This window comes from Poeciliopsis prolifica, unplaced genomic scaffold (genome assembly GCF_027474105.1).
Source record: "Poeciliopsis prolifica strain line A6 unplaced genomic scaffold, Auburn_PproV2 SCAFFOLD172, whole genome shotgun sequence".
NCBI classification, from domain to species: domain Eukaryota; kingdom Metazoa; phylum Chordata; class Actinopteri; order Cyprinodontiformes; family Poeciliidae; genus Poeciliopsis; species Poeciliopsis prolifica.
This window is the reverse complement of record NW_026562547.1, coordinates 124,760-340,000: the sequence shown is the minus strand read 5'-3', so window position 1 is coordinate 340,000 and position 215,241 is coordinate 124,760. Positions and strand designations below refer to the sequence as shown.

Below are 215,241 nucleotides of genomic sequence, written 5' to 3'. Positions count from 1 at the left end.
TCCGACCTTCCTAGCCGGAGATGAAAAATGAATGGGGGGCTATGGCAGCTACAGGAAGGGAGGGGCTAGGGCCACCAAACTCACAGGAACCTGGGGGGGCCCATGGGGAGTCTACACCCGAGTTTCAGCCAATGAACCCCTTCCGTTCGGGAGTTATTTTGAATGAACCGTTTTTTTGAAATGAATGGGTGTCTATGGCAGCTATGTCTTAGGAACCAGCACCTCAGCCAAACTCACAGGGTCCGTGGGGGACCTCCTGGGGATCCTCTGTGCCAAGTTTGGTCCACCTGGGACCTTTACTTTTTGAGTATTTTGAATGAACCACTTCGATTTTTGGTTTTCATCCCTATATCCTAACCTAACCCTAACCCTAACCCTAACCTAACCCTAACCCTAACCCTAACCCTAACCCTGACCTTCCTAGCCCGAGATATCACACTTTGAAAATCCACGCTCGGCCTACCTACCATGGTCTCGGGGTCAAATTTTGACCGATTTTCACACATCACCCCAGCCACGCATATGAACATCCCGCGCTCAGGGCTTCGCCCTGAGCACGGGAACCCCTCTCACGCCTCTCTACACTCTCCCAACAAACACACCATATCTCCAAAACACTCCACCCAGGACCACCTCCAGACGCCTCAGCGAGCCCCGAAACGCACTCTAGTGAGGTTCCCCCAACAACCCCCAACGTAAACACTTAGAGCAATTTCACCCATTTTTCAACTTGCTCCCACCCAAGTACATGACCTCTCCCCGCACTCAGGGCTTCGCCCTGAGCACGGGGAACCCGCTCCCGGCTCGATCCGACCTTCCTAGCCGGAGATGAAAAATGAATGGGGGTCTATGGCAGCTACAGGAAGGGGAGGGGCTAGGGCCACCAAACTCACAGGGAACCTGGGGGGGCCATGGGGAGTCTACACACCGAGTTTCAGCCAATGAACCCCTTCCGTTCGGGAGTTATTTGAATGAACCGTTTTTTGAAATGAATGGGTGTCTATGGCAGCTATGTCTTAGGAACCAGCCACCTCAGCCAAACTCACAGGGTCCGTGGGGACCTCCTGGGGATCCTCTGTGCCAAGTTTGGTCCACCTGGGACCTTTTACTTTTTGAGTTATTTTGAATGAACCACTTCGATTTTTGGTTTTCATCCCTATATCCTAACCCTAACCTAACCCTAACCCTAACCCCTACCCTACCCTAACCCTAACCCTAACCCTAACCCTAACCTAACCCTAACCCTAACCCCTAACCCTAACCCTAACCCCTAACCCTAACCCTAACCCTAACCCTCCAAACCCTAAAGTCCAAACCCTAAGTCCAAACCCTAAAGTCCAAACCCTAAAGTCCAAACCCTAAAGTCCCAACCCTAAAGTCCAACCCTAAAGTCCAAACCCTAAAGTCCAAACCCTAAAGTCCAAACCCTAAATCCAAACCCTAAAGTCCAAACCCTAAAGTCCAAACCCTAAAGTCCAAACCCTAAAGTCCAAACCCTAAAGTCCAAACCCTAAAGTCCAAACCCTAAAGTCCAAACCCTAAAGTCCAAACCCTAAAGTCCAAACCCTAAAGTCCAAACCCTAAAGTCCAAACCCTAAAGTCCAAACCCTAAAGTCCAAACCCTAAAGTCCAAACCCTAAGTCCAAACCCTAAAGTCCAAACCCTAAAGTCCAAACCCTAAAGTCCAAACCCTAAAGTCCAAACCCTAAAGTCCAAACCCTAAAGTCCAAACCCTAAAGTCCAAACCCTAAAGTCCAAACCCTAAAGTCCAAACCCTAAAGTCCAAACCCTAAAGTCCAAACCCTAAAGTCCAAACCCTAAAGTCCAAACCCTAAAGTCCAAACCCTAAAGTCCAAACCCTAAAGTCCAAACCCTAAAGTCCAAACCCTAAAGTCCAAACCCTAAAGTCCAAACCCTAAAGTCCAAACCCTAAAGTCCAAAACCCTAAAGTCCAAACCCTAAAGTCCCAAACCCTAAAGTCCAAACCCTAAAGTCCAAACCCTAAAGTCCAAACCCTAAAGTCCAAACCCTAAAGTCCAAACCCTAAAGTCCAAACCTAAAGTCCAACCCTAAAGACCAAACCCTAAAGTCCAAACCCTAAAGTCCAAACCCTAAAGTCCAAACCCTAAAGTCCCAAACCCTAAAGACCAAAACCCTAAAGACCAAACCCTAAAGACCAAACCCTAAAGACCAAACCCTAAAGACCAAAACCCTAAAGACCAAAACCCTAAAGACCAAACCCTAAAGACCAAACCCTAAAGACCAAACCCTAAAGTCCAAAACCCTAAAGACCAAAACCCTAAAGACCAAAACCCTAAAGACCAAACCCTAAAGACCAAAACCCTAAAGACCAAAACCCTAAAGACCAAAACCCTAAAGACCAAACCCTAAAGACCAAAACCCTAAAGACCAAACCCTAAAGACCAAAACCCTAAAGACCAAAACCCTAAAGACCAAACCCTAAAGACCAAAACCCTAAAGACCAAACCCTAACCAAAACCCTAAAGACCAAAACCCTAAAGACCAAACCCTAAAGACCAAAACCCTAAAGACCAAACCCTAAAGACCAAACCCTAAAGACCAAACCCTAAAGACCAAAACCCTAAAGACCAAAACCCTAAAGACCAAAACCCTAAAGACCAAACCCTAAAGACCAAACCCTAAAGACCAAACCCTAAAGACCAAACCCTAAAGACCAAACCCTAAAGACCAAACCCTAAAGACCAAAACCCTAAAGACCAAAACCCTAAAGACCAAACCCTAAAGACCAAAACCCTAAAGACCAAAACCCTAAAGACCAAAACCCTAAAGACCAAACCCTAAAGACCAAAACCCTAAAGACCAAAACCCTAAAGACCAAACCCTAAAGACCAAAACCCTAAAGACCAAAACCCTAAAGACCAAACCCTAAAGTCCAAAACCCTAAAGACCAAAACCCTAAAGACCAAAACCCTAAAGACCAAACCCTAAAGACCAAAACCCTAAAGACCAAAACCCTAAAGACCAAAACCCTAAAGACCAAACCCTAAAGACCAAAACCCTAAAGACCAAACCCTAAACCAAAACCCTAAAGACCAAACCCTAAAGCCCAAACCCTAAAGACCAAACCCTAAAGACCAAAACCCTAAAGACCAAAACCCTAAAGACCAAAACCCTAAAGACCAAAACCCTAAAGACCAAAACCCTAACCAAACCCTAAAGACCAAACCCTAAAGACCAAAACCCTAAAGACCAAAACCCTAAAGACCAAAACCCTAAAGAAAGGTTTTCCCAGGGCCACCTATTCCTTAAAAATGATTAAGTTGAATGTATAAATTCATTTAGAAAAAAATTTCTAAATCAAATATACATTCCACATTTACATAAACAAGCATAATTTACTTTTCTGTAGAGTTGAATATTAACATTATAAATCTCTACCCACTTGTCTTAAACCTTTAAGTTTTTAGCCATTTCATTTAAAGTGCATAGAAATTAAACTTAACTTCCTATGAACAGGGATCCATATTTGGTATCTACTCCACAATGAAAAAATCTATAATAATTTTATTGTCCTGCAAGGTTACAGCTAAAATTGCTAGAGGCAATTTGGCTAAGGTAAGAGAAACACTTCATCCTAAATACTTTCTGTTGGGGGGAAGAAAAAAAATTCAGTAAGTCATTCACATTGGTGTATAAGTTACATATTTTTAAAGTTTAACCATTCATTTACAATGCTCCTTAAAATAATTTACCAATTTGTGGAAATAAGGACTTTAAGATTTACAGTTAACACTGGGAATTCTTTTTGTAAAAAATGTTACAATATTATAAATTGCTGCTGTTGTAAATAGTTACTTTCTGTCACTGACCTTTCAAAGTGACCTCTCAATATAAAACTGAACTTTAAATTTAATTAAATATTGGGACTCTTTACTGGCAGCCAGTAAAGTTCCATTTACTGGCACTCCCAGGAAATGGAACTTTTTATTTAAAAATCTACAAATATTTTTACTAGGTTTTTCCAGAGCACTACTCTTTAAAGAGATGGAGCTACTGGGGTTAAATAGTGACCCAAAAATTGAACATTGAAGGTGCCAGTTAGAGATTTAGGATTACCCAAAATGTTCCGTAAAGATCTCTGTGGCACATGAAGAGCATCATGCTGTTTTTACATGGAAGCAGCTAAAGATGGGTTGGCTGAGCTTGATAACTGACTTTTCAGAGTGAAAATTGGACCCTGAGATTTTCCTCCAACAGAAAAAGTGTCCATTGAAGGCCAGATGCCCATATGTAAAAGGTGGAAAACTTCAACAATCCAATGCACAGTTAAAGGGCATCACCAAAAATTAGGGTGCATTTTCTCTTCTAACTGGCAGATTACAATTACAAGGCTGTTTACACATAAATATAAGCATGATCCCATAAGTTAAAAGTTATGGGAAACCAAACCATCCAAAACATTGTAGATGGTTTGGATGGAAATGATATATGGATGATATATAAACCTATCGTCCATGAACAGAGCCATACAACTACGGCCCACCTCCTGAAGCAGAGAACCAGCATGCCCAGCACTTTATGTTTGGAGTGAATAAAATTAAATGTCATAATATATTCAGGTTGAAATTAACTGTTTAGGACAGCAGCAATGAAATTGGCTTAGAGAAATGTTACCTTTAGGGAGATGCATTTTACACCAACCTGTTAGCAGTACTTTGAATAGGCCACATTGCTGAAAGAGTTACAGCTATGTTGTGTATCATTTTGTTTTGGAGCTCAGAAATAGTCCTAATTTGAACAGAAACTAAAGGAGTTTTGGATTTCATTAATTGTGAAACTGTTGTCTGACATTTCAAATAAATCTCCGGATATGTTAATTTTTCTCATCAACTACATCATGTAAAAAGAATTTTATTTGGGCTGACTGGGACCTAACCTTGCAATAATATTACATGCAATGTTAGAGCTCAGATCATAGAAAGTTAACACTATTGACTTTAAGCTGAAGATTTTCGAAAATTAAAATTCTTTCCTTCTGCATTTCTAAGCTCTAGGATTGAATAGAGAATACCAGCTGGAGTGCATGTTGCTGTGTGTGAGGCTATTCCTCATAGAAGATTGGACTCCATTTAAGACTCCCGAGTCCTGGAGTCACCTTTCCCACGTGCTGTTCCTATAGGCGGAACCTGGGAAGGCTGATACGTACCGCGCCCCTGGTTTTAAAAACACACTGTCCGTTAACACCGCAAGGTGGAACCAGCATGCCCAGGAAGCAGAAGAGTTCTCCGTTGATTCTCTACTGGTCTGTGTTGAAGCCTGGAAGTCTGCAAGTTTACTGACTCACCTTAGCTTCTCAGTGCAGAGTGAATTGCACAACAGTAGATCTCCCCCAGGAGGATGAGCAAAGGCAGCAATAACAAGGTGTTGCTACCCAATCATCCTCCCAGGGAAGAAGGACCTGGACCAGCTACAGCAAGCTGCTGCCTTTCAGATCTCCAGACAGCTGCTGGGATTCAAACCACTGCCCCTGAAATGAGAGCAAAGAGCAATTCTAGTGCCATCATACACCGCAAGACCTCTAGAATGCTCAGTATATGATCACATTAATAATGTGAGAGAACTTACCAAAAGCAGCCAGCAGGGGATCTTCTGTAATGGAGGTTGCAGCAGATAGCAGTTCAACAATGCACAATCCATTCTGACTCTTGGTGCTGATTTTCAACATGTTTCCAAATTTATTTTAAAGTTTGACAGAGGAGCTCATTTTGATGAGAACAGCATATGGTTAGTTCGGGGTTGCAGCAAAAACAGCTGTGCTAGAAACTAAAATATGAAGCCCCACCATGCAATGCATTCTGGGTAATGCTGAAGGACATTTCAATGTCCATTTCAGATGTTCAGAATGTTGTTAATATACATTTCTGGCTCCTAACAGAAGCTCAGCCATGAGATTAGATGATTTCTATGATTTCTGCCTTAAAAACCAAGCTCGAAGAAAAACTAAAATGAAATAAAACATGGTTAAGATAGCAGAAAAACAGAGGCTCATAAAATTCAAAACAGAGGCTCATAAAGGAGACTTTAAAGCTGAGCTGAGTTCATTCCAAAAAACTGAGTTTAAAAAATAAAAGGAGAGAAAATCTGTTTAAAACAGACTTTCAAAGTGGAAGATCAAGGTAAAACTCCCTCATCCAACATTAACTGTGAGACAATATTTTAAAGCAAAGCTGATTTTAAAAAATGAAGTTAAAAAAACAAATGAAAATGGAATACAATTTGGTTGAGGTAAGAGGCAACTGAGGCTAGACGAGACGTTCCTCGCCAGACTTTATCTAGACTGAAAAATGAATGAGAGTCTATGAGTTATATGAAAGGAGTGGGCTTGGAGCTCCAAACATGGTGGGCACCTGCAGAGCGCTGGAGGGAGAAAACGTGCCATGTTTGGTAAAATGAGCACTTATACTTCCTTTACTTCACTCATTTTCCCTTCTGTGCACCACCCAGGTCATTTGCCAGTTTCAGAACCCCGCAGGGTTATTACTTTGAGAAATAAAGAGATTTGGTGGAATATAAAATAGGCTTTAATGCTGAAAATGATAAAATGTTACAAGCCATGCAAGTCACACAAATTAAACTGAAACAGTGAGAATCTCCATCCAGCGCTGGGCGTAACTTCCACTTAAAGTTTTTTAGTTACTTCAAGTGAGAAAACTCATTTTTTGGTTTTTATCCTATATCCATAACTCTATCTGGAAGAATTTCTTCTGTTCACCAAAACAGAAAATAATACCAATACCAATTGATATAACTGAGGGCATTAACTAATGAGTTGAGGGCATTTACTGATCTGCTCTTATTGAAGAGAGCAGATAAGGACCTACTTTTACTTTTACAAATCAAGTTAGAGTGCCCTTCCACGGGGAAGAAGTTTGCACCCACATATGCAAACATCTTCATGGCACAATGGGAAACAGGCCCTTATGAAATGCATCAAAAAATGAAATTCTACTTTACATACCTGGATGGAATCTGGGTGATCTGGACTCAGCAAGAGGAAGATTTTAAACATTTCACTGAAACACTGAACACAAAAAATTCATCCATCATCCTCAAGCCTATCACCAGCGTTAAAGCATTAACCCTGTTATTTAAGCTGCACACCGAGTACTTTTCTTATGTAAAAGTGTCTTTTTGTGTTGCCCCATAAAAAAATATACTTGAATGTAGGAATGTCAGGAGTGTTCTTGTGTATATAAAAAAAAATCCCTTCTCATCCACCGCGGGTGGTTCTTATCCTCTGAGCCTCTACCAGAGGCCTGGGAGCTTGAGGGTCCTGCAGTATCTTGGCTGTGCCAAGGACTGCTGCACATTTCTGGACTGAGATGTCTGATGTTGTTCCTGGGATCTGTTGTAGCCATTGCTCCAGTTTGGGGGTTACTGCCCCGAGGGCCCCGATGACCACAGGCACCACTGTGGTCTTCACCTTCCAGCCCCTCTCCAGTTCCTCCCTGAGGCCCTGGTATTTCTCCAGTTTCTCGTGCTCCTTTTTCTCCATTACCATTCTGTCTGTCTGGATCTGGAAGTCCCACAGGATCTTAGCTCTGGCGTTCTCCACCACCTTTGGGGGTGTTTCCCACTTTGATCTCGGGGTTTCCAGTCCATATTCTGCACAGATGTTTCTGTACACTATGCCTGCCACTTGGTTATGTCGTTCCATGTACGCTTTCCCTGCCAAGATCTTGCACCCTGCTGTGATGTGCTGGACTGTCTCAGGGGCCTCCTTGCACAACCTACACCTTGGGTCTTGTCTGATATATATATATATATATATATATATATATATATATATATATATATATATATATATATATATATAGAAGAAGAAGTCCAGTTTTTAATAAATCCAGTGTTTCTGAACTTCATATTCAGTATCCCTGTTCTATTTATAAAAAACAAAACTGTTTCGGGAGACACCTGTAGTGGTTGTCATGGAAAAATTACTTTAATTTACTTTAAAATTACTTCACTCTGGATGAGAAATTTATTAAAACCTTATCAGGTGAGAGAAAAAATAAAAAGTGAAAGGAGTCTGTCAAGTCTGCTCTGAATAGCAGTGGAAGCATTTTTTTTTTTACAGGTTCTGTTCAGAGAAGAGAACCTTGATTGGACTTTATGTGTGAATATTTTGTAATGTACCAAAGATTCTGTGGAGCCCAACACAGATGGTGTTGCCGTTTGTCCATTGTTGTTCCAGGTTAGGAAGTAACACTACAGTGTCATAACAGTCTCCTTGAGACCAAAGACACTACAACGGTATCCTTGATCTTGCAGACTATGTGAGAGCAGCTTGATCAATCTCGTAAAACCTCTATGGGTCAGGATAAAATTAAAATGACTGGGTCAACCTCTGATGCTGTGGTATCGTCTGCAATGGGAGCCAGTAGCAAAGACAGTCACATGCAGCTGGAGCACACACACTTGGAAAAACAGCATAGTTATTGCATTTTTCCCAGTCAGTCTGATTGATAGTTAAAAGTGTGTCCATGGAGTTGCCATACATAACAGAAAAACAGCTATCATCCTAAACTAAACCTGTTCTTGAGATCTTGCTAACACACCAGTGTATTTTTGCATAGAATATATTCTGACTTTTATATCATCAACTTGTCCCTCCTGGGATCTGTGCCCTTCTTTGAGCATGTATGACCTGCCCTGACTCATCCAATAAGATGAGGAATCCAGTTGATTAGCACTTTCATTGATTACAATAAATATGCAGTTTTATAACTCAACAAAATACATTGAAGGATAAACAAATGTGCATACAGAGATGAATTTATTGTAAGACAGAGAGGCTGACCAAAATTTTTATATAAACTATTATGCAATATACAGAAAGTCAAAAGAGCCAGCATAAGTTACAAACTTTGGTACATTCTGGTTAATCAGACAGATTGTATATTCAGTAAGGGACATTTGTCTTAATGTGATAATTGATGAAAACTGGCATTTAGAGTTAAAAAATGCCCCCACTGGTTTTCAATGACTGACTTATATTCTTTCAAAGTGTAAACAAAAACAACACTAAAATAATGACTTATTTAAAGATACAAATATTTATTATCTGCTTGGCTGAAATCTTGCTTCTCAACCAACTAAAACAGAGGCAGCACCTACTGTCTGTAGTTGCATGGAGGTCCATCTGCATCAAGGATAGAAACAAGAAACTTTGGGCCTGAACATAAAACATCCCAAATAGAGAGCATTAACTTGCTTTTGCAACGGAAATTGTATATGCATATGTTGCAGGTGATCTACAAAGATTGTGTGCACAAATAATTATAGGTGCAAAAGTGGTGTAGACTATCCTATTTAAATGAAGATTCTGCATATGCTAATACAGAGTGGCATCATGGAGAGTGTTGGAGAGCAGAGTGGCCATACAAGTAATATGACGTTAAAAACCATGGAGTTATAAGAATAACAACTGGCATATTAATAAAATTAATAATAATGCACTTCATTCAAATAAGTAACAGCACAACAGTGGAAACTTTTAAAATCAATCATAATTAAAGCTATACATATCTGCATTCATTGACTTAAGCCAACTCAATCAATTCTGTTTGACAGTTTGCACATAGTGGAATTGATGCAGGATGAGGTATTCCTGCAGCTCCAAATGAGCATTTCTGGATGACATTTGTCTATATTTCACACTAAATATATCAATTTAAGTATTTTATTGAAAGCTGTTGAATGCATAGGATAAGTGATCTAGGAAGATAAATGAAAATACAAGATTACTTAAGTTCCTCAAGTTTTATGATTCGTTTTCTGTGTTACACTGGAAAGATCTCACCAATTTACGCCAGTTTTTACAACATCAGAGTGGAGGCTTAGGTGAAGATTCGATGTCAGTGCTCAATGTGAGAGCTCTAATCCTATGTCAGTTGCTCCTCCCTTTCAAACAACATAGAAGCCACAACAGACCTCCAATCTGATTTTGTTTCAATAAATCGCTTTGTTGGTGGTAAATCATTAGATTTTCAAAACCTCTGCCCAATCTTTTGCACATTCTGATTCTCTAAATATGTTCTGCATACTCATGAAGGCATGTATGTTAAATTATTATTTTGCTGACACAATCTTAGTTGTACCTGTAGATCAGGTGTGTGCCAGCAAGTTTGGATCTATTCAACATTCAGGCCCCGAGTTAATTTTGAAACAGAAAATACAAAGATAATTTTGGAAATATTTAGCAAATTTGTCTCTTACTAAATAACATCAGCAATATGCTAATGTAGAGTGGCATATTAGTCAAGAACCATTCCTGGAAATACTAGTCAGTACTTCCAGGTCCAGGAAGTACTGTGCTGTGCATTTCAGACTTGTGTGGTACTAGTGAATTCTGCAGCAGTGTACAAAGGCATGCTTTCTTTTTTAGTGCAAAATGTAATGAAGAAAACATCATGTAAATCTAATCTTGGAAGATGTTCCATAAACTGTTCTTGAATTTATAAAGATGATCTGACTACAATACAAGTCTGAGGAACATCAGAACTGAGTAATTGGTGTTTACAAACACAAGGTCTAGCTAGATACATTCTCCAATACAAGCACAAAGAAAAGTGAGAGTGCAAAAATGGTAAGGAGCAAGAAGAAAGGTGTTCAAATGCTTTTTACCCACTGTTTTGTAGAATAACCTTTTGTAGGAACTACAGCTGAATGTCTTTCATGATATGCCCCTTGTAGCTTTGCTCATGAAGTTTTTACCCATTTGATATTTGACTGCACTTTCACAATGTGATTCTAACCAGGAGTCTTGAACTACACTCCTCCAACTCAGGCTCAAGTCTTCTGTAACCTCAAACAGGTTTAGCTTCATTCATCAACTCATCAACTCTACTCCAGCAATGTTGAACCTGTTGAAGAAAGCAACACTTTTGCACCCCAAGCTTCAACTCCCTCATCTCCAGTTTGTGACAGTAACATTAGGCCACTTGGAATTAAGTGACACATTCTACATTTTACATGGTACAAATCAATTACAATTACATGGTACAAATAAATTACATTGTGGCTGAATGTATTCACATTGGGTAGTGTGAATGTGTAGTATTGACATTGATCCACAGCTGATTTAATTACTTATAGACATTTCACAGAAAGTGTATTGAACAAATAAATAAGTCCTTACTAAACTTCCTGGACTGGTAGAATAACTACCGTACATCTATCTGCAGAAGGAGATGAAACTTCTTCTGATCCATCTCAGAAGAAGGTATCTTGGAGAAAAAAGTGGGAAAATAAACTCTATTTTACTTGGACGTAAAGAACTTAGATTTCACCTGGGGATCCCCAATCAACAGTGTTTTATCACAACCTCTTGGTGCCGCACCAAACCCTGCTTTTAGATTTGTCACTGTTAGACAATGAATGAAAGTAATTCAGTTTTAATGGCTTCCGATTTAAGAAAAATGCTTATAGTACACATCCTCACATGAATACAATGTCAGAAAGTAACAGAGTAGTAAAGTACAGTGCTCCCCAAGACTCAATTTTTTGTCTATTTTATATTTATTGCCTCTTGGTCAGACTTTCCATCAATTTAACGTTTCCTTTCATTGCTTTACAGATCGTCCAGATTTATATGCCCCTTGAACTATAAAATTCTTAAAAATCTCTTCAGCTATTGATAGATTGTTTAGCTGAAGTCAAATCTTGGATGGAAAAAAACTTTCTTCACCTCAATCAAAGTAAAACTCAAGGTATATTATTTGGTAAACGTTTTCACAGATTCTTGGTTCTTTAGCTCAGTTTTGTCAGAGCTCTGCTAGGAATCTTGGTTTTATTTTTGATAGCCATTTAAAGCTAGTTAGCTCTGTTGTTAAATCAAGTTTTTAATCACCTGCAGATTTTAGCAAAAGTTAAATCAGATTTTTGTTTAAGGATTTTGAAGGACTTACCCATACCTTCATTAAAACTAGTTTGGATTATTTCAATTAATTTTCTAGTGGCATTGATTAATGACAGATGCACCAACAAAAAATGGTCCAGAACGCAGCAGCACAGGTTTTTACAGGAGCTAGGAAGCATGACCATTTAAGGCCCGTACTGGCCTCTTTGCAATGGCTTCCCATCTTACAGTGGACCAAGCATAAACTTTGGATGGGACCATCGTGAAATCAATGACTGCTGGATCCTCAGGCTCTGTCCCATAGGACTCCACGGTGAAGTGCTATGGGATGTTTTATTTCCATCTTTGCTTCATTCAGTTGCAGAACATCACTCAGACTACCCTGAGTGATGATGATCTTTAGGGGAAGGGTTAGGGATGATCTTTCCATTCAGAGAGAAGACCATCCCCTATTTCTTCCCCTTTAGTAATTAACATGTTATCTGTAAAATCAATACATTTTTGATCATATTTTACGGAGGCCTGGATTGATGACTTAAAGGGGACATATGGTGCAAAATCCCATTTTTTTAAACCCTAAATAATTTTTTTTACTTACTTTGGGTACAAAAAATGTGAATTTATTATCTCCCAGTGCTGCATAGGTATCTTTATACTCCCCAAAAATAATTCTTTATATTTTTCTTTCTTGCCTATGACGTTTTCTTGTTTATAATCACTGCATTTGCCGTGGAACTGCGAATGTGGAAACAATGTTATGATTTCTCATTGATCAGTTTGCTGAAGTTGCAAGTAGAAAAGTGAAAATGTTCAGTTCTAGCAATCAACTCATAAACTTGATTGCCCTCCAGCATCCAAGCCTCATGAATGTGTAAAATTAAATTCAGAAAAAGGAAACTGCATCAGAGGATTAGTGGGGAAAGTTTGTTTGCACAGAGCACTGAGGGCCGAGTGCTTCAGCAACCACCACCAGTATGAAGAGATTTTCTGAAAGACTTTGTCTGACTGAAGGTCAGCTCCTTCTATCTATAGAAACAAGGGACACAGCAAAGCGGTACGCTCCAAATAATGCAAAAATGACAACAAAGCTTATGTAAGACATGGATTTTGTGTGTTGATAATGATGACTTGGTCATTGGTTTGATTAGTCATTGTGCCTTCTGGTTCTCTTAGCACTGTGTGCTACAATTTAGCTGTCTTCTTCAGGATATAACTGTGCTGCATGTTTGAAATTTGGCTTTGTTTTGGCCATTTTTGTCTTGGGGAACACATGATCCTGTTAGCTAACTCATTAATCATGTCGAGCATTTGTTTACTTCATCCATATTGTGGTAGAATAGAATAGAATAGCATTTATTGTCATTGAACAGGATTCAACGAAATTTCTATTGCATTCAAATTTTAATAGGTATATATGAAACGCAGGGACACTATGGTTAAACTGTGCTCCATATTGTAGGTAGTTGGTATGGATTGAGAGGGTATAAATAGAGAAGAAAACCATTGCAATGTATTCATCTGTCGGAAAGGCTCTGGTAGTTTGTCTTCACATTATCCTGCTCCGGGTCAGACTCGGGCTCCAGCATGCAAGACTGGATGGACAAATCGTTTGTTGTTAACAACTTCAATAAACTTGGGAATAGAAGGTTACTCTGTTGGTAGATAACTGTATTGCTGGTATCAAACTACAAAAAGGGCAGAATGGGGTGGAGTGGAACACAGAACAGCCTGGAAGGGATATTTTAAAAACCCAGCAAAACAAGTTGCTCTAAAGATGCTTCAGAACAGGGTCTGTGCGGCTCCACTAATGAGGAATTCTGACCAAGCATTGGAGTTGTACTTTATACGAGAAAGATTTAGACGTAAAAAGAAGGGTTCAAAATGATATATCCAACTTTAAAGGTTTCTGTGTGTGGATGATTTTCTCCACAGATTGAATGATGAGCTTCAAATGCACTTTTGCGCAAAGGAAATGAAAATATCTTCCTACAACATGGCTGTGACAGGATGAAATAAAACAATATTTTCTAAAACACTAAAATGTTATTACTACTTTTGGTCATAGTGAAAATCTAACCTGTCGAAAACAAAATTATTCCACATTTATGAGTAACTATGACATTTGGAAAATAGCTTATAATCCGGAGATTTGTAGAGCAGCTGTTGTCTGTAGCTCTGAACAAATTACATGGTTGAAAATATAGGCAACCATGAACCAGTGATTAACTGATGCAATGAACTATCAATGTATCAGATTAGCTTATGTATCAGTTAATGCTTTTGATGTCTGTCTCTAACTGTAGCTTGTTTTCCTGTTAAAGATTTCATAATGCACTCATTTCTTCCAATGGCAGAAATGCATAGGCTTTGATGAGGATCCAATTATTTAGTTATAGTGAGAGTGTATTACACACTGAGGGATGTATGAAGACAGTTTTAAATCAAATTGAAAGGAGGTTTTACATCATGACATGAGGAAATTCAAATTCCGTCTAATGTTGACTTCAACCAATTAACACACAGTGATTAACTATTTTGAAGGCTACATTCAGATCCCTCCGAGAAAGAAAATCCTCTACTATCATGGAAAATATTAAAATTTAATATAAAATCTCTTAACTACAATCCAAAATCAACTGTTAACTTTTAGATTCAATTACAAATTCCCACAAATGTTTGAGATGCAGCATAAAGAACTAAATGCTTTCAAAAACCAACACATGCAGTTTCTAAATTTTGCAGCTCAAAATAATTGCTATTCTTGGTTCTGGTTTTGCTGGGCTTTTTGGAGCTTGTATTTTGGTAACTCATTGAAACTAAAAAAAAATATAAAAAAAAACTCGATTAGCTTAGCATTTGAAAAAAAAAACAAACAACTGACTTCCCTTCTGTAATGTGTAAAAACAGGTGTCTAAATGGTCAGGGCTAGGCAGCGCTGATGTCAGTCCTGAAGGCAGTGTAGGGCTTCATTTGTCTAGTCTTACAAGTGTAAGAGTGCAAAATAGAGGAGTGCAACATAAAGCATTTAACTTTTCAGTGGAGTCATTTGAAAAGGTCAGTCTTGATTTAAAATATCTGAGGCAAAGTGATTTTCAGGCTTAGAAGTGACACAGTCTATTCTCATCGGTCTATCTGTTTTTTTCTTGGACTTGATGTTACCTACCAACCAATCATTGAACATTAGCAGATGGTGCTTTTTAAAATGCTTTAAAACTGGGTAATTAGGTTTTCATCAATCAAGGCTTTTAAGTGACCCTTTCAGTAAAAAGCAGTTTTGGGTACACTGAAGGCTGATGAAAGGGCGATGTCTTTTCTTCTATTATGGCGTCCTCTCTTTACCAACAGCAGGCTCAAAAGTGCTGTAGAAAACTGGGCCAGTGGACAAAGACAGCATCTCATTCTAGCCCAAAGGTGCTGGTCTCTTCCACAGCAGTCAGCAGCTTCTCATACAACATGGAGAAGGACTGGTATGGTGGCAGGTCCAATCGATTGAAACATGTGTGAGCTCTGCGGAAGAAACCACAGAAAGCACAGCAAGAGATTAAAACTAGACAAAATTACCTTTGACAAGAAGTGACTCACTGCCTGCTCATACATACAGAAAAGTGCTGTCTATTAACTAGAAGCTCCACCTTGAAACTTCATTCCCCAGCTGAGATCCTACCACACAGATCACCCCTCCCTCACAGAGCTCCACCAGAGCAGCAGCAGCAGCAACTAACCCTTCACCTAGTGAAGTTTGCTGAGCTTTTAATACAAACTGCAATACGCCTAAGGACAGATGTATACGGCATAGTTGGAGAAACTTTGTGTGATGATATGCTGAAGGTAGATTGTGGGAAAGGGAGGGAAATTCTTGGACAGAAGCTAATTTCAAGGCATCGGATGTTGTGAAGTTCAATTTTTTTCACTTAACATTTTTAAGTTGTTTTTGAGACATAAAGCATTTTCATAACTGAAGGTAATTGATTGTACTATAAAAGGACACTATGTGTCTGGTAAATGTACATAACGTCAGAATGACAGTGGGGATGTGTGTGAACTCCCTGGAAGAAACTAAAGGGACTAAAAGAAAAGTGAAAGCTGTGGATAAAAAAGGAAATGTCACACCACCAATTTAGCAGTATTTCCAGATATTTCAAACTTAAAACTAATTAATAATTATCAATATCAACCAATATGAAGTGCTGATATTTTTTTGAAACATTTTCAAGCCATATTGTCCAGCCCTACTGTGAACATTGTAGACGTTCCCATAAGACCAAAAAGAGCAACATAAATACAGTTTTTTTTTGTTGTTATTCTTAAAAAAACCATTGAACCTCGTTAAGAATTGCAATTCTAATTCTCAAAGTGTCTTTTGTTTCAAACAGCTGCTGAAATTGATGGATGGTCCAAAGAAATGATTCGATTATCTGAATCAGGGTCTTAGATCTGAGGACTAAAGTTTATCAGCTCTAAAATGTCATCAAAATCAGGCACCTGGGCAGCGAGGTAATCTTTCCCCACTTTTCCACACAGAACCTGCGCGGTCCATTGCTGCCACGCAGTGAAGCGAAGCCCTCGTATGGAATGCTTGATGTTCCCGTCACAAACTCAATCGGTGGAGAAAAAGAGGGACCAGAATTAGTGTGAAAAACAAACACATTTCAGTTAAAGTCTCTTTATTTATTATTTTGTCTGAAAAGTGAATCTCATTATAAATTCCTTACAAATTATTCAAAGATTTTGGATTACAGTCAAACTTCAGATTATCAGAGAATCTTTCGATTCTTAAAACAGAAATATTTGTTGGGGCATATTTCTTATATGTCCAAAATACATCACTCCATGAACATTAAAAATAAACTTTCTTTACTTTTTGAATAAAATTATCTATATAAATATTCTAGTATACTAATATTTAGCTTGGCATCTTGTGCATTCCCATGTACAAACTAGCCTACCTGCAAGAGTCTTAATCTCTGCTCATTGTTGAACCGCTCCACTGCAGCCCAGAACCACCGGATCACAATGTGGTTGTCATGGTAACCTGAAAACGACACACCGGGTTGTATCATTATAAAATGGGTCCATATACATATGTCATATTAAAGTTCCATGCTTTTCAGTACCGGAGACTTCCCAGTTGTTCTCACCAAGTTAAAATCCAAAACTACAAATATGGTTCAGTGTATGCAGGAACATATGGTTCCATATGTATGCAATTACATATGCAACCAGAAAAAAGCAGAAATTGACAGATGGAACTGAAAGAAAGGAAGGAGACTAGATAAAGAGGAAACACACAAGGAAGGAGTGAAAAAAGAGAAAGAACAGCTGAAGCTGGATCATGGATGGAACTAAATTTTATTCGCCTTAATCATAGCAAAACTCAACTCGTTATTTGGTCAAAACCTTCCACTAAAAAACCAGACTCGATACCTGGTTCTCTAGCTCCGTTTTGCCGGATTTCAGCCAGGAATTGTGGTTTTATCTGTGATAGCTGTTTACAATTCCACAAACAAGTTAGTTCTGTTGTTAAATCAAGTTTCTATCACTTACGAATTTTAACAAAGATAAAATCAGATTTTTTTTTAAGGATTTTGAAGGAAATATCATGCCTTCATTACATCTAGTTTGGATTATTCTCATTTGTATGTAAAGGGATGGATGAATCACTGATACAGCGTCTTCAAGTGATCCAGAATGTAGCAGCTCGGCTTCTTAAAGAAGCATGACCACAAAAGTTCAATATTGGCCTCTTTACACTATCTGCCTGTTCCATATCAAATAGATTTTAAGACTCCTTTAACTACTTATAAAGTTTTAAACAGGTTAGGTATTCCTTATTTTCAGGACCTTTTGATTCCATGTCCAGAACTTTAAGATCACACAATCAGCTGCTACTGAAAGTCTCTCGGACTCGTCTTATGAGAAAAGGAAATCGGGTTTTCTCCTTTGCTGCTCCTGTTCTATGGAATAATCTACCTTTCCCGATTAGATCTGCCCACACAGCCTGGGTAATCTTAAATCGCTTCTTAAAACTCATTTTTATTCTTTGTCATTTAATTGAGGCCTGATAAGCGGTTCATTGCGGATCAGGCAATGGACTGATACGCTACATTGTAGCTCTTCTGTTGTGGTGTTTTTATTTTAGTTACTAATTATTACTCTTATTATTTTAATATGTTTTTTCTGGGATTTTCTGATCCTTATCTACTGATTGAATGATCAATTTTTGTTCAGAATTTGGTGCAGTTTTAAACGCGTTTTTAAAGTGCTATATTAATAAATTTGACATAGAAACAATTAAGGAATGAAAAGAGGAAAATGGAAAACACTTATTTATGAGGGAGTCACAGAAAAAAATTACGGGACAACTGAAGAAGTGAAAGAAGTACAAGACAGAGGAAGAAAAAGTGATGACAGGTAATTAAGAAAATATACAAGAAAGGAAGGACACAAGGAATAAAGGAAAGAAGGAAGAATAGGAAATAAAGTCTGTAAATTTCCATACTGTAATTTCTTATTATTTGATCCAGAAGTGCAAAAAATCTAAATCTAAAGCCATAATCTTCCAGACTGTGTTTCAGCTAGAAGGAGGATAAGCCACTCTCATTTCTAAGAAAACATTTAACATTTTTCAGAGATTACTTTACTGATCCCTGTGTACCTCCTCTGTATTCAGTATTGCTCCTCCAGTCTGATAAGTCAATCTCAGCAGTGCCAGCAATGACCAGCTCCAGCTCCCTGGCATCAAACACAGAAACCAACCTGGCATCCACCACCTGAAGAAAAAAATGTGTTGTAAAGGTAATAAATGTCCTGTAAGATTGTAATGTATCTAACAAACCGTTTTGCTTTTACGGAGCTGACACAACCCCACCTCATAAAAACCTCTGACCAGGCTTTCAGTCTGCTGGACGACTCCTCGCTCTATCCTCCACTTCACCATCCGGTCGATGTACTCTTTCTTGTTCTTCTCTGAGACAGGGATGTTCCCTCCACCAGGTTTCAGCTCCCGTTCCGTGATCTACAAAAAGCATGTTTAGCTCAAAGCTAAATCAGTGTTTGAGTCTGAAAGTCAGACAGAGAGATGTAATAATGCTTTAGCCACTTTCAAAAGCAGAATCCACAAGCTCAGTGGAGCTCAGTTTGAGAAGAAAGGGTGCACTGATAAATTGGCCCCCAGTTTCCTTAATTTTGGGAGATCAGCAATCAACCGTTGTTTTCAATTGGAATTGGCAGGTCTGGCTTTTTAAAGATAAAAAGCCGGCATTCAGATCTGGAAACCTGCACCCCAATTGGAAACATCAGCAGTAAAGTTAAGATTGGAGAAGACAAGAGTATTCACCAAATTTACTCATTGAATTTTCACTCTGACAGGTTAAATGTGACTTATCCTCCAGTGTGTCTAATGTGTTTTTTTTTACTAATGTGATATACTACAGAACAATATATTTTTTTATTAACTCAAACACAAAATATATCTTAATATGCATTAATGCACGCAGCGGAAACAGTTTTAGCAAGACTGCAGAAGCTACAGTTTTATCTCTTGTCTTGAGGGTAAAGCCAATCATCGCCAAGAAAATTGAATGGCAGTCTTGGATTGGCAGCTTTGCAAACCCCATCCAATAGTTTGACAAGCAGCATTGCACCTGTAGGTTCTTCATCTTTCCAAGCTGCATTTTATTTTGAGCATCTAGCAAATAATCTACAAACAGCTAATTTGTAGTCTGCAAATAATATGGAGTCACATTACACAGAAGAAAATATTTATGATGGGGTTCTGTGGTGGTGCAGGGGTAAAGGGTCACAGTCACAGTTTTGAGAAGCTCTATGTCTTATTACCTACTTTTCTGTCTAACTGCTCTCAAATAGACTATCTGAGCCAAAAAGCATTAAAAGCAGTATACTTGTGACCAAAAACTTTATTTTATTATTTTCTAATTGATCACTTGTTAGCAAGACAGCAGTAAGTATTTCAACATGTCTGCAATCTCAGAGTCTGACCTGTCCAAACACTTCCTCATTGACAGTAAAGGTGAGGTCAAGCATGTCTTCTATATCATTGTCTTTCATCCACTGGAGAGACTGATGGAACTCCTCATCCAGATATTCAAGGTCACTCAGATCGCAGGGACTGGAGAAAGGAAAAGACAAACAATGAATGACTGCACTCGTGAGATTTTCGGGCTTCCAGTGAGCGTAGCCTTACAATAAAGAAACTGTAAACGTATAAAATGCATATCGATGAATGCTTTTTTTTAATGTTAGGGTTAATTCTGGGTAAACATACATGCGCAGAAGGCCTTTATAGAAGGGTCTGGTGAAGAAGGCATCCAGCAGATACTGATGAATCAGAGCCAGACCCAGAATGCGGCCACTGAAACGGAACCTGTGGCATAAAAACAAATGGATATTTGGCCTCATGACGAATGAACCCAAACCTGAGGGATATCAGTGTGAATGTTTCCAATGTCTCTGTAACTGACGCTGCACTGTCTGATAATTTTGCTGTTATCTTTGAAAGCACAATCAACATTGACTCATTTAGCCAAAAGGCTACTATCAAAACATTCTTTCACAGACAACACAGCAGAAACATTTCATCAAATCTACTCTTTGCCCATAATCTTTACTGACATACATAACATCAGCTACAGTGATGTAGAGGAGTTGGTAGATAATTTCCTTTCTAAAATTTCAGGTATCATTGATTTCATTGCCTCCACTAAAGTGAAGATTGTGTCTGATAGGAACAAGTCTCAGTGGAGAAATGCACAGTTCGATCTGCAAGACAACAATGCCTTGGTGCCGAATGCAAATGGTGTAAAATTGAACTTCCCGTTCATTATGAAATCTACAAAGAAATACTGTGTAGCTATCACTCAACACTAAAACATGCAAGCGAAACGTTCTTGGCAGAATTCATAAACAAAAATATTACCGATACTTGAGCTTTACTTGCAACAGTTGACAGGATGACTGCACCATCTGAACTGCAATCAATGCAACATTCAAGCAATTTGCCAACTTCTCTGAAGAGAACATTTTTAAAAAAATCATAGGTTTAATCTGCACATCCACACTAAATCGAGAACTAATGCTGTGCCCAAACAAAACAAATGCAGAAATAAAATGACTCAAGTTCAAAAATGTATCTATGAAAGCTGAGAAGAAATTAGAAATCAGTTAAGCTCAAGTTCCTGCTATATGGGTATCCAAGCTTTCTTTGAAAAAGTTCCGCCTATCATTACAAATGATCTGATCCTAATTAAAATGATTAGAAACTGTTTAACTCTTCACTGTGCAGAGATGACTTTTAACTCAATGATCCTCTCCCAGCTACTGTCTGTTCTCAGATTTGTCAAACTATACTGAAACCATTAGCAAGTCTCTATAATCAGCTTTTAAATATTTTACATCAAAAGCCAATCAGATTTGGGATCTGCAGTTTGGAACTCACTTCCTGTTGATTCAAAGTCTGTAACCAGTTTTAGTACGTTAAAAAAACAAACAAAACTCTGGTTATATCGAAAACAAAACTTTATCTATGTGTAATGTTTTATGATTCACTGTTTGTTTGTAGATGTTGTCAACATTATGTTGTGCTATTTTAAATTAGCACTTTGATTTTTAAAGGTACTTTTTAAAAGTCCATCTAGGGACAATTAGCTGTTGCACTATGATGCAAACATGGGGCTGCCGTTTTGTTCAGTTTGTCTATGTCTATGTGTATCTGTCCCTACCAAATAAACTTAAATAAATAATAGTAATCTTGTCACTCTCGTCAGGCGTTTTACCCCAGGCTTTGCAAACAGTAGGTGTCAAATCACAGACAAAAACAAACAGGCCAAGCTCCAACCTCCCATTTATCAGCAAAGCTATTGAAAAGTCTGTGTTTAAATAGTTAAATAGTTTCCTAACAATAACCAACCGCTTTGATGTCTCTCAGTCTGGTTTCTGGGCTCACCACACTACTGAGACTGCCTTTGAAAAATGGGTTCAATATGAACTATGGACAATGGAAGAACCACAGTGCTTCTGCAGCTTTTGATACTGTTCACCATGACATATTACTGGAATGGCTGGAGAGTTGGGTCGGATTCTCCAACCCAACCAGTATGCAACTGGTATCCAACTGGTATGAATCTTATAAAAAGAACAGGGATTTCTTTGTTTTTCCACTTCTCACCCAAGCTGACAGAAGTCACATTTCAAGGATTACAAGACCATTGTAATCATTGGTCTTGGCAGCATCTAGAGAAACTCATCCATGTGTTTAGATTTAGTTGCATCAATTACTGCAACAGTGTTTTCTCAGGTCTTCAGCTGCAGCTGATCCAGAACGCTGCTGCTCCCGTTCTCACTAAAACCAGGAAGATAAACAACTAAAACAACTCACCAGTTTTAAAGTCCCTCCACTGCCTCCCTGTAGCTCAGAGAGTAGACTTTAAGATATTGCTAGTTTAGAAATCACTGAACAGCTTAGCAGCACAATACAGTAAAGCTCTGCTGTTGTATCAACCTTCCAGACTGTTCAGTTCTGGGGATGCAGAACTGAGCAGACTAGTACCAGAAGCAAACATGGAGAAGCAGCATTCAGCTTCTATGCACTGCAAATCTGGAACAAACTTCTACAAAATTGAAAAACAGCAAAAACATAAAATCTAGACTAAACACCCGCTTGTTTGGAGTTACTTTTGAAAGAAAAATGAAACTTTAATCAATGCAATGACAGCAAAATGTAATGTTTCAATTGCTGACTGTCTCTTCTATGACTTTGTGTTTTTATAATGTAAAGCACGTTGAAATACCTTGTTACTGACCGTTCTATACAAATAACATTTGATTTGATTTGAAAGTGACCTCTTAGCTGTCTACTAAAAAAAGGCCAATGATGCCCAGATTACAATGATTAAATTCCAAGACAACATCAGATGTAAATAATTATGGTACAAGTAATAAATTATGCAGTTTTACTACAAGTTGGCCCAGTCTGTTGGAAGAAAATGTTCTTTGACTGGACTGAGCCAATAAAATTGTAGAATGGCACCGCCACCTTGAGCAGTCTTTGTCTAGAAGTCAGGTGAAGAAGTAGCTGGAGAGACTGAACCAGAACAAGGCTGCAGATCAGCTTGTGAAAGCAAAATGCTTGCCCTGCAGTCTGCTCATTTCTCTGGAGTTGAAGATGCCATCATATATCTGCTTCAACATGTAAGCAGGCAGCACTGTGAGAATTATGTTCTTTAATTTCTCCAGTGCATTTAACACAATTCAGTCTGATTGGCTCTGTCAGAAACTCCACAAAAAACAGGTGGAGACCTCAACAGTCACCTGGATTAATTAATGTCTACCTGATAAACAAAACACAAATCATGACTGAAGGGTCGTGTTTCTGACCAGGCGGCGAGAGGCACAGCAGCACCACAAGGGTCTATACTCTCGCCATTTCTTTTCACTCTGTAGACCTCAGACTTTTCCAATCTTCTATGTAAGATTAAAATGGGGCATCAGAGCTAGCATTGGACCATGGAACCATTCCTCCAGGCTGCTGAAATTCGCAGAACTTCTGATAACTCTCAGACATGCATCAGTTATATTATGGTACATTCATTTTAATACAATTTGTGTTTTTGTGTTTGTGTCAATTATTACCATTCATGATGATTGTCTACAAAGGCCGACATGGGGCTGATCTGCACGGTGTAGGTGTCATTGGCTGAATATTCAAACAGACCATAATATGGGTTGAACAATTCCCTGGAAACCAGGAAGAAGAACTCCCTAGAAGGCCCGCTGTAGTCCAAGCTGTAACAAACACACACACACACAGATTAATGCTTAAACCTCTTCTCCTGCACTTTTTTTTCCAAGATTGGTTTCCACCTCAGTTACTCACCCCTCCTCCCCAACAAAACTGACGTAAAACTTGCTGCGCTGCAGATCCTTCCGGGAATAGCACATGATCTGGTTGAAAGCATCTTCTAAGAGATGGTCCCGACGGATAGTCACTCTTTACATGCACAAAAATGAACATGAAACCCAAACTATAAGCCCAAATGAAGTGAGGATGTATAACAAGATCCACACAGATATAAATTCAGCTCACTTTAGCTTTCCAGGGCCTTGTCCATAGCCTTTAGTTTCCAGTTTTCTGTAGAAGTTGCGAAGTTTTGCCTCAAAGTCTCTCTTATAAGGAGCTGGGGCTCTAGCATTGGCTCGCTGAGTTCCTACAGTGAGACAGGAAGAGGGACTGATGGGTAGTTTCAGGAAAATTTTTTTTTTGTATTCGCTAATATTTCAGTAAGATACCTGGTGAGTTCTGTGGGGAGGAAACAGGGGATCCCCGAGGTGACTGGCAGTAGCTGGGGAGAAGTAAGGCATGAGGAGGGACATAGGACATCACTTCATCTTCAAACAGACTGCAAGGGGAGACAGAAAGAAAGACTTAAAGTACTGAGGCAATACAACAGAGGAATTTAATTATTTGAATTTCTTTCTTAGACAGATACCCAGTTCCTCCATTATTATTATTATTATTATTATTATTATTATTATTATTATTATTATTATCGTCACAGTTCTGATTACAGACACTCTCAGTGAGTGCTGGTTGGAGACATCCTCAAAGGAACCACAGGTGGCAGAAAAAAAAGGCCAAAATTGGGATTGCCAAATCAGGCTTTTACAGACCAGTAATGAAAGGTTGACCAGAAAAGTACAATCAATGCATCAGTAATATGCTGGCGGAGTTGAAAAATCCCTGCGGTACATCAGGATATTTTCCCTTCTTCTCATGTAAAATAATTTCAGCACATTTAAAGCCAATGCATTATTACATTGTAATTGATGTATACTATTATTACATTCTGATATTAGTCTGGCTCCTCATTATGCCCGTGATGAGGCAGCTCAGCAGGCAATAGACTCCTGCTATCAATTCAAGCTATTACTGGATTATTGTTGCCCAGAAGGGTTGCATGAAGCAAAGAGTTCTATCAATGTCTGATAAGCATTATGTGGTAAGTAGGATCATATTTGGGGACCAGATTTGGATCACGAATCTCGTTCATCCCTTCATGCGCGTCACTAATTAGATGATGAGGCATTTGGCTATTGAGGCAGGCTTGTCCGCAAGCCTGCCGAAGCATAAAGCTTCTGGCAGACCTATCAAACAATCTGCTTTCCGGCTTGAAATGTGGCCGTCACGGATCATCGTAGTGCTGCACAAGATGAGTATAATCATCACGAGCCCCACTGCCCCACACAATTTCATGGCACCGCAGCCATGGGGGATGTGGAAAACACACGATACCTTCACGCAGCAACTCCGGGTAAACTATTTACACTCACCCAATCAACCGCCTCACCGTGCTCACCTTGAGCCCGGGTGCGCAACTGTGCCCCATAACCGTCCCATAACAGGCTACCCCCCCCTCCACCGATTCAAGTCTAACCAATTTCGGCTAAAAGAGGACCCGGGACGGTGTTGGGTTCAGCGCAAGTAATGCACACAGCACTACAGCGACGGTAAAATCAAGCTGTGGCACCCCCTAACTAGGTGCCACTGAGGCTCCAAGGAAGCCCGGAAGAACAGTGTGTCACCACGATGTTGGCCCTGCTCCCAACCGCACCGGCATCCCCTCTGTTGAGCCAGCGGGATGATCCTGGCTTATGACCGAGACTACCAGAGTTGGCTGGTCAGGCACAACTCTTCCTGGGCTGGTTGATTTGGCTGGAAAACCGTTACCAGCGGGACCACGCGGAGGTACAACCATGTAACTACTGCTCCTCGACCTGGGGGGCAACAAGCCCACTGTCACCCCCATTTTGTGACTGAGGACCCTCAGAAGGCAAATCCCTTCAGAGAGTCATAGTTACTCCCGCCGTTTACCCGTGCTTCATTGAATTTATTTACTTTGACATTCAGAGCACTGGGCATCATTTGGAGAATGATAACAATTAGGCAGGGATGGAAACACATAGACAGACAATGGGGATAGAACAGCAGAGAAGTCTCACCTCAGCAGCATGACAAGGTCCGCATCTCCTGACAGTCGGGCCAGTCCTGACACGCCATCTGTGCGGATCAGCTGGACCTTCTCCCTGATACCAAATCAAACATTCTATCAACAGGGATTTCTCCTTTTTAATTTGCATTTTCTAATTTTATATATATCTATATATAGATATCTATATATAGATACATAAAAAAAAAGAAATAAATTCCCTTCTCACCCACCGTGGGTGGTTCTTATCCTCTGAGCCTCTACCAGAGGCCTGGGAGCTTGAGGGTCCTGCAGTATCTTGGCTGTGCCAAGGACTGCTGCACATTTCTGGACTGAGATGTCTGATGTTGTTCCTGGGATCTGTTGTAGCCATTGCTCCAGTTTGGGGGTTACTGCCCGAGGGCCCCGATGACCACAGGCACCACTGTGGTCTTCACCTTCCAGCCCCTCTCCAGTTCCTCCCTGAGGCCCTGGTATTTCTCCAGTTTCCTCGTTGCTGGCTTTTTCTCCATTACCATTCTGTCTGTTCGATCTGGAAGTCCCACAGGATCTTAGCTCTGGCGTTCTCCACCACCTTTGGGGGTGTTTCCCACTTTGATCTCGGGGTTTCCAGTCCATATTCTGCACAGATGTTTCTGTACACTATGCCTGCCACTTGGTTATGTCGCTCCATGTACGCTTTCCCTGCCAGTATCTTGCACCCTGCTGTGATGTGCTGGACTGTCTCAGGGGCCTCCTTGCACAACCTACACCTTGGGTCTTGTCTGGTGTGGTAGATCTGGGCCTCTATTGCCCAGATCTATATATACCCATATATAGACAAGGTCCATATATATATGGATAGATAGATAGATCTATCTATCTATCTATCTATCTATCTATCTATCTATCTATCTATCTATCTATCTATCTATCTATCTATCTATCTATCTATCTATCTATCTATCTATCTATCTATCTATCTATCTATAGATAGATATATCTATCTATAGATATATATATTATTTTAAGAAATATATGAATTTCTAAATTAAAAGTACTTTAGTTTATTTTGAGTTATCTCTAATATGTCTTGGTATTTTACTAATACAGTTAGAGCACAAACTGTGAAAAGTCAACTACTTTGTACATTTCAACAAAAGAATTTGGAGGAAAATGGAGGAAGATTGCAAACTTGAGATAACATCTCAGATATTTTGAAGAACGTGAAAATATGGAAGCAGCACCTCAAGACATCAGCCAGGGCACAAATTGGTCTTCCAAATGGAGAATGTCCTTCAGCATACAAATTAGCAACATACTACATTCATGCACACCCCAATGGTGGCAAGCTACATCGTCGCCACTGCTCCCTTGGGGCAGTCTGACAGTCTGCCATGAGCTCACACTGTGACATATTACATTGAATTTAAAAAGGAAAGAAACTGATGCAAAACATCGTAACCATGAAAGAAGACATGTTGGTATACCTGAGTATATGGTTTCGGCTGAAGTCCGGCTGCCTCTCCTGCAAAATCTCAAAGATGTTTGGTTGTCGAAGAAAAGCCACAATCTTGTCATTATAAGCTAAATGAGATAAGAAACAAGCTGGTCAGTTTTATTTGTTTAATTAAAGAAATATACAAAGATTAAAAAGTTAAAAACGTGGTACCTGACATGTCGCAACCTGAATTATGGACTGACTAACTGTTTCTGAAGATAATGTTATGTTTTAGTTAATACTAATGTAGGTATTGATTTCTGTGGATGGAAGAAGTTACCTGTTTGGGTTAAAAGTTTCGACTTAAAGCTGACAGAAATTATTTGGATGTTTTAAGTGGTGTCATATTTATTTTTCTTAATTTACATTATTAATTACAGCTTACATTATGCTTAAATTCGGCATTTTATTTCAACATATATTTCCTAATAGTTGTCCAAATGGTTTTACTCACACTTGTTCTTTTGTTTGAGGTGCTGCCAACAAATACCAGCTGGAGGAGGAAGCCTGGAACATACTTTTTTTTTCTAAAAGACCGTAGGGGGCGGGGACTTTGTTTTTTAAAGTTGATTTTAATTCTTGAATTTTGTCACTCAAATATTGACTTATTATCATTGTTTGTGCTAAGCTCGAGCTAGTTTTGCTTCATTTATTTCATAGGATGTTTTAGGTAATTTTGCATTTGTTAGCTCCTTTGTTATGTTGTGCCTCCCTCATGTGGTGGATTTAAGTTACTCCACTCCTACGTAAGCAGCAGCCTTTAGTTCTTTGTTTGCAGGTCAGTTTTGTTTGTTCATTTAGTGTTTGGTCTACGTCAGGTAAGTTGGGCCCAAAACAGTTATTTCTCATTTGACTTATTTTTTGATGAAACTTGATGTTTTGTTAACCAATTATTAAATTGACATTTTTGGCCATATTGAACAACTTTTGTCCTTGTTTAAGTGGTCCCTGACAACATCACTAAAAATAATTGAAAGCTGGTCCCATATTCTCAAAGAATCCTAGGGCTAAAGTAGTTGATGGGTAAAATGGAATGAATATTTAATTAATTTATGTTGTTCCATCAGATTAAGGTTGGGCTCACACTGTGGTCTGAAGAGACAATTTAGATTTTTTTTTTTATTTATTTTTTTTTTGTAATGACGGTTCACAGTTCCAAATATATGCAACCTATATGTGTTCGCCAGTGAGAATGGGCAATCGCCCTAAAAATATCCTGCATGCGAAGCAGAGGGCACAATAACATCAGCGTTCTCAGTGTTTGTGGAAGTAAACCTGGATTCTAACGGTGGAGTATAACTTACACATTTGAAGTTCTTGTCCGACCGGAGCCAGCATATTAACAACTTAATTCTCATTATAGTCCATTATACTTGTTTTTCTTCTCGCTTGCTTCTATCAGGACGCAGAATAGGGACATTTGTCGAGTATCACTGACATTCAGGTTAGATGAATGCGACCTGGTCGTTAGGTCACATTCGAATAGGATATATATCGGATACCTAAGTATCCTGATCGCATTAAAAAAGAATCCGACTTGTGGTGTTCAGACTGTTATGAAAAGATTGGATAAACGTCAAAAAAAGAAAAAAAAAATCTGAATTTTGTTATTCAGGCTGCAGTGTGAACGCAGTCTAATATTTCATCCAGATCTCATCGGAACCCAACTTTTTGTAAAATGACACTATGAGTAGTGACGTAATTTTTAGAATTTCTGGAATTTCAAGATTTTTCTTAGAATTTAGACTCTAAGATTATAATTAGTTACAAACATTTCAAAGAGTTTCTAATACAAAAAAACATTAGGAGCAGTGAGGAGGAATTTTAGTGAGCCTAAGAGTGTCTTAAGCCGGGAAGACTGACTGAAAAGATAACCTACTTCAAAAAGAAGAAATATGAAAGCTTTTTAGTAAGAATTTCTCACAAAGCCTGGATTTTAACTGTCTGAGTGAATGTGTGCTTGTCTGTCTGTATTATACTGACCCACAGGGACAACCTCTTGGCACTGCCCCCTGCTGGCTGAGGTGAAGGTACTTGAAGGTCGTGGCAATACTGGAGGACCAGGGTGATGCGTTTCTTCACCCACCTGTATAGAGAGCAGGACATACAAAAAACAATGAGACATAGACAAAATATTAATCTGACTCCACAACATGATATAACAAATAAATATTCAGGCAATTTCGCCCATCATCTACATCTCTTAATGCTAGGGTGCCTGTTTCTTTTTCAAACTGTTGTATAAAAAGATTGCTGCCCTTAAACACTGTTCTTCTCTCCTTAACAAGGGAAGTATTAAACTGTGTTTCCATTATAAATGTGCTTAAAACTTTTTCAATTTTCTTCTAATGTAGAATTTTATTTTTCCACAATTATGGTGATTCCATTACATAAGAAAAGCAATTAAAGGTTTGTGCATGCAACAAGTCATTAAAAGACATGTTACATCTTGGACTTCACACTCCTATTGTCCAGTGGTAACATCCAGCTGTTGGTCAAGTGACACACGTGACTGTAACAACGTTTCCATTCCAGTTTTACAAGATAAATAAATTTTATTGTGGCCAAAAACACAACTCATCCTACCACCAAAACTTTTTATTGGCAACTGAGCTTTTCTGTAATAGATGCGAGCAAATTGATTTTCAAAATACTAAATTGCATAATTATATGGTCAATGAAAACAGAGTTAGTGACTATATTTCTGCATCACTTAGGGTCTAACTCTAACTCTAGTCTTAAACCAAGAGAGTAGATGGGTAGCTTGGTTTTGCACTTTATTAGTCATTAGAGGATATCCATTTCTTATGAACGAGTTTCTACAAACATATCCTGGCTGTGAATTGTGTGAAATGATATTTGGCTAGTTTGATTGGTACAGATATGATGAGCTCGCAGTCAATCGTCTTCATTTGCTTTGCTTGTATGTGTCAGTTGCATAATCAGCTCAAAACCTCATGAGCTCTTGTTATCTGATGTCAAAGAACAGTGAAAATGTGAAGTTTCTTCAGTCTTACCAGTTGCCTTGGACTGACCTCTCCAGCACTGTGACTACGTTGTCGAGTCAGATGTTGGCGGTGAGATAGAAGGCTTGGACGAGAGTTCTGAACAGGTAGCCGAGGGTCAATGAAGGTGGTAGCACGGCAGTTATGATCCACAAAGAAAGGCTAAATGTGAACAAAATGTCATAAATTTCAGTTGTTGAGATCTGTAACTGTTAAGACAAAGTGACTAATTGTTTCTCAGCCAGACCTTGCCACTGTGGTCATGCTTCATCTCCCAGCCTCTGGGCAGCTCTAGCTGTTTATTCGCAAACATGTTGAGAAAAGCCACCAGGTCACGGTTGTGCTGGTAGCGCTCAAAGTGGTGTGCATCTCTGCGAACCTTACTGATCATATGCTTCAGACATGTGTTTGTGGTAAACATGCGATAGGCACTCTGAGTTCACAGGGAGAAGAAGAGGAACAATCAGAGAAATTAATGATCAGTGTACAGTTATTAGTAAAATTAATGTTTGGTAAAGTATAAGATACTGTGACAGTGCCTGGAATTCAAAGTCAACCCTATACATTTAAATACAGTTTACTTTATAAAAAGGTTGTATATTTGATATTAAACATTTTCTGCTATAGGTCAATTGGGAAAATTATTTTTTACATGGAAAATGCAAAATGAACATTTTATTTACATTCTTTAAAGGAGCAGCACTGTGTTATTCATGCACATAGTGCCATTTTATAGGATTGTCAACTAAATATGTTAACTTCAGTTATTATAAAAATGCTATATTTTTATCAATATAACTTCAATAAATTTGACGTTATAATTTAACCCGCTGAAATTGGGCCTCTGTCTCTTTAAAAACTCTTGTGAAACTCCATCTTCAGAAAATCATCACAGCATCGATGCTTCTATTAACACTTAACATTTTTAAGTTGCACTGAGAAGTTTGTACAATGAGCTCAGCAGATGAGCAGCTCCACCAGGTGTTTGCTAATTGCTGCTGGGTAGTCTTAAGGAGCTGAGTATTAGAGCTGCTCTGTGATGCAAAAGCTTGGACACTGCAGCTCAAAGGAGGAGTTGTGTCTCGAAGGCAGCAATAGCTCCACCCAGGCATTTGCACAGTTGCCAGGTAAATTAAATTCCATGCAAACATGCATGGAAGAATCAAAGCACCAAGCCAGGTATGTTTTTTATGAAGGAGTAACATTATAACATGATGTACAGCTCATAAAGTAGATTTTACATACAGTTAGGGCCAGAAATATTTGGACAGTAACACAATATTTGTGAGTTGGGCTCTGCATGCCACTGCATTGGATTTGAAATGAAACCTCTACAACAGAATTCAAGTGCAGATTGTAACGTTTAATTTAAGGGTTGAACAAAAATATCTTATAGAAAATGTAGGAATTGTACACATTTGTTTATAAACACTCCACATTTTAGGAGCTCAAAAGTAATTGGACATATAAACATAACCCAAACAAAAAAGTTTTTTCTCAATATTTTGTTGCGAATCCTTTGGAGGCAATCACTGCCTTAAGTCTGGAACCCATGGACATCACCAAACGCTGGGTTTCCTCCTTAATGCTTTGCCAGGCCTTTACAGCCGCAGCCTTCAGGTCTTGCTTGTTAGTGGGTCTTTCCGTCTGAAGTCTGGATTTGAGCAAGTGAAATGCATGCTCAATTGGGTTAAGATCTGGTGAATATATATAATATTCCACCTTTTTGCTCTCATGAACTCCTGGGTAGCTTTGGCTGTATGCTTGGGGTCATTATCCATCTGTACTGTGAAGCGCCGTCCGATCAACTTTGCAGCATTTGGCTGAATCTGGGCTGACAGTATATCCCGGTACACTTCACAATTCATCCGGCTACTCTTGTCTGCTGTTATGTCATCAATAAACACAAGTGACCAGTGCCATTGAAAGCCATGCATGCCCATGCCATCACGTTGCCTCCACCATGTTTTACAGAGGATGTGGTGTGCCTTGGATCATGTGCCGTTCCCTTTCTTCTCCAAACTTTTTCTTCCCATCATTCTGGTACAGGTTGATCTTTGTCTCATCTGTCCATAGAATACTTTCCAGAACTGGGCTGGCTTCTTGAGGTGTTTTTGGGCAAATTTAACTCTGGTCTGTCTACTTTTGGAATTGATGAATGGTTTGCATCTACATGTGAACCCTTTGTATTTGCTTTCATGGAGTCTTCTCTTTACTGTTGACTTAGAGACAGATACACCTACCCTGAGAGTGTTCTGGACCTCAGTTGATGTTGTGAACTGGTCCTTCTTCACCAAAGGAAGTATGCGGCGATCATCCACCACCGTTGTCTTCCGTGGACGCCCAGGCCTTTTTGAGTTCCCAAGCTCACCAGTCAATTCCTTTTTCCTCAGAATGTACCAGACTGTTGATTTTGCTACTCCAAGCATGTCTGCTATCTCTGTGATAGATTTTTTCCTTTTTTTCAGTCTCAGGATGTTCTGCTTCACGTCAATTAAGAGCTCCTTTGACCGCATGTTGTCTGGTCACAGCAACAGCTTCCAAATGCAAAACCACACACCTGGAAATAACCCCAGACCTTTTAACTACTTACTTGATTACAGGTTAACGAGGGAAAGGCCTTTTGAGTTACTTGCAGCCTTTGGAGTCCATTGTCCAATTACTTTTGGTCCCTTGAAAAGAGGAGGCTCTGCATTACAGAGCTATGATTCCTAAACCCTTTCTCCGATTTGGATGTGGAAACTCTCATATTGCAGCTGGGAGTGTGCACTTTCAGCCCATATTATATATAAATTGTATTTCTGAACATATTTTTGTCAACAGCTAAAATAACAAAACCTGTGTCACTGTCCAAATATTTCTGGCCCTAACTGTAATACTTCTCTTATAAAAAATTCTGACTTTGGTCATGTGTTTTGGATTTTCTTCCAAAAGCTTCTCACATCAGTTTACTGGAATTTTGACTGATTCATCTTGATAGAACTGGCGGTTACCTCGCCACCTTGCCGCAGTGAACTTCACTTCTTCTCTGGAACTGGGATCAGGACTTTGTGATGGCCTCTCCAAAACATTAAGCTTGTTGCCCCTCAGCTATTTTGTAACTCATTTGGTGATATGTTGAGGATCATTGTCTATTTGGAAAAGACAACTGTGACCAAACTAACTTTGTGCCAATGTCTCATGGTGTTGCTTTAATATTTCCACAACACATTGTTTCCAAGTCATCTATTTTTTGGAGGTGATCAGTCTCCTTCTCTTAGATGGGCAATCTTTTACTTAGAAGCATTTTATGAATTACTGACTGTAACAGGATATATACCTGAGATGACTAGACCAGTTTGTATTGCAAAGTACTTTTGAGTAGTGTACATACAGGGTTGGAATGCAACACAGTGAAGAAGTCAGGACTGGTGAGGAACTTGGCGGTGGGGGATTGCAGCAGCAAGGAGATGCGAGACCTGGAACTGGCCTGAGCCACACCGTTTTCCCTCCGGAGTTCTGAAAGGCAAATGAGAAACGTGAGAAACAAAGAAAGCAGACGGGGGGGGGGGGGTAACAAAGCCTCTTTTTCTCATTTTGTCATGTTGTAACCATAAACTGAATCCACAGTAAAATACAGTCAGGTTTCCTGCTCTTTCAAGTGGGAAAAAAGATCTGTTGTTTTAATCTTTTTTTTTTTTTTTTTTTTTTTTTTTTTTAATTAAACAAACAAAACCCTTAGAAAATGGTCTGTGTAAATGAAGAACCACCTCTTACAAGTGTTTTGGGATGGATTTTATTTTTACTCCCTCACAGTCTGTCTACACTCGATTTCTGTCCTATCACGCTACTCTGAAAAGTCCCAGATTATTGAGGACTTGATTTGCAACAGGTGGGTCAGTCAATGATTAGGTAAGGATCACCTGTTGGAGCCTTCTTTAGTTTTCCTGGTACAAATGACTCAAAGTGTTCTGGAGAGAAATTTTGAGGACACAGATTCAGTTCTTGGGAAGACATTTTCCACACCAGCCTGGCACTGCCCTCTTTCATGTGGGAAATTATCCAGATTCGCCTCATTTCTTTTTTTCTTTTCTTTCTTTTTAAATTACAGCCAGTAGTGTCACAGTGTGGCATTATCGAAAATTATACCAGTCAAGCGCAGGATGATAAACAACTACTCAGGTAAAGTTAGCCTTCCTGTGTTTATACTGTAAATTCCAGAATAGAATGGATCATTATGCGTCATCAACCCATCGCGTGACAAAATGGCGACCGCCATGGGTGAAAAACATAACAAAAGATATATATATTTGAAGTAGTTATGAGTTTTGGCACATCATACACTGCATTTTTTAGTTCATTGGAAAATTACAACATATGTAGAGTAACATGTTCAATTAATCCAACATTTTCTTTACACTGTTGTCCCTCGTGGGGTCAGAGGCGAACGTTTCGGTTGAGAGGCGGGGTCACCCTGGACAGGTCACCAGTCTGTCGCAAGGCAATAATCCTAGATCCCTTTAACATATATTTACATATTTTTTAAATGCTCAATATTAAGATTTTTTTTCCCACAATGATAAATTAAAATTATTCTTATTAGTGAAATTATAGTCAAACAAAAAACATGCAATTAAGAATCATCTCAAGTAATCAATTTAAAGTGCATTGCCACAAATGTCAATGAATTATGAAAATAAAATATTTCATTATCAAGTCTTTGAACAAACAGGAGCAGAGGGAGAGGAAAAAGATAGGAAAAAATATGTAAATATACTACACAATATGAAATTTAACCAAAAGTGCAGGTACATTTTGTTTAACAGTTTGTAGTAAGATGGGGGGAGAAATGACAGTTAGACCAGGGGACAGAGGAAAGTAACACCGAGCAGGGGGTGGGGCTGGCGCGCACAATACGGGATATTTTTGGACCACCGCGAGAAGGAGGGTAAAACGGGTAGTTTTCCAGCCAAAACAGGAGACTTGAAAGGTATAGACTGTACAGAAATACACCTCATCATTCATATTTGAAACTTTTAATGCAGTTATTTTCCTTACAATTCCCAAATGTGTTCTAGTTTGTGCAGATTAAAAACATGCATTGTGCTTATAACATAACAAAAGGTAGTAAGTTGAGTGGTGTACTTTAACGGCAGAGTATGGCTGGAGTGCTACCTGGAACAGATGGATGCATATCAGTCTCATCCCCAAGCAGCTCACTGGCTGGCTGCTCCTCCTGTCTGCTGTCATTTGTTATCGTCCTTCGGATACGATACCTGCAGATGTGCAAGTCAATACAAAATACTAGCTACACATCTTGTAAGGGTGGAAAGATTAATAGATTTTTAAAATCCTTGTGGCATTGACTTTCATGTTTCCTGTGACTTCATGACCCGGTTGACTTCATTTTTGCTTCTAATGAAGTAAGAATTTTAGTTGCCAGCAATGAGTGGTGATCGATCAATCAGAACAAACCAGAAACCTTAGAATGAGAACAAACTCCTAAGTTTTTTATTTTCACTGGAACTCTGTGAACATGATGACGACCACATATGGAACTGAAACTGTTGGTGCTGACCTGCGGTTGAGCTGTTCCATCTGCTGTATGGAGCTGGACCTCTGTAGAGTCTGTGGGGCTGGGGGAGCAGTAGGACGCTGCCATGTTGTTGTTCTGTTCACATGATCCACATAAAAGATGCGACCATGACTGTCAATGCGAGCCTCCCAATCTGAATTAGGAAGATAGTGAGAAAGGTTGCAGACTGATAAACACAAATCACTTAGAATGTAACAAATGAATTAATGTAAAGGAAAATGTCATAGTCAAACTTCAGCAAACACTTAAGAAAATGGAACTTAGAGCAAACAAATACACTTTTTATACCCCTGTTTCTGTTGAAACATTACATTTTATTTCTGCTCATTGTACCTTAATGAACAGAAATTAGGGTACAATTTCTGTCTCGTTACAGAAAGTAGTAATGAGATCTACTCATTTTAGTTGACCTGTTTTATTTTATTAAGCTAAAATAAAACAACTTCAATGTTAATTCAATGTTTCTGCCTAGCTATATTTCAACAATGATCCATATTTTGCTAGCCGGGGTAATGTCTTCCCACATATTTATTCTGTTCTTGCTTTTTTCCTACTTAATTGTTTCAGGTCATTTTAAATCAATGTATAATTAGACAAAGATCCACTGATCATACTAAAGCTGTTTCAAATTATGGGTTTTCCTCTGTGAAAACTGTAATTGCCCTCAAGAACAGAGCCAAAACAAAGTCATGAGATGTACCAGCATAGAATAACTAATAAGCAATTTGAAAATTGCGCTTCTCCAAAGAACCACAACGTATTAATACTATTTCTGCTGCAGTTCATAACTTCTGCCAGAAAGTGGCCAGTTTGTCATTCTGAGCAGCAGTCAGAAATGGAGTCAACTTGTCAACCTGCAATGAAGCTCAACTTATGAGTATTCAACTCATAAGTTGAATACTCATTAACTTATGAGTATTCCTGTATATTTTATGTAGGATATGCAAACACCTACTAGGAGGCAGAGGCTCATCTACTCTCTGATAGCGGCTGATGTCATGGCGGACAGAGGGAAGGGACCGAACAGACTGATGACTGTTGACCTGAGCTGTGGCACCTGCATTAAACATACAACATCTGGATCAATTGCTAATCTAAAACATATCATTTTAGCTGCTGATAAATTTTAAGAGTACTATTATACAGTTCAGTAATATATTGGATACATTACATAAAACACGGTGTCATGACAGTGACATTGAATCATACCCAACTTTTCCTGTTCGATGTCAATTAGAATTACATCAATAGTTTTTTGCTAGATGTCAGAATAATGAGAAAATAATTTCATTACTTATGTCATTTTCAGAAGTTGACTAACTGAGCTAAAAGAGGTTCTAATTTTACTCTTTCTACAAGGAATTATCTCCTTGTACTCTGGCTTCCCCCACACTAGAAAAAATGACTGAGGTTAATTGGTCTCTCTGAATTGCTGTCCAGATTTCCCTGTGATGGAATGGCAACCTGTCTAGGGTGTAACCCGCTTCTCACCTGATGACCCATGGAATAGTCAAAAGGTCCCCCGTGCGACCTTTCAAGATCATTGGAAAAGGAGGATTTGGACAGTCTAAATCTAAAATAACTGCAACAGACTGGCGACCTGCCCTGCCTCTCGCCCGGAAAGTAGCTGGAGATAGGCACCAGCAACTCCCAACCCCACTAGGGACAAGAATGAACAGAAAATGGATGGATGGATGGAAATCTAAAATAAAATAGCTTCATGACTCTGTAGGCTTATATATCTACTATTACTATTATTGGGGGTTTTATGGGTGTTTACAATGTGTAGTTCAGAGTATTGGTAAAGGATGTGGGTTTAGGTTTTACTGCATCACTTACTGCAGAGAAGTGATTCTTCTCTGCAGTAATAAGCATCACTTTCTCTGATTTTAATAAGGCTCTGCTCTCTAACTATTCCTCCCTGATTTTTGTGTCACTGGCATGGACAAATGCCATGCAGGAGTTTGCTCAGAACATTTATCCTAAAGGAAACTTGCAGCAAAAGAAGTAATGGTGAATAAACTGGAATAAGACTGGAAATTTCACATATACTAATATACTCAACACTGTTCCTTCAGTGTAAAATGATTAGACAATATTCAGCTGCAATATGCATATTATCATCAACATTGATATTGTGTCAGTTATGATTGAAACCCTTATATTGATTCAACATGCAAGTCATCGACCACTTTCAATATTATTTTAATGTCAAGCTTCAACGTTAATTCAATGTTTCTGCCTAACTATATTTCAACGATGATCCATATTTTGATAGCTGGGATATTGTCTTCCCACAGATTTATTCTGTTCTTGTTTTTTTTCCCATTTAACTGTTTCAGGTCATTTTAAATCAATGTATAATTTGAAAAAGATCCACTGATCATACTAAAGCTGTTCCCACAGAGTGAAACTCATAATTTCCCTCAAGAACAGAGGCAAAACAACGTCACTAGATGTACCAGCATAGAATAACTAATAAGCAATTTGGAAGCTTTTTCCTCCAAAGAACCAAAATGAGAAGTTGAATCCACAAATTGGGAAAACATGGAACACAGGAGAATCTTCCCAGAACTAGCCAAAATCTAGTTCCAGGCAAATCAGGTTCCAGTCCCCTCTACACCTAATTCCAAAAGAATACTCTCCAACAGTCAGGCCTAGGAAATGGGCCTTGTGAGGAGCCGTTGGAAAGAGCCTGATCTTTCCATGCTTCATGCATGTACCCTATTGGGGTTGGTACAGTTATGTGTGGGAGTTTCAGAAAGGGGCCTCTTTTAGAGGTCCCGGACCAGACTCCTGTGCCTACTTCAAACAGTTTACTTACAAAGTATTTCTTTCCATCTTGTTTTTGTCTTTATGCTGACCTTGAGACTTGACGACCCAACTTGCTCTTGCCAATATATCTGTTAGTTGTTGCTATTCTTCCTCCATCCTAATGTAGATGTGATCAACTGCCAGGTGCTAGACTTGAGTTTCTTGCTGGGGGGGCTCAGTACATGTCAACTTGGCGTAGACTTGTTCATCAGACACTGGAACGATTGCTGCGCCAACAGAGTAGACTCTTTATAAGGGATGATGACCATCCACTCTGAAACTTGAACCTGACGGGTGGTGCTTGGGTCGGAGGGCATTCTCACTCTGTGGGCCAGGCCTCCTGGGACTTGCAGCACCCTGTCGCGAAAGGTAGACTCAGCTGTTACCCAGTATAGGGCCAACTTTTCTTTGGATCTTGGGGTATTACTCCCTCATGCGTCTATTTTGGTGGTGTAGTACTACAGATCTGATTTGCACACTCCACTCTCTTGTGGTACATCTGGTAGGTCGACTGTAGGGACGGTGGCATCATTGATGACCTCCAACACCGGATGTGGCCAGGTAGTTAACTCCCAGGAGCCTTTCTATCCCCCTTCTATTGCGCGTTCCTTGGTGTCATCCGGGAGCATCTTCAATTCCTGGTGGGTGACGGCTAACCCATTTTCTGCAACAGCCTGGGTGGTGTTTCCTGGCAGATCAAGTGACCTCAGTCCTTGCACACTCACCACTGCCCATCTCATCCCTTTGTTGTTGGCGGCAATAAGTCCCCGTTTGAGTCCCAGCCAGAGTTTTTTTCCAGTAGGCTTCAATGTAATCACCTTTCTTGTAGGCTTCCACCAAAACTAGGGGCACCACGCAGTATGGGAGATTATAGCCATTTATCATGGGAGATTATAGCCATTTATCATGACTATATCCCCACTAGTCTCTTTGCTGTTGGTGACCCTCGGAAATTTTGCATCTTGTTGATAACCTTGTCTGGCTGTGGTTATCAGGTCAACTCTAAACTTGCAATTGTGGATCTTGTATCTGTTGTTGGTGAACACTATCAGGCCATCACCCTCAATGTCCCAGGGCTTTCCAATCAGGCAATAAACTAAGTCCTGGCTGCATTCCAAGGCAGAGAGTGCCTGACCGTAGGGTGCCAACTCCCGGGACATCCTTCAGATGCCTGACTTCTGAGTTACCTTTCTGGGTTTGGTGGTCTCCCACAGCTTCCTCCAGATAGGGGTGCCGACGGTTTTCTCTCTGTGCTTTGGGCCACTGGAGGGAACCCACTCCCTGGGTCCTGCTGAGGCAACCACTTTTTGACTGCTTCCTCCAGCTGCTGCTCAGTTAACAGGTGAAGGGGTGCTCCTTCGTTGTTCTCTCTAGGGGAGTTTTCCTGGTCCTGGGATGGACCCGGTCGATCTTGGTTCTCCCTGTCGCCGTCTTCAGTCAGGTCTATTAGGGGCACCAGTTCCAGGTCACCTTGGGGTGTTCAGGGTCTGCTAGGGAGCCAGGATGGGGCCTCTGCCACATCCGAGTCCTCACGATCCGTCCTTATCTCTGATGTTCGCTTTTGCTCTTCGTGCTTCTTATATGCAAAGAGCAACTGCAGAGCCCCGTTGCACTCAGTATAGCCCGGTGCTCTTCTGGCCAAGGGATAGACTAAGATCCCATCTATCCCAGATGCCAAGGTGGCTGTCTTCACTACGTTATCATACTTCGCAGAAGGGCTGTTGATAACACGTATCCTGACTGGAGTCCAGTTCTCAAGGAGGTCAGCCATCTACACCAGGCCATGTCTTGATTTCTATCTTTTTGGTAACCTCCCCGGGCATTGAACGACTCCCAGTCGGTGGCCATCCTTGAATCTGGAACAGTAGTAGGTGCCTGGGTCTCTTAATATGACTTTCATTGACGTGCTTAGGTTGGTCTCATTTTCGTTGAAGTGACACTTGAAAAAGATGCTTCGGTTTATTGCCATCCAGGACTCATCTCCGTATAGTATTAACTGCACTGGAAATGTTCTAATATGCACTCAAAGAGAACGGACCGCTCTCCTCCTTCCCAGTTCTGTCTTTCATGATTGGAGATGTCTACTTCTAGTAGCATTGCTCGCATCTGCAGGAGATTTGGGTCTTCTTCTCCGGTACTCATGTTTTGTCTTTGAGTTGCCTGTCCCCAAAGCCTCTCTTAACGTTATTGAGTAGGGATGGTTTTAGGCTGCTGTGGTTACTGTCTTCACTGTCTGTATCTGGTCATTTATCCTCAGTAAAAGCTTTCCCTCACCTGCATGCTGTACAGTTACTGCAAGGGTTGTGACCAACTGCCTTATCACTCACCACTAACTATTTCCTTAGAGTTATGACACTAAGCGAGTTATTCAGATTAACACATCTGTTTGTGACTTAGAATGTAGGGCTTTTACTGACTGACTTAGAACATAGGGCCCTTCTACTATTATTTGGAACCGCCCCACGTTGGGTGCCATGACTGTTATTGCGCAATAGCCAACCCTGCCCTAAACCTCACAACTCCCTTGGACTGACTACTGACCAGCTCTCTGTCTAACAGGTCCGAAAAGTCTCTAAAACCTGGGTTTTACCCTCCGGTAAAACCGGAGAGACAATCTATGTAAGCTAGTGTAGAGAGACTCGTCTAGCTCTAACTACCTACAATCCAGAAGTTATGACACTTTTCAGTTAAGGAGCAATCAGTTGAGTAGCCCTGACAACTGCATAACTCCAATAACCACTTCTGTTAATGGTAGCCTTCTCTCTAATAATAGCAAGCATTTGTTAATGGCTAGATCAGTTTTAGCGACTTTTTAAGCCACAGGGTCTTTTTTTTATAACTACTAAAGGAAAATCGGAAGCCACCACTTTTCTAGAATCATGTACATAGATTTTACATTAAGTAGAAGAACTAAAACCAATAGATGACTCAATTAATTCCAATGTCCCCAAACCTCATTAGAATTTTAATATATATATTTATTAAGCAAGCGTTGAGCAGGGATAAATGACAACCAAACTAATTATCAATGATTATAAGTAATTTAAGAACAAAAATCAATTTGAATAAAATCAACATAAACTTCCCCTAACTTCTTTTCCTGAACCGTGTCATCAATTTACTAAGCTTATGATTCACTGTTCAACTGTTTTATGTTATCAATTTCAGAATTTACTCACTTTATAATGATTAATACATAAAACATAATATACATTTTTATAATCATCAGTAAATCAACATACAAGATTACTTAAGTCTCTCAGGCCTTTATGATCTGTTTTCTACTTGAACCTGGAAAGAGCTCACCTCAAACCAGTTTCACGACACCTGTCTGACCACTCACAAAAAAAGGCCACTAGAGCAAAAAAAAAAAAAAAACACCCTAAAACAACTTTTGTAGCTCTACAGCAAAAGTCATGATTCAAACAATAAAAAACTGGGTGGAAATAGCCTCCAAGGGAGAGTCCTAAGAAAAAAAAAAAACATACTCCCTGAAAATATGCTGATGATCCCTAAGACTTTGGGAAAATATTCTGTGGACTGGTGCAATGACAATTCAACTTATAATCCATACAGGATGTGCATTATGTTGTATTCAGAGTTAACATATTTATAGATGAAACATTCTATAAATAAGACAATCATACCTACAATCAAATGTGGTGGTGATAGAGTGATGGTCTGGGGGTACTTCACAATTTCAGAATCATGTACACTTCATATACTTGATGGAACTATGACTTCTGATCTCTACAAGAAATTCTGAAGGAGAATGTCCAACCCCTCAATTCAAACTGGAAAGGTCTTTTCAAATTCTGGACTGAAGTCCAAGTGAGATGTGGCACATGAAGTCCCCATGGACAACAACAATACGAGCAAGTTCTTTGAAAGAGACCCCACTTAGATGCTTTCTGGACCCATACTGAGGAAATTAAAATGTTAAGGATGTTCATGAGCACAATCCACAAGCCACAAATGCTCAACCTTGCATACAAACTGAGTAGATGTCCACAGTGACCAGGACTGAAGAGACACCTTCAAGCTTTAGCTCAAATTTGAAAGCTAAATGTCTTCTGAAGACTGTTTGGGCCAATCATGGTGAGGTTTCTACCTCTAAGAACATTGTAACTATAACAATTGTCAATCCTGGTGGTGATAGAATCATGCTGAAGGACAATTTGAGGGGCTGGTGTATTTTGCAAAATAAATGGAAGGAAAAAACAGAAGAAAACTAACTATGTTCTTCAACATCAGATCAGATCTAAAACTGTATGGCTGTTAGGATGTCCTGACAGGAAGATGATTTCAAACCAATATCTAACTTGTTTGTTATAAAATGACAAACTGCTGAGAAAAAGGGTGCTGATGGCTACTTTATAATCTCACCAATCTCTCTATCCTCAAACAATGTCCTGTCAGTCACCCTGGCCCCAGACCTTGCCTGGGTCTGTGCCTGATCTGCAGATGTCTGCATGGACTGCCTCCTCCAGACATCTGTGCCTTTCTGCCCTCCTTCTTTGTTCCCGCCTTCAGCCCTCCTTCCTTTCAAACACAGAACCAACACAACTATATGAGTAACAGAGCTAAATTTTGTTGCATTACTTTCTACTTGCTCAGACAAGCTCCTTTTCCAATTGATGACCAAATCATTTATATGTTAACAAATTATTTCCCTCTATGCATCATGTTCAATGATAGTGTTTACAAATCACATTGCTCACAATATTCTCTTACACACAATTAAACTTCACTTTAGATTTCAAGGAAGAATAAAAGACAGGATTCGTTCAGTTTTTTGATGAATCCCATGTTGTTCATGTTATCATAAGGTTTCCTCATGTACCAGAGTCAGCTGTGGAGTTCCACAAAATGCAGTGCTTGGAACAATTCTCTGTAATACTTATAGCAAAAAGCAGATTTTTACATACACATAAAGGGACATAATATGTTCCCACTCACTTTCTGACATTAAATCAGACTAAATTTGTTTTAAAGTTTAGGTCACTGAAGAATAGCAATATGATGTCATTTTAAAAAAACAACTAAAAAACAAGTATATATAAAAATGGATATTTCTTTAGAGGTTATTTAATTACAATTCCAAAATACATTTCTTGGTATAGCACTGGTCTTAAACTGCATGACTTATATTGCCTCTAAAACAGGAGTTTGATTAAAACCCCCAGGGTTTCAACCCCGGGGCTTTCGATAAGTCGGTCGGTGGAGCCTCTGCCGTGGAGGTAAAGACACACTTGTGTAAAGTCGTGGTGACACGTCCCGCTTGGCCATCACTTGCTGCAGAGGATCACATGACATTGCTTGGCCAATCAGTGCTGCGGGGAATTTAGTGTGCGCAGTAGTCAATGGCTGTCGTAGTTGTTTGTCCTATGGTTTCTTTCTTAATATTTGAATTCATACTAAATATGTTGAGAAAAATATTTTTTGGGGCCAGAATAAAGTAATACCAGAATTTATTGTGAGTTCATGCAGTGTGTTGGTTTTGTTCTTTGAGGAAGGTAATGTTCATGGATGGCTCATTTTGTGCACCAGTAAAAAAAAATATACCTGTCTTGAATTTGGAAAAAAAAAAACATTTTATTTATTACTAAAGAAGGGTTCAGTGAATGAGCATAAGAAACTGGTGGGTTTGGTACCTCAAAAAAGGTTAAGAACCACTGCTCTAAAACATCCTTTATTATTCGGTGGCACATTGATAATATCAACAGTATCTTATTCTACAATGATGCAGAAAAACTAGAGCAAAAAGTCTCTTTTGCTTACTTGACTGGGCGAAAGAGGATATTTGCTACTTTAAGGCTGAACTATTCTTGTCAACAAGTTACAGAAATTTGGTACAACGAGCACACCCATCATCCCCATGTTTATCTGCTTAATTAAGTTGAACTCTTATCAGTGTTGAACATAGTGCTTTCTGCTACCACCAACTCGGTGTATGATGGTTCTTTCCTGGAAGTACTCCTGGACCAGTGATTCTGTACTTTACTATATTATATGTGTGCCTGGCTGTCCTCTTAACTCCTTCTCATGGCAGATGTATGGCCATGTCGGACCTGGTTCTGCTGAAGGTCTTGATGAAACAGAAAAAAAAATCATTGTGTGCTTAAATGTGTCTTCCAACATCTTATGAAACCACTTACCAGCTTCAGAACTCTCTCCTCCTCTGACATCTCTGCTGCTGTTCGGAGCAGATGCTCCAACTGACCCGTTTGCCTCACTGCTTGATGACTCTGCCCCTTCCTCTTCAGCTTTTGGAGCAAGTTCTTTTCTTGCTTCAACCTCCTGATGGCAGAAAAGGAGAGGATTAAAGGGAATGGCAAGGTTCGCCCAAAGTCAACTGTCGACATGATGTCTGTCATTTGTGGACGTTTGTTTTCGCAAAAAGCTTTCAGCTCCCCCTCCCGCTACATTAACATTATGGTATTTTGCTATGTGGAAGTAGTTCAGAGAGGGAGGAATCTCTCTGAGATTTGCAGTTCAGTTCTCCCTCTCTGAACTGCAAAATAAAATTGTATTTATCACATCATCATCATCAAAAAAAAGGAAAGTATCAGTGAGCTGTTCTATGCTTGTATTTCCTCTATTACACACATTTTTTTGCTCCTGGTTTTACTGTTTAGCCCTCCCACTGTCTTAAGAGACAGGCTCATTTAAACCCCAGGAGTTTTTTTTTCTCTGTACGGTTTTACAAAGTTTTCTTTCTGTAGACCATCAGTCTGTGACCCCGCCTCATGGCGCTTCCCTGCTGTCCAACCATGACATCTACCAGTCTCCTCTTGAGCATCGTGCTAAGGCCATGGGAGGTCAAACCTTCGCTCCTTGCAAGATCCAGGTCCAGATATTTGACATTTTTTGCACCTGCTTTTTTAATAAGTTCTTCTTTTGCGCTCTCTGCTATATTGCTTCCTACGTTCTCTGTTTTGATGTCATCAACAAGCATTACAGCGGGTAGTCGGTAGACTACAGATATCTCTCATATGCCAAATTTCTATCATTTCAACCATATACTGTTTACATCACGCATTCATCAAACACACCAACTAAATTCAGACCAATCACACAACAGATTCGCATGGAGAGGGGGGCTTGCGACATGAGGCTGAGAACAAAATTATGTGATTTTAATCACACAACTGAAACTATTAGAATTTATTTTCACAGTTTGGCTCAACCACACAGAGTCCTTTAGAGGAACTGTATATATGCTCCCAGATCCAAGCAGTTTAGTGAAGAGTAAAAAAGTCTCTTTTGCTTACTTGAATGGGTGAAAGAGGACCCAGGGAAGGGCTGCAGGTTCCCATCCTGCTACTCTGATCCTGACAGGAACATTGTGGTACGGAATCTCCCTGTGGATCGGCTGCAGCAGCCTCAGCTCCAGGCTTTTGAGATGAGAAGATAGCCGTTTCTTCAGTTACCTGTGCTGCTCCAGCACACCCATCATCCCCATCTACCGATGCTCTGGTTAGAGCACAAGCTTCGTTTTCCACTTCATCTGGTGCTACTTCATTTCCTGCATTTGGAGGCTCAGTTGAAAGCTGACCCGCAGAAGAAGAACCTTCCTCGGCACCAACTCCAATATCTTCCTTTAAACCTTCGCTCCTTGCAAGTAAACTGCTTACAGAGTCCATGTTCTGCTCTGCACTTGTGTTCTGTGATAGGTCTCTCTGCTGCCCCGCCGTATCCTCATCCTCATCTGAATCAATGTGTAACATGGCATTGAGTCTTGTGTCAGTTGGAAAGCTGGAGCGCAGTTTTGGCAAAGGCGGCACCAAAAGTCGGTCCCCGTGGCTAGAGGGGGCCTCAAGAGCGTCAAGGTAGTCATTGAGGGACACCTGTCGATGGGTGTGATGCCCCGGAGCCGCAGAGGGCAGATCATTCTCTTCCACGTGTCCGGGCTCATGCCACATGATGTTCTCTCCGTAGCAACAAAGGCCATTCACCAACAAGGGGCTATTGTCGGAACCCAGGGGAGAAGGTCCACTTGTGACATGAGATGATGATGAGGCTTGAGGAAGATCTTCATCATCAGATGGGCTGCCAGGGTCTCCGCTGCCCAGGAGATTTCCTCCAGCAGCATCTGGGGAGGCTTATGTAGAGCAGAAGTGTGGCGTGGGTTTCATTACTTCATTACAGAGTTTACAACAAACCACGTTAAATTAAAGAAATATTTCATTGGGATAAAAAATACGGGCTTTTCTACTGCCTCACAACTGCTGATTGGAACCAGCAACACACCTTCTTGTCCGGTGGAAGTGATGTCCACACTGAACTGAAGCTGGCCGCTCACATTGTCTGTTGGGAGGCGGCGACACAAGCTGTAGCTGACCTGGTGACCCCTACAGGCACGCACACACACCCACACACACACGCACCCACACACACACGCACCCACACACGCACGCACGCACGCACGCACACACACACACACACACACACACACACACACACACAAGCTGTTTATCTGGATCTGTGTGAATGGTAAATAAAGCTCTTTAAAATACAGTAATTATGTATTATGCTAGTTAGGAAGTTGAAATTAATTGAGTCTGGTTCCCACTGGAAGGAATGAATGTCTGCATGCTTCAATTAGAATACTTCTGGTCATTTTGTCTGAACCTTTTCCTGAAAAATAGATAAATTAATGTGATAAGGTCAGGTTTCCTGAATTCTAATGGTGGAGTGAGGAGGAATCACTGGGCTACTTCCACAGAATTAGACAGAGAAGCTGGCCGGTCCTGCAGAGTCGGATTCATCAAGCTAATCTATTTGATGAAATTAGATGTGTGCTGTGTAACTTTATTCACGATAAATACATTTTTTCTTACTGTGTTTTTTTTAAATACTATATTTTTTTATTTTATATGCAATAAGACCTGAGCCAAAAACAATGTGTGCCTTTTTTATTTTCAGAACCTCAAATATCTTCCTTTTGAATTCTATTTTGTATTCTTTTCCAAGCCTTTCAGGCCTTTAGAAGTGAAAACCATGACAAATTTTTGATTAGAAGTCAAATATGCAAAGTTTCTTGTTTTTTCACTTCACTTTTTCCATTTAGAAAAATCTCAAGTTTTTCCAATAAAGTAGGATGAGGTGGTTTTTCAGCTGCATCAAAATTAGTGTACAGTATTTTGCAAAACTGCAAAGGCAAACACACCACATGAGTCATGGGATTAACAATTGCACGTTAGTACTCCTGGGAAAATGAAGAGGACAAAAGTAAGTTGTTTAATAACTTATTGTTTGAAACAAACTTACCCATGTGTGAATGTAATTGTGTTTCTTATTTAATGGAAACATTGCAATTGCGAAATTGTGTTTTTTGACATTAGTGGAATGTCGACATAACATTGTACACATTTGTAATGGAAATGCAGTTAATAATAAATATTGAGATGCATGTATTTGTGAACTTTACAAAAGCACCTAACCCTAACATGAAGTATTCCCTGTGGAAAGTGTTCTTTGGTTCCATCAGTTCTTTAGTTTTAAAACCATAATCAAGGCACACCAGCCTGCATGTTTCAGATGTTTCCTTGTTTCAGCACACCTGATTTCAACTGACTGCCGATTAACAAGCTTTTGCTGAACCTAGTTAGATTATTATCTAATTAAAGATTACAACATTATAGTTATCTTTAGGTGCCTAAAGATAACTTAAGTGACGTGTCATTTTAGCAATGGCATGTGTAAAACACTCACAGTGTGCCTTAAGAATCAAAGTCGAAGACAACTGTTTTAGACAGTTCAGTTAGGTTAGGGTAAGTTAGGACAGTTTTGTGTCTGGGTGTGAACTCACTCAACTGTTGGCCGCTCAAGAAGTCTCTGCACGGGGATGATCAGATGACCCAGAAAGCGCTTGATGATTGGTCGGCTCTTGGCAAACTTATCCTTCACTTCAATCTCCAACACATCAGTCATCAGAGCCACAAAGGTATACTTCTACAGAAAAGAGATACAAATGTTTCACCTAGATACTTGACAATTCTTAGTGGTAAACAGGCAGACAGAACAGGCAATAAAACGTTTAATAAAAACTCTAACACACACATTTTTCAAGCATTGGACATCTGCTGATATCCAATGTGTTAAATGCAAGATCAGGGTGAACGAGTTTGTCAAAGCATATCGGTATGCTTACCTCCCCGTGCCACACAGGGTTGATAGTGTTGGCAATAATGGTGGAACGCCTCTCTTGGCCATGGTGAGTGAATTTGGGGAGGCCACTCCTCTTCCCGGGCATGATGGACATCTTCAAGTATGGGTCCGGGTTAAAAAACATCCCCTTCTTCAATCCCACTGCCTGGATATCTGAAACAGTAGTAGTTATAGGCATCTTTCTTGTGAATATCCATGGTGCTAGCATAGACATTATAATGTTGGCTTTCTACCACCTGAAGAACATTTCTAGGATTAAAGAAATTCTAGAAACTCTTTGAAAGATCTCAAAGAAACTCATCCACATGTTTGTCTTTTGTCAAACTGATTGCTGCAACAGGTCTGCCTAAAAAGTCAATGAAACAGGGGCAGTTGATCCAGAAGCAAATCGCCTCCAGTCTTAAGTCCTTGTACTGGTTCCCTGTAGCTCAGTGTTGTGGGCCCACCTTATTACTGAATTAGGCAATTTGTGATGAATTAAATTTACTTTACTGAACATGTCCATCATCTAGCTTCACACTCATACGCCTGAACCACAATACTCATTGTGTCACTGCGTAAGCACATATTGAGTCTCAATTATTACATATTACTCTCTGCTCTCTGGGTTAGTGGAGGCATTGTGTCAGTTACTATGACAATCTGTCTGTGTGTAGAGTAAAGAACAATATAAGTGGCTTAAAGTTGTCTTACGCCTGTTCATCAGCATATTTTCTCTCTGCTCTGGGGCACTGCAGCCACTGTAACTTTTAAACCTTCAATAAACGACAAAGCCTGGACTAATTGCCTCACTGTTTGTAGAATGTGGCAAAATTCATATAACAATCATCAATAGGATGAAATATTTCATAAAGTATAGGAGCTATGGTCTGTTCAATTTTAACAAATTTTAACACTGGCAATTATGTAAGTATAACATTTTAAGGGCAGAGCCCAGAGCACCATTGAGCAGCATGCAGACAAGAAAAGGGAAAGAAAAAAAGCTGCAGTTTGTACCGTTTGGATTTTATGCAGTTTATCTCATTGTTTGCAGTTTGTTATCACCTCATTTTGATTTGTGTACATGGAAATGCAAGTAAGTGATGTTGGAAGTTAGAAATTTTGTTAATTTAGCCAAATATAGTGGTTGTTATCCTTAATAGATAGCATGCTTTATTCACTTGCACATTTGATAAGAGTTACACAACATAGGGTTTTGCCTGTTATATTTATCTAGAAAGAGCACATTTGTAATATTACAGTGATTGAGTCACTGATGCTGTTCTAGAACAATCATCCATAGATCCATCTTCTTGCGCTTATCCGGGTCGCGTCGCAGGGGGAGCTGCCTAAGTAGAGAGGCCCAGATTTTCCTCTCCCCAGTCACTTGTTCCAGCTCTACCAGGGGAACCACCAGGCGTTCCCAGGACAGCCAAGGAGCATAGTTCCTCCAGTGTGTCCTGGGTCTTCCCCAGGGCCTTCCCCCAGTGGGTCATGCCCAGAACATCTCACCAGGGAGGCGTCCAGGAGGCATCCTAACTAGATGCTTGAGCCTCAATTGGCTCCTTTCGATGTGAAGGAGCAGTGGCTCTACTCAGAGTCCCTCCTGGATGATGGAGCTTCTCACCCTATCTTTAAGGAAGAGTTCAGACACCCAACGGAGAAAACCCATTTCGGCAGCTTGTATCCGTGACCTCATTCTTTCGGTCATGACCCAAAACTCATGACCATAGATAAGGGTTGGAACATAGATTGACCGGTAAATTGAGAGCTTCGCTTTTTGACTCAGCTCTCTCTTCACCACAACAGACCTGAACAGCGCCCGCTTTGCTGCAGACGACGGGACTAATCCATCCGTCAATCTCCCGTTCCATTTTTTCCTCATTCCTGAGCAAGATCCCCAGATACTTAAACTCCTCCAGCTTGGGAGCAGAGGAGTTCTCCCTTCTTACCACCGGCGAGGAACAATTTTTCAATTAGTTTGGATCGTTTGCGAACTGCACGAGTTGAAAATTTTAACAAATTTTGCTATTTTGGTGCCCAATTGAATAGAGTCTACTGGACTATCAGGTGTGAAAACAAAAAACTGTTTTGTTAATTTATAAATCACTTTTCGGCTTAAAACAAAAATACATTAACAGCCTTTTGTCATATCAACCTTCAGGACCACTCAGGTCTTCTTGTTGTAGTTTGCTCTGCAACCCCAGAACCAGAATCAAACTCCATACCAACATTCAGCTTTTATGCAACACAAATCTGGACCAAACCTGCAGAAAACAGAAATACAGCCAAAACATTGAGATTTTTAAAATCAAGTCTAAGAACCCAGCTGTCTAGGATTGTATTTGACTAATAATAACTGGAACATTGATCAATATCTTTGATACTGAGTAGTCTTGATTTTGATTTGACAAAATGAAATATCTGTCACTTGTTTCATCATAGCTTATTGTGTTATGTTTTTATCATGTAAATTACTCCAAACTGTCTTGTTTCTGAAATGTGATGTACAAATGATCTTTACTTGACTGTGCAGGTACTCCTCTTACCTGACAGGGTGAAGCTGACAAGTTTCCGACAATGTTCACTCCCTGACTGCTCCTCCACTTCACTTCTCACCTATTTCAAAAACAAACAAATGCATGTAAAAATGATTTTAGTTTAATCTCACTTCACCTTCGAAAACAAAAAATATCTGCTATGATTCTTGCCCGTCTGCCTGCTGTTTTCCTCCTCAGCTCTCACCTCTGCAATCAATTTCATCTGATCCACCTGCATGCTGCTGTGCTACAGTGAACTCATGTTCATGTCATCTACCTGTTCACCAGCAGTTATATTCAGCTCTCAGGCAGACAGTGTCACATTTTGAAAGCCCATGAGTGAGCCCAGCATTTCCTTCTTTTTTTGACCACAGTCACAACCACGTTTTTTTTTTTTTTTGGATTTCCCTCTCTTGCCTAGCCCACCTCGGATATTCAACGAACTTCTGTTCTCTGGTTATTCTGTGTCCTGTGAAAATCTGTTTCCCCTGTATCGGGAGCTCACACTGCAGTCAGAGGCGGATCTGACCATTTTCACGGCGCTTCTGATAAATTTCTCTGTAAAAAAACTCGTTTTATAGAGATAAACTCAAGGTTGTAACTTTGAGTTTAGTCAATGAATGCTGTTAAAGAACAAAACTGTAAAATAAATAAAAAAATGTCTTGTTCTTAGTTTATTTTTTTAAATCGCCAAGAGAATCAGTCTTTTTCTATCTTTTGTCACTTGCTGATACGAGGATGGAAGCTGGCTGATAGCAGCTATGAAAAAGTAGTCTTCCTGAAAAGATGAGTGTAGGTCTTCTGAAAAATTCTGTTCTAATGTAAAACATGACAGATTACAAGATAATCTGTCATATTTCTAGATAATTGGCTCAATCATACTATCACACATAACAATCATTGTGAATTTGAAAACATTTCCTCTTGCCAAAGTTATGAGAGGAAAAACCACATATTTTAGCTGCCTGAAATAATCTGTACTAATAATCTTACTCCATTCTCTCCTGATCCCAAACTGCAAAGGTCGTGGTACTAGTGACAACCAATGGAACAAAACAAAGGCAATTTGGATATGGATGATAAAGTATTAAATCACACACTTACTGGGACTCCTGGGTTCTTCACAGTGATACAAGGAGTTGTTGCTCTTAATGCTCCACTTATTCCATGATAATATTTGAAACAGATCTTTGTCTCAGCTGTAAAGAGAACCCCCCCACCAAAAAAAAAAACATCTGTACATGAAAAGCATTCAAAGAGCAGAAGAATTGGGCTTGTCTGCAATGGTTCTCCCCCCCCCCTTACATTTCCATCAGAAATGTAGCACCACCTACTGGCTGAACAATTTGTTAAGGGAAAATCCAGAGCCAAACCAACCAAGCTATCAGGTTTTCCCTTCAACCTTATGAAATTGAACTAAAATGTAACTAATCAGTCAATTCATGATTTAAAAAATGTAGCCAACTTATTTAGAGATAAAAATAAATAAATATATTTCTGTGCTCCATTAAGATATTTAAAGCTTTGACAGACAATTAACTCTGACAGCTAAGCTGTATGACATGATAAAGAACACTAGAGGATATGGTGCTAAGAAAAGAGACAGTATCTTGTTTCCAGAGGCAACCATTTCTGTGGCAAAAGATAATCTGACAGATTCAGCTGCCAGGCTAGAAGTAATAGGATCTGTCCACTCACATATTCAACCTACTGGGATAGTAACTGCTTTCGCATATTTTTACCCTGCTGACGATGGCTGTACCACCTTCAGAAAAAACTTCAATAATTCATATTAATCATGCAAGCGGGCCTTTATGTATGAAAGACCAAAACTGATACAATTAAAAATAATTATATATAAAGCAGAAATATATATTTTTGGTTTTTCCTAATATTCCTATTGCATATGTTTTCAGATGTTGGTAAACTGTCACAGCAGACCATCCTGTGGGCATTTCTTAATTCTGCCTTCAAAGACTCCCAGTGGGTTCACAACTTCAGGATGCGCAGAGACCTTCACCTTTCTGGAGCAGGGAACCCAACCCAAAAGCACTGATGGCACATTAAGTAAAAAGAATGTTGCTGATGTCCTTGTAGCACTGGCATGCAAGGACAATCTCTATATTACTTGTTTTAAATAACTAAATAAATTTGATTATTTCTCATCTGATCAAGTTCAACTAAACTCTATTCCTTCTAATCTTTGTAGTTCTAATTTTAGTCAAATCTCAATCATTATAATGGATTGTTTGGGTCTTGAAGATTTTGTTTGTCTTGCTAACAAGAAAATAGACAGCACTCCTCATTAGCATTTTATACATATCTAATGGTAGTGACATAATTATTCATAATTCAGCCATCAGAGATGTCAAGAGTCTTATTCAGGCGATGGAGCAACAAGCCTCGTATGGAGCAGCTACAACTGCGACGTTTTGGGGAAACTGTAATCGGCTATTTTACAGAACAGTGATGGATTCAATGTTTGAATGACACACAGATTTTTATGAACTGTGTGATTCCTTGAGAGCTCTTGTGCAAGAATAAAACCAAAACCACACCATCATCCTCCTACTACTTTCTGTCGTTTTCTTTGTGGCTTTCGCCAGTAGTAACATCCAGTTGTTGATCACATGACTCATGTGATGTGAATAAAGTGTTTCCATTGCAGTTTTGTAAAATACATCAATTTTGACAACCGAAAAACCTCCTCATCCTAGTGCAAAACCGTTTTAGCAAAAAACTTTTTTTTATGGCCATGTTTCCATTAAGCAAATGTATTTTCCTAATTTCAATTTTTACAATCCTATGGTTTTAATTTTAGCGACAGTCCTGTCTCTGAGGTAATTCTCCTTCAGACCCACTGTTAGCATGTCTGTGAAGTAACTAGCTAAACACTTGCAAGAGAAGACAATAAATTCACCAAATTCAATGGCTCAATTTGGTGAATCACAAGTTGCTTTGTGTAAAAACTCAGAACAGTATAAAATAGGTTATAATTGTGGAACAAAAATTAATTATCTACAATATTTAAGCTTACATCTCAACATATAAAATATTATGAGTTGTATAAGCTGTTTTTCTACTTCTCTCTCCTATCCAGCTGCACCTAGTAACTCATAGTCTTATAGCACAGATCTCCTTTGTGTAGATAAAAGGGAGGACCAAGGGCAGTGGCTGGGAAGGGAAGAGATGACAAATAGTTTGTGCATCCCCACTATGGGAACAGGATGAGATGCTCAACTTATCTGAGTGGCCTTGGAGGAAGCTAGGTAAGGATGCCTCCCCCTCTGGCTGTCTATTTGGTTCAGAGTACCCGTTTATGTTATGTGTCCTAATTTAGTATTGGGCAATTGAAACGATTCCCACTTCCTGTGCGCCAAGGAACTGTATATGACTCTGTGATTGTTTCAGCCTCCTCAGAACACACCTAGAGTTAGCTATGATTTAAAAAAATTTTGTTCTGCGCAATTTTGCTGTCTCAGTCTCATCTCTGGAAAATCTGTACATTTCAACAATTTGGACCCAAGGTTCTTCAATGCTACTCGGTTTTTCAGCTTCAATATTTTAAACAAAATCAAAATAAGAATAAATAACTAAAAAATATATCTGTAAGTTCTGCAACTCTAAGAAGACTTGCCTTAGATAATAACAATTAGATGATGTTCGTTTTCCAGTTGTGGATCAATTCCATAATCAAAAAATCTGATTCCATACAAGAATAAAACAAATGAAGCAAAAAACTAATTCAAATCTTGCTAATCTGTTTTTAAATTTAAATGCATATTGCTCTGCTTTTTGACCAGGATTTACTTTACAGTGATATTTTTTAGGAACCTTTACTGCTGAAAACCACAAATATTTGAGTCCCCCACTAAAAATATCTATAACTGCCTGTTTTAATAGTACAACATTAATATTAATATGTTTTTATAATCACAGTAGCAGAAACTGACAGATACAGTTGACCTTATCTCTGCTCTTGAGGGTTAAATCCAATCAGTGGCTTTCAAAATGAATGTTGCTGATGGATTGACTGCTTTGTAAATGCCAGTCATTAGCATTTTCAAGTAGCGTTGTGCCTTGGTGTTTCAGCTTCCAGGTGCATTGTCTTCTGAATATTTTACATACATTTATTAAAGCTGCTAATGGGTAAATTTTGGACATTTTGAAGGGATCTAGTTAAAGGCAGGACTTGCAAGTAAAAGGTCAAACTGAGATGTTTGTGTGCACAACATAAAGATTTTAAAGTGTTATAAGAACTGGCTTTTTAATGTTTTTTTAAAGTAAAACTACTAAATGATAATTATCTGAGAGAAGTAATTCCATCATTTTTTCCCAGAATTGATCCTTTCATGGGGATGACGAAATGGAACATTATTTTCAATAATGGATTTCAAATAATCCAACAGTTTAACAAGCAAGCTTTTTTACAGGTCAACAGCAAAACTGGAGTAGTGCCCCTGATTAAACTCGCTTACCCTCCATGAAGTAGGGCTCAGGCTCCAGTCTCCACAAAACTTGTCCTTTTTGAGTACCATTTACTCCACGGTTCTTGGACTCCCAGACGTTGGCCACACATGTCTCATCTGTAAAAAAACAAACCCACAATGTAATTTATTAAAAAGTTGTATTTTAAATGCAGGAATCCTGAATTCAAACATTTATTACAAAAAGCAAATTGTCATATTGACTCCTGATTTTTACTAAACATAAAAAATAACACTACCCACATCTGTCCCGAACAAGTAAAAAAGAAAGCTTATTAATTTATATTTGGTTTCATAAATCCTGATAAAACTCCTGTGTCTGTCTGTTTGTCATCATAGATGGGCCATAAATATTAAAACTTAAATATTTAAACTTTGGTCTGATGAGATTAAAATGAAGAGTTTGCTCTCAGATAAAATGCTATGGTTGGAGGAAACCACACCATCCAGCTTGAACAGCTTTCCAAGGAAGAATGGAATTAAATTGCAGATATGCTAGTCTCATTGAGACACACACACTTCATGGAGTGGCGAGGACAAAGTCCCGATTTTAGTTCCAGAAAATATCAATGGGAAGAACTGCTGATTTGCTCTTGAAACATATCATAATTTGATTCAGACAATATCATCCTCTCCCCTGCCCTCCTCGCTGCTGATCCCGACGATCTCTCCCCACGCCCCAGGTGACCTGCCATCCTGCTGCATTTCTCCAGGCTCGGGTCTGGAACCCTCCCAACTAGCTTTTCTCGCCACTTTTCTCCCTCCCCTCCGTTGCACTCTCCCCCACCGTCCGTCTCCGGCAAAAGATCCCGGAAATCCTCCCCTCCTCTGACCAAGCAACGTTGGGGCCGGCCGTTACCACCTGTGCCCTTGAACCGACCCTCCCAGACCCTTCCTCTTCCCAGGCCCATGCCCCGTCCCCACCTTCCCTGGCTCCCGCCTCCGCCCGGCCCTCACGCCACCTCTCTGCCTTGTCCCACAGATCCAAACCAGCCTCCTGTGGGCATTCATCACCTTACTGAGGCTTTCATCTTATCCATGAACCTCCTCAGCTCACCTACAGAAATGCACTCAAGCTCCAGCTCTGACTGTCACTCAACCCGACATCCAGCTTACTCCTGCCGCATCACCCTCTCCATTGCCCGTTCAGGTTGCGCATCTGGTAAGATGTATCTTTTCGTTTCACTTTCAGGGCTTTGCAAGCATGCTGAATACATCGTTGCATCTCTCCATTCCCTGTTGAGGTGGGTCCTATGTGCCCACGTACGCACTCATCTCCCCCAAACTTCGATCTGAGATCCTTCAGGCACAGTAGGTGAATCTGGTCTCACTGATCCTCCCGTCCCCTTCCAAAAGTTGCCTCAATGGCCGGACTCACTGCTGTTTTCAAATCTGCCTTTCCAGAAACCTCTCCATTGGAGAATTCTTGGTGGCCTTCAGCATTTATCACGACGTTCTGTGCTCTGTCTACCCTGACCGCCAAATAGAGCTTCACTCTTACCTATCCCTTATAGCTGACCTCAACCTCAAATATAGCAGGTCACTGTTTTATCAATATCATAAAGCTGCGACTACTCTCTCCCAGTCCGGTGTCTTCTGGACTGATCAGTCGTAGATACAGAACTGTTGGTTATTCTTACCCAGGCTTCCACGTGTCTCACCTGCTCCGCAGTCAGCCACCAGAGTGCTCTCTGCCCCACACTCCTGTTCGCCCCACCCTGCCCGCTGACCCCCTCCTGCCCAGTAGGCCCGCCGCTTGATCACAGGGGACGAAAGGTTGAGGTATTCAACAACTCTCCCATATGTAATAATTTCAACGAAGGTGTTTGCACTTTTCCTAATTGCTTTACCTTCATGTGTTCAGTCACTGCAAAGACGGCCATCCCAAATGGCCTCTCTACCCCTATTATTATTCATGAACTGGCCCTCCTTCTCCAGTTCCACCCTGACTCCACCTTCATGAATTTTCTGCTCACTGGCCTCTCCCAGGGTTCTCGCATAGGCATCCAGTTTTATATAAGTATATATATATATATATATATATATATATATATATATATATATATATATATATATATATATACACTTTGCAGGTCACTGGCCCACAAGTAGTAGGATTCTAGGATTGCCCACCCCTGGTTTACAGGGGTGGGCAAGCCTTTACATTTAGAGTTTCAGTAGCTCACCGATGTGATAAAGGCCGATCCAATCAGTAGCATCCACTTCCTCCTTTATGTCCCATGAGATCACCAGGTGGCCTTGGCCGAGAGTCAGTTGGTATGTGGACGCCGTAAGTGATGAGCGACTTTCAGAGGTCACAAGATCTGTGTCACTATTGGCCCTCTGCAGTCCCAGCCCGGCTGATTCCAGCTGGGTCCCGGATGGCACAGAAGAGGACGACGAAGCTGAGGATCCCGCTGTTACCTGTACCGACAAACTGCTCAGGTTGTCCAGTCCCACTGTGTACGGCCGACTGTGCGGAGCACGGCGGCGCACCGCCAGGAGGTGCTCCTGGGCACTGCTGTTGGACGCCGAGGCTGTCTGTAGTGAAGGCGATGCAGAAGAGGTGGATGCTGTGGCAGTCGCTGCCATGCCCACAGCTGGGGCAGAAGAGAAAGCAGGAGGTAAAGTGGGACTGAGGGCAGTGGTGATGGAGGTGAGGGGGGAGGATTGTGTGTAAGGGACGGTCGATTGGTGGAGTTTAATGGAGTGGGTTCAACAGAAAAAAAAAGGAATTGTTCGTATCTAACTGAAACTAAAGAAAATTTTACAGTTGGGAAAATCCTGCATAACCATACAGATTAGGATTATCTAAACAAGGAAGTCTTTGGTGCTGCTGGTATTCCTTTATGAAAGGGAAAAGTACTCATGTTCAATTCATTCAAATGGTCATATGGAATTAAAACTATAGAACTATAGGACCTACATAAAAGCTTCATGTATATCATATTTGCTTCATATATCATATTTGCTTCATCATATTTGTTATAGATGTCTGGCAGTGAAGAGCCAAACTGTGGCCTTCCTAACCTCAGCAAACATGTGATTTCTCCATGACTCCTGGAGAACAGAATGACAGTAGCTGAGATGGGGAATTAAGGAAAGAGAAGCAGAGAAATTCAGAATTATTCAACTCTTCTGTCCAGGTAGAGAAGTCTGAAGACAAGGTTATCCATACAGAAAGGAGGCACAACCTGCAGGAGAGAGGGAGTGAAGGATGAAGGAAGAGAAGAAGGGACATAATCGGAATAATTCTAACAAATATTTTCAACACACTAAGTCAAATCAAGCAAGAAAAATACTGCATACAATGCTACAGGATTATGTTTTTCTAATTGGCTGAGGTTAAATCAGATTGTTTATCACCCTGTTAATACCATTTCCATTACATAACAAGATAGTTGCGTTATGCTGAAGGTATGTCTTTCTTCTGGTCAGGTGGATGAGAAGATGAATTAAGTTAAATACAGGAGATCAGTTCCTCTCTCAGTAGGACAAGAAGCAAAACCACATGGCCTGAACTACGAAGCAGCAGTTTAGACTGAATCTTATTTATAAGTTAGAATGGCCTTGTCAAAGTTCTAACCAGTTGAAAATACAGGGAGAGGTAGATCTCTGTGGGGGTTTAATACAATGTAAGCTACAATCAAATAAAAATAAATTCTAGTCTGTGGGTGTAAATGAAAGCTTGTTTATTCAAAAACCTTGGAGCTGATATGAAAAACTTGTCTGCCTTGAACAAATACTTCTCTGCTGGGTTCTCAAAGAAACATAAACTTTTGGCAACTAGTCCTATAGCGTTCTACCAAATTGTTACAATTCAACCAAGGTAGGTACCAAAACTATCCAAGGTTACCCCCAAAGCTAGGTGGGCAAGTAATGCCTGGGCTCCCAGGCATTACTTGCCTGGGAGCCCACCTTGCCTAGGTTGAAACTAGGCTTGTAGTTATCACATTGAACTGGCCAGGAGGGTGAGTGTGTCATTTGTGCCATCAGGCTCTGTTACAGAAAAAAACATTTAAAGTTTGCATTGAGCACAAGTGAGGTGTGGCTTTTATACATATGACGTATAGCTCAGAGAATAGACTTTAAAATACTGATAGTTTATAAATCACTAAACAGCTCAGCATCACAATATATTAAAGACATGCTGTTGTACCAACCATCCAGACCCCTCAGGTCTTCTGGTTCTGCTCTGCATCCACCAGAACCAAAGCATTCAACTTCTATGCACCACAAATCTGGAACAACAACAGCTGAAATACTGACTTCTTTTAAATCTCGACTAAAATCCCAGCTAGTTAGAGTTGCTTTTGAGACCCAATCATGAAACATTCATCAATAATCTGATGTGCAAAATGTAATGTTATTCGCAGTGTGTTCTATGACTTGGTATTTTTGTGTTTTTATTATGCAAAGCACTTTGAACTCAAATAAACTTTGATTGATCGATTGATTGATTGATAGATTGATTGATAGTGCAGTATTCTGTGGATTTTCTTTGGAAAATGAATGTCCCATTACATCTGGCATAAAACTAACAAATAGCAGAAAAAGAACATCATATACTTAAATGGTGGTGGTAGTATGATGTTTTGCATTGTTGCAAGGCAGCTGTCACTTCAGGCGCCTTCCATGAACCTGCATGACCATCGATGTGTGACCGCAAGCCAATGATCTAACCAACACCACAAAGTCCATCTATGAACAGCTCAAATAAAGAAAAATCAAGGTTTTGGAGTGGCTTAGTCAAAGATCATGGCAAACAATAAACATTCAAAGTGGCTGAATTCAAATAAAGCCCTGCAATGCGAGCTAAAATTTCTTCATAGTGATGGACAACACTCACTGTTAGTTTTTTTTTGTTGTTGTTGTAAATTCTTGATGGCATCCAATTACTAGACTTGGGGCCGTTACTAGTCATTAAGGGACACTAGCACATTGCTTACAACCAAGCAGTAGCCTTGACTCCATTGGTGCAGCAATGCAGCAGATATTTACATTCCTCCTCACACATAAACACATCTGGCAAGATAAGCTTTAAAATAGCACAAGAGTGAACTCAAGTACTGCTATCTAGATGCCTTCTGATTTCACCACAATGTGCTTAAACAGTTTCTACTTCTCCTGAAAATAACAAAACACTATAGCAATGGAACAACTAAAGCATCACTTTTCTTCAGAAATGGAAAGTTGAAGCTCTCCAGGAGATTAAGTGTCCTTGATCCTGCAACAGGGTTAATCCAGGGAATGATGACAGATGATGTTTCCTAATCCACAGCTGTAACAGTTTCAATCTGCAGCTAGAGCCCTGTCTTGTTTACATCGATGTGTCCAGAAAATGTCCACTGATCATTGTGGACTAATTACTAGGGGAACAAGCATAAGAATAGAGAATGGTCTGATTAATATTAGCAAGTGGCATTTATTGTGTCATTCAGTTTCTTCAACTGTTGCTACAAAATAAAAGCTAAATATGTCCATCTTTTCTCATACATCTATACAATTGTTTTATTTATTTGTTTATTTACAGAAAAGTTATACTCAATCTGATATAAAGGGTGAAAAATGTGTCAGAAATTTAAAGCCCCGCCCAAAAAAACCCAAATAATATTTTCTACTTAATTAAAATAAAAAAAAAATACAGGTGTTAATATTTCTTAATGTGTGCAGTATTATCAATGACTGTAAGAACTGTATTAAGACAAATATTATATCCCTGTGATCTTTCACATGATGACTCCTACAAGAAATTATGAGGCACTTTTAAGTTCTTCATTAAAACTTCTTCTGATCAGAACACCTTCCTCCACCTCACCGGTTCCCCCTCAAATGATTTGCCGTAAACTGCAAATAGCTTCCTTATTGTCACTATTTTATAACCACCAGATTTGTGGAGCACACAACTAATACTTTTGTGTCAATACGTTCTCATTATTTTCCTTTTTCTTCACTTCATGAAGTGCTGTTTATGTTGGTCTGTGCAGTAAAATTTGTGACTGTTAACTGAGATGATGTGAAAACGTTCAATGGCTATTAGACATTTTGCAAAGTACTGTAAGTTAAATAGCCAAATTCTAATGAGGTAGAACTAAAATGTGAGTTAGGGTTGTTGTAAACTAGTATTCTAATATCTGAGTAATTTATTGATTATTCTGACAATTAATCAGAATAATTAAATTTAAAACAATTGATAAGATATTCATAAAGAAAATAGTAAAACATAATTTTAACAAGCTTCAAGGCAGATAATTTGCCCGGAGGAATCATTCGAGGAATAATTACAGTCCTATGTTTCTGTCACTCACTTCCACCAAAATGAGAACATAATGTAGACTAACTGCCAGTCAGTCATAAATCCCTAGAAATTCCATTCTGACCTGGCAGGTATGGATTGAATCATTATGAATGGGTCTCCTGGAGCAGAAGTATCTGCTTTTTTTAAGAATGGGACCCAAACATTGCTCTTAAAACTCAATGTCTGGGTTAATGCCATATTTTTCTGGACATTAAAAATATGATATTTACTCAGTCACATGACTAAAATGAATTAGAAATGCTAGCAGCAGAAGGTACAGCTGTAAAAGCACTTATGAAATAGGTTTACGACACATTAATTTCATATACTACATAAAATGACACAAACTTTCAGCTTATTGTCTGACATTTAATCAGACTGAACCTTTCCTACTTTAGTTGCCGGAATAGTGAGAGAGAGATTTTTTTCATATTCTAAAGTTCACATGCCCTAAGATGAGTGTGTCCATAAACAGTTGGGAACGCCCAGATGATGATGTTATGACTTTGAAAGCTTTGTTCTGTTGAAATAGAATTTTAAAGTAGCACAATAGTACACAGGTTAACCGTTTACGTTAAGACAAACTTAGATAAAGATCCAGGCTGGGGCAGCTGGTGATTCTCTGAAACTTACATAAATTTCTAATCAGAAAGCAGTCTGATACTGCCCAAGGAGTGTTTCAGACAGGGAGTGTATTGGCTATCAGGGCAATAAATTCTTTACTCAGGGTTGAATAGTTCAGGCAAACATTAAAAACTATAGAAGTCCGTTACAACATATAATCAAACATATTGGTATATTTCTTTAAGCATTAAAAAGCATGTTTTTAATTAGTTAGTTTTAGATCCAAACTTATAGCTAGTATTAAGCAATAGATTTTGTGCGAGTTTGTTTAAAAATACCAACTGGTTTCTTGTTGAATCATTTTGAGGCAGAGATAACGCTCCAGATGCACGCCGTAAATCAGTCTGGCCAGGAGGCTGGTAAGAGAAGAGCTGGGTGTTTCAGTAGGTCTCAGAGGTAATAAAATTAACATTAAGACAGCCCCCACAAAGGAAAAACAAAGCTCCTAATGCATATATTTAAATTTAGAGAAAGGCACAGGCTTATAAAAGTTTTCATTTGCAACAAAGAATTCGAATTGCTTTCTGCCCGAGTTCGCAATTTCCAGAAGATGCATTTTCTGTCTGTACTTTCTTTCAACTCGTGCAATTGTTTCTGTTTTGTCATGTCTTGGACTTTTGGATTTCTGGGTGAGATGCTTATTGTGACATTCTTCTTGCATTGATTTTCTCTGGATAAAACTCTGAATATCCGAAGTCTGATGTCGTATGATTGCTCTTTCTCACTGCGCATATTCAGGCACAAGAATCCGGGATCAGAGGAATGAATTAACGAGCTAAATCAAGTTATTCCTCTTCATATTCTTAACAGTTCCCAACATTTTACTTCAATGGATGGAGCCACACCGGTGGATGTATTTTAAAGCAATATCTCAAACAAAAACACTGTTTTCTTGTGATACCATTAATACAGTATAAGGAATTGTGGACCTCCACTATTCCAAGAAGAGAATAAAAAACCAGATTGCACTTGATCCAATGAGGCAAACAAGACCAAAGGTATTTTCATGATATATATTGTGGTCTGATGAAACTATAATTTAAGTGTTTTGGACTTAATCACCATTGTTATGTAAGTAAGTGGTGGGAGTATGATGTTGTATGAGTATTTTGCTGTATATTCAAGAGGAAGTCATGAAGAAAATTCTCAAGAATACACAAAGTTAAATCTTAGACACAAATGAGTCTTCCACATGGACAATGTCTCTTGCAAGGAATCAAAGTAGTTGCAAAGTAGCTAGAGAAAAACAAAGTCCCTGTTTTGGAGTGTCTGTCACAAAGCCTTGATCTCAGAACGAGAGAAAATGGTTAAAGTTAGAACTGGAAGGTGTGTGAACCCGAGCATGTCTGTCAGGAGGAATGCATGGGCCAAAATTCCAACAAACTATTGTAAAAACCTGTGGAAAGGATCCCCAAAAACCTTTGACTCAAGTGATACAATTTAACAGGTAATGCTATGAAATAGTGAGGAAATGAATGGAAACCTACTGAATGACAAAGACAATAAAACCTAAAAAATGTATTTCCTTATCCTGCATTTAGGAAATAGAAATAATTTTGGCAATCTTAATTCTTTGCATGCTTTAGTCTGATTTAATGTCAGACAGGGAGGAATAATAGTTATATGTATGCAACAAGCTTGTTTCAAAAGTATGTTTTTTTCAAAATAACTCCATTATTTTCCTAAGCTGTTGGAATAACATGTAAGTTTTGTGTAATGCCCCACCTCACAGACTGGACTGTTACCCCACACCCAAAGTCTCCAAATAGATGTAGCGTGATTGAAGAACAATGAGGTTGTCCCGTAAGGGACGACAGTTTCCTGTCCCAACACAACCATCACATCCCCGTGTGCCACTTTGTATGCTTGGGATTAAATGCATTCCTCTGCTTTTACTCGACACACACCACTAACTTGTCTTTGTTAGTGAGCATTTTACTTGTCTTTTAGCTTTTTATGCTATTCTTTAGAAAGTGCAGAAGTGTTTTTTGTATCACTTCCAACTATCAGTCCAAACAAGAAATGTATATAAAACAATCTTTACTATTTGAACTGAATAACACATTTTTTTTATGATATCCCAATGAACTGATACACCTATAGAGTCTGTGGAGACAGCTCTCTGCAGCTTTTAAAAACTTTCAAGAGTAAAATGGAAATGAATTGTGGTCACTGAAAGGACATGAGCTTAGATTGGACATGGTTCATTTTTCTGAAGATTTCTGTGATTGGTCTGAACTGTAAAAGTTGCAGGCCTGGTCAAGTTTCTGAAAAGCTCTTGGATAAGAGAAAGCTGGATTGTGTTTTACAAATACATTTTTTTCTGCTGCCTTAAATGAGAGTTTCATACTGGTGAGATGAAGAAGCACATTTAATAATGTCAAGTGCATTTCTCCACTCAGCCAATGAATGTGCTGCATACAAAAGCACGCTTTTGTTTTTGTCAGTGCTTCTTCCAGCTTTAAATCAAATCAAATTTTATTTGTATAGCACATTTCAGCAGCAAGGCATTTCAAAGTGCTTTGCATCATAAACACAAAAGCACAAAGTCATGCAACATAGAATAAACAATACATTGTTACATATTACATTTCAAATAAATCTCTAAACAAGTGTGTTTTTAGTTGAGATTTAAAGGAAGTCAGGGTTTCTGCTGTTTTACAGTTTTCTGGAAGTTTGTTCCAAATTTTTGGTGCATAGATGCTGAAAGCTGCTTCTCCTCTTCTGGTTCTGGGGATGCAAAGCAGAACCAGAAGACCTGAGGGTTCTGGAAGGTAGCATTACTTCATCTGCAAGCGACGGTACAAAGAAGCAACAAACCAAAGCAACAAACCAAAGCAACAAACCAAAGCAACTAATCAAAGCAACAAACCAAAGCAACAAATCAAAGCAACAAACCAAAGCAACAAATCAAAGCAACAAACCAAAGCAACTAATCAAAGCAACAAATCAAAGCAACAAACCAAAGCAACTCGTTTTAGCTTGCAGAAACATGAAACATTTGGACGCAGCTGTCAATAAACGAGAATCTTTCAAATCCACAAACTGTCACGGATGCATGAATCTCCTCACCTTTCACAGGAGGAATCAGAAGGTGCTTCCCACACCCTGGTGCGCAGAAAAGATGCCAGTAATAAGTCGATCAATCTCCAGTCAGAAATGGCGGATCTCCACAGGCCTGCACATCATCGGCACCATCCTATGCTTGCAGGCGGGATGTGCGGCTCCTGACACGGGGCGCAGCGCCGCAGCTTCCCGGTGGTCCGACCGCAGCTTCAGGCAGAAACAACTTCAAAACCTTTTCTTTGTTAACGGTCCAGTTTTAAACCACTTCCCATGTCTTTCGCTCTCTCCACGGTAACGTTACGAGGTTCCATACAGGAGACGCGCTGATGTTTTCTTTACAGGATCCACTTTACGTCCGGCTCCCGGTTCGGTCCATTCCGTCCTGTCATCCCGAACTGCTTGAAGCTGGAGGGAAAAGCTGCTCTCCACTTTAAAACATCTGATCAGGAACTTCCAAACCGCCAGGCCTTGATGGAGAAATTCATCAGAGCGGCTCAGCGTCAAAATAACGAAACCAACACATCCGACCTCCACTTCCACCCGGAGTTCCAAAACTGAGGGGCGTGGGCTTCACAGGGACACGAAATATGCTGTGAGAGAGCAGCACAGGAAGAGCAGCACAGGAAGAGCAGCATAGGGAGAGAAAAGGAATAAAAAGTTGAAAGGCATTTTCTATTTATGAGAAGCTACTTCAGTTTTTTTTCTTTTCGTTTTGCATTTAGGAGGTTGGCATTGCTGAACTGGAGTAGGTGAGTTAAAAAGTGGATTATTTCCTGTGAGGAAGTGTGACCAGCAGTAATTTTAATAATAAAAACACTAACTAGAAACAAAAACAAAAGCACTTCAAGCAATGGAACAGGTTGTCTTGTCCAGTTTCAAATCCCTTTCAACGGGCCAGAGGAGTCCTGTCTGTCCAAGCAGCACAGCTCAAAAAAACACGACAAGACCAAACAGCAGAGCATCCAGAGCGTCAAGACCGCTGCAGCTCCAGAACAATCTTGGGCCTAAAACAGAAAACTCATTAGCTGTGGATTCAGGAAAAGTAAATTCAAGTGTCAATAGCAGGTAGCTCACCCAGCAGTGGGAACACAGCCTACCCAGGGAGGGAGCCCATCAGCAGGTCAGCACTAGATGGAGGCCGAGATCTCCTCCAGCCTCTAACAGCAGCAGAGCAACACTGCAGAAACTCACGGCAGGTAAAGCACCAAAGCCACCACAATCCCAGCCACAGATGGTACAAATGGCACTTTCGGGTTCAGATGAGCTGATCAAGCACACAAGCCACTCAGGCAGCCGACATGTAGCAGAGGAAACAAACCCACACATACACACTTTGCTCAGCTGCAAAGCCATCTGCCCCGCCCATCAATCAGCAATGTGCTTCTGGCTGCACCTGGTGCAGAGTGGGGTGGGTGACCGTCCCACCACAGGAGAGACTTACGTCAGCACAGAAACACCTCGTCGAGGAATGGTCTGTCCATAACACCCATTTGTTTGACTGAAATGGTGCTCAATTCATGTTCCTGTTAGTCTGTAAAGCCACATGCTGGGCATCACTGTTTCGTCCATTTGTCTACATTTCATTGACATTTCAAATGTAGAAATCACAAGAGGTGCTGAAGCTGAAGCGGACCAACCGGAGGAAGAAGAAGAGAAAGAGGACAGAGTTGGCTGTAGGAGCTGCTTCTGTTTTGCTGCCACTGCCAGCTTCAGCTGTGGAAGTGAAACCATGAATGACGGTTATCTCTGATCGCTCCGTGAGATCCGGCCTGTTTGTGCTTCTGTAGCCGTGTGTCCGGTCTGCTCTCCTCAAAGAGCCATCAGCATTTAAAAGAGCTGCCAGTTCTGTCAAGCTGATGTTTTTTAGGTTCAAGCGCTTTGTGGGAAGCGATTCAGATTCACCTCACTGTTTGTTTATTTAATTATAGCCAACAGTGACAGTGTGGCATATCTAATATTATAGCAGTCAAACGCAATATGATAAACAACCCAGGTAAAGTTGACCTTTCTGTGTTTACTCTGTGGATTCCAGAACAGAATAGACCAGAACGCTTTATCAATCCAGCAGGTGAAAAAATGGCAACCTCCACGGGTGACAAATATGACAAAAGATACACATTTTTTGAAATAATTGAGTTTTGGCATGTCACAAACAGTATACTTTTAGTTAGTAGAAAAATTACAACATATTTAGGCCAACATGTCAAAATAATCTTGGATCCCTTTAAGACATTAAATTACAATGTACAGTTTCTTTGAAGCCACATTTGTATATTATATATAATATCTTTATAACATTTACTTGAATGAGCTATAAAATGGTACAACGTGGCTGAAAAATACATGTTACTGTCCCTTTGTCACATAATTTATCATGACTTTAAAAACCTGAATCACTACACACTGAAAGATTTGCATTGCTAGCAACTGATTTCATCTAAAAGCCTGCCATTAATCCATATCAATATTTTGAAAACTGCAAACGTCTCGCTGTGACCATTTCCTTGCTGACTTCAAATAGTATCAGTACAGATGGTACAGCAGACAAACCATATGTGTCTGTAATGTGACATATAAAAATTTCATTTAAAAAATAGTGTGGGTTGCTGCCCACATAAGGAGGCCTTAGTCCTAGTTGTGGTTGTTGCAGGTTCAATTCCCGGTCTGGTGGCCTTTGCCCCTATCTCTTCCCTATTCTCTCATTACCCACGTTCCTGTCAATTCACTATCAAATGAAGATCGCTAGAGACAATTAAACCTTTAAAAATAAAAAAAATTGTGTTGAATTAGTGTACCACAATTGATGTACACTGTGGTACATCAAGGCCCTACATTTGTAAAAATTGTGTGGTCAAATTTTCTTTCACATGTTATCTGCATCAACATCAGAGATGACATAGCAAATATTGGCCAATCCTAAATGATCAAGGCCTCCACAGAAATCCTTCCACTGGAAACAATCAATGACAAGAGAACTTTATAAAGTTGCTATGGGGATGACAAAATTAATACATTTATTTTATTTACAACATTGGAACTTTGTACTGTTGTTTTACAATTACAAATAAACTGACATAGTTGTTTCAACATTTTCACTGCAGGTAAAATTAGAAATCCCCTTTTGAAAATGGTTTGTAGATACCACACCTCATCATATAGTGCAATGAGTTCTGATGAGCTGCCGGGCCATCTCCATGTTCCCACTGGCCTGATAGATGAGTGATAAGTTAAAAGCAATCTCTCTCCTCAAATCAACCTGATCTTCTGAAATTCCCTGAGAGAGGAAAGAGATGTTCAGATGGAAACAACCAGACCATCATCAGTAGCTTTCAATTATATGACAGACTAGAACCACACTAAGAACAGAACAAAATCTAAACATTTAACGACAAGAACATCATCATAAAATTATAAGAATAAACTAAAGAGAATAAACTTCCAATAATAAAAGAATAAAGTCATATTATGAGAATAAAGTGAATATTTTGAGAATAAAGTTTTAATATTACCAGAATAAGGTTGTAATGACTCTATTCTCATCATACAACTTTATTCTCATCATTTGACCTTTTTCTTGCAATACTATAACTTTTTTTTGTTTTACACCATTATATTGTTTTTGTTATATAATGTTTTAAATGACTTTATTATTACAAGATTAATGTTGTAATATTACCAGAGTACGGTTATAATTTTATGACTTTCTCATATTATTCTGACTTTATTCTCGTAATACAACTTCATTGAAAACGACCAGCTGTGTCATTCACCTACATCCAGTTTCCATGGAGGTAGCGACAGCGCCTTTTGGTAATAATGTATGGCCAAATGTGTAAGGCCCATTTGGTGCAGAGCTCGGCCCAGATTGTACATGCTCTCCTGACACTCTCCCCGCAGCTCCACGTATCGCCACAAGAAGGAAAATCCCTAAAAACACCAAGACACATTCCAAAAACCCCAATCAGCTGCAGGAAACGTAAGAAAACAACCAGAGCAAAATGAAATGGAACAACATGTACCTGCAGTACTAAAGCATGACGTTTGGCTACATACTTCTGGGATGCCATGTGGAAAAAAGTGAGACCCACATAAAGGCTGTGCAGTGGGTTTTCCGGGTGGGTCTTTAAAGCCTGAACATACTGTCCTGAAAAACACAAACATATAAAACACTTTCAGCATATTACAATGGAGCAACTTCATTAGCATTTTAACCTAAATATACCGTCTTCATGCACCTGCTAAAATGTCAGGTTTCTATATCTGCTGTAAGTGTTTGGTTGGAAAGGTTCTCTCTTTCACTGCATATGGGAGTGCCCAAAGTTACAGCAATATTGGAACTTGGTTACGCAAACCCTGTCAGAGGTCGTTGGCGTGAATGTACCTGCTGAGGCCAAAATGTGTGTTTTGGGTATTTATCCGGAGAACTGTGTTTTTAATTCCAGACAGTTAAAATTGGTTGACTTTGAACTCCTGCAGGCCAGGAGATTAATATCTCTATACTGGAAAAAAAATGGACATCCTTTCAAATCACATGTGGGTGAAGGAGATGACATTGTGTATGGCTCTAGAGCAACTCACTTACATAGTCAGAGAAAAAGGAGCGAAATTTGAAGAAACATGGTCAGTAGTCAGAGATGTCTCTAAAACATTTTTTCCCCAAATTCGAGTCTAGACTCAAGTCTTTTGGTCCAAGTCAAAGTCATGTATGCACTGTTCAAAATTGAAATATTTTTCCACTGACTCTGTCTGCATTCTGCATTTGCTGTAGTTTAGGAATTCTGTTTGTTGCAAAAGCTACTTAAAAATTTTAATCTTGAAATTTTTAGAAATGTTTCTAATCTTTTTTTACATTTAATTCAACATGGTACAAGCTGCTATATTTTATAGTGAAAATTGATCAAATATGTAATGTTTATATATTTATAATAATAAAAAATATAGATAGGCATTTGTAATAAAAAATAACAGATTAAAACTTGTAAAATGTTGAATTTTGTAACATAGGAAAGTTTTTTTGTATTTGTAATAAGGAAGTTAATTTCTGTTTAGATGTTCTACTTTCTTGTTTGTTTTTCTTCTCACTCTATGTATGTGTAGGGTGCAGTGTAGAGAGTAAACAAGAATGTCAAAGTTCTGCAAATCTCTCAGACTGTGTGGACATACGTTGTCCACAATCTTCTTCAAGTGACAACAAAGATTTTTCATCAGATTTACTTCTGAACCTCAGCTGGACCAGTATCTAACTTGAATGTTCTTCTGTTGTTACATTGGACTCACTTTGGCCACTATTTATCTTAAGCTTTCTTGTAAAGGAATGTTTGTGGTCAAAACTGATTGTTTAAAACTTTTAATTATATCCAGGTTATGAAAATATCTGTGAAGCCATCACAGTGATGGAGTCATCTTTCCCCAAGTCCTTACAGGAACTCAGACAAGAAACCAGTTGGGATAAAATTGAAATTTCGCCCAAGTAGAACTTGTAGATGCCCAACATGATGTTATGCATCATTCCAGTCTTACTCTATCTAAATTAAAATGTAATAATTACAGCATCATATTAATTATGATGATGGATTAATTAGTCTGGTGAGCCAGATACCAGTTCATTCTTGCTAACGTGGCTAATACATGTCATAAACATGTTGCACGTTATTTACATTTAGAATGCATTTTACACGTTCACAATACTGCAGGAGAAAAAGCCTTTTGCTTGCCATAATGAAACCTGAAGATTCATGTGTTATTAATTTAGAGCAGTGTGCCACAGCACAGAAAAAATAATGTAAAAAAAAAAAACATGGAAGTATAACTCAAAACTATTCCTTTGTTCTCGCTCTCTGTGCCGTATACAGACACAAACTTACCAGAGCAACTGACAACATGTATAAGGATACAACATCAAAAATCACAGAAACACAACATTCAGTCTGTAACACTATTATGTTTTCAGGCTTGATGTTTATTTTGCGATTGAGTGATTGCTGTAGATTAGCTACCACTAGTACCACAGTCATGGCTAAGCTACTACAGTGGCGGTTGATTAGGGTTCATTAATTTAAACACCTGCTCTACTGATGATCTGTTTTAAGTGAACCAAAACACCAAATTATCACCAAGTTACCTTGTTATCTAGTTATCAGAGTTGGCAATCAGCAGCAAAACAGTGTCCCGTTTTCTTTTATACATCAAGAATGCATTTAAGATTTAGTGTGTTATGTTGACAACTACTAAAACCAATGGTAGTCAGCATTGGTGAGCACTTTTATGCCTTCCAGTACGGACATTGGAGGAGGCGGGATCTTGCCGACCTGACGACATGCTGCATTGGGTTGATATTCTTTCTCAAATACATTTTTAGGAGGGGATAAAATACAGGGACATTTTATTTATTCCCATTTCCACCGCAAGACATAGTTATTTATGAAATAAGGTAGCACCATTTGCAAATTTAACATGTAAGCAAGTCCTAAATAACGCTAATATATCCTAGCCAGACATACCCAGAGCATGCTTGAAGCTTCCAGACACCATGGCGTTGTGTCCGCATAGAACACAGAGTGCATGGTTGTCGGGATGCTTTAACAGCAGTCGTAGACAGAAGCGATGGTGGCGCTGGTGCTGGGACGATATCGTCAGCTAGTGAGAAAGAAACAATCAGGTAATACACTGAAACATGTACATGGTATGTTATCTAACATGTGAAAACAGGGATAAGGAATGATACCTGATGAAAAATGTTCCAAAATTGAGGTAGAGCTACATTTTCTATAAGCATTAATCTGATGAGGAAAAAGCAAAAATCAATAAAGACAAAACAGTCACCATATAGCATACTCTGCTTTTATTTCTCCATCTGCACCTGATGTAGTTGTATGCCTTAAAGTAGTTTTGGTTTAGGATGGTGGCAGAGAGGCCAAAGAACTCCAGCTCCTTCCTCCTGGGTTTGCTGTCATAGAAGGAGTAGAACTCCATGGCCGACTCCACAAGGAGATCCACCTCCTCGTATCGCTGCAGGTCACACAACCCTAGCAGGCAGCTCAGCAAAAGCTGCCACCAGTCCTCTTTGGATAAAACGTTGGTTTTACCTGAGCACAAAGATTAGATGAGATGGTGTTTTAGGACAACCTGCCTGAGAATCTGGGGAAAATGTGGAAGATTCAAATTATTCCGGTTTATCCGTCAATGTTTGATACGCTACATACACATGTTGTCCAGATAGGCACTTTCATGGTCTGCGATTTCCGGCAGCATGTCTTGAATCTTCACAAGTCTCAGGTGGTTCTGTCCTGACAGAGTTACAGAACGAACACACACCTTGGCCCGTTGCATAGCAACCTGGAAACACACATCACATGTTATTTGACATGCTGCAAATGCAGGGAGAGGATTTCTCCTTCGAAGATGTGATTAGAAGAGGAGAGGCCTGCCACAGTGGATTTTACCCTAACCCTTCACACAAGCGCTCTCTGTCCAATCTCACTGAGCTCCAACTGTTTTGCAAGGAAGAATGGGCAAGAATTTCAGTCTCTCGATGTGAAAAACTGATAGAGACAAAACTAAGTAACTTGCAGCTCTAATTGCAGCAAAAGCTGGTGCTACAAAGTGTTAAAGAAGGGACCAAATAACATTGCACGCCTCACTTTATAGTTTTTTAATTGTTAAAAAAGTTTAAAATATCCAATGAATTTTGTTCTACCTCACGATTATGTCCCACTTGTTGTTGATTCTTCATAAAATAATAAAATTTTAGATCTTTATGTTCGAAGCCTGAAAGCAGCAAAAAGTTGAAAACTTCGAGGAGGCTGAATACTTTCATCTTGTCAGTCAAACTGATGAACAAAAAAGTCTAGTGCAACCTCTGCACCACACATAACTGAAACAATCAATAAATAGGTAATGTCTCTGTAAACAAAAGTGCCCATCAAAAAATATTATCAGAATGGAAATTATCCATGAAAGTTTCAGTCAAGGCCATTTTGCTGGCCTTTGGGTCACATCTCTGCTCTTTGTGGATGATGTGGTCCTGTTGGCTTCATCAGGACGTGATCTGCAGCTCTCGTTGCGAAGAGGATTAGTGCCTCCAAATCAGAGGCCGTGGTCTTGAGCCGGCAACGGGTCTTGAACCGGCTTCGGGTCAGGGGGATGTCCTGCCCCAAGTGGAGGAGTTCAAGAATCTCTGGATCTTATTCACAAATGAGGGAAGAAGGGAGCAGGAGATCGTTAGGTGGATTGGTGCTGTACCGGTCCGTCGTGGTGAAGAGAGAGCTGAATCAAAAAGCGAAGCTCTCGATTTACCGGTCGATCTGCGTTCCTACCCTCATCATGAGCTCTGGGTCATGACAGAGAGAACGAGGTCGCAGATACAAGCGGCCGAAATGGGTTTTCTCCGTAGGGTGTCTGGGCTCTCCCTTAGAGATAGGGTGAGAAGCTCGGTCATCCGGGAGGGACTCAGAGTAGAGCCGCTGCTCCTTCACATCGAGAGGAGCCAGTTGAGGCTCGGGCATCTGGTCAGGATGCCTCCTGCATGCCTCCCTGGTGAGATGTTTCGGGCACATCCTACCGGGAGGAGGCTCCGGGGAAGACCCAGGACACGATGGAGGGACTATGTTTCTCGGCTGGCCTGGGAACTCCTCGGGGTTCCCCTGGAAGAGCTGGAAGAAGTGGCTGGGGAGAGGGAAGTCTGGGCCTCCCTTCTGAAGCTGCTACCCCCGCAACCCGACCCCGGATAAGCGCAAGAAAATGGATGGATGGATGAAAATGATACAGCTCCTTCTAATTTATTATATGATTAATGGATTTGCTCATTGTGACAGGCTTAGACAAGAGTTACCTTGAGAAGCATGGAGATCATGGTAATCATAGCATCCAGATAATCCTCCATTTTGCCCTGCGTCTTCAGCAGTGTGGAGCGATGCAGCAGCAGCTTCAGTTCCTACCATTACAACACACACAATTGGTTTGGATGGCAATTAAATATTTTCCATTTCTAGAAATTTACAGGAAATAAAACTAAAAAATACCTGAGCTGATTTGCAGTATCTAGTGAATATACTTTGGATCAAAATTATTAGATTGTTTTTCTTCTTTTGCTCTTTCCTTTGGTTTACTGTTTTGTTTGTATTTCCTTTAAATTTATGTAAAGCACTGTGAATTGCCTTGTTGCTGATAATGTGCTATATAAATAAATTGCCTTAACTTACAGTTTGCAGCCTCAACTTTGTGTTTAGTTGTCATTCCTATTGCAAAACATCTTGCAATATGGCCAAAACTATTAGTTGAAGGCAATACAGCCACCAAATTATTTTTTATTAAGTTTATTTTACCTGAATAAACAAAACGCTTTTGAAAAAGTAAAGAAGTGATTTCTGTAGAAAAATGTCTATCATTTCAGATCTAAAACCTAACATCTGTTGGTTTTCCTTGTTTGAAAAAAAAATCAAATAAAAAAGCCCCTCAAAACCTGTGTTTTGAAACTCAATTTTTTTCTATTGTCTTCATCTGGAATTTTTCTGTTTGATTTGTTATGGACATATAATTCTGTGTCCTTCCTCTTTCTCTTATCTGCTCACATGCTCACTGATGCATGTCGAATGAATGAATGAATGAATGAATTAGGGAGGCTGTGGAATGAGGAGAAGATAAAAGCAGACCTCGCACCACAATCTTGGCTTTACTTGGTTAGCAAAGATTAACCAAGTAAATGGCTAATCTTTACTTGGTTAGCAAAGATTAACCAAGTAAATGGCTAATCTTTACTTGGTTAGCAAAGATTAACTAAGTAAATGGTTAATCTTTACTTGGTTAGGGTTACATGTAACATGTCCATTTGTGTGACATGTAACATTTGATCATTTTTGGCAGTGAAGTCTGTTTCACACTTAATTATTTCTCAAGGCAATGACTGTGAGGCATTTGGTGTGGTCCCACAAACCTGGATGTTGTATTGGAGAGAAAGATGGTGCAGCACAACAATTTTCAACAACAAAGACAGAATAACAATTTCTGTTTTTTTAGTCAAGGTTACTACTACCAAAGCCTGCAATGAGTAAAAGTCACGAGATATTTGTGGTCCTCTTCACTCTGAATTGGATTAAAAGCAGAAAAATATGGTTGACTAAGTAATCAATGCTTTAAGTTGTACCTTCCAATTTTAGACTTTGTGTTGTCTGCATCTCTTTTGAAAGTGAAAATTTCACTGTAAAATATTTTTAATGCATCAACATTCAATCCCTAACTGGGAAAAGGGTGTCTGTGTCATTTCTGTGCCACAAGAAATAACTTTGAGGGCCGCAAATGGGCCACAGACTACACTACTTTAGACATCTCTGTCTTAAGCTTTTCTCAAAATTGTTGTACAATCGGATTTAATCATTCTCTTAAATCAGGGTTTCTCAAACTTTTTCAGGTTAAGAACCATTAACCCTTTTAACAGACAAACATTCACAGACCCTCTGAATGAAAATATTAGCCTTTCGACACACTTATTGTTGTTTTCTTTGGTAAATATAACAGGCCACAACAAAATCATGAAAAAGTTTTTAGTTATTTGCAGAATGTGTCAGTGTGGATTTTAATCTCCCCAATGATGTCAAATATACAGAAATGAATAAAGAAGTTGTTCTTTATTACCACACATCATGTGTATAAACATTTTTAGGCCTAAATGTAATTTAGAAGCACAATAAAAGAAATATAGAATTGAGTTGTTTTGCCAAAAACAAAAATCCTCTTGCATTTAATTAAATTAATTTAATAATTTATAATTAAATAAAAACAACAATAGCTGTTGATGTGAGAGCACAACATTATAAACAAGCAAAACTATAAAAAACAAAGAACAGCTCTCAGGAACTGATCCTGGTGTCCTCCCGTTCACAGCATTGAGTCATTCAAAAAAACTGGATCGCTCATGAATCAATCCTCTCAGCAGGTATGATTTGGCTTCCTCTGATCACATAAGTAGCTCTGGCGTTTTCTTTTGATTAATCTGGTTTTAAGCCAGTTATTAGTCATTGTTGTTTTTAATAAAAATCCTTTGGAAAGCTAACTTTATGCATTGGAGTTTGAGTTCACGTCACGGCAAGTAAATAGATCTTTACATGCAGTATCTTGTGGACCACTAGGGGGCATCCGGGGAGCACCAGTGGTCCGGGGACCAAAATTTGAGAAAAAGCATCTTCGATGCCCCCCCAACAAGAACATCCCCATTTTAGCAGACATACAAAGAATACAGCCTGACCTTCTGTGCAGCCGACGAATCCTGGGCCAGCGTGTCGCTATCGTACATGGACTCCAACGCTTTCAGAGCACAGTCCATCCGCCCCAGCTGCTGCTGCACCGTGGCGAGAGACAGCCGGGCCTCCAGGTGCAGCGGGGCCATCTCCACCACCTTGGTGTAGCTCTCTGCTGCCTCCTTCATATGGCCCAGAGCCTTAAGACACTCTTTGACACAAGAAGGGGACATCTCTTGAAAATAGACAAGCTGTGTTTCCATTACAAATGCGCTCAAAACTGATCGATATTCAGGTAATATAAGAAAAAAGATACAATTTTGTAATTAAGAAAAGCAAATAAAATCACACGGGAATAATTTGTGATTTGGTTTTTTAGTGCAATGTCAAATTGCAAAATTATACGGTCAGTAGAAATGTTGCAAATGTCCTCCTGCAAAGAAAACATTGCAAACAAATACAATACATACAAACAGGCTTCCAACTATTTTTCAGATAAAAATGTCAGACTTTTTCAGACTCGAAAGAAGGAAGATAACAATGACAGAAAGGGGGAAGGATGCAGGGAAAGAAGAAAGGAGACAAAGATAGAAAGTAGGAAAAATGAAAAGAAGGAATGACATAAAGAAAGAAGGAAGAAAATAAGGTTATTTGGGGGGGAAACCCATATGTTTTTAATAATTAAGGTTTTTTAATTCTGTCCACTATTCTAGAACTAAATATTAAATCCTGCAAGATTTTGTGGGATTTGAGTTTTTAAAAGTAGGGTGGGGCCAGTTGTTTGGTCTCCGAGAGCATATGGTGGACAAAAAACTTTAGGGTTGGGTGCTGCAGGTCAAAAGATTGGGTTTTCTTGGGCTTAAAAATTGGAAGAAGTTAACTGGTGAGTGTTCATCTTATTGTTTGGAGTAGTCTAATGCTAACATTAGTATAGTATATTACGGTTGATGCTATGTTTTTGTTGATGACTGTTTAGTTAATTTGTTCAACATTATTTGATGCAGAGCTGCATATTCTCCAATGGTGAAATATTTCACATTTAGTTCTATGTTACTAAAAATAAGGAGTACTCTATTTGAATTATTGTCATTGTATTGGGTTAAGATAACCAGTTAAGTGAATCATACACATGCATATTTTATGTTACTTCCATTTACTTACAAGAAGTAAGTGATTATGGTATTAATAATGACTTGATATTGACTAATATTAAGAGAAAATGGACAATTTGGATGATTGTTTTTCTTGTATGTTTTTTGGATCACTCTTTCTACCAAAGGCTGGATGAAAAAGACCTTCATTTAGTTTGTTGTCTTGAGTACTGAGTTGAGTTTTTTCAGGCATGCAAAATGTTTTTCAGTTCAGATGTGAAATGCTTGATAGAAATTGCTATGTCATTACTCCTATGACTCAAAAAGAGTCTTAAAATAACAATATGATTTTTTTTATTGCAATAACTTGTGGGACAATGTATCGTCCAGCAAAATGTGTTATTGTGATCGGCCTATTAAAACCCCCCCGAAAAAAACAGAACATTTAGACACCGAAACAGGAAAGAGATCAACAACACTTTTTTTTTAACCATACTCTTATACCTTGGCTTTTACCAATACAGATATGGATTATAAAAAAACTATGCCCCATGTCTATATCAGGAGGATATAGACATAGGGTATGTCAGAAGTCATAGGGTATGTCAGAAGGACACAGGGTATGTCAGAAGGACACAGGGTATGTCAGAAGGACACAGGGTATGTCAGAAGGACACAGGGTATGTCAGAAGAACATAGGGTCTGTCAGAAGGACATAGGGTCTGTCAGAAGGACATAGGGTATGTCAGAAGGACATAGGGTATGTCAGAAGGACATAGGGTCTGTCAGAAGGACATAGGGTCTGTCAGAAGGACATAGGGCATGTCAGAAGGACATATGGTCTGTCAGAAGGACATAGGGCATGTCAGAAGGACATTTTGAGATGTCCTTCTGATGGAAGGACTTAAAATGTCTGTCAATGACTCAGCTCCCACCTGCATGCCGCAGCCAGACCACAGCTAGGTCGTATTTCTCAGAAACTACAAGGGCCGATAGCAAAGGCAGTGCAGATGTGTAGCGCCCCTGCTCCAAATAAGCTTCAGCCACGTCCAGATACAGGTCCCCGATCTCCTCCGGACTCTGCTCCATCAAAGTCGACACTAAGCCCTGCAGAAACAAACAACCTGTACTAAAGTGGGCTTATGGTTTCTAAGCTGTGGTCTAGTACAAAGTAGTGATTTGTCTTTACCTCAGACGGTGTGAAAACGTTCAGCTGTATGAGGCAGACAATGAGCTTGGCCCTCAGATCAACGGGGACACTGTCCGGAACCTGAATATCCAGAATTTCATCTGCAGGAACATCAGACACATAATTACAAATACTACTTTTACTTCCCAACTGATTACCAATCCTCTTACCTGTGAAAGATTTTTTTCCTTTCATTTTGTTTCATAGCTAAAGCACCTGATAGTGAACATAGGAAAGAGGAAAAAAAAGTTAAACTAGAAAGTTTCTGAAGAAATTTAAAAGGGGCATGCCAAAGTATGCGTGTGGGTTGGAACCCAGCATTCTGAACCGAATTATTACTGCGCTGCTTAATGAGGACTAAATGCACTCAGTATGCATTAGTCCAAATGCTAAGGTTACCTTAAGTAGCATATGAGGAATCACCAGCATGTTGACTTACATCAACCTACTCCATTAGGTATGATAAAAATAGCTAGTTTCTATGCATATGGCAGTCTCTGCCCTTTCTTCTTGCAGGCTTTCTGGAGACAGTTAGCCGTCAGAAAATTGAGATTTGTCATTTGTTTGTACCAGTCATGCATTTCCCTATTGTTGTTTGTTAAAATTTTTGAATTTTATTACTAGTTTGTTCTTGAAGTTGGTCTGTTTTTTTTTTTTTTTTGTTTTGTTTTGAAAATTGATACTGCGGGCTCTTCTTTGGCTTTCCCAACCTTAAGTCTTTTTTAGAACTGCTGGAAAAGCTTTAAAAAGAAGCAGGTTTGTCAAGTAGTTGAACACTTTAAAATTTATTTTGAACTTCAAAAGGACTAAAGTTACCTCAGCTAATGAGCTTCTTTCAGGACAAACTTTTAAAATTGAATGTCTTCATTGTTTCTCTTTCAGATGCTGATGGGACAGCTTCCCTTGGTTCAGATTCTTTAATTACTACCTCAAAGTTGGAGGATAAATTGCAGTGCCCAAGCCGCTCAATTAAAATTTCAGTTTGAGAAAACTGAGTTTGAAATGCAGTTTGAGTTGGAAAAATTGCAGCTAGAACATGAGCTTGAAGATAAACAAAACTAGCTTTACAGGAAAAACACCTGGCATGTGAGCAAGAGGAAAAGAGGATAGCACGTGAATTGGAGGTACAGAAATGATCTCTGGAAGCTGAGCGTCTGAAGTTGAGGTCTGAGGGCAGGTAAAGTGGTAGACCTTTTCATGTGTCCACAGGTGGTGATAGGTTCTCTGGACATAACTTGGTTAACATGGTAACAAAGCTGTCACCTAAGTTTAATGAACAAGAACCTGATGTGTTTTTCTCTTTATTTGAGGATTTGGCAAAGGGAAATGACGGGAGTGATCTAGATTGCTCCGCCCTGTTGTAAAGTGTGCTAGTGGGTAAAGCCCAAGAAGCCAATGTTTCATTAACTTCAGCTGAAAGAAAGGTGCACAAATCTGTTAAAAGAGCTGTTTTGAAAGCTTATAAACTAGTTCCTGAATATTATAGGCAACAATTTAGGAACCGCAAGAAGACTGAAAATATCTGGTCTTTTCTTCTGGTCAGAGAACGAAACACACAGTTTTGTAGCTGGTTATCAGAGGAAGTGGATAATTTTGAGTCCGTTTGTGACTCAAAATTATGTTGGATCATTTCAAGAACATTATTCCAGATTGAGTTGCCACATATGTTAATGAACAAAAAGCGAAATCTGTTGCTAAATCTGCAGTCTTAGCAGATGAGTATGTTCTAACCCAGAAAGCTGTGAGGGACTATAACTTGGAAGGTAGCCACAGCCTTAGGGATTCCCACCAGGAATGGTTTCCTAGTAATACTAGATAGGAACCTACTTTGAAATCTAAAGCAGACAACAGTGACAATAATTACTTCTTTTAATTATTGTTGCCAGAAGGGACACCAAAAAAACGAGTGTCCTCTGAATACCTAAACTGAATCAGATAGGCGTAAACAGGATTCTCAAAAAACTGTGGTTTTAGTCTTGCATTCAGTGGAGTCTAGACCTCCAGCTGAAGTTGAGAGAGTAAGATCAACTGTTTTAGCTTCACCTGTTGACTTTAAATCTTTTTTAGAATTGAATGCCAGATATCCCCAGAGTTTTGCCAGGAAGACACAGGAAGATGCAATTTTATATTTTGTAGATTTGTTCTAAAGAAGTATGTTTTTTTCCTGATGTGATGAAAGGAGAATAGTCTTTGACTGGGTTTGTTTCTTTGACTGGCAGTTCAAATAAAGTGGCTGTGAAGGTTCTGTGTGACACCAGAGCGTCCGAGTCCTTCTTGTTGGAATCTGTTTTGCCATTTTCTCCATTTTCTGATACTAGTTGCAGTGTCTTAATTAGAGGTATTGGATTGGAAACTTTCTTTGTGCTTCTGCATAAGATCGACTTGCAATCAGAACTGGTACAAGGAGAAGTAACTACAGCTGTTCATCCTTTTTTCCTATGGAAGGTGTTTCTCTCATTCTAGGAAACAATCTGGTAGGTGGATGTGTGTGGCGAGATGTTGCAACTCCTCCAGTGGTCCGTTTCTGTGTCAGACGTGTGTTCTCGAGACTTTCCATCTTGTGCAGTAACTCGCGCCATTACCTGTTTTTTGGCTGATAAGGAGGTTGAGTCTGGTAAGCCTGGTTCTATTCTTAAGACGACTGCCTGTTTGCCAACTCTTCCTGTTTCTTTATCACTCAGTGAAATTATTTCTGTTCAGCAGGAAAACACAAACTTAGCTGCTCTGTTTCATCAAGTCTTCAGTGACACATGGACTGAACACATGCTACACATCCAGCAACTGTTTCAGCGTCTTCAGGATGCTCATCTAACTGTAAACTTACTAAAATGTGAGTTTGCAAGAGCTAAAGTGACTTATTTGGGAAAACCTGTTGGGCAAGGACAAGTGTTGACAGTATGGGCTAAAGTCCAAGCCACTGATAGCTTCCCATTGTTCTGGAGGCAGGCCTCCTGCAGGTGTGTTTTGCCCTGATTGCAGCTCTGCGATAAAAATATTGTCTAAGTTGTTGTCTTTGGACATTGCAGAATTATAAAGCTGCAGGAGCAAAGTTTCTTAATTTTGTTGTTAAACAAGAAGGCTTAATTAACAGCAAAAATCTGCAATAAGACTTCCAAGTAGGAGCCAATGAGATTTTTGTTTCCACAAAGACACATACTGACTGAACACAAACAAAGAGATTGGTTAATGAACTCACCGTTGTCTTCTGGAGTGTTTGACTTTGTGCCCTTTTCCCCTTCCCTCTGCTGCTCCTCTGTCCCCATGTCCTTCATAGACAGAGCCGAGCTTTCTGATGGGGACTCTGCTCGAATCAACACGATGTCTGCAAATTTGACCAGAACCTAGAGCAAATACACATACTTTTAGAGATAGAACACACTTTAACACTCCGTTGCATAGACATATATCTGAACCTGCAAGGTCTTCTTGTACTGGCGGTTGCAAATGTAGAGTTCAGCTGCCATGTTGAGGAAGTCATCGCTGACCAAGCCAGGGTGTCGGGCCAGACCTTCCTCTATCACACTCAGTGCTGAGGGCAGGTCATTGTTCTCATAGTAACTCCTGCAGCACAAACAGATGAAATACTGCTTATCTGATTGGATGCATATGTATTCGGTACAAAAAAATCCATTACTTAGCCATGTCTTTGGACAACTGCATGAAGTGCTCCCCATCCTCCTGAGGCAGCAGAGACAGGATCTTGCGGTAGCCGTCCATGCACTGCTTGTGCTCCCCCAAGCGCATTTGGAGGCTGGAGCGTTCCCACAGGTAACGGACATTGGTGGGATCATACTTGATCGCTGCAGGAAAGAGGCCAATTGGCGTCACTATGACTTTAAACACACTGGCTGTCTCCTGTGCAGCACGACTTAGACCAGAATGTCATTAGGCTTCAGACAGACTTCACTGATGTTTAGATATTATTTATGTTACCAATTAGAATTGGCCTACTTACATCAGAGAAGTGAGAAGCAGTACTACAAAGACACAAAATATTACTAAGTATGGAAGGTGTTTATGCAGATATCTTCGTACTCTTGAGATAAAGCAAGAGTACTAACTAACCCATAAATAACTTTTCAGTAAGATATATGCGCTTGTTTTAAGTGCTTGGGTAGACCTCTAAAGGGTTAATAGAGGCATAATGTTGTGATGACTATCTGAAGGTGGAATTTCAGAAAGACAAGGAGTTTTCAAATAGACAGAGCGTAATTTCAAGGTCTTCAACTACTTTTTTAACAACTGAATGTTACAAAATTACTTGATTGTGCTGTAAAATGGTACTATGTGCCAGAAAATATATAATACTGGCCATTGAAGAAATTAACTGAAAACAAGCTCTGATTTATTCCTAAAGTTACTTGTAAGTTAAAATATTTCAAGTGTACTAAGATATTTTCACTAGAAATTAGACCAAAACTACCTGGTAAAATGTTTTTGCAGTGGGGTTCTACAAATGCATCAAAACAAAGACCTCCCACCAGTTTCTGTCTATACGTGCAGCAAGTTTCATAGAAATCGGAAGTAATTACACACATCCAAAATATGCCTCCAAACACACCACTTTCTTGTCAGACTTTAGGCACATCCTGAGGTCAGATGAAATAAAAATTAATGTGTTTGACTATAATGACCATTTATAGAAAAAAGAGGGATTTTTGGAAGCCTGACAACATCACCCTAACTGTGAAGTACAGTGGTGGCAGTATCATGTTGTGGGGGTCTTGTGCTGCAGGAGGGACTGGTGCACTTCATAAAACAGATGGTACTGAAAATAAGTGGGCAGAGCTGAAAATATGTCTGTGAGATAACCTGACCCAATTACACATCAAAAAGACTTTTCTGTCAGTTTTATTATGCTTCTTATGCTTGTGTTATTCTTTGTATAATTTAACGTTGCTTTTTAGAGAACAGTGCTTTGTGATTTCATGTCTGTGAAAAGCGATTTATAAATAAACATTGACTTACATACTTTACTATTTAACCCAAATTAGGCAGTTCTCATCCATTACACACATTATGAATTTTAGTCTAGCCAATAAAATTATAATGATTATCAACCTAAAACAAGAAAAGTTTATACTGACTTTATGTCAGACAGGAAGAAAAATGGCTGGAGTAAATATGTAGTGTAATCTCAATTCAAAACCACCACAGCTATCACAGATCATCCTCTTTTTTTTGTAGAAAAGAGCAACGTTTAGAAAAAAGTGGAAAAAACACTAAATGAGCATCAAATGTAAGAGAAACTCAGACAGTGGTAAAGGTGAGGGACAGGAAGTGACGGAGATGACTCACCTTTGGTGTAGCAGATGATGGCCTGTCGGACGTTGTCCTGCTCGAGAGACATGTCGGCCAGTCGGATCCACTCCTCACAGTCTGAAGGGTTGAGGTGGGCAGCGATGAGCCCAAACTGCAGCGCCTTGTCCACATCTCCATTGTCCTCATAGATCATGGCCAGAGTGGAGAATGGCTCATAGGCCAGAGGAGCTGAAGGACACATGTAAGGAGTCAAATCATCTACTTGTATAAAGAGAGTTAAATGAACAGCTGCTCACATTGTCTTATGATCTCCATGCACATCAAGATGGCATCCTCTTTCTCCCCCCGAGCGTAACGAATGTTGGCCTCTCCCATCAACCCCCTGAGAGCCTGAGGAAGCTTGCTGCCATGACGACGCCCCTGGAAAGACATAGTGAGTAAACACAGGTAAAAAATGAGGCAAGGTGATCTTGGTTCTCCGTCTTACCTTCATCAACCTTCTGTTTTCTCGGTTCAGCTCCATCTCCAGCTTGAACACGTCTCCCACCGTCATGTCCTCCTCCTTCTCCTCCTCCAACTTGCTCTTCAGGCCTTTTTTGCCTCCTTGCCTCAACCTCCTCTTTCTTTCTTTGGTTACTCCCTTCACCTCCTCTTCTTCCTCCACATTGAAATCCCTATCATCTTTGTCATCAATATAGCTCAAGCTGTCCTCCTCTTCTGAAGACGCCGCTGCTGCCGTTTCCCCCAGAATGGAAGCGAAGGCTTGCTGTACTCCTGGGCTGACTCCGTCCTCTAAAAGGAAAGAGAAAAAACTTTGGATGTTTAGGTCTGTGTACATTTAAGCAGTTCAGTTTTTTGACTTCATTTTTTGTTTATTAAACTCAAGGAACCCACGGGTCGGTTTGTTATCCAAGTTTTCATTTTGATGTAATAAGTGAAAAACAAAAAATCTCATGTGTTTTTGTTTTTTCATTGTTACTTCAAATGAAAAAAACCCAAAATGTCTAACGGCTTTCATGTTCATGGGCCTTTTTAAGTAAGATGACTCCATTTGTGGTTTTTGTTTCATTCATTTAGTTCAGGAATTCATTTCAATAAGTAGTATTTACTATATAGCTTTATGACATTCAGAGTGGGTTACAAGGTCTATTAAAGAAAAAGCATCTGAAATATTTTGAGCTACATTATCTAAAGACTTTCGATTTTCCAGTTGCCCAGAAGAGAAGCCCACACCCTCCACAATGAAGGTAAGCCACTAAAAAAGCTGAACAAATACAGGATACTAATGCAATTATGTTCATAGAAAATTGAGTGGGAGGAGAAAAGAGTAGTTGTAAAACATGCACATGCAGCTGGGATTGCTACATCCTTCAGAGTGATGCAAAACAGAAGCTATGGAATATTGTCAAAATGACTTCCTGAACTTCCTGAACCACAAGCTGAACCCACAACCTACCTGCATTGATTCAGTAATTCATGCAAAAGCAGCCCAGACCAGCAACTGAGGAAATGATTGTACTTTTTAGCATGTCCACAAATTTCTACAAAACCCTTTTTTGATTCATTTTCCTTGAAATTCCAAACAAAGACAAATTTTGTGGTTTAATTAGCTTGGCCATTGCCTTTGTGCTCTTAAAATTAGAGGCAAATAGGGGACGTTTGGTTTTAGGTGATGGTTGTGATCAGGATAGCCATCTTACCAATAGCAGCTTTTGTTTGTGCTGAGGTGGAAGGTTTGTTTTCATCTTCTGTAAGTTCCTCTGAGTCCTGGTGGAAAATGGGAAATGATTAGAGGGTGATCCAAGACAGTGATAACTGTGACACAGGTATTCGGACAGTCAAACAGAGACATGGAAGACATGTTCAACCTCTGACACGAGCCTCTCAAACTACTGGTAAAGATTGCAATTGCACTTTATTAGACCACACGTTCTTCTTCCACTTAACTTTCCATTGTTATGCTTGGACAAAGGCTGAACAATGTTGGACAGCTGTTAAGTCAGAAACCATCTACCTTATTCGGGTGTTTTATTGGTGCTATAGAATGTTCTAATTTTCTGACTTTTATCAAAAGTAAGCATTAAAATGACCAACGGTTGAAATAGATCTATTTGGAATGTAGGTGATAAATGTAAGTGACCAAAATAAATGCTTTTCTGTGAATTTTCTTTTTGACATTTATTTTCATCTAAAACTGCCGCTGTATGAGGTGTACCTCCGCTTTCCGCTCATCTCTCCGTCTGTCAAACTCTTCGAAGGTTATTCTACCTTCCAGGTAGTCGATTAGTTCTGCGCTGAACCCCGACATATCCGCTGGGGTTCGAAGATGAGCTTCATCAGATCACCTGCATTCGTACTGGACTGAAGGTGTTTTGAGTCGAACAGAAGCTACAGACGCTGTTCTTCTTCTTTTTGTTATGGCGGTTGTCAAGCAACGTACTGATGTACATTACCGCCATCTAGTGGAGTGGAGTGTGGACCAGGACGCTACATTACCCCACCCCAAAAAATCTGTCCTATCAATTTCATCTAATTGAGGCATTTCAGTAACGAACAAATACATTTAGACATAGACATTTTGTCAAAAAATACTTGTATATTTAACTGTAATTTATTATCTAAACTAATTCTCGTCTCTCAACAGAATATTTGGAACAGAACAACAAAACATATTTTACTGTCATATTGAAAACAAAAATCACATTTTTCTGTTGAATGTTTTCCCATACGTAATCTTTTCTCCTCATTACATCATCTTTTCTTTGAATACTGTAAAGCCACCTGCCAGTTCTACCTTCTTCCCACTGTTTCCGAAATTTGTCCTTCTCCTTTTGTTGAAGTAATTTTCTAGATATTTATATGTTATATCTGTTATATATCTGCTGTTCGTTCGATGTCCCTTTCTCCCGTCCAGTAGGTGGCGGTAATGCATTTTTACAACAGTTATAAAAGGCAAACAACATCAACAGAAAAAAAACTACCGGAGTTTAGCAGGGCGGAAGGCGCGTCAAATAAACAGGGTGGCGATTTTGAATTTGAATTATCGTGTTATATTTCTAGTGAAACTTTTGTTTTCCTACATGGCTGAGCAGGGCGACTCCTGGTCCAGCTGTAAGCGGCCTGCTGAGGTCGTTCGGCTGAGGAGAAAAAGAGTCCGTAGTGTCGCTGAGAGTCCCGGAGCGAGCGGCTCTTCTCCGGCTTCTGGCTCCTCCTCAGCAACTCCCAGCTTCCACAGCCAGTCCACAAGCAGAGGGAAACGCAGGAATCCTTTTTTGACTTGGGACAACACTGTCAGTCGTCCGAAGAAAGTTTTAGTCGAAGACGGGGACTGTGAAAATGTGGGTACGTTTATAAAACTTATGTCCGCGGAGAAGACATTAGGGGACAGCAGAAGGGGTCCACCTGGAGACAGCTCGGCGGAGGTAGGATCAGTAATTCGCTCTGAGACGAACCCACAAACCAGTTTTATATCTGCTCCGCAGAACTCATTGTTCCAACATGTCTTACCAAATAAACATGTTTCCTACGTACTGATTATTCTTACAACATAAAAGCTTTAATTAGACCACTGTGTTGTTAAGCGCTCCGCATTACAACCATGACGCAATTCACCTATGGCTTGGCAATTAATCAATAACAATACATTCAAGAAAACACGCGATCAATATCAATAGAAAATATACTTCATAGAATATTCAATACTGACACTAAACTTCGAGCCAGAACCGCACAGCATTCTGGGAGTTGTAAGCAGAGGAAAGACTCAAACTCTCAAAGCAAGCGAAAACGGTTGGAATAGTTTCAACTCAGTCCTGGTTGTTGGGTAACTTGCACAGCAGCAGTTTCAGATTTTAGTGCTGTGTGAGATGAAACTGAAAACTCAGTAGCCTACAACAGTTCAAGTGGAAATTGTGGATAAAACAGGAACGCCATATTGACAGTATTTCAAATATTTTCAAAAATGTATCTGTACAATAATGATCAGTATCAACCAACATCAAACCCTCATATTGATATCAGCCACATCACTTGTGGCTACAATCCAGTAGCTTGCCATCATCAGTGTGAATGTGTCTGAATGGGAATGACCGATTTCATGTGAAACATCATAAATTCTAATACTAAATATTTGCCAGATGCTAAAAACTGAGGATGACTTGGAAAAAAGATGACATAAAATTTTAAAAAAGCTTAGATAATAATAATTATAGATTTTATTTCTAATACCCTTTGTCTTTAGATTTCACAGGGCAGGAAACCAGGAACAAAACAAACAATTTTAATGGATAAAAATAATTAAATAACGGAATAAATACAAACCACGTTATAAAACTAAAAATAACGTTCAGCATTAAAATATAAACTCTTCATTCAAAAACTGTACCCTAATGTTTGATTATTATAAAACAAATTCACAATTTCAACCGATCAATATTAGAAATATTCGTATTTACAAATAAACATACTTGTGCCTCTAAGAAGATACAATTTCATAACGTTGTTGCAACTTGTCTTCTATTCTTTTAGTCGTTAAGCTGCCGCTCTATAATACATATAAGAACTTGTCCTATCAAAATAAAAGCATCAAATCAGAAACCTGAAGTCAGTTATACATTATATTATACAAATAAAATAATGTAAAGGCAATAAGAGTTTAAAAAGTGACACGACAAATAAGGAACTTAATTTGGGGTTACTTACAACTTATTTCAAACAAATGTAAAAAAATTCTAGGCTGAATTCCCCTGCTTGATTAATGAAAAATAAGTCAAACAACAACCGCTTAATACCTTGTACATCAAAGCCTATGAGATTGTTGAAATTTAGAACCTATGCTTATTAAGAATTTACCAAAAGAACAAAAACATGCTCATGAAAAGATTGCATGCATTTTGTTGTAGAAGTCTCTGTCTGAAGACAACCCCCTGTTGGAATCAGAGGAGCAACATATTGACAATCTGCTGCTCAAGGTGGGCTTTTTCTGTTATATTAGTACAAGCAGATATATAGCATCAGAATGTTTGAGTGTAGCTTTAAATGTGCTCACCTATCCTCATTGTTTTTCCATTAGAACCCACTGGCCATTACACCCGTCTCCATAGAACCTGTTAGGTGTGCAGACTATCCAGCTGACTGGAGCTTGAAAACTCGGGTCATCTTCACCTCTCCAGTCTCCTTGTCGTGGACAGGGCAACCAAAAGCTCAGGAAGAAGCTCTGGGGCTCAGCAACAGCTGCAGAGCTAAGTTTACCATGCTCCCGCACAATCTGCAGGTAGCTAATGTTATTACTTCATCTCTTTCTGAAGCAAATTGCGCATTCCTCATTTATTCTTTTAACTTTACAGTTGAATTTGAGGATTCCTTTTTGAGAATTCCTTTTAATGTTACTGTGCACGAATAAAGCAAAACAAAAAAACAAGAAAAAACAACTCTCGAAGAAACACAAAAAGAATTGGAATGTTAAAAAAAAAAAAGTTAGTAAATAAATAAAGATCAGATTTTAGATGGATTTGCTGTCTTTTGGGCAACAACAGCTCTTGGGTAGAAACTATTTCTTAGTATGTTTGTCCTTGACTTTATTGCCCTGAAATGCCTCCCTGAGGGCAGAGCGTGAGGGGTCCTTGATGATGCTGGGAGCTTTCCAGAGGCAGCAGGTTCTGTAGAACTCCTCCAGAGATGGAAGAAGGCAGCCAATCAAACCTCAAACCTTGCACACAATGGAGCTCATGTCAAGCGACTCCCCTGCTCAGGTCCATCAGACTTGCCAGCAACAATGAGTAGGTGTCCCTGCAACACACTGGTGACCTGTCCAGGGTGACCCCACCTCTCGCCTGAAAGATAGGCACCAGCACCCCTCCTGACCTCACTCGGACAAGGGTGTTAGAAAATTGATCTATGGATGGATAGTGGGTGCTCTGTGCACCTACTGATCTCATTATATGAGCTACGTTTCAGTGGAATGCTGGTAAAAAATTTTTAAAGGATTAATAGAGATCCAAGATGTGATGACTTCCTAAAGGCGAAGTTTTAGAAAGAGCAGAGTTTTTAAAGAAACAGAGGCCCAATATCATTATCAAAGTGAAATGTATTTTAAGTAACATTTTACATTTACTGTGTTTTTAAAACAACTGAAGGTAACATAGTTACTTGATTGTGCTGTAAATCAAAAGGGCAGTATTATGTGCATCCAGCCATGTGACTGGCTGGACATAATATTGCCCTTTCAAGGTTCTGGGGTTCCTGAAAGGCTTTGAATGTCTGGGGGCCCCTCTGGAGCTGCTGACTTCATTTGGATTAAGTGAAAATAATTGCTATTCATTTTGATTATATTTCTTTATTTGTTGTTTTTAAGACTTTAGTTGAGGGTTTAAATAGAATTTCACAGGCGTTGTTTTCCTGTAACATATAATCATTGTAATATTTTTACATTTTCTGTCAACATCTTGGAATACAAAAAGAAGGTGGACCACCAGAGGACTGCTTTGGCTCTCTTACCACCAAGCTTAGCAAGTTTTCTGCGGGAATCCCTGAATTTTATGTTTAGTTTAGTTAGTTGTTATTTGTTCATGTCAATCGCTGAATGTAATGCTGTGCATGTGTTGCAGGAGCCCAGGTCCTGGTCCGACATCCGGTCTGCCTTCCAGCAGAGCTTGGTGTACTGGCAGTACCCTTCTCTGCCCTGGCTCACTTTGTTCCCCAGGATCAATGCTGAAAAGAACTTCTCTGGGAAGAACATGCCATGGACTCAGGATGAAGCAGTACATGAGAGTCTTGTGAAGGAATGGTGAGGTTGATAGACTTTCTGCTCTCTCCTTGAGGTCAGGGAGGATAGCATTCAATAAAAAGACATTTTGTCTTCTTAGGTCTGTCAGTTTGTCATCTCTCTACAGCCTTCTGAAGGTGGGGCTGTGCCCATACTTCTATGTCTGCTCCTATCAGGTACATTAACCTTCTTTGATGTTTGATAGATTCTGTTTTTATTTCCCTAATTGGCTCTTCTTTGCATCAGTTCACAGTGTTGTTCAAGGCACCGGGCCTAGCAGGGTCAGACTGCATAACTGCCTTAATTTCTCCTACGACTCGAGGTCTCAGAGAAGCAATGAAGACTGAAGGTACTCATAAAGAGATTATCATGTACCAATCAGGGGTCTCGTTAAAGAAATATTTTTCCATATTTCACCGTTTTTTTTTGTGTGTGTTTTTTTTTTTTTTAACAACGGAAAAATGTGAAGATTTATCATAATAATTAACACCCTTGACTGGTGCACATGAGCAGACATGATAGACTTTATGTAGAGTTCATTTAAGAGGAAACTAAAATCAGTCAATAAAAAGATCCTTTCTGAATAACATCTTATATGAACTAATGCGTCTCACTGACTGGGAGCCGAAGCGTGTTGAAGAGTTATGGACCGGACGTGTTGGTATAAAAGCGCATTCCAAACATTTGGATGAAATGTCGTCTTTAATTCCAGTCTCCAGTACATACAGAACAGAAATCTGAAAATAATGCAATGTTGTTTTATTTCATTTATTGTCTAAACAGAGGAGCCAAGAGTTCATCGTGAGGAAATAAGTAAAGGTATAGAAGTTAATTAGACTGTAAAAGCGCATGGTTCAACTTGGTGAGCATAAACTAAATCACATAAAAAATGTGGCTGAATAGCCTATGTTCATGTGATTATAATTTGAGGAGTAAATTTAGTAATTGACAGATTTTTTTTATGCTGTCAGTCAAAATGACACAACAAAAAAGTCTAGTGCGATATCTGATACCAACTTCCCTTGTGCTGCTGTGCTTTATCTATGACCCATGTCTTTGTGAAGGTGTGGAGTTCAGTCTTCCCCTACTGAAGGAAAGGAGGCGGATCAGTGAGCAGCATAAAAGTATTCAAAAGGGAGAAGAGGAAATGGAAAATGAGAACCAAGATTTGTGAGACTTTGTCTGAACTGTTGAAGACAAATCTGAATTCTGTGTTCTTGAATATGTTTCAAATGTTCTTTTTCTGGTTTTACTGCTGCAATGATTCGAAATGTAAATGTTGTAGATTGCAGGTGGATGAGGACTATCAGAATTGGGATGAAGAAGATGACAGATGCAGCCAAGGTGAAGATGACAGCTTGTCTTGGTTAAAGGAGATAGGAATCCAGGACAAACTCAGAAAGCCTGAATGCATTAACATACAGCTGTATCCTTCACTGCTCCTTGTTTTTGCAACGTTTCTGAACTAATACAACCTTGTTCTTCGTAAAGCTAAAAACAGTGAATACTGAATGCTCCTTGACTGCTTATATAGACAAAAAGAAGCTCCGACTCTGTCTCTAGACCATAAACCTGAGTCGGCTGTATGTGTGGAGGGATCCCACTCCTTCAATCTCATCAACTTCCTCATCAACTGGAAGAGTGTGGTGGCTGCAGCGGGTTCTCAGACCGGTCTGCCACCAACCTTGCTGGCCCCCACTGCCTTCAGAGGGGCTACCATGAATGTGCTGAAGGTATAGGAGTTATCCATGTCATCGTTTCTGAGTCAATACACAAGGTTTTTTTTTGTTTTTTTGAAGGACTGGAAATGAAATGTAAGATCAACCATTACTAATAACTATGTCTTTATTAACCCCTGGCTGACTGTCTGGTTTATGATGTGTTTTCCAGAGCCGCAGCGTTAATGTCAAGAACTTGGTCGATTGTACCTACCAGAACATTAGCAGTCTGGAGCTCACAGGTACAGAACCAGAACTGGAACCTTTTTCTTTTTACTTCTGAATTGCAGATGTTCTTTTTGAGTTTTCAAAACTATAACCCTGTTCAGATTGATATTGTAGGGGTGGTATTATGTTTAATCAACTTTTTTGAGCTTTACATGATATAATGTTATTAAGTCACCAAAAACATATTTGGAGTTGTTTCTTTGATTCTTTCATGCATGTCTGAGAAATTCTTGAATCTCCCATTCAAATGAGCAAAAAGCCTTTGCACCGGTGATGCCTTTGAAGCACAGATCCTATACTTTAGAGCTTCTGCCTCACAGAGCAAGCCCCCCACCCCCCACTTCATCACTCAGATCCTTTAAACTACCAAGTAGCAATTTGCAAAAAACTGGTGGATCTGTGCATCTACTGAGCTAATTAAACTAGCTACGTCTCAGTCCAATGCTGGTAAAAATGTTGTGAAAGAGTTAATAAAGGGAGCGATGTTGTGGTGACTTTCTGAAGATGGAGTTTCAGAAGGAGCAGGAGTCTTAAGAGGTGTTAAATTGCAGTGTCAAATTTCTTTAAAGTCACATTTGATACATAGTATTCTTATCACAATTGAAGGTAACAAACTTACTTGATTGTGTTATAAAATGGTACCATGTGCATAGGAAATATACAGTGGTTACAAACACTCTTTGTTTCACTGCAGTCATTTGCTAGAATCAAAACAGTTAATACTGTTTCTCATTAATGAACACTCAGAATTCCATCTTGACAGAAAAAGCAGAAATGTAGAAATTTCTGTTTTCAGAAAAACTGAAATATCAGCAAAGGGTCTGAATAATTCTGACCAACTGACACTCATCAGCCAAGGGTGGGCAGCATGTGACTGCAATGGGCAGCAGTCACATGCTGCCCATTTCTTCTGATCCTCCTATGAAGGATCCTCCTAACTCTGCATAGAGTTCGCCAAAAAACACAAGAAAGACTCCCAGAATATGATAAATAAGATTCTCTGCTCTCATGAGACAAAGATTGAACTTTATGGAATTAAGTCTAAGCGGTGTGTGGAGAAAACCATGTACTACTTCTCACCTGCCTAATACAATCCCAACAAAATAAAATCTTACCAAACTTTGTTACGTTTTCCTGCTACTCTTCAGTTTTAAATTTGCCATTATTTTGGCTTTTGAACTGGGCTGAATGAAACCACCCAAATTCTCATGGAAACTTGAACAAAAATACCAGTAGGTGGCAGTAGCAAGTGATATTATCACAGTTTAGACAGATTCTATTTCTGTGCCGGTCCCATTGGTACAGAAATTTTATGAAACTGAAAGGAAATTCAATTCCAGATACAAGATGCTCATTAAGCATTGTTTACTGTTTTCTGTGGTTACTTTCTGTCCTCGCAAAGTTCTTCATAGATAACGTTCTAAACTGAATTTGACTGCTTTATTTTACAAGGTCAAACTGGACTGTATGTCAGTGACTCTATGGATGATTGGATCTTAGTGATGGGATTTTGATGTGTATTTCTGTATGATGGGAAACAAATGGGGCCTGTGTTTCTTAAGTGTCTTGAGATAACATTTGTTGCGAGTTGGTGGTGTACAAATGAACTTAAACTGATTTTCTTTTTGCACTTTAGGACCCATCCTTCCTTCATCTCTTCATGCCATCACAACTCTTCTTCAGACTGCACAAAAAGGCAACTTCTCTGCAGCTCTTTATACTCATGCACCCACTGCTGTCATGAACACAGAACCCTACAGGAAACTGGTATGATATTAATCACATATTAGATGCACGCTAACACTAATATTGAATCGGCCACAGTAATATTGAATCACAGTAAATATTGAGCAATCTCCCATGTTTCTTTGCTTTACAGTGCAGCAAGGCAGTGGGTGACCTGGCTCACTGTGGTCTTCCTCCTGCTTCAATTGATCATCTCCAGCAACCATCCACTCTTGGCAAAACTACCCTGACACACATCACGATGAATAACTACAGCTACACATGGAAGATTGGATAAAATAGAGATGGTGCATATTTCAAACCATCACACCACCAGCAAAAAGACAACAGCCAATAGAATTTCTTCAATTCTTTAGATTTTGTTGGTCTTTTATCAAGAATAGATGTATTTTTTGTAAATTGTTTTTTAAAAATAGTTCATAATAAATCCTATTTATGCAAGAAATTTTTCTACAATTTTTGGTTTTCAACAAGTTAATTTTATTGGCGTTTATTTAATGTGTTTGAAGTGTGATCTTCTTTTACCTTTATTTCCTGCTTCAAAAGGAGGCGTGATCCTGTCTTCTTAACTTGGAATGCATGGTTAGCTGCACTTCGAAGATGTAAGGAAGCTTCCTCCTTCAATTATTATTTGAATTTCTTTCTTAGACAGAAACCCAGTTCCTCCATTATTATTATTATTATCGTCATCATCGTCACAGTTCTGATTACAGACTCAGTGAGTGGTGGTTGGAGAAATCCTCAAAGGAAGCAGATCCACATGGAAAACCATTTGGACTGACCCATCTATATGATCTGCATCAGAGGAAGGCCTCAGGCTCCCTCTGTTTGCGTAAACGGCAAACTGTGCTGAACTTTATGAGTGTCATTAAAAATTAGCAGCACTTTCCAGAAGCACATTTTTAATATCTATCATGCTAAGTTAATGGGAGTGTGAGCTAGCAAAACTGTGTTGCTGTTACAATTGATACTTGGTCTTGGTGAGTTAGCATTGTGCTAATGCTAAATTGTGGTTGGTTTTATTTCTGTTTATAAAACATTTTTTAACAAAAATATCATTTTGGTTAAAATGTGATTTCACCCAGTCAGACTTAAGTTCACAATATTATAAGGAATCATTTTAAATTCTTTGCACTATTTTTTCAATTTAATGTAGTTTATTGACCTTAAATAGATTTTATTTATGATTTAACAGGAGAAAGTTTAGTAGAGTGATTCATAAATTTTATTTCATTCCATAATTTACAAAACCTGTATAAAATATTTTAATCAATTATTTAATTGGCTACAGGAACACTAATCTGATTTATATGGTTAAAGAAATTTATTTGTTTACATGGTTAAAAATAAAATACTACAAAAGATATTGCGTTAAATCAACATGCATGTAAAATATTACTGTGGTAATATGGGAACTGAAGAACTAAGCTATATCTAAGAATGGATGAAAAAAAAAAAGATTTTATTGGCTGTACAATAATGCCATTGTGTGAAGGTAAGTTTTTTTGTTTTTGTTTTTACAAACAGGTGTTCAACTATCTGTGCTACCATCAATCCATCCTACCTGGTAGCAATGCGCATGCACACATCGGTATCACGTTTTCCTACCCTTCAGATTTATTCATACATCCCATCAGTGGAGGTTTTATTTCGTCTGTTTTATTTAATTGAAGATTAAGCTTTATCTAATTTATTTTGTACCTGGCTTTAGTAATCTGTTGATTATGCTTGGTTCAAGGCCGCTTGTAAATGTTTTTGTAAATAACTAATTTGCTTCTCCAATGTCTTCACTGCAGATAGCAACCAAATGAATCAGGACAAAATACGTTGATTTGTGGGCTATGTTGCCCTATACTTTAAAATACACTGCTCAAAAAATAAAGGGAACACTCAAATAACACATCCTAGATCTGAATGAATGAAATAAATATGAAAATAATTTCCACCTGTTGTCTATTCCATTTGCACAACAGCAGGTGATATTGATTGTCAATCAGTGTTGCTTTCTAAGTGATTTGATTTCACAGAAGTTTGATTTACTTGGAGTTATATTGTGTTGTTTGAGTGTTCCCTTTATTTTTTTTAGCAGTATATTTTAGTTTAATAACACTTTTTTCATTAAACTGTTAAATAGAGCAATTTACATACGGTGTATGTAAATTATGTATTTCTACGGTATTGTGTATATTAAGATGCCCTATATTTTCAAAAAAAATAAAGGGAACACTCAAATATCGCCAAAACATCACAGAGACCTGTGATGTTTTGGCGGACACAATTTACATACAATGTATTAATGCGCAAAAAAGTTTGCAGAGATCTGTATTCGTAGATGTCTATTTAATTTCAATAGAAACTTGTTTGCTCTCTCTGCTGCTGTTTCATTCTTTCAAACACCTCTGTATTTAAAATATTTTTCAAAAGGTAGGATATTCTGATGCAGGATCCTAATGCACTGCTATGTGCTACCCACACATTTACCAGCTGGTTATTCTGATTAAGGCATTTTGGTGCATCAGCATTTGCTACGTCTGTATTTAATTATGATATTCAAATGAAGAAATCTGCTATAGCAAAATGTGCTACCCACTTGTTTACCAGGTAGAATATTTTGATGGAGTTTTGGAAGATCAACATGTGCTACCATGTGTATTTTGTGGTTAGGGTTAGGGTTAAGGTAGGATTCTAATATGGGATTTTAGTGCCAGCTTTACATGATAAACAGGTATGCTATTCTCAAGAAGGTTTTAAGTGCATTTAGACAAAGTGGTTTGAACAGGGATTCAGATCCTTTTACTAAAGATGTCATTCACATTTTTTTTCCTCCAAATTCTACTTATCCCTGCTAAGTGCAAATCCCTTCCCTTAAAAGTAATAATTGAACATGAGTATTTAACATTGACACTAACTGCTAAGGTCTTTTGTATGGAAATATGACTCTTTTTGGTTTTTGATAGGTAGCACCGACAGACATAGCTATCTGGTACAGTAGAAAAATTTGACAAGTTAGCACAGACGGTCAGAACACTGGGATGACGTAGTGGTCATACAAAAAGGAAACATCAACAATTTGCATAAACTTGATTCACTTGTCATTAACAGCTTATGGTTTATGAAATGTTTATTGTTAAACTTCAGAATACCAGATGCCTGACAATAAGCTCTAACAAGAGTCAAGCAGTGAAGTTTATAAAATGTGTGTAAGAATCAAATCTTTTGGGAATGACTGCATAATGAATCCAGAGCAGTGATGTTGGGAGATGAAGGACCCAATAAAAAAATTGGACAACGACTTGTAGGTGAAAACACAATAATTTTAAGAGTTCCTTAAGACCAAATAATATAGAAGGGAAAATCCTGACGGAGTCTGGACATGTGCAGAGGGTTTGGTGCATTTCTTGGACAACAGATGTTAAACATGGAGCTGCTGGTGATGAAGAAAAGGCTGCAGAGAAGACTGATGGGTAAAGTGAAAGAGGGCATGCAAAGTCAATGTGAAAGAAGATGCTTGGCTTAGCATGAGATGATTCTTTGTGTAAGGAGTGTCATTAAGCCTGGAAAATACAATGTGCATCTGATGCACTAAAATATAGGCTTTGAAAATAATATTAATACTCAGTTAATTGGTGTAGCCCATATTTTCTTTTTGGAAGGACTCCACTTTGCTACACGATTGTATTTGGGCAGAAATGTGAAACAGATCAAAGTATTACATTCAAGTTAGCAAACATAAAATAAACATCTGCATACTTTTCAACTCTTTAACTGGCAACCAATGTATAGAACCAATGCCTTTTACCTTTGACTTTTCACCTCTGACTCTAAGTGTCCAGATCAGAGACACTGAATCCAATACGCTTGTGAAGTAAAGCGCCTTTCTGAGCAAAAATGTGAAACAAGTCATTTAGTGAGTAAGTTGCACAAACTGATGTTTCTTCATTGGTATAAAAACACATGCTGTACTGTTGGTGATCTGCGTTCATGCAGTCCTAGTGTGAAACCAATTGGAATTACATTCACGAGAAATTGACAGCAAAATCTACATATTTGTGGTTCAGTAACATTTTGGAAACCCTATAGAAAATGAACAGCTTGCTCAACACATCAAGGCTTTTTTTTAAGAAAACAAAAAGAAAACGACACATTACCAGTAATGTTTGGAGATTTCATGAGATAGTTTTTTAATGGATTGAATAGATAGATAGCTTATCCAATTCCAATTTGACAGACAGACAGGTGAAGACGATGGCTTTTTTCAATCTGTCAAACAACAGAGACAAACAAGGGCCAGTGCCCCTGCGGACCTGGTCCTGAACCCTATTATGACCTCTGTAATAAAGTGATAATACTAAATCAATTTATGATGATATAAGACTATGTAGGCAGCGTTTTGGGGAAATCACAGTTAGTCATTTTACAGCAGATTGAACACATTCTAATGCCACACAACTTTTAGAAAATTTGAGACGCTGTGAGAGCTTTTGTGGAGCCAGCTGCACATTGTCCAACCCCCCCAAAAAACAAACCATCATCATCCTTCTACTTCCTGTCTTCTTCAGGTTTTAGCCAGTAGTAACATCCTGCTCATTACTCTTGTGATGTGAAGAAGTGTTTCAATACGGCTGAAAAACCACCTCATTCTAGCACAAAGGCTTTTTATTGAGAAATGTAGGTTTTCTCTTTTTAATTGGAAGCTTTTCAAAGAAAACGATATGTTACTGGTAATGTCTTGAGATTTTATGATAAAGTGGAATTTACAACATTGTGTTAGGTGAATTTTGTAAATTTCCTTAACAGACAATTAAGCAACTTAATTAACAAATTAATTAATTACAATTAATTAATTTATTGCAATTAATGGATAATTGCGCAAATTGTCCTTTAAACATATAATTTGCGCGATTATAAGGTTAATTGTTAATTGACGTTGGGCCAATTACATTGGTTTCCTTCGGTTTTATTTTAACATGAATTAATAATCAAAGTTGCACTATGTAATGTTTATAAATAACATGTTTTTTTACATAACTGTTAAAAATGTCATAATATCTTAACAGTATCTTAACATATAATCTGCCTAAAGACCGATCTTCCTCCCGGAGCTATTTTTGCATCAAAAGAAAAGTGTTGCTCCTGACCAAAAACAACCAATCAGAGCCAGGAGGAGGGTCTTGGTGCCATCACTAACCCTCACGTACTCACTCCTAAACGTGCTATTGGCGGAGAAACGACATACTGTTACAGAAAAACCATTTTACCCGCTGCCATTGGTAGTTATGCTAACTAGCCTCAACATTCACAACAGAATCTGCTGGTAAAAGCTGGCAGCCCCACAGCTCACCCCCACCTCCGTGCTCTGATTGGTTGTTCTACTTTGCACTGGGAGAAGGCAGAGGAGCTACATGTTTTTTTCACAGATTCTCTGCCTCAGAGTCATACCATGACATGGTGACAGCTTCAACAAATATGTAAAAAAAAACAACAAAAAAACATTTTAGAAAAGTTTCATACTACAGCTTTAAAGTGTTGCTCTTTTAGTTTCAGCCGCATTGACATAGAATAACAGTTTTCGTCTGTTAGATCAAGGGTCTGTAATCTGCAACTCTGGAGAACCAAATGGCTCTGTGGCTTACTTAACTTATGAAATATTGCCATGTATTTTTTATTGTTTTGTACTGTGCCTCAATGAAAAGAACTGCTCCACCCCCTGCCGGTAAATCAAGTCTAGAACTGCTACTGTCAAACAACTTAAATATGTAAAGATAAGACTCACACAGTTCTTGAGTTGTCGTCATTATATAAAATATACTCATTTCAGGTGAGTCTACTCTTAGCAGCATTGCTGTGATAAGAGTAGAAACATTTGTCATCACTGTCTGAGGCGACTCAATATGGTCTCCATACAGCTTCAGCAGCAACCATGTTTGCTGGGGAGCTACTGTGGCTGGATTCCACCTCCACACCCACTCCCTCATTCTGATTAGGCAAAGAAGGGTGTAAAAGAGAAGAACCTGTGGATGCAGTGGTACAAGGTGGGAGGATACGAGGTGGAGAATGTGAGTCACTGCCGCCTCCTCCCCCGGCCATCATAGAGAACTGGTATGAACCAGTGGTGGCTGAGTAGTACAGGTGGTATGGAGATGAAGTAGACTGGAACGGCCCATTCTGAGCTTGGTGAGGGGTATTTGCAGGGTACGGTGGAGGCAAATATGTATGGTACCGTCCTGTTTGGGTGGTTGCCATGGCTGTGGCCATAGTGATGCTGATGGCACCATTAGAGACTGGATTATGGGTTGGCGTGTATGTGAATGCAGCTCCTGTAGGAGGATAGTGCACCCGAGGGTTAGAGAATCGAGAGTCGGGCAGTGAGGGAAGGGAGCTAAAAGGCCGCTCCAAAGCCATCCTGGGGTCACCAAAGGCTGTAAGGTCAGGACCTGAGGGAAAACAAATGTTACAGAATATAATCTGGTTAAGCCTTATATATGCTTATGGTGTATGTTGGTGTTTTACCTGTGAGTCTTGAGGACAGGTCACCAAGAGAAGAGCGACCAGGTGAAAGTGGAGCAGTTGTGTGAACAGTGGGAGTAGTTATCTGACCAAGGTAGGGATAAGGCTGATCATAGGACCAGGATGGAGAAGACTGTATCTGTCTGGAATCTGAGGCAAACAGAATTGAATTCAATTGTTTAGGTCGCAGAGCTGGATGATGTCAGAATAAGAAAAATTATTCTCAAATAGTATAATAAACATTGTGATTCATAAAAATATAGATATTTTCTATTCCATCAACATGATGTCCATATCCCTAAGGATTAGCATCCTTAGCCACCAACTAAATATTTCAAATTTCATTGTGCTTTTGTTTGTGTACAATGACAACAAAAGGAATTCTGATTCTAACTTCTACATAATGTTTGGGCTCAAAATGACTAAAGGTCATTTCAAGTCAGTCAGTTTGAATGCCTGGCTCTCCTGAAAGTTATACAAGTTATACATTAATGGTTGTACTCATTATTCATGAGTGATTGCACTCATTAATATTGTGATGATGAGTTTGACTGGATATTGTGCAGTATTTTCTTCTGACTGTTATTCCCACAATATTTGAAATTGTAAACATTTTTCGACTTCATTAGCCACTATTATTGGTCAGGCTTAAATTATAGCAGAATTCTAAAATTAGACTCTTATGCTACCTCTCCAACTATGTGTTCAGCGGAGATCTCAGAATGAAGAATAGTCATCTTGAAATCGAGAATGTGTTACGTTGACTCAGTTTCATAACGTGTTTATGGTCAAGGCACTTGAGTCACTTACCAATCTGTACTGCTTTTTCTCGCCTATACAGTCTGGTTGGAATAAATCCCAAAATGTTTATAACAACATTTTGGCAGCAGAATCCCATGGAGTTGAACTAGAGAAATGTTTAGTCTTTGAAACACCTGAACAACATATTTAAAGTAGTATCCAAAAAATCCATAAATACGGTGGATTTATGGATCGCAGTTTAATATCCATGGATTCACCTATTTGCGGAAATGTAGACTTCTGTTGAATATGACTTCAAATTATTTGTAGAAAATCTTCGTATTCACAATGTTTTTTGTAATGCACATGTGAAATAGTCGAAAGAAAATGCAGTTTGGGAAGTTGAAATACCTAGATATAATGTGACCTCATTTATGTTTGGCTGCTTTACAAAGCAGTCAATGCAGCGAGATTTATTTTCCTTGCCACTGATTGGCTGCTTTTCTTCACAGCAGACATAAGAAAAGACATGGATATTAGCTTCTGTGGAAGAGGTATGATGGTTTTCATTGTGGGTGTTGATCCATAATAAAGTATTGTATATTTGGTGTTGAGAAATTATATTAGACAGTAACACGTTTTTATAGGTCTTGAGAATTCATAGATTTAATCTGTTTGGTTGTGGTCTCATCCCTGCATTCATTTTTGCTATTTTGTTTGGATTAAAGCACTATTATTTGTCCTGATTACAGAGTAGTCAGCAAATACTCTGGGAATTATAGTTGTTTTCAGATATCCTGGTCATCAATTGTATAGAGAAGCACCTCGCCATGCTGTCAGGAATAACAAATTGGAAAAGTCTTCAAACAAACAAATCTTTTATTGAAGAAGAATAACTTCAATCTGAATATTTTCTGATCCAATCTTTAGTGGAAGTTCTGCATAGCACTGTCTTACCAGCAGTTAGTCCAGAGTGTGGAGGGCTGGAAAATGTTGCAGAAGTGAGGACTGCAGATTGGTGGTTGTTTGCAGATTGCTGATGATGATGATTATGAGGAGGCGTTACTCTGATAGAGCTCCTTCTCAGCTGTTCCAGCTCTGTAAGCCTCTCTGAGAAAGCTAATGATCCAGGTTTGACCTCGTCCAACTTCTGACGATGACCTGGAGAAAAAAAACCCCACACAGGTTCTCTTTTTAGATCGGCCAACAAAACAAGCTTCATTTGTAATCTGACACAGTACTGTTTTATTTCTTGATATAACCTGTAACTCTTTAGACTATGTGCTAGTGATACAGCATCAACGCTGTGAAAAAATATATAATTCGACCAGGACGAAAACCACACTGCTCTTCCAAAATCCGAGGTTCAACTATCCGACTGACCCTCCCAAATAGACCTTGCCAGGGAGGCTTAAGAGTGTGATCCCTCTATAATTGGAGCACACCCTCCGATCCCCCTTTTTAAACAGGGGGACCACCACCCCAGTCTGCCAATCCAGGGGTACTGCCCTCGATGCCCATGCGATACTGCAGAGTCGCGTTAACTAACACAACCCTACAACATCCAGAGCCTTAAGATACTCCGGTGCGAATCTCATCCACCCCCGGGGCCCTGCCACCGAGGAGCTTTATAACTACTTCAGCGACCTTCTCCCCAGAGATTGGCGAGCCCAACCCTGAATCCCCAGGCTCAGTTTCCTCAATGGAAGGCATGTCAGTGGGATTGAGGAGGTCTTCGAGGTACTCCGCCCAATGACTCACAACGTCCCGAGTCGAGGTCAGCAGCACCCCCCCCCCCCCCACTGTACACTGTTGGTGCTACACCACTTCTGGTCCACCACCTCCTGAGATGCTGGATGGTGGACCAGAATAGCCTCGAAGCCATACAGAAGTCTTTCTCCATGGTCTCTTCGAACTCCTCCCACGCCCGAGGTTTTGCCTCAGCAACCACCCGAGCCGCACGGCGCTTCTCCTGCCAGTACCCATCAGCTGCTTCTGGAGTCCCACAGGCCAAAAAGGCCTGATAGGACTCCTTCTTCAGCCTGACAGCATCCCTCACTGAAAGGATCCACCAACGGGTTTGAGGGTTGCCGCCATGACAGGCACCGACAACTTTGCGACCACAGCTCCGATAAGCCGCCTCGACAATGGAGGCACGGAACATGGTCCACTCAGACTCAATGTCCCCCACCTCTCCTGGGAGGAGTTAAAGCTTCGTCTCACAGGGGACTCTCCCAGAGACCTTCACAACACGTTTGGGCCTGCCAGGTCTGACTGGCATCCTCCCCCACCACCGAAGCCAACTCACCACCAGGTAGTGGTCAGTGGACAACTCCGCACCTCTCTTCACCTAAGTGTCCAAGACATATGGACGCAGATCCGATTAAACGATGACAAAATCGATCATCAAACTGCGGCCTAGGGTGTCCTGGTGCCAGGTGCACATATGGACACCCTTATGCCTGAACATGGTGTTCGTTATGGACAATCCGTGACAAGCACAGAAGTCCAGCAACAGAACACGACTCGAATTCAGATCGGAGGGAGTGTTCCTCCCAACCAGGTCTCATTGTCATTGCCCACGTGAGCATTGAAGTCCCCCAGCAGAACGAGGGAGTCCCCAGGAGGGGCACTCTCCAGTACCCCTTCTAAGGACTCCAAAAAGGGTGAGTAGGCTGAACTGTCATTTGGCCCGTAAGCACAAACGACAGTCAGAACCCGTCCCCCCACCCGTAGGTGGAGGGAGGCTACCCTCTCGTTCACCGGGGTAAACCCCAACGTACAGGCGCCGAGATGGGGAGCAACAAGTATGCCCACCCCTGCCCAACACCTCTCACTGTGGGCAACTCCAGAGTGGAAGTACATCCAGCCCCTCTCAAGGAGACTGGTTCCAGAACCAGAGCTATGCGTCGAGGTGAGACCGACTATTTCTAGCCGGAACCTCTCAGCCTCACACACTAGCTCTGGCTTCTTCCCCACCAGAGAGGTGACATTCCACGTCCCAAGAGCCAGTTTCTGTAACCGAGGATCGGACCGCCAGGACCCCCTCCCTCGGCCACCACCCATCACACACTGCACCCGACCCCTGTGGCCCTTCCCATAGGTGGTGAGCCCATTGGAAGAGGGACCCATGTTTCTTCTTCGGGCTGAGCCCGGCCAGGGCTCAGCCGGGCTAGGTAAAAGCCCGGCCACCAGGCGCTCGCCAACATGCCCCACCTCCAGGCCTGGCTCCAGAGTGGGGCCCCGGTGACCCGCGTCCGGGCGAGGGAACACTAGGTCCAAAGTTTGTATGCATCATAGGGGTCTTCGGGCTGTGCTTTGTCTGGTCCCTCCCCTAAGACCTGTCTGCCTTGGGTGACCCTATAAGGGGCATAAAGCCCCAGACAGCATAGCTCTTAGGATCATTGGGGCACACAAACCCCTCCACTACGATAAGGTGGCAGCCCGAGGAGAGGAGCAGTTGGACCCATGAATGATAAAACCAGATAAACACCAGAAAAAGAGTTCAAAGGCCACACACAAACTCTCTCTAATACATACACACACACACCACCCCACACACACACACCTGCGCCCCCCCACCCACACAAACACACATGCATACACACACATTTATCAAAGGAACTGGTTTGATGTACGAATTGAACTTGTATTTGACCTGCACCTTCACTCTCAATCTGCACCTGACCCCTCACATCACACAAGTTCCCAAACACAACAAAAAACAATCTCTGACATAATAAAAACAAATTAGGTATAGAGGACATAAAGGTATATGAATCTGCGTACCACTAGATGGTTTCTTGTTGAAGCCATGAGTCGACGTTTCACTGCCCAACAAGTCCTTTGTTCTGTCCTACATGGGATCTTCAGCATAAGAAGTTCAACATCTTATGTTGAACAAATTCTTGTGCTAAAGATGTTATGAAGATTTTCTTGAGCATCTTATGTTGAACATTTCGTCTTCAATATGGAATGTTTTTCATCTTAAGTTCAACATGGGGAAGGAAGGATTAGATGATCTTCATCTTATGTTGAAGATGTTCATCATAACATTTTATAAGTTCAACACCTTATGTTGAACAGAAGATGTTCTTCATCTTGTTTTGAATAGTTCATATAATTATGAGACACAAATAAGAACTGATGTTAAATTGTTCACAAAATCAAACTACATTTAGTTTTGTTGTGTTACGGCACCAATTTTCTTAATTTTAGGAGTTCGGTGATTGCCTGATACTTACAGGTGAAATTGAACCTATTCCCCCATCTTATCTAACTCAGCAAAGGTCAAATCATTGACCACTGTCCTCTTCTGCTCTTTGGTGAGAGAGGATGACTGACAGATCAGCCCACCAGATCATATCTGCACATTTGCAATTAACAATAGTCACCCCACTGTTGTGAACTCAGTGACTTTCTTTCCATATTTAGCGACATTTCGGGCAAAAAAATGGTACTTGCCAAAATTGAATCGGCCAGCCAGGGTTTTTTAAGCTTGGGGACTGGCGATTGTTCAAAAAAGTGCACTTGATGCACCCATACTCCAATATATTTATGGAAGTATGTCAGGGTTACTCACGTCGTGGCTCTCTGGGACCATCCACTGTGATTTTGATAGCTCTTTGATATGTAGCCACTTGGGGAGGGTTGGTGAACACTGTGATCGTGAGAGTGAAACTTTTTCCTAAAGAGGATAAACAAGGAAACCATGGGGAAAGAGTGGAGACAGGAAAGGTAACATATAAGAATAATTCCTTTAGATTTGGTATCCACTTGTATGTAATCAGGTTCAGTAATTACAAATCCATGTCATACATTTTAAAACTAAAGTTATTCATGAACACTGTTACAAGCTACAGTATCATGCAGACGCCATAGGATTACAAAACAGATTAAGAGCCTCATGTTTGTTTTCAACTACATGAGCAAATTCACTAATGGCCACAAGGTGGCACCTAAAAGGTCTATTCCTCCATTTAGTCATTTATTGTATACTACATACTTTAACACAGTATATACTGCACATTCATTACTGTACAGAAACCAATCCATAGAAATATGAAAATGTAATTTTGAAAAACTATAAGTTCATTCATAGTTTACATTCAGTCTGACAGACAGGAAGAGAAATAACTGCCAAAGCCATTGTGTCTGATTTTTGGAGGAGATGAACTCGGGTCTGTCTTTGGTTCAGAGCTCAGATATTGCAAAACAATAATAAGTGTTCTGTTTAAAAGAGGAACTATGAAAAAGACTGACAACTTGTCACAAATGACACACAGATTAATTGAATACATAAAGAACTTTGTGGATTTCATTAACTTTTTTATTTGACAAAAACTGAGCTAATTATTTATTTCATGTAATTATGCAATTTAGATGAACAAACCAAGCTCAAAAGGTTGCTAAGTGTTTGTTATGAATAAAATGTATCAAACTATAACAAACTTTTCTGCTTGTTGATGTAAAAGTTTTCATCTAACCCTGTAACATTAAAGCTAGAAACACAGATATTTGTGTGCTACATGCTTAAAAAGCATGTAGCACACACACGTATATATATATATATATATATATATATATATATATATATATATATATATATATATATATATATATATATATATATATATATATATATATATATATAAGCTAAAAATACAATTTACAGAGAGCCTTCTGAAGCCAATTCCTTGGACTATTACAGATGATACAAATGCACATCACTCTATTCTTATATGTATTTGTACATAATATTTAAGACCATAAATGCTTTTTTCTTCTATTTTGTGTTGGTCCCATTAAATCCCAATAAAATTTGAAATTTGTACATACAGCCCGATTTCAGCAAAAATAAAGAATAGCAAAATGTCAGAGAATTACAGGTAATGATTTTGCTACATATCAGAATCACATTTTACTGTTCAACTACCTGCAGCAATTCTGTTTTCAAGTGAATTGCAGTTGTGAAGTGATGCAGACGTCCAGATCTTTATCTTATATCTTTGTGTCACTGTAGTAAAGCTGGGAATTCAGCCTCCTCAATGTTGCATTCATGAGTTTTTCTGCAGCACTGTGGAATCCCTCAATACATTTCTGAAAGTTGTGTCTATATTTTCAACATGGCAAAAGACTAAGCACAGCTTTGAACATTCCTAAATGTGTGGAAGTGCAGAAGGAATTTGTGTACACAGGAGTGCTGTTTTAAATAGATAGGTCGGGACATTTGCCTATGGCTGATTTAGAGTAACTGTGGTCCAGTGTTTCCGTTAGAGACAGAAACAGGGAGGGCGTGGCTTGGCAGAGGCAGGTTGATACTAAATGAAATCCTAGGAGGAAGTTGAATGAATGCTGTTTTTATTCACATGTACTTCCCCTATTTTATCCATTCAGCACTAAGTGCCTGTTCAAAACGTGTCCATTAAAATTCAACCATGGTGAGACAAGAAGCCACAGACTCTCCCTAGTATTTTATGTTCTGTGTCATGTATCCATACCTCTCCCGCTCCGGCCGACAAATCGCAGGTCATTGAATCGGGCCACTTGATTCTTGATCACCGCGGTGGCATTGCGAAGCTCTGCTGAATAGTTCTCATCGTTTCCAGCCATCACAGTTACCAAAGTACCATCAGGAATATCGCCCAGGGTCACTAACTGGACGAACACCAAACAAAACTATGACAATCTAGAAACTTTTGTCTTGGTAGACTTTAATACAAAATAAAATGAAATTACTTTTAGCTTTATATACAATTTTATTCTACTTACTGGGAAATTGATAAAAGTTCTGAAAGTTAAACATTATAATGTTATTAATGAAACCTTTGGTTCTTATCGATCACCTGCTTAAATGTATCACACCATTTAGACACACACTTCAGTTGTGTCTGTGTTGCTTGGTACAGACCGACACATTTATAACTCTCTTGAAGTATTAAAGGGAAAGTACTTTCCAGGTGTAGAATACCATTTTATAGCACAATCAAGTAACAATGTTAACTTCAGCTCTTTAAAAAGTGCTATTCATATCAAATGTGATTTCAAATAAATTAGCCTTGAAATTGGGTCTCTATTACTTTAAATCTCCTGCTCTTTCTGAAACTCTGCCTTCATGAAGTCATCACAAAATGGCTCCTCAATTAATTAGAGGGTTCATATTAATCCTCTGGTTATGACATGGTGTGACATGTGTTGGTGTGACCAACATGTCACACCATGTGTTGGTCTGTCATTGTGTGACAGACCAACACAAAGCAATACTTAATTGTGGAGAGGATGGAAAATAAAGATGTAACAAAGCAACAGGCAACAGGATTGTGGTAACTCTGGAGGAACTGTGGAGAATTACCGCTCAGATGGAGAAATGGTAAACATGTAGAGGAAGGTGCTTTGGGATGGGATAAAAAATGGAATTTTTTGGCAACATGTCAAAAAAAACTAACACTTTACTTAACCCTGAACACACCAGGACAGTGAGGGAAGCTGGTCAGAGTTGACAGGAAGACGGGTAGGGTTAGCGCTATGGGGCTAAATCCAATAAAAGCTTGAAAGAACAAAAGCTACAGGCTGTATAACACTTCAAGCAGGACAACAGATGTTTACGATGAACAGATTCATGTGTCACAATGACCTAGCCAAAGTCCAGCCAAATTAATGGACTGATCAAACTTTTTTTATGGAGCACTTTTCAAATAATCACACACTTCACAAGTTTATCACATCATAAAATCAGTTGTTTGTGGTTTGGATGGGACAAAATCTAAAAAAGTTAATGGGTGTGAATACTTTAGAAAATGTAAAATGAGGGATTTACAGTCCATTCTTCTCTTTAACACCTGCTGTTTTTTTTTAGCTTATTTCCATAAAAACGCTAATCTACCATTGCTGTGCAAATATCCAGGATAGATATAGTACTATGGATGGTTTCTCTTCTCACATGGAGTTCTCTAAGCAAACAACTGCAACTTGTGTTGCTATTAATCTGAGTTAAACGTTGATTGTAATGTACTTCAATAATCACATGTTGATGTTTGCATTACGAGTTGTCAAAAAATAAATAAGGGCAGTAAAAGACTGCAAAATCAAGCAAAAAAAGCAACAAAATTTAGAATGTGCAGATATCTGTAGAGAAAAATGATGAAATACCTGTCTGCATATCCATCATATTTGTGCTATAACATACAGTTAAATGGGCACTGTTATGGGTGTGCATGAAATGTGCATTATATGTGCATTATATCCATTTTCAATAAGACGTAGCTACAGCCACTCATTATGCTCCATAATGATGCATTATGTTCCAAATTCACAAACAAGCAGAGAAATGCATGTGGGAAGACTAATGCATAAAACTCAATAAATCAATCTGTTGTGTGTTCTGCAGCTTAGAGATGCTGTTCCATAAATGCATTGAGTCTGAAAGAGGAGAAAAGCTTCCTATCATACATTCACATGTGAGTGAGTGAATACTCTGGAAACAAATCAAACATCACAGCGTGCTTTCACAATGCCGGGAATGAATGAAGAGAATGAAGTGCTCATATAGGACTACGATGTTGAAATACAGATAAAAAAATGTTTGGAGATATTATCACTTTTTTATTAGAATTATATTCATATATTTCTGTTAAATATCACAGTCCATAAATTTAGTCCTGGAAAGAAAAATACTAAATATTTTGATAAAGAATTAAATCCTTCACAAACAGTTTTTTTGGACCCCCCAGTTAGAGAATAGCTTTAGCACGCAAATTCTGGACATATCCTCTAAAATAATCACACCCTATTTTGATAGTTCAAACACTAAATATACCTTAATACATCTATGATAGACATACTGCCACTAATAAAATTCACATTCGCAGTTTTCCTTTTCTCCATTGGAGGGCTAAAGATATTTGAAGTTTCCCAAGCTTTCAAATATTTTAAATAGTACTGAATGAAAAAAGCCTCAAACTGAAGCTGGGGTCCACTGTAATAATTTTAACATGAACTTCAGGTTGGAAAGTTACCATAAGAGCAAAAAGCAAAGGATCCAGCACAATTATATTTCGTGGGGGTTTAACTCTTGCTGATCCAGTAACTAAATCTACATTTCCCTTCTTAAAACCTTTGAAAGCAACAATTCTGTTCATACATTTATTCAACATAATAAGTGTGTGAACACTTATTATTAGTAGTATTAGGAACGCACAGGTGAAATAAACTCACAAACACACACTTACATATATATGTGCAGTGCCAATCAAAAATGTTTAGTACACACCTTAAAAGCAATGGGAAGAGTCTTGTTACACCTCCAGTGAGTGGGCAGGACAGAGCAGAGGAAATTTGGGCTGTCAGTTTTTACCAGCTCTCCTGGATGATCAGAAATCACCTATGAAGATGAAAGAGGGCATCACATTTTTTGTTTTCAATTATAAATCAAAGCACTTCAATTATTGAAGAGTTTGTTGCTGTACTTCAGCCATGCTGTGGTCCGCTATGCGGAACTTGCCCATCACAGTGGCCCCTCCACCAGCCTCCTGGGCTCCTAGAGGCAAAGCCTCGGCCATTTTCCCCCCTGAGGCAAGGGAAGTGGAGGGGGGAGTGTATCGCCTACCAGGGGCTGGATCTGGGAGAAATGAACGTGGTGGCCTGAGTCATACTACAGATAAACACATACAATAATATCGAAAACAAATAAATTCTTTAAAAAAGTGATTTTTTAAAATTATTTCAAACATTTAGCAAACACTTTACCAGTCATTTTTCTATTCATTTAAAAATCACTGAATTTTAGATATTTGAACATCTGAATTCAATTGAATTCAGTTTATTTTTAAAGTGCCATTTCATAACAAATGTTGTCCGAAGGCACATTACAAAACGTTACATTTCAGTTCAGCCACACACATTCCACTTGATCCTAATAGTCAAACAGTGAATTATGTGCAGTTTATTATTCAAAATCAATCATTGACTTGGAGCAGTCACTCTTCCTGGACGAGTACGAAGCGACAGCAGACAATCTCTTGCGTTGTTGTTGACTTTACAGCAATCCCTCAGCTGTAAAGTGCATGTAGCAACAGTGGAAAGGAAAACTTCTCCTTCCTTTATCAGAAAGAAACCTCCAGCAGAACCTGAACCCGACTCAGTACGAGCGGCCATCTGCTACGACTGACTGGGGGTTTGAGAAGACGGAGCAAAAAGAAAGGAAATAAGTGATGCAGGAGTACTTTCTAAATTGATGACATGCGTCATGTTAATAGCAGGAGAGGGAGACGATGTAAGTTGCTGATTTGATCCCCTCTATATACGCCTGAAAAGATATTGTCATCATAACCTTGTAATATTTTGAATATTTACATATTATTTAATACTTTTTTTAAACAAAAATCTTTCCTCAGTCTCAAATATCAACATGCTTTTTTTGTAAATATAACTGAAGGACTTTTATAATTTAAACTATATTGGGTTGTTCTAAGAGTCTCCCTGTTTGCCATCAGGTGTGAATATGGTGAAACATAGATCCATATTATGAATGCTATTTAGGAAAATGTAGGAATGTTTCAGGAAAACATTTGTTCATATCTATAGTGAGAGCTATAAAAACTGACTGTAATATACAGGGATGAATTAGGAACCACTAAATGATTCATAACCCTGGCAAAATTAACTTAAAATGTTTTTTTTATTATATAAAAAATAAGTACCAGTATCAATACTGAATAGAAATCAGATTTATTTTTATTTATTTTTTTTACATTTTTTAAAGAATGGCATGCTTATATATTTATTTTATTTTTCTCAGCAATTAATAAAAATGTTTTTGGGATTCCAACTGCTGAACAGCTTTCTGAATTATTTGGACAATCTGTCTGTGAAAAGCTCCAGGTGTTTGGGTTTGGAAGGCCTCAAAACCATTTCCCTAATCTTTAGCTCTATGCATAGTTTAAAGTCAGGGCTGAGCTGCTATGAATCAATTTCAGCTAAACCACAAACCCATCATTTACAATAAGCAGGGTGCAGGCAGCATATCTATGCCGCTGTATAAAACGATGGGCTTTTTGGATTTACTTCTCAAAACTGAGTCTTTGGGTCAGCTTCAGTGTAGTTTTTGACCAAGCCACAATCAAGTGTGTGATCAAGGAACTAAAGGAAAAACAAGTATATGATCAAAATCAAGCAAAAATAGTTCTGTTAATTTAAGAAAATATACTTGAAATGCTTCCAGAAATCCAAACATTTCTGAAGATTTAGTTGCAGTACAGAATAAGTGTGTAAATAACTCTGTTTTAAAGTTTGAGACTTTTGAAACGTTGGAATCATAGAAGAAAGAAAAGTCTCACGGATAAATTCAGCCGCCAAATGAGAACAGAGCCAGACTGTAAATATGAAACATTTCTATTGAAATGTGTTTGCATGCAGCAGTAATATTTCCCTTCACTTTCACTTAAAATTAGTTCTAGGAAAATAGTATCAATATTTATAATAATACTGCAGTTCTTGGGTGCTTTAAGCAGCAGTTGTCTTACTAAAGGCAAAATGCAGACCCTCCTGCAGGTTTTTGCTTTTGCGTTCACTAAATGTCTTAATTGTTCATGTTATTGTGGCAACAAGAAATAATGTTCCTACACACGAGCCTGCAGTTTTAATGCGTTCTTCCCGTTCACTGTGGAAGAGTCTTTTTAAGAGAAATTACTTTTTGATTTGAAGTGCAGCTGCTTTTTTTTACATGAATTAATTTTGATCGACTGAATTTCAATCAGGAGTCATCAAATACTCGTTACAATATATCCTCATTACAGAACAATCTTTAATTTCTTCAGTAATATTTAAAAATGTCTAAGTCAATGAAATTCAAACATGAATGGATTTTTTAAAGCAATGTTTTAAAATATGGGCATTTATGACTCATTTTCTAGAATCCACATATAATGGGACAAATACCATAAAAATGATTAGTAGAAAATCAAAATGTTATACTATGCTTAGTTTTCTACTGTCTTTATTATCCAGGCTTGCAAGGAGCAGAGCTAAAATTATGACATTTACATCAAACTTTTAGAAAATCCAACCATCAAGTTGCGTTTACTTTGAATCTTTGGGACAACTTTAGATATTTTTATAATTTCATCCCAAAAGTCTGAAATATGTGGGGTTAGTAAAAACAAAGTTATTTCTTCGTCTTCTAGCAGCGCGTCATGAACAGCTGCAGGATTTCTGACCAGAATGAGACGCTGCGGTTCACAGTGAGCCTGAAACGTTTTTCAGCGAATTTGTCAGCTTTTAAATTTGGAGCGGGATTTTTGGGCTCAGAAACAAACACGTGCATTTTATGGTTACTTTTTTCCTAGCCTGGACTGATGAAGTGATGAAAAACACGTCAATGTTTTGGTGGTCAGTGATGCTGAGTTGCTCTCTGCCCAGTGAAGAACAAGGAGCCCCGGCTTAAGTCGTGCAGGCCTACCGTATTTTGCATCCCACAGAAACACCATCTGTGCGCCTCAGTGCCAGCAACCCGACCTCAGAACCCGACCTCAGAACTCTCAGGACCTTCGCCTGCAGCTCTTTCACAACTCGGAACCTTTCAGATCTGCAGAGCTGCTTGTTATTTCAGGTATGTGGGTAAAATCCCAGACGCGCCGGATGCGCCAGACTGCAACCCAAAGTGGCTCCGCTCTCCAAACAGAAAGTGGTTTGTTGAAATCTGTGATCGACTTGAGAAAAAAGTGTCGAGCAGCTGCTGAGGAGCAGAAACTGAGCTTCCCAACAACTAGGAAGTGAAATGAGAAGTTAGACAGAAAAAGGAGATGTGCGCTCTCTCTCTGTTTCTCTCTCTCTCTCCGTTTCTCTCTCTCTCTGTTTCTCTCTCTCTGTTTCTCTCTCTCTCGCTCTCTCTCTCTCTTTTTCGTCTCTTCAACACATGAATGGCCATCCTGATGGAAACTACAAGCTTTTACCGGCATAGCGCTCTATTTGCATACTGACGGCATGGCTCAGGTATTAACCAATTAGGAAGCTCATCACAGGTTTGGCTTGATGCAACTGTCCAATCAGCGTTTCGTCCGCCCGAAACAATTCATTTGGAACCATAGCAAACGCAAAGCGCCTTGAAAGTCAGAAATGACTCCAGTGAAGTTCACTGCAGTCAGAACGTGGCGTCACATTGACTAGAAACGAAACGACGCGCTTGGCAGGCAGCGCGTCAACGGCTCAGTTTCAGAACTGTCCGTGTCCAGCAGGGGGCAGTAGTTCATGCAAAATGTAAAGAAACAAAAGGCTGAAAGTAATTATTTTAATAAATTCAATCCGTAAAAATTACAATTCTCTATATCCTTACTCGTGTTATGACTTCGTTTATTTATTTATTTAATATTTATTTATTTAAGGATCTTCAACATCAAATTATGTGATCAAAGTTTTTTTTTCTCAATCAAGGCACAGATAAATATTTAATGTTTTATTTATTTGTACATGTAAATAACTAAATACACGTTTTCCGTCTTTATATTCATGACCTAATTCCAACAGTATGGAATTAATATTTAAATCATAATTTTCTTTAGTTGTTATTATTTTGAAATAATTTATACATATTTTACTGTTTTTATACCTTAAATATCCTATTTTTGCAACTATAATCTTCATTCCTAAAATTCAGCATTTGAATGGCAATATGGGATAACTTGTAAATATTTTGTTGTGTTGAGAAATATAGATGATTTTTGATTAGTTTGTAAAGCAATTCATACTTTTTTTATTCAGGGTGTAAACGACATCAATAAAAATACCAAAACATGTAAAAAAAAAAAAAAAAAGTATTTTAATTTCTCATGTTTGTCCTTGACAATAGGGCAACTTTTTTGCCATGAAGGAATCTAATATTATTGCACAGTTGGAAGAAATATTGGTATAATATACCTCATATTCATGCTGTTACAGTTTTAAAGGCCACTCTGTCTTTGCATCTTCTGTGTGTAGCCAGAGGGTGGACTATTAAAAATGTAACTCCTTCATCTCACAGGATTAAGGTTCGACCTTAGATGAACATGGCATGAATAGCTATTGCAAATATTCATTTTTCTATTTTTCTTAATTAATTGTTCAATACTTTAAGTAGCAAAATAAATAACAACCATTAATAAATTAACAAATACTCATACCTTCCAAAAGGATTTAATAAATTAGTCTACGTGTTCCAGGCACAACCCTTAATGTATATCACTTCAAAAATTAGCAAAATGAAATTCATCTTAATGAAACTTTTCTACATTCTTTTGATAGCAGCTCAGTTTCAGTTGGTGAACATCAGTTTTTAAGTATTGCCATAGATTTTCAGTTGGATTTAGGTTCAGAATTCAAACATATGAATCAGCTTTGATCTGATTCAGAAATATTTTATAAAGGTTAGGGTTAGATGCGTCTCAATTTGAACACACCAGAGTCAAATGATGCAGTTTTTAGCAGGACTTTGGGGAGCTTGACTGCATTTGGAATGTAATTTAGCTGTTTCACTGAAAAGTGTGTTGGATCAGAAAGACATCAAAGAGTTGCAGGACTCCTGCATGACTGGGATTGCCCTCCCTGATCTAAACCAGTCTGTTAAATCTTTGGTTGTATGACATGGTTGACCTGCTGGAAGGTGAAACTTTCGCCTAGTCTCAAGTCTTCTGAAGCCTCCAACAAATTTTCTTCCAGAATTGTCCTGGATTTAGCTCTATCCACATAGCATAATGCTGCCACCACCATGTGTCTTGTATTGCTGTTCCAACATACAGTATATCACTGGACGTCTTATGGCTTCCTTCTTTCTATTCATCCAATAAGGCCAGATTTATGGAATAAAATGTATCATAGACAAATTATTCTACTTCAGCTATAGATAGTGAGCCACAGCCCTGACTGGCTTCACTGCAAGGTTTCCATCACTGCTCCACTCAGTTGGTATATTCATGAAGTAATGGAGAGAAAAAAAAATCATCCTTGTTTTCCCTTAGCTGACCATCTTCTTCATGTTTGCTCAGTTTATCATGGGTTGGAATAAACTGCCAGAAGGACTTCTGACTTTTTTTCAACATTGTGTTTATTCATAACAGCCTTATATAAAAATAGGATTTGCAGAATGCATGATGATGGTTGTTCTGTCAGTAGACTCTCCTAGATGAACTGCAGCTCATCCAGAGTTATCATGAACTTCTTGGTAGCAGTTTAGGCCAGAAACCAAGCAGCTCTAACTAGAATCAAAATAAATTACGCATAGCTGAATCCTACTGGCTATCATATCTGAAGGTACTTGATTTTATTCAGTGGTACTGAATCAAAAGGGGTAAAATATAAAATTAGACTTTTATTTGTAAATAATTATTGCAGAATCACGTATTCCATAAGGAGACTTCTGGCTCTAAACTGACTAAACTGTGAAAAGTTTGTAAAAAGGGGTTGGAATATTTGTTATTTCATTGCCTACCACAAATACTTATCAGCATAAATGATTTATAATCATAAGTTTGAATGAATACATAAGTGTTGTTTTTTTTATGTATTCAGAACTTTTACTGAATTAAAGAATTAAAATCTTATGCTTGATAAGTAAATTATTAGTCAATATTACTGAAGGTTTAAATGTTGCCTAATAAAAATAATATCCCAACAACCCAGACGAGAGACGTTAAAGGAAATAAAGAAACATAACAGAGTGAGTGGTGTTGAGTTTCACTCATCTAGCATTTCCCATAGACCAGCTCGTAATATGATCTTCCCTGCTGTCCTCTGATCTAGAATCTATACAAAGCCTTAATCACCTATCAAACTTCCCGAGAATGTTATTGGCCTTTCCCTTTGCTAATACAAAAAGAGTAAAAACAATCATTTCTTTTCTTCTTTTTGTTTTTTTAACATAAGCTATCAATTATGTGGTTTCCAAATTCTTTTGAGGCATTTCAGCTGATATTGCTGAACAGATGAGTCATCATCATCTTCATCCTCAGTTTTACAATGTCATGGGTGCAAAGTCAGACAGGCTTATTGTCATTGAACAAAGACATGACAGCAATGGTACAATGAAATGTACCAGAGTACATAGGAGAAATACTGATGTATATGCAACTATTACTGATGCATGTAAAAAGAAGAAAGTATATGTATAAAATAGTTATGTTCTTTGCATTTATGGTTTGTGGGATATCTTGGGTTCTTATGGCTGCTTTGTTTACTGCCAGCCTAGATCTCCAAACCAAAATCACTTCAAGCACTAATTGTACTTTTTCTTTTAGCGTCATTTGCCATTTTCTCCATATTAAAAAAATGAAAGCCAGACTTTGTCAGGCCATTAGATCAAGCTCAATCATTTTCCATATTGTCTGGGAAGAAGGCAGGACCACATGTGTTGCATTTGAATTTTTTTTGTTTTGGTTTATTCTTTCACAGTGACGTTAGAAGTGAGACACCATCAGCCAATCACAGTGCAGACAATGGGTGTGATGCGGCAATCAGGACAATAGGATGGAACATGCGTCTCTGAACAAACATCAGAGAAATAAATAGCAATTCTTTTAATTTATCGTCATTCCACAACATGGAGAATGAGACACAACAGTTTTGATAACTTTACCAAAGAGTCCGTTGCTCGTGTGGCCTTTCCTCATCAGATACATGGCCCAGGACAAGGGCCCAGAGCTGGCGAATGTCCCTGGGTTCATGACTCGATCCTTTCCAACAGACAGTAGAAGATAAAAGAAAAGAAAAAAAATTAAAAAGTGGATGAAGAAATATTACAGTTTTACAGTTTATATTTGAAACAAAATGGGAGCTGCCAAGAAAAATCGCAGTCTTCACTTCTACTTTTCCTCACCTGTTAAACCTGCTTTTATACTGTTATTCATCTCCTCACCCACTCTACCTCCTCTCTTTTACTTATCCTACATTTATGATACAACTAAAGAGTGGGAGGGATTAAAAAAAAAGGCAAGAGGAGGGGGGCATATCCACTGAAGCTTAATTCATTCCTTCCTTCTGTAAAGTGTAGCCCCAGGGGACAGAACTTCACTTTGCCCTTAGGCTCTTTAAGGCTGCTAATTTCATTTAGCTGTAAAAATGATTTTCTACCTCCTTTCTCCAACCAACCCCATTTCTCTGTCACCATCTTTCTTTTACTAGTTTCAAGAGCTGGTTAAAAATTGAGGACATTGATTGAAAAACAACGTATCAGCCCTGCAGATGCTTGCTTCATACTGAAGATGTGTTTTTTTAATTATTTTTTATGTTTTCAAGAAGGAATTGACTAATTGGCATTATTTGCTTTAACTGTTTTTAAATCATTTTTTAATTGAAAATTTTGAAATGAGTCTTGTGTTCGCTGTATGTGAGAAGCTCAACAGTGTGTGGTTCAATAATCACGCTTGGCTGAAGGGCACACATTAAAATGTTAAAGGAAGCAAAGAGCTTCAACTTCTCCAACAGAAGACTGATCAACATCCTCAATTTTTATACAGAAATATGAATTATGTCACTTTAGAATAAAGACCCACCAGGGAGAGGTTTTCACCCACCCTTCAATTTTTTCACTTTCCTTCAAACCACAAACACCATTCAATTTCATGACAATAATTTGTGACATTCAAACACTGGAAAAAAGTAAGTGGAATTTTTAACATTTATTGAGAAAGCAAATACTGTTAAATTAGATGAGATGGTTTCAGCAATGATAAATTAAACTATTTTAAATTGTTTAACATGTGAGACTTAAAAGGAATTAGCAAGTTTACTTTGTAAAAGTGCAAATAATTATCTTGTTTAGTTGTGTTGCATAGCAACAATCTTTAATCATTGCGTTTTGAGGTGGTTTGTTCAGATGCACATATTAATGGTTATTTGATTAAACAAATGACCAAAAAACTTGGTAAAAAATTACCAAGTTGCTCTGATAGTATTTTTCCACCATTTTTTTTTTGTTGCAAAAACATTAGGACAAACAATATCCAGTTCCCTTCAGGAGAACTGCGGCCTCATGTATGAAGTATGCATACACACAAAAAATGTACGACCACAGATTTTACACACAATTTGATTAATCAAATGACAATTATCATTGTCTGCTTTTAAGCCAATTAAACTTAGACTCCTTTCACAGATTCCACCAAATTTACGTTGAAACACCATTGAGGGGATGCTCTTAACACTTGACATAAAAATAAACACAAAATTTAAATGAATAGTAAAAATTACTACAAAACAAAATTTAAAAAGACAATGCAATTGCAATCAAACGCCGTAAACTACTTGAAACAAATGAGTTTTGAGTTTGGACTTGAGGTGTGGCAAAGAGTCGATGTTACAGAGATCAGGTGGGAATGAGATCCAGAGTTTGGGAGCAGAGCGGCTGAATGCTCCACTCTCCATAGATGGGGAAACAGGGAGATGAACAGAACAAAAGAATCTGTGGGTGCAGGAGGGTTTAGGAAAGAGAAGGAGCTCCAAAAGATATGGGGAGGTATGATACGTGAAACGTTTTGAAAATCAGGAGTATTTTATGGTTGACACAATATGAGATGGGAAGCCAACGGAGTTGTTGTAAAACAGGTGTGATGTGATGAATTAAAGGGGTTCATGTGAAGATTTGAGTGGCTGAATTTTGAAGCATTTGTAATTTATAGAGTTTTCTATGGCAGACCAAAGAGAAGAGAATTACAGTAATCTAAATTAGAAGAGACCAGAACAGCAGTGGAGTGAGGAGTGAGAGAAGGACTGAAACGATGAATATTTCAGAGATGGATGAAGGCTGACCCAATGATATTATTGACAAGGAAGGCAAAAGGGTGCTGTCAAGGATGACACCCAGACTTTTAACCTGAGGGGAGGGAAAAATGGAGGACTTATCAACTGAAATGGAGAAGTCATCAAATTGACTTAGTATTGATTTAAGAGAAGTTCAGTTTTATTGCAGTTTAATTTAAGAAGGTTAAGGGTGAACCAGTGTTTTGTTTCAAGAAGGCAATCAGTGAGGGATGAAAGAGAAGCATAGAATTAGATTTGGTTGAGAAATAGAACTGGGTGTCATCCACATAGCAGTGAAACTGAATATTATGTTTGAGAAAAATATAACCAAGGGGAAAAAGGTAAATGATAAACAGCAAGGGTCCCAGGACAGAGCCCTGAGGAACACCTGAGGTAACAGGTACAGGTTGAGAGGTAAGCTGAGGATGGACGCGGTGAACCCAGATAGTGGTGGAAAAGTTGTGGTTTTAAAGAAGTAAAAAAAAAAGAGCACAAAGTAGTGATGTTACAGGATGTGCCGAGGCTTCGAAGCGTCTGTCGAGTAATGGAGGGGGCGTTTCCGTAAAGTGCATTTCGAGGCTTGCTTCATTTAGGGGAGGAGCTGAAAACGACGACATCCGAAGCCTCGCTGCCCGGCTGTACAGGTGACTGCTTCGGGAAGTGATATAGATTTCGGTGCGGGGTTTGACAGCTCTATGAACCCCACAGGCTCCATTCAAAATGTGGGTTGTTGTAGGCGAGTTGCGGTCAGTTGAGAGAGTGGATAGAGGTTGATAGTTTGGATAGCAGAGTGGAGAGTGGTTTTAGTTTGAGACAGTTAGTTTGGTGTTTGGAGAGCTAAGGACAGAGAGAGAGAGATAGGAGATTTAGGAGCGTGTGCGTGTCTTTTCAAAGGCTGGAGAAGTAGTGTCAAAAAAATAAATAATTTGAAACCAAAAACTGTGGAGAAGTTGTTGTTTCTTAATAAAAATGCATGTAATCATCCAAGTTACACAAGCATTAGCCTATTCACTACCCCCTCCCGAGTTCCACCAGCACTTAACTGTCCTCTGCTTGATTAAGCCCAGGCAATTTTTCTAGAGTCACAGAAAAGCATTTTTACACAACATGCCATATCACATGACACTACTATTTTGGGAAAAATTGCACACAGAGAATACATTCAAACAATATTTTGTTATACACATATGTATGTAACATAATTTATGGAGACAAATGATTTCATCCTACACCTTTTGTGACGTCATTCCCAAGAGCCATAATAGACAAAAATTTAATGCGTCACACATGTTAAGATACAGCTGATTATACACCTGGCCAGTAGGTGGTTTCATGAGCACATGAAGCTTCAAGAAATGAACCCTTTCTCAAACCAGTTGGCTTAAGTGGTTCAATGCCTCATGAGGCTTCATCTCACCATCACTAGCACAAAGTCCAGGCAGCACAAGTGAGCAAAAGGCAATTAGCTCTGACACTGGAAACAACTGGAGAACTCAGACAGTTGGCAGCAATGACATGATGTAGGACTAGGAACCAACAGGAGCAGTGACACAAGTGGGTTTAAATACACAGAGTAATCAGGGCAAATGAGGGACAGCTGGAAACAATCAAGGGGTGGACCACAGGGACTAATTAACACACAAGAAAACTAATTCTTACAATTATAAACTGTAATATTTTAGTAGTGAAAAATCCTTATGTTTTGAGTTATTCAACTGGTGAAATTCTATTATGGAACCACACTGGAGTTTACAGAGTGACTGTACACTTTTACTAAACTTAAGCTCACAATTAGTCATCTCTCTGCAGATTTAGATTTGAAAATATTAAAATGCAACAAAGATTTTTCTTTCTGTCAGAAAATGAGAATACAGCATGTCTGGAAGGCAGTGAAGCAATGTGTAAGCAGTACCAGGATTGAAAAAACACTGTTAATTGTTTTTTATTCACAAGCAAAATGGCATGCTAAAATGATTTAACTTTCTCAAAGGTTAAATCATTCTTTTGGGGCATTTGTGCAATCAAAACTTGCTTATAATTGTTGAGGAACAGTTTACATGTTTCCTCTGGACTTATAGCCAGTTATCTTTGGTGATATTCTCCAAGAAAGAATATTAAAATTGGAATTAAAATATTAAAATATGGTGTTAGAAAGCCTCTTTACCATCACTCTAATCACTAAAGTCCTACAGAATTAGGTCAGGACTGTTTGCAATTGTACTTCCAGCATAAACCTATATGTTATATGACTCTGCCTGTGGTATGAATACTTTGGCCTTACCTGAAAATGTGCGACTTCAATATGATGATCAGAGATGTGAAAGTAACGTGAAAAAAATGGATCAGGTAAAAGAATGACTTATTTCTGTAAGTCTGTGCTAATTATATATTTACATAAACGTTATGTTCAGAAAATTACTATTATTTAGTAGAAAATCCAACTTTGCACCACATGAACTTAGAAGTTATAGAATTGTTGGTTTAAGAAGAAAAAAGTGCAGGAACTTTAATCAGTGAAGTAGAACAACAAAAACAAAATGACAACCATCCTCTCTGTGCCAGTAGCCACCCCGAGGCCAATCACAGCAGCAGGGATCAATACCACACACACACACACACTCACACACACACACACACACACGCACGCACACACACCCACACACACACACACACACACACACACACACACACACAACACACGCACACACACACACACGCACACACCCCCCCCCCCACACACACACACACACACACGCACACACACACACACGCACTCACACACACCCGCACGTGCACACACACACACACACACACACACACACACACACACACGCACACGCACACACACACACACACACATGCACACAATGTCTTTTTATCTTCACTACAACTTTGCATTGACTCCATTTCCTTTTCATTCATTTCCAAAGCTTATCCTGACCTTTACCCTTAAGACACAATCACAGTCAAATAATATCACATATTTGGGGATTCATTTTGCTCCTGGCTGGTCAGTTTTACAAAACTAAGCCAAATTCCACTTTTAAAGAGAGTTGAAGATGATCTTGCTAAATAGAAATCTCTACCCTTAACACTCGTGGGAATAGCAATTTCAATAATGACGGTTTTGCCTAAAGTCAATTACTTATTCTCAATGATCCCAAGCAAATGTTATATGACTGGTTTGGTTATCTGGATTCCTCCATCTCTAGATTTCTTTGGAAAGACAATCACCCTGGTATTATCTTAAAGTGCTACAGAGGAGTAAAAATGAAGGAGGACTAGGAATTATGGATTAGAAAACTGGGGTGTTTGTGTGGTTGGCTTTCACTGTTTCTGGAGCCTTTAGTCTCCAAATGTTGGGCAAAATGGGACCAGAGCTGGCAGATGAAGTTGAGCAGGTGTGCTTTTATGTACCTGCCAAATATCAAGTCATCACCTGGAATATATTAGTAGCTGTTTAACCTGAATGGTAAACAAAGGCCCTTTGAGTTTCCTTGTGATAGTCTGTGTTAAACGCTTGCCAAAATCTTTTTGTGTTCCAATACCTTCAAAGAGACCCTCAACCTGAAACCAAGTTTTATTCTATATGTGCAAACCATTTGCAAAAACTAGAACCTTCAACTCTCTCATTATCATCTTCATCCTCTGTGCAACCTCTCTGCCCTCCAACACTTCCATGTGCCTCTGCTTCAAGCCACACCATTGCAATGGTGTGGCTATCATCTATAAAACCACTAGACATACTAAACTGATCAGAATTAGTAGTAGACTAACTTGGCCTTATTTACAAATTCCTCTTTAATAAACCTTCATACTAAACTGAAATCAAGCCATAATTTTAATGGTTCTATATTTACTTGTAGATTTTTATTGTTTTAATTTTTATTAATTTTAGTTCACATCATTTTTTTTATTTTTTACTTAGTATTTTTGTTGGGAGTTACTTGCTTAGTAAATTTATTGATATAAATAATTAAGCTTTAATTGTTTTATTAATAAATTTGTATATGGAGAGAATGTTTCTGTTTATTTCATGCACGTGTAGTGTCTTGTTGGACTTATTTCTTCATTTATTGTTGAAGGATAAATCAGCATTAAATGATTTATCTTTTATTCCTGCCTAATTCTTATCAGGCAGAAACAATTTCTAAACAATAAGACTGAATGTTGTGGATATTATTTTCCTGGTAATAATATGGTGCACCAGACTAAATGCCGTTAAAAATGATTTCTAGTTATTCCTACTATTGCTGCACAAAAATGCTTTGAGGAAAACCAGAGGACCCAGAAACGGAACACATGCAGCTGGACTCAGTTTACTATGATCTCTGCAAGCAAATTGGGTCACAATTGAGCAAAATGCAATTTCCAAAAACCCAATCATCTGTCATTATCTTTGCACTTTATGATTATGCATCACTTTTTGTTTGTCAGATAACATCCTAATAAAATACACTAAGGCTAATCTAATTAGACAAAATGTGGAAAAAGTCTGAGATATGATTTACAATGCCCTGAAAAAAACCTGCCCCCTTACAATAAACAGTTATCGCAATAGTTTTAACCACCACCAGTCCAGTCTGAAAAAAAATTAACTGCAAAGAGAAGAAATAAGGTAGAGATAATATAAAGGAGTACTCTCAAAAAATTGTCTAAATTATTTATAAAAGAAAAAAATAAAACTAAAACAACTAAACAACTAAACAACTAAAATGTGTACATCCATCTTTTTATGGAGTTTGTATTTACTTATTAAAGCAGCCTATGTTCTGACAAGTGTGTTTTATTCTTGGTAAGTTGAAATTGATTTTCTGACACATGAAATGAAAAACACACAGAGTGGTGGGGGAACATACCTATTCAGTCCTGCAAAGAGTCAAGGTTTGTTAAATGTTCATTCTTTCAATCGAGAAATGAAAAAAAGCTTGAGGAAGACTGAAAAAGAGAAGTTTTATATGTCTGACAGAAGTGAAGGAAGGAGAGAAAAATACATACTGAAGAAGATAGCAGTAGATAGAAATGCCCCAGGCTGCATTTACTTCAATGTGAATGACTGAACAGGTGCATTAGACCAGAAATGTCTCTCTCTCTTCCTCTCTTTATCAGCATAGACACACACACACACCCACACACACACACACACGCACACACGCGTGCACACAAACACACAAGTTTGTATTTTTGCACATATTCTAACTTCCCTTCATTGTAGCTACTGAACTTATGCCTGACCCTAAACTCAACCCCTAACTCTTGTGGTGATGAACCCTGGGCTTCGTTATGGCTTTGAGTTTCCTTTGGTCCGATATGATCTGCTCCTCTGTAGCTGCGTTTCCTTTACAGATACACCACATCTTTCTTTATCTTCATGGCAGCAACACGTCCCCCACACTGGGCCGCCACCTTATTGAGAGCTATGATGTTAGAGGCTTCATGCCCCTGGTAGGGTCATAGGGTCATACAAAGCACAGTCCAATGACACCTGATGACGAATTAAACGTTTGGAATCAGTGCTCCCTCGCCTGGAAGCAGGTCACCGGGGCCCCACTCTGGAGCCAGGCTTAGAGGAAGGGCACTTTGGCAAGAGCCTGGTGAATGGAGCCCGGCTGGGCTCAGCCCAATGAGGAGATGTGGCTCCCCTTCCCCATGGGCTCACCTTTTGTGGGAGGGACCAAAGGGGTCAGGTGCAGTGTGAGGTGGGTGGGGACCTTGGCGATCTTATCCTAGGCTACAGAAGCTGGGTCTTGGGACATGGAAGGTCACTTCTGGTGGGGAAGGAGCCCAAGCTAGTGTGTGAGGTTGAGAGGCTCTGGTTAGAAATATGCGTTGTTGTGACAAGCCTCTTGTATTTGGGAGTATGCAGCATTTTAGGGAAATTGCAGTCAGCGATTTAACTGAAGACATTTAAATGACACACAACTTTTTATGAACTGTAAAATGCTATGGGTGAGAGCTATGATGGAACCAGCTGCACATTATCAGAAAAAACAAAGACAGATTGCCATCTTCCTACTACTTCTTGTCATCTTTTTTGTAGTTTTCAACAGTAGTAACATCCAGCTGTTGCTTACGTGACTTGTGAGATGTGAAAAAAGTTTTTGCATTGCAGTTTCGCTAAATCACAATGAAAAACCACCTCATTTTAGTGCAAAAACACAAACACAAAAGTGTGTGTGTCCATTATGTGAATACATTCAATTTGGGAAACTTTTGGTTCATGGAATAACATCGTCTCCTGCTTCAGCTGAAAATTAGTCTTTGGCATCTGAGATATGGCTTTAGTTCTCATGTTTTGATAACTGCACATGCTTTGAGTATTCACTCAAACATGCACATGGTTTCTGGCTTTATTAGATCTTTATTGGAGGTAAGGACAGGTTCTGTCTTATTGTCATAACAAAAGTTAGACAGTTACTTCAGTGGATTGGTTCGACCCTGAGAAGAGAGTATTGACAGACGTACAGCATCCAATGCATTGTGTGGGGCCAAATTTATGTGAAAAGTAGATAGGAACACTATTTGCATTCATCATGCGCATATATTATGCTCCATACGTGCAGTGAATGTCCAATGTGCGCTCAATTCAGTGACCACCACTACTGAATTGTGTGCACCTTTGTGCACACAAACTTCTTTCTATTCTAATAAATCAATCTTTCTACAGGTATTTTAAGCAATGCAAAGTTTTTATTTGATCTTTGGAAGAATAGTGTTTAAAACTTTTGCACAAAAGTGTACAACCTAAACAACACGATATGATATGTGGAGCTGATTGAGCAGCAAATTTATTTGGAGAATCATTTTATTCCAAATGAATCCAAGTGTGCTCTCAGTATAAATGTGTTTTTAGGGGTTAGTAACTTTATTTGATTTATTTGTAATGTAGGAAAGTTCCATCATCATGAAATGTTAGAAATTATATCCCAAAAACACTTTGACTTTAACATTGTTATTCTCAGTAAAATTCACAATTGTTCATTGTGATAAACCAAACATTCCAAGCATCACCCTCATTCCAGAGTACAAAAGTCAATAATTGACTTACTTGATGATTCCTGACAGTCAAGAACATTTTTAATTTGACATTCACGCCCCTAAGGCTTTGCTATATGCTTTTAGTTCTGTGTAAGTGGGCAAACATGTTGTGTCAACCCCCACCCTCCTCAACACACGCAAAAAATGAAAATTTCCAAAAAACATTTTTAATCACAGTGAAAGGCCCCAGTTGAAGCGACCAATCAAATGGAGAAATTCCTACCTCAGAAGGATACAACAGTCTTAAACGAGCCAATAAATAAGTCAGGAAACACAATTTACAAGAGAGAACATAAAGTCGCTAATGGGTATAGACCACATATACCACAATGTGGGGATTAATGATGAAAAAGGGAAGGAAGAGGGTGAGGAAGAGTGAGAAGAGGGTGAGGGACCTCTTTGCATGACTTCCTTGTTAACCACAAGACTTAAGGGACATTGCCTCACCCACACAGGACGTCTGTCACATCATGATTTACAGACATGCACCATCCATTTTGCCCATTAAGGCAGAAGAAATATTAATATGGTTTGGAACGAAGAGGGTTAGAAACAGCTCTTTTATATATACAAAAGAGCTGAAAGTCAGTGAAGGGGTTTAGTGGCACTATGTTCAAGAAACTGAAAGCAGATGATATGCATGACCAGTTTGTGAGCTTATTAAATTCTTTATGAACATTTTTACATTATTTGACTACAGTGACAAACGTGATATATCAGGTCAATACAGTGCTTAGAGGGGCAGTATGATGTAAAATTGACTTTTTGAGCTTTATGCCATGTTGTAATGTTTTTCCCTCATCAAAATGTACCTGGAGTGTTGCTTAGATTCTTTCATGCATGTTTGAGAAATCCTTTCATCTCTGTGGCACCCGTTGAGCTGTGCAAAACACCTGGATGAACCTGCAAACAAAACTCCTCCTTGGAGATACAAGGTTCCTCCTCACAGGTCAACCCTTCCCACAACTCCCCCACTAGCTTGGAGCAATTAGCAATCACCTGGTGCTGGTTTTTGCATCTTTTCAGTGTGACACTGCTAAAAATGTTGTTAAAGTTCAAAGAGGAACAATGTGATAAATTCCTGAAAGCAAAGTTTAAGAAAAAGCAGATTTTCAAGATGTTAAATTACAATGTCAAATTTCTTTTAAATTGTATTTAATATATGCAGCATTTTTACAACAACTGAAGGTAACAAAGCTGCTTGACTGATCAGTAAAATGGGACTGTGTACCTATAAAACACATAATACTGCTTCTTTAACTGAGAAGTGGAAGGAAAGGGATAGAAATTGATATTTTGCACATGATCAGTAAGTTTAAAGATCTTCACATGTTTCTAAAACTAGGCCAGGTTCAGGAACTGTACCTTTGCCCCATCATTGATTTTCATGGATTTCTATGCTGAATTTGTAGATGTTTGTAGATGTGCTGCACTTTAATCAGATCCATCCAGTGACTTACAGCATTATCCAGAAAATGCAGGTGATGATGATCCCCAATGTCAATGTTAGAGAACTGCTTCCAGATGTGGTTTAGTAGCTTCTAATATCCCAATCTATTGACTATCTGGGGCTGGTGTTCATTTGCAGAACTCATCCAAAGACTAATCAATGCTGCCCTGACTACGACACATACATATCGACACTGAAGGCCAATGTAACTGAACACACAAAACATGGAAAAATAATCCATCTAATTTCATGGTTTTTCTAAAGTTAATGGCATTTTTTTTCCAATTAGAACTTTTTTGTCTCACATACCTCTGGTTGCATTAGGAAATTTATAAATAAGTTAACATTTTATTATGATTTTTTCATATTCCTTGATATACTTGCTGAGAAGAGAAAAAATAGAAATCAAATTTGATTAATTTATGAACTAATTGATGAATAATATTAAAAAGAATGAAATTATACAGTAAGTAAAAATAAACCCAGATGTTCACATCTGGACAGTTTCTTTTCTGCCATTTAAACTCGGACATTTGAACCATGCTGGAGATTCTCCTATAATCTGTTCTTCACATAGTTTGGCCAGTAGTATATATGTTTTAGAGTATTTAACAAAATGCTGTCCCATTTATTTTGCTCTAATTTAAATCAGTCTTGGTAAAACAAGTCCTTGACCCAAAACTCCCTTTAAATCCACCTGCTTTTTTTTTTTTTTTTTTTTTTTTTTTTAAGTTTTCAGATTTAATTCAATTCAAAAACACTTTTTCAATCCCAAATGGACACATATCCAAAGTTCTTCAAAGAGCTCCTGACAGCTGTTGGCAGAAAAATCTCCTCTAATGGTCGACTGACTGCTTGTCAATGACCTGCTGTCCTCAGTCTCTTGGAGAAAATCAGGGTAGTCCATCATTTTTTTATTTTTTATTTTATTTAGAATTTGTCTGTGCAATGTAATTTGCAGTGGGGTTTCCATAGTTAATCCCAAAAAAGAGGCAGCCTCATCCATGAAGTTGTTTAACTTTTAAAAATTCCTGGAGATGATTCTGCTTTTCCAACAGGTGACAGAGAATAGATTACACTCCCAACAAAAGACAGAGCAGACATGGAGCGTCTTATAGCAAACACTGAAGACTCTAAGCTACCTCAAGAACTAAGGTACAGTCATCCCTGTTTTTTTATTATTATATCAGCTGTGAGTAGTTTTTCACATCTTTGACCACTCATGAATTCACCTGAAATATATTACCAGACCATCAAAGGCCAATAAAGGTGATGCATACACACTCACACCCAAGTACAACTTGGAGCCAAACAGATTTAAATGAATGTATTAGTTGTAGAGCTCATATGTCTATTTATCCAACACTTCAGTGCACAAACACTGCTCTATATTTTCTTCTATATTTCTGGTTCTTAATGAATGATTTTTGCACTTTTAGACAGAATGTCTGAAAATGCTTTCTAACGTCTTCGAGTGAGATATACAAATTCCAGCACTGATAGCACTTGTTTCATTGTTTGACCCCACTTTAACCTAGGAAGTTGCAGCTGGAGGAATGTTACGTCTGAAAGAAGTTAGGGGTCAGCTGGTCAGGAGCCCCCCACTGGGCTCTCCCAGGGTATTCTGGCTGATCTGACATCAAAATTAACACCAGCTAGGAAATTAATGAAACTTCTAAAACAAAACTCATACTTGAGTATGTCATGTTGTAAACAAAAAAAACAAAAAACACCAAAACAAATAGTTCAGAATCTCAACACAAATATGGTGTGCAAAGATTATTTCAAAGTTAAAAAAATATCTAAAATAATCAGCAAAAATAGGTATGACAAAATTATGAATAACAAAAAATTAAATATAGAATAAAAATCATGACAGATTATACTTATTAACCTCTAACGTTAGCTTAGTGTACTTTTTAAAAACTCTCAGCTGTCTGCAGGTTTTCAGTAAGAGAGCATTATATTTCCTTTGCTGCGGCGCACTGCAGTGAATTTATCATACCTACGTCTCCAGATTTCATTTAGTTAACAGAGTTGTTCTACTGTGGCAGGCAGCTTTGCTACAGTAAATACAGTAAAATACATATTTAAAAAATGGTCTTTTTGCCCTCCAGCATTGTGCACAATGCACACATGCAAAATGTCCAGATATAAACTATAACATGCAGGGGGTTTAAAGGAGGATTATATTTGCATTTTTCTAATGCAAATGTGAGCATGGGACATTATTTGCATAAATGGGAATATACTTCACATTTATAGCTAAATTTATGTCATGTTGCTTTGAGGAAAGGGAAACAAGCCTAATTGAAGCTGGTTCAAATTAATTGTACAAGCTGGTGAATGCATTCAAGAGTCAAGGATTAGTTGGGTGTGATTGTTTATTTTCATATCATCTTCCAACCTCTAACTCACATTATTGAATACAAATATTTAGGAATTCATATTTTGAAAGATAGTGCTTATGAAACTGCATTTACTTAATTATTTATTTAGCCCATAATTCCTAAGAACTCAGTATCAGACACTGGAATTCGCATCTTGCTACACATCTTGAATTTCCTCCACAAGTCCTGTCTGCTCTGTCCTTCCTTATAGACAGTTTCACTGCTGCATCTCGACTCCAGTCAGTTGTCCAGGTGATCACTGAGGTTTTTCTATTGCTTCAACAACTCTCCACATCTTCTCCCATAATGGAAACAGGATTTGATCTTACTCTGTTTCTCTCTAAATTTGAAATGACACCCTTTATTTCATTCACATCCAAAATAAGATGACTGATGGAGCCTAGGCGAAAATTCAAGCTGGGAGACTCGACCCAGCTGACACTCATCTCTCAATCACCACGTCCTACCGCAGCCAATTAGGTCTGGAGAAACGCATCGCTGCATGCCAATCGTCACCCAGGAACGCCTTCAAAAGTCAAGCTACCGGAGGGTCGACCTGCTCATCGGTGCGCTTGTCCAGGATCCTTCCACATCCAGCTCCACCACCCGTTTTCGGTCCCGGGGGAAGACTGTCTGTGCTCGGCCGAGCTGATGTCCTGCCCGCGGTGATCCACGACTCACAGTCTTCTGCCGGGCCCAAGCGCCAAAGAATTTGTATCATTAAATCTGCTAACTGCTACTTTCTTTTTGCATTAGACTGTGTGAGTCTATCCAGATTGAATTTCCACATCATCCCACAAAGTGATCCTCTAGATTTCTGTACTCAGCCTCTTGTACATCTCTGACACACCTGAAGACATGAAGGTGTATAAAGGGAAAAGGAATGGTCAGAGTATGGGTCCCTGCACTGCTGACTGTCAGATCCTTCAGTCTCAAAAATCATGTTTTTAAGATAAAAGAACCTTGTTTAGGTTGTCATGCAAACATTGCTGGTAAAGTGTTTGCTCATATCACATAATTTGCATTATATATCATTATGGAGCAATTTGTCACATTTGTTTTTAGCTTAATTTAGCTGTTGTCAATAATGGTACTAATTATGATGCAAAGAAACTAGGATGCTGCTGATATAACTTAGCATGCTAAAGAGATATGTGCAGTGCATTACCATGCAGTTAACGTTATCCAAACAAGGGTGGGATTATTTACTATAAATATTTAAATCATTCCTTTTTGACTTTCAAACCAAAAGCTTTTATTTTTAGAAGTTATGTAGTTAGGCACTATTTGTTACATCTTTGCAGTCGCATACAAGGAAATCATTTTGTAACCGATGTCCTTCATTGGGCTGACAACCAGCCCAATGTCACAATGCAGCATGAATGGGCAAGCAACACATTTTGCCCTCTTTTCTTCAATCCAACTTAACTTGTGCCCCAAAACCTGAGCGGACCCACCAGGACTTCCCAGATTAGCCACGTCCTCTTGATTACTCAGTCATTGCCTGAAACACAGAGAAAACAGGAAAACAGGAAAACTCCTCACAAAAGAAGCCGTTTTCCAAGGAGGATTCAAATCCAGGAATTTCACTGTTTCATTTATCTCAGTTATTTTGACAAAAATGTCATACCACCTTTTTATGTGAAGTTCTGTATAGTTTGTATGTCTTGGGTTGACATACTTTGATTTCTTTTTTTTTCATATCAGTTTTACCTAGGCTTTAATCAGTAATGAAATATTGTTTTGTGGCTTTATAAACACCCTCAGTTGATTTTATGTTATGAATGATTAAGTTTTCACTTAATCATTCATAACATAAAATCAACTCTTGTCACTATGACTGTAAATTTCCCATTTCCTTCTTTTGCCTTAGAAATAGTTTTTTGAAGGTTGATTTGCATCTTTGTTGTTATTCTCTTTGCTAATTTATTTCTGGTTGCAAATTTTGAACGGTCCTCTTGAACAGTCAGTCAACCAATATTTCTCTGCAACATTGTTTGGATTTCCCAGCTATATTATATGCGCCTTTTCATAACCGAATCAGATTATCTCAGTCGTCCACCTGCTGTGGTTATGTGTGTGAGGATCCAGAAGACAAAAAGAAAGCGTGTTATCAAGCAGCAACAGTGTTGAACAGAGGAAACTCCACCAGTCTGGGACTCGCTGATTTAAAGGAGGTGAACCTGGAATATGTAGCAACATCCAGAAAGACTTGAATGTTCTGAGGCAGCTCTGCTATCGGTGGTTTCTCACATCATAACTTATCAGCATCAAACACACACATGTACAGCAAACAATGCCTACCTGTTATGTCTGTGTCTTTTCTTTGCTGGTCTTTTCAGTGGGACTCAGGCTCATGTTCTGTTTTAAACCTGATATTTTGTTTTTGAATATTCACTGTATTCAAACTTAGTTTGAATACAGTGAACTGTTTATGATTAATGAAAGGGCTCAAAATTAGGATCACATGACTGTCCTTAAGTTTGTCACTGATTGCTTTGATCAACTTGGAATATATAAAAATAACTTCCTTCCCCTACTGGAACAGTCCAAGCAAACACTGTCAAGATGGTCTCCAATATTTGTGTTTCTAGTTAACTCAGCAAAAATGATGCTACTTCCAAAATATCTAGATTTGCTTTATTGGTTTAATATTCTGATTATCAAATCCCTTTATAAAATCTCTGGATTCTTTAATTATTTTATTGATATGGAATGTAAAATGGAAAACTGAGGACATTCTTTTTCTACGACTTCCTATCAGGTGTAAGAGACGCTTCTACCTGGAGCAGTCATCACCTGTTTGAGTCACCATGGAGTCTCTTTTGAACAGGAAGGTTGACGGATCAAGAAGGTGCACAAACTATGACAGCATTATTTCCTCCAAAACTTCCAGACAACTCAGTTAACAGGTTTTTATCTCAAACCAACATAATATCAGTTGCATACCACTTTATTTTCACATCCTTTTCATCACCTCATTATGTCGTTAGTGCAGGTCAAACCAGTCCACACAGCAGCCAGGTGAACGAACAAGTAAATAGTAGTTTAGATTGTTTCAATAATAATTGGAAAGAAAACCTCTGATTAGCACAAACACAAAATATATTAACTCTCATTGTTAGGATCTGTGGTTGTTTGAGTTTGGTTTTGAGTTTTGTCATTTTTTTGTGTTCTTTAGTTTTTCTCTATTTGCTCTTTCTTAGTGATTCTAGTTTATTTCTAGTCTCTAGTTCTTCTTTGTCTCTCTATTTGAATAGTTTCTTTATTCTAGTTATTCTTTAGTGTTAAATGTATTTTTGTTGCCCTGTTTTCTCTCCCTGTGCCACTTTCTCTCTTGTCAACCTGTCTTCTGCTCTCTCTCCTCACACACCTGCAACCTGTTTCTAAAAACTTTCTGTTCCTTGTTCAGTAACATCTGCTGTATAAAAGTCATTTTCAGTTCATCCTTGCTGGTTCTTGTTATCAATTCCTGTTGTATCTCCCTGTCATCATTTTCTTTCTGGATTTCTATGTTTTGTTGTGCTCTGGTTTCCTGCATTCCTTGTGTCTCCATGGTTTTAGTTGTAAGTTTTTGTTCTTAATTTTCATTAAAAAACACAAAATCTACTTGATGTCTTTGCCTGTTGCATTTATGCCTATCAACAATCACACAAGATGACAGTTTTGACAAATTGCAGCTTCCAAAGTTCAATAAAAGTAGTAATTATTAAAGAAAGGCTTGTCATCTCTTTATCCTCCTGTTATTCCCATCCATCCTCTATACCAGTTTTTCCAAGTATTTCTCTTCCCTCTTCTTCTTTTTATCTCTTAGTAGATCCAGAGCGCTCCCACGACATCAGAGCCTGACATGTCGGAACCCTGCTCACAAGAGTCACTGTGCCGAGACAAGGGTGAGTAATCGCTATGTCTGTTCCTACCAGCTGCTAAAATACAGCAGTTGATGTGACCTTTGAGTTTCTGAATAAACAGAACCAAAAAAGATCAGATGAAAAGCCTTCTGTCTGATCAGTGTGTACAAGCTTTTCCATCCCTGGCATAAACTCCCTTAACAAACTGAATTTTAGATTCTTTCACTGAAATCTGACTTCAAAACTGAGATCTATGATACATATGAAGGGGACTGTATCTGAGGTGTATTAAGTACACACTTGTATGAGTGAGTATTTGTGCAAGCTTTCAAAACTTTATTTATGCTTTATCGTGAGGCACAATGCAAAGGCAGTACAATAGTTACACAGTTAACAATGTACCTTTAACCTACCAACCTAATAGGGCTAGAACAAACCCAAACATACCCACATATATACAGACATGAAATACATTAAGTGGATCAGATCAGAGTAAATAGAAACAGATACATTAATAATAAAATAAAAAAAAAAATAAAAAATAAAAAATAAAAAAAAAAACACTGGTGCCAGGGATACTACAGTCAGTATATCAGTCAAACAAGAGAAGGAAAATAGAAGAAAAAGAGACATAGGTAAAAATTATAAACACCAGCTACATACGTACCACCTCATCATTCAGGGACATTAGGGAAACTAATCTTTGTAAGGGTTCTTAACAGGGGGCTCCACAAATCCAAAAATCTCGTAGAAGAGCCTCTTAAAGTAAACCGAATTTTCTGAAGTTTAATGAAATACAACGTATCTCGAAGCCAGTGGACATATTATGGAGGTTGAGGCGACTTCCATTTTATTATAATCACTCTCCTTGCCAAAAAGGTCAGAAATGCTAAAGAAGATTTCTGAAAGAACACTTAATCTATAGGTCTTAAATTTGAGTCTGTTTATTGTGAGTTGACTCATTTTGAAGATTTCAAATGGTTTAAACTTTAATTTGAGACTCAAAAGAACTGGCTAATGTACTAGTTGTAAATACTCAAAGAAAAAACATATTCACTATTTAAAGCTGCAGTGTAACTTTTATTTTAAAAAAATTGCTTTAGGTGCAACTCCAAACAAAGCAGTCAAGGGGTCAAGCTGCAATTTCTTGTCAAAAATGTCCGACAGGATAGCAAAAACTTTGGACCAATAGTTGGAAAGTTGAGGACACAACCAAATAGTGTGGATCAGATTGGCTGGAGAACGCTGGCATCTATCACAGGCAGCAGAAACATTGGTGTGAGTATTTGTGCAAGTTAGTACAAAATTATGTTGGTGTGTGATGAAGAGGAACCGACTAAATCTGACCTCAGTTATGGGACATTTTGTAAAACACGCTGTAAGAAGTTTATTTAGGGAGTAAGTATTATGTGTTTTACAGGCATCCAATGCAGTTTTATAGTATAATCAACCAAGTGTTAACTTCACTTGTTATAAAAATGGTATATATATATATATATATATATATATATATATATATATATATATATATATATATATATATATATATATAATAAAAATTCCCTTCTCACCCACCGCGGGTGGTTCTTATCCTCTGAGCTCGGGTCCTCTACCAGAGGCCTGGGAGCTTGAGGGTTCTGCGCAGTATCTTGGCTGTGCCAAGGACTGCACATTTCTGGACTGAGATGTCTGATGTTGTTCCTGGGATCTGTTGTAGCCACTGCTCCAGTTTGGGGGTTACTGCCCCGAGGGCCCCGATGACCACAGGCACCACTGTGGTCTTCACCTTCCAGGCCCTCTCCAGTTCTTCCCTGCGGCCCTGGTATTTCTCCAGTTTCTCCTTTTTCCTGATGTTGCAATCACTTGGTATTGCTACACCTACCACAACGGCTTTCCTCTGATGTTTATCCACTATGACAATGTCTGGTTGGTTCGCCATTACCATTTTGTCTGTCTGGATCTGGAAGTCCCACAGGATCTTAGCTCTGGCGTTCTCCACCACCTTTGGGGTGTTTCCCACTTTGATCTCGGGTTTCCAGTCCATATTCTGCACAGATGTTTCTGTACACTATGCCTGCCACTTGGTTATGTCGCTCCATGTACGCTTTCCCTGCCAGTATCTTGCACCCTGCTGTGATGTGCTGGACTGTCTCAGGGGCCTCCTTGCACAACCTACACCTTGGGTCTTGTCTGGTGTGGTAGATCTGGGCCTCTATTGCTCTGGTGTTTAGGGCCTGTTCCTGGGCGGCCAGGATGAGGGCCTCTGTGCTGTCCTTGAGTCCAGCTTTTTCCAGCCATTGGTAGGATTTACTTATATCAGCCACTTGGGTTATTTGCTGGTGGTACATCCCATGTAGGGGCTTGTCCTCCCATGATGGTATCTCTGGCACCTCAACCTCCGTTCCCTGTTGTCTGAGACATTCACTGAGCACATTGTCTGTTGAGGCTTTGTCCCTGATGTATTTATGGATCTTAGTTGTTTCGTCCTGGACAGTGGTTCTCACACTCACTAGTCCTCTGCCTCCTTCCTTGCGGCTCGTGTACAGTCTCAGGGTGCTGGATTTGGGATGGAACCCTCCATGCATTGTTAGTAGCTTTCTGGTCTTAATATCTGTGGCTTTTATCTCCTCCTTTGGCCAGCTAATTATTCCAGCAGGGTATCTGATTACTGGCAAGGCATAGCTGTTTATCGCACGGATTTTGTTCTTGCCATTGAGCTGGCTTCTCAGGACTTGCCTTATTCGTTGGAGGTATTTAGCTGTGGCTCCTTTCCTTGTGGCCTCATCGAGGTTGCCATTTGCTTGTGGTATACCTAGGTACTTGTAACTGTCCTCTATGTCTGCTATTGTTCCTTCTGGGAGTGAGACCCCTTCTGTGTGGATGACCTTCCCCCTCTTTGTTACCAGCCGACCACATTTCTCTAGTCCGAATGACATCCCAATGTCAGTGCTGTAGATCCTGGTTGTGTGGATCAGTGAGTCGATGTCTCGCTCACACTTGGCGTACAGCTTGATGTCATCCATGTAGAGTAGGTGACTGATATTGGCCCCATTTTTGAGTCTGTATCCGTAGCAGTCTTGTTGATAACTTGGTTGAGGGGGTTCAGGCCTATGCAGAACAGTAGCGGGGACAGAGCATCTCCTTGGTATATGCCACATTTGATGGACACTTGTGCAAGTGGTTTGCAGTTGGCTTCAAGGGTGGTTTTCCACAGCCTCATCGAGTTTGCAATGAAGGCTCTCAGAGTCCTGTTGATGTTATACATCTCTAAGCATTCAATGATCCAAGTATGCGGCATTGAGTCATAGGCTTTCTTGTAATCGATCCAAGCCATGCACAGGTTGGTGTGTCGGGTTTTGCAGTCTCGGGCAACTGTGCGGTCTACGAGGAGTTGGTGTTTGGCTCCTCTGCTATTTACACCGATACCCTTCTGTGCCGTGCTCATGTGTTTATCCATGTGTTTGCTTATCTTGGCCGCTATGATGCCTGACATGAGCTTCCAGGTTGTGGAGAGGCAGGTTATTGGTCGGTAGTTGGGTGGGACTGGACCCTTTGATGGATCCTTCTGGATTAGGATTGTCCGCCCTTCAGTTAACCATTCAGGGTGAGTCCCACTTTGTAGCAGCTGGTTCATTTGGGCTGCCAGTCGCTAGTGAGTTTCTTTAGCCAGTAGGCAATTTTTCATTCCTGAGACTCTTTCTTGAACATCTGTCACAGTGATGGTTACCGGGGCTTGCTCAGGGAGGTTGCTGTGGTCCTCTCGTAGAGAGATCAGCCACTGTGCATTGCTGTTGTGGGACGCCTCCCTTTCCCATATGCCTTTCCAGTATTGTTCCGTCTCCAGCCTTGGTGGGTCTGCTCTGTTGTTATTGTTACCCTGCCATTGAGAGTACACCTTAGCTGGTTGAGTGGAGAAGAGCCGGTTAATCCTTCTGGATTCATTCTCCCTTGTGTATCTCTTTAGGCGGCTGGCCAAGGCTTGGAGCCTCTGTTTGGCAGTCTCGAGTGCTTCAGGTATGGGCATCTGCCTGTACTTTCTGGGTACTGGTCTTTTCATTGCACCCTTGTGGAGCTCTGACAGTTGGCTCACTTCCCTCCTTGTTACCTTGATTTTAGCCTCTAACCGTCTTTTCCATGGTGGGTATTGGGTCTCATGGTTGCTCTTATAGCCAAGTATCTCAAGGATCACTGATGCTGAGTTGTAGATCAGCTCATTGGTTTCTGTTATGGTGTTGGTAGGGATCGTTCTCAATGCTGCATTCACATTCTCAATGAGACTTTCTGATGGTACTTCACTCAGCCGTTGTAATTGGCGCCGGGGAGGCCTGGTTGTCATTCGGGTCATGATTCTCTCTCTCAGGTCAGCAGCTGTCTCGTTCAGCTCTGTTTCGCTCATTGGGGCCGTGTATCCCCTCACTGGGTGGGGACTTGTAGTTAAGTCCCCACAGTCCTGACATCCGGGTTCCTCCCTTTTGCCGTAGCATTTGTGTTGTATCTCGTCAATCTCAAGTTGTGATAGCAGTTGCCGTTTGCGGATGTTGGAACACTGAGCTACTAGTTGTTTAGCGCTTAGTGTTGACTGGGGATGTCGAAGTAACCATACCTTCCCCAGTCTTTGCATGTAACCTCTCTCACTAGGGTTACTTGAGTAGTAGCATTCCAACAGATCCACATTTTCATCTCTCGCCCATTTCCGTCTTGTTCCAGTAGCCCATTTGTCATCAAGGTGCTCTGGTTCCCCAACACCTGACGCAGACCTTGTTTGGCCGGGCGACGTCTGAGCCGGCATGTTATGCAACTTAGTATCTCTCATGGTATGAGGTAGGCAGTAGCTTGAAGGGTCTTGCCTAAGGACCCAGACTGGATTCGAACCCGCCCTCTCGGGTGATATACTGATGCCTTATGTATTGAGCTATCCAGTCAGCTATATATATATATATATATATATATATATATATATATATATATATATATATATATATATATATATATATATATATATATATATATATATATATATATATATATATATATATATATATATATATATATATATATATATCATATATAACTCTGAGTTTTATTTCTTAATTCAACACCTTATATTTACCAAAATGGCAATGAAATCCAAAGCTGAGTTATTCTTAGTGAAACTAGTAACTGCCTTACTTGTGAAACTGCACCAGTTTTATTCAATATTGTTGCAACATACATACAATTTCCACTGAAATGTTTGTGTTACAACACATAATATTCACCCAGTTTTGCATTAGTTTTAAGCAGACTGTTGTTTAGAGAGGACAACATTGCAAGAAACCCAACACCCCAACCACATTGTTTACCATGGACATGCAGAAGCAGAAACTTCATGCCATCAAAGGCTAATGAGGAGGAAACTATCTCAGAATTTGGTGCATCACTTTCTCTGTCAAAGCATGGATGAAGGAGGAGGAAAATGGAGCAGGGCAAATGTGATAATTGGTCCCATGTGTTTCTGTGTGTTTGTCTAAATGTGTGCGTTTGTGTGGAAACATTCTATTTAATTCATAATATTTTTGAACAGGTTTTTTGACGTTTTAATTGTAGAGAATTGCAAACACTGTAAGGAAGAAGGAAAGAACTAAACAAAGAAAGAAAGAAAGAAAGAAAGAAAGAAAGAAAGAAAAAGAAAGAAAGAAAGAAAGAAAGAAAGAAAGAAAGAAAGAAAGAAAGAAAGAAAGAAAGAAAGAAAGGCAGATATAAGGCAAAAAGAAAAATACAAATATTGGAATATTTTATTTAAAACACATCCAAAACAAATGCTCATTGTCACATATTATGTGGTGACAAAACTGTTTTAATAATTGTTTTGAACCTCATTTTTCCTCAATTTTTACAAAGAAAATGTCACAGTAGTCAGTATAAAAATCCTCATGAGTGCAACATTTTATGTCTTATTTGAAATTGTTCAAATCCAAATTTGGATTGCATTAGGTCAAGTCATCTAACAAATGGTGCTTTAGGAAGAAAGCAAGAACAAAAATAAATTTGTTGTCTGTGTCAAAGGCATCTCCCATAAAGACATAGATCATGCATATATTGTTGAATTTCTCAAACTTTCACTGCATATGTAGTCTCCCTTACATACTAATATGTGAATATTAATTCAAATGTGATGTCAGGTTTGATAAAAATCAATAAGGCAATCAAGTTGATGCCATCAAATCGCTGCGTTTGCGGCATTTAGCATATTCACCGTAGCTCGCATCATTAAAAACAAATCCATCGATGCCACCACCACCGACTTGCTTTTAATTAGTTCCAGCAAACATATCGAACAGTGTCTCAAAGCAAAACACACACACATGCGCAGGCACACAAACACACTAACTTTTTTAAGAGTGTGAATCTTTGCCCAGCAATAATGCTGAATTGATTAAAAAAAATTGTCAAAAGAAAATCCTGAAAGGTGAAAAACTCAGTAGTTTCATGCAAAGGTGCCAAATACCTGATTCTCTTTTGTAGACAAAAAGTGTCCAAGACAAGACAATACAATTGAATAACACTGTGAAAATATTGTACCTATTGTTTAAATCAATTCAGTTCAATTTAATTGAGTGCTATGTTGGAATAACTCTGTTACTTCAGTGTTTTGAGATGTCTCTCTCACACACACCCTCCACCAAAAACCTGGCAAAACTTTCCAGTGATGCTTAAACCTGAACTTGAGAAGCCTGAGAAAACTGTTCAAACACAGAACTTGACAAGCAGTGACCATTTCTGATTTCAAACTAAAAGAACTAAATTATCTAGGGAATCTTTTGTCTTAAGTTGTTTTTAATTCTGTTTGCCCAATCGCTCAGTCATTGGAAAGAGTTGACTGCTGTTTATTTTAAATGTTTATCAACTAAGCAACTGAAACTATTGTTTTTTCCTCTTATTTCAGCTACATTATATTTACGATTCCTATTTGCTCTTTTGGACTCATTTGAAAGAGGGTTTGTTGCCGTTTATTTTTCCATGTTTGACCACGGAAGACAACTTATAATTTTTGTCTGTCTCAGTTGGTTGATTATTTGGTTTACATCAGGTGTTATACTCCAAATTGCATCGACTTAATAAATTAAAATTGCTATTTTGACATGTTTGACCAGTCTTGTGAAGCTATTGCTATATTTAAGTGTGCTGTCCTGGTTCAGGGTTATCAGACAAATTTGTACTTCAGTCAATTCAGCACTTTTTCTGTATTGGTTTGGTATCAGTCCATTGTAAACCTCACATGTCTTGTGCCTCTCTCATTTGACCTCTTAACTATGATGAGGACATCTGTGTCCTCATGGAACCTCTTTGACATGTTATCGTTTTGGGTGTGACTGTTAAGAGGTGAAGTGAATGGATAACGGTGTCCATGTTCACTTACATAGAAATCAAGCCTTTGTTTTTGAAAAAAATGTTGCAACAATATACTGATAATATACAGTGAGCTGTTTGGAGTAAAATTATATTTTATTTTCCCCATTTCGACTGTATAGAGCACACCTGCCATAGTTTTGACACTGACCTCAGTTTATTAGTCAGTGGTGCTCCTGAAGTGGTTTTCCATGTCATCCCAATAGTAAGTAGAACTCAGTGAAAAAAAGTCTCTTGAAGCTGGACCTCATTTGTCTCTATCAGCTATCTGTATCTCTCACTCTCCTCCTCTCCCCTTGTGTTTGTGTCCTTTGCCCACTGCGGTGGGTCTCCGGTTACCTTAATGGTTCCCAAGATGCATTGTGGCTTTGTGTGTGCGGGAAAGCAAAAGAGGTTTGTGAATGTATGTGTGTGTGGCTCACTGTGAGTTGATGCGGTCATTTTGACACTTGAGAGGTTATCCATCAGCAGCAGCAGCAGCTACAGTCTGAACTAGCCATTTCCAAAGGCACTTACACACACAACCACAGACACACACAGTTTTCTGCCACCACACAGGAATCTTAGACATGTTAACAGGAAGAAAATTCACACATTACCAAGATTAGAGTTAAAGTTCAAAAGAAGTTATGCTGATGCAACTCGTAATGCATTCGTAATTTTAAAAGCCTCAACTTCACTCCCCTAAAGATTTCTTATTATTGTGGCCAAGCAACTCGTTTTTTCCTGTCCATTCACACGTTTCAGAAGAAGTCTTTTGGCTTGTAAATGTCACAAACATCAAGTTGACCTTTACATGTAGAGATGTCATCTTTTCAAGTCCAAGTCATTTTTCTAGTCTCAGGTTTTTTAAACCTGATTCAGAAGGAAGTCTCAAGTCTCTATTGACTGAAGTAATCACTTTTCAAAACCAACAATATCACTTTTGGTTTTGAAAAAGGCTGTGATTTATTTATTTATTATTTTTGGGGAAAATGCTTCAGATGTAATATATGTTATCAACAAAATAGCATATCTTTATATTTTGAAACATATTATATTATATTTTAAGTCGTAATAAAGTTGTATTACTCTGACTTTATTCTCATACGACTTTATTTATGTAACTTTCTGACTTCTCTTTTTGTAATATTATGGCTTCATTCTTGACATTTTATGTTTTTATTTTATTACCATGGCTGTAAAACTCTATTATATAAAAAATAAACATGTGTCATTTTGAGGCTTAATAGTCACTTTGGAGGGTCATTCAACAGAAGAAGTAGAAATAAAAGTGGTAAAAAAAAGAAAGAAAAGAAAAGCAGGACTACTTATATAATCAAATATGTTTGCAGGAATAATTTTCAGTTTCTCAGGATGAGTTGGAAAACTTTAGGTTATGAGCTGCAGCATGGCACCAGGTCTGCTCAGCTTGGGGCTGCATTGCTGTGGCTGTGCTGAGTGTGACATGACAGTGATGAGGCAGTGAGCAGCGCATCCTGAATAAATGCATCTTAACACCTAAAATAAAACAATTATCAACTTGAAAGAAAACATAGTATATTGTTTCTCTGCTCATTTGAAGAAATCTCAAGGAAATCCCATCATGTAACGTTTTTTAAATGATCCTCAGCCTGAAAAGGTTTGTGAAACTCCATCATAGACCCACTTACTGCTAATTAGTCCTGCTAAAATGAATGCATCTGTTGGAGTCATTGTCGCTGACAATGACTCCCAATAATGTAAGATTTAGTTGTTCCATTTGAAATGATTATAAAATAAAATTATTTAGGAAATAAAATGCAAAAAGATATTCAGGTCCATTAAAGTGCACTCTATGTATCACAAGTAGAAATCTGTAGAAATATGTTAGGATCCAAAAAGAAAAAAAAAGGAGTAAATTTCCCAGTAATTGAAAAATAAACCCAAAAGACAGGAAATTTCCAGTATGTGTTTTGATAAAGGCTTACTGTAAATACTAATTGTATCAAAGATGTTTGGAGACTGGAGGACTATCACTCTTGGCCTCTGTGTCCTTTCCTTTATTCTTCATTCTTTCACACTAACAGTCTGTTTGTGTGTGTGTGTGTGGGTGTGTGTGTGCGTGCGTGTGTGTGTGTGTGTGTGTGTGTGTGTGTGTGTGTGTGTGTGTGTGTGCAGTTCTGATCTCTTTACAGTGACATTAAAGCAGAGCAGTGTCTCCTCTCGCTTTCTCAGACCGGCTGAGACTTTAAGTGTATTGCTGCCTAATCAAAAGACAGAGGGGGAGGGAGAGCATTGTTTTCTGGAAATGGACTTGCACACACAGTTCATCAGCAATCATAGTCCCAACTCACTGGTAATGCTTGCTATAGTATCATAGCATGCATAAGTTACTGTGGGTAACTTATGAACACACTGGAATTACACAGTCAGAGTAGAAACATTGCAGGGTATAAAATAAACAAAATTTCACTTTATTCAATTTGAATATGCTTAGAATTATTTTTCACTAAGTTAAATGCAAGAAAAGGACATGAAAGAAAATTATGAGAAAAAAAAAACTGCACAATTCTACTGTATCATCTCCACACTGCAGTGTGGCTCAACCAACAGTGTGGGTTTTGACCCCATATCAAAGCTATATTTTCACAAAATAAAGCTCTTGTAGAATATAACCTGAAATTAAAACTGAAATAAAATCCAGAAATTGAAAAAACTAATCTAACAGGAATTTGTATATGTATTTTGTCCTCCAGTTGAAACCAGGCCATGTTAAGAGAATCTTTCAGGGGTTGTGGGAGATGATACTTCCTGGCTATCATATCACCATGGTGACCCTCTATAATTAGGTGTATGAAAGCAAGCCTTTTCCACTCTATAAACATACCTATTAAAATTGATCATTTTAACAGCTCAATCTACAGATAATCAAATATATCTGGAGGTATATCTTCACATTTACTTTCTAAGCCCTGACTTTGAACTCAACATATTTCACTTTATCTCAATCTGTGTTTCCATTACAAATATGCACAAAACTTTGTCAATATGCCGCTAATGTCTAAGAAACACAAATTATGCAACTGCACTGTTTAAACTTGTCAGTGCATGGAGGTGCAGCAGCCATAGAAACACAGCTCCTGAAATTAAGCTTTATTTTAATTTATATATGGCTGATTTAGGCACTAATTCAATGCCATATTCATGGCTAAAGTACAGCTCGGCCGAACTGATGGCTATTGGAGACATTTCAGCTGTTAATTCGTGGCTGAAATACACACTTGGCAAACAGCTGCTCTTAAGGACAACGGACTCGTGCAGCAGAGTGTGAGGAGCAACGGTCAAAAACAGAAGAGACACGTTGGGCCAGCTGAAGACCAGGAAGTCACCGATTACAACTCTCTTTCTGGCCAATGTTTGTAACAATGTTTGTAACAAAGTGGATTTGTTACAACTGAGAGAAGAAGAACTGTGCTGTTATTGTCTAACAGTTTCAACAAGAGTAAAAGCTTTACATAGTTCTTTTTTTTTTAAATCCTCAAATTCCAAAATCAAAAAAAGACGCATCAAGTTCACTACTGCCCCATATTCTCAACCCTACATTTTATTCCATGTATTTTCTCAGTTTTTCATCCTCATTTTTTTTTAGTCTTAGCTATTATTTCTTTATGCTCATCTATCATTCCAAGCCCCCACACTCTTTCAACCTCGAGGCTATAATCTATATATGACATCATTCAGTCTTTTAGATTATGTTCAACCAGTCTTCAAGGTATTCCCTCGGCATCACGCCAATAGCTTCGTCGTTCATCTTCAGTATTTTCTTCATATAATTATATTTTCTCTGTGTTTGCAGCTTCCTTCATTGCCAGTAAACTTGTCTCCATCTGCCAGCTAAACATAATTTCATAGTATCACCACATCACCTAAGCTGGCCTTATTTTACCAGCATCCTGCCATTCTACACCTTGTGGTGTCTCCAGCTGGCCTTCATCCACCAGCTTCACATCACTTTCCCCTGTGACAGTAACATCACCTTCTGCAATCTCCTCAAGTCCCAGCCTGTAAGCCCAGAGTTAGCATAGCTTCTCCCACCTTTTCCCACTTTCCCTGTCTCTAATTCCTCTGCTTGAGCTCTCACTTTTGGGGGATGACATTCCTAATCAGTATCAGGAATGCTCATCTGAGCTTATTGCAATTCAAAGCTCAATAACCTTCGCCGGTGCCCGAGCGCCAAAGAAATTTTTAATTCAAGTATGTAAATAAACCTTTTTAAACGCTGTCTTTCTCTGTCTGAGTCTCTCCAGGTTGAAATGAAATGAAGCCTTGGCGTAATTTCAAACTGGAAGACTCTCTAGCCTCACCTGCACCATCCAATTAGTGCATCTCCCTCATCGTCATTGACCTATCAATGTTGGACCAAGCCATGTCATGACCAATCACTGACCAAGCTCCCACTGATAAGGACCTCCATCCATGGCATCTTCCGCTTCCATCTGCGCTCAACCCACCTCCACCCCTTCTCCACCTCCACTCTCCCGGCTCTTCAGGCACACATCATTCACTGACCTCAACCACCAGTGTCTGGTCCCAGGGGATGACATTCCTAACCAGCATTGGGAATGCTAATCCAAGTTTATTGCAATTCACAGCTTGACATCCTCAGCCGGGTCCTGAGCGACAGAGAACTTTAATTCATGCATGTCAATAAACCTTTTTAATCGCTGGCTTTTTCCGTCTGAGTCTCTCCACATTGAAATGGTATGACATAAAAGTCCTTGAATCCTTAAATAAGAAACAACATGAATGAGTAAGTCATTAAGAAAAGCAAGCCACACAATCATCCTCCTCCTATTTCCAGTCATCTTCTTTGTCTTTTGCACTAGTAGTAGCATCCAGTTGTTCACGACTCGTGTGATGTGACAAAAGTGTTTCCATTGAAGTTTTGTGAAATATGCTGTCAGTTTGTTAGCACAAAAAGATTTTATTGAAAAACTTTTTACATTGACGTTTTCATCAAGCACATTTATTTTAGTAATTACAATTCGCACAATTATGTGGTCAGTGGAAATGTTGATTATCAGAAATGAATAATCAAGCAGTTTTCAGTCTCTGCCAGTTATTGTCCTATGGATACCTGACTGTTGAGCTGTGGTGTTACTAAAGTTAGATGAAAAACAGATGATGTGAACTTGTGCACCGGCATTCCCAAACAGCAAGACCTACACACACACACACACACACAGTTCACAGAATAAATCCATGCAACTTCTCTCCAACATAGAATAATTTATTAAGAAAAACTACATCAACTTCCATTTAGAATACTTAAATCAACAAACTCTTTCAACAAGGCTAGAAACATAGAGCAACGTTTCTAAGTTAGAGTAATGGGAATACAGTAAAATTAATCATATGCAAAAAATAGTAAAAGGGTACAAAAAATGCTCTGAAAGCCATAAATAATTATAATAGGCCTTCTCAGCACAGCAGAGTTTTACTGCTTCATTAAACCGTTGCAGAAATGTCCACACAATGTAAATATGTGTGCTTAAGAACCAAGTTTTGAAGAACTGGTCAACATAACTTTCAAACCCATTAAAGAAAACAATTGGGACATGTTTAAAATGGAAATGGAAAGAAGGCAAATTAAACACTATTTTGATAGAAATTGTCAAAAATATGTGCTAAATTAGGACATTCCACTGAGCAAAAATTATTTGTTTTATGAAGTCAAGTGGATTCCAGCTGTGATTCCTCCTTTGTGGGAGTTGTGCACCGCTGGCAGGAAACATTCTGAAATGGCATGAAGCCTTCCAGCTAATACTGTGAACTCTGGGAATGTCTTGTTTGTGTCGTGTGCTTCAGTCCTTTTTGTTCTTCTCATGGCTGAATCCAACAGTCACAATTCTTTAAGTGTCTTTTCCATAAGAGGGAAAAAGTTAGCTTAACTTCAGAACTTCCTCAGAAATTTCAGTCTATTTGGAGGTTGTCTTACACCACTACAAATTGCCCCAAAAATGACTGTAACAAATAGAAAACATGATCTTGAAGGGGTTTTCTGTTGTATTGACTATATATTTTTATGGGAAGCACATGGACTTTTTTAACCTGTAATTTTCCAGCTACTGCTGGGTATTTAAGGGTACTGGCTCTGTGATGAGCAGAAAAGGAGGCAATTGAATGATAATATCAATTTCTGCTGTAGGAAACGTGAGCAGAAATCTTTAGGAGGCGGAGAGGATTCACAAGATCTCCAGGGCCACTTCTCAAATGTTTCACAATAGACTGTGCTGCAATTCAGTTTTCTTTCCATGTCTTCTTTATGCATCCAATCCCCAGTGAGTTTTCCATTCTAACTTGTTTCTTGTGGGCATGCGACAGGAGCAATCCCTGTAATGCTGGTTACATGACATTTTAGATTTCTATGTCTTTTTTCATATTTTGACTTTTTTTTAAAAATAATTTGCCAATTTTTCTCAGATTTTCTTTCTTAGACATGACTTTCCACAGATTTGATTTTTTTCCCTTAATTTCAGGAGGTGGGGTCAGACTTCTAGAATTTTAAACTTTTTCTCTGGTTTAAATCCTTTCTAGATTATTTTCAGATTTCTGACAATTTTTTGTGAGATATCAAAATGTTTGTATATTTTTTCTTAATTTTTATTTTCAGTCTGTCTCCGGCTCAAGCTGAGCTTCTTTTCTTCAGTGAGTTCTGGTTACACTGTTTACTTCTGAATGCAGTTGTTTACAACAGGTTTCACTTGGGAATATCAGAGTAATAAATGCTGGAAATCCCTGACTGTTCAGATTTTTTTTTAAATAGAAAGAATGAGTCTCTGGCTGAAGGTGCTCCTGTATCTGCCTGGCATGTCAAGGAGTGGATGAGACTCATTGTCCAAGATGGACAGAATCCTTCTTTCTGACTCCACTGTCAGAGAGTCCAGCTCCACTCCAACAACTTTACTGGCCTTCTGGATCAATTTGTTCAGTGTGTTGGTGTCCTCTACCTTCAGCCTGCTGCCCCAGCACATCACAGTATACAGGATGGCACTGGCAAACACAGAGTCATAAAATAACCCGAGCAAAGTCTGGGAGATACTGAATGGATACTGAATGGTTCAGACAGTAGAGGCGACTTTGACACTTCCTGTACACAGCATCAGTCAAGGTTTGTTATTAATGTGGAATCCCAAATATTTGTAGTTGTCCACAATGTCCACACTGACCCCCTGGGGTCACTGGTGTGTGTCCTGATCCTCCTCCTCTGATCCACCAGTTCCTATGTGTTTGTCACATTGATTTGCAGATGGATCAGCCCACACCATGTGACAAAGCAGCCCTGTACTCACCCTCTCTGATACAACCAACAACAGCTGAGTCATCTGAGTACGTCTGGAGATGACAGGTCTCAGTGCAATAGCTGAAGTCGGATGTATAGAGCGTGAACAGGAAAGGACAGAGGACAATCCCTTGTGGAGCTCCTGTGTTGCTGATAACACTGTCTGACACACAGCGCTGTAGACCAGCTGCACAAACTGGTCTGCCAGTTAGACAGTCCATACTTCAGGACTGCAGGGGGAATCCACTTGCATCGGCGTCAGGAGAGTCAGACGGATGGCGTTGAAAGCACTCGAGAAGTCAAAAGAACATAATTCTCACATATCCTCAACTGGCTGGTCCAGGTGAGGATATGCGCCGTACAGCAGGAAGATAATGGCATGCTCAGCTCCAAGCGTAGATGGCAGGCAAACTGTAAGAGGTCCAAGTGTGGTTAGACCAGAGTCTGGTGCTGCTCCAGGACGATTCTCTTCAGGGCTTCGTGGTGTGGGAGGTCAGAGCCACAGACCTTGTAGGCCTGGGGTCACAGGGGACACTATAATTAGGAATGTGATTTTAGCTCACTATGTCTTAAAAAGTTCCAGCACTTTTGTGGTTGTAATGTCAAAAAAGTTCAAAAGTTCATTTTGCTGATTTGTTTTCATCTTAGAGTTTCAGGATTTGTAAAGTCTTAAAGAGTTAAGTTTCCTCTTTTAGTAATCTACTTAATTTGTCCGGCACTTTGATTTCACGAGTGACAGTTCTGGTTATTAAATGTCTCACATGTACGCTCTTTGATTGCTTATTTCAGGGATTCCACATTCATTGTGAATAGTAATGGCCAGTGGACCACAGTAAGTTTCCTTTCTTTTTTCCAGTTCCTGTTTTGGCATCTGGCTGCTGTTGTTTGTTTGTAGTCTGTTCCGCTGTGCCGCCTTTTTCCAGTGTGTCACAACCAAACGTCTAACCAAGCGCTAACAGGAGGACTCACGGGGTCTGTGAAAGAGTATGTGTATGAAAAAGAAACGCTTTTATTTTTATGCTGTAAAACTAAACGACACAATGTGTGTGTGTGTGTGCGTGTGAATGTGTGTTTTTGTGTGTGTTGGCGTGTGAGTGCCTGTTTATTTACCTGCCATACTGTGTCTTCGGAGCGCTACAGCCTTCACACTGACCCTGGGGAACAGAACTAAAACACAAACACATACAAACAGCTCTCACACCCCGTCCAAATGCACACACACACACACACACACACACACACACACACACTCCTGGACCTGTCTATGAGTTAACCAGGTGAAACTAAGCCAGGGTGGGATAAGAAGTGGGCCTGTATGTTTGTAGATTTCAACATTTCAAAAGCTCTCATCAACAGAACACACCGACACCATGATGCAACTGTAAATTAGAAGGTAATTAAAGTCATGTCCTTACTCTTACTGTTCACTTCCCAACATCCACCAAGCAGGATTTTAACCAAGTTAGTGAAGTTAGTAATGCTAGGCTGGGGGAGAAGAATTGCAAGATATCATATTATCTGCAACCTTACAATGTTGTTTCTTGCTTCTTCTCAAATTACTAAGCAACATGTATTCATAAATTACTACTTTTCTTACTTAAAAATTTAAGTACACCAGAAATAAATTTCTCATATGTGCTTTGCAAATTTTAGTAAGTAAGTAAAGTTTATTAATAAAGTGCTTTTCTTATGAAGGCAAAGCAGTTTTATTTTCATTGTAACTTTTTGAAATGAAAAAAAGGATAAAAACAAAGAAAATTATGTAACAGTTGTTCTGAGTCTCTGTGTTGTCTTGTCTTCCCCTTGATTGTTCCCAGGTGTGTCTCGTTCCCTGATTAACCTCCATGTATTTAATCTCACCTGTGTCTCTGTGTCTTTGCCAGGTCCTTGTTGAGGCTGTCTATTCTGTCTAGTCTTATTGTGTCCTTTCCTCCAGGAAGTCAGTTGTCTGTGTTGTTTTTGAGGACCACCTGCTGTCAGGTTTTGCCTTCCTACCTTGCTGTGCTGCCTGAATTTTTGGAATTATTTGTGTGCTATTCTTCATCAAAACCATTACATTCTTCATTTCACCTGGGTCTGCTGTGTCTACCTCACCACCGCTAACTGAACTTTATGACAGAACGGACAATTTCTTAACTGTTAGCACAAAAACAAATGTATCTTATTATTTGACTTTTATGATGTAAGTAAGTGCATGTTTTAAATATTGTGTGATTTGGGAATTTGTTTAATTATATACCAAAAATAAACACTGTAACCATTGCTTTAAGGTAGGTTAAAAAGAATCTGTATTTTCTGGACTATAGAACAAACCTTAATATTAGCCTCCTCAATTTAAAAACACAAAATTTAATGATGGTATTTTCTAACATTATAATATTAAAATAATAGTATGTAGAATAATTGTATTTTAATGTGGGTCGAGCCAGCTAGCCAGCGGATTCACTACATCTCTGAATTAGGGAACTAGCTGTCGTTCCCCCCACCTAGATTGAATGTTGCATTAACCTCACTGTACCAACTCCTGACAAGATAGTCATTTTGAAGAGCTCCAAAATCTTCAAACCCAATCTAAAATTTGAGAACTATGTTTACAAACTGGTTTTGTGCCATGAAACCACCAATTTACCCGCAATTTATGCTGAAGAAAAGTGGTTATATCCAATCAGAATTATGCCTCATGAAGTGCTTGCAACCTTCCATAATTACCCAAATATTATTGGGTGTATGTATGTATATTTTTGAGCCATGAGTGATTCTGTCATTTGGCTGATTGAAAAGTCAATTTTCCCCATTTAATATAGAAACCAGTGACTTTATCTGTCCTTCTAATAGAACCATTTGTATTCCCTGTTGCCAGCTGCTTCATTAGCAACATGGTGACAAATAGTTTCAGTATCTCCTGCTCTGTTTTCATTTACACCCAATCAACTTTATTGATCCAGAACCTCTCACATCCACCAGTACAGTATTTTACTCTGCATGTTTGCTCTCTCTCACATACAGAGGAACAGCAAGGAAGAGAGAGCAAGATAGACAGAGAAGATGGGAGACAGAAACAGAAGAGAAATTCCAAAAGATTTGAAAAACGGGGAAATAAAAGGCTAAGTGACAACAGGGAAACTCAATCCATCCGTCACCTCTGATAGCCAGTGACCTCTGTGTGAGTGTGTTTGTTTTCCCGAGTGGCCCTTTGTGTCAAGGGATGCGAAACTTAAATCAGCAATTAAGGTAAATAATTAAACAGGTTGACAATGGATTATTAATGAGACGGATGGGCTAATTGCCCTCCACTTTAAATGGACAGATAACACCTGAAGATAGATTTAAAAAAATGCACAGAGAAAGCAGCAGAGAGACAATTACAGTCTAGGGTAAAGAAATAAAATAAAATGTATGAGATGAAAAAAAAGTGAAAGAAAAATCAGCTAATGCTTTCACTGTTCCTTTTACTATAAATGTCAAAGATGTACCACATACAGAAAACAGGAACCATGTCCATGACTGTTTGGATTTTGGATTTCTGAGTTCTTTATCATTATCATTTTGATTTTTCTATATTATTTAATACCTCCACTTTCTTCTGCATTACAGTGGAAGAACAATCCCAGTTAACTAAATGAAATCTGGAGATGTAGGTATTATTAATGTTGGTAATTATTAATTATTATTAAAAGGCTATTTGACTTTTAATTATAATAACGCAGAAAAACAATTGACGAATGACTCAAAATCACTTTTTTTTCTCACTGACTGTCACGCAAACCCATTGCTATGGCAACTGTTTCAGGATTCAGCAACAAAAACACTCAAACTTTTCCCACAAAGACCAGAATATTTAGTCTATTACATATTATGTTTTTAGGCTTATTGGTCTGTGTTGTAGACCGATAGTCTGTATTGTAGACCAATAGTCTGTATGTGGACCAACAGTCTGTGTTGTAGACCAATAGTCTGTAGACCAATAGTCTGTGTGTAGACAAATAGTCTGTGTGTAGACCAATAGTCTCATCAGCTGTGTGTGTCACTGGTCTTTGCTGATGGCAAATGGACGAACTGTGGTGATCTTGTGCTGGAGGGGTCAAACATGGCCGACGAGGATGCGGTCGATTTGTAGCTCCAGTCTGTTGAAAACAAACTTAAACTGCAGATGGTCCGATTATAGACATTGAGCCGAGCAGCTACTGCTGTGTTGCTACCGCATAACTTGAGACATCTGAGGCTTTATGACTTGTGATAAACTGTAACATTGTGTCCAAGAATAAAAGAAGAATCATTTTATGCAAACACATACCTACAAAAAGTCAAATCAGATATATATATATATATATATATATATATATATATATATATATATATTATATATATATATATATATATATATATATCTATATCTATATATATCTATATCTATATATATATATATATATATATACTGCGCAGGACCCTCAATATAGATATATATATATATAGATATATATATATATACTGCGCAGGACCCTCAAGGAGATATATATATATATATATATATATATATATATATATATATATATATATATATATATATATATATCTCCTTGAGGGTCCCTTGAGGGTCCTATATATATATATATATATATATATATATATATATATATATATATATATATATATATATTTCTCTCTCCTTGAGGGTCCTGCAGTATCTTGGCTGTGCCAAGGACTGCTGCACATTTCTGGACTGAGATGTCTGATGTTGTTCCTGGGATCTGTTGTAGCCACTGCTCCAGTTTGGGGGTCACTGCCCCGAGGGCCCCGATGACCACAGGCACCACTGTGGTCTTCACCTTCCAGGCCCTCTCCAGTTCTTCCCTGAGGCCCTGGTATTTCTCCAGTTTCTCGTGCTCCTTTTTCCTGATGTTGCAATCACTTGGTATTGCTACATCTACCACAACGGCTTTCCTCTGTTGTTTATCCACTACGACAATGTCTGGTTGGTTTGCCATTACCATTTTGTCTGTCTGGATCTGGAAGTCCCACAGGATCTTAGCTCTGGCGTTCTCCACCACCTTTGGGGGTGTTTCCCACTTTGATCTCGGGGTTTCCAGTCCATATTCTGCACAGATGTTTCTGTACACTATGGCTGCCACTTGGTTATGTCGTTCCATGTACGCTTTCCCTGAACCACTGTCCAGGACGAAACAAATAAGATCCATATATACATATATATTTATTTATGGTCCTCTGACATCATTCAAATTCTCATGTTGCTCTTTTGAAAAAATATTTGCTCACCCCTGTTCTAGATCATACACCCTCTATCTTAATTAAAGTTCCTCTCCTTCTCTATTTCGTCTCCCCCTCTTTTCTACATGTCACTATCTTGCCAGTGCATAATATCTCTCAGCAAGGAAGGCTGTGGCCCCCTTTTCCCTTCCAGAAGAGATTCAATTGGACTGGAAGCCAATCAGTCACTGAAAGTATCGAGCTTTGATTGGATTTGGTTGGGGCTGACGGGATGAGGTGGGTGGGCAAGGGGGGCCCAGCTTTGATTTTAACTCTACTTCAATGAAAGTAAATCTGATGTAATATTGCTGTAGACGCAAAGGACAGACGGACTTTGGGTGTGTTTAGGTGGAAGGGTGGATGGTGTGTGTGATTGTAGCTGACATCTGTCATAGCTTGAGCTTTTAAAACTGGACCAGCTCTGACTGATGTCTCTGGAAGTTGAGCGCTGGCAATCTAGTATATTGAGCAGCACTGGACTATGCCTCTCATGGAACATTTTACATTTAAAGAATTAAAATAAGAAGAAAAACAAACCCTGGATATAATATGATCAGTGATACAAGAATTTGCTCTTTTAGATTTGAGGTATTTTAGTAAAAAAATATTTTTTTGTCATGGTTTAACCTTTTTGTAACTGAACAATACCCATTATAGAGTAAAATTACAATATAGACAATATATAATAACATGCTATGTATGGTCAAAGTATGTTGAACCAAGCACTGCTGTGGTAACGACTGCTATCAGCCTCAAGACACTCATAACTGAGAACACTCACGACTCCAACTACTGGGAAAAAACATGTGTTTTTGTAAGCTATAATAAAAAGCATAAACATTCGTTACCAATGATCTTCAAAGCAGAAATCATATCCCTTTCTAAAGAGTGACACACAAAACATTTCATTGCTTGTAAAAGCAATTCTGGTGCAACTGAACTTGTCACTGAACCACCTATGAAAGGAACTAAAATGAGCACTGGGGTAAGATGGTTAGTGGGAATCATCTGCATTCACACATTCACATTATAATTAAAAATTAATACGCAAATTTAACTATTTTGAGCTTCACATCATGTCATAAAGTTATTCCCTCATCAAAAACATACCTGCAGTGTTGCTATGAATCTGTCTTGCATGTTTGACAAATTCTTTGATATCCTGTGGCAAAGCATCATGGGGGATCCAGCGCCACCTTTCACATTTCCTTTCAGTTTTCAATCTTCCGTGCTTCCGCCTCACACAGCAGCCCTCCTCTTTATGGCTAATTCCAAGGCATTAAATTAGGAAGTCAAATTTCTTTTAATTTATTTTATGTATATATCTTTTCTGACCTTAAAAATCCCATGAAATTAATTTACCCACAAGGCAACAATTATTTAAAGAGAAAATGAAGGCTGGAAGTGGTGATCTGCCACCAATGTCCCTGTATGAAACATGAACTCAGGAAACGTGTGAACCATTTCTGTTCTGCTCTCTAAAAGTGAAGCAACTGTGGTTTAAAAATTTAGATATAATTTACCATAAATTGTTCTGGAATTCCTTCATAATAGTAAAACTGTTTAGTCTTGTTTCCTCATGGATTAAAGTCTTTGCCTGAACCTCTGAGACAATCTGATTAATACCATGTGAAATTGTCAAATCAGTTATCTTTTGTGGAGAAGACATCAGCTGCTTGTAAATTTTTAAACCGAAACCTTGTTCAGAACATCTGATCTGCAGTGGTTTAAAACAAATGAACCATTGGGTGTTTCTATGCTTTGCTCCTAAGTCTGTTTGCACTCTTACCATGTATTTGGCAATTTGCATTAATGACAAACAGCTTTTCTAAGAAGATTAAATTAGTTTATGTAAACTCTCTGAGTAATGACAGCATACTCACACAGAAATGAGACTCCTTGCCAGTATATTATGACTGATGGTTGCATTAGGTCTGTGGAGAACCTCCTCCATGACAGTTATGATGCTAAAAGATCTGTAGATGTTTCTCACTGTCTCTCTTTCCGCCCATCGACACAAAAATATAGAATCCACACTTAAATACACACATGCAGCAACCTCCCCCATATATATATATATATATATATATATATATATATATATATATATATATATATATATATATATATATATATATCCATAAATTTATACACACATATGCACACTTATACACACCACCCAACATTTTAGCAGTTCTTACACCACAGGCGAACTGTAGCCACAGATAATGCTGTAAGGAGATGATCAATACTAATTCACTCACCCTAACCTGCTTAGGACTGACCAGTCACTCTGGGTGTGTGCATGTGTGTGTAAGTGAGTGGGAGAGAAAGGCAGGAAGAAATGTGTTTGCATGTGTTCCTTTTCAGTGTAAGTGAATGCATGTGTGTAACCCATTTAGTGCTCCTATACATATTTCTTTGCTGTAACATGAGCAGCAGCTGTAGAGCAGATCAATACAAATGTTTCTTTGTTAATGAAGATGAGTCTACAGTATTTGTGCTGTGTGTGTGTGCATGTGTGTGTTGTCGGCTGCGGGGTGACCACTTAAGTTGACCACTATGGCTGACCACTGTGGTCAGTTATTGGAGGATTTAAACTGCCCACAAAATCCCACCAACAAACACAGATCCATATAGTAACAATTTTTTTAGACTTATTTTTTACCTGCAATTTTACACATCTTTTCTATCCCTTTCTATATTTATATATAAGTCTGACATATTTTTAAAATAATCCTCAATAAAACAAACTCTCTCCCTTTACTTAATTTAAATATACAATTGAAACCAGTGTAAAAGTTTTCTAACATTAATAAGACTAAATGTTTAATCTTACGGTCTGTTATGATTGCCAGAGTATTTTTATTACCAAATGCCCAAAAATTGACATAGTAAATGTTTGTCCTGTGTGAACTTTTCCTCCTTTCTCCTTTGACCAGTGCAGTTATGAACCAAGTGACCCTCTTGCTCTGAACACTAATGATCTCTGGGGCTGAGAACTTTGTGATGGTCACTCCTCAGCAATGACTTTGTTGTCATTGAGCCTCCAATTTAGTGGAAAGTTTAGATTTAATACTTAAAGACCTGTGGTAAATTTAATGGAGAACTAGTTGCTGAACCTCAGTCCTTATTTTTAGATATGTTTCGGTATTGGTCTTTAAAATACCAGCATTTGCACAATACTCTGACTAGACTATGATTTTTGGGCACACTGATCCACTTTTGTGAATGAATGACAATTGATTCTTGTGTTTTGATAAAAACCAGCCATAAAATAATGTGCACTATTTTGTGGGCAAGCCACCATGGTAAGAGTCCCTTGTTTCAGTTTCTGAAAGCATTTGGAGACTCAACCCATGCGACGCCAAAAAGTGCAATAGAGAAAGTGTTTGTTTTACAGTTTTATAAAATTTTAATACAGTCGAAGAGCTTCTGGTCCTAGCACAAAATCGTTTTATCAAAAAACCTCAATTTATTTCAAAATTGGCATTTTCCCATGAAGCAAATTTATTTTTGTAATTTGAAATTGTGCAATTTCATGGTGGATGGAAATAGACAATGACCAGGAGGTAAAGCCTCCGAGTTGATGGTTATAGTAACCCAGGCTTAGGGTTGCACAGGGTCAACACATGAGTCTTGTCTCAACATATGTGTCTGTTTAGGAATGTTTTGCATTTATGTTTTTGGATAAAGGGAGTAATAAATGCCAGAAATGTTTTGCAATCAGTGGGACACATCTGGAAAAGCAGCAAAAGGGAAGAAAATGAGTGAAAAATTATGTTTTCCAGGTTACTCTAGATTTTTTTTTTTTGCTGTTATAATATAGCATATAGATAGTATGGGAAGCTTTATTAGCATATCTGACTCATTCATCACTCATATTAGAGGCTGACTATGCACAAATCCTTTGGGTCAATATCTAATTTCTGCTTCATTAACATAAATTCTGTTGGAACGAGCAAATTCTGTATTTACTGTGTGTTTGTGCTGCGTGTGTGCATCTGATGGTACCATAATGGAACCCAAAGTTCCTTTTTTCCAGTAGAACCTGTAGAATTGTTTAAAATTACATCTAGAAATCAAAGTAACATCACAGAATGTCACAAAAAGCTTTATTCGCTTCCATGTCACTGATATTCTCGTTGGAAAGACACAATGAGTATCACAGTAAACAGTCAAGATCAACAATAAGCACTAGTTTGAGTCATCATTTGGCTTTTTGAAGGTCATAGCGTGGACCCTGATGCTGTTTCATGGAGCCCAGTGGAAATTTTCCCTGGGCACTAAAATGCAGAAAAACATTAGAGTCAAACTGAGTGAGAGTTCAATCTGTGATCAACCAGCCTTACTGGTTGAAAGGACAATTTAAATTCCAAATTCCACAAGCCATGATGAATGCTACCATAGAAGGTGAAGCTAAATGAACCCATCTAAATGATGAATAAATAAATAGAACAAAGTGAGAAAATCATGGCTCTGATTAGATCACAAAATGGAGAGGTGATATTACAGGTGAAAATCTATATTGAAAGCTGAACAAACAACACAATTAATGAGACATTGATCCTAATGAATAAACGTCAGTTAATAGGTAAACATTGTGAGATCTTATTTATTAAACAATAGAAAATGGAAATGTTGTCTAATAACATTAATGTTCCTCATTTTGGTTAATAGCATTTAGGAAAAAAAACACTGAAAAGATGGTTGAATGTGATAAACACAAATTATGCACTGAAATATGACTAACGAAAGTTAGTTTTTTCACACTAAATATTTGATAAATAGGTAAATGTTCCACAGATAATTTGGAGATACATTTCACAGAAAAGTCACCAACTACTGAACCACAAACAGGCAGAGGTCCACTGTAATGCCATTGATTAATCTTAATTGGCTTCGAAGGTTGCCACTGTAGTCAAGAAAAAGCAGTTTCAGGATTACAGAAAAGCTTTCATTTGTCCAACTCACATTTAAAGTAGCTAGAAAAATTGGTTATCTAGCTTTTATCTGTGAACCCTGACCTCTTGTGGAATTAAACAATTCCTAAATATAAACTATAGGGTTTCTAAGCTGGCTGGGTAACTGCTTAGCATTTTCTCAAATGTAAAACTATAAATCTAAAATGCTAAGGTCCGAAGTAAATAATCATTTTACATGTTAAAATACATGTTACAAGGTCAAAGTGGGGCACAGTGCTGCTCACTGCCTCATCACTGTCATATTGCAGCCAGCAGTGCAACCCCAGGCTGAGCAGACCTGTGTGCAGACGGCATGCAATGTATTGTAATGGTGTCCCATTCTATTGTCCAACACGCTTCTCTGTAGCGGGATTCCCATGTAATGTCTAAAGTGTTCCAAAAAGAATAAAAGTTCTGCAACACTCCCAGACAAATTGAAAAATATTCCTGTATATTACTGAATAATATTCCTCTGATTATGTGAGTAGTCCAGTAATACTCATGGTGATCAAAAATAAAAAATCTTGGTCTTTTTTGTATTTTTCTGACATTGAACAGGTTAGTTAGTAAAACAATAATATTCAGATCTGTGCATGTAGGGAGATGTTGAAAGTGAATTTAAGTTAATATTTGACCAACTAAAGGAAAAGAGTACGGTCAGGGGCGTCACCAGGAATCTTGGGCCCCCTGACAAAAAGTGAAATTGGGCCCCCCACACAGCTGCTGTTATAATGTTTTGAGTCTATCGGCCCCATCAAAAGTGTACCTATTTAAAGGCTTGCAACTGCTTTGCTTTCTTTTGTCCAATACTGATAACTAGCACAACATTTACTGCTCATAAACTTTATATCCAACAGTCTGCATACAGTATGCAAGTTGGTTGCTTAAATTTTTTTCTATTAATTTTAGATGACTGAAATGTCTCTCTCCACGAGCAACAGTCAAAAGCAAAATATACATGAAGCTCCTAAAGTGTGTATTTAACACCAGTGAAGAAACTTTAACTGTACCTTTTAACTGTACTGATACTGTACGCAATGTACAGTGTCAGTATCAACAGAAACTCTTTGGTGAAACACTAAATTCTTCTAATGGGGTTAATCTTATCTAATTGCTTTAGAAAAGATTAATAGTTTAAGTATACATGAATCAATATTGATTCCTAACATTCATTCACTATAAAATAAACTAAAATATGCACGTACATCCAAATTTAGATGAAGGTGGAATCAACATTGGTCTGTTATGGTTGAAAACCTCATGCTGATTCATTGACCGTTTTTTGTTTGATTTCAATGTCAGGCTTCAACCCATGTTGAAGCCTGACATTCAATATTTTTGCCTATCCATGTATGAACATTGATTCACTCACATTTTGCCATCTGGGTAGTTGGTCAACATGTTGACCATTTCCTGGGGAAGAGATGTCATGACACCTCCATGACATCATTTAAAATCTATTCACACATCATGCAACACTCCAGGTGAGCTGATGGAGAGAAGCCTCTGTTCCCTGTTCACAGCCTGGGGCTGGAGGCAGGGAGAAGGACCTGGACTGTTGATGTGGGGGACAAGGTGGTCTGCTTGTCTCCACTCCAAAATGAAGAGGACCCTGAAGGAGAATGAAGGGGATCTCCTGACTTTGGAGGTCAGACCTGGGATGGGACATGTCAGTGGGGCTAAGGCCTCAAAACCCAGGAATATTGCAATGCAAGAATTTCCACAAGTAGAAGATATTAACTACATATAACTAGTTAAGAGAGACATGTTCTGTCTCTCATTATTGTAGCATTTAGTCAACAGAAATCATGTTAATTCTAAAACAAGACAAGTTTGGTCAGATTTCACTTCAGACAGGGAGTGAAAAGCTGGATGGTTTCAACAGTATCTGCACTCATTGAGTTTATTCTACATCACCAGCTGAATCACTTTGTGTTAATTAGTTCTGAAACAGGTGTAATCAATAAACTGACCCGTGAGAGTATGTTGCAGGAAATAATTTCTTGTAATTCTTTTCAATCAACAAAAAAAATATTCTAGTAAAAAGAACATAACATATATTCCTAAAAGATAATCTAGTGTTTCGTCTTCAATCGTTCCTCTCCCATGGTCTTTGTCCTGTTCCTTATTTCTCCATTTGTTTTATCCTGGCAGGGCCATTAACTCATAAATCCAATACAGGCCACCTCAACACTATTTGTCTTCTGCCAATAGACAACAAGATGGGATGACGGAGCAGAGAGGAGGATCAATGGCTCCCCTGACTGTCAGTCTGCTCACTTGTTTTCACATCTATTTACCAGCTGCCTCTCCCACCTTATCTCCATTCCCTTCCCTTGCTCTCTTTTTTTGTCTCTTGTGTTTGAAAGAAAACGTGTAAATATGGCAGGCCTTGCACTCCTGGGTATAGACCGAAAAAGTTCAAATTTATTTTCTACTTAGAACTTGGAACTATTTCTTCATTTCAAGTCCTCAGAATCTGTTGCTTGCAGAGAAGCTAGAATTTAGAATTATGATTCAACCGACCAAGTGGGACCATTTGAAGTTGTCTTCAAATCCAGCGAAATGGGTGTCAATCAACTCAACTCTGTTTGTGCTGCTTTGTGCAGCAAAAATTTTCATTTGTGCAGCTTTGGCTTTGAATATATTAATTATGTTTATAGGTCAAAAGGTCAACAACCTGCCTCCCTCTCCCCTTTTCATAAAATCAAGGAAAATAGGTGTAAATCAACTCGGCTACGGTTTGTGCTGGTTTGTGCAGCAAATTCTTTTGTTTGTGCTACTACCATTCTAAAGATATTAAGAAAAATATTTTGTGAGGTCTGATTTGAAGAAGGTGGGGGGTTGGTTGACCTATGATGACCTTCAGAAACATTTGTCTTAATCTCTTTAGAATGATAGCGGCACAAACAAAAAACTTTGCAGCACAAACAGCACAGACGTTTGACGCCGATTTTGTTTGATTTCATAAAAATGGGGGAGTCTGGTTGACATTTCATTAATTTCTTCAAAGCCAAAGCAGCACAAACGAAAATTTTTGCTGTACAAACCAGCACAAACAGAGTCGAGTTGAATGACACCCATTTTGTCTGATTTGAAGAAGGTGGGGGGAACTTAACATTATTCCTGGCTGTGGTTTTTGTTTCTGGCCAGGAATGATGCTTTTGTACAGACAGTCATTTCCAGAAATGCATCACTGCTGGTCAGAAACAAACAACCACAGGAAGAAGGCAGAGAATTTTGTCACAAATGCTCCGTCTCATTAACATACTGTCATGACGAACATATTGTTAATAGAGGTTACATACAGCAGCTTTAAATGTGCAAACTTGGATCTTATTTTCTGTCTCCCCTAGTCTGTGCTTATCACACACTACCACACACACACACACACACACACACCCACACACACACACACACACACACACACACACCACACACACCACACACACACACCACACACACACACACACACACACACACACACACTCAGGTCATGCCCTTCTCATGTTTCCTCTGACACATTGTAATAGATTTCGCTGTTCTTCCACACCACATCTAAGTGGCCTCACCTTTCACTGAAAACAAATCAGTCCTTCCCTAAGTCTGACACACACACGCATACACGCACACTTTTTTTGACCACTACCTCCTTTTTTTTCACACATTTCACATCTTTCTCTCCGTTTTCCAATTTATTCCCATCTCTGACCTTCCACATCTTTTTTCTCTCATCTGTCTCCCCTGGGTGTTCTCCTCTTCCTGTTCGTCAAGCCCACCATCCTTCCCTCTCTGCTCTATCTCTCTCCACTCGATGCCCTTTTGGAAACTCACTCTCTGCTGGTTAATGTTTTGAAACAAACAGCTTTGGACAAACACTGAAATGGGCTGGTTGTGATTTTATTCTAAATTGAAATCAATATCAGTACAGCAGATAGCATATTCAGTTTCTCGGCTTTAGTTTGATATGAAAAAGTATTTCATAACTATTCAGTAATAGACTGCTTTTGAAAGAATGATTTTAATTGGTAACCATTAAAAATAAATTTCTCCTTCTTTCAGTTTCAAAGGTTTGTGTTTTTAAATATTTGAGCTTCATTTTTATGGAGCCAAGCATGTTCATGATATTACAAAATAAAATATTATACTTTTGCTGCAGCAGATGGCCGAGAAATCTCTGGAGATTTTTATCAGTTTGCAATATAATGTTATACTACAAATAATCCACTCTAAATATTTTGTGTATTGGAAATGAACAACATTTTGAAATGTCACATGTTAATATATAAGAATTAATAATGTAAAAAATATACTATCTACATAATTATAAATATATATTTGAAACATCCCCATTATTGTCCAATTAACATAATGCAGGACATAAATAAAAATACTGAACTATTAAGATAGTAAAAACTCAAAAACAATTCACTCATGGAATGCAGAAAATATTATATTATTAGTAATATTATTTCCCCCAATTAGCCCTTTTGAGACCTACCAGCTGAATATTGACTCTTTGACTCCATGTCTGAAATCAAGTGCCAGGATTTTGCAGGTGAAATGAAATGGTGACGTTAGATGTTAAATCCAAGTCTGTCCTTTTTGTTTCAGCTTTTTCCAGCTGAAACAAGAAGGTCATTTTGTCCAAGTTACATTTTTAAATAGATCATCCAAGCCCACCATAATTATGGTGTCATGATTTATCTTTGGGTCAGGCAGGTTGCCTTCTCTCACCTTCATTTTGTCCAAAATGGAGCGACTTGTCTTTTCACTCTTTGTCTCGATCCCACAGGTTAATCACTTCTGTGCTGACTGCTCTTCATTAGCTTCCTGTGTGCTGAAAACAGGAATGATTTCTATATTCTTACAAGAAGAATATCAAAATTTGTGAATAGTTGAAAATGTTTTAATGGCCTCGCTCTGCTCTATGACTCAGACCTGCTTCACTCGCACTCTTCTTCACGTCCTCTAAGGTCAGCTGACCAACTGGTCTCCAGAGATAAGACCGAAGTTCAAAGGTGACTGGACTGTTGCAGTATTAGGACCTAAGTTATGGAAAGGAGATTCATTTTAAGGAAGCTTCTTCTCAGGCCTCTTGAAATCCTTTTGAAGACCCATTTTCTTCTCTGGTGTTCAATAAAAAATGAGTATTTTTTTCTCTGAGTCGACAATCAATCATTGTCTTCTTCAATGGAAATTACACTACCAATTTTTCCACTTTATTTTTAATGAACTTGAACTAATTAAATTAATTTGTATTTTTACGTTATCTATGAATGCACTTTGGTCAATCACACGTTTTTTATGTGTTTTATAACTAAATTAGGATTGCCAATTTAAACTGTTGTAGCTTGATGTGACCTTCTAATACACACTAACTGCAATATGAAAAAAATGTCAATAAAATGATGAAGGTGTTGTTGTGTTCCATGTTTTTCTGTTGTGTTTATTTGAGTTTTCTGTGTCCTGAGTTTTGTCCTGTCTTCCCCTTGATTGCTCCCAGTGATTCCCCTCAGTGTATTTAATCCCTCCTGTGTCCCTGGTTCCTCGTCGGGTCCTTGTCGATGTTGTACTAGTCGTTTTTTTGTGCCGTCCACCTGTATGACCAGTTGCTACCGGGTTTGAGCCCCGACTTCCGCTCAGCCGTGCTGCCTGGCCGTGGAACCACTGTGTGTTGGAATTTTGGATCACTATCATCATTAAAAGCACCACTCACTTTACCTGGGCCTCCAGCATCTGTCTGCCTGACCACCTCCACTGCACCACTTCATGACAGGCGTAGAAAAATTATTCAGCCTCTTATTAAACAAAACTGAGAAAGATAACTTTTAAGAACTGAAAATCGAGAATAGACGTCTCTAATATTAGACACAATTTGAGCTTTGAAATATGATGTATGCATTAAAACTGTCACGATCGAAGAAGGACTGGTGGAATAAAAATCAATGATGTCTTATAGTACAATACTGCCCTCTAGTGGTGAGTGGCACATAGACAATCTCCAGTAAACGAGGAATTGTGAAGAATATTTTCTCAGCTGAATGCTGCAAAAAATAATAAAATGGAGATGTATTCATTTACAGTAAAAAGCTAAACTGCAGTTTCACAACATAATAGTATTATCATGATACTATGTTTTGTCATTCACATCTTTATGGCAATGTTTTAACAACGTTGCTTATGATCATAGTTTATTCTGCAGCAACTTCTCTTATAAAATTCTGAATGGTCTTTTGATATTTCATATATAGTTTAATTTATTAGGCTTCGAGTTTTTAGCATCAGTGTCTGAAAAAGCTAAACATCTTCATGGCTAATTGGATGAAGTGACATATGTTTAAAAAATTTTCTACTTAAGTGAAAATTCCACCAATAACTATTTCAGCAAAGGTAAATAAATATACAAGCATGTTAAATTTAGCATACTTGAAGCCACACTAATCATCAGTATACTTGAAGTATGCAATTTTGGAACAACTAATTTTGTGTATTTTAATAATTAAATTGTAGAAAATCACAGTTTGAAGTGTACAAAGTTTACTACTAAAGGTAAGCTTTTTATACTTTGGTTTTACTGCTTTTTATGTAATATAAAAATGCTTGATGAGTATGTATTAAATACACTATTTTTGTGATCAAATCACATTTAAAACATATTTAGAATGTCTTCTAAGTAAATAAGCATTACATATCGTACGTATTAGTAGTGTGATAACAGTAAGCTCTAATTGCAATTATTATAATTGCTAATAAAGTACACTCTTCGGTTTCTTATTAATGTCTTTTATTATTTTGCTTAGCCACTTTCATACATACATACTACAGCACTGCAAACATATCAGACAACAGTACACAGAAAGATCAATTCAAATTGTTATCTTTTTCATCTAGCAGAAAAAGATTACACTGTTTACTCAATATCTTCACATTACATTGCCAAGATACTATCAGAAAATTGTACAAATTGTCAATATATTAAAAGTTTACAGACAACATGCTTATGAAAATTAGCACAATAAAACAACAGGTACAATTTAGAGGAAATGTGAAAAATATTTCACCAAAGACAGAGTATTGTTTTAATACAAAGTCACAGTTTTCCAGAATTACTTTAGACAAACTGACATTTCTCCTTCCTAAGAACAGTGACGATCAACAACAGAACCATTCACTGAACTTTACAGAAACCTACAAAAATAATAAAACAATAAAGCAATTAAAAACAGAAAACACTTGTATTTTGAAGAGTACGGAAAAATGGCAAAGAAAAAAGTACGACTTACAATTTATAGACGTTGTGGCTTCGCTATGGATGTGACATCATCAGATCTGATGATGATTGGGACCCGATGCCTGGAGTGGAAAATATTTTTTTCCTGTTTATGTTGAAGTAGAAAAAATAGTCAGCAATATCATAGAATCAGTTGATGTCGGTATTAACTATGAAGTTGTTTTAAGTCTGGACTTAAGGGAGACAAAGACGCATCAAACTTAGATCAATAATAATCAAGCATTCATGATGGACGTTCACCAGAACAAATCAGACAGTTTTTCAACAGCACTACCAAAATCCTTTAAGGCATTCTGACTTTATTCTTTCACAAAAATACAAAACATCTTTCCGTTCCCCCAAACTGCCAGGACCCCGGGCTGCAGGGCCCCGGGCTGCAGGGCCCCGGGCTGCAGGGCCCCGGGCTGCATGGCCCCGGGCTGCAGGGCCCCGGGCTGCATGGCCCCGGGCTGCAGGGCCCCGGGCTGCAGGGCCCCGGGCTGCAGGGCCCTGGGCTGCAGCCCGGTAAGCCCTTGCTAAAATCCAGGCTTGGATGTTGGGAATAGAAATAGTAAAGGAACATCATAACTGCATTTTACAAGTTAGATTGAAGAACTGTCTGCTTTGACCACTCCATGTTTGGTGGAAAACACAATAATACAATTTTCACTACCATGTACTAAAAACAGCTGTAAACACATCAAGCAGAATCTAGGTTAAGTATTTTATACAAAACTGCTGTGAGGTGGACTATAGAAGTCGTTCGTTCATTTAGCATCACTACTTCCATTGATGGAACCGCTCTTATTCCCGTCATGTGAATGACTCACAGAGCATTAGCGTCAAAGATAAGCAGACAGACCAAGAAGAAGTGATGAGATGCTCTTGACTGAACTTCTCTTCACCCAGCAACTGGCACACACACATTTTTTTATCGTTCTTGCTTTTCCACACATTGGCTTGCAAACCTCCTACATCATCCCTTCATTAAATGGACAAATTTAAGAGAAGGGGCATTCCACCATCACTCTTGAAACTTCTTGAGAGATTAATTGCGAACAGTGAAAGAAAAAACAAAATCTTTTTTCTGTCCACATATTTGAATCTTCTCTGTGACTTTTAATGTGCACATCACACTTCGTTTTATGATCAGTGTGTGTTTGGATTTATTTAACAAATAAGTTCTTGGTGTTTAAAGAGTATGTGTGTGTTTGTGTGCGTGTGCATGTGTGTGTGTTCATTCTGAATGGCTCCAGACCCTCATGCGTCAGAGATCCTTTCTATTTCTATGGCCCCTAAGCAAACATATTAAGAAGTACCTTATCACCGCTTGCACAGTGAGGGCCACACACACAAATGCAATTACACAAATACACACGCACACCAACACATTAAATTCTGTCCTAAGCAAACATTCCACATTCACAAAAAATAGCTTTAAGACCAATCACACTAAGCTCTCTGACAAACTTTCCAAATGTCACCAATCTGCATCGTAGGATGGGTGGGCCTAGAGAGCTTTCGGGTCTTTAACTGGTTTCTCAGATCAGTCAGTTCACATTCAGCAAAAAGTTCCACTTTATAAAGGTAATATTAGACAAGTGCACCAGGACCAGGCACATATCGTTGACAAGCCTTATCTAAGAGGTGCAGCTTTGGAATATTTGCCTTAAAAAGACCCCCCAACAGTGAATTATTGGAAGAACTTGGAATTAACCTTCTGGAGTTTTTTGGTCTTAGTCACTTGAAGTGACTTAAACACAAATCAAAATATTGGTCTATTTTTCTAAAAGCTTTGATAATTTAAAAGAACAACTTGAATTGATCTGACTACCAACTCAGCATCAATAAAACACCTGAGGAGTTTAATGCAACCTTTTAAAAATACCACATACTGAGAAGCAGCAGAGTTTGTGGAAAGGAATCTGGAGTTTGAAACTTCAGCATACAGTGAGTTTCTTGTAAGTAGCAATAGTGCTGGACTCTAAACTCCTCTGCAGACGAAATGCATAGAAGAGCAGCAGCTGTTTTGGGGATGAAGGTGGTTATAATGAAGCTGATGCTGTTTGGAATCCATGTGAACTCAGCACCAACTGACAGAAGAGAAGAAACGACTGAACTACCAGGTGAGACCAGACACCCAGTGGCGTTACTGAAATCAGTTATTTTCAGATGATCAGTTCTTGGTTGATCATTTCCAATGTAGAACACAAGATGATTATGTGTATAAATGTACTAAATCCATACAATTATTTCCAAAAGTATTATTGGACCTCATATATCATTTTGGGTAAGAGACAATAAATCATAGCAGCTTGATATACAACAGAAGTCGATATAACATTTTAATTATTATATTTATGAGTGTTTTTGTCACAATCTATCGCTATGTAACATATTTATAAACTTCACATAAACATTTTGAAAAATGTTTATATGTTAACATTGTGTATTTTTTATTTCTTTGTTTTAATGTATTTAAAATAACTAGCTGCTAAAATTAGCTGTCAACTGAACAACAATGTACAGCAACAAGTAGAATTTGGTGAGTCCCTCTCTTGACTGTATGTACATTTACAACTATAGACATATTTCCATTAATCATGGAATGGCGTAAATTGAAACTACATTAATTTTCTTAATAAATAAATGCTAATTTTGGAACAAAAAAACTATTTTTTGATAAAAAGTTTTGGTAAGATGAGGTAGTTTGTAGGCAGAATCAAAACAGATGTATAGTGAACCCTCATTATAACGGGGTTCATCTTTCATGACTTTGCTGCTTTGCAAATTTTTTTCTGCAATTATTTTTCACAGTGCATTGTGTTCTGTGTCCTGATTGGCTAAATAGTCTTCTTGAAACACTGTAACGTACCAAAGACATTACGCTATTTAAATATATGAAATATAGCTTGGCAAATTTTGACAAATATTTTTTGACCAGAAGGAAAAAGAGTAACAACAACTACCGATGACTAAAAAAACACACATGCCCCACAGGCTTCAGAAGAAAAAGACACTGCAAAGCGGAGTCAGGCCGCAGCGTTATAGTCAGAGCACAGTGAAATACACGAGTTACAATTTGTCTGACTGTACTTCATTTGAGGATTAAAATTAAAATTATTTTACTCTAGTTATTTGTAAGAAAGCGTTCTATTTGTTAAAAAAATGCTCAGACCGAAAAACAGGTTTTATTCTTTGGTTTCAATGTAGAGTATTTAATTATGCTGTATAATAATTGTAAAAAATAAAGGTAACTACTTCACGGATTTTACCTATCATGGGCGAAATCCGTGATGGGTGAAACGCAACCTCCGCGAAAACCAAGGGTTCACTGTATTTCACAAAACTGCATTGGAAACACTTCTTTTGCATAATAGTCACATGACCTCCTCATGGGCTGCCACCTTATCGTGGTGGAGGGTTTTGAGCATCCAGGTGATCCTAGGAGCTATGCTATCAGGGGCTTTGTACCCCTGCCCCAGGCAGACAGATCCTAGGTGAGGAACTAGACAAGGCACAGCCTGAAGACAAATTATGATGACTGACAGCATTGGAGATTCAGTGTATCCGAGATCTCGTTCTTTTGGTCATGACCCAAAGCTCATGACCATAGATGAGGGTAGGAATGTAGATCGAATGGTAAATCGAGAGCTTTGCTTTTTGACTCCGCTCTCTCTTCACCATGACGGACCGGTACAGCGCCCGCTTCACGGCGGACGCTGTACCAATCCGCCTGTCAATCTCCCGCTCCCTTCTTCCCTCATTCGTGAACAAGATCCCGAGATACTTGAACTCCTCCACTTGGGGCAGGACATCCCCCTCGACCCGGAGAAGGCACTCTACCCTTTTCCGACTCAAGACCATGGTCTCGGACTTGGAGACACTGATCCTCATCCCGGCCGCTTCACACTCGGCTGCGAACTGCTCCAGCGAGAGCTGCAGGTCACGTCCCGATGAAGCCAATAGGACCACATCATCCGCAGAAAGCAGAGATGGATCCTAAGGTCACCAAATCGGATCCCCTCATCACCTCGGCTGCTCTACAGATTCTGTCCATGAAAGTAATGAACACAATCGGTGACAAAGGGCAGCCCTGGTGGAGTCCAACCCTCACCGGGAACGAGCCCGACTTATTGCCGGCAATGCGGACCAGACTCTGACACCGGTCATACAGGGACCTGACAGCCCGTATCAAAGGGCCCGATACCCCATACTCCCGGAGAACCCCCCCACAGGGCACCCCGAGGGACACGGTCAAATGCCTTCCCAAAGTCCACAAAACACATGTAGACTGGTTGGGCGAACTCCCAGAACCCTCCAGGACCCTGCTGAGGGTGTAGAGCTGGTCCAGTGTTCCACAACCAGAACCAGAACCACACTGCTCTTCCTGAATCCGAGGTTCGACTATCCGATGGACCCTCCTCTCAAGGACCCCTGAATAGACCTTGCCAGGGAGGCTTAAGAGTGAGACCCTCTATAACTGGAGCACACCCTCTGATCCCCCTTTTTAAACATGGATTATATAACAAGTTAAAACTGTGAGCAGTCAAATGATTATTGATAACTGTGAAATTGAATGCTACAAATATCCATAATTAATTACTATGAAACAATAATATTATTAATTGGGAAGCAATTAAACTAAGTCTTTGTCATTTAAATTATATTTTGATTATAAATGTATAAAATGTATTGATTGGTAAGATAAGGAACCAAAGATGACTCAGATGTGATGTGAGAAAAGGGGAAGTTGTCTTGGACAGAGTATAGGTGGCTGCAGGGTATTTGGTTTTAATGGCCAAAAAAGGAATTTTCCAGTAAAGAGGAATGTTTTTATGTGTCACATAGGAATTGTCCAAAAAAGTATAAGACAGAAGCATTTGCTAATATTCAGGGTTGTGTGTTGGGGACAGTCTTCATGTTCACATCAGGTGGAGAGGTCATGGAAACCGTCTGAAGAACTGCTGAGGCCAGAGATTGAGTTTTCAGACTTTGGATTTCCTCAGGACTACTGCTTCACTCTGGGTTTCTTTTTTTCTTTGTTGGATACAAGAAATTTCACAGGTTTTGTCAAGAACAAGATGAAGAATTTTTTTATTAGATTTGACCATTGTGGGAAATTAGATTTTTACCATGTTTTCCACACAAAGAATAAATGGATCAACCCAGGAAAGGGGAGTACAAACCTCACTCTGTCTCCTTGCAAATTTAAAAAGTTCACATAGACACAGTTATGAGGAAAAATGATAATGAATCATGATTTGACAATAAGAGATGATAAGATCTGCAAAGTAAAGCAATGAAAATCTTCTGGGAACTTGTGAGAAATTGATTGCTGAGCTTGTTAACTTTAAAAGTTCTTCATGGGGTTAAGTGCTGATTGATGTGCTGAACAAAACAGCCAACAGAGAAGATAAATAAGAAATCACTTTGTTATTTATGTAGTATGATCTTTAATTATCAGCATATGGCTGCATCATTCCCTCTTAAATGATATTTAAGCAGTAAGGTACTTAGTCTACATTCTCACTGCAGGCTTCAACACATTTAAGAGTTTTTGTGAAATCCAAATTCTTTTGGATGGTCATTCACATTTCCAAACATATGCTCTTTGAATGATCTCTGGTGTGAATTGCAAAGGATGTGAACATGTGTGGCATCATGGTAGGGGGCGCAATAATGTCACACAGACATTATTTAATGTGGTTGCTAAGCCCACTACATTAAAAAAACAAAGAAGTGCTCAGTGTTTGTGGAAGGAAACATGGATGCTGATGTTGGAGCATGTCTTTACATGTTACAGCCACTGCATCAACTTAACAACAACTTCATTCTCAATATCATCTGCCGTGGTTGTTGCTTTTCTTCCTGCCTGAGCGTATCATCAGCATAGTGAGGCTTGTTGAATATCAATGACAATCAGGTCAGATGAATCTTGGGATTTCTGAGACCTGATGCTATAGACACAGGTCACATTTGAAAAGATCAGATGAATATTAGATTTAGGACCACATACCCAGGATATGTTCCCGAGTTGCTTTAGCAAAACATCTGATCTACGTTGTTCAGACTGTCATGAAAAGATCAGATGAAGGTCACATTAAGGCAAAAAAATCTTATTTGGTCACTTCAGCTTTTTAAATATTGTTATAACTTTGTTTCACCAGGAACTTTATATTTCAAGCTTACAAAGTCAGGCATAGTGATTAGTTGTGAATATTCACTGCGCTAGAGTGCGACTAATCTGATCATTTTTTTTAATCGATTGACAGCTCTAGTTTAAATTCATGTCTTAAGAGAATTATTTAAACCTTTCACTAAATGTACTTAATACATTTCAGACACGACTTTCAGCCTGCACATATTAACCTCTTCTTCTTTCTAGCAGGGTTTGGGACACCATCAGATCTTTCACCACCTGGCACTCTGGCATCATCTGTCCTGTCGAAAGCCTCCCCATTAAATACGAGTCAATGCATGAATTTTTGTCTTTTTAGCATAAAAACAGCTGGGCTTGATAAAATGACAAGAATTGCAGAAAAACTTACTCAACAAAGTATCACTGCTGGGATTATGGCTGGAAGATCACAAACAAATACAGACACACCCAGGCCAGATAATCGAGCCAAGATACTGAAGATGATCTCAGTCCTTGCAGAGCTGCACAAAACCTTCAACAGCACACTGAGTTCACAAATCACTCTGATCCCTCATGGTAATATGATCCTATTTTCTCACTTATGTGGATTCTAAAGCCAGTTCCTATTCTTCTTCTTGATCAGCATTTGGCATCTTTTGTTCTCTGTTTTATTTCAGCAAACAGCAAAAATCCCAGAAGAAAAAGTAAAGTGGTAAGATCCAGTACTCAGATCAATTAACTTTACTCCAGTATAATGATTTACAGACTACATCATATTTTGTGTATTATGATATAATATGATGTATATAAATACATGTATATCATACATGTATGATTCCTTCCAACTATGTAAGATCTGTTAGCTGTTATTTCTTCCTGTGGGAAGCTCCCTGCTCCAGTAAAGACGACTGCTGCCACTCTGTCAGCCTCACTGACCACAGCCTCCAGGTCAGGCCCAGATTCTGTTGCCCTGAGTGAGCCGGGCCGAAACTTCAGGAAGTCTCTGCCACCACAGACCAAGAAGACCAACAAAAGAGGTGAAGAAACCAAAACCTTTTCTGTGTTTGACACTTTTTTGAAACTAGAAATGACATTTTTATTTTCACTAAGCCACATTTTGTCATTTTGTTAGGGTGGCCAACAACATTATACGTACATTAAAACTATACTACCCAAAGCATTACTTGAATAATAATAGCAATAAGCTATTTCAACCTTCTGGCAGTCTTAGTAAGACAGTCATAATGCTGTCATAGTTGCATTTTAAATTGCTTTAACCTGAGCAGAATTGAAAGAACTATAGAATAGAATATACTTTATTGATCACCAAGGGGAAATTGTTTATTAGTTGACAAGCTACTCTATCCAAGGTGTTAAATATTAATAATACAAATATAACCATGAGATGAAAGAGCGATGTAAATAATTTTATGTGACTGAATATAAATTAATTAGGATTGCTGTAAATGAATATTTCGAGTATTCTATTGATTATGGTTACTGATTATATCTTCTTAATTGATTACTTGATTAATCAAGTAATCAGATTAAAAACAAGATAAAATGAAATGTTAAATCTATCATAACATCTGTTTTACTATTGTCTGGGAGAAGAAAGCCTGCCGAACTCCAGGCATCGCGCCAGTCACTTTAACCACTGCTCCCCAAAAAACACCTTGCTAACACTTGGCTTTCCTCAACAACTCATAGGTGAAAGTGAGAGCGCTGCACGATGCAAATAATGACCCGGCCAGAACACGGTGCCAAATAATGAAATATAATTTAACGAAGCTCTGAGGTGGATCAATTTTCCTCCAGGAATTTTAACAATCGAGGAACTCGAATCATTTGAGAAATCATTACAGTACTAATTTAAATTTTTTTAACGTTTTTACTTTTTTTTATTATTAAAGTTTTCATTATTTTTAAGAACATATGTCTGAAGCCCCTCCCAACCCTCCCCTCCCCCTGACACTCAAACAACAACAAACAAACAACAACAAACAAAGTAACCAGGTCATCATATATTAAATTAACAATAGTTTCACAGAAAATTAGCATATACAAATATCCTTGATGTTAGACAGTACTTCATGAAATAATAAATATGTATGTGCAAATATGTTAATTGATAAATTAGTGCAGTGAAAATTTGATTGAAGTTATCCAGACTTGAGCTTTGTAAAGTCTAAAGTTTACAGGCAGAAACGTTGCTTACAGTCTAACCTGTCTTGCCTTCTGTTCACAGTGTGTTTCTGGAAGTATTGTTCCCAGAACTGAAGCCTCCCAGCTGACCCTGGTGTCCATTCCTCACTAGTTACATATATATGTCTGATATTCCTACCGGCGATATCTTCTCAACTAATCATCCACTCAGCCATCTATCCCAACAGAGCCAGTCACAAACAATTCTGTCTTGTTCTGTTCCGGTTTCATTGTCAAGAACTTTGAACGAGCAGTGTGAGATTAAACTGGTTATTTTACAGTAATGAAATGGTTAAATAGAGGTTATCAATAGTGCAAACAGAATACCTGCTACAACAGTAAGTTGACTGCATAGTGAATGTATCCTTTTCTCTGCTGTGTCTTTCCTCTGACTTGTGCTAGGAAACTGTTGCCAGGCTTCAGAAAGCACCATGTCTCCCCTCAGGCTGGCGCCAGTCTTGACTTGGCCCTTTTCATTTCCTCATTTATTAACAAGACTGACCAATCAAAAACAGACGATGTGTGCTCGTGGTCTGGGCACATGAAAAGATAGCTTTGTTAACCACATTCTGTTAAAGGATGCGCACATGTCAGTTTTGTGTTTGTGCCATGTTTAAAATAAAATTCATCAGTTGCATGACAAACAGCAGCCATGGCCACAATGTAAGAAAAATGTCATCAGCTTTCTGTAGTTTCACTGTCAGTTTGATTCAAAGTTTCATGCTTATTAAAACTCATGTTGCTGTTTGCCCTTTTGGAGTATTTTGTGGAGTTTAATTCCAAGTTGGATTTACGATCTGGAACAAAATAAAACAAATTCCTTGATGCTCCTTCAGAACTTTGTTCTTGTTGGATCAAACAAGGATACAATTCACACTGCATTAAACGGAAAGAGTTTAATGCAAACACTGAAAAGCTTTGCAAGATTGTTTACAATAATTTCACTGTAAACAAAGTTGACTCTACTTGCGTTTTCAACAAAGTATAAAAGTATGACAGAGTTTTCCTTTTTCCTGATTGGCCAACAATTTTACAGTTGAATAAATGGACCTAAAATCAGTTTCTCAAACTTTTTCTGCCATTTTTGTAGTTTGATAGCAGTAATACGTTTATTAAAGATGTCAACAAAGAAAGACTTGTCTATCGACGGTTATGTGTTGGAGCCAGAACAGAAGAATGAAGAAAACAAGACTGCAGGACCACACATTAATGAGAATGCATCACAATGTGTTATTACTGTGTGTACATGATGCAGCATGATAGACTGCATCAGGTCTTTAGGAAAATCTCTGTTGATACTGGCGGAGGTTGATGAAGCTCCTTAAAGTCTCCACAACAGATTTTCTGCACTAATTCTGCACATTCCCAAGAAAAATAAAGGTTAAAGAGGGACTTTGAAGAGGCTCTGATACCTGGGGACAATGTGAGGAATCAAACATTGAATATTAGTAACACATGCTACTCATGTCATATATATTTAATTGACTTATATAATAGTTTTAATAACTTAAGTTTTAACTACAGCAATAGATTGGACAAATATCTCACATTGTGCATTGTCATAAAAAATGAATTCAGGAAAAATAATAATAATTGTAAGTGAAGTTCTTTTTATTGCTGATGTCATTTTTTATAGAGAGGCATATCATATAAAGATGCTTGTGATCCTCTTTCATTTCTACTGAATTTTCCATTTTCATTTGACTGCAAGCATGTCTGTGGCTTTATTTTAGCCACAAACATGCTAGTCTTTCATGCAGAAACAGAATCACTTTTATAAAATAAATTGTGTACAAAAGATACTTTATTTAACACTTAACAGTGTTCTGATAAGAGTTAACTCGGGTTTAAGAGAATATGTTGAAACTACTAGTGTGTGGAAAAGGATTTTTATTTGCACTTCTACATCAAATCTACAAATACTCAAGTCCCCAACCCCCCAAAATGCCTAAGGCTTCCTATTTTAATATTTCAAACACCAAATATACCTTAATACACCTTAAAATTATGCACAGTGAACACTACCTTAGCACTACTGCAAAGATATTGTCTCTCTTGGTGGTAATCAGCAGCAAGGGAAATCAACTGAACTCCTGGTTGCTTTGCAAACACCAGCCAATAGTGTGTCAAGTAGCATTTCAACCAACAACCTGCATTTTCTCTAAAATATTTTACAAAACAGTTCATGAATGAAAAAGTCTGACAACAGATGAATCTATGAGTATACTGAACTGATAATAGGTGGGCTCCACTGAACTCACAGCTCTAAGAACTCAGAAACTGTGAAGAAAAGAAATAAGGACACCAGATGTTTAAAGACCAAGGCCTTGACTTGTGATCACAGTGTCACGTGTTTCATTTCATTGTTTGTGATATTCATCTTTTGTTGTAAGTTATATATCTTTTAGTCATTTTACTGTAAATGTGGCTCTGCCATCATGAGAGGGAGTAAAGAAACATCACATGAAAAATGTTCCACAACATGCATCCCAACCGGTGAGTGCACAAAGACAAAATCATACCTCATCATTTTTAATAAGTGTCTGTCTGTCTGTAAAAACTATAAATTCACATTGGATCTTGTTAGGTTATAATCTGACTCTCCTCCCCTCACCTTGACAATCAAACTAGCTATTGTAGAGCTTGCATCTGAATTTTTCCATGTTATCTTTTTCTTCTAATAAGAAAAAGACATTTGGTTTGTTTAATTGTTTTAATTTAATTTATTCCTCCAAACCAACTTCTCTTTTCTCCACTCCTACTTAATTAGTTTTGCAACGTCCATGTAGGCAAACTCAATCTCTCGTTCTGCAGGGCAAGTGCTGGTGAACTCTTTCTTTAAGTAGGCACAGGTCAAATATCTCCACACACCAGTCATTTCTGCAGGGATGTCAAGTCCACGGTATTTCTTCACTATGACCTGATGAAGAAACCAGAGAATAATAAGCATAACAAGTCACACAATCTCCAGTGAAGAGATTGAACTTTAGTGATCAAACCTTGAGAATATGTAGTTTAGGTAGCAGGTTACAATCTGCAAGGGTGAGTTCAGGTCCATCCAGGAAGCTTCTGGTGGACTCAGGCAGGTCGCCAACTGCATCTGCATCAATCTCCTCAGACAGGGGCGTCCTCAGGAAGTCATCGAGACGACGGAGAGACTTCAGTAAGGCTTTCTCTAAGGCTTTCATTACAGAGGGACAGAAAGAAAAAGTCTGAAGCATAAAAATGGATCAAGTTGGATACATTAGCTTCATTTTGCAAACTGTGGAAGCAAAAGAAACAACCACTTCCTTTCAACTTTTAAAGCTGCGGTTTATAACTTTGATAAAAGAAATTATCTGACATATTAGTTGACATTGTCACTCTTCCGTGACCGTATAGTACCAGACAGATAATGTGAAAAAAACTGAGCTCCTCTTCCTTCTTCCAGTGCTCACAGTGCGAACTATAAATAACCAATCAGAGCATGGAACTAAAATCACCCAGAAGGTTGATGCACTGCTTTTTGCAGATAAGTCTCAATCATATAAAATTGAAGATTTTGTTTGTTCATAAGAGATAAAAAGGATTAGAAATATTTTTGGAAAACACAGTACAGTTTTTTTTTTATTTTTTTTTTACATATTTATATAGCAAGCAATTATTGAGAAGGCATCAGGTAAGATTCTCATGATCAACATTAGGAGGTGAAATGCCATTATGGCCTTCACAAGAGTATGTTCACAGAAAATGTTCATAGTCACAGGTAATTCTTCTGCTACAAATGTATTCTGTTAAAAATATTACTAAAATAATATAAACTTTTATAATTCCTGCACTGCAAAAGTGTAATAATCATCATAACTTTAACTTTAAAGAAATGATAATAACAAAACCTGAAAGTCTGAGAAAAAGAACAACAGCATCAAAAACAATAGTTCATCCCCACACCAAATCAAAATGTATTAATCTATGGGCTTTTACTAAACCAAAAGACTGCACCATTACCTCTCCACCACATGAGGGTGTTGTTTAGTTACTCTAAGCACAGATGAAGAGGATGAGACCAAAGGTAAAGAAACACTTTCTTGTCCAAACCATATAATCTCTGTCTTACCATCATGTGTGTCTCTTCTTGGGTTTTTGATGTAGGCAGAAAACTTGGCAAAAATGTCTATTCCTGCTGTGTTGGCTTCAGGATGTTTGGGAGCTAGTCTGGGGTACCTGTTTTTTCAAGAAACAAAAAAGAGCTGAAAAAGCTGTGTGCTAATATATTTTGTCAGCATAACTAGTCAGCAAAGTGGGCATAAACATAGCCTGTGCATATTTTAGCACTTCTGACCTTGTGAAGCCAATTTTTCCAATAAATACTATGATGTGAGGATCCAATGCTAAATATCAAACCTAAGGACTGGGCCCCATAGGAAGAAGTGTTTTTGGGTTAAGGTGTAGCTTTAGGAGTAATGTATGAATTGAGTTTAGGTTGGTGTAGCGATAGATATGCAGTGATAGTGGGTTAGGTTTAGGGTAATGGTCAGGGTTTGACTACAGAAACAAATGGAAGTCAATGCACAGTCTTTGTGATGACAGACTTAAATATGTGTGCGTGTGTGTGTGTGTGTGTGTGTGTGTGTGTGTGTGTGTGTGTGTGTGTGTGTGTGTGTGCGTGTGTGCGTGTGTGTGTGTGTGTGTGTGCGTGTGTGCGTGTGTGTGTGTGTATACCGTGGTGGAGTGAGTTTCTCCTCCAGGAACTCCTCTATCTTGTTAACATCAACCTTGACCTCGCCATCAAATGTCATGAAAGGAGGATTAACCCCTGGAGCGAGGTCCTGTAGGTTTGCTGGTTTTCTGAAGCCAGCAAATTGTAATTGATACATGAACCATAGTGTAAAAATGCAAAAACAACTTTTTACACATGCATGTTCTTTCACAGGATTATTCTTGACATCTGCCTCCAAAGAAATTAAGAATGGTTACACTATCAATGTGAAAAGATGATGACAAGACGTTACCTCTTCACATCCACTGTGGTGACAGTAAAGATGACTCCTTTCAGCAGTAAGATCATGAAGATTCTCTGAGAAAAAGGACAGTTTCCGATGCTCTCTCCATCACTTCCTGCCTAAACACATGCATACAAAAACATATGTTCATTTTTTTTTTTTTTTTACATGTTCTTCATAAGAAGAAGGAACCAGCCCCCTGCGATCCTGTAAAGACAATTATGTATAGGGTTGTCATACCTAATGGCAATTAAAAATTACCAGCAGGGTAAAATGTCTCACAGCTGGATGAACTTAAGTTTAAGGACTTGCTGAAGTTGGTTTTGTGACTGTCTGTGTGTGTGTGAAAGGGTGAACAAAGGAATGTAGAGTGTGGTGGCAAACAAGCGGTGCATTTTGCTGGAAGACATTTCAGCCTGTTTGTGGTCAGCAGTTCTCCTCAGCATCAAATAGTGGGTTAATCAGCTTAAAGAGTGAGAATGGGGAGATTAACCTGCTGCTGGGAGCAGAATAACACAAGTCCACTGTGAAGCCATTGGGGTTTATCTCATATATAAAGAGAAAAACCCTGATGTTGTCTCCAGATGAGACATTTTTGAATCAGAACTTGTCATATTGTTGACGATTTGACCTGTACAAACAACCAGCACAGTGAAATCCTGCCCATGAACTCATAATATTTTCATCTACCTACAGTCAATGCTCCAGAGCTCCTAATAAAAGAGACTATTGTTTGAATGCGGGGTCTCGTGGTGTGTAAGCTTGTTGTGCAAATATTTGAGGCACAGCTCAAATACTCCCTCATTGTGGAGTTGGACCATTGCTAATTCCCTCTGTAATTCATGCCCTTGTTCCAAGGCTTCTGGTCTATGGAAGAGCAGAATGAGTTGCTCTATGGTGATGAGGAAAACTCTAAACTTTCCATCATTATGGAATAACTAAGTCTTTGTACACAATGTGCTGTTCTGTCCCTTACCACTAGGATTGCATGCCAAAGTAAAGCAAGTTATCTTGTTCATTGGATTAGCACAAGACTGGTCTAATAGGATAAAGAAAGCAGTCTGTCAAATACATATACTGTACATGGACCACAACTCCTATAAATGTGTGTTCTTACAAAAAAGCAAACTGGTGTTGGGGCTAAATTCCTCAGTTCGTATTATTAGATCTTTTGACATATTTTTGCTTAAAGTGTTTGTCTCAGTTTTGTGGTTGGAGATAAAAGAAGTCTCCTTGTACTTTGATTGCAAATTGCTTGGTTGCATTCTTTGGTTGCATTTCATTAGGCTCCAGGAAAAGCTTCATGATGTGCTTGTCCATAGATGGCACTCAAAGATGTTGTGATGCTATCAATGGCTGATATGGATGTTTGTGATATCCTACCAGAACTACTAGTTGAAGAAAAATATTTTAAGTTTTTTGTCTACCAAGCTTTGAAAGTATTTCAGTTCACCAGTCCGTCTGCTGCTTTGCTGAGTATTCTTGTCCAAATTACTTTTTACCATTCTGCCATGTTCTAATCCAAAAGTATAGCGGATCCTCATCTATTGTGATTCAGCAGTCGTGGATTCATCTATTCATAGAATGTTATGTGGAACATAGCTGGGTTCTTATGTATATGAAAATACTTACTTCCTAAGTATTTCAGCTTAGGAAGCTGGAATACATAGGTGGAAGGCTAGTTGACATTGGCTGGTGTTAGCGAAGCAGCAAATCCAGGAACATCATTCATTTCCTTGTCACTGATTGGTTGTATCTCCAGGAGTGGGTAAAGGGAATAGTGGTAGCTTCTGCAATAATACTGTGCATTATAATACATATTAATAGTGTTTTGTACTGTAAAAATTCAAACTCTATTTGTGTTTTTAGAAAGGATCTCAAATATTTGCAAATTTTAGCCACAATTCCTTCACTGGGTTTCGGCAGTTGCAAATAGTGTAAATTCTTAATCATCTAGGATTTGACAATCCAAAATACTTAAGTAGAACATTTTTTGATTCTTGAAAATGAATAACAAAATGTGAGTTGATTTGTCTCAAAGTGTGATTGACTGTAAAAGCACCTGAGACAGGTCAAGGCTGTCTCAGGTGGTAGTGTAGATGTTAGAGAGATAAAGTTGGAAGGTGGTTCCTCTTTTTAAAATGTTTTTCATGTTGAAGATAGATGCCTAATTTTACTCTTTTCTACAGCTGTCTCCCCTGTCTTTTTATACATTGCTGCTTTTTAAGGAGTGTCCCTCATCTTTGAGATGAAGATGAGATGTAGACCTTGAACCAATGAGCTGGCTCCTCAGTGTTCGGCATTGCTTTTGTAAAACTATTTTGTTTCTCAAACAAAATTGCAAATGCAATTGCTGAACTGGACTGCATGACTGGACTGCAGTGTCATGTCTGAAATGTTTGGTTTAATATGCACCAGAATTTAAGGCTTACTAAGAGAAAAGTGCTTTCTCTGCGTCAGGGAGGATGTCCTGCCCCAAGTGGAGGAGTTTTAGTATCTCAGGATCTTGTTACAAATGAGGGATGAAGGGAGCAGGAGGTCGACAGGCGGATTGGCACAGCATCTGCTGTGAAGCGGTGCTGTACCGGTCTGTCATGGTGAAGAGAGAACTGAGTCAAAAAGCAATACTCTTGATTTACTGGTGGATCTACGTTCCTACTCTCATCTATTGTCATTAGCTTTGGGCCGAAAGAACAAGATCTCAAATAGAAGTGGTCTAAATGGGTTTTCTCTGTGGGGTGTCTGGGCTCTCCCTTAGAGATAGGGTGAGAGGCTCGGTCATCCAGGAGGGACTCAGAGTAGAGCTGCTGCTCCTCCACATCGAGAGGAGCCAGTTGAGGCTCGGGCGTCTGGGTAGGATGCCTCCTGGACACCTCCCTGGTGGGGTGTTCAGGGGACGTCCCACCGGGGGGAAGGCGCAGGGGAAGACCCAGGACACACTGGAGGGATGGAGGGACTATGTTTCCTGGCTGGGGAACACCTTGAGAGATGGATCAAGTGGCTGGGGAGAGGAAAGACTGGGCCTCTCTGTGTAGGCAGCCACCCCTGCGACCCGACCCAGGATGAGTGGAAGAAGATGGATGGATGGATAAAAGACCTTCTTCATGTCTGAGATACTTCAGACATATGTTTCTTTGTCTTTCCCTTTACTGGATTGAGTTTAGTGTTTTCATGATATACTGGATACCTTAGGAAAGGCCCAGTGAGGGTACATTCAAAAAAGTACTTTCCAGATGATTTTGTGTGCATTGGCCTTAACTTTCATCATTGTAAGGACCAGTTTACGTTCCGGTGAGTGATAACATTAAAAACCTTAAGTACTTGTGCAGGATCCCAAATCCATGATCAGAACTGCAGAAGCATTTTGTTTTGTTGTGTTTCTGCAGAGAAAGTGCATTTGCCTTCTACTCACGCATTTACAAAAGGACGTAGTAAGTATGTGATCAGCCCTTCTAAGGCAACATTTTAAAGGAACTTCAGCCTCATTGTTGCTGTATTATCTCTGACATCTGGTAGTGGTAATGAATGAAGCCCCAGTCAGAAATATCAGTTTTAAACTTCAGCTTACAAACTCACTGTAGATCTTAGAAGAACTTAATTTTCAATTTATAAAGGACAATACAATTAAATGATCTTACAGTCTTATTGAGCCAGAGCCTTCTATGGTTTAAGCTTAGTTTAGTATTCAATGTAACATCAACTTGTAAATATTGATATCTACAACTCTAGAAAAAATTAAGAGACCACTACTTTGAACTCCAATGAAAACCTCATGGTTAATCCACCAAATATTAATTTCTGAATTCTTTCTGAGTTAAAATTTTACTGTTGTTGTTTCTAAATTAGTATTAACTTGTTTTAATTGCATTATTTGATTTTTGAAAGCACTGCATCTTTCTCATTATTTTGATCATTTCTCATGTTCTACAAATAAATATTACATTTTGCTTGAAATTTAACCTGGAAAATAATTTCAGGTTAAATTTTGGTTTAGGCCCTAAACCAGTTTTGTTGCATATTAAGCTAGATTGTATGTGAAGTGCAGTGTGGGAACTCCAATTCATTACCTTCACATAGAGAGAGATTTCATGGTTCTGATCTTGAAGTGTTCTGCTGTTTCTTCGTTTAGGATGCACTGGGCTTTCCACTTTCCTGTGGACGATCAGCTTGACCTCCTCTCTCTCGTCCGGGGTCATCTCCTCCCGCTGTGGTATATATGAATGGCCATCCTCCAGTAGCACTACTCGCTTCTTCTTCACTTGGTCATCTTTTTTTTTGGACTGGGATTCATCTTTGATCATTGACTTTAACTCTTTCATGCAGTCCCCCTTCTTCTGTGAACTTTTTGGTTCTGGCACTTTTTTTTCTATCATCCATTCTTGGCCACACCTTTCATTCTCCAAGATATTTTTTCTAAAAGGTCTCAGTTCTTTTCTCCAGTCTTTAACCTCCTCTCCAAACCCTTCACCTTGCTGATCTCTTTTAATCCAGTCATCATCTTTTCTCATGGTTGACAGCAGTTTCGATTTCCCCTGTCCTTCATTCCAGAGTGGTTGTAGTTGCACCCCCACAGTTCCATTCTCTATTGCCTGCTTCAGTCCTTTAACTTCAGAGTCTTTCTTTATGTCTTTTAAAATCTGATCATCCTTTCTCTCTTCTTTTTCTTTTAGTTTCTCTTTCTCCCCATCTTGTTTTGTGTACTTTTCTTTTTCTTGGACTTGTTTCTTTTTTTCGTCTTCCTTTTCTCCAGCTTGCACTGACACTTTTTGAAGCTCTTCATCCTGCTGTCTCTCACTAGTTGTACCAAAAGGCCATTTTATAAATGGAATGCTTGGACCATCGGTGGAGTCTATGATGTAATCATCTAAAACAGTGACAGGTTCCTCTCCCATTTCAACTTCTCCTTCTATTACATTTTCTTGTTCAGTCTCTTTCTTATCTTCAGCAAGTTGCTTGAGTTGCTGATTGTCTCCTGGATCTATTTCAGACATTCTGAGATCTTGCAAAAGATGCTCATGCCCTCTTCCTCTTTCAGCTGTTGTAGTTGCATTTTTATTTAATGAGACTTCAGTTTTTTCATTCTTTTCAGATGTGTCCCTCTCCTTATCAAAAATCTTACCTTTGTGTCCATCTACAGACACATCCTGCACATGCAGCTCACCCGGTTCTACATGAACATCAGCTGCCAGGTTTTCAATCTGATGAAACATTTCTTTTTCCATTTCATCTTTTCCCTCAAACACTAAGTCTCCAATAACTTCTTGGCATGTCTTTCTTTCATCTTCCTCATCTTCCAAAGTCTCAGCCTGGCCGACTCCGACCCTTGCTTTCCTTTCTGCAAACCCAATCTCTGTCAGTGATTGTGGGTCAAAGGTTACAGTGAGCAGCATTCCCGGTTCTGTCTCTTCACCTGCTTTACTTCCTATCTTTGACTCAACATCGGAATGCTGATCATGAGAACCAGAAATGGTGTTTGTGTTTTTCCTGTTCTCATTGTTTTTCACCTCTTCTTGATGGCTGGTTATTATCTGCTTGTCTTCGGTTTGGTTAAGTGTCTTGACTTCTGTGCAGTCATTGTTTTGGCATGGATTACCCTGAGAGCTGACATTTTCCTTTACTGCTGTGCGAACTTGGGCCAAGTCTCTCTCTAAATGGTCAGGATGTTGGGTCGTGTCTTCTGAAGTTTTTCCATCAGAATATTTGTTCCCATCTCCAGACTGCCCCAAGCAGACATCAAGACAGTTGACACTGAGTTCTTTCAAACTGGAGTCCCACATATTTGTTTCAATTGTTTCCATACATTCTTCTGCATAGATTTTCTCCCTGAGGACTTCACTGCTGTCTGATAGTTGATATTTCTTAGTCTCTGCTAACACAGGAGAAGAACTTATGATGGTCTCACATTCTTTGTCTTTTGTCTGTTCATCTAACGTTCCTCGATCTTCATCCCCCACATCAGTTCCCTCCTTTACATGCTCCTCTTCTTCCTTGTGTTGTAGTGAAGCCACTTCACTTCTTCTTGTGTCCTCATTTTCACTTTGCTGTCTCGACTCATTCACAGTGCCATCAACTTGCTGCTGTCCTGCCACAGTTAACATTAAGACATCTTCACCTACCTCCTCTGCTAGTTCCACCTCTTCAAATTCCCCCATTGCCTCCTCATCCTCTTTGCCGCTCTGTGTGTCCCGATCTGAACAGATGGTTACTGGGCTGTAGATAACGGCTCTGTTTGACAGGTCTGGGTGTTGGCAGGAGCTGAACTGAGCCATGAGTTACTTTCACCGAATGATGGAATTTAATCCAGAGCTAATGCTACCCAGTATCCCAGGATACGATTGACTTAATTGATTAAATTGCTCTTTGTTCGTGACTTTTAGATGAGTCTTTAAATCCAGAACAAAGCAAAGATGAATATTTACCAAACCTTCATATGCATGGAAGTATGTTTTCTTCAAAATCCAGGCTCCAAAATTTCAGAACTGAAGAAGTTCAAGCGTACGATATGAATAATATCCACCTGAAGGATCTGTTTGACTTCTTGATGTGAGGCTCCTGCCTGCTAGCAAGTGTTAGATATTAATATCTACAATCTTACTCCCTCCTTCTCTTCCACTTCCTCCTCCTCTCCTCTCTCTCTTCCACTCTGTTCAGAGATTAAAACAAGGCTGATCCCCATATGACCAAAGGCTTTAATCTCTTCGCAATTCAAGGACCAGCACCATTTAAACGCAAAAAAACAACTCAGCAGAACCTGCACTAAAACTGTTGCACCTCTTAGATTAACATTTTGTGCAAACAATCAGGTTAATTTAATTACGTTTTTTTTAAATTCATGCCTGCACCGTGGAGCAGTTGGTGGTTTCCTTGGTTCCAAGGTTTGATTCCCAGCCCTGGTTGTTTCTGCAAGGAGGTTTAATGTTCTCCCTGGGCATGTGTGGACTCTTGGGTTCTTCTGCTTCCTAACAGTCCAAAGACATGACTTTCAGATTGCTTGGTCTCTCTAAATTCTCCTGTATGTGTTTGTGCATGATTGTCTCTGTGTTGGCCTGTGATGGACTGGCAAATTGCCCAGGCTGACCCCGCCTCTCACCTGTTGACCGCTAGAGATAGAAATAAACATGCAGTTGACAAACTTGCAACGACTGTGTGACGCTATGTTTTCAATATGGTCCAAATCTCTGAAATTATTTTCTGACACCAAAATCTGTGAGGGAAAGAAACTGTCCTGAAATCAAAGTGGGGTTCCAACCAGAAACTAGCATTGTCAATAATGCATGTGATATTATTTACATGTACCTGGGTCAGAATGCGTTCTTCCTGACACCAAACACATCATGTTTTATTTTTTGTTATTTTTTCATCTTTAAATTTCTGAGATTAACCTCAAAGTCTCTGAGGGTTTTTTTCTTTTTGCAGAAATTGATTCATTTTTGTCGATGTACAATTGAAATTATTGTCGACAGATATTTTTCATGCCTTCCTAAAATAAGAAATTCTGACTTCTATCTAAGAATTCTGCTAATTTAGAGATTAAACTGAAGAAAAAGTCAGGATTCTGAGATGAAAGTGAACATTTTACAAAACTGAGTTTTCCCCCCATTTTTTCAGTGGCGTCGTAATAATGAAAAATGACTGGACTATGAAGTGAAATATGACTTGTCATATTTTTTTGGCGCTGTTCCGCTCCAGGACGCCAGAGGGCGATAGCTCACTGTGTGTGAAGCGCCTGGGAAAAACTGCAGAGGCGCGCCATGTCCTTTAGCCTGTGAGCAGCTGTCATGTCGGCAGACTCAGTGTTTCTGTGTGTCCAGTTATAATTCAGAGTTGATTTTGGCCTATCAGCTCTGATTCAGCCTGACGCAGGTTAGTGTGGAGTCACTGGGCGACCAGGAGCTAACCTGTTAGCTCAGATCAGCTTCTGTCTGAGAGGACACTGTGTGTTAGCTCACCGTGATGGTGTGTGTGTGCGCGCGCGTGTGTGTGTAGGAGAAGAGCCTGGCGATGGAGCTGCAGCAGGCTGTGAACGGAGCAGAGGAGGAAGAGGAGGAAGTGGCTGTTGATGTTCAGGTCACTGATTTACTGAACGCGCTGATCGCCTGGAAGGTCCCGGATGATCTGTTCACCGTCAGCAGCCTGAAGGTAACAAGTGGCTGGAAGCTTTGCGGTTTTCCTGCCACGATCAAACTCTGCAGCAAACCCCCGGAGTGGCTGCAGGGCGATTTTACCACCTATATAGTAGAAATAAATTCCACCTGCTTGTAATTTAATTGCAGATTGACCTCAGATGTTTGAACTGCAGAGCTGCAGAAATCTGAATCATCTTTATTCGCCAAGATTGTATGCAAACAAGCCACAAAGTATAGATATTTAACAGTTTAGTTTTAAAGGATCTTTGTGTGTGTTGTACAGCAACTTCACTTTATATAAATAAAAACTCAAAAAAGAAGGGCAGTGGTGGCCAAACTCTGCTTATTTTGTTTCCCATCAGAGTATCTGTCTGCCCAGGTTGTAAGATGTTTGTTCGAGAGGCAGCCTGTAAGAAGAAACGTTCATTGTTTTTGAAACCAGTGCTTGTTTATAGTTGACCTGAAGGTAAAAGTCTGTATCCAGGATGTGTGGAGTCTGCAGAGATGATGGATGCCCTCTTCCTGACCTGACCAGAGGTCTGCAACATTTACAGTCCTAAGAGCTAGAATTGCCTCCCGTCCAGCTAAAGAACTTTAGAGCCACAATTGTAACCTGACTTACCTTTTCTTTAAAGGATGACTTAAAATTTTGCTAAATGTCTAGTTAAGGATTTTTTTTTATTTTTCTAGTTCTCCATTTTATTTATTTTTTATTTTTGGATTGCATAATAAAGAAAAATCTAAAACTTTAGCAAGGAAGAAGGCGGATATGTTTCCTTTTGTGGGACGTTGAAATTGATGAAAAATGAAAACAGTTTCCAACTTAATGACAAACAGATCTAAAACAATATCACTGGCACTGTTAGTGTCATTCTGAAATTTTTGTAAAATTTTATATTTAAAACTAGTTGATTCCTTATCATTTTAAGCTAGAGTTATTAATACCATGGAATCTCTCTATTCAGGTAACATGAAGGAAGAGTTGAGCATGAAATAATTGGCAGAATTTGAGAATATGCTTCAGAGATTTGTCCATTCTTATTGTCCTCCATGTTCTATATATTTTCCAGGCCAGCTTTGAGTCCCTGTTCCGTTCATTTGACCCAGAAGTTCAGTTTCAGTATTTCCGGTCGTTTCGACGGGTCAGGATCAGCTTCAGAGACGCTCTGGCAGCAGCTGAGGCCAGGCTCAGGCTGCACAAGACGGACTTCAATGGGAGAGAGATGAGGCTGTACTTTCCTCAGGTAATGCTGCTGTTCCAGGCTGGAAGGTCTTCCACGTTTCTCTGAATAAAAAGACAATGTGTATCAGAAATGAGCTCGACAGCAACTTTTAGCAGTATTTTAGTCAATTTGTAAGCTTTTGGTGATCTGCTTAACCTTTTTAATTTTCAATAATGTTTGATATTTGAAATATTTTGATCTGTTCTCTTGTTTTTTCATTTCATTTCCTGTAGTCTGTCCACATTGGAAGTCCTCGTCTGGAGCCTCCAAAGCCGGAGAAGCAGTTCCTCATCTCCCCTCCAGCCTCCCCACCAGTGGGCTGGGAACAGTCTCATGATGCCACGCCAGTCATCAACTACGACCTGCTGTGTGCCATTTCCACACTTGGACCAGGTACAGAACTCAGCTTCCCCTTCACTTTTAATGAAGAACGAGGGAAAGTAGGACCTGAACTGGGACACCTGAGCTCTACTAGTAGCAGTCGCAAGCATCAGCCTATCCTTTTCAAAAGAACTGTCTTTTTAAATCTTCATCTCATAAACTGTGGATATGTGATAAGAGGAGCTGGATGTGTCAGTCCTGCATCCTGGGAACCAGTCGGCTTTGTCTGAGGCAGTCCACCAGTTAAACAATGTTAAACGCTCACAGGAAATTTGAAAATATGATCAGGAATTGGAAAAAAATACTGATTTGATTTAAACATCAACTATAAAAATACAATTAAAATAAATATCAATCTAATGCACTTCAATTAAATCCTAGCTGAGTTATCAAGCCAGTTGATCTTAAAACAAGCAATGCAATGCTGGTCATGTTTAAAGATAAAATGAATTAAAAGAAATACTAACCAATAATGAGCATTTGTATGCTTAACTAAATATTCTTAGGGTACAACATCCAAGTATTTGTAATATTAAGTCCTTTTGAGTTTTCCTAAATCCCACCATTTCTAGTAATGTTGCAGGTTGTGATTGGTTGTTATTTATCCAATGGAATTTGCAAAGAATATTCAGAGTGGATTAAAAACACTGAGACTTTGTAAAAAGAAAATGTCCAGCGTTTATCAATGGTTTATCTGTGGCTTGTTGCTTTATTCACAGGTGGCCAGAAGTTGTGATGAGTTCAGATAATTAAAATAAAAAAGACACCTGACCTCAGACTTCTGTTGCTCTTTCTGCAGTTTCACCAAAGATGTTCTTTAGATATCGTTGCTATCGCTGTTACTGGTGTAAGTAAAAGGATATTTGAAATAAATAAACAAACTTTAGCCTGGTGGTTGGAAAGCAAAGCCTGGCGACCGACCAGGCTTACAGCACACTGGGACAAACCCTGCATTGTGTTTCCACATATTTATTCTGTTAATGTTGCTAACTTGTGCTCCTTTTCTGTGCTGCCTCCCCTCCAGGAGAGAAGTATGAACTTCACACGGCCACGCCCACTACCCCCAGCGTGGTCGTCCATGTGTGTGAGGATGAGCAGGCTGACAGAGCGGCGGCTCCCGACAACGACCAGGAGGACAAGCCCTGTTCCCCCCGGCCAAAGATCATCCAGACTCGACGCCCCGACTACACCCCCAGGGTGGAGCAGTGAACTGTGACCGCAACAGAGTGCAAAGTTTCATCATGAAGTCATTGGTCAAGAGCTGACCACGCTCTCACAAAGATTCTTTGACAGTTTGGGGGATTTAAGAGGGCCCTCTAGGGAGCGAAGGTGTCCTGGCGAGGGGCGTGTCTTCTAAGATGGAGACAGAAAACTAGCTGCTGATTGGACTCTTGTCCAAAACATTATGAGTGTCCTGTTAGAACCAATTGAGCTTAGCCAATCAGATGAGACTTAGTGTTTGGGTTTGAGGGCTGAAGGAAATGTTACCGCTGCATCATTGTAAAATCTCCCTCACTTTGTCCTCATCCAGTTTGCCTGATTTTCCACCTTGGTGAAATCCAGTGTTAAATTAGGCTCAGCCCAAATCATATATCATATATCCATTCACTTTATTGTATGGCCGCTTTAATTTCCAATATGAACAAAGAGTTGGTCAGGTGATTGGAACTGAAGGAGTGTATTCTTGCTGCTGATAAACTCTTTTGTTCTGCTTTGCCAGATGACTTTGCTACTGTTTCATCTGATGACTGAGCTTTACATATCTGCTCTGCTGAACCAAGCAGGCACCCATACTGCCTGTGGCGGCATTTCCTTCTGCAACAGAAAGCCAAGAGGGGGTGGCCTCTTTCCAGGTGGATGTATTTAGTGTTGGTAGGTTGGAAAATCCAGGCTCCAGAAAGCTTGTTTTGTTTCTGCTGGGATTTTGTGTGAGATCATCGTATGAATGTTTCCTGCAGTGTCACATCATGGCAAAAGTATTCACATCTTCTGACCTTTCAGCTTCTCTTCTTTTACTAAAAATAAAAACAGGAGGGAGAACAAAGTATGTTGTAGTTTGTTTTGAAAAGTTTTTTTCTGTTATTAATAATACTGTGGTTGGACCCGGACAAAATGTGGAGAAGCTCAGTGGGGTGTGAATACTTTTATGACTGTGTGTCCTGCTTTACCTGTCGACATGTAACTGAAAGCACACGTTTGCACAACCCCGACTAATTGTAGTCGGGGTGTGCAGACCTGACGTACTCGTGTTGTCTTCAGTGTTAGCATTGCTTACAGACTGACCATAATAGCTCCTGAAAATATGTTTATTAATGAAAGAGATCACACTCTGTAGGGAATGTTATTTTTTTGTTTAAAAAGTGACAGTGATTGATTAATGCCTATATAAATGCTGATCACTTGACACAGTTGCAAGTTCCAGGAAGCTCTGGGTCAACGGCACTGTGAGAAACATGTCTGCATTTGAACTCTGCACAAGGCTCTGTGTTTTAGTCCTGAAACATTTATTTGAATAAATATAACTTACTGTTTGTGGAACAACAATAAATAGAAGTTTGAGAAAATTATCCCTGTATTATCTCAGAATCTGATGATTATAGGCATAGATGTGATTATTTTTTAGACAAATCTGATGGATCCAAACAGAAAGCTGTGTTTTGACATCTTTATTACAACTAGCTATAGCAGGTCCTAATTGAAACCTGACCGGTAGAAACATCACTTTTTTTTATTATGTTCTCTATTTACACTTTGGAAAATGAATTGTACTAGAAACCTGAATATAGAAAAAGAAAACTTCATTCCGGGTGGGAAGCCTGGAACACACCCACACACACACACACCACACACACACACACACACACACACACACACACACACACATATATATATATATATATATATATATATATATATAATATATATATATATATATATAATATATATATATATATATATATATATACAGCCATTCTGTACACTATGCCTGCCACTTGGTTATGTCGTTCCATGTACGCTTTCCCTGCCAGTATCTTGCACCCTGCTGTGATGTGCTGGACTGTCTCAGGGGCCTCCTTGCACAACCTACACCTTGGGTCTTGTCTGGTGTGGTAGATCTGAGCCTCTATTGCTCTGGTGTTTAGGGCCTGTTCCTGGGCGGCCAGGATGAGGGCCTCTGTGCTGTCCTTGAGTCCAGCTTTTTCCAGCCATTGATAGGATTTACTGATATCAGCCACTTGGGTTATTGCTGGTGGTACATCCCATGTAGGGGCTTGTCCCCATGATGGTATCTCTGGCACCTCAACCTCCGTTCCCTGTTGTCTGAGACATTCACTGAGCACATTGTCTGTTGAGGCTTTGTCCCTGATGTATTTATGGATCTTAGTTGTTTCGTCCTGGACAGTGGTTCTCACACTCACTAGTCCTCTGCCTCCTTCCTTGCGGCTCGTGTACAGTCTCAGGGTGCTGGATTTGGGATGGAACCCTCCATGCATGGTTAGTAGCTTTCTAGTCTTAATATCTGTGGCTTTTATTTCCTCCTTTGGCCAGCTAATTATTTCTGCAGGGTATCTGATTACTGGCAGGACATAGCTGTTTATCGCACGGATTTTGTTCTTGCCATTGAGCTGGCTTCTCAGGACTTGCCTTATTCGTTGGAGGTATTTAGCTGTGGCTCCTTTCCTTGTGGCCTCATCGAGGTTGCCATTTGCTTGTGGTATACCTAGGGGCAGTAACCCCCAAACTGGAGCAGTGGCTACAACAGATCCCAGGAACAACATCAGACATCTCAGTCCAAAAATGTGCAGTCCTTGGCACAGCCAAGATACTGCGCAGGACCCTCAAGCTCCCAGGATAAGAGGACCCAAGCTCAGAGGATAAGAACCACCCGCGGTGGGTGAGAAGGGAATTTTATATATATATATATATATATATATATATATATATATATATATATATATATATATATATATATATATATATATATATATATATATATGTATCTATATATATATATATATATATATATATATATATATATATATATATATATATATATATATCTATATGTCTCTATATATATCTGTATCTATCTATGTATCTATATATATATATATATAAAATATATATATATATATATATATATATATATATATATATATATATATATATATATATATATATATATATATATATATATATACAATCAGTTGTGTGCAAAGGACAAGTAAATCTGCTTGGTCAGACATCTGCCATTGTCCCTGTTGATACTTCAACAATTCCTGACAGATTATTCCATGATTTGGTTTAAGATGGGAGCAAGTGTTCAGTTGGGTTCCAAATTTGAATGTTTTCACCATTTGTCCAGTGATCCAGTTCTCCATCACATGAGAACCAAGCAGGTTATTTCCAGGTTCCTCCTTTAACCTTCATCAGGGTAAAGACATCAAATGAGCTTTGTGCTTCTGAGAGAAGTGAGAAGTGGAGTTATTGCTTCAATAGAACAAGAGTGCCACCTGCTGGCTATGGACACAAGTAAAAGTAGAGAGGTTTATAGGCATTTTTTAGCCCAGTTTAAAGACTCAAACTCAGTGGAATATTCTGTTATGCTTTTTTCTTTTAGATGTACATTCTGCAATATTAAAAATCTTTCTAAGGCTTTTATTATGCTGCATTGACTGATACCTCAGTGGAGTCTGGAAACTTCTATAGGGCTTCCTCATTCTAAAAATTAGATCTGCACAGAGGTTTTCTTTTGATCATCTTCACAGAACTTTATTAGTTTACTATTATGAAGATCACAATCAAAGAATGTCAATGTACACAAAAAAAAAAAATCCAGCATTGCTTTCTCCCAGTGATTGTGAATGCATCTTCAGTGGGTGTCCCTGTAGTCACATGAGATTCTGGAATTCACACATATAGGTTCTGATGCCACTTCTCACTTTCCTCAATGCTTCTGGAGAACATGCAGTAAATCACAGAGGTCTGTGCAGAGATAAACTTCCTGAAATGTTGACTGCACCTATGTAGCAAATTGAAATAGATTTTGAACTAAGAGTGATCTCTTCCTTTACATTCAAATCCCCCGATCATCTAACATCCAGAAGTTCCTGTCAGAGGTTTATTGCCAGTACAGATTGCACACTGCTCTGGACTTGCTCTGTGGGCTCCACTGTCCACAGAGCTTCGTGCAACACATTTACTTCCTCTGTAGCAGTATTATTGAAAGCTCTGCTCTGCATTTTAAACATCATCCACATGCAGGAATCCTGCCATGTGCCTCTTGGTGTCCAATAACATGTTTCAGTTGTCAGCCAGGCAAAAACAGCAGCATGTGCAAAAGGTTATATTTTTACCCTGGTTATCAATCAGGTGAAAACCACCTGCACCTTCAACCGTTTTAAAGAGACAAACCTTTTCCTTTTGCTAAATCTGTCATGTTTGTTCAGAGGGAGCACATTTATGAACCAGCTCTAAGATGATTGGTCACAATGATTCACAGTGTAATGACTCATTGTGAAGGAAGGTCTGTGATTCATTGACTTCTAATTTTATTTTGTAAAAAAACCAAAATGAATAGTGAAGCATGGGTTCACATTGAGCATCCATCAAGCTTCACGTTTTTGATTTTGTTTCTACCGGATTTGAACATCTCATACTAACTAACACTGGATGGAGAGCATCTGTTAATATCTGCTTTGAAGTCTTGTTAGAAATTCTCTGTTAGACTTAGGGCTGGACTTTGACTGGGCCATTCTGAAATGTTAAGGTTTTCCTCTGGGATTGTCTTGGACTTAACTCCATCCATCTGCTCATCAGTTCTGAACTGCTTCCCTGATCCTGCTGAAGAAAAGCATGATGCGGCCACCTCCAGTGTTAGTTAGTCCTCATGAACTCTCTACATTCATGAGGACTATCCAGTGTTAGTTTTCATGTGGACAAGTTTAAGTGGTGTGAATTTTGATGGTATACTTCAATGTTCAGACATGACCCACAACATTTGAAAGCACCCCATGGTGCTCTGAGATTTAAGGCTGCCGTGTAAAGTGAGAGGAAGCAGCTGGTGTTATTTTAAACATATGAAGGGTGACGGCAACACCCAGCTCTGAAGGATTCATTTTTTTATTCATGCAGCCCTTTTCTGGTAAGAGCGGCTCTTGTTTGTGAAAATTCAAAGTAACATTTGTATTATTTTGTTCTGATATAATTTTAACAGAACTTGAAACTCTGTTACTGTAAGGTGATTCAATATCGTAGCATTCAGTTATAGTTTTATGAGGACATTATGATGTCTCCAATGTGTTGGAATGTGATGAAAAAAACCAACTGGCAATTTTGGTAAGTAACCCCATGTTGAACCAGATTGTTGTGTTTTGATCAAAACTGCAGGAGAGCAAGATGTTTAGTCTCTGGGGTTTGGTGGCGTTTCTGTGTCTTCATCAGAGAACGTTCTGCAGTGGTGAGACAGTCATTCATGTCATTCCCTGTTTAAATCATACATCACTAACAATAATCAATGTCTGCTTTGTTGTAAAAAATATGAGTATATTAAAGACAAGTTCCAATGTTACTTCAAGATACCCACCTCCCCAACAAGGCGGACAAAAACTACCACTGGTTTTACCTGGCAAGCTGTCAGCAGAACACACTAAATTATAATTATAAAAGAAAAGGACATGCAGTGCTGTGCTGGTAATTGTCAACACTACAACTAATAAGGACCAAAGGCATCACAAAAAGTTTTAATTTAAAAAGTAGTTAAATTGGCTAATCAAGCACCTCTGTGTTCAGAAGATTACTTATTAATAATCTCAAAGTATCAAGTCTGAAGACATACCAATAGACTGAATGTTCTGTTCTTTGCGTTTGAAATGTTTGTATGCTCTTTGGATGTTGAATTCTAAGATACTAGCAATAACTGAATATTAGAAGCTGAGTCCCGTTTCTGTACCTCTAAGAGCAAATGTAAGTAAACCTTCTCAACATCTCTGAGTCGTTGGAGTCATTGCTCTCCTGCAGGCAGAGCACAGCGTCTTCCATCCAATTCTTTATGCATTTTGTTTTAGACACCACGTGCACAGAGTTGCAATCTACAGAGTCAAGTGGAGGCAATAATGCTGACTTACAGGAATCTTTTACTGATCCGTAGCAAACATCCAGGACAATTTGTTTTGATGAAAATAGTCCATTTCAGCTCTTTGTAAAGCACAGCTTCACACTTGTTCTTTTAGCCCCACTTCCTTCTGTTCCACCCACTGAGAATCTAAAGAATTCTAAACAGGATCCAATTGTTGCTGTATTTTGCAGGATAAGTTGCAGCAGTGCCATTGACACTATGACACGTCGAGTCTGGAAAATTATGTCAAGGAAATATTACACGGGTTCACATAACAGCATGTTTAACTCTGTTCAGCTTCACATCACTATAATTAGCAGGCCTAAATAAACTAAATGAATGTGTTGTGGTAACATAACAGCTTGGGATGAGTGCAAAGGAGTACAGTACACAGTCCTGCTGCCTTCACATCAGCAGGACTGTGGTGTGACATATTCACTGTTACAGATTAGGGCTTTAGATGTTGTTCTGTGACCTCAACAATTCATTTGTTGATGAGCTTTTGGATGCGTTTGGGTGCCTTGCCTGCTGTTTCATGTTTTTTCTTTTTGTGGATGCTGGTTCTGACTGTGGTTCTCTGGAGTCCCAGTGGCTTATAAATGGCGTTGTGGCCCTTTTCAAACTGATAGAAGTTGGTGACTTTATTTCTCATCTATTCTTGGAATTTCTTAGAATGCCAGATGTTTGTGATTTTATGGTACTTCCTGTTAGCAGGTTATAACAAATTCATTTTTTGATTCTTGGGATACTGAAGTGTTTACATGGTTTACCAACTTATTACGGATCATTTTTTACTCAGGCATAAAAACTTTTTCAATGACATGCAACAACTTTAATGAAACTCTAAAATGTGCCATAAATTAAGAGCCAGGTCATTTCTTTGTTAATGAACAAACTAAGCTAGGTATACATTTAGCATGGAATGATCATTTTAAACTAAATGGTCTTGTTTTATGTACGTTTTGTTGTTTGATTGTGTCAGCTTCTGATTCCACTTGTTCCTCTTACATATTTTTTGTTAAATTTTATGTCATTCTTTCCTTGTGTTTTTGTTTTTGTCCAGTCTTTCAAACGTCACGTGTGAACGTGAAATACGGAGATCCTGCTGTACTGCACTGCGATGGCTCAGGCTTGAAAGGAGAAGGGTTAGTGCACTGGGAGCTGAGAGGGGAGGATGTGGTAATTCTACGAGAAGAAGTACAAGTTTCTGAAAAATTTCAGGTTAGGGTCTTGACTACATTAAAAATGAGTCTGACTACATATGAGACAGTTTGATGCATAACAAATTCAAATATATATATATATATATATATTATATATATATATATATATATATATATATATATATATATATATTATATATATATATATATATATATATATATATATATATGGATCCATATATATATATATGGATATATATATATGGATAGCTCAATACATAAGGCATCAGTATATCACCCGAGAGGGCGGGGTTCGAATCCAGTCTGGGTCCTTAGGCAAGACCCTTCAAGCTACTGCCTACCTCATACCATGAGAGATACTAAGTTGCGTAACATGCCGGCTCAGACGTCGCCCGGCCAAACAAGGTCTGCGTCAGGTGTTGGGGAACCAGAGCACCTTGATGACAAATGGGCTACTGGAACAAGACGGAAATGGGCGAGAGATGAAAATGTGGATCTGTTGGAATGCTACTACTCAAGTAACCCTAGTGAGAGGGTTACATGCAAAGACTGGGGAAGGAATGGTTACTTCGACATCCCCAGTCAACACTAAGCGCTAAACAACTAGTAGCTCAGTGTTCCAACATCCGCAAACGGCAACTGCTATCACAACTTGAGATTGACGAGATACAACACAAATGCTACAGCAAAAGGGAGGAACCCGGATGTCAGAACTGTGGGGACTTAACTACAAGTCCCCACCCAGTGAGGGTGGGCCCCAATGAGCGAAACAGAGCTGAACGAGCTGACCTGAGAGAGAAAATCATGACCCGAATGACAACCAGACCTCCTCGGCGCCAATTACAACGGCTGAGTGAAGTACCATCAGAAAGTCTCATTGAGAATGTGAATGCAGCATTGAGAACGATCCCTACCAACACCATAACAGAAACCAATGAGCTGATCTACAACTCAGCATCAGTGATCCTTGAGACGCTTGGCTATAAGAGCAACCATGAGACCCAATACCCACCATGGAAAAGACGGTTAGAGGCTAAAATCAAGGTAACAAGGAGGGAAGTGAGCCAACTGTGAGGCAGATGCCCATACCTGAAGCACTTGAAACTGCCAAACAGAGGCTCCAAGCCTTGACCAGCCGCCTAAAGAGATACAGAAGGGAGAATGAATCCAGAAGGATTAACCGGCTCTTCTCCACTCAACCAGCTAAGGTGTACTCTCAATGGCAGGGTAATAACAACAGAGCAGACCCACCAAGGCTGGAGACTGAACAATACTGGAAAGGCATATGGGAAAGGGAGGCGTCCCACAACAGCAATGCACAGTGGCTGATCTCTCTACGAGAGCAACCTCCCTGAGCAAGCCCCGGTAACCATCACTGTGACAGATGTTCAAGAAAGACTCTCAGGCATGAAAAATTGGACAGCACCAGGGCCTGACATGATCCATGCCTACTGGCTAAAGAAACTCACTGCTCTCCATGAGCGACTGGCAGCCCAAATGAACCAGCTGCTACAAAGTGGGACTCACCCTGAATGGTTAACTGAAGGGCGGACAATCCTAATCCAGAAGGATCCATCAAAGGGTCCAGTCCCACCCAACTACCGACCAATAACCTGCCTCTCCACAACCTGGAAGCTCATGTCAGGCATCATAACGGCCAAAATAAGCAAACACATGGATAAACACATGAGCACGGCACAGAAGGGTATCGGTGTAAATACCAGAGGAGCCAAACACCAACTCCTCGTAGACCGCACAGTTGCCCGAGACTGCAAAACCCGACACACCAACCTGTGCATGGCTTGGATCGATTACAAGAAAGCCTATGACTCAATGCCGCATACTTGGATCATTGAATGCCTAGAGATGTATAACATTAACAGGATTCTGAGAGCCTTCATTGCAAACTCGATGAAGCTGTGGAAAACCACCCTTGAAGCCAACTGCAAACCACTTGCACAAGTGTCCATCAAATGTGGCATATACCAAGGAGATGCTCTGTCCCCGCTACTGTTCTGCATAGGCCTGAACCCCCTCAGCCAAATCATCAACAAGACTGGCTACGGATACCGACTCAAAAATGGGGCCAACATCAGTCACCTCCTCTACATGGATGACATCAAGCTGTATGCCAAGAGTGAACGAGACATCGACTCACTGATCCACACCACCAGGATCTACAGCACTGACATTGGGATGTCATTCGGACTAGAGAAGTGTGGTCGGCTGATCACAAAGAGGGGGAAGGTGATCCGCACAGAAGGAGTCTCACTCCCACAAGGAACAATAGCAGACATAGAGGACAGCTACAAGTACCTAGGTATACCACAAGCAAATGGCAACCTTGATGAGGCCACAAGGAAAGGAGCCACAGCTAAATACCTCCAACAAATAAGGAAGTCCTGAGAAGCCAGCTCAATGGCAAGAACAAAATCTGTGCGATAAACAGCTATGCCATGCCAGTAATCAGATACCCTGCTGGAATAATCAGCTGGCCAAAGGAGGAGATAAAAGCCACAGATATTAAGACTAGAAAGCTACAACCATGCATGGAGGGTTCCATCCCAAATCCAGCACCCTGAGACTGTACACGAGCCGCAAGGAAGGAGGCAGAGGACTAGTGAGTGTGAGAACCACTGTCCAGGATGAAACAACTAAGATCCATAAATACATCAGGGACAAAGCCTCAACAGACAATGTGCTCAGTGAATGTCTCAGACAACAGGGAACGGAGGTTGAGGTGCCAGAGATACCATCATGGGAAGACAAGCCCCTACATGGGATGTACCACCAGACAAGACCCAAGGTGTAGGTTGTGCAAGGAGGCCCCTGAGACAGTCCAGCACATCACAGCAGGGTGCAAGATACTGGCAGGGAAAGCGTACATGGAGCGACATAACCAAGTGGCAGGCATAGTGTACAGAAACATCTGTGCAGAATATGGACTGGAACCCCGAGATCAAAGTGGGAAACACCCCCAAAGGTGGTGGAGAACGCCAGAGCTAAGATCCTGTGGGACTTCCAGATCCAGACAGACAAAATGGTAATGGCGAACCAACCAGACATTGTCGTAGTGGATAAACATCAGAGGAAAGCCGTTGTGGTAGATGTAGCAATACCAAGTGATTGCAACATCAGGAAAAAGGAGCACGAGAAACTGGAGAAATACCAGGGCCTCAGGGAGGAAACTGGAGAGGGCCTGGAAGGTGAAGACCACAGTGGTGCCTGTGGTCATCGGTGCCCTCGGGGCAGTAACCCCCAAACTGGAGCAGTGGCTACAACAGATCCCAGGAACAACATCAGACATCTCAGTCCAGAAATGTGCAGTCCTTGGCACAGCCAAGATACTGCGCAGAACCCTCAAGCTCCCAGGCCTCTGGTAGAGGACCCGAGCTTGAGGACCACCCGCGGTGGGTGAGAAGGGAATTTTTTATACTGTGAAAAAAATTGGCCCATTTACTGAACCCTGTGACACTCCACTGAAAACCCTGGAGTGCGAAGATTTGTCATTACGTGATATAAATCCTAACATGTTTAAGAATATTGAAAATATTGATATGATGCATAAAAAAGAAATAACTGATATCTTTCTAGAATGACATTCTTGTATAAATAAAATAAATAATGACATTTTTAAATGAATAAACAAAATTCCTTATCTGTATTTCTTGGAAGTGATCTAGTCTAATACAGCAATACGAGGCTTAATTCGAAGAACATGTAACATTAGTATGAGTGCAAAATGCAGAGAAATGCGTCGCTGCTTGCAGTTAATTTGGAGCCAACTTCAAAGGTAAATGATCAGAGCACAAACAGCTGCTTCTTGGGTTTCATGAGGAGCTGCTATAATTTCTCAATGAATTTCAGTAGAAAAATGCAAAGTGCATGAACACATAAGACAGCAAAAAAATAATAATAATAATAATAATAATTCAAGCAGACAGCCCTGAACAAGAAAACAGAAAATGGACAGTTTAACAAGAAATATAAAAATGAACAGTCTTAAGTTCAAAACGCTGTAAATATACAGCAGCACAGAGAAGACTCAGAAGTTTGAAAAGGAATCCAAAAGTCACCCGGCTGCTACCAAAGTGTTTCAGTGGACTCAAAACGGCTCATGTCTGACAGCCGCTGACAGCTGAGTGTGCAACCTTGGCATAAACTCTTAATTCAGATTGCCACCTAACATAGAAAAACTCTGACATCTGATTTTGTCACAGCAGAGAAACACGTTCTTCAATAGAAACACAGAGAGATGCCTGACTGCATCTGATTGCAAATCTCATCCCCCTCAGTAACAAACATATCTGACTGAACTCTCCACCAATGATTGCTGCATGATGTATTGTCTTTATTTCTTATGAATTTGAAAATCCACTTATTATTCCACTCACAACAGGAAGAATTTATTAGATGATTATGGAAGGATAATTCATCTGTTTGAAACTCACTTCTCCTTTCAGATTCCTTCACCTTAAGTCCAGAGCATATTAGCTTTTTTTTTGTTGTTGCTTTTTACCATCACTAGATGATCAATGTATAAAAAACCTGATTGTCTTTGCTGGTGCAAAAGAATACTAGGGTTACTCTGGAGAAAAACAAAATATATTTTAGAATTTAATTTTAGAATTCTAAGAAAAGCATCCAAATTTTTCAGCCTTTTTTCAACAAATGATGATGAATAGCGTCACAGGAATCTTATTTAGAAGCGCACTTCCAACCTAGGCTAGCGGATGGCAGCGCTTTAGGACTGGTTGCTTATCAACTCCCATAGGAAAAGAATGTTTTTCCAACGATATCAATGACATCAGCAGCGATGTCATAACTCTATGACCCCACAAAGGAATCTCTCTCTTGAATGTAGCTCACAGAGAGAGTTTTGTCAGACCTGTTCCACAGTTCTATTGCTGCAGATCACTCTATAGAGCACGTTTGAAAGTCATTGAAACAAGCGAAATAATGATATCTCCTTCGAAAGAAGCAACATGAAGCAACAGCAGATTGCTAGTGAACATGTAGCTTTTCCATCTAAGCTTTCATGGGTCGACATCATGGACCTTAACGTCCAAGTCGACTACGATGCTGTCGTTTTCCCTTTTGAGGATGAGAGCGGCAGCCCCATTGAGCCGGCAGATGTACCATCAGAGATCCAGGGAGAATCAAGTCCTTCCGGCCACTTTGAGAGTTCAACATCTTCTGAAGTCCAGCAGGAAGCAACTCGGTCTGTTGGCTTCGAGATCACCCCCTCAGTGGAAGTGGCGGACAAGTCAAGCCAATGCGTCACTGACCTGACAAAGCAGGTGGACGATCTTAAAAAGGAGTTGCGGAGTAAGATCTTTGATCTCCACGAGGAACGAGACCGAAGGATTGCCTATCAGTCTGAAGTCCAGTCCCAGCAAGAGGAGATTCGAAGACTGCAAAAATTGTTACAAGAAGAACGTCACCAGCAAGTCAAACAAGATCATGACACAAACGTGCCAGAAGCTGCAGCTGCAGAAGCTGCAAGGGCTTCTTGCTCTTCAAAAGTTACAGCTGACAAGAGCCTCCTTCAACAGCTCGATTACTTCAAGAGGGAGGCTGTAAAACATGCTTCCCACAACAAAGGTCTCATAGAAGTAATGGTTGAAGAGTACAGAGTGAGGCTGAATTATGAGGAGAAAGAAAATGCAGTAACAGGGGATCATACATAGCTTGTCACTTAAAACCAGGAGTCGATCTGGCAATTACATGAAGCCTTTCTAAGAGACTATTGTGATGGTCTGAGATCTAACAGAAGACACACAAACACAAATCCATTATCTGAGGCTATAACGATACATTGTGACTTTAACCAGTGTTATGAGTTCTGAAATCAGACTGACTGAGCTATTGAGAATCAACTCACCTCAGCATTGTAAATGTAGGTGCCTACAATAGTTCAGCTACTAAATATTAAGGTTTGAATAATGTTATGAGACTGTAGCTTTCTGGAAGTACATTTTTTAGACATACAATCCATTCAACAATAAGTAAACAAAATCATTCACAAAACTAGTCTATTTTTGACTAGGGCGGGGATGCTGTGGTGATGCAGGGGTTAAGCACAGCCCACATTAAGACCTTAGTGAGGCGTTAGTCCTCAGCCTGGCTGTCGAAGGTTCGATTCCTGGCCGGTGACCTTTGTCGCAAGTCTTCCCTCGCTCTCATTACCCTACTTTCCTGTCATAGCACTTTCAAATAGAGCCAAAAAAAGAAGTAAAAAAGAAAATCTTCGACTAGATCAAATATTGTATTTCAAATAAGGCATAAACCATGTTTGCATTTGAAAACTGTAATAGAGCCAGCAGGGTGCACAGCAGACAAATTTGAGTAGTAATTGTTTTCAACTATTTCTGTTTTTTTTCCAGGATCGGGTTGAGCTGCCCTCAGAGGAGCAGGTGAGGGAAGGGAACTGGTCTATGGTCCTCAGAGAAACCAGACTCAAAGATGCTGATATGTATGAGTGCATCTTTGGAGGAGCAACTACCATATCAATTGTCTGGCTCTTAGTCAGTGGTGAGTTTTTTCATAAAAAAAAATGAAATAAAAAATGTTTTTTTTAATATATATATATTTCAAGTGTCCATCAAATGTGGCATATACCAAGGAGATGCTCTGTCCCCGCTACTGTTCTGCATAGGCCTGAACCCCCACAGCCAAATTATCAACAAGACTGGCTACGGATACCGACTCAAAAATGGGGCCAACATCAGTCACCTCCTCTACATGGATGACATCAAGCTGTACGCCAAGAGTGAGCGAGACATCGACTCACTGATCCACACCACCAGGATCTACAGCACAGACATTGGGATGTCATTCGGACTAGAGAAGTGTGGTCGGCTGATCACAAAGAGGGGGAAGGTCATCCACACAGAAGGGGTCTCACTCCCAGAAGGAATAATAGCAGACATAGAGGACAGTTACAAGTACCTAGGTATACCACAAGCAAATGGCAACCTCGATGAGGTCACAAGAAGGGAGCCACAGCTAAATACCTCCAACGAATAAGGCAAGTCCTGAGAAGCCAGCTCAATGGCAAGAACAAAATCCGTGCAAAAACAGCTATGCCTTGCCAGTAATCAGATACCCTGCAGAAATAATTAGCTGGCCAAAGGAGGAGATAAAAGCCACAGATATTAAGACTCGAAAACTACTAACCATGCATGGAGGGTTCCATCCCAAATCCAGCACCCTGAGACTGTACACAAGCCACAAGGAAGGAGGCAGAGGACTAGTGAGTGTGAGAACCACTGTCCAGGACGAAACAACTAAGATCCATAAATACATCAGGGAGAAAGCCTCAACAGACAATGTGCTCAGTGAATGTCTCAGACAACAGGGAACGGAGGTTGAGGTGCCAGAGATACCATCATGGGAGACAAACCCCTACATGGGATGTACCACCAGCAAATAACCCAAGTGGCTGATATCAGTAAATCCTATCAATGGCTGGAAAAAGCTGGACTCAAGGACAGCACAGAGGCCTCATCCTGGCCGCCCAGGAACAGGCCCTAAACACCAGAGCAATAGAGGCTCAGATCTACCACACCAGACAAGACCCAAGGTGTAGGTTGTGCAAGGAGGCCCCTGAGTCAGTCCAGCACATCACAGCAGGGTGCAATATACAATATAACCCTAACCCTAACCCTATACATAACCAAGTGGCAGGCATAGTGTACAGAAACATCTGTGCAGAATATGGACTGCCAGAGCTAAGATCCTGTGGGACTTCCAGATCCAGACAGACAAAATGGTAATGGCGAACCAACCAGACATTGTGTAGGTAAACATCAGAGGAAAGCCGTTGTGGTAGATGTAGCAATACCAAGCGATTGCAACATCAGGAAAAAGGAGAGACTGGAGAAATACCAGGGAAGAACTGGAGAGGGCCTGGAAGGTGAAGACCACAGTGGTGCCTGTGATCATCGGGGCCCTCGGGCAGTAACCCCCAACTGGAGCAGTGGCTACAACAGATCCCAGGAACAACATCAGACATCTCAGTCCAGAAATGTGCAGTCCTTGGCACAGCCAAGATACTGCGCAGAACCCTCAAGCTCCCAGGCCTCTGGTAGAGGACCCAAGCTCAGAGGATAAGGACCACCCGCTGTGGGTGAGAAGGGATTTTTTATATATATAAGTCATCAGTCTTTCACCCGAGAGGGTGGGGTTAAAATCCAGTCTGGGTCCTTAGGCAAGACCCTTCAAGCTACTGCCTACCTCATACTATGAGAGATACTAAGATGCGTAATCTGCGGGCTCAGACGTCGCCCGGCCAAACAAGGTCTGCTTCAGGTGTTGGGGAACCAGAGGACCTTGATGACAAATGGGCTACTGGAACAAGACTGAAATGGGCGAGAGGCGAAAACATGGATCTGTTGGAATGCTGCTACTCAAGTAACCCTAATCAGAGAGGTTAGATGCAAAGACTGGGGAAGAAATGGTTACTTTGACATCCCCAGTCAAAACAAGCACTAAACAACTAATAGCTGTGTTCCAACATCCGCAAACGGCAACTGCTATCACAACTTCAGATTGATGAGGTACAACACAAATGCTATGGCAAAAAGGAGGAACCTGGATGTCAGAAATGTGGGGACTTAACTACAAGTCCCCACCTAGTGAGGGGATACACGGCCCCAATGAGCAAATCAGAGCTGAACGAGACAGCTGCTGACCTGAGAGAGAGAATCATGACCCGAATGACAACCAGACCTCCTCGGCGCCAATTACAACGGCTGAGTGAAGTACCATCAGAAAGTCTCATTGAAGAAGTGAATGCAGCATTGAGAACGATCCCTACCAACACCATAACAGAAACCAATGAGCTGATCTACAACTCAGCATCAGTGATCCTTGAGATGCTTGGCTATAAGAGCGACCATGAAACCCAATACCCAGCATGGAAAAGACGGTTAGAGGCTCAAATCAAGGTAACAAGGAGGGAAGTGAGCCAACTGTCAGAGGGTGCAATGATGCCCATACCTGAAGCACTTGAAACTGCCAAACAGAGGCTCCAAGCCTTGGCCAGCCGCCTAAAGAGATACACAAGGGAGAATGAATCCAGAAGGTTTAACCGGCTCTTCTCCACTCAACCAGCTAAGGGGTACTCTCAGTGGCAGGGTAATAATAACAGAGCAGACCCACCAAGGCTGGAGACTGAACAATACTGGAAAGGCATATGGGAAAGGGAGGCGTCCCACAACAGCAAGGCACAGTGGTTGATCTCTCTACAAGAGGACCACTGCAACCTCCCTGAGCAAGCCCCGGTAACAATCACTGTGACAGATGTCCAATAAAGAGTCTCAGGTATGAAAAACTGGACAGCACCAGGGTAGTCCCTGGTGCTGTCCATGCCTACTCGCTAAAGAAACTCACTGCCCTCCATGAGCGACTGGCAGCCCAAATGAACCAGCTGCTACAAAGTGGGACTCACCCTGAATGGTTAACTGAAGGGCGGACAATCCTAATCCAGAAGGACCCATCAAAGGGTCCCACCCAACTACCGACCAATAACCTGCCTCTCCACAACCTGGAAGCTCATGTCAGGCATCATAGCGGCCAAGATAAGCAAACACATGGATAAACACATGAGCACGGCACAGAAGGGTATCTGTGTAAATAGCAGAGGTGCCAAACACCAACTCCTCATAGACCACACAGTTGCCAGAGACTGCAAAACCCGACACACCAACCTTTGCATGGCTTGGATTGATTACAAGAAAGCCTATGACTCCAATGCCGCATACTTGGATCATTGAATGCCTAGAGATGTATAACATCAACAGGACTCTTCATTGCAAACTTGATGAGGCTGTGGTAAACCACCCTTGAAGCCAACTGCAAACCACTTGCACAAGTGTCCATCAAATGTAGCATATACCAAGGAGATGCTCTGTCCCCGCTACTGTTCTACATAGACCTGAAGCCCCTCAGCCAAATTATCAACAAGACTGGCTACGGATACCGACTCAAAAATGGGGCCAACATCAGTCACCTTGTCTACATGGATGACATCGAGCTGTATGCCAAGAGTGAGCGAGACATCGACTCACTGATCCACACCACCAGGATCTACAGCACGGACATTAGGATGTCATTCGGACTAGAGAAGTGTGGTCGGCTGATCACAAAGAGGGGGAAGGTCATCCACACAGAAGGGGTCTCACTCCCAGTTTTTTTTTTTTTGATAATTGTATATAATTAGTATTATTATAATAATACATTTTATTTGTGTGGCGCTTTTCCTTGAGAATGTGGTTCGATCAGTCAGTGAGCAAAATGGAAGCCTGACATCTGCAAGCCATCATCTTCAAAGTGACAAGAAATTTATTTTTGAAATACTTCACTTTGTGTAATGCATCTATTTCACTTTCTGAAACAAGTGACAAAAAATATTGAACATTTTCTTAGTATTCTAATTTTTGAAGCCATACCTGAAGAAAATTCTAATAATACAATCATTGTCTTTTCTCTCCATGTGCTGACATGCTTCATACAAGAGCCCCATGTTGACCCGCTCATCACTGCGTTTGAGGGAACTCAGGTGGACCTAGCTTGCTTCATTAGACCTGAGAGAGAAAACATAAAGCGTTTTTATTGGACTTTGAATGGCAGATTTCTCATTCAACATGACCACGTATGGTATTCTCCAGATGCTCATACATGTTTACTTCTCTTTATTTGATCCTTTGGAAACTTTAACATACAATGAGGAAGGAGGAGCAAATGGAAAATCAGCTAAATTAGCACAAGCCAGACCCTAAACTGTCAAATGATATTAACTTATTTTAGATGCAAAACATAGCAATACTCGATGACAAGTGAAAATGTGGGATCCCTAAGATCCAAGTGGTTAAAGTCAATTAGTTGGGACAGAATCTTTGTCTATAATTAGACTTTAAATTTAACAAAACATTCATCTTCCTTTCTTTGTAAGCATTGTTTCTTGTTTAAGATACTTCTCATCTTCATGTATGCCACATGTATTATGTTGGATGATCAGTATTTCTTTTCTATCTCCAGCAAACCCTCAGCGTAACGACGTATGAGTTTCCTAAATCAATTCAAGTTAATGAAGAAGAATTTCATCTTTATTTGAAACCAACTAGGAATGATAGTGGGAAGTACCAGTGTTGGTATTCAACTGGGTAAGAGTCATCAACTTGTTTTGTTTGTTGTTTTCATTCACAATAATAACAAAATTGTTTTGTTAACATCAATTGTTTCATGTCATCAACAAGAAGATGACAACTATGATGATGAAATGTCTGAGTTTATACAGATGAGACATTTTGGTGGTCAGACATCAAAATGTTTGACATTCTGCCTATTTTGCTGCGTTTCCACCTGGTTATTCTTATCAAAGGCCATTACAAAGTTATGCTCAGTAATTAGTCAGTAGCTGCATTTCCATTACAAAGTTATGCTCCCCTTGTTTATATTCTACTTCTCATGAAACATCATTTTGCCCATGTGGTCTTTCCATTAAATAAAAGGAAATTAAAATCACACATTAATAAGCTTGTTCAGGCAATATATGATTATTATGAATGATGGCAATGACAGATGAAATGACACATGGAATATATTCATAATTCAGCCGTTGTGCTTATTGTGTATCAGCCATCAGAGAAGACATCCACGTCTTATTCAGGCGTCGGGTTTAACAGAGAAAAACAAATCTCCTCTTCCTACTTTCTGTTGTCATCTTTGTTGTTTTCATCACAAATCTTATGATGTGAAAACTGTTTCCATTTCAGTATAGCAAAATATATCTCATTTGACATGGACAAAAAAAACACCTCATCCTAATGCAAAAAACAAAAAATGTTTTTCAAAATTTGTGTTTATGAAGTAAATGTATTTTTGTCATTTCAATTTACACAACTCTGTGGTTAATAGAAACAAATCTATTGACTTACAACAATGAGCACTAAGCAACAGAGAACATGTTTAGTGTTGTTGACTTGGAAGCAATGCCTAATGCCAATTATGTATATAATGTATGTAACAGGAAGAAAACTCTGACAGCACCTGAACCAGGCTCAACATCATCAACATCTGCTGCAACTGAAAAGACAAAAACAACAGCAATAAATAAAAAACAAACACAGCAGCACTGATCAGCATTTATCAACATTGTGCCCCATCTTGATAAAAATATCCTCAATTGTTTAATTTTAGATAGATTAATATATAGTTTATTTAGAAAGTCCTGGCTGCCAATATGTTACATTATTGCAGATTGGTATCTTATTTCCTGCATGATATTTGTCGTCTCTTTCAGTAGTAGGACATCTTCCTGTTTCTAATGGTACACTGGTGTGAAGCTAATTACTATAAACCTTAGAAAATTGTTAAAAATAATGTTCACTGTCAACTTTTTTTTTTCCATTTTTAGGGAGTCTGGCAGTCCTAAACTTGCATTACCAGAAAGCTACACACTAACTGTGGTTGGGATAACCACTGATTCTGGTAATCTTCATTCCTTTACCATGGCAGAGCCTACAGACACGCTGCCCCCTTCAAAAACAGAGTATGACATGGAAGAAAAAAAAAAAATGTCTGAGGAAGTTCTGCTAGAGGTGACAACTGCTGCAAGGGCAACAGAAACACCGACTGATCATCTTCTAGTTATCTTGGAAATGTCCACTCAGAAAATGGAAGGTGAGAGAACACAGCCCTTTAAATGCACTGTGATAGTACAGAACCTGTTGTTGAGTGCTATAAATCACACAGCTACAGAATCTGTTGAGACATCCTCAGTACAAGCTACCAGAACATCCCGGCAGATGGTGACCCTCCTTTCAGAGCAGGTGAATGCTGCTGAAGCCACTGAGCTGGAAGACTCCACCCACCTGATTCAAGGTAGAATGATAGAGTGAATGCATGGAGGCTTTATTAGTTTCAATCTGGCCCTGCGGTCCAGCAAGATCATGTATCTGTAATTCTATAGTTGGAGTGACATAAGCAATGTTTTATATTTAGAATGACTGCATAGAGGCAGCCTTAGTTTGGTCACTAACATCTATCTGTATATATTCCAGGAGGTTCTGGATCCATTCAAACAACCAGAATGAGTGTAAACATGACTGTTTCAATAATATAGTATTTCTAAAAAATAAATCCCTTTCATAAATAAATCACTTTTCGCATCAACTGTATTTTACTTCTGCACAATTCATGTGGAATTTTTAGTATTTTCTGTATTTGTTACAAATTATTGTTAAAATTCTAATGAATCATTTTTCTAGTGTGTTTGGGAAGTCATCAACATCTGGAGAACAAAAAGCTGAAGAACTTTGTCCTTGTTTCAGAATCATAGCTGAGCCACTGGCTTCACTTTCCCCAAAGTCCATTTCAGCTTTATTTATGCCCACAGCTAAAATGCTCAGGTTGTAATTCATACATAGAACAACTGATACAAACAACTAATTTTGAAATATTTATTCTGGGCCAAACAGAATTATAAAATTTATGTCCAGCAATGAAAGTCATTTTAAATTCTGCCAGTACTATGACAAAAACATTTTCAATCTATTCTTTAAATCTCACGTCATCTTTATTTGGTGAATTCAATATCTTGTATCATCTCTTCTTATTAGTTGAATCTATTGTTTCACTACTGGTCATCATCTGTCTTTTGCTCAGGAATCTGATTTTGATTTTACTCGGATTGTTTCTGTTTTGTGCTTCAGATGATGGGAATCTGCTTCCCAGTGATCTCACACAGCAGACGGAGACCTTTGAGGACAAAGAGACATTTTCAGATGAGGGTCAGTGACACCATCTCAATAAATATTGGAATTAGGGATGAAAAACAATTCTGACTTGTTTCCTTCTTTACTGCAGATGACCTGGATGCAAGTTGGAGCGTTTTCCAGCTTGGGGATTTTCCATGGGTTCGCATTGGAATCATTGGTGGAGTTCTGCTGATCACAGCCGTGGTTCTGTGTGTTCTCAGAGCTCTGCACCATATTTAGTTGGCAGGAGGGGACATGGATCACCGCTTACCATGTTCAGTTTAGTTAGGGGTGAATCAGTTGAACAGTGGCCACGGCAACCAACACAGCATCTGCATGGGAATATTTGGGAACTGCAGAAACAGTCGTGTGGAATTTCTGAAACACATTATGTGAGCCAAGAGCATATTCACGTTTACAGATTCAAATTCTTCTGACATTAGCAGGTGATGTAAAGACGTCCCAGATGATTTTGAAGATCTGGATGATGTGGAGTGTGGCTGCTTTTATTTTAATCACAGCTGTGATTGAAGTAAATGAAAATCTTTCTTTCTAATTGTTCTGATGAATTATTTCAAGTTACTCATGTCAACTCCTCCCAATGTACTTATCATCTTCAATGCAGTTTGAATGTTTTGTGTATTTAAAACAATTTACTGAACTCTAACAGGCGGTTAGAGTTCAGTAAGGTGAGTATTGCTCTTTTTTCAGGGTAGTGAATTAGTGAGAGCACAATTACCCGCCACAATTTACACACTTTTACTTGGAAAAACTATTTGAGTCATTTTGATTATTAACAAACAATCAAAATGACTTCATACTACAATGAAGAGTGGAATCATTTCATTCGATTTCATACAAAACTGTGAAGGTTTATCTGTCACTGAGGATTATTTGTCGTTAAACTCCACCGGGTCTCTGAGCGTCTGCCTCACACTCCACACACCACTTCATGACATGTCAATTAAATATTTGGTTTGGAACTCTGACATTTATACATTTGTGCATAACATGATGAAATTATGATTTTGAAAAATGAACACACATTTATTTCTCTATGACAGGCCAAATCAATCAGAATATTTCTGTTAATTTTTGACTGTGTAACTTTACAACAGCACTATTTTGTTGACCTTTAGCAGAAGGGACTACATATCCCATGATGCTTCAGAAGTAGAGGCAGAAGGAGAAGAAGACTTTCATCAGAGAAGAGCTCCAACATTGTTGTAAATCATAACTATTATGTATGATTCATTCATCCTATTTTATTCACCACAGTTCAACCGAACAATGCGCTTGTCTCCTTCTCGTCTTTGTATCAGTTTGAGAAAACATTTCAAGCCATCAGCAAAACAGCTTTAACACAATGTTTCTAAACCAGGCCTGGGTGTGTGTGTGTGTGTGTGTGTGTGTGTGTGTGTGTGTGTGTGTGTGTGTGTGTGTGTGTGTGTGTGTGTGTGTGTGTGTGTGTGTGTGTGTGTGTGTGTGTGTGTGATTACTTACTTCTTAGTCTGGCTTATTTTTGCTAAGACTTTATTATTATCCGATAATAAGCCTATTTTTTATTTTAAAGCCTGCTGAAAAGTTTAATTTTAAACAAATTAAGCAAATTAAATGTTTTACTGGATAAATTGTGTCTTTTGATCTAAACTGAAGGTGACGGTTGGTCCATTTAAGATTATCATGAAGGACATCTGTCCACTTTTGTCTTGGCTCAGTGTGTGTAATCTGAGGTGTGAAACTGAGCTGAAGCTGTGGATTATTGATGCGTCTCAACCTTAGCAGGGAGCATAGCCGAAGCGAGAAAGGAGATTTCATCCGATGAGAAGAAGCTGCATCTGTGTGTGTGGATCATGTATGCTGTGACTCCACAGGGGATGTGGATGCTGTAAGCAGGAACTTGTGTTCTCATGGTGCCTTCCTTCCAGGCCTCAAAACTGTGCTGATCAAAATTTGATGAGCAGATCTTAGTAACCTGAGATGTGACAGAAAACATGGTGGATCACTGTCTGCTGGG

At 39.1% G+C, this 215,241-nt stretch overlaps 8 protein-coding genes across 20 annotated transcripts; 4 read left to right on the top strand and 4 right to left on the bottom strand.

Annotated features, from left to right (window-relative positions):
• Positions 1-8,801: 8,801 nt before the first annotated feature.
• Positions 8,802-66,517, bottom strand: hecw2b (HECT, C2 and WW domain containing E3 ubiquitin protein ligase 2b). Of its 4 annotated transcripts, XM_055026055.1 has the most exons (32): positions 65,950-66,517; positions 58,986-59,149; positions 58,142-58,555; positions 55,947-56,054; positions 52,573-52,667; positions 51,478-51,547; positions 48,933-49,102; positions 48,591-48,733; positions 47,030-47,130; positions 46,051-46,880; positions 44,935-45,076; positions 43,163-43,318; positions 36,918-37,019; positions 35,945-36,095; positions 35,542-35,642; positions 33,761-33,885; positions 30,635-30,820; positions 30,400-30,549; positions 29,366-29,468; positions 27,372-27,468; positions 25,916-25,999; positions 24,206-24,315; positions 24,003-24,123; positions 23,793-23,906; positions 23,549-23,701; positions 20,187-20,285; positions 19,901-20,030; positions 18,771-18,917; positions 18,558-18,672; positions 16,849-16,934; positions 16,385-16,497; positions 8,802-15,409 (listed from the first exon to the last, which is right to left on the bottom strand). In XM_055026055.1, exons 3-32 carry the CDS (start codon positions 58,545-58,547, stop codon positions 15,298-15,300), a joined length of 4,620 nt encoding a protein of 1,539 aa, XP_054882030.1. In that variant the 5' UTR covers positions 58,548-58,555; positions 58,986-59,149; positions 65,950-66,517; the 3' UTR covers positions 8,802-15,297. The 4 variants fall into 4 exon arrangements, with proteins under 4 accessions (XP_054882030.1, XP_054882031.1, XP_054882032.1 ...); XM_055026056.1 differs by lacking the exons at positions 58,986-59,149; positions 65,950-66,517 and having other exon boundaries at positions 30,418-30,549; positions 58,142-58,897; XM_055026057.1 differs by lacking the exons at positions 43,163-43,318; positions 58,986-59,149; positions 65,950-66,517 and having other exon boundaries at positions 58,142-58,897.
• Positions 66,518-68,074: 1,557 nt separating this feature from the next.
• Positions 68,075-87,144, bottom strand: gtf3c3 (general transcription factor IIIC, polypeptide 3). Of its 2 annotated transcripts, none has more exons than XM_055026052.1 (19): positions 86,932-87,144; positions 86,417-86,483; positions 85,204-85,508; positions 85,013-85,136; positions 84,753-84,944; positions 83,089-83,254; positions 82,868-83,015; positions 82,651-82,795; positions 79,455-79,555; positions 79,201-79,372; positions 77,183-77,385; positions 74,774-74,875; positions 73,146-73,278; positions 72,803-73,028; positions 72,668-72,722; positions 72,444-72,579; positions 69,963-70,087; positions 69,718-69,870; positions 68,075-69,217 (listed from the first exon to the last, which is right to left on the bottom strand). In XM_055026052.1, exons 1-19 carry the CDS (start codon positions 87,022-87,024, stop codon positions 69,095-69,097), a joined length of 2,769 nt encoding a protein of 922 aa, XP_054882027.1. In that variant the 5' UTR covers positions 87,025-87,144; the 3' UTR covers positions 68,075-69,094. The 2 variants fall into 2 exon arrangements, with proteins under 2 accessions (XP_054882027.1, XP_054882028.1); XM_055026053.1 differs by having other exon boundaries at positions 69,090-69,217; positions 69,714-69,870.
• A 523-nt stretch (positions 87,145-87,667) lies between these two features.
• LOC129356467 (protein downstream neighbor of son homolog) lies at positions 87,668-95,616 on the top strand. Of its 2 annotated transcripts, XM_055026050.1 has the most exons (13): positions 87,668-88,138; positions 89,618-89,686; positions 89,788-89,988; positions 91,322-91,500; positions 91,580-91,655; positions 91,726-91,828; positions 92,263-92,298; positions 92,544-92,649; positions 92,765-92,905; positions 93,014-93,212; positions 93,370-93,439; positions 95,062-95,192; positions 95,305-95,616. In XM_055026050.1, exons 1-13 carry the CDS (start codon positions 87,797-87,799, stop codon positions 95,446-95,448), a joined length of 1,797 nt encoding a protein of 598 aa, XP_054882025.1. In that variant the 5' UTR covers positions 87,668-87,796; the 3' UTR covers positions 95,449-95,616. The 2 variants fall into 2 exon arrangements, with proteins under 2 accessions (XP_054882025.1, XP_054882026.1); XM_055026051.1 differs by lacking the exon at positions 92,263-92,298 and having other exon boundaries at positions 87,669-88,138.
• A 2,677-nt stretch (positions 95,617-98,293) lies between these two features.
• On the bottom strand, positions 98,294-119,104 carry runx1 (RUNX family transcription factor 1). Of its 2 annotated transcripts, none has more exons than XM_055026059.1 (8): positions 119,017-119,104; positions 111,884-112,035; positions 111,688-111,798; positions 108,920-109,076; positions 107,002-107,106; positions 103,377-103,580; positions 101,682-101,828; positions 98,294-101,605 (listed from the first exon to the last, which is right to left on the bottom strand). In XM_055026059.1, the coding sequence occupies exons 1-8, from the start codon at positions 119,102-119,104 to the stop codon at positions 101,058-101,060; spliced, it is 1,512 nt and encodes a 503-aa protein (XP_054882034.1). In that variant the 3' UTR covers positions 98,294-101,057. The 2 variants fall into 2 exon arrangements, with proteins under 2 accessions (XP_054882034.1, XP_054882035.1); XM_055026060.1 differs by lacking the exon at positions 119,017-119,104 and adding an exon at positions 114,874-115,160.
• A 50,789-nt stretch (positions 119,105-169,893) lies between these two features.
• urp2 (urotensin II-related peptide) lies at positions 169,894-177,162 on the top strand. Its single transcript, XM_055026038.1, has 5 exons — positions 169,894-170,227; positions 174,493-174,819; positions 174,921-174,955; positions 175,130-175,280; positions 176,492-177,162. The coding sequence occupies exons 1-5, from the start codon at positions 170,107-170,109 to the stop codon at positions 176,521-176,523; spliced, it is 666 nt and encodes a 221-aa protein (XP_054882013.1). The 5' UTR covers positions 169,894-170,106; the 3' UTR covers positions 176,524-177,162.
• A 1,161-nt stretch (positions 177,163-178,323) lies between these two features.
• On the bottom strand, positions 178,324-188,025 carry LOC129356455 (chloride intracellular channel protein 4-like). 2 transcript variants are annotated; one of them, XM_055026027.1, is made up of 6 exons: positions 187,948-188,025; positions 181,440-181,549; positions 181,150-181,275; positions 180,545-180,651; positions 179,448-179,629; positions 178,324-179,368 (listed from the first exon to the last, which is right to left on the bottom strand). In XM_055026027.1, the coding sequence occupies exons 2-6, from the start codon at positions 181,493-181,495 to the stop codon at positions 179,207-179,209; spliced, it is 633 nt and encodes a 210-aa protein (XP_054882002.1). In that variant the 5' UTR covers positions 181,496-181,549; positions 187,948-188,025; the 3' UTR covers positions 178,324-179,206. The 2 variants fall into 2 exon arrangements, with proteins under 2 accessions (XP_054882002.1, XP_054882001.1); XM_055026026.1 differs by having other exon boundaries at positions 185,498-188,022.
• Positions 188,026-189,158: 1,133 nt separating this feature from the next.
• Positions 189,159-193,727, top strand: LOC129356461 (calcipressin-1-like). The gene is made up of 5 exons (XM_055026039.1): positions 189,159-189,293; positions 189,417-189,569; positions 190,627-190,800; positions 191,013-191,172; positions 192,185-193,727. The coding sequence occupies exons 2-5, from the start codon at positions 189,432-189,434 to the stop codon at positions 192,367-192,369; spliced, it is 657 nt and encodes a 218-aa protein (XP_054882014.1). The 5' UTR covers positions 189,159-189,293; positions 189,417-189,431; the 3' UTR covers positions 192,370-193,727.
• LOC129356458 (uncharacterized) lies at positions 192,936-213,780 on the top strand. Of its 6 annotated transcripts, none has more exons than XM_055026032.1 (10): positions 196,749-197,305; positions 197,551-197,620; positions 199,341-199,498; positions 205,848-205,995; positions 209,982-210,118; positions 210,505-210,629; positions 211,883-212,148; positions 212,227-212,349; positions 213,180-213,257; positions 213,334-213,780. In XM_055026032.1, exons 2-10 carry the CDS (start codon positions 197,560-197,562, stop codon positions 213,462-213,464), a joined length of 1,227 nt encoding a protein of 408 aa, XP_054882007.1. In that variant the 5' UTR covers positions 196,749-197,305; positions 197,551-197,559; the 3' UTR covers positions 213,465-213,780. The 6 variants fall into 6 exon arrangements, with proteins under 6 accessions (XP_054882011.1, XP_054882010.1, XP_054882009.1 ...); XM_055026030.1 differs by having other exon boundaries at positions 196,787-197,305; positions 212,221-212,349; XM_055026036.1 differs by lacking the exons at positions 196,749-197,305; positions 197,551-197,620 and adding an exon at positions 192,936-193,032 and having other exon boundaries at positions 199,341-199,422; positions 212,221-212,349.
• The last annotated feature ends 1,461 nt before the right edge of the window (positions 213,781-215,241 follow it).

Coding starts and splice junctions, on each gene's coding strand:
- urp2 (XM_055026038.1), top strand. CDS start 170,107: ATGCATAGAAGAGCAGCAGCTGTTTTGGGGATGAAGGTGGTTATAATG. Junction 174,820..174,920: donor AATCACTCTGATCCCTCATG/GTAATATGATCC, acceptor GTTTTATTTCAG/CAAACAGCAAAAATCCCAGA. Junction 174,956..175,129: donor CCAGAAGAAAAAGTAAAGTG/GTAAGATCCAGT, acceptor TCCTGTGGGAAG/CTCCCTGCTCCAGTAAAGAC.
- runx1 (XM_055026059.1), bottom strand. CDS start 119,104: ATGAACCCAGGGACATTCGCCAGCTCTGGGCCCTTGTCCTGGGCCATG. Junction 111,799..111,883: donor CGGACCACAGCATGGCTGAA/GTACAGCAACAA, acceptor TCATCTTCATAG/GTGATTTCTGATCATCCAGG. Junction 101,606..101,681: donor CCTGTCCTCAAGACTCACAG/GTAAAACACCAA, acceptor GTTTTCCCTCAG/GTCCTGACCTTACAGCCTTT.
- LOC129356455 (XM_055026026.1), bottom strand. CDS start 187,699: ATGGCTCAGTTCAGCTCCTGCCAACACCCAGACCTGTCAAACAGAGCC. Junction 181,276..181,439: donor ACCACAGTGGATGTGAAGAG/GTAACGTCTTGT, acceptor TGCTGGCTTCAG/AAAACCAGCAAACCTACAGG. Junction 179,369..179,447: donor CTAAACTACATATTCTCAAG/GTTTGATCACTA, acceptor TTTCTTCATCAG/GTCATAGTGAAGAAATACCG.
- LOC129356458 (XM_055026030.1), top strand. CDS start 197,560: ATGTTTAGTCTCTGGGGTTTGGTGGCGTTTCTGTGTCTTCATCAGAGA. Junction 197,621..199,340: donor TCAGAGAACGTTCTGCAGTG/GTGAGACAGTCA, acceptor GTTTTTGTCCAG/TCTTTCAAACGTCACGTGTG. Junction 212,350..213,179: donor CTCCACCCACCTGATTCAAG/GTAGAATGATAG, acceptor TTTGTGCTTCAG/ATGATGGGAATCTGCTTCCC.
- gtf3c3 (XM_055026052.1), bottom strand. CDS start 87,024: ATGTCGGGGTTCAGCGCAGAACTAATCGACTACCTGGAAGGTAGAATA. Junction 77,386..79,200: donor GGTCTGGCTGCGGCATGCAG/GTGGGAGCTGAG, acceptor CTTGTGTCAAAG/AGTGTCTTAAGGCTCTGGGC. Junction 73,029..73,145: donor TGCCTATCTGGACAACATGT/GTATGTAGCGTA, acceptor CTTTGTGCTCAG/GTAAAACCAACGTTTTATCC.
- LOC129356461 (XM_055026039.1), top strand. CDS start 189,432: ATGGAGCTGCAGCAGGCTGTGAACGGAGCAGAGGAGGAAGAGGAGGAA. Junction 190,801..191,012: donor TGAGGCTGTACTTTCCTCAG/GTAATGCTGCTG, acceptor CATTTCCTGTAG/TCTGTCCACATTGGAAGTCC. Junction 191,173..192,184: donor CATTTCCACACTTGGACCAG/GTACAGAACTCA, acceptor CCTCCCCTCCAG/GAGAGAAGTATGAACTTCAC.
- LOC129356467 (XM_055026050.1), top strand. CDS start 87,797: ATGGCTGAGCAGGGCGACTCCTGGTCCAGCTGTAAGCGGCCTGCTGAG. Junction 92,650..92,764: donor GAAAATGAGAACCAAGATTT/GTGAGACTTTGT, acceptor TAAATGTTGTAG/ATTGCAGGTGGATGAGGACT. Junction 95,193..95,304: donor CAGAACCCTACAGGAAACTG/GTATGATATTAA, acceptor TTTGCTTTACAG/TGCAGCAAGGCAGTGGGTGA.
- hecw2b (XM_055026055.1), bottom strand. CDS start 58,547: ATGGCAGCGACTGCCACAGCATCCACCTCTTCTGCATCGCCTTCACTA. Junction 37,020..43,162: donor GTTTGAGGATAGAGAGATTG/GTGAGATTATAA, acceptor TGTTTAATGCAG/GTGCCACAGCTCAGGTCAAC. Junction 15,410..16,384: donor AAGATTACCTCGCTGCCCAG/GTGCCTGATTTT, acceptor TTTCTTCCGCAG/AGCTCACACATGTTTCAATC.